The 210,239-nt window shown below is 42.9% G+C and overlaps 2 protein-coding genes across 11 annotated transcripts; one reads left to right on the top strand and one right to left on the bottom strand.

Annotated features, from left to right (window-relative positions):
• The first annotated feature begins 3,071 nt into the window (after positions 1-3,071).
• On the top strand, positions 3,072-119,270 carry KAT6B (lysine acetyltransferase 6B). 8 transcript variants are annotated; one of them, XM_060694137.2, is made up of 18 exons: positions 3,072-3,338; positions 10,400-10,553; positions 14,313-15,223; positions 45,333-45,441; positions 51,665-51,780; positions 52,450-52,531; positions 58,099-58,231; positions 65,353-65,408; positions 67,115-67,236; positions 69,656-69,771; positions 70,637-70,778; positions 72,771-72,932; positions 82,242-82,335; positions 98,732-98,963; positions 100,247-100,406; positions 105,505-105,822; positions 110,819-111,113; positions 115,325-119,270. In XM_060694137.2, exons 3-18 carry the CDS (start codon positions 14,606-14,608, stop codon positions 117,751-117,753), a joined length of 5,184 nt encoding a protein of 1,727 aa, XP_060550120.2. In that variant the 5' UTR covers positions 3,072-3,338; positions 10,400-10,553; positions 14,313-14,605; the 3' UTR covers positions 117,754-119,270. The 8 variants fall into 8 exon arrangements, with proteins under 8 accessions (XP_060550120.2, XP_060550119.2, XP_060550115.2 ...); XM_060694136.2 differs by having other exon boundaries at positions 65,353-65,741; XM_060694132.2 differs by having other exon boundaries at positions 65,353-66,278.
• A 3,965-nt stretch (positions 119,271-123,235) lies between these two features.
• On the bottom strand, positions 123,236-141,882 carry DUSP29 (dual specificity phosphatase 29). Of its 3 annotated transcripts, none has more exons than XM_034435409.3 (4): positions 141,748-141,882; positions 129,879-130,097; positions 126,528-126,748; positions 123,236-124,185 (listed from the first exon to the last, which is right to left on the bottom strand). In XM_034435409.3, exons 2-4 carry the CDS (start codon positions 130,052-130,054, stop codon positions 123,935-123,937), a joined length of 648 nt encoding a protein of 215 aa, XP_034291300.1. In that variant the 5' UTR covers positions 130,055-130,097; positions 141,748-141,882; the 3' UTR covers positions 123,236-123,934. The 3 variants fall into 3 exon arrangements, with proteins under 3 accessions (XP_034291300.1, XP_034291301.1, XP_087728031.1); XM_034435410.3 differs by lacking the exon at positions 141,748-141,882 and adding an exon at positions 131,917-132,025; XM_087871905.1 differs by lacking the exon at positions 141,748-141,882 and adding an exon at positions 131,743-131,775.
• Between the last annotated feature and the right edge of the window lie 68,357 nt (positions 141,883-210,239).

The raw sequence follows: 210,239 nt of genomic DNA, 5'->3' as shown, positions 1-210,239 counted from the left end.
GACCAGTCAGAATTTTTACTACCGGTAAATGTCTTGTAGCAAAGGCCAGACTGTGTTCTCCTTCATCCTGGAGGCTCAGGATATCTGTCAGTGACACTTAAGTGCTATTTTTTCTTTTTTTGGTTACTTATAGAAGAAGGTCTCTACTGTTGCTTTTTCATAGACCAGTGGAAATGGGTGGTTTGGTTTTCCTGGAAATTAAGAAAGCAAATTAGGAAATTAAGAGAAGACGTTGTTTCTTGTTTTACCTTCTCGCACCAGAAGGCAAGATAAGAAACAATGGATGGAAACCAATCAAGGAGAGAAGCAACTTGGAATTAAGGAGAACGTTCCTAACAGTGAGGACAATTAACCAGTGGAACAGCTTGCCTCCAGGCTTTTAAGAAGAGACTGGACAGTCTGAAATGGTATAGGATCTCCTGCTGAAGCAGGGGGTTGGACTAGATGACCTCCAAGGTCCCTTCCAACTCTATTCTGATTGATCGAAGAAGTATAGAATACAGAATGTTATTGATTTGTGTCCTTCCTTTATTATTTTTACAAATAAGAGCCTTGGTAGTACAGTGGTCTAAAGTACCCTGTTATTAAGGCCAGCTGCCTGCAATTACTGCAGGTTCGAATCTCGCCAGGCATTAGCCTCCTACGCCACTCAGGTTCTTCCATGGGCCCGATGGCCACCCCACGAGCATAAGGGCTCCATACTCATCTGTGTATGTTAACCCTTCAATGCACCTTGTATCCTATAAATACAGCAACATATTTATTACATTTTACTGCATTTTTTTAATTAATAAAACTAAAGGTAAAGGTTCCCCTCGCACATGCATGCTAGTCGTTCCCAACTCTGGGGGCGGTGCTCCTCTCTGTTTCAAAGCCGAAGAGCCAGCACTGTCCAAAGACGTCTCCATGGTCATGTGGCCGGCATCACTAAACGCCGAAGGTGCACGGGATGCTGTTACCTTCCCACCAAAGGTGGTCCCCATTTTAATACTTGCATTTTTTTTACGTACTTTCGAACTGCTAGGTTGGCAGAAGCTGGGACAAGGAACAGGAGCTCACCCTGTTACGTGGCACTAGGGATTCGAACCGCTGAAGTGCCAACCTTTCGATCAACAAGCTCAGCATCTTAGCCACTGAGCCGCCGCGTCCCTATTTTTTATTAATTCTTACATGCATGAATAGAAATCAACACTGATGAATATATGTTTAATTTTATCAACCATTTACATTTTTATTCCTGTGAGTAGTTGTCGTACACTGCTATGCCTGGGGGCCCATCATGCTAAGATGGCCTTGGGTTAGGGTTGAGAAACTGCTGGCTGGGGAATTGTAGGAGCTGAAGTCCACAGATGGTATAAAGTGGCCAACACTTGCCAAGAGAATCATGAAGGAGGAGCAAGAACAGGGGTGAAATCAGGTTCTAGAGAACTGGTAGCAGAAATTTTGGGTAGTTCGGAGAACCTAAAAGAGCCTTGGTAGTACAGTGGTCTAAAGCACCCTGTTATTAAGAACAGCTGCATGCAACTACTGCAGGTTCGAATCTCGCCAGGCTCAAGGTTGACTCAGCCTTCCATCCTTTCTAAGGTAGGTAAATTGAGGACCCAGTTTGTGGAGGCAATAAGCTGACTGTATAAATATACAAAAGAATGAAGGCTATTGCTTAGCGCATTGTAAGCCGCCCTGAGTCTCCGGAGAAGGGCGGCATATAAATCAAATTAAAAAAAAAGAAAAAAGTCAAATACCACCTCTGGCTGACCCTAGAGTGGGGTGGGAATGGAGATTTTGCAATATCATTCCCTTGCCACGCCCACCAAGCCCACAGAACTGGTAGTAAAAAAATGTGGATTTCACCACTGAGCAAGAACCTTGAGATGGGCCACCAAAGGGGGGGGAAGTCCATACATGGCTTAGGGCCCGGTTATTTACGAGACCACCTTCTGCCACCGATAACCTCCCACCGGCCAATATGCTCCCACGGAGAGGGCCTCCTCAGGGTGCCATTGGTCAGGCAATGTTGGCTGGCGACCCCCCGGGGAAGAGCCTTCTCTGTGGGGGCACCCGCCCTCTGGAACGAGTTACCCCCAGGGATACGACTGACCCCGGACCTCCGGACCTTTCGCCGGACTCTGAAGACTTTTTTATTTCAGCAAGCCGGGCTGGGTTAAACATTTTTTAATTGGTGAATTTTATGGGTAAGGGGTTTTAAACTGGGGGAAGCCAATATAGATTTAATTATGTTTTAAATTATTTTAATGTTTATATTGTATGTTTTTTTAATCCTGGCTGTTCACCGCCCTGAGTCTTTCAGGGGAGAGGTGGTATAAAAATTTAATAAATAAATAAAATAAATAAATAAATGCAACCCAAGGATCGCCCGTCTACTGAACTCGCGAGAGACATCGCTGCAATGAATTCAGCGGATCGCGCTTGTTGTGGAGCGCTGCAAAAAAAAAAAAAAAAAGGCTTTCCTTGCGTGGAAAGTCTTGCGCCACAACTGCGCCCCCGAAAAGTTGGAAAGACCCCCCCCCTCTCCCATTAAAAGCCAAGCGGTTCGAGCCCCGAAGGCGGCATCCTGGGCTTCCAAGGTTTTTTTTTGCCCCGCAAGAACTTGGGTTCTACGCGGAACGGATCCACGCGGAACAGGATCCTCGGGGCGCTGCGCTTTTCTTTTCCTTTTTGGCAGAAAGTGGCCGCGGCTCGCCACAAGCGGGTTTTTCTGGTCTTGGGAACGCAGACTCGGGAGTTAAGGCACGCAGCTCAGTGGAGGAGGAGAAACAGGACGGCGGCTGGATCCCCCCCTGGGGCATCCTCCCAGGCGCCGGATCGAGGCCGGGGCACCTTTGCAACCCGCTTCTTCTTCTCCTCCTCTTCTTCTTCCACATTCCCTTTTTTTTTTTTTTTTCGGCTTCTGCTCATCGGGGATCGCAGCGGCCGCCCGAGGGACTCTGGCATCCCGGCATCATTGTCGTAGTGGCTGCCTTCTTCTCTGTCTCTCTCCCCACTCCCCCCACGCCCCTCTCCCTCGCCCCCTTTCCACCGCCCGAGCGTTTAACCCGGCTGGTGGGCTCGTCGGAGCAGCCCCCTCGCCGCCCCCCCCCCTTGTCTCCCCCTAAGCCGCTCCGTTTCCCGCTTGCCAATAGCAGATTATAAAGAGAGAGAGAGAGAGAGAGAGAGAGAAAAGAGAGAGAGAGAGAGCCGGAACGGGGAGGGACCTCGGCTGTCAGCGCCCATGCAGATTAACCTTTCAATTAGCTCCTCTTATCAAGTCCCGTCTCGGAGCTCCGGTCCTGGCGGGTTGAGGCCGTTTTGAGCATCCGACCCCCCCACCCAAAAAACAGGTTTGCCGAGGGGGCGAGGTTGGGGTTGGGGTTTTGGGGGGGGGGGAAGGACGGCGGGCAGCGGGCAGAAGGGGAAAGCGAGTTCCCCCCACCCACCCCCAATCTCCATCCCACATACCCACCCTTGGCATCCCCAGGGCCGGCCAAAGACCCCCCCTCCCCCCTTGTGCCCCGTTCTCCTCCTCTTCCTCCTCCGCCGGAGGGCTTTTTTGGGCATCCACGGGGGACCGATGCCCACCTACCCACCCACGGGGGGCTCCTTTCCGCGCGGGGAAGCGGCGGGACGTCTCCGCGCGCCCTCCCATTGTGTGGAGCCGGGCGGGCGGCTGGAGGGAAGGTAGACGAGAGTCCCCCCCCCCCCGGTTGCTGCCTTCCAGTCGGGGAGGCTGCTTGCAAAATTTGCAAAAATCCGCCGGGCTGGCTCCCTTCTTTCTTTCCCTACCCACCTACCCAGCCACCCACCCGCGGCCGGGCTCCTCCACGGGGCTCGCGAGGGGTTGCAGCTCGCCTTTCTTGGAGCGGAGACCCATTTCCCTTCCTCCCCCCCCCCTCCCCGCGAAAGCGGGTGGGAGAAGCCGCAGCGAGCGAAGAGGTCAGGGCGGCCCCGGGAGCCGCTTTTCCACGCGGGGGCCAGGAGGGCGCGGGTGGACCGGGGAGGGGGGGCGGCGTCGCTGGGCCGGGGGGGGGGCTGCCTTGCAAAGCCCCCCCCCCACCCACCCGCGTTTCTCCCGCTCTCCCTCCGCCAGGGAGGTGGGGGATTGTGGAAAGGTTGGGGTTGAGGCTCCACGCGAGAAGTGGGTGGGTGCGTGGGGAGGGGGACGCGGGTGGTCTTGGTTCTGCAGCCCCTGCACGTGTCTTGTGCCCCCCCCCTCCCCAGCCTGGTGGGGCTTTTGCATTGCGGGGAGGCTTTCTCTTTGCATGCACCCTGCTTGCACGCGCACACACACACACATATATATATATACACGTGTGCAACGGGCACGCCCGGGAGAGCGCTGCCCAGCCCAGCCCAGCCCAGCCCGGGTGCAGCTTGCAAGCGGGCAAAGGGAGACGCTTTCTCGTCAATCTCGCCCGACCGGACGGGGTTAGGGAGAGCGCCCCGGCACGTGGCGTGTAAAACTCAACGACTTCGGGGCCGCTCATTAGTGTGGGTCGCGCGCCCGCCCGCCCGCGAAACAAACTTCCTCGGCGGGAGGGCGAGGAAAGGGGAAGGAGAGAAAAGGGTTAGTGATGGTGGTGAAATGATTGGGGGGGGGGATAATGCTCGATTGACACTTCGGGAGCCTATCCGGAGGCGAGGCTCGTCCCTTTCCCCTTTCTATTGTTTTCTAGATGTAATCGCCCTCCAATGAGGGCCGAGGGCGGTGACGCTTGGGCTGTCAACGGCTCTGCCAGGAGAGGTTGGGGGGGAGGAGCGTAATTGACGGCCTCCAATAGGCTGGTCGTGGTGTGCGTGTGGCAGAACGGATTGGCTGGTGGCGAGGGGACGGACAGGTCGTTTGGCCTATCGCTGTGGCTTGCCTAATCGGGAGGCGGGATGAAAGCGCCCGGATTGGGCTTTCATCCAATGTCGCGTCTAGAGAGGAAGAAAGAAAATGGCGGCGTTGGTTGCCGAGGTGGGCTGGGTCGCGCAGTACCTGGCGCCGCTGCTGCTGCTTCTGTCAGACAGGAATGGGCCGTGAGCGCCCTCCGCCGTTGAAGCCATGTGGCGGGAGCCCGCCGTCAGCGCTTGCTCCCGGGAGCGTGGCTCTTCCGTCACCTGCGGTGCCAGGTGTGGCGCTGCCGTGATTTACAGCAACCTTTCTCCACCTTGGCACTTGAAGATGGGCGGACTTCAACTCCCAGAATTCCCCAGGCAGCTTGGCTAGCGGGGGAATTCTGGGAGTTGAAGTCCGCCCATCTTATAGCTGTCAAGGAGGCTTTAGAGATCTCTGAGGGCAGCTTGGGTTTACTGTAATTTTTAAAGCCAAAAGTTGCAAGAGCTTTCTGTGTTTCTCAGAAGGTCCTCCCCTTTGTCATTGACCTCTTCCAGAATTTTCTTTTCTTTTTTTTTCTTTTTGCAACCTCTTGGCCTGCACTATATGAATTGGCATTTACTGGTGAACTCCCAACTGCCAGTCTAGGGCCGGTTTAGCTTTTCGAGGTGGGCAAAATGCTGAGTCGCTCTTCCTCAAATGAGGCTGAGTCCTGTTATCACCATCCAGGTCTTTCCTTGGCCACGATATGGAACAACTTTGTTTATGTGATCTCCTGGTGGTCTCCTGCCCAAAGTCTGAATCTTCCCGTTTAGAGTTTCTAGAGCAAACAAAATTTGGCTTGGTACAACCGCTGGGTCTGGATTAATAAAATTCAAAATACAAGGTTTGAACTTCATGTCTTGCGGGTCCAAGGAGGTGGCTTCTCCCAGCTAGGGGTGCTTGAACCATCTGTGAAATGAGCGCAAAGACGGGGAGGAAAAAGTCACAAATGAAAAGTAAGGTAGTATTCAAATTGAGGCCCACTCCTGAGTTCATGAATATGTCCCCTCGTTTCCAACTTACTTTCTGATCCATTAAAGTCTACAAATGCGAGCAGAAAAAATTGGGAGCCTTCCACTGACATCTTTGCCTCTCTAGAGGGCCTTTTGTAACTGAACTGTGATTTAGGATACAGATAGTTCTCGTTTAGTGACTGCTTCGCACAGTGACCATTCGCAGTTGTAACAGTGATGAAAAAGTGACTTTATGACCAATCCTTGCTTTTATGACCTTCACAGGTCTGTAAAGCAAAGGAAAGCTGCAGTAAATGTAAGTAAGCACAGTTGACTTACTGACTGCTTTGCTTAATGACTAAGATCCTAGTCCCAGTTTTGTTTGCTAAACGAGGACTTATCTGTATTTTGTTTGAGCTGATAGCTTCCCTCAGCCTTTCAGTGCATTGCTAGGGACTGTGATAACTTTGGGAGAAGCTTTTTGTGGCCTTCAGATTTCAAGAGTTCTCCTTAGTATTCTTTTCAAATCCAGTCAGCTGTGATTTAGTCATAGACCATTCTTAAGCAAACTATGGTTTATTCACCATCAGAATAATAGAATGGCAGAAGAAGCTAAACCCACCGTATATTTATTTATTATCAAATTTATATAACTGACCATCTCACGAGAAGTGACGCTGCTCAGTGTATAAGAATACACAAGCGTGGTGTGGGGGATGGAGGACCCGGGATCGAGGGGGGAGTTAGAGCTTGTCCGGATAGTTTTTTGAACATCAGTACTGTAGGTGGGAGGGGTAGATATGGCGGGAGCAGGGGGCCATATCGTGTTAGGGGAGTGCGCACTCGCTGTCTACGAGCGGTGGCGTGCTCCGGCCCCCAAGGCTCTACTCGCTCCTCAGGTTGCATAGACCCTCAGGACCCAGGCCTTCAGCTGATGCTGTGCAATGCCAGGTCCGTAGTAAATAAAGCCCCCCTCATCTGTGATCTTGTTCAGGAGGGGGGTGCGGACCTGGCAGGTATTACGGAGACCTGGTTGGGCCAGGAGGGGGGGGTTCCCCTCGTTGAAATGTGCCCGCCAGGTTTCCAAGCATTCCATCAGCCGAGGTCACAGGGGAGGGGCGGGGGGGGTAGCGGTTATTATTAAAGAAGATCTGAGACCGAGGGAGGCCACTGTTCCTCAGACGGCCGGCTGTGAATCCCTTTTTGTGAAATGGGGTCATGGGGTTCAGATGGGTTTGCTGATCACGTACCTGGCTCCCTGCCACGTGGCAACAGCCCTGCCCGAGCTACTCAACGTCATCGCCGCGGTGGCGGTTGATACCCCTAAGCTTATGGTTATGGGGGATTTCAACCTGCCGTCCGTGGGTGAGACGTCAGAGATGGCTCGGGAGTTCATGGCTTCCATGACAGCTATGGACCTGACCCAGTTAATTCATGGCCCTACCCACACAGGGGGAAACACGCTGGATCTGGTTTTTGTCTCTGGACAGTGGTTGAGGGATCTTGATATAGGGGATATAGTTACTGAACCCTTGTCATGGTCAGATCACTGTCTCCTTCGTCTCGACTTTCGAACCGCTGCACCCCGCCGCAGGGAGGCGGAGCCGGTCAGATGGTTCTGCCCCAGGCGCCTGATGGAACCTGACAGATTCCAGACGGAGCTTGGGCCATTTCCTGAGGTTCTGGCACACGCCTCGACTGGAGACCTGGTGGCCGCCTGGGATAGGGCGGCTGCTGGTGCTCTGGATCGGGTCGTGCCTTTGCGGCCTCTGACCCGGCGCCGATCTCAATTGGCTCCTTGGTTTACCGAGGAGCTGAGGGAGTTGAAGCGCCGGAAAAGACGCCTAGAGAGTAGTTGGAGGGCCAGTCTTCTTGAATCTGACCGGACACTAGTAAGATCCCACATTAGGAATTACTTAGTGGCGATAAAAGCAGCGAAATGTAGTTATTTTGCTGCTCTTATTGCGTCATCAGATAATCGCCCGGCCGCCCTCTTTAGGGTGACCCGCTCCCTGCTCCACCAGGAAGCGCGGGAGGACCCCTTGGAGGGTAGAGCCGAGGATTTTGTTCAGTATCTGTATGACAAAATCACTCAGATTCGGGAAGATTTGGACTCCGACTGGGTAGTCTCAGGGGGAGAGACGGGCAGGTCTTGAGAATGTTATCTGGGATGAGTTTGATCCTGTGACCCCTGAGGACGTGGACAGGATTCTGGTAGACTGAACGCGACCACTTGTTTATTGGACCCGTGTCCTTCCTGGTTAGTACTGGCTTCCCGGGAAGTGACACGAGGCTGGCTCCAGGGGATTATAAACGCTTCGCTGAATGAGGGTGACTTTCCCGCCGCCTTGAAAGAGGCGGTGGTGAGGCCTCTCCTCAAGAAGCCTTCCCTGGACCCGGCAATGTTGGTAAATTATCGTCCGGTCTCCAATCTTCGCTTTGTTGCGAAGATTGTTGAGAGTGTGGTCGCGCAACAGCTCCCCCAGCACCTGGATGAAACGACGTATCTGGATCCGTTCCAGTCGGGCTTCAGGCCCGGGTACAGCACGGAAACGGCATTGGTCGCGTTGGTTGATGATCTCTGGAGGGCTCGGGACAGGGGGTGCTCCTCTGTCCTGGTCCTGTTAGATCTCTCAGCGGCTTTTGATACCATCGACCATGGTATCATGCTGCACCGGTTGGAAGAGTTGGGGGTGGGAGGCACTGTGTTGCGGTGGTTCTCCTCCTTTCTCTCTGACCGGTCGCAGTCTGTGTTGACAGGGGGACAGAGGTCGACCCCGAGGCCCCTCATATGTGGGGTGCCGCAAGGGTCGGTCCTCTCGCCTCTCCTGTTCAACATTTATGTGAAGCCGCTGGGCGAGATCATCCGTGGTTTCGGGGTGGAGTACCATCAGTACGCTGACGACACCCAGCTGTACATCTCCACCCCGGATCACCCCAACGATGCCCTTGAAGTGATGTCCCGGTGCCTGGAGGCCGTACGGATCTGGATGGGGAGGAACAGGCTCAGGCTCAACCCATCCAAGACTGAGTGGCTGTGGTTTCCGACGTCCCGATATAGTCAGTTGACGCCATCACTGACTATTGGGGGCGAATCATTGGCCCCCACGGAGAGGGCTCGCAACTTGGGCGTCCTCCTGGACTCACGGCTGTCTTTAGAAGAGCACTTGACGGCCGTGACCGGGAGGATTTTTCATCAGGTTCGCCTGATTCGCCAGTTGCGTCCCTTTCTGGATCGGGACTCTTTACGCACGGTCACTCATGCCCTTGTCACCTCCCGCCTGGACTATTGCAACGCTCTCTACATGGGGCTCCCCTTGAGGAGCACCCGGAGGCTCCAACTGGCGCAGAGTGCGGCCGCGTGGGTGGTAATGGGAGCGACATGGCGTTCCCATGTAACACCTCTCCTGCGCGAGCTGCACTGGCTCCCGGTGGTCTTCCGGGTGCGCTTCAAGGTTTTGGTTACCACCTTTAAAGCGCTCCATGGCTTAGGACCCGGGTACTTGCGGGACCGCCTACTACCACCAATAGCCTCCCACCGGCCGGTACGCTCCCATAGAGAGGGGCTCCTCCAGGTGCCGTCAGCCAAACAATGCCGACTGGCGGCCCCCAGGGGGAGAGCCTTCTCTGTGGGGGCACCTACTATCTGGAACGAGCTCCCCCCAGAGATACGGAGGATCCCGGATCTGCGCACCTTCCGCCGCGCCTTAAAGACCTTACTATTTCACCAGGCCGGCCTGGCCTAATTTTCCCCCTCTTTTATAAAAGATTTTTAAAATTTTAAATATTTTTTAGTATTTATATATTCAATTTTAAATTGGTTTTAAAAGTGTGGGGTTTTAAATTTGTCGGGGCCAAAATTATTTAATTTGATTTTATTCTATTTTTTAAATTTTGTATTGTATGTGTTTTTATTGTTTAGCTGTGCACCGCCCTGAGTCCTTCGGGAGTAGGGCGGTATAGAAATCTAATAAATAATAATAAAAATAATAATAATAATAATACAGGAATACTCTGAAAGCCACAGCTTTGTGGCTTCTGTTTTAGCATGATCTGTGATAGAATGCATCAGTTCTGCGAATGTAGTTTAGGCAACAATTTGAGATTAAGCAAACAGTGGTTTATATGTGAATCTAGCTCGTTGAAATAGAAGAGCTCATGATCGGCTGCCGGAAGTGTGACTGTTGTAGTTGCCTGGAGGTGAGATGGGCGGTAATTAAATTTATTTATTAATAATAAAATAATAATGGATTTAATTGGGAAACTTTTCACTGTAGATGATATAAAAGTTCTACCACGGTGTCAAAATACTGGCAATTTATTTCTTGATGCTATTGCTATGTGCAGCAAGTCACTGGCAAACGTTTTTCATCTCCTTTTAAAGTAATTTGAGATGTAAAGAGATATTTTGGGATGGCTTGGGAGCAAGGTTAAAACAACACACCACTGATCTAACAAGAATCTGCTGTATGTGTCCTTTTGTAAGGCTCATAAAGAAGTGGAATGCAAATTTTTTGTTTTAAAATTGGAAGTGTATTATTTTAAACAAAGTAAGTGTCAGTGCAAATAATGGCTATGATTTTCCCTACAGTTAATGTGAAATAATCGATGCCAGCGAAAGAAGTGTGGGAGCGGATGGTGCGTATCTAATGCAGTCCTTATTCTTGGTTTTTCTTCCCACGATGAAGTCATGCACAGAAGAGAAAAAGTGGATAGGAAGAACTTCTTGCTGCGCCCTCGGAAAAGTAATTATTTCTTTTCACAGCACGTATTAAATTACAGAATGTTCTACTATAAGTTGCATGATTTATAGACCATTAAAAGGTGATTTAATAAATTAATGGAGGACGTAACCGTATTATCCATATTATCTCCAGAAGAGAAACGCGACACCCCTTGATTTCTCTTGCTGGAGGATCCTGGTATGAGCATGAAATTGCTCCTACATCCTCTGAACAGATTTAAGCCCTGGGGAACAAAGTGCCTGACTCTAGAAGCCTTTTACCTGATGTAGCTGGGCTTTTTTTTCTTAGAGAAGGATTTTCCTTTCTTACTGCTCCAACTTCTTATAAACTATCTCAAAAGATTTCTTCATTAAAGATTTGAGACACATCTTGCAGTTGAAGGAAGCTTCATGTCAGAAGGATTCAGTAAGGTGCCAACAGAAGTACTTCTCAATTTATGACCACAATTGAGCCCAAAATTTCTGTTTTTAAGTGAGACATTTGTTAAGTGAGTTTTTCCCAGAGGTGGGTTTCACATACATATTTTTCGGAGTATAAGATACACCTTTTTCCCCCCTAAAAGGGGGTGAAAATTTAGGTGCGTCTTATACACCAAATATAGCCCCGCCGACCCACTGGTCCTCACCCTTTGGCCTCTGCCTCCCAGCAGTTTACCTCCTTGCAGCAAGCAGCAAGAAGAAACAGCTCCTTTCAGCTTCAGCACAGCCTAATTAGCACAAGTTGATTGGATCAGTCTCCCGACTCTCATCTGGTTTGCTCTCAGCTGTTTTGCACAGGCCTCTGCTGCTTGCTGCAAGGAGGTAAATTGCTGGGAGCAGATTTATTTTTTCTTGTGCTAATCAAGCTATGCTGAAAACGAAAATGAAAGTAAAGCAGGCTGTTTGCTGTTTGCTGCAAGGAGGCAAAATTGCTGGGAGACATTGGCAGATTTCTTTTTTTTGTTTTCCTCACCAAAAAAGGTAGGTGCATCTTATAGTCCGGAGCGTCTTATACTCCGAAAAAACCGGTAATTTTACCACCGGGTTGCCATGCACCGAAGATGTGAGTGTGTGTGTGTGTGTGTGTGTGTGCATGCACACAAGCGTGGCCTTCTGCACATGCGCTTTGCTTGCACGCACGGCTTGCACACATGTGCGGCTTAGAAAACGTAGCTAAATAGGATGGCATAGGGCATAGGGTCGGGCCCACCCCCTCCCCACAGGTCGCCACTACCGGTTCGCCCGAACTGGTCTGAACCAGCTGAATACCACCACTGGTTTTGCCCCATTTAGTGACATTTCTTGCCATGTTATTAAGAGCCTGGTAGTGCAGCAGACTAATAGCCTGTTATTATCATCCAGATGCCTGCAATTACTGCAGGTTCGAATCTTGCCAGGCTCCAGGTTGACTCAGCCTTCCATCCTTTCTAAGGTGGGTAAATTGAGGACCCAGTTTGTGGGGGCAATAAGCTGACTTTGTATAAATATACAAAAGTATGAAGGCTATTGCTTAACGCATTGTAAGCTGCCCTGAGTCTCCGGAGAAGGGTGGCATATAAATCAATTTAAAAAAAAAAAAGTGAATCATTTGATAAGTTAAGAACCCGGCGTTTAAGTGAATCTGGGTACCCCATCGATTGCACTTGTCAGAAAGTCGCAAAAGGGGATCACATGACCCCGGGATGCTGCAGCGGTCATATGTATGGACCTGTTGTCAAGCATCTGAATTTTTGATCACATGATCATGGGGACACCATGATCATGGGGACGTAACTCTGAAAAACGGTCGTAAGTCACTTCTTTTCAGTGCCGTCGTAACTTTGAACGGTCAGTAAATGACCTGTTGTAAGTCAAGGACTACCTGTATTGAAATGCATCTTATCTTTTGTGAGACAGATAGTCCTTCATTTACAACCATTTGTTTAATGACTGTTCGAAGTTACAAGTTGCACTGGAAAAAAGTGATGGCCATTTTTCATACTTAACGTTCGTTGCGGAGTCCCCATGGTCACCTGATCAAAATCCAGCTGCTTGACATCTGGTTCATATTTAAGGACGATTGCAACCAGGGGTGAAATGTTCCCAGTTCGGACCAGATTGCCCGATCCTGTAGCGATGGTGGCGGGTGATTCGGAGAACCGGTAGCAAAAATCCTTGGCCCCCCCCCCATGCCCAGTTGAGCCGCGCGATCATCAAAGGCTTTTTTTTTTACTTTTAAAAGCATTTTTTCTTCAATCGAAAAAATGCTTTTAAAAGAAAAAAAAAGCCTCTGATGATTGCGTGGCTCAGCTGGGATCGTCAGTCTTTTAAAAGCATTTTTTTCTACAACCGAAGAGGTTGTAGAAAAAATGCTTTTAAAAGTTTTTTTAAAAAATTGGCCACGCCCACCCAGTCACATTCCCCTCACCAAGCCACGCCCACCAAACTGGTAGTAACAAATGTTACATTTCATCACTGATTGCAACCTTTTGCAACCTTCTGACAATTGGACTTCATCTAACACCCATGTTGCTAACTTAACAATTGGAGTGATTCATTTAACAATTGGGGCAAAACTTGTCTTGCTAAGCAACAGAATTTTAGGGCTCAGTTGTGATCGTAAATTGAGGACTACCTGTACAGTTTGATGTGAAGAGAAAATGAATCCTTGTGGACTAGATGTGGTTCTGAGTGTCCCTTTCAAGTTATGGAGCGTTTGAGGGGAATTATAATAGTAGTCAAAGTAGTCAAAAATTGTCATGATTAACACTCTTGCCTCCTTGGGATTACATAGGGGTGACAAGGGGTGCCAGTTCTTTCTTGTCCATGTTAATTTTATAGGGACTTTTAGAGTGCTCTCCTGAACTTTTTGGAAAATTCAAGGCGTTTCCAATCAAATAGCCAATTGCTCTCCTAAACTGAGATGATGAATACATTTTGGCATTAAATCTCCTTCCCTCCCTCCCTTGATGCATTTGAAGCATACTATGACATAAGTGATGATGAGATTAGTAACTATTGTATTTGTCATCCACAACCTTTAGTCAAGGAGCTCTTGCTTTTACTGGAGCTGGTTACATGGGGAAGTCTAGCATCTTCTTCCAGCCTCGTGACATCTCCAGGCCCAATAAGACTGTAGAGGCAGAGTGCTTAGAACCGTGATGGCGAACCTATGGCACGCGTGTCAGAGATGGCACGCAGCGCCCTCTCTGATGGCATGCAAGCTATCGCCCCAATTCAGTTCCGCTCTGCGTGCGTTCGTGCCTCCCGCCAGCCAGCCAGTCTTTGGGCCTCTGCTGCACATGCGTGGGGGGCGGGGCACATATGTGAGGGGCACACACGCATTGCATTTGGGGGGTTCTGGCACGCGTGCGCCTTTGCACACTCAGTCCGGAAAAGGTTAGTCATCACTGCCTTAGAACATGGTGGGATTTTAAAAATTACTAGATTTGGAGATGTTGAGAAACTGGTAGTTTTATGTATCCAATTGCTGTATGTTTATTTCAACTTGGACTTTGAAAGGTGGCAGATATACTGTAACATTGGCTGATATTCTATCTTCCGAAAGACTGAACCTATCGTCCAATATGAATTTTGGAGTTTAATCTTAAGAAGCATGTAACCTTTGCCCCCCCAGTCCAACTGGTGCTTCTAAATACTAGTTAATAAAGAATGCATTGGTCAATAGAGGTGTAGCTTTTTAAACAAAATGGTATAATTCACATTCCTAAATGATGAACTGATGAGTTTTGCTGCGAATGAAACTTAACTTGCTTTTTTTTTAAAAAAAAATATTCTTTAGAATTTATGAAGATCTGGAAAGATTTGTGTCGACCGGAGAGAACAGCTGTCAAGTTTGTAGAGATGTATTTCATCTGGCGTAAGAAAATGACTCCCCTTTCCTGTGTTGGTTGATGAAGCTCTTTGCCTTTAGATCATGCCTGAGATTCTTCACACTCTTTGTATCTAAGGGATGCCTTCTTCAGATGGTGGTACCGGAAGGTAAAATGTGAAGACATAGGAGAAAAGATCTTTGGTAGGAAGAGAAAGGAACTCTATGGGTAACTCTTGTGGGTGGAAGATTATTGGTCAACCATGGTAAAGCTCGCCAATCCACTTTACACAGAGTGGATTCTGGAAGCGATACACAAAGTGAAAAGGCAGAAGCAGAGGCCCTCGGAAGAACGGATTTGCCATGCCGTTTGCGCATCCCACGGCTTAGATAAGAAGACTGTTTCTGAGCAGCTGGAACTGAGTGTCCAAGATGGCTCGGTTCTCAAAGTTACCAACAAAGGCCTTGCATCCTATAAGGACCCAGATAATCCTGGGCGTTTTTCATCCCTTAAGCTGGACGACATTCCTAAACCCTCGAAAGGATCTAAGGGAACCTGTCACGAGCTTCGAAATGTGGATTGGAATAAGCTCCTGCGAAGAGCCATCGAAGGGCTTCAGGAACCAAATGGATCTTCCCTCAGAAACATCGAAAAATACCTAAGAAGCCAACACGACCTCGCAGGTGTCTTCAACAACCCCGTCTTTCAGCGGAGATTACGCCTGGGGGCCAAACGTGCCGTCAATAATGGGAGATTACTGAAAGAAGGACCTCAGTACAGGGTGAACCAAGGTAGCTTGGAAAGCCGAGGGACATATAAATACAGTTCATTTCCAGCCTCCCTCCCGCCCGTCAGCCTTTTGCCTCACGAAAAGGACCAGGTGAGTGTGAGAGGTTGTTTCACAACAGTTTTTAGTGTGCCTTTTGTCTGGATACTTGTTGTGTTTTCTTTTTCCATACATAACCACATGGAGAGAAATTTTAACATACAACGGTTAAGGAGTTTTTCCAAGTGTCTCGTGGTTTCAAGATAGGTTAAAATCTCACGTCCTTGGTGAGCTTAAAAATATTTTAATATTTATTCTCCTTTCCCAAAATAAAACATGTGGATTCGAGGCAGGGGTGAAATGTTCCCGGTTCTCACCTGTTCAGGCAAACTGGTAGTAAACGAATGCTACCAGTTCGTCCGAACTGGTATTTTTGACGATCAGCTGTGCCATGCGATTTATCTAAATCTATCTAAATCTAAATCTATCTAAATCTAAATCTATCTAAATCTAAATCGCGTGGCACAGCTGTTCCCCTCCCCACTGTTCTACTTACCTTGCTAAGCATCATTTTTCCGCATGAAGCATGCGCGAAGCATGTGTTTGGCACGTAATGTGCATGTGTGCACGCAGTGTGTTTGGTGTGCACTGCACATCAGGGATGACATCTACTTACCTTCCTTACCGTTCAAAAGTGCACTTGTTTCACTCACACGCGCATTATGTGCGCATGCTGATCCTCTGCACGTGCGCAAAACCTGCATATGCGCAGAGGGTAAAAAACATTACTTCCTGGTTAAAACCAGGAAGTAACGACACCCAGGTAGCGCCGCCATGGCTACCAGTTCTCCGAACCACCTGCCACAATCGCTACTGGATCACTCGATCCAGTCCGAACTGAGAGCATTTCACTCCTGCTGCACATGCGCCCGCAGCGAACTGGTGGCAAACCTTGGAGGATTTCACCACTGATTTGAGGACTATCCATCCAAACTAATGCAACTGAAAGAAAGTCACTTACTTAGAAAGAAAGTCACTACTTAGAAGCCTGTAAGTGTAAAAAATATTTGATTTTTTTTAAAAAAAAGGCTATGCATTTTAAATTCGGATTACTGGTATTAAGAAATCTAAGAATAAATAATACAATTTTTTATCTTTTGAAATGTTGAGGAATATATGATCAGTCGGTCCACCTACTCCGGACCACCTCTTTCTGTTTTCTGCAGTATGAAACTTGTTTCCCTGCTGTGAAATTTAATGGGATTCTGAATCTCTTTATTATCAGTCAAATTTGCTATTTTGGTTGCTGTGGATAAGTATGCAGTGGAGTAAAGCAGCAGTGCATGAAGACACGCTTAATGGAAATTATTATTGGACCTCTTCCGTGGTCTTTTGTGTTGCTTGCCAGTTGTTGCCACCAACGGATTGGTGGCTTTCTTATTCCATGTCTTCGCAGGATAGACGGCTTTTCTCCATTCGCTTCAAATTGACTGCTCCATTCTGCAGGGCTCCCTGACTCATTAATTGAAATCTGCCCGGATGCCTCCCTAATGCAGGGTATTACCATCCATCCAATCCTTCAGCATCCTTAACGACATTGTACACTTTCACGACTGACCCCAAAATACAAGTACCGTATCATCTCCAAATTTGGGGTTTCCCTCCGCAAAGGTGGACTGTTGAGCACCACATTTAGTTGTTCCTGCGAGTTGTTCAGTAGCAAGGTTTTTAAAATTGTTCAGCAAGCGTGATTTTTAAATAAATAAAATAAATAAATAAATAAATAAATAAGCCATAATGCGTCTTTTGGAGCAAAAATTAATATAAGACCCAGTCTTATTTTGGGGAAAACATGGTATTACAGAAAAGGAAGGATTTAGGATTTTCACTCACTTATGTTATTACAGTAGAGGCCCTAGTATTATTTGTTGTAGAAATAAAAGCTAGTTATCATATAGAACTGTTGCAGTAGTACAGGTAGTCCTCAACTTACGACCACAATTTTGTGTTGCTAAGTGAGAAATTTGTTAAGTGGATTTTGCCCCACTTTACGACTTTTCTTGCCACCTTTGTGAAGCGAATAGCTGCAGTGTTGAATGAGTAACACAGTTGTAAAGTGAACCTGGTTTCCCCCCATTGACTTTGCTTGTCGGAAGATCGCAAAAGTGGATCACATGACCCTGGGGGACCCTGCAACTGTCACAAATGTGAGACAGTTGTCAAGTATCTTGAATGCAAATCATGTGACCCTGGAGATGCTGCAACGGTCGTAAGAAGTGGTGGAATTCAAATTTTTTTTACTACCGGTTCTGTGGGCATAGCAGGGGAAGGATATTGCAAAATCTCCATTCCAACCCCACTCTGGGGCCGGTATTTGCCGGTTCTCTGAACTACTCAGAATTTTCACTACCGGTTCTCCAGAACCTGCTGAATAGTATCCCTGGTCCTAAGTGTGAAAAACGGTCATAAGTCAACTTTTTAAGTGCCATTGTAACTTCGAACGGTCACTAAGCGAGCTGTTGTAAGTCGAGGACTACCTTTAACGTATTAAACTGACGTTCCATTGTTTATCCTGGAGTAACACAGCATACCGTAGTTCTTCCTCTCCTTATATTTTCTCACAACAACAACAAAAAGAGGATGTGATCCAAAATTACTGACTGGGTTTCTGGAACTGAGGAGAAAGGAAGATCTGGATGTCTCCAGGGTTAGTCTAGCACAGTGATGGCGAACCTTTTCGGCACCGAATGCCCAAACTGGAACGTGCATACCGGAGCGTCAGAAACCTTAAGAACATGTGCGCTGGCCATGGTCTTTGGATTTCTGGCATGTGCCTGCCCGCCAGCCAGCTGGTTTTTGTGTGTGCCCGAGCACAGGAAACCCAAAGAGCAGCTGGCCGGCACGCGCATGCCTGTTTTTTGACCAGTGTTGCCTGTTTTCCAGGCTGTTTTTCAGCTGTTTTCAGGCCGTTTTTCGGACCCTTTTTGGCCTGGATAATGCCCTGCTTTTTGGCCATTTTTTGGACCATTTTCAGGCCATCTTCCGGTACTCCGGCACCTGCAAAGACCAGGTGGCCGTCATGCATGGGTGCGCCGGAAACCAGAAAAGCGGCTGGTGACGGCACGCGTGCCCACAGAGAGGGCTCTGCGTGCCACCTCTGGCACGCATGCCATAGATTCGCATCATGGGCCTAGCATCTTCTACATCACACTGGCTTTTGTGACATAGAAACCATTGAGCCTTGTGGCTAAAGCGTTAGTGATTCTAACTTCCATTGACTGTGTAGCACACACAGTCCTATTCCCATTATTTTGAATAATGACTTATTAATTTTTCAAGGGCATTTCTGTGTTTTAGGTTGTGGGTTTGAGCTCCGAGCTTGGCAATTTGGTGGCAAATGTTCCGCCCCCCATTCGAGGAGACATCTTCCATGTGCTTTGGATTGTGCTTGTCTGGGGGAGCCCTGGCCTTTAAATACTGAGTCCGGGTTTGATTTCGGGTTGTGTGATTGGCTGGCTGTAGTTGCCGTGTCATAGTCCTTGGTTTTAAGTACTGTTTAAGTGACATTTAAATTAACCGTTAACAGAATTTTATTACTGTATGAGACCAGAACAAATAAAAACAGTCAGTAAATATGCAATTAAAAATTCTAGAATAAAATAATAAATAACAGATAAAATAACAGGTAAACCGCAGCCTGTCAATTACACATGGTCTTAACTATTCTAAAATCACAGTCTATAAACTCGGGAGCCGGTAGTCAGTTTAATACTAAAAGGGAAAGAAATAAGCAGTGCAAAGGGTTTGCCATATTGGTTATATAAAATAGCTATGGTGGATTAGACAAGTGTTTCCGATGAATCCCCAGGGCTTCTGCGCAGAATCTAGCCACATGCGCTGTAATTTCGGACTCTTTGTCCACTGGAGATAAGCAGTGTCGGAATGGCCAGGATACCTAGCAATTATTGGAAAGATATGTTTTCCCCCCGAATCTCTCTATAAAAGGAACATCGATGCAGGGGTGGGTTCTACTTACCTTTACTACCAGTTTGCATCGCGCCCGTGCTCTTGTGCATGCGCAGATCACCTATGATGACGTCTGGCTCAGTCGGCGGAGCTTCCCGCTGGTTTTACTACCAGTTCTTGCAAACCAGTCCGAACTGGGGACAACCCACCACTGCATCGAAGGAATATGTGACCCACAGTCTCCACCTCTCCTGAGTCACAGGAACAGAGTCTTTCAGTCAGCGGTATCTTTTTATACTTGCCATACAGGGCGGCCGATGGAAGCGCATGGCAATGTGCAAACGGAAATGCTTTCCGATGGTTTGCCGCCTCCAACTGGCTAACATTGTTGGCAGGATACTGTTTAAGTATTTTAAAGTACCGTTTAAGTACGGTACTTAAAACCAAGGACTATGACTCAGCAACTACAGCCCGCCAATCACACAACCCAAAATCAGACCCGGACTCAACAAGGTATTTAAAGACCAGGCCTCCCCAAGGCAAGCACAATCCAAAGTGCACTGATGTCTCCTCGAATAAGAATGAAACATTTGCAACTAAATTGCCAAGCTCAGAGCTCAAACCCCACAACATACTGTATTTTTCGGAGTATACGACGAACTCCCCTCGCCCAAAGTGGGTGAGAATTTCAGAGCATCTTATAGACCGAATATGGCCCCGTTTTTGGGCTTCTGAACCCTCTGTGTGTCACGTTTTCACCCTCCCCGGCCCCTGCATGGCCCATTTTCGCCAAAAACGGCCATTTTTGAGCTCCTGAACTCTCCGTGTTTTGCATTTTCGCCTTCCCCAGCCCCCAGAAGCACTCTGCAGGCCAAAAATGGGTGCATTTTTGGTGAAAACGGGACATGCAGAGGGTTCGGGAGGCCAAAAATGGGCTTGGTTTTGGCCTGCAAAGTGCTTCTGGGGGCCAGGGAGGGCAAAAACAGGACACGCGGAGGCCAAATACTATTTTTTTTTCTTGTTTTCCTCTTCTAAATCTAGGTGCGTCTTATAGTCCGAAAAATACGGTAACTATCAACTTGAGCTACTAATATTCAAAGACATTTCGTTTCTGTGTTCGCCTACCCCATTCATCCCTTTTGTTTCTTGTCCCCCCCCCCCTTCCTTCCATTTCCTTCAACTGGTCCAAGCGTAAGAATTCTTATTCTCCCATGTAACACCGCTCCTGCGCGAGCTGCACTGGCTCCCGGTGGTCTTCCGGGTGCGCTTCAAGGTGTTGGTTATCACCTTTAAAGCGCTCCATGGCATAGGGCCTAGCTATCTGCGAGACCGCCTGCTGCTACCGACGACCTCCCATCGACCCGTGCGCTCCCACAGAGAGGGCCTCCTCAGGGTGCCATCAGCCAAACAATGTAGGCTGGTGGCCCCCAGGGGGAGGGCCTTCTCTGTGGGGGCTCCCACCCTCTGGAATCAGTTGCCCCCGGAGATAAGGAGAATCCATGACCTCAATGCCTTCCGTCGTTCCCTGAAAACCCATCTTTTTCAGCAAGCCGGGTTGGCTTAAGAAGAAATTTTTAAATTCTTTTAATTAGTCTGTGATTTTTTTAACTTTTGGGCCAAAATTTATATATATTTTTAAATGTTTTAATATTTGTATTCTATGTTTTTTATCTTGGCTGTACACCGCCCTGAGTCCTCAGGGAGAAGGGCGGTATATAAATTGGAAATTAAATTAAAAATTAAATTAAATTATTATTCTTTATCCTTTTGCCTTTCCTGCCCGTACGAGCTCTTGCCTATGAAACTTCAAGGGAGCAGTCAGCTTTGTTATGACGCAGGATGGATCGACGGCTTCTTTGTGCAGTTCATGGGAGTTGTTGGTAACCATTTCCAATTTGAAGACAACCTTTTCTCACATTCCCCCCCCCCCCGCATACACTTTTCACAACTGTTCACGACCACTGGAAAAATAATTGCTTTAGCAATGTTGGCCTTCCTTGGCGTGGAAAGGTCTGGGTGATCCTTCATAATCTGTGTTTGCCCCTGCTTTCCTCTTCAGAATTAATACCAGGGGTGGGTTCTAATTTTTTTTACTACTGGTTCTGTGAGCGTGGCTTATTTTGTGGGTGTGGCTTGGAGGTCATGTGACTAGATGGGCGTGGCTAGCTGGTCAGAGTCATTTCTGGAAGGTCCTCGCACTTACGACCAGTCCTTGCACTTACGACCCGACTCATTTGTTTGCTTTTAACACTGATCAGCTGTAGGACGGCCCTTTGAAGCCCCACGGCAAGAGTTTGAAGAGTTTTTTTCCCTCTAGTCATCAGCTGGGACTCAGGAGGCAGCAATAGATTGGGGGTGGGACCAAATAAAAGGTAAGAATAATGGGGGGGGAGGACGGGGGGGGAGAACCGGTTCGGTGATGTCATATCATCACCGCTACCGGCTTGGCCGGACCGAACCGGGAGGAACCCACCATTGATTAATACCCTCTCTTTCCTTCTCTAGCACTTTGCCTACCTGTATCTACTCTCCCACCTGAACCTTTTTGCCATCACCTGTAAATTCACTAACATATATAAACATTACAGTCGTCATGTTACCGGTCCTCAGTGTAACGGACCTATTTCTGCTGAAATTTCTGCATTGGCACAACTACATTATTACGCAAATAGCGCCAATGATTTCATTTTCATCCCTTCATATCATTTATATAATGGCATCATTGTACAAAACATCAATAATGATGCAAATGTAATCTAAGTGTTGACATTATCATTTCCCCCCTTTCCTTTTACTGGAAATTAATAAGTGTGACTCGTCCCTCCAATTAACTGAAGTATTTATGAAATATTTGAACTGAAATATTTATCTTAAATGATAAATATTGTCACTTTCCATTTTCATGTAAGAGTCTGTAATTCTAACCTATAAAAATAAAATTCCAGTAGTTCCTAAGTGTCAGGATTGATACACACATTCAGTTTAAGGACCTAAATATTTTCAGATTTCATTCAAAGCCAGTATTAGTCTTGTAAACATTTAGCTGAAAAGTGTGTTTGTTTATTTAGTGTAATTCGGGAATCCAGGCCTGGTAAGGAGAACCGGGCCAACTTCATAAGAGATAAATAAAATCAAATTTATTTTAAAAGAGGAAAAATAAAATATAGAAATCCTTTTGAACTAAATATTAAAATGCAAATACTGGTAACCCTTGACTTCCGACCACAAATGAGGCTAAAATTTCTGTTGCTAAGTGAGAATGGCTTCTTATGTAAATTTTGCCCCATATCATTCCCCTTTTTGCCATCGTTGTTAAGTGAATCACTGCAATTATTAAGTTAATAACTGGGTTGTTAAGTGAATCTGGCTTCCGCCATTGACTTGGCTTGTCAGAAGGTCGCAAATGGCCCTGGGTCACACCAACCATCATAAATCCATCCCACTTGCCAAGTGTCTGGATTTTGATCACGTGAGCAAGAGGATGCTGGAACGGTGGTCAGTGGGAGAAACGGTCATAAATCACTTTGTGCTGCTGTTACTTTGATGGTCACTAAGTGAATGGTTGTAAGTTGAGGACTATCTATAGTCAGGACATTACAACTGACCTGCCCACAGTCAAACACTTGTTTTAAAGAAAGTTACAAAAGGATACGCAGTCCCCAAGCAGTGCCAAATATGAACTTATTTTGCAAAAAAAAGAAAGAAAGAAAGAAAGAAAGAAAGAAAAATGCTGAAAGACATTGGAGCTGGATTCCAATAATAACAGATCACAAAGATTATAAATGAAACTGACTGACACCTTCATGCTCAGCCTGGGTGAAAATTGTAATGATATCCAGTTTCCAAGCCTGTAGAGAGAGCAGCGTTTCTTGACCTCAGCAACTTTTAAGATGTGTGCACTACAACTCCCAGAATTCCCCAGCCAATAGGCCTATTCTTTACCTCAGGGATCCGCAACCTGTGGGCCGGGGCCCACTACTGTGTCTGGCCAGTGTGCACACGCACGCACACACCACTCGTGCTAGAGTTGGCATGAGCGCCATGTGAGCGCTAGCGTCACTGCAAGTGTTGCACATATACTCGCGGCTCCGTTCACATACACATTTGTGTAAAGGCGCATGCCCCCCCCCTTTCTGGGCCACCAACTCAGAAAGGTTGGTTTATTTGATTCTAGATCAGTGTTTCTCAACCTTGGTAGCTTGAAGATGGGTGGACTTCAACTCCCAGAATCCTCCAGCCAGCAGCGCTGGCTGGGGGATTCTGGGAGTTGAAGTCCACCCATCTTCAAGCTTCCAAGGTTGAGAAACACTGTTCTAGATGCTAATCTCGAAAGCTATAGAGGTAGCCCTCGACTTACAAACATTCATTTAGTGACCGTTCAAAGCACTGATAAAAACGACTTATGTCAATTTTCGCACTTAACGACCGTTTCAGCATCTTCACGGTCACGTGATCAAAATAAAGATGGACATTTTATCACGGGCCAGGCTTCATTTAATACAGCAGTAACCATCAGTGAGGAAAAGGAAAGGGTAATTTGGATCTTGAAGAGCCTTGCCTGGTCCCACTTGGACAATACTGGCCAAATATTTCCTTTTTCTGCACGCCTTTCGAGCTGCAGCTATTGTTTCCACATAGTCTTTGTCCCAAATGGGTCTATGACAATTTGCCACGGCCAACTCTTTTTTATTATTATTATTTATTTATTTTCGTCAAGCATGTATTAGATAATAGATACAAGTATAAACATGATTATGAATACATGAAATTAATACAAATAAAAGGGAACATAAGGTAGGCACACTGGTGCACTTATGCACGCCCCTTAACTCACTGCAGGACAAGTCGCTGCGGGACAAGAGTTACTGTCAGGTTTCGATGTCGTATCAAATAAATTGCATTTCCAAACAAATAGTCTTTGATGAAATCTTTCATTTATTAAGCACGACAATCTGTCCCCGATTATGTCGTAGCCAACGCTGACTTCCTGACCCCAAATCTTCCCTTTCCGTTCCCCAATTCTCTGCGTCTCATTGGCCATCTTCCAAATCACTCTCCCCATATCTACTACTTCAGCTCCCAGGAATGTCCCCCCTCCCATCCCATCTCCTAGGGGATATTATCTTCAGGGAAAATAAGTAGGTGAAAAGTCAAGCGTCCTCTTGCCAGCTGCCCCCTCTTTCTCCTCCTTATGTCAGCACTGGAACGAATGTAGTTTAGAGTGCTGACAGTTACACTAATATCAAATAAATGGTGGAATAGAATCATTGAAGAAAGGGTGGGAAAGGAGGGGAAGAATGAAATGCGACTGGCAAAAGTTAAAATAATTTTTATTTATTTTTAAATATCTTTAGCTGCTGATTAAAAGGGAACGCTTCCCCTGAGCCAGATGTAGCTTTTAGCCAGTGGAGCAGGCCAGGTGTTGAGTTGATCATGTGCACTTACAATTCACTCTTAACTCCGTCCAAGGCTTGCCCTGCTTTTGAATGTTTGGGTGCCATAGTAAATAATCTGGATGGCACGTCTGCATGTTTTGTTTTATTCCAAGGGTCGAAGTCTTTTCTTCAGTAGCAGAGTTGTCCCTTCCAAAGCCCATTCAAACTGTGTTTATGTCAGAGATAGGATTCAATCCATCAATCAATCAGAATAGAGCTGGAAGAGACCTTGGATGTCTTCTTGTATTCAATTTCCACTTAACTCTCTCCATTTCCTCTTTCACCGTATTCATTTTTTTGGGGGTGGGTGGGGGTTTCCTACATTTGGAACCAAGCTGTTCTTTTTACACCAGTCCTCCAAATCCTCTTATCTCCTCCTTGTAAGCACCCTCATTGTCATCCTGGATAAGGCCCATTATTGTTGTATTATCCGCATACTTCAGGGTAGCAAACCAGGTTAGCAAAAAGTGCACAACAGTCCATGAATCAACAGGGACCCATGTGGACTTGGGATACAGCCCTGAAGAGAACCTGTGCTCATGAAAATGGTATTGAACTATTAGTCCCAACTCATACATATTGGTCTTCTTCTTCTTCTTCTTCTTCTTCTTCTTCTTCTTCTTCTTCTTCTTCTTCTTCTTCTTCTTCTTCTTCTTCTTCTTCTTCTTCTTCTTCTTCTTCCTCTTCCCCTCCTCTTCCTTCTCCTTCTCCTCTTCCTCCTCCTTGTTTTCTTCTCTTCTTCTCCTCCTCCTCCTTCTCCTCCTCCTCCTTTTCTTCTTCTTCTTCTTCTTTTTTCTTCTTTTTTTCTTTTTCTTCCTCTTCCTCTTCTTCTCCTCCTCCTCCTCCTTCACCTCCTTTTCTTCTTCTTCTTCCTCTTCCTCTTCCTCTTCTCCTCCTCCTCCTTTTCTTCTCTTTTTCTTCTTCTTCTTCTTCCTCTTCCTCTTCTCCTCCTCCTCCTCCTTTTCTTCTTCTTCTTCTTCTCCTTCTCCTCCTCCTCCTTTCCTTCTTCTTCTTCTTCTTCCCCCCCTCCTCCTCCTTCTCCTTCTTTTCTTCTCTTCTTCTTCTTCTCTTCCTCCTCCTCCTCCTTTTCTTCTTCTTCTTCTTCCTCTTCCTCTTCCTCCTCCTCCTCCTTCTTCTTCTTCCTCTCCTCCTCCTCCTCCTTCTCCTTCTTTTCTTCTCTTCTTCTTCTCCTCCTCCTCCTTCTCCTCCTCCTTTTCTTCTTCTTCTTTTTTCTTCTTCTTCTTCCTCTTCCTCTTCTTCTTCTCCTCCTCCTCCTCCCTTTCTTCTTCTTCTTCTTTTTTCTTCTTTTCTTCTTCTTCCTCTTCCTCTTCTTCTCCTCCTCCTCCTCCTCCTTCTCCTCCTCCTCCTTTTCTTCTTCTTCTTCTTTTTTCTTCTTTTTTCCTTCTTCTTCTTCCTCTTCCTCTTCTTCTTCTCCTCCTCCTCCTCCTTCACCTCCTCCTTTTCTTCTTCTTCTTCTTCTTCCTCTTCCTCTTCTTCTCCTCCTCCTCCTCCTTTTCTTCTTCTTCTTCTCCTTCTCCTCCTCCTCCTTTCCTTCTTCTTCTTCCCATCCTCCTCCTTCTCCTTCTCCTTCTTTTCTTCTCTTCTTCTTCTTCTTCTCCTCCTCCTCCTTTTCTTTTCTTCTTCCTCTTCCTCCTCCTCCTCCTTCTTCTTCTTCTTCTTCCTCTTCCCCTCCTCCTCCTCCTCCTTGTTTTCTTCTCTTCTTATTCTTCTTCTTCTCCTTCTCCTCCTCCTTTTCTTCTTTTTTCTTCTTTTCTTCTTCTTCTTCCTCTTCTTCTTCTCCTCCTCCTCCTCCTTTTCTTCTTCTTTTTTCTTTTCTTCTTCCTCTTCCTCTTCTTCTTCTTCTTCTCCTCCTCCTCCTCCTTTTCTTCTTCTTCCTCTTCCTCTTCCTCTTCTTCTTCTTCTTCTTCTTCTTCTTCTTCCTCCTCCTCCTCCTCCTCCTCCTCCTCCTCCTCCTCCTCCTCCTCCTCCTCCTTTTTAAAAAACCTCCTTTCAGTTAAACTTGATTCCTGGTGACTTCACACCATGAAGCCTGATTGGCCACAATATTGGAATTCTTCCGAACATAATTTTACAACATTTTGGGGTTTTTTGTTTGTTTTTATTTTAAAAAAATAGATGGATGCATTGTATAACATTCTTGTTCTGTGCTATGACAGAATCATAATTTTGATTCATGTTTTTAGAGCATAAAGAGTGTGTGTTTGTGTGTGTGTATCCTTGCAATAATGAATTGAGAAAATCTCTTGTATCAGTTAGTGATGGCAATTAGTTGTCATTGGCAGAAAAGCAGAATTGATGCATCTGTTCATATAGATTGTTATTGCAAAGGCTAATTTTAATTTCTGATCCTGGAAGGTAAATAGTGCTTTTCATCCAAAGTTATTGCTGTAAGATTTCTTTACTTCTTTAGTGTGTTGTTCTCGGTAATTTTGCTGTTCAAATCCAATTACCGTACAGTGTTTTCGAAATCCAGCTTGTCTTGGCTGCGGGGCGAAACATTTTAAAGTTTATCAAGCCTCACTAATACTCATGATGTAGATTATGTAGATTGTTTTAAAAATGATTATTGTGATTTTAGAGTTCATGGTGTATTATTTATTTTAAAGAATAACGGAATGGAGTGGATTGCTTTGAGAGGCAAGACTATTCTCTCATTAACTGAATAGAATGACAACATTTCATTATTTTGTGATATCACTGAAGATCTCTGCAGAGCCATATGTATTCGGTATCTGTCTAATATAGAATAATAATAACAACAACAACAACAGCAACAACAACAACAACAATAATTTTATTTCTATACCGCTCTGCTCCTGTAGGACTCAGGGCGGTGTACAGCCAATTTAAAAACACAAGACACAACAATGATTAAAAATTAAAATAATTAAATAGATTTGGCCGGTTTAAAACCCCAAAAATTTAAAATACCCCAATTTAAAATTATTACGTTGATAGCCCGGCCTGGCGGAACAACAGGGTCTTCAATGCGCAGCGAAACACCCAGAGGTCAGAGATCTTACATATTTCCGGGGGCAGTTCATTCCACAGGGCTGGGGCTCCCACAGAGAAGGCCCTCCCCCTGGGTGTCGCCAGCCGACATAACTTGGCCGATGGCACCCTGAGGAGACCCTCTCTGTGGGAGCGGACTGGCCGGTGGGAGGCTACTGGTGGCAGAAGTCGGTCTCAAAGGTACCCGGGTCCTATGCCATGGAGCGCTTTAAAGGTGGTAACCAGCACCTTGAATCGCACCCGGAAGACCACTGGGAGCCAGTGCAGCTCGTGCAGGAGGGGTGTCACGCGGGCACAACGAGTTGCGCCCATAACCACCCGCGCAGTCGCATTCTGGACCAGTTGGAGCCTCCGAGTGCTCTTCAAGGGGAGCCCCATGTAGAGAGCATTACAATAGTCCAGCCGGGAGGTGACAAGGGCGTGAGTGACCGTGCGCAAGGCGCAAGATAAATGCCTAAAAAACGATCAGAAGAAAGTGAAGGTGGGACACTCTCCCATTTATTCTAAAATCTTCTCACTTCTTTCTCCAGAGGAAATCCCTGATATTTTTGAAAAGACGTAACACCAAGTAAAACAAATAAGCATGCATGTGAATGAATACAGAGAACAAGGACCTCATTTTAAATCCTTGAAAAGAAAATCTATAGGTTCAGAATTGGAAATGTCTTCCAGGAATCGATTCTGATCGGAGTAAGAACTGGTATCAGCTCAAAAGTCGGTAGCATTGTCCAGAATAAAGTTTGGCTGATGGTTTCATGTGCCTAGTTTTACCTAGCATTACTTAGAGTAGACTCAGAGTATTTATGGTAATATTCCATTAAAAAAAAATCTGGTGCTATAATTAAGCACATATTTTAAGTTTCTGGGTGTTATCATGAAAGAGGACCTGACCTCGGGCGCTCACATTGCAGCACTGGTCAAAAGGGCCCAGAAGAGATTATACTAACCTGAGACTTCTCAGGAAACAACAACTGAATGAAAAACTGCTGGTGACCTTCTACCACTGCACCATAGAGAGTATTTTAACTTACTGCACCTGTGTATGGTTCGCCAATTGCACAGTGGCAGATAGGACAGCACTCCAGAGGGCTAACATCATTGCCCAGAGGATCCTTGGTTGCCCCCTCCCCTCTTCGGAAGAGCTTTATAGATCCCGCTGCCCCTAAGAAAGTTCAAAACATTCTTAAAGATCCATCTCATCCTGGGCACCCCTTTTTTTTGAACTATCTGCATCTGGCAGACGGTACAGGATAATAAAAACAAGGACAAACAGGCTGAAAAACAGCTTCTATCCCAGAGCAGTAGCTAGATTGAATTCTACCGTATAGTGCAATATTAATGCAGTATCAGGAGGTTTCAATTCAATTGTATAGAATGTGAAGGAGGTGTGTTTTTGTTTTATTTTTTTTTATAATTTTCTTATGTATGATGTACACTGAAGAGGGTATTTAATTTCGTTGTATGAGGTGCAATGACAATAAACTTAAAAACTTAAACTTAAATATTGGCACCAGATCTTCTGATGTTCTTTTTGCATCAAAGGAAGCCCATCTGCCTTTCTGGACAGGTGGCTCTTCAGCTTGGAAAAACGACTTTCATTTGTCTACATTAACCTTACAAAGTCCAGTAAGCTTGACAGGATTGCTGAGAGAAAGGAAAGCAATGAATGTGATTGTGGTTGTGGTTTCTCTGCTGTTATCCCTGAAAAATGGACTGACGTTCCTGTGGAGGAAGAGACACCAACTGCCTTCTTTCTGGCAGGCCAGTCCCTTGGTCCACCTGGCACAGGTAGGCACAGCTCAGAAATCAGCTGCTTGGACTTTTTGGTACAGAAAACTATTAGAAGAAAGTGGAGAAATCAGATCAGGACTTTGTTGAGTTGTTGTAGATCCATCTGTTACCCTGTGGGTAAAGGTTCCCCTTGCACATATGTGCTAGTCGTTCCCAACTCTAGGAGGCGGTGCTCATCTCTGTTTCAAAGCTGAAGAGCTAGTGCTGTCTGAAGATGTCTCCGTGGTCATGTGGCCGGCATGACTAAATGCCAAAGGCGCACGGAACGCTCTTACCTTCCCACCAAAGGTGGTCCCTATTTTTCTACTAGCATTTTTTATGTGCTTTCGAACTACTAGGTTGGCAGAAACTGGGACAAGTAATGGGAGCTCACCCCATTACGCGGCACTAGGGATTCGAACCACTGAACTGCCGACCTTTCGATTGACAAGCTCAGCATCTTAGCTACTGATCCACCGCGTCCCAGGCCTGTGGGTAATACAGTATTAAGAGGCCTGTGGGTAGTACAGTATTAATGAGCCTCGGTGGTACAGTGGTTAGAGTGCAGTACTGCAGGCTACTTCTGCTGATCACCGGCTGCCAGCAGTTTGGCAGATCGAATCTCACCAGGCTCAAGGTTAACTCAGTCTTCCGTCCTTCCAAGGTGGGTAAAATGAGGACCCAAATTGATGGGGGCAATAAACTGGCTCTGTAAACCGTTTAGAGAGGGCTTTAAAAGCACTATGAAGCGGTATATAAGTCTAAGTGCTTTTGCAATTGCTAATCAATCAATCAATCAATCAATCAATCAGAATAGAGCTGGAAGGAACCTTGGAGGTCTTCTAGTCCAACCCCCTGCTCAAGCAGGAGACCCTATATCCGTGATGGCGAACCTATGGCACGTGTGCCACAGGTGGCACGCGGAGCCATATCTGTGGGCATGCAAGTGTTGCCCTTGCTCAGCTCCAGCGGGCATGCGCACGCCAGCCAGCTGATTTTCAGGCCTTCCAGTTCAACCGGAAGTCAGGAAATGGGCTGTTTCCAGCCTCTGGAGGGCCTCTGGGGGGGTGGGGAAGGCCGTTTTCAGCCTCCCCAGGCTCCAAGAAAGCCTCTGGAGCCTGGGGAGGGCAAAAAACGGACCTACCTGGCCCACCGTGCCATCACGTGCCAAAAGCGGGGAAAGCACAGGGGGGTCGTGCACACATGCGTGGGGGTCGGGGCGCATTGAATTGTGGGTGTGGGCACGCCCACGTGCAATCCCCCCGCTTCCCCCTGCTTTTGGCACGCGACAGCAAAAAGGTTAGCCATCACTGCCCTATATCATTTCAGACAAGTGACTGTCCAGTCTCTTCTTGAAAACCTCCAGTGATGGAGTACCCACAAGTTCTGAAGGCAAGCCCTTCCACTGGTTGATTGTCCTCAACTGTTAGGAAGTTTCTCCCCAATTCCAGGTTGTTTCTCTCCTTTGATTAGTTTCCTTCAATTATCTCTTGTTCTGTCTTCTGGTACTTTGGAAAATAAGATGACCCACTCTTCTTGAGGCAACCCCTCGAATACTGCTATCATATCCCCCCCTAGTCCTTCTTTTCTCTAGACTGGCCATACTCAATTCCTGCAACCGTTCTTCATATGTTTTAGCCTCCAAGCCTTTAATCATCCTAGTTGCTCCTCTTTGCGCTTTTTCCAAAGTCTCAACATCTATTTTGTAATGTGGTGACCAAAACCACGCGGAGAGCAATATTTACATAATGACACATAATTACATGGAGAGGAATTTATGTCCAGAATTTATTGATTGATGGATTGATTGATTTAAATGTAGTATTGCAGGTTCCACTTTTCTCTCCTGCCAATGCTTGTGCCCTTTGCAGATAAAAAGAACGGCTGTTACATTTCTGACAGTGATTGAATTAATTATTAGAAGATGCATAAAATCTTAACAGCTAAATAGGCAGCAGTTTGGGGAATATGCTTCAGTGAAGAGGACAGGTAGATGTCAATGTGATTTGAGTGGGAAATTGATGAGCACAAAAATCAGCGGATCCCTGAACAGGTTTAGGAAAAATGGTATAGAAATGAATTAACTACTATATAAATATTTATGTTGTTCCAGTTTGAATGGAGAATGATGCAGGAGTAATGTTGCTCCTATAGTATACAAGAACAACACCAAACATGTATTGGACAATTGTGTAGATAACATTTGTAATGTCAGAGAAGGTAGTAAAATCATTACATAAAGGATTTTATTTAGGATACTTGTTTGTTTTGGAATAAACTTCGAGATATGCTTAAACAGGAAAGGTAGTGTTAAAATCTACGTTCAACTTTTTCTCTTAATTCTTGCAATGTCCAAGCCAGTGATATGACACACTCTTAAATTCAATATCTTGATGCTATTTCTTTTAAGTACCATATTTTTCAGACTATAAGATGCACCTAGATTTAGAGGAGGTAAACAAACAAAAAAAGTTTTTGGCCTCCGCGCGTCCTGTTTTCCCCCTCCCTGGTCCCCAGAAGCACTTTGCAGGCCAAAAACAGGCCCGTTTTTGGCCTCCTGAAGAGTGGTGGCATTCAGCTGGTTCTATCCGGTTTGGGCGAACCAGTAGCGGTGGCTGCGGGAGGCTCCGCCTACCCATCCATCCCATTTTTGATGCTCTGCATGTGTGCAGAGGTCTCTGCGCAAGCCGGAGGTGGCATGTCCGAGTGAAGCTTGCGTGCACGGTCACATTTGCAAACTGGTAGCAAAGGTAATATCACCCCTGCTCCTGAACCCTCCGCGCATCCCATTTTTGCTAAAAAACATACTCGTTTTTGGCCTGCAGAGTGCTTCTGGGAGCTGGGGAGGGTGAAAACGGGATGCACAAAGGGTTCAGTGTGTCTTATAGACCTGATACGGGCTCGTTTTTGGCAAAAACGGAATGTGCAGAGCACTACAGAGTGCTGGGGGCCGGGGAGGGCGAAAACGCAACGCGCAGAGGTTTCGGGAGGCCAAAAACAGGCCTGTATTTGGTCTATAAGACGCACTGAAATTTTTACCCACTTTTTTGGGGGGGAAGTGCGTTCTTATACTCCAAAAAATACAATATATTATTTGTTAGCCCTCTTTTATGATGACTTTTGTGTTGATGATTTCAGTAAATAGTTGGGTTCTGTATATTCTAATTTAACGCTCCTAACTAACGCACTTTCGAAGCTGTAAGGCAACATTTTCTCTCCCTGTGGACCAGGCAGGTAGAAAGAAATTTGTTCTTAGGAACTCTGTGATTTATCCTGCGTGGATGAGGATGATTGATAACCAACCTGTTGTTATTAAAGTGTCAAGGAACTTCTGTGCAGCTGCGTAACGCAAATTATAGTGCAAGTACAATGGTTTTCTTGCAATTATATACTATGCATTTGTGTATAACATTTCATAATGTCATAAGCACGGTGGATAGGCAGTGCTTTAATTAACAAATAAATAACACTCAAGAAGCCTCTGTGAGTGTATGGAGACATTGCTGTTCCTAATAGTCTCCCATTTAGGTCTTAATGAGGTTTGATCCCGCTTCGTTTATTATTTATCAATAAACTGGTTGTATGCTGACGCATACAGTACCTGGACCTCATACTCCCAAATTGGTTTACTATTTTTATGATTTTTATTTTATTATATCTCCCGATCCTTTGATTGTGAGTACTCATACCATATTAAGAATAAAACTCAAGTCGCTTTATGCAAATACTATCATTATTATTTATACGATGTTACATTGCAGTTGTATAGTTTGCCTTCTTCATTAATGCAATGAGAGAATCATTAAAATGCCTGGTGTTCAAATATTTGATCAAACATCAATTAAAAACCATGTATTTCAAGTTAAAGGAGAAAAACTCTACAGATTTATAATTGAACATGACAGCTGTTCAGTTTAATTACGAGCAGATAACATTTTTTTTTTGGAACACTTGCTATCAAGTGAGCCACCTAAAGAGATGAGATGAATGATGCATATAGGCTGATATCAAAAGTAATTGGTTATTTTCATTTAAAGTTCCATTCTTTTCGCTTAGATTAAATAAGGTTGATTATTTCATGAGTCAATAAAGGAAAGAAGTATGCCTGTCTAACTGTGCTGTTTAGATCTTATGACAGATGCTTCTGAAAGCATTGGCATCCCTATAACCTCTGAAAGATGCGGAGTGGATATTAATGAGCTGCTTCAAGTGATGTACAATAACTTTGCTCTTGGATGAAAACAGATGTGAGTGACTCTGTTTAAATATTAAACAGACTCCAGGCCTCTCTGTTGGCTTGTTTTAAGGTGACCTAACAGTATCGTATTTAAAAAAGACTTCAGATTAAATGCTGAGTGCTTGACCTTGTTTAAATAGTTGTAATTGATTACGGTTAAAGTGTTGGTGAAAGTACTATTGGTAGCAACTATCTGTCTTACCGAGGCATGTTCATTGACCTGGACAAGGAATTTACACGCCTTTTTATAAACGCATAATCCAAGCGATAGGGTAAAATAAAAACAGTTTTAAGAGTTGGATACGCATGATCAAAATGGCAAGGAAGCTAAACTGAGTGCTATATTAGGAATATTCCCAATTACCACTTCAGATAAGAACCTCCACTATAGTCTGTGAGGGTATGCTGTGTATGAGATCATAGAATGTAAGGAACCTTGGTGGCGCAGCAGATTAAAGTGGTGTTAAGTGACACCAGTTGCCTGCAATTACTGCAAGTTCGAATCTCACCAGGCTCAAGGTTGACTCAGCCTTCCATCCTTTCGAGGTAGGTAAAATGAGGACCCGGATTGTGGAGGCAATAAGCTGACTTTGTATAAAAAAGAACACCGCTTGGGGGGGGGGGCGAAAGCCCTACTAAGCAGGTATATACAAAAGTATGAAGGCTATTGCTTAATGCATTGTAAGCCGCCCTGAGTCTCTGGAAAAGGGCGGCATATAAATTGAACCAATAAATAAATAAATAAATAAACCTTGGAGATCATCTAGACCCGTGATGGCGAACCTATGGCACACATGCCACAGATGGCACGCAGAGTCCTCCCTGCGGGCACACCAGCCATCACCCCAGCCCAGCTCCACCGCACATGCACATGTGCATATGCCTCCCACCAGCCAGCTGGTCTTTGGGTCTCTGTTGCGTATGCGTGGGGGACGGGGGACACGTGCGCGCATGCGCAGGGGGGGCGGAGCGCAGTGGGGTGCAGGTTGGTGCAGGAGGCTTTCCAAGGCCCAAAATAGGGTGCCGGGGGGGGGCTCACGTGGCCTCACAAGCAACTGTCTGGAATGGTTTCCGGTCTCTCTCTCTCTCTCTCAAGGAACAGGCACAACTGTCGCACAACATGAAGTTGTGCGAAGGCCGTCCTACCCAGGGCTGCTGTATTGACTCTTTGCTTCTCTTCCGTTTAGTACTTCACCTGTCAGGGAAGGAAAATGGTGCAAATTATATAATATAATGTCAAGATGTAGATGACTTCATCATGGCTTGTACCAGATGTCTCTATACCCTGTTTTTGATACTATCTTTTGGTGCAGATTTATACCTGGAATAAATTGCTATCCTTGGCAGAGGCTTGAAATAAATCTGTAAAATTATGTAGTAATAGTTAATACCTTATGTTCATGAATAATTATCATAACCCATCAAAAGCATTTTCTCTGTGTCATCTGTTTAATATATGTGGTTGCATATTAAAGTTTTTAACCCAATCTAGTTACTCTAGAGAATTTTCCTACTATAACCATTTGTCTTCTTGAAATCTTCTTTAGAATGTAGTAGTCCATAAATTACTTTTAATAGTTTCAAACGAATTAAATTGAAATAATACTGACATTAATAAATGGTGAATAAGGGACTTTTAAGAAGTTCTTTGAGATATATAGTAATTTCCAGATTGCTCTGTTTTAAGGTACCACTGCAATTGCAGTATTATTTGACCTGTATGGTTTTGTGAGATGCTCTGAACCTAGTAATATTGCCTGTATTTTTTTTTTTAACTTGATTTTATATGCCTCCCTTCTCCGGAGACTCAGGGTGGCTTACAGTGTGTTAAGCAATAGCCTTCATACTTTTGTATATTTATACAAAGTCAGCTTATTGCCCCCACAAACTGGGTCCTCAATTTACCTACCTTAGAAAGGATGGAAGGCTGAGTCAACCTTGAGCCTGGGGAGATTCGAACTTGCAGTAATTGCAGGCAGCTGAATGTTAATAACAGGCTATTAGTGTGCTGCGCCACCAGGCTCTTCTTTCAACAAGAAAGGATTTATTAGGTTCAGCCAATTCTGCATCCATCTAATAATATATAGCCCAGCCTGGTTTTCGCCTCATACCGACTTCCTTATTAGGAAACTTTCTCAGATGTTCTGCTAAAGTCAAGATATTCTCAGAGTTGGAAGGGACCTTGGAGGTCTTCTAGTCCAACTTCCTGCGCAAGCAGGAGACCCTATACCAGTGATGGCTAATCTTTTCTGGACCGAGTGCCCAAAGAATGCGTGCACATGCGCCTGGACCCCAAAATGCAATGTGCATGGGATCCCGTAAACATGCCCAACTCCTGTGCATGTGTGCACGGCACCCCACATGCCGTGAATGGGGATTTGAAAAAATGATTATCAAATTTGTAAATAGAAAAAGATGGAGAAGAACACAATAGAGTGTTCAATAGACCTCCAAAGTCCCTTCCAACTCTGTTATTCTACTAAGTGCCTGCAAGTTGACCCTGCTTAGACCATCTCTTGATTATGCTTGATCAGCGATGGTGAAGACACACATGTGAAAGGTGACACGCCATGACACTTGGGGTGACATGCCAGTATTCATCAACCCCTGTCAAGAAATGATCTCAAAATCACATCCTTTCTCACATGATTTTGGAGGCTACAGAGACCGTGCAAAAGTGTGTGTGTATGTGTGCGTGAGTGCTCTGGTGCAGTGCCCAGACTCTCCAAAAATGAGCTTGCTTCACTTGTATTTTAATGTTGTCATTACTTGATGCTTCTTTATATAATACTTAGCATCACACATGATAGGACTGTGTTTTTAAAATAAAAAAAAATAAACAAATACATAAAGAATTGTTGTTCACTTGTTGGGAAGGGGTCAGTGACATGCCAGCAGTTAAGTCATTTCCCAAATTTTTGATAATGGCTCGCCGTCCCTGTGCTAGATTATCATGCCAAAAGAACAGAGGAAAAAAAGACTCAGCAGATTTGGGCTTTTTGACAGTGCAGTAGTTAGAGACTTATACAATGCAGCAGGGGTGTCAAACTGGCGGCCTGCAGGCCAGATGCGTCATGCGCAGGCCACGTCCAACCCAGCTCCGTGAATGGGAAAGCCGTCGGGAGACGTCACATGAAGGCAACCTGACGCGAAAAGTTTTGACACCTGTGGCAATAAAGGATTCTTACAGTTAAACTAATACGAGAGATGCTTAATGATTAAGGTCAAGGATATCTGCAAGTTGTAGTCAGAAGAGTCCAAAGCAGTGGTGGGATTCAACCAGTGTAACAACCGGTTTGCTTCGTGCATGCGTGCCAAACACGCACTCCACGTGCGCGCAGTACATTTGAAAACAGCTCTAAAACTTACCTTCTACTGCAGCCCCGGTGAGTAAAATAGCTGAGGTACGGCAGTCTGCTCTGCCATGCCTATCAGCTGGGCTTCAAACAAAGGAAATATAGGTTGGTAAAGTACAGGGGCGGCTGGCCGATCCAGCTGATCATCGGAGTGAACCGGTTAGCTCTCAGCTGATCGTCGGAGGTACTGGTCTACCCGAAACTGTCCGAACCGGCTGAATCCCACACCTGATCCAGAGGGTTGGCCACAACCATGTAATTGAAGGCCTAGCCATGTTTTGTGTGCACTGCAGAACGTCGATTGCACCTTTGAGGCCCTCATCGTGGCTTTGTTGACCACACTCTGTGGACACCCCTGGTTAAAAGTAATCTCATCTTTAGTATAACAAACCTTTCTATTGTTGGAAAGCTCAGGAGGTGTTATCGTATTTATTTTTGTCTAATGTGATTAATTTCAGTCAAGTGGTTTGAGTGGTGTTTTTTTTTTTATTCACTGTGTTTGATTTCTTCTTTAAGAACAATTTGCTTTTGAATAAAATCTTGCTCAAGATTTTTTTTAAAAAAAAAAGAAAAAAAAAACTATGAAAAGGCTGGTCCAAAAATTATTATTCAGTACTGTATTTCAAGAATTTAGAAGTGTATTAGGCCAAAGAAAACCCAGTGAGATCTGCAGAGTTGCAGCTGCTGATTCCACTGGAATCAACTTACAACCACAATTGAGCTCAATTTTTTTTGTTCCTGAATGAGACATTTGTTAATTTTGCCCCATTTTACAACCCTTCTTGTCAATGTTGTTAAGTGAATCACTGCAGCTGTAAAGCCAGTAACGTGGTTGTTAAGTGAATTTGGCTCACCCATTGACATTGCTTGTCAGAAGGTCGCAAAAAAGGATCACGTGCCCCCAGGACACTGCAACCGCCATAATTATGAGTCAGTTGCCAAGCATCTGAATTTTGATCACATGACCACAAGGATGCTGCAACAGTCATAAGTGTGAAAAGCAGTCATAACTACTTTTTTCACTGCCGTTGTAACTTTGTACAATCACCTAAATAAACTGTTGTAAATTGAGGACTACCTGTAGTGATAGTCATCATTCAGAGTATCCTTCCAACAGAGTATCAAACTTTGGGAACCTATTAGAATATTATAAGGGTATGGCTATTTCTGTAAACCTCTTAATACAGGATGATATAGGAAGAATATTTTAATAATCTTTGACATTCTTCTCCAGAGACATAAGATGTAAGCATATATTCTCCATTGAGAGTGGAGACAGCAGCCAGGATGGGTAGCAGCAGCCAATCAGCATGAAGGACTGAGTCTATCAATCACATCAAGTCCCGCCCTTGTTACCGGGCAGACCCGCTTTAGACTCAGTCCTTCAGCTTGATCTGGCGTGTGGGTCTTTAGCTCTACCTCGTTTCTGGCTATTTAGCTTATTTGGATGTTTTTCTCTGGCCTTTTGACTTCGGACTTCTAGACTACGGTTTTCCGCTTTTTCCCCTTAACAGTTGGATCGACTCTCGGACTTCTAACAACTTTCTGGTATCGTTCAGCCCTTTACTGCCCTTCTAGATAGGACACTATTTCTAACTGTAGCACCCCTGGGGGGGGCGCTTGTCTTCCTGGTGTATTTGCCTGGGCTGGGAGGCTTCCCAGAGGGACTGGCTCTACTCTACGGCCGTTTTAGCCCCCGTTGCAACTTGGGCGGCTAATTGCTTGTATCGGCAGATCACGCCGGCCATTTTATTTTCCCTCGCTCGCCCTCTGCAATTTTACATCGTCGGAGCCTTTGGCGGCCATTTTGATTGCCCTCAGTAGGTCTTGGCTTCTGGGTCAGGGCGGCGGCCATTTTTGTTTGCTCTTTCTCCCCTGACGTCTCCTTGCCAGCAGAAGGTTTAGCTTCGGAGTCAGGGCGGCGGCCATTTTGTTTGCTTCTCTCCACATTGAAAGCTGCTTGCCAGCAGGAAGTTTAACTTCGAAGTGAGGGCGGCGGCCATTTTGACTGCTAATTTCGTCGTTTCTGGCCTCAATTTGACAAAAATCTCCCTTTATTCTGCTCTGCCTCTGTTTGACTATTAAAGTTACTGGACTTGCTGGATCTCAACAATAGTGGACCTGCTGATTCCACTTAGTGGCCTTACTGTTTGGACTTCCTTTGTACTTCCTACCTAGCTGTTATTACCTCATCAAGTGCCACTTTGGACTAAAATTTGCCCATTATTACTAGCCTTTGTGGAGCTCTCGCGCCCCCTGGCTCTTCTACACTGTGACTTTGCAGACGTTTATCAGAGGGGTTTGTCCACGCCCCCCCTTATTGTCTTGGCCTGCTCACATTGACTTTGTGACCTTGTGAAGTTTCCTACGCTCCTCTTGCTATTGCACGTGAGCCCCTTGCCAGCCATTATGCCTAAGGTGCTGTCAAAATCGAAACACGGCCGTAGGGCCGGGGCTAATGAAAGTGAGCATTCAGGCCCTCAGTCTGCTGATCAACCTTTAACTCGGGAGGCCTCTCAGGAGCCATCCCCAGTTTTGCACGAGCCTCATGCCCATCATAGACCTGATAAACAGGTCTTGATGTCCAGAGCTGAAAAAAGGAGGGACAAAGTGTTGAAAAAATTATGTGACAAGGCCTGCGCTGATCTTACCTGCACTGTCTCTCAGCCTCCTGCAGTAAGGGTGACCTCAGCACCCTCAATACCTTCTCGCCCAGACACTCCGGATCAGATGTCACTCCAGGATTGTCCAGTGACCATCTCTACCACAAATCTCTGGGGCGCTGAGACCTCTGGTCAGCCTGCTTCTTCGGATCCAGATCCTGCGCAGGTCTCTTCTCTGTCTCCTCCTCCGACTGCCTCTGATCCTGAACCTGGGCCTGTTCAGGTTCCTGGCCAGCTTTCTCCGGAGCAGATACAACGCATGATTGATGCGGCGGTGCAGAAGTCTCTAGCCACTCATTCCTGCCTTTCCAGCCGTGCGGGTTCCATGAGGTCAGCATCACCCGTTTCTCCGGAACGGCCAACTCCTGAAAAGAGGCAATGCAGGGCTCCTGATTCTCCGTCCTGCTCTCATTCTACTCAGCCCTCAACCTTGGCGGATGCTGAGTATAGCGACTCCGGTCTCTCAGATGATGAGAATCTTCCTCCGGACCAGCCCTCCTTTACGGGGCTGTTTCCGCAATCGTTGTTCAAGTCGCTTCTGTTTAAAGCTGTTTCTACGGCTCGTTTGTCCTCTCCAGTCGTTGATCCTGTGCCCGCATCTCCAGCTGACTCATTGGATCCCATGTTTGTCGAACCTGCCAGACCAACTACATCTGTGCCAACCCCACCTCTCTTTTTGGACACAGTGAAGCGGCAGTGGTCTTCTCCTACTTCAACCGTCCTGCCCTCGGCCAATGACCGAAGGAACTTCCAGGTGGCCACAGAATTGGACTCCATCCTCCAAATCCCTTCTGTCGACGCGCCCATCGTCGCTTTACTGCCTAATGTCAACGTTCCAGGGGATCCGGACGAGGCACTTCGCCCGGACGAACGTAGATCGGACTTAGTCCTTCAACGGGCTCACCAAGGATCCGCCTGGGCTATTAGAGCTGCAACCTCAGCTTCATTCTTTAACCGGACTACCCTGCTCTGGTTGCGACAGCTGCAGGAAAAATTGTCGCCTGATGATTTACGTATCAAACAGGACCTTAACAAAATTGTTGCAGCTCTGCAGTTCTCAGCTGACTCTTCCTTGATTGCCGCCCGCTTCGCTTCTAAAGCTCTTGCTTCCTCCGTGGCTGCCCGCCGCTTAATTTGGTTGCGTCATTGGCAAGCGGACACTAGACACAAATGGCGCTTAGCCTCGGTTCCCTTTGGGGGTACCAGGTTGTTTGGAGATGCCTTGGAGCCGTTTCTCACTGAAACGAGAGACAAAAAGAAGATCTTAGCTCCTATTTTCCGCAGGGGGGAGTCCCGTTTTTCCCCTTACACCCCTCGTTCTCAGTTTAGAGGTAACGATGCGGGTGGGTCTTCCTCCTTTGGTTTTTCTAGGCCCCCTACTAACTTTACTAGATTCCGTGGCTCTCAGGATAGGTCTGTTCGTGGTAGGCCCTTCGTGTCTAAACGGCCCTTTCGGGGGGGAGGAGGTCGTTCCTACCGACGCCGTCGCTAAGTGCATCTCCGGTCCTCCCATAGGCGGCAGATTGGCCCTCTTTGCTGCCTCTTGGGAGAGATCTATTTCCGATCAATGGGTCCTGGCCACGTTAAGATCTGGGTTGGCCATTGAATTCCTTTCCCCTCCTCCGAGTGTCTTTGTTTGCTGTCCGATTTCTCGTAATCCGGAAAAACGTGTCCTTATGGACGCTGCAGTACAGCATCTCCTTTCCATCAGGGCTATCCAACCTGTCCCTCCTGATCAACGGGGTACGGGTTTCTATTCCCGGGTTTTTCTGGTGCCTAAGTCCTCGGGGGGGTGGAGACCCATTCTGGACCTTAAACGGTTGAATCGGTATGTAGTATACCGAAAGTTTAAGATGCAGTCCTTAAAATCCATCCTTGACGGCGTTAGGAGGGGCGATCTCCTTTCTTCAATAGATCTCACTGAGGCCTATCTGCATATTCCAATTTGTCATTCCCATAGGCGTTATTTGCGATTTTGTTATGGGGGGGTCCACTATCAATACAGGGCCCTTCCCTTTGGCCTCTCCTCTGCTCCCCGCACCTTTACTAAGGTGCTAGCAGCCTTAGCTGCTTCCCTCAGGGTTCGTTCAGTTCGGCTTCTCTGCTACCTGGACGATATTCTGGTTCTGTCCTCATCCCTACAACAGGCTACTCGAGATCTTCAGCTTACTCTAGAGACCTTGGCCTCTCATGGCTTTTCGATTAATCTTGAGAAAAGCCACTTAATCCCTTGTACTTCCCTGGTCCATTTGGGGGCTCTCATTGACTCTGTCCAGGGGAGGGTTTTTCTTTCTACAGAAAGACAGGACAGTCTGCGAGGGTTGATATCTAGAATTGAAAGGTGTCGGGCTGTTTCACCTTACGTTCTTTCCCAACTCCTGGGGAAGATGATTTCGGCCATAACCATTGTTCCCTGGGCTCAGCTCCACTCCCAGGAGCTTCAATGGTTCCTTTTACCTTTTCAGAAGGCGGGCAGGGCCACATCAAGCAGGCCGATTCCTGTTCCCTCAGCTGTTCGGAGGTCCCTCAGATGGTGGACATCGCCAGCTCTGTCGGCCGGCTCCCTCTTCCTCGAGCCTCAACGAGTGGTGGTCACCTCAGATGCCAGTCTTCTCGGCTGGGGAGCTCATTGCCAGGGGCAGATAGCTCAAGGAACTTGGACTGTCCGAGAAGCCGCCTGTCCGATCAACTGGCTGGAATTGCAGGCTGTTTTCCTTGCCCTCCGGGCCTTCCATCACCTGGTGACCGGGGCACACGTGCTGGTGCTCACGGACAATGTCACTGCAAAGGCACACCTCAACAAACTAGGAGGCACCAGGTCGAAGTCCCTGCTTTCTGTAGCGCTGAAGTTAGGTCTCTGGGCGGAGCGCCATCTCAGCTCCATTCGCGCAGAACACATCTCTGGAACCAGCAACACTCAGGCGGATTGGCTGAGTCGACAACATGTGGACAATGCAGAGTGGCAGCTTCATCCTCGCATTTTTCAAGGTCTGATTCAGCGATTCGGCGTTCCTGTGATCGATCTCTTTGCCACGCATCTGAATGCCCAGCTACCTCTCTTCTTCGCCCGATACCCGGAGTCTCAGGCCGTTGCCACGGATGCTCTGCGATCCCCTTGGCCGCGGGGCCTATTGTATGCCTTTCCTCCGACCGGGCTGATTCCCAGGGTCATTCGCAAAATCCTGACAGAGCGGGCGGAGGTGATATTGTTGGCTCCCCACTGGCCTCGGAGGCCTTGGTTTGCGGACCTTGTGTCTCTTTCAGTCGCCCCTCCTTGGCGCCTTCCACACGATCAGGACGTTCTCATTCAAGGTGCCTTGTACCATCCGGATCTGCCTTGGCTCAATCTGACCGCCTGGCGGTTGAGCGGCGCTGTCTGAGTGACGCGAATATTCCAGGCGACGTGATTCAGATTATTCAAGCCTCTCGCCGCCCTTCGACAGAGCGAGTTTACTCAGCTACTTGGCGTGCCTTCTGCTCGTATTGTGCCAGTCATGGTGTGTCACCCCTTCAGGCTTCTATTGTGGACGTGTTGGTGTTCCTTCAGAAGGGTTTCTCGGAAGGCCTTTCTCCTAACACTTTGAGGCGCCAGGTAGCGGCTATCTCATCAGTCCTTCGCTGTGGTTCTCTCTCATCCTTGGCCCAACATCCTCTCATTCGCCGCTTCCTCCGGGGTGCTTCTAACATGTCTCCCCCGGTGTTACACCGCTATCCAACCTGGGATTTGCCGTTGGTGTTGAACTCGCTTATGGGTCCTCCTTATGAACCGTTGCGGACAACGAGCCTCCGATTGTTATCCTGCAAGGTCGCCTTCTTGGTGGCCATAACTTCGGCCCGCCGTATTTCAGAGATTGCCGCCTTGTCAATTCGCTCTGATCTATGTGTGTTTCATGCTGACCGTGTGGTTCTCCGCCTGGACCCCACCTTCATCCCGAAGGTCAATTCGGTGTTTCATCGCTCCCAGGAGCTGATCTTACCTAATTTCTGTCCCAGACCGACTCATCCTCGAGAACGCCGTTGGCGCACTTTGGACGTTAGACGAGCTCTGCGGATTTACCTGAAGAGAACAGCTGGGGTTCGCCGTTCGGAGTCGATGTTCGTATCCTTCTTGCCTGTTTCCCTGGGCCTTCGCGTGACTTCATCTACAATCGGCCGCTGGATCCGACAAACCATTGCTTCGGCATACGACCTCCGTTCTCTCCCACGACCGGCACGTATAACAGCGCACTCCACCCGCAGTGCTTCTACGTCGGCTGCCTGGTCTACTCAGGCTTCATTGCTCGAGATTTGTCGGGCGGCGACATGGGTTTCACCTGTTCCCTTTATTCGGCACTATAAAATTGACTCCTTTGCTTCGGCGGAGGCTGCATTTGGTAGACAGGTGTTACAACAGGTCATTTCTGGGGAGGATGTTTCGCACCAGTCTGGTCCCACCCCGGCTTCGGGACAGTGAACTGGGGTATGTCCCATCCTGGCTGCTGTCTCCACTCTCAATGGAGAAGGGGCGTTGGTCCTACCTGATACGCTCCTTCTCGTTGAGTGGAGACAGCAGCCAGACCCTCCCTTTAGTGTTTTTTTCTTCAGTCTGGTGCTTTCAACCTTGTTTTTTTCTTCTGGACTCTGTTCTTCGTTTCCCACACGCCGAGTCTATCTCTTCAGTTCTTCGCCTAAAGCGGGTCTGCCCGGTAACAAGGGCGGGACTTGATGTGATTGATAGACTCAGTCCTTCATGCTGATTGGCTGCTGCTACCCATCCTGGCTGCTGTCTCCACTCAACGAGAAGGAGCGTATCAGGTAGGACCAACGCCCCTTCTCCGTGCTCCCACTGTAAAAAAGTTGTGAGTCTGTATTTATTTTTGTTCAATTTTTGCTACTTTTAGAGAAATTGAGAAATTTATAATCACTGATCTTTGAAAATGCATTAAACATTTACTGTTTTTTAAGTTTTATAAACCCTTCTTATGAGGGCTCTGTCCCCCAAAATAAGAGCGTTTCATATATAAAATTTTAGATACTTATGTGAGTATATGAAAGATAGGGACAATTGCAACTCTTCCTTTAGAGGTGAGGAGTTCTGTATAAAAAAAAACTGAACTGAACAATTAAATGTATCTGCACAATTTGAATCTAGATTTCATAAAATTCAGGCTTTGGCAAAGTTCAAATGTTTCAAATTCTGTTCCCGAACGCAACTTTGAACTAATTTCAAGTGTATGTGTCAACTCCAATGATTGACATAAGATTTACTCCCAGGTCCAGGTAAGTGTATGTTGAATTGTGATCTATGCACACTCCAGTATTAATACATATACCTGTTCTTGTGAGTCTGGGTAGGATATAAGTTGAGTGTTTCATCTGTAGCTCTTGATAAAAACTATGCAGTTTTCTTATACACTGATTTTTTTTTATAGTTGCGGAAGAGTGGAGCTGGTTTTTCATGCATCTAAGATACTTCCTTTCATAACCTGGAAATACTTAATCCTGTTTCCTAATACCCATGAGGTCTAGATCATACAAAGGACAATTCTAAATTTTAGCAAATTTACTTCTAGTTGTTAGGAATGAATTAATATCCTGGAAACAAGAATTAAAGTATTTAAACTTACGAAATTATAAAAGGGAAAATGTTTGTTTCTGCTAATAAAAAAGGCATCTAGACCTGCTAATCTGTAGCTATATAACATCTTAATACACTGAGGTCAAGAAAAAAGAAAACATTCTTTGAAAGAGAACTAACTATTAATTTGACCATTCTTTCCATAGCCCCGGGCTGATCCCATTCCCATATGTAGCTTCTGTTTGGGGACAAAAGAATCAAACCGTGAGAAAAAGCCAGAAGAACTTCTCTCCTGCGCAGACTGTGGTAGCAGTGGTAAGTCATTCAGTCTGGCCAAATGAGAATTGCATGTTTATATTTGCAAACGGAGGTGCTCCCGTCAATGGAAGGAGAACTCCATTCCCAGGAGAGCGTGAGTTAGAAAGTTTTCTTCCATGATTGTAATTCTTTCTGAAGTTCTTTCCACAGAGCAAAAAAGTAGCATTTTGGAATGTCTGCTTCTCGTTTTTGTCTTTTAAAACTAAGGAGTTGAGTGTGTCATTGGCAGCTACCCATCTAACCAGGGGTGGGTTCTACTTACCTTTACTACTGGTTTGCAACGGGGCGTACGCTCTTCTGCGCAAGCATCATTTTGATGACGGGGTCGGTGGGCGGAGCCTCCCGCCGGTTTTACTACCAGTTCTATAGAACCAGTGCGAACCGGGGGCAACCCACCACTGCATCTAACCTGATACAAGTAGTGGAGTAGCCGTTGTGAGTTGAACATGATAAAAACTTTGTGTCACGTTCAAGGCTAAGAAATGGGTTATTTTGTGGATTTCATCAGATTGACAAAAGTGTCATTTGGAGAGAGAAATATTCTGTATTCGCAGCCATTATTGGGGCTGCAATGGGAAGAGAAGAAGAGAGAAAAGGGGGAATTGTAGAAGAAGAAGTGAAAAGAAATGTTGCTTGGGGTAGTGACAAAATCCAACACGGTAGTTAGATATGGGCCAGACATTTTTATGCCCAGTAGATACGTAATCCAGATAGTGTAATAAGAAATTTTTGTCTTTGTTTAAGCCACAACATACGGTGCTAAATCAGATAAAGTCCATTTTGGCTAAATCCATGGATCCTTAACCCTTGTTACCTTGAAATCTCAGACAGGGTACCTTGGGAAGGAAGTGAACTGTTTTTCCATTGGTTATGGAATATATTTTACTCATATTGGATCACACAAAGAAGTCTGCCTATCTCTGCGGCCAACTTTTTGGAATCTTTATTTGAGCTCTTGTCTTGGCAATAGTTAACCGATCCCCACCATCTCCTGCGTTTAATTCAGATCCTTTTTGAAGACTGCTTCAGCAAGCTCTATTTTCCTCATCATTGCTTATTTCAACATTTCTCTTGTTTTATCCGTTCCATTTATGATAACTTTCCTCTTGTCTCTTTTCCCTTTTTGTTTTTAATCTAAAGTTAGTTCAGCAGAAAGTTTCTTTGAAAGCTACCCAGTATAAAATAGTAGGGTACGGCTAACAGATGATGGGCTAGAATAGATGATGCTGGAAAATAACAGGAAATCAAAGGGATGGAAACGTTTTCTTAAAATAAACAAATCCAGGGTTTGCGACAGGAGTCAAGGAAATGTTAGGAAAAATAGATGCCAGTTCTGTTCTGTATTTAGTACCATTTTTATTTTTTGTTTATGAAGAATGAAGAAACAGATTGACAGGCTCCATACCTTGAATCAGGGGTGGTATTAACTTACTTTTGCTACCGGTTCGCAAATATGAGCGCACGTGCCACCTCCGCGCATGCATAGAGCCTTCCACGCATGCACGGAGGGTAAAAACCAGGACGTGATGACATCCGGGTTGGTGGGTGGAGCCTCCCACAGCTGCCACTACCGGTTTGCCTGAACCGGATAGAACCGGCTGAATTCCACCACTGCTTTGAATGGTGATTGAGGGACAGACATCATTGGAAATAGCTTTTTTGGGTCTGTGAATCTTTGGTGAGAACTGTTGCAATGAGAAAAGGCAAAGAACTTCTACTGTATTTTCCAGAGTATAAGACATACCAGAATATAAGATGCACCTTAGTTTTTGGGGAGCAATATAAGAAAAAAGCTGATTGGCAGGTGGATCGGCCTCCGGAATACCCCCACTCAGCTGTTCCCAGAGGTGAATTTTAGCAACAGGTTCCTTGGTTGTGAGCTCTATGCCTTGCTTTTTTTTTCTGCCTCTGAAACTTAGTTTCAGAAAAAACTTTTTTTCCTGCCTCTGAAAGCCTCCGAAACAGCTTCAGAAAAAAAGCCTCTGAAGCTCTGTTTGGGGGCTTCTTTTCTGAAGCTTCATTTCTGATGCTTTTTTCAGCCTCTGAAACCTCCGTCTGAGAAGCTGGGTGGGGCTACCTTCGGAGTATAAGATGCACCCAGATTTTCACCCTCTTTTTTGGGGGGGAAAAGGTGCGTCTTATACTCCGAAAAATATGGTAATTAGAATTTTTACCCAGAGTACAAAAGAGAACCCACTATCGATTCACAATGAACAGCACCCATACTTAGTCTTTCTCATTCTCATAGTAAGGATATCTTAGTGCAAATTATGAAATGGGTGAACAGAATTTTTTTAAAAATGTGATTACCGTTATTCGGAGGGCCGCACATGCTTTAGAAATGATTCAAAAGCAGAGTACTTGACAAGAAATCAAGCTGACATCTGTTGCCATGCAATTAAAAGTTTTGGCCCTTTTTGGTGGTGTATCACTAGGTATAAAAATGGGGTAGGGTTTCATCACACTGTCGAGGCTGCCATCTTGATTTTTTTGACCCCACAGCCACTTCTGTTTGGATCAAGTGATTTGGAGTGCATGGGAACATGAACGCAACCCCTTAACTCATTAAAACAGCTTTGACTTTGTTGTGTTACACAGTTACAACTGTGGACACAGTTTTTTTTTCCCCCAGGTTCACGCAAAACCTTGAAATGAGATGTGGCTGTTTCAAAAAAATAATTGAATCCACCATGTCTTCTCCCAATCATTTTTTGAAGTATGCCCTGCTCTAATTATTAGTCAAATGTCAGAGAAAATTATGAAATAAGTACTGTTGAGTATGAATGAAGTACTGTCTGGTGTGGTGGATACACTGAAACGCACACGGAGAAGCACCGTTAAAATGCAGCCAAGAAGATACACGCACTGTGTATACTACCATAGTAGAAATGACTAAATTTTATTTTGTGCACATTTTCTTATAGGACTTCATTTTGTCAGAGTTCATGTGCTTCATAGAGGAACTTTCGTAAAAGATGCTTTGTCTTTTTTTATGGCTGCATCTGTTTTATGCGGAATGCATGCCTGTAAAATTGTAAGAAGAGCTATGCTGGATGAGATCAAAGGCCCATGCAGTCCAGTAGGAAAAACTGAAGCAGGATACAGATGTGACAGCTCAATCCTACATATGTGCAGTATTATCTGGCATCCAGTAGTTGGCTTGCATTATACGGCTAAGTTTCTGGTTGTATAGCAGATGTCCCTGGGTTTTTTTGGAACGGAATAATTTAAGGCCTATCTTAAAATGAAAGATTTGTAAAGAGAAACCATGACTTCTGCTTCCTGTGCATTGATTGATTGAGGCAGGGTGCTTAATATTTTTTTTTCAAGTCGAGGATCTTTAGTAGCTTCCAAGGCACTGCAGCCTAAGAAATGAACAGATTTAATTTAGAAGCCATCAAATAAATTATATCTACTGTTGTTAATAGCATTACCCCCCTGCCACATGTCAAGTTATTTTCTTCTTGTTGTTGCACTGAACATTTACATTTGGGAATGGGATTGCCAGGCAATATGTAGTGATATAGTTTTTATTCCTTTATTTCCCTGGAACAGGGGAGAGCAGCTGTGGCAATTTTACAAACTATGGACTTCAACTGAGCCATGCTGGCTCAGGAATTTTGGGAGTTTATTTAGATTAGATTAACAGAGTTGGAAGGGACCTTATAGGTCATCTAGTCCAGCAGTCACCAACTGGTGGTCCATGGACCACTGGTGGTCCATGAAAAAAATTTGGTGGTCCACAGAAAAATTATTTACATTTTTTATGTTGCACTAAATCAGGTGTCCTCAAACTATGGCCCCTGGGACAGATATGTGCAATGAACATTTCATGTTGCTGCAGAGTCTCCCCTTTCGGGGTCTTTTTGTGTGGGTCGGAGGGGGACAGAAATTCCAACTTGGGGTCTGCTTCAGCCTTCTGGTACGGGGCTTTGGGCGAAGGCTGGAGGGAAGCGCCACTGGTGGCAAAGTGCCGGAGGGCCTTGTTCCAGTGGGACTGTATCATGGCATGACCATCTCAGCCCACTGAGCCTCCAGGCGCCGGTTCCTGGCCTTGCACTCCCGCAGATCTTCTCTCTGCTTGGAAAGCCTATGCTCGTAGTCCTCAATGAGGTGCTTCTGCTGAGCCTCCTTCTCGGTCAGATCCAATTTGAACTGAGCCAGTTGTTTTGCTAACCTTTTCTCGTGGTGGCTGCTTAGCTCCAACAACTGCTTCCTATTAGGGCCCTAAGGAGACTGGGCGGGAAGGTGAGAAGTAGCTGGGAGGGGAGGGGTGAATAGAGGCTGGCAAGACGCCCCTCAATGTGAGTGACATCAAGTTGGCCATGCCCACCCAGTCACATGACCACCTAGCTACGCCCACCCAGCCAGTCATTAGACAGATCATATTAGTGGTCCTTGGGATTTAAAATTATAATTTAGTGGTCCCTGAGATCCAAAAGGTTGGGGACCCCTGATCTAGTCCAACCCCCTGCTCAAGCAGGAGACCCTACACCATTTCTGACAAATGGCAGTCCAATCTTTTCTTGAAAGTCTCAAATGATGAAGCTGCCACAACTTCTGAAGGAAACTTCTGTTCCATTGGGTAATTGTTCTCACTGTCAGAAAGTTCCTCCTTATTTCCAGGTTGAATCTCTCCTTGGTCAGTTTTCATCCATTATTCCTTGTCTGGCCTTCAGGTGCTTTGGATAATAAACTAAATTATTAATGTATCTTAAATTGAAAAATATCTTTAGATAGATTTTTACTCCAAAAGCATTTTATTAAAATAAATTTGAATTTAAAAAATCCAATTTAAATTTTAAAAAATCCATTTTTTTATTGTTTTAAAAAGAAATCATAGATTTTTATCCACCCTGACATGGATTAATAATTTTAGCTATTTTGGACTAAATCACTGTTTCTGACTGTCACCCTTCTTGAATGTTCTATGGTCATCTTTGTAATGGCATTACTGAATGGATACACCTCTCTCATCTCTTCCTCATTGTTGTGTCCTTAGTAAATTGGTTTTCTTGCTGAACATACACCCATTTTCAGTATTTTCTTCCTCTTTAGAAAATGAAGTTCAGTAAGACTTCAGTAGGAAGTAATTATTACTATCATTATTTTACTCCTTACTCCATATGAGTTTTGTAACTTGCCCATATGTTCAGAAGTTGGCATGCACGCTATATATCCCCTCTTTGGTATAATGATGAGTCTCAAAAATACTTATGCTATATGCCTGGAATTCATTTACTCAAAAGATTAATTCAGGTCACCTGTTGCCTCTCTTGATAAGTATTTTGGATGATGAGGGTAATTTTAGGCAAATCACTTTATTTATTCTAAGGTTATGTTGTTCCATTTCCTAAACTCTCTATATAGAAGATATGTTGGGCCAGGCAGGAATGCATAAAGGATTGGAAAAAAATATTTATCACTCTCAGTTTTTAGAGTCTTTGCATAATGTGTCTAACCAGAATCACACCCCAAACTCGTATATATTAGTCTTTGTCATCGTAGTTTTGTCTATTCTTCAGAAATAATACAATGACCTGTTCTTCAGTTTCTTCGTGTCTGTTGCTTTCATCAAATGATTGTAATATTATAAACAGAACTGCATGATCCAGAAAACTAAAATGTGAACATATGCACAGTTCAGTTGCTTAGCGTGGTGAGAATAGATTTCAGTAAAGAAAAATGTGTTTCAGAGTAACTAGTTTTAATAATGGGCTAGACCTGTTTTTGGGCTCTGCAATGCATAGCATTCAAATAGCAGGACCCACTTTAGATCTATAATAAAATATTTTAAGCAAACATCCTTAATCTGGTTCCTGAGTGAGAATAAACAACAGTGGTCAGTACTGATACGGTTTTACTGTGATTGATTTAGGACAATTGCTTTAAAGAGTTTGAAGGTATAACAGACCCCCAAAAGCTACTTAAGTGACTTTTATAACTTTTTGCCAGTTTCCTGCATTTACTTCCAGTTTTTGACCAAAAAAAAATAGACATTGGGAGATCGATTAGCTTAACAACTGTGATTTTTGCTTAATGATCACTACAAAAAATGTAAAAAAAAAAAATCAGATCCAGTCACATGATGCAGCCTCAATGACTTAACAGCCATAATTCTAAACTCAGTTAAGGGTTGTAAATTGAGGACTTCCTGTCCTAGAGTTTCTATCATAATACAATGCTAAAATAAATGTTATAATTCTTGGTTGTTTCATAGGGCATCCATCCTGTCTTAAATTTTGTTTGGAGTTAACAACAAACGTGAAGGCCTTAAGATGGCAGTGTATCGAGTGCAAGACATGCAGTGCCTGCAGAATCCAAGGCAAAAATGCAGTAAGTAATACGGTGGCGCAGTGGTTAGAGTGCAGTACTGCAGGCTACTTCTGCTGCCTGCCAGCTGCCTGCAATTTGGCAGTTCAAATCTCACCAGGCTCAAGGTTGACTCAGCCTTCCATCCTTCCGAGGTCAGTTAAATGAGGACCCAGATTGTTGGGGGCAATAGGCTGGCTCTGTAAACCGCTTAGAGAGGGCTGTAAAGCACTGTAAAGCGGTATATAAGTTTACGTGCTATTGCTATTGCTATTTTATATCACACAACATACATTTGGTTTATATAGGACTAATACATAATTATTAGTATTTTCTACTAATATTAATGTATACTAATTGTATTTCAGATATTTATATATCACCCTTCCTATAACTATTATCAGGATTTCCCCCAGTATTAATTTATAATAAAATTGTGACATAATTGAATCGTTGTCTAAATATTTATTGCACTGGAGACAAATTCCTTACATGTCCCATCATGCTTGGCCAATGAAGAATACCCTATATTCTATTCTAAAATATTCATGTGAAGAGAATGATAGGAATAAGAACTAGCCAGGTAGCCCAACTGTTAATTTAATAAGAGTCTTTAGTCATGAAAATACCAACTTTTTTATTTTTTGAGATTCTTTTATTTATTTTTTTTCCTCCCCCCTTTCTCTGTTTCAGGATAACATGCTTTTCTGTGACTCTTGTGATAGAGGTTTCCACATGGAGTGCTGTGACCCGCCACTTTCTCGAATGCCAAAAGGTGAGCTTTGCATCTGTATGCCTCGAGGTTTCGTTCACTTATGCCGTCACTAAGTGATTCTGTGAGCGATTTATGGAAAATCCAATAGGGTAGAATCCAATGTCTGCTTATGATTGAGCATTCTGGACATTTGAAGTAGCTTTATTTTACTAATTGCATTCATAACACTGTTAAAATTTAGGTGTCCTAAGAAAACCTCCTTTTCCAGGGTCTTCTTGGTTACTGTTTTGATGATTATGCTAAATGATGCTCAATGAGACATGAATGAGGCTAAGCAGAGGTGGTATTCAGCCGGTTCGGACAGGTTCTGACGATCCGGTGGCAGAAATCGCTGGTGGGCTCGCCCACCCATCCTGGCTCTATGCTGTCCTTATTTAGGCACGTTTTTGAGGCCGGGTGCATGTGCGGAAGGCGCTCACGTGAGCAACGGGCACACACTCACATTTTCGTTGCTGGGCGAGCTTGTAGGTAAATGATGTGAATCCACCTCTGAGGCTAACCCTCCTTAGCTTCCCTGCACAATTCTTCCTTCCTTATTCTGCCTAGAATACGATCTGAAAACTTTTCCTTCATGTCTGCTTCTAGAATTATGATGAATCTTCAGTGTGGTTAATTAAGGAAATATCCATTGCACCACCCAGAACTGATCTGCTAAACATAAGCTTGATTAATTATAGTTGAAGGATTAGTTAGAATGGCTTGCCTGGTGAAGAGGGGGTCTCTTTGCCACAGTTCCTTAGGGATGAAGCTATTCTCTACTTTAACCAGTGGTGGGTTGCCCCTGGTTCGGTCCGGTTTTTGCGAACTGATAATAAAACCAGCAGGAGGCTCCGCCCACCCTCCCGGACGTCATTGTAGACGATCTGCGCATAAGCGCGCGCATTCCCGTTGCAAACCGGTAGTAAATGTAAGTAGAACCCACCCCTGACTTTGACATTGTATAAAATTAATGGTACTTGGGATTTAAGATTGCAAAGGAATACTTTCCATTTCACAAAAGAAGAAAAATGTTTTTATAATTTGCTCGCTTCTATCTTTAAACTTAACATGATAATCAATAATGTACTCAGCCTTTTACTGCTGACAAGGTGGGTTATATTTTGATTTCATGCTGTTTATTTCAGCACTGGGAATGACTTTTTTTAATGCCAAAGTCTCCTTTGCTGCTCCTTTTATAATACTTCCAGCTGGATAATTAATCAAAAGCTTGGAATAAAAATAGCTTTTAAAAATGAACCGCTTATCTTGCCTGGGAGGATTTATTGCACATATACGCATCTGATTAAAGATTTCTCTATAACACAGACCATGAGTGGTATGTATCATCTTTATATGAGCTCTCCAACTAGGGCTGTTATGCCTTGTTTTCATACTATAACTGTATATTAAATAAATTTATTTTGCTTTTTTTCTTATTCACTTATTTGTTATGTTGTTTTATTCTGCTTTCTATCCAGTTCTTGAGATGTTGATTGACTTGGATGGCTACAAAAACAAACAAACAAATAAATAAAAGCTATAAATAATTTATTGTACTATAGTCTACACTCTGGCTCTATATTCAACTACGATGTACGCTAATCTTATCACTTATGTCAGTACAGATAGTCCTCGACCTACGACCACAACAACCAAAAACAAGACAATTGTTAAGTGAGCTGGGTCCCATTTATGACCCTTTTTCGCCACAATTGTTAAACAGGTCACTGCCGTTATGTGCAGTGAATTACGATGTGTTAAGCGAATTTGGCTTTCCCCGTTGACTTTCCCTGTTGGAAGCCAGCTGGGAAGATTATAAAGGGCGATGACATGACCCTGGAACAGTCATAAGTTACGACACTCGTCATAAATGCGAGCCAGTTGCCAAGCACCTGAATTTTGATCATGTGACCACCATGGGGAAGCTGCAGTGGTCATAAGTGTGAGAAACAGTCATAAGCCACTTTTTCCACAGCCATTGTAAGTAACTTTGAACGGTCACTAAACGAATGGTTGTAAATCGAGGACTACCTGCAAATATTGTTTTCTCTTTTAAAAGTATCTTAGCTTGTTCTAATTTTCGTACTCAAGGCAGAGTTGGAAAAAGAAAACTGAACAGAAAATAAGACAATGCATAGGATAGGAGATCTTGATTAGAAACAATCAGGCTAATTTTAAGATGAGTGAACAAAAGTTGTTTTAGACAAAGCAACTACTCAAAAAGAAAAGAAAAAACACCATGTTTCCCCCAAAATAAGACCCTGTCTTATATTTTTTTGAACCCTGAAATAAGCGCTTGGCCCTATTGCCATGCGCTCAAAAGCCTGATTGGGCTTATTATCAGGGGATGTCTTATTTTGGGGAAAACAGGATAAAAATTGGACATCGAGCATATCATTCCAAAGAGTAACAGCTGGTACTGAAAGAAGGGAATATTTCTTAGCTGGGGGGACAAACTCATTGTCAAAATTCCCATCAATGTTATATTACATAATTATATGTTCCAAGTTTACGTTTCCGGAATCAGAATGCAGAAGGCCAACATTAAGCAACACCGTTAAGTGAATTACTGCAGTTTTTAAGGTAGTGACATGGTTGTTAAGTGAATTTAGCTTCCCCATTGACTTTGCTTGTCAGAAGATCTCAAGAGATGAAGACATGACCTCGGGACACTGCAATGGTCATAAATACATGCCAATTGTCCATTTTGATCACGTGGCCATGGGAATCCTGCAACAGTTGTGAAAAAAATGATCACAAGTCACTTTTTCCAGGGCTGTTGTACCTTTGAACAGTCATTTAAATGACTAGTTGTAAGTTGAGGACTATATTGTACCGTCAACTGTTGTCTTCCCCTGCTGTTTTCTCCCGTAAAACAAACTTTGGTTCTCAGCTGGCTTTTACCCTTTTTGATTCTACTAGTCCCCCAGGGCTGAGCAAAATCCATCCCTTGTTGAGCTGTTTGGAAGAGGCTGATTTCCAGGGCTCCTTAACAACAACAGCTTCAACTGCTGCTTCTCCTTCTGCTCCCTTCCACCCCCAACGCCACCAGAAATCCTGAAAAGACCCAAAAGGAGAGGAGGGAAGGGGCAAAAGGACTGGCCAATGCTTTCTTTCTTTATCTAATTGACCCTTTTTGTTGATTGGCACTGAAAAATTGTATTTTGTGTTTCCGACACAGTACCTTGTAATAAAAAAGAAATTGGAATGTCAAGTACCCTATTCATGTGTACGGGCAGAAGGAGTAATAGGTTGTAATAGAAGTGTTTGTATTTGTGTGTGTGTGTGTATGATCTTTTCTTCACACTGAGGAAAATTTTGAGGTGGGGGGGTTGCTTTCCATTCAGGGCCTTCTTGATAGAAAAATATTTTTCTACTATTTGTTAAGAAAGGAGAGGTGAGTTTTAGTCCTCACCTACATGGACTCTTGCATCACTTTCAGGTTGAATAAATATATTTCTGCTGTCTTACAGATGTGTTAGAAAATACAACCTTCTACATTTCCCAAAGAGTGTGATAGTTGAATCCCAATAGTTGAATCCAGAGTTTCATTTCATGGTTCCAAGCAATTTATCCCCTGCTATCCTATCCATTCAGCAGTTTGGCTATGAAAACATAACCTGGTTCCATCGAAATCCATCACAAAGCATCTTTGTTATTTTAGTAAAAGCACCTGAGAGATAATAGCACATCCCTGTCCCAAGTGATAAATACTTGGAGTGTAAGATAGGGAACATGCTCCTAAAACATAGTCTAAACCAGGGGTGTCAAGCTTGATTTCATTGAGGGCCGCAACGGTCCAGATCTAAGCACCCCACAGGCCAGATCCTTGAATTTGACACCCCTGGTCTAAAGGAAAGAATAAAATTGTCGGGGAGTTGTTTAAAATAGAAGGTTCTGCACTGAACCTACTTTGTGATGGTTCTTTACCATAAAATATTGAAAATCACTGAGAATTCATAAGATGCATACAAGCCAACTAAAGCTATCCAAAACATCCTAAGTACTGTATTTTTCAGAGTATAAGATGCATCTTTTCCCCCCCTAAAAGGGGGTGAAAATTTAGGTGCATCTTATACACTGAATGTAGCCCCGCCCACCCACTGGCCCCCACCCTTTGGCCTCTGCCTCCCAGCAGTTACCTCCTTGCAAGCAAACAGCAAGAAAAAACAGCTCCTTTCAGCTTCAGCACAGCCTAATTACCACAAGTTGATTGGATCGGCCTCCTGACTCTCAGCTGATTTGCTCTCAGCTGTTTTGTGCAGGGCTCTGCTACTTGCTACATAGAGGTAAATTGCTGGAGCAGATTTTTTTCCCTTGTGCTAATCAAGCTATGCTGAAAACGAAAATGAAAGTAAAGCAGGCTATGCTGTTTGCTGCAACAAGGCAAAATTGCTCAGAGGCAGAGGGAGATTTCTTTTTCTTCTTTTCCTCACCAAAAAAGGTAGGTGCATCTTATACTCCGGTGTGTTTTATACTCCAAAAAATATGGTAAACTGAAAGACCCAGGAAAATAAACAGAAGTCGTCCACAGAATACAGTGCATGGACTGTACCAGCCACCATGCAGGACAAAACAGGCAGAAGAGTGGCAGAAGACATGATGAAAACAATTTCACAACACATGAACAGACTTAACCATAGTTTCAACTGGGAAACTGTGAGATCAAACCAAGTTCAAAAATGCTAAGGAATTCTTGGAAGATGGATACTCAATACAGATCAGACATCAACGGGCACATAAGATAAACAACATCTACATATCATTCAAAAGAGCCAAAAAGAAAACAAAAAGGCCAAAATACTTCCTCATAAGCAACACCCAGGTGAGCGGAGAGCAGAGAGAGCTTCTCCTTTTTAGCACTATGATGTTAGCTAATTTGGGTAACGAAACATCTGTAAGAAAACAACCAAACTCCAAGAGCACCAAGGACCCCACAGTTCAGCCCTGAGCTACAAATATTGAAATCTGTAAATAGAATTTTTAAAAAGTTTTTCTTTTGAGAGAAAGTCATCTCTGCTGTCTTTTTTTTCATTGCTGAAAAGAAATCTAGATACTGTTGGATGTTGATACCTGTCAATATGTCTTTGCATACCGAGCTTGAAACACACGGAAAACTCATTGACATGCATGGTATAAATAGGTGAACAAGTACATTGCCTCCAATGTTCATCTTTATGTTAAGACAGTGGCATCAGTAGTGAGTTTCACATATTCTTATCACCGGTTCGCTGCTCACGTGCTCACTTTGGGTGTGTGCCTTCCATGCATGCGCCCGGCCTTCCGCATATGTGCTTTGTTTGCACACGCACCTACCATGCATGCGCCCGCATCGAAAATGTGACTAAATAGGACGGCATTACGCCAGGGCAGGTGGGAGGGCCCACCCGCAGTTGCCGCTACCGGTTCACCCGAATCGGTACGAACCGGCTGAATACCACCTCTGAGTGGCATAACATTTGGGTTTTACTTGATACAAGAGGCTCATGGAACTGTCTATTGTCTCTCCACAATCAGTGAACTTGGAAGCCTATGATGAAGCTAAAGGGGTAGCAGAATTAATCAGCTCTGTTTCATGTCGACTACAGGTATGTGGGTTTGTCAAGTCTGCAGACCAAAGAAAAAAGGAAGGAAGTTGCTTCACGAGCGAGCTTCCCAGATAAGGCGACGCTACACAAAACCTATTGGACGGCCAAAAAACAAATTAAAGCAACAAATGTTGTAAGTATTCTGCCTCGTTCTTCTTTCCAATTAGGAGATCCCTTCCTTATGATCCTTTTAAAATGAGATTAATAATAATTTTCCCCAATCCACTATAAACTGCTGGATGGATGACATTCCTCCTCCTTCTCCCATTAAAACTCATGGTATTTGTTTTTGTTTGTTTATTGTTTGCTTTTTATGAATAGAGATATACAGACCTATGACATTACCGTGTTTCCCCGAAAATAAGACTGCTCCAAAAGATGAATTGGGGCTTATTTTCTGGTTAGCTCTTGTTTTCTGGGAAATACAGTACCAAATGCACCCGTCTGGTTGACGATTTTAATGATTTTAGAGCTTATATTATGAGCATCCTGAAAAACCATGCTAGAGCCTATTTTCCAGTAGGATCTTATTTTGGGGGAAACAGGGTATTAAAATCAAGTTATTTTAAGTGCATCGGAATAGTATTTTGTTTTATTTGTTTTGTTTTATTTCCCCCTTTCCTTTTAATGTACAGAACTAGGAGATTAAAATCAAGGTACTTTTAAAAAGTGCATTGGAATATCTTGATGCATGTCTTGTTTGGCAGAACAGTTTGCATGGTTACTCAAGCAGCTTACCTGGTCCTTCACCCCTTCACCTGTAGATTAAGAGCAAGTGAGTACAGCATGCCCCAATGCAAAAAGCATCATAGGTTCTTACCCATGAGGTAATTGCTTTTCATCCTAAAGAAGTCTTATCTTCTCTATGGAGATTCTCAGTCATCCAGGTCATAGTTGTCCCAAATGTGCTTTTTCAAAAGGCAACTGGACTTTCTGGTGCAGGGGTCTCCAACCTTGGCAACTTGAAGGCTTGTGGACTTGAAGACTTGTGAACTTGAAGACTTGTGGACTTCAACTTCCAGAATTTCTCAGCCAGCTTTGCTGGTTGAGGAATTCTGGGAGTTGAAGTCCACAAGTCTTCAAGTTGCCAAGGTTGGAGACCCCTGTTCTGATGTGCGTGTGTGTGGGTTTTTATAAAGTTGTTTCACTTCTCATCTAGGAAACTTCTTCAGCTCTGACTGGATGGTGGGGAATGGAAGGATTTATACCCAAGATTTATAGTCTTGTGTGTTTGTGCTTTGAGTACCCAGCTTCCAAGAATTCCTTAGCAATTTTGGACTTGGTTTGATCTAGGATGCTCACAGTTTCCCAGTCGAAACTCTGGTTAAACTATGGTCTGTTCATGTATTGTGAAATTAAGGTGTTTTCATGGTATCTTCTGCCTGTTTGGTGACTGGTACAGTCCATGCATTTTGTATTTTGTAGATGACTCCTGTTTGTTGTTTTTCTTAGGATGTTTTGGACGGCTTTAGTTGGTTTGTATGCTGTGGTGATGCCATGTTCATAGATTAAATATACATATATATTTAAAATAGAGATTGTTTAGCCTACGCATTTTCTCCATAATGTGGCGATGGGAGGTGCCAGGCTGGGTTATTCTAGGCTCTAGCTCTATGGACTGAGTTGAAACGTCTGAGGTTCTACCTCCCTGGTGACGTTCCTCAGTTTTTTCAACTCAGTCTCAGCTTATAGACGCATTTTTCTTCACTCCAGAGCTTTATGAACACTCAATGATTTTCAATATTGCCGCAGTCACCACTGAGGAGAGCAGCAAATTAGTTCTCATTATAGTGTTAAAAGAGGCAAGATTTAGCAGATGAGGCAAAAATAGCTTGTGGGTGTTAGCCTTCTCTATGTTTAAAAAAAAAAGCTATATCTAATGCAAATTTTATTCAAACACTGTATGTACGGTATATTTTTCTCATCCATTAATACAACTATCTTTTTGAAAAACTTCCTCTATCGATTCCTGTTTAAATGAGTTCCAGATTTCAATACACTTGCCAGTACAAAGTTTATGTCTGTAGACAGTTTGCTTCAGTGGTGAAATCTAAAATTTGTTACTACAGGTTCTGTGGGCGTGGCTTAGTGGGGGGGGTAATGTGAATGAGTGGGTGTGGCCAACTTTTTTTTTCTACTTTTAAAACCATTTTTTCTACAACCTCTTCGGCCAAAGAGGTTGTAAAAAAATGCTTTTAAAAGCCTCTGACGATCAGGCAACTCAGCTGGGATCATCAGAGCCTTTTAAAACCATTTTTTCTACAACCTCTTCAGCCGAAGAGGTTGTAGAAAAAATGCTTTTAAAAGCCTCTGACAATCCCAGGTGAGCCGCGCGATCATCAGAGGCTTTTTTTTTTACCTTTAAAAGCATTTTTTCAGCTGAAGAGGTGGTAGAAAAAATGCTTTTAAAAATTAAAAAAAAAAAGCCTCTGATGATTGTGCGGCTCAGCTGGGCATGAGGGGGGGGGCAGGGATTTTTGCTACCGGTTCTCCGAACCACCTACCGCCATCGCTACCGGATGGAGCAATCCAGTCCAAACCGGGAGCATCTCACCCCTGGTTTGCTTGTAAATGACCAGTGCAGTCTAATTTTCGATCTATTTAACTTTCCTCTGCTTCAGCCTCCATCTTTCAGCCATAGGAAGGGCATGGAGAATCCATTCGCATTGTCCGATTGTCAAAATCCATATACTGCTTTCTCCTAACACTTAGTAGGTACTACAGGACATTGTAGAAACATTTGTTTTATAAAAATATGATCCTTATTACATCTCCCACAAAATGCTGTTTTTGAATTGTAGCTATTTATTGTTGACAATGACAAATCATACTATGTTTTTATCTTTGTCGTGTGTTTTTTTTTTTGTACTTTTGTTAAAACACTATTTTATGTGGGTTTTTTCTTTTTTGACAACATATCTGTCTCCATCATTATTATTGTGATTTGCTTTTCTTTCTTTTTTTATTATTTATAAGAAAACAAATCATAAAAAAACCCATTTATAGATAAATTAAATTGACCCACATCATTGAGGGAATAATACAGAAATGATACTGCTTAATTTACCTATGTGGCTTGAACAATAATGTGAAAATACATGGCTTCTAATGCCTGTTAGCATCTACTAGTTATTAGCTAGTTTTGTATAGTGATGAAGGCACCAGACTAGAAACCAGGAGAGGGTGAGTTCTAGTCCTGCCTTAGGTATGAAAACTGGCTGGGTGACTGGGCCAATCATCAGGAGATGGTGAGTTCTAGTTCTGCCTTATGCATGAAAGCCAACTGGGTGACTTTGACCCAATCACCAGGAGATGGTGAGTTCTAGACCCGCCTTAGCATAAAAATAGGCTCAGTGACTTTGGGCCAGTCACCAGGCGATGGTGAGTTTTAGTTCCACCTTAAACATGAAAGTTTGGGGTGACTTTGGGCCAGTCCCTCTCTCTCAACCCAACCCAACCAACCTAACAGAGTTGATACTCTTGTTGGGAAAAGAGGAGTACTAAGTATGTTTGTCCCCTTGAGTTATTTATAAAAATAATAAAGACAGATTAAAAAAAAATCTTTAAAAACAGAGAAATCAATCACAACTGTAGCTTCGTAGCGAATGCCAGGGTTTTGGGTTTTTTTTTTAATTTGATTTATATGCCGCCCTTCTCCGGAGACTCAGGGCGGCTTACAATGCGTTAAGCAATAGCCTTCATACTTTTGTATATTTATACAAAGTCAGCTTATTGCCCCCACAAACGAAGTATGTGGGGGGGGGGAAGAGATACAGTGGTGGGTTGCTCCCGGGTTTGTCTGGTTCTTTAGAACCGGTAGTAAAAGCAGCAGGAGGCTCTGCCCACCTGTCCGGACGTCATAACTGACGATCTGTGCATGCGCAGAAGCGCGCACACTCGTGCTCCCATTGCGAACCGGTAGTAAAGGTAAGTAGAACCCACCCCGAAGAGATGCTTAATATTCAGTGAGATGTAGGAAGGGATTAAATTGATTTGAAGTAATTACACTATTTTCTGTTGATTTTCACTTGGATAACTCTTCCTGTCTGTGGATATTCACTTTCTCGTCCATTCTCATAAAATGAATGAGAAAGTGAAACATCCTCCTTTTAATCACTAGTACCATTGAGATGGGTCTGACATTTACTTAAAAAAAGTGATTTCTTCAACCTTTCAATTCTTCCTTAAGCAAACGGTATGTTCTTTCTCACTAAATTTCAGTACTTCTCACTCATCCTTTCCCCAGTGTCTGTTTTCCTTTGTTGTTAATTTTATTTACGCCTCCGTAACTTTTTGCTAGGCTTGCACACTTTTTTGTTGTTGTTGTTTTTGCAGTTAAAGAAAAATAAATTACTGTGTTTGCATTTTGGTCTTAATGGTATGTAGAGCAACATTCTTCTTTAGAAACTAATTTACTTTAAGTGGAATTTTATGGCCGATATAAAAGTGGTATTTTTTATAAGTAATCATCTATGTATGTGTTATATGAGAGCATGCTACATTTGGGGTATCGCCTGCCTCTATATTGTCTGAATTTTGTTTTTATCGTTGTTGCCTTAATAGAATAAATTGGCTTGAAGCTTATCTGTTGTGACCCTCTGGATGTGTATTGTAGTTGTAACTATGCTCCTGAGGCAAGCATTTTATTTGCCAGATGCAGCCTCACATACAGTCAATGAAACTGTTCTTATAAGTAGGGTTAAACTGCCCTAATTGTACATTATAATGGGTGAAGTGTATTAACTTTATATTGTATTAGGTCTGTAAATTGCTACCATGGTTATCAAATCAGCATGTAGCCTCAAGGGCTCCATTCCCGCAAGGTTCTTTAATTCAGAATCTGGCAATATACACTGTGACCTTCTTCAAGGAAAAGAAGATGGTTTACTGGAACCGATTGACTTCTTGTCACGTCGGTTTGACATCTGTGCAGAATTTATTAGAGAACATACTGTCACTCTGTTAAGGAGAACCGACTTCTGGCTATCTAAGGTTTCATGGGACTGGCTGAAAATCAATGCACTCAGCTTTTTTCTTAAACGGCTATAGCAGACAAGGCAGGGTGTTTCTTTTTTTTTTTCCCAGGGAAGTTTCTCTTCTCTGCAAAATGTTAGGTGTTGGACCTTTTAATCACTTTTTAAATTATTTCTTATTAGTTTTGTTGCTATGAAATGGCTCGGGTGCAGAGGTGGGCTGCTGCCGGTTCGGATCGGTTCAGGAGAACCGCTTGTTACAGTATGTGACGCCCACCTCTGCTCGGGTGCAACTCTAGGACTGTTTCAGAAACCTCCATTGGAGGGATACGGTTGATGTTAAAGTGTAGTCTGAATTTAATGCAATTAACTACGATTAATGCCAATTCCGGGAAAGCGCTTAACTGTTTTTAAGAAGCAGTAGAAAATATGGGAAGGGAAGAGCTCTTGTGTTTGTGCGAGTGGGTCTCAATTTACGCTTAGTAAAAGTGTGTTATACTTCTTTGTAGATTTACAACACCCTTAATATACAGAATGCTTCACAATCCTTGCATTTTCTATTTCATTCAAAAAAACTGATCTGGCTAACAATATTTCCTTCCAAGATTGAGATTTATTAACATATTATCATCATCAGAATAAATAAAAATCAAGCAGTTTTAAAAATAAAATTAGCTTCATCTACAATACTATGAAGGTTCCTGTTCTGAAATAGAACAGGAACTATCTTAATAAGGTTTTACCAGGACATTTATTGAAACAGAGTATGTAAATGAAGTACCTCAGTTTTTCTCAACCATGGCAACTTTAAGATGGATGGACTTCAACTCCCAGAATTCCTCAGCCAGCAAAGCTTAAAGTTGCCAAGGTTGAAAAACACTGAAGTGCATGATTTAAGTCTACATGCAGGTGGCACCCGTAGAACGATGAAAACTGTATTGTACAAGTAGTCCTCGCCTTACAACCACAATTGAGCCCAAACTTTCTGTTGGTAAGCAAGGCAGTTGTTAAGTGAGTTTTGCCCCATTTTATAATCTTTCTTCTACAGTTTGTAAGCGAATCACTGCAGTTGTTAAGTTAGTAACACGATCTTAAGGGTATCCGGCTTTCCTTGTTGACTTCGCTTGTCAGAAGGTCGCAAAAGGGGATGGCATGACCCCGGGACACAGCGACTGTCATAAATACACGCCAACTGCCAAGCATCCAAATTTTGATCATGTGACTGTGAAGAAGCTGCAACAGTCATTAAGTGTGAGAAACGGTCTCAAGTCACTTTTTACAGTGCTGTTGTAACTTCGAATGGTCACTAAATGAATGGTTATTAATTTGAGGACTACCTGTGCTCTGGCAGTGCCAGCTGCTCCCCTTAAGTGGGTCTGCTGTGAATACCCAAAAGGAGTGAGCTTATAACCTAGGCCCGCTTTGTTGTTCTGAGGAAAACAGGTTGATTTTGTGGCCCATCGGCTTCCGGCAGAGCTAGCAGCAGAGTCAGACGAGGAGGAGGGTGACGGGGAGCCTAGGTTGACTTCGGAGCCATTGGAAGGCTCTGATGAGGAAGCAGAATCCGAGGCAGATGCAGAGCCGGGGCCTTCTGTCCATCCCCAGGTGGAGAGGCAGCTGCCTTCGAGACTTGAGCGGAGGGAGGGAGAGGAACAGATGGGGCCCATCCCAAATGCGCGTATGGGTAGAGAGGAGAGGAGAGCAACGGAAAGCAATAAGCCGGCTCTCAGGGAAAAGAAGTCGTAGATGCTAGCCAGCCTCTCCCTCTGGCTGAGAAATAAATAGTAGGGGTTTGGGAGTGGCCTTTTGTCGCAGACAGCCATTTATTTTCCAGTGTACATCAATCAACTTGGATTCCTCTGCTAGACCTTGATTTGTTGGGACTAATTGCTCTATATTTGAGGTGCCAACTGGGTCTCCTGCTAGGAAATAATAGGTAGTGAATTTGCCTCAGCCAGTGTGAACAGGGACTGTTTATGCTTGGCTCAATCACTGAAGGACTTTTTTTATCTTGAGTACTCATGTGAACAGAGACTGTTCGTGCCTTGTTTCAGAAGGGGGACTCTCATTTGTGACTAATTATTTTTGGTTCTGTCTATCCAATGTGCATAAAGACTGCTCCTGCCATGTTTTAAAAAGGGAGTTGCTTTACTTGTGAGTAAGCGGTTTCTCATTGCTTGCAAAGGTTGGGTCAGAACAGTTGATTCTCTGGACACCCCAGGTACGGTGTGTTGGTTCTCTGCTCTGACCGTTCTCCTTTTCCTTCACTTTTCTTTGCTAGGTCTGTTCCCAGTGCGGAAGGATCCAAGAATGCATTCCCAGGAAGGGGGTCACCTGGTAGGGGTCAAAAGACTAAAGTCTGTACCACACCTTCATCTGGTCATGCTGCATCTGTGAAGGATTCAAGCAGCAGATTGGCTGTTACAGACCTCACCTGGCCTGGTGCCACCGCCACCAAAATCACCACCATCACCTCCACCTACATACCTGCCGCTACACTTAACGTTAACAAGAAAACCCAGGGGCTCATTGATGGCCTCACTAAGTTTTTCACACCATCACCCGATGGTCGCAGATCACGAGGTGAAATAATTGACTTTTCAAAGCATTATCGTCCAAGGAAAATGGCCTCTCAGAAACCCTCCTGTACTTCTCATGTGTTGGCTACAGGTACCACACAAAAGCTAAAACCTTCTTCACTTCCGCCCCCGGCCCCCGTCTCTGGTCAGAGCCCCAGTTCACAAAAGCCCGGCACTTCCATCTCTTCTGGTTCTCCCCAGAGTTCCTCCGGTCAGCCGAGCGCGCTCTCCTTTAGCGGCCTTCCTAATCACAGCCAGCTTTTTGATGGACTTTCTCATATTTACGCTGCTCAGGGACAGTCGCGCCCAAAGGGGCAGCCATGTTATGCCCCTCCCAAGCGTTGGCATCGTAAAGCAGCACGCTCGCCCGCGCCCGAGCCTAATCCTGCTTTCTGTGGAAAGGAAGAGATTAGCGATAGGTTGGTTTCTCCTCCCACCACCACCGCTGGGTGGGCTGTGTCTAGAGGACATGCTTTCAAAGCAATTGCTGGCTTCAAGCAGACAACCTTCCTTAAAAAGCACGTGCTTCTAGGCAGATTAAAGTATAAAGTGACCCCTCAGATGGGGACCCCCTCACCAGGGAAGGGGAGCTTGGCAGACGGAAGGATTAAGCCTGATCAGGATGATGGTAAGCAACAGGTCCAAGCGCCCAATTAAACCTGCATCCCTATCAGATCCCAAATTCTTATTTTCTCACCTAGGTTTGTTCTTACTTCACTCTGATATTGAAGCAATGAGCATTGCCCTTGTAACTAACGCTGACTAACCCTGCCAAAGCGCTTTCTCAACTAATGTTTATCTCATCTCGTTTGTCCGTCCTGTGTCTGCTGTGGCTTTCACGGTCTCATCTCTTCATGGTCTTGCTGGCGCTGTTTTCTGGCTGCATTATCGGTAGCCGCTTCATCGCGTTCGATGCCCTTTCTGTGCTTACGGTCCTGTTAGGATCCCCATTTCGGCATTTCATCTTCCTCTCTCCTCCATTGCTTTTTTTTTTTCCCCATGAAAAACATACACCCTGCTACACAAGGCTGAATCTGTACGATTGTGAAATTTATTCCTTCTATTTGTTTGGTTTGTTTAAAAACATGAGGGAAAAAACCCCCCCTGAATTCCTCTATTTCTAATCTACTTTTGATATTCTTTTTAAGATTAGGTTAATGCAAACTATGTGATGCGTTTTTATATTTAGAATTTCACAGGAGTAAGACGCATGAAAGGTGTCATAAGCATTTTAACAGATGTAACAAAAGACCTTGGCAGCATCTTTTAAATAATTTGCCCAGAGTTTCTTTTTTTTAATTGTCAAGGTACTTAAAATTGATAGATGTATTATCTCAGTAGAAAATTCAAGGGTTTGAAAGCAGGAACTGTCCAGGAAGAGAAACAGGATTTCCATTTTGTTAGTTTAATGCACTTTTTGCCCTCATGTTGGTGAAGAAATTCTCTGCTGATTTTAAACAACAGGTACAGAAATCAAAATAAGCATCAAACAAGAAAATTCAGACCTGTTTGTGGTGGGAAGCAAGAACTTTGTCACAGAAGAAGATTTGAACATGTTTAAACAGGCCCAGGAACTGGCAATGGAGGTAAGCAGGAGGGCAGGTGGCAGGCACAACGTCCTGGTAAACAGTAGTAGTAATTTTAATTGTGTTTCATTTAATTTAATTGTTTGATTCTCCTTGAAATTTAACATTGGTTAAATTTCAACCTGGTTTTTAAAAACATGATTTTTAAAATGTCTTAGAAGTGGTTAATTTTATTTATTTTATTTATTTATTTATTTATTTTATTTGGCTTATATGCCGCCCTATCTCCCAATGGACTCAGGGCGGCTCACAATAATAAAAACACAAGCCACAATACAAAATAAAATCTAAAATCTAAAAAATTTAAAATTTAACCCTTAAAACCCCATCAGTCCAGGTCGAGGGATTTGAAAAGCCAAGTTTTTAATTCACAGCGGAAGGTGCGAAGGTCAGGCGCTAATCGGAGCTCCAAGGGGAGTTGATTCCAGAGGGTGGGCGCACCCACAGAGAAGGCTCTACCCCTGGGGGCCGCCAGCCGACACTGTCTAGCCGACGGCACCCTGAGCAGGCCCTCTCTATGGGTGCGAACCGGGCGATGAGATATCGTTGCTGGCTGTAGGTGGTCCGCCAGATATCCTGGACCTAAGCCTTGTAGGGCTTTATAGGTCATCACCAGCACCTTGAATCTCACCTGGAGGGCAACCGGTAACCAATGCAAGCCGCGCAGGAGGGGTGTAACATGGGAGTATCGGGATTCTCCCATCACAACCCGCGCGGCTGCATTTTGCACCAGCTGAAGCCTCCGAGTGGTCCTCAAGGGCAGCCCCATGTAATTTTATTCTTTATTGTTGACCTTCTGCATTCTGATTTCATAAATGTAAACTTGAAACATATAATTATGTAATATAACATTGACGGGAATTTTATTGACGATGAGTTTGTCCCCCAGCTAAGAAATAGTCTCTTCTTTGGGCCGATATGCTCTATGCTGAATTTTTAAGTGTTTTTTCTCTTTGTTTCTAGTAATTGCTTTGTCTACAACAACTTTTGTTCGCTCATCTTAAAATTAGCCTGATTGTTTCTAATCAAGATCTCCTATCCTATGCATTGTCTGATTTTCCATTCAGTTTTCTTTTTCCAACTCTGACCTTGAATATGAAAATTAGAACAAGCTTAGATACTTTTAAAAGAGAAAAAGTTATTTGCAGGCAGTCCTTGACTTACAACCATTCGTTTAGTGACCGTTCAAAGTTACAATGGCTCTGGAAAAAGTGACTTATGACTGTTTCTCACACTTATGACCGTTGTAGTTTCCCCATGGTCACATGATCAAAATTTAGGCGCTTGGCAACTGGCTCGTATTTATGACGAGTGTCCTAACTCATGACTGTTCCAGGGTCATGTCACCGCCCTTTATAATCTTCCCAGCTGGCTTCCAACAGGGAAAGTCAATGGGGAAAGCCAAATTTGCTTAACAGCTTCATGATTCACTGCACACAACGGCAGTGACCTGTTTAACAATTGTGGCGAAAAAAGGTCATAAATGGGACACAGCTCATTTAACAACTGTCTTGCTTAGCAACGTAAATTTTGGACTCAGTTGTGGTCATAGGTCGAGGATCACCTGTACTAGGGCTAAGTAGCCTTCTTACATAGCTGTACTTAAGCTATTTGGCTGGACTAAACATTTACTCTCAATCCTTGGATACTAAGGAGATTTCATGTTTCTGTTGGAGTGACCACTGCCATTTTTAAATTGCTACCTGCAGCAAGGTACAGTAGTGGCCAAAATTGTGGAAATCTTTTGGGAAAAGTGTGTTTTCTAAAACTAGATAATAACACCATTTTTTTTTTTTTGGAGTTGTACCATAAAATTATATGTCAGTGGCAAGATAATTGAATCAAGAATGTAATGCAATACCTTTAATGAAGGATTTGCTATTAGAATAGCAGTTACAGTATAAAGAAAAAAAGTGAAACACATAGAAAAAACGAGATACACAAATTATTACCATGTCAGTTAATAGTTGGATAACCTTTAGTATGAATTACAGCCTTACAACGTCTTTCCATGGAGTGAACCAAGTCTTTTAGTTCTGCAGCTGTTATCATGTGAAACCAAGATTGAATGATGGCTTCTATTAACTGGGCTTTATTGCTGGGTCGCTTCTGACTAACAAGTTTCTTGAGTCGGCTCCATCAATTTTCAATTGGGTTAAGGTCTGGGCTATTCCCAGGCCATTCCAGCAGTGGAATAGGATTATCTTGAAACTCCCCAAAAAAGTGGTGTTATTAGCCATCAAACCTCAAAAATACACTTTTCCCAAAAGGTTTCCACAATTTTGGCCACTACTGTTATCTCCTAACCCCTAGTAGCAAACAATCATTGGGGGAAAAAGTATCTGAAATTGAACTATTGTGGAAGAAAAGGACTAGCTATTGTACACTGATACATTTTCTTAAAAACTGTCATTAATAGAAGATAGGTTGTAAAAATGGTGGAGAAGTAAATGGACGTTACCCTTCTGTGATAGAATTTGGAAAATATGAGATCCAGACTTGGTACTCCTCACCGTATCCACATGAATATGCAAGGTAAGAGAAGGCCCCTAAACATAGGAATGCCATATATGCATTTGCGGAGAACGGAAAGAAAATGTGATCCATACAGTGATGCGTTCAATACCACCCCATTGCGCCAATTATAGCTGCTACCATTTACAAGACGCCTCAGATTCAAAGACTAAGTAAAAGTTGAATTCTGTAGTATAAAACTCTGCTCCCGAAACCATATACGTTTGTTTCTAGCTCATTTATTGTCATTGAAATATTTTTTTAAAATGAGCTTGATTCTGCCCCCCCCCCCAAAAAACCCAACAATAAGTATCAAATTATGGTTCTGCTACTATCCAGTTCATCCAAACCTGTATTTCCGACAATCAGCTGTGCTGGGTGATTTATATTCGCTAGAAAACATTTGCTTTCTAGCGAATCTAAATCGCGCGGCACAGTTGTTCTCCCCCCCCTCGCTGTTCTACTTACCTTCTTAAGCCTCCTTTTTCCGCATGCAGCGTGTATTTGTTACGCAATGCGCATGCACACACTGTGTGCGTTTGGCACATACTGCGCATGCATGGGCGCACAGCATGCATTTGGCACGCAGCGCGCATGCGCGGGCAGCAAACCAGTGGCAAACCGGGGAGGATTTCACCACTGGCTCCAACTGAACTAATACAATATTTATAGGGAGTTGTGCAGTTGTAGCATTCCTTTGGGCTGTATATTATTAAATGGGTATTTGATTATTATCAATGTAAGCAACTCATTTTATTCCAGGCATGGCAGAATATCTGTTTTAATCTTTTCTTCCTGTCTCTTTAATTCATCTGGAAGAAATAAAGGTGACTTATAATTTGTTTAGAGCATTTGATACTGATACTCTGATTTTAAACTTCAACAGACTATCAAAGCTTTTCTTGTGTGAATTCTGTCTTAAATACATGAAAAGTAAAAATATCTTGCTAAGGCATGGAAAGAAGTGTGGCTGGTTCCATCCTCCAGCCAATGAGATCTACAGGAGGAAGGACCTTTCCGTGTTTGAGGTAGGTGATATTCCATAGTCCTCAGTAAGTACTGTGGGTGGCTGAAGATTATAGATACCTATGCAATATTTTTGAGCTGTGTTTTCCTCGGATTATTAGAGTCTATCCCAGTGATGGTTAACCTTTTTGGTGCCGAGTGCCCCAAGCGCGCATGTGCATGTGTGAATGCGCGTGCCCGAAACCATAAAATGCAATGCGAGCATCCCCCACGCATGTGCCCTTCCCCCCCTCACCCATTTTTGGCTTCCAGGTTGGTGCAGGAGGCTTTCCAGGCCCAAAACGGGGCATGGGGGGGCCTCGCACTGTCCCCCCTGCGCCCCATTTTGGCTTCCAAGTTGGTGCAGGAGGCCTTCCAGGCCCAAAATGGGGCACGGGGGGGTGGCACACACACACACGCGCGCGCGAACTCCCAAAATGCAATGCGAGCATCCCCTGTCCATGCGACCCGGCCCCCATGCATGCGCAGCAGAATCCCGAAGACCAGTTGACCGGCGGGAGGCATACACATGCGTGGTGGAGCCTTGCTGGGGCGACGGATGGCGTACCCGCAGGGAGGACTCTGTGTGCCACCTGTGGCACACGTGCCATAGGTGCACCATCACGGGTCTATCCTAATAGGTTTATTGTACAGCGACATATAATTCTTAATCTTTCCAAATCTTCAGTCTACTTCACATTGACTGTTTCCAGCAGAAAGACTTTTGCTGCTGTTATGGTTTCCTAGTTCCTTTCTTGGCTTCCAGATTAGTTCATTAATATGAATGGTGTTCATTGTTTATTTATAAATAACTTATCCCCTGTTGAGAAATGGATTGACAATGAACGTAAAGGTCATTGTTTAGACTGGCATCAGCCTACACATATCATTGGCATCCTTTGTACAATTGATGGGGTCATTTTTCAATGAAATAAAACAATGGGGGAGGGGAAATGAGCTGGTGTTTGGCTTCCTACCATTCTAACGCTTCGGTTTTAAAATTGTAGTAGTATATTAAAAAAGCAGTATCTTAAAACAATTTTTAGTTGCCGAGTATTTCAGGCGTTTTATAGCTACCTTATTTTATTCAAGTTAATTGACCAGGTTTTTGTTTGTTTGTTCATAATACCCAATGTATTTTAGCTTCTGTTTCTATTAATGCATTTTTCCCCTATTGTCATACTAATAATACTTTGATATATTTTATAGAAACATTTTTTTGTATTCTTACCTGGAATATATGTAAATCTTTATGGCTTACTGGTCAGTGGCCAAAATATAAGCTATTAATATATGAGAGGGCAAAAATTCATACAAAAATGACAGAAGAATTTCCTAATTCTTAAAAGAGATATAAGAATGTATTTAGGATCAAGTAAATTTCAATCAGAGACCCAATTTAGTATAGTAATTAAGGCATCAGGCTAGAAACTGGAAGACCATGAGTTCCCAGCAAGTTCACCCTGGGCCAGTCACTCTCTCTCAGCCCTAGGAATCAGGCAATGACAAATCACTTCCAAAATCTTGTCAAGGAAACTGCAGGGATATGACAGTCGCTAAGAATCAAAACTGACTTGAAGGCCCCAAAAATAAATAAATAAAATAACCAAACCCCAAAACAAATTCAATCTTGCTGAACGAGTATGGAGCTGTCATTGTATTGAACGTGGAAACCTTTCATCGTGTAATCTTATCATCTTGAATTCTATCTGAAAGCCACTCTAAAACGTGCCAAATTAGATTCTTATTTGCAGATATAACGGTACAGAAAGTGAGAGTAATGCTACGTTGTACTTAAGGCTGTTAAGCTTATTAAAGCTTAACATATCTTAAATAATGTGCCCTCGGAGTTGACGTCCAATTAGAGAAAATGAACAAAAAAAAAAGAGAAGAAGCTAAATTTGGATTACCTTGTGTACATTTCATCGGAGGAATGGCACAGATATTTCCTTGTAGAGTTGCGTTGAGCTGCTGTTATGCTAAGATAACTGATGTGAAAATTCTTTCCTCCGTAGGTTGATGGGAATATCAGCAAGATTTATTGCCAAAACCTTTGCTTGTTAGCAAAGCTCTTTCTTGACCACAAAACCTTATACTATGATGTTGAGCCATTCCTTTTCTATGTTCTCACCAAGAATGATGAGAAAGGGTGCCACTTAGTTGGATACTTCTCGAAGGTAAACGTTTGATCTTACCATTACCAGAGTGTCTTGCCTTTTATGCAGAATGTTTGTTGGGAAATGGCATTTCAAATGGGAAGGAACACATTTTTTTTCCTGTTTGAAAATAATGATGCTGTTATCCTTTTAAAAAAGTGTTCTGAAAGACATTGGATTCAGGTCAAAAATACAGGGGACACAGATCCCTTAAATCGCCCATGTTTGAAGCAAAATCTGACAGTATACCGTATTTTTCGGAGTATAAGACACACCTTTCCCCCCCCAAAAGGGGGTGAAAATTTAGGTGCATCTTAAACACTGAATGTAGCCCCGCCCACCCACTGGCCCCCACCCTTTGGCCTCTGCCTCCCAGCAGTTACCTCCTTGCAAGCAAACAGCAAGAAAAAAGAAGCTTCTTTCAGCTTCAGCACAACATAATTAGCACAAGTTGATTGGATCGGCATCCCGACTCTCTGCTGATTTGCTCTCAGCTGTTTTGCTCAGGGCTCTGCTGCTTGCTGCAAAGAGGTAAATTGCTGGGAGTAGATTTTTTTTTTCCTTGTGCTAATCAAGCTATGCTGAAAACGAAAATGAAAGTAAAGCAGGCTGTTTGCTGCAAAGAGGCAAAATTGCTCAGAGGCAGAGGGAGATTTCTTTTTCTTCTTTTCCTCACCAAAAAAGGTAGGTGCATCTTATACTCTGGTGCGTTTTATACTCCGAAAAATACGGTAATAATGTTTGTTCAGAGGAGGTGCTGCCTTCAGCCATTTAACTCTCCCTTACTTTATTGAGTTGCCTGTTTCATATAATTTGTCACTTGCATATAGTATGTTCGATCTGTACTTCCCTCATTAGTTACCTGGAAGAAATGGGATAAAATTATTTTTTTTAAAAAATTAAGTAACTGGGTTTCGCAATCCTAGAACCTCAGACCAGATTTAAAGCTACGTTTTGTGAAATCTAGCTCCCCAAAACCCAAGAACTGCTATGGACCCATGATCCGAAACAATATTTTTGCCACCGTCTTGCCTATTTACGCCTCCCTTTTCCAGCCTCCCACCCATGTTCTTCTTTCTTTTCAGGCTCAGATGAAGAGGATGCAGTGTGTGGGACCAGCAAAGTTGCCCCAGATTATCCCTGGTCCGGCATTGCCTTACGAAGTGTCTGAGCCTTACTCTATTGCTAAAGGAGTCCTGCTGTGAGTTGATCCATAGCTGTTTGTTGCTTAGATTTGTAGTTAGCAGGATGGGTTAAACAGAGGGAGGGAGTTATCTTCTAGCACTCGTCTTCATCTGTTTGCTGATTGGCCAGGAGTGACCACAGGGGCAGGGCCCAAAAAGTCAAGGTGTCAGCCGTGACGGTGTGATTGAAGTACGTAGAAAAGGATGGGACTTCAATGGCACAAGTACTGGCGCTTCTTGACTTCTTTGGTCTCTTCCCATACGGACTCCCCTGTCAAAGATTATTTCTTTTTTTTTCTTTTTAAATTTCATGAAGTGTTTGCGTTCCCTTGCTCTACCTGAATACATTCCAGGGTGTTTTACAGAATAGTACAAAGAGATATATGTTTACGTGGCAGAATAGCAAAAGACTGGAATTATGTAAATTTCAAGGAGTTCTGAACCGAGAAGTGCTAAAAATAAGGAATAAGTCGTCACAATATGAGATTCCCGCCAGCCGTGAGGCTGAAAGATATCAGCAGTTGCTTAGCAGGAGATGCTCGGTGAGAATAAAACAGGCCGAATGTTACAAAAATGATGAGGGCATGATACTTTGTCCAAAATGGTGTCTTCTCAATAGCAGAAAAGACACTTGGACCAAGGTGGTTGAACATAAAATTTTTATGTGCTATTTTCTATCAAGTCCCAGATATAAAGAGGGGACTTCAAGAGAGGACCAGCTGTTGGTGTACAAAGGTACAGAAACATAAATACAGGTAGTCCTTGACTTACGACTATTCATTTAGTGACCGCTCAAAAGTTACAGCAGCACTGAAAAAAGTGACTTGCAACTGGTCCTCGCACTTTACAACTGTCACACCATCTCCATGGTCACGCGATCAAAAATTGGGCACCTGGTAGCTGGCATGTAAACGTCGTAGTTTCCCAGGGTCATGTGACCACCATTTGAGACCTTCCTCAGTTGTCTTCTGGCAAGCAAAGTCAATGGGGGAAGCAGGATTTACCCAACTGCCACTCCTGTTCATTTAACAATTGCTATGATTCACTTAGAGGACGCGGTGGCTCAGTGGCTAAGGCGCTGAGCATGTCGATCGAAAGGTCGGCAGTTCAGCGGTTCGAATCCCTAGTGCTGCGTAACGGGGTGAGCTCCTGTTACTTGTCCCAGCTTCTGCCAACCTAGCAGTTCGAAAGCATGTAAAAAATGCAAGTAGAAAAATAGGGACCACCTTTGGTGGGAAGGTAACAGCGTTCCGGGCGCCTTTGGCATTGAGTCATGCTGGCCACATGACCACAGAATTGTCATCAGATAGCACTGGCTCTTCGGCTTTGAAACGGAGACGAGCACTTTCCCCTAGAGTCGGGAACTATTAGCACATATGTGCAAAGGGAACCTTACCTTTATGATTCCATTAACAACCATGGCAAAACAGATCATAAAACGGGGTGCAACTCACTTAACCAACTGCCTTGCTCAACAGTCTCAGTTTGGTCCTAAGTCCAGGACTACCTGTAATAAAACCAGCCATTCTTGCTGAAAATCAGTGTTGATCCCCACAATCTAAAATGCACTGCAGCTTGGTGCCTCTTAATATTTTCCAAAGAAAATATTAAAATATTCCGAAAGAAAATATTCCAAAGAAATGAATGATTTCAAACCTTGCTTGGACTTTTTTCATTTCATTTTTTTGTTTTGTTTTTGAAGACTGGACAGTCACCTGTCTGAAACGGTATAGGATCTCCTGCTTGAGCAGGGTGCTGGACCTTCCAGCTCTATTCAGAGACATTGTGGACACCTTCACGGTAGTGCTTAGAGGTCGGGCTACGTATTGTAGCCCCGTCAAAAGCTGCAGTACGAGTCTCAACTCTTCTGCACTGGACGAGTCTCGGCAGTTTAACCCATCTTGTTGGCTACTGATTTAAGCAACAGCTCCATAGGATTCAGGGCATCTTAGGCTTCTCTGCTCGTCCCAGGCACTCCAACCTTCCATCTGGATTTGCCCCTAAAAGGAGAGGGAAAAATGTGGCTTATATGAAGGGTAAGTTGTAAGTAAGCACAGATGAATGACATTGTACGTAATTGTTCCTCATTGTAGGACGAACCTATTAAGACCCTGGCCGCAGGTGCCATTTTTCTGGCTTTGTGGAACTCGACTCAATTTAGCTTCGTATCTGGTCTTAACTTGGTCCGTTTCTTAAAATTCTTCTTTTTGAAATGGGAATATAACCTGGCAGTGATGGCATTCTCTCCCAATGTTTTTATGTTTGCTTTCCACATGAAGTGTGGGATAGCTGACACACGATCACTCCCTTTGATTACGTTTCAATATGTGCACATCAGTTTTTCCTCTTTCGGTGAAAATTCTTGAGTTCTATCGTACTGTATTTGTTAATAAAGACAAACGGAAATACTCATAGTAATAATGGTGCAAATTAATAATGAACTGATAATAAATGATAAGGGCGCAAATTAAAGAGTGGGTTTTTAAATTACGCAGAAGGCTCCTTTTTCCTGAGTTATGTGTGAAAACCCCCTGCCGCAATTTCTCATGAAAGATGTCCATCGCAGGAGGAAGCTGTGACAGTGTTCCAATATGCACTGAAAAAAATTACATTGGAATGGGGAAAAAAATGGCACTATGGGTAGGTAAAAGTGCCTGTGGCACCCGTGTGCCTTCAGATGTTGTTCTTAGTATTCAAAGCATCGCCTGGCATTCTTCTTCTTCTTCTTCTTTTTTTTTTAATAGTATTTCAATTGAAAACTAGAAGCTGGCATACTTCTCTAACCATTTTTATTTACATAAATGCCTCTGGGCCTCCAGATAGACTCTCAAGATTTGCTTGAAAAAGAAGTATTAGAAAACTGCAGCCCAGGGCTTGGTTTAGGAGTGTATCCATTTGATTTACTAAGATTAAGAGCCCGCGGTGGCACAGTGCTTAGAATGCAGTATTGCAGGCTACTTCTGCTGCCTGCCAGCTGCCTGCAATTTGGCAGTTCGAATCTCACCTGGCTCAAAGTTGACTCAGCCTTCCATCCTTCTGAGGTGGGTAAAATGAGGACCCAGATAGTTGGGGGCAACATGCTGACTCTAAACTGCTTAGAGGAGCTGTAAAGCACTGTAAAGCGGTATATAAGTCTAAGGGCTATTGTTATTGCTGTCCAGAATTGGGGGGAAGATACCTATAAGCAAGATAGCGGAAGAGCTGGGGCCAAGAAGCTCCAACCTTGGCAACTTCATGATTTGTGGATTTCAATTCCCAGAATTCCTCAGCCAGACACCTGGGAGTTAAAGTCTGTAAATTGCCAATTTTGGAGACCCCTGCACTAGGCCAAAAATGAACTCCTCCCTCAAAATATGGGATTGGGAATTTAGCCTACCCATGGCTATAATGTCCTCTGGGCTGGCCTACATGAGGTGACGAGCAGCTGCAATTCTAAAACATGCGTTTCGTTTCAACATAGGAGGTTTAGTAAGGTGTTCTTTTCCTGTCTTCCATTGAGTGGTTCATCTCTGAGATGATGCACCAGCCACTCTGAAAGCCCAACTGCAAATGCTGCAGCAGTGGTGCCCACACATGTCTGCCCGACATGTGGCAGAACAGTCCATGCCCGTAAAGGCCTTACCAGCCACCTGTGGACACACTGTGGACAGCCCACAACCTGCTAGATGTCAAGATCCTTTTTGAACACGATGGGCAAACATCATCATCTCAGAAACAAAAATGGTGGGTGGGCCACTTCTCTTTCTTCCAAAACCCATCACCCGCCCAATTTTGCACAACTTTCTGAGTCCTGAATAGGATCACCCAAACGCATTAGAATCTCTTTGGAGTTTCGCCGCGCCATTGCTTTTGGGACTGAGTTCTGCAGCCCTGCATTAGAATTAGAATTAGAATTATTTACTGGCCAAGGGTGATTAGACACACAAGGAATTTGTCTCCTGCGCATAAGCGCTCAGTGTACATACTGTATTGATGGATCATTATCATAGTCATTGTAAAAATACATTCATACATTATTCCTCAACATGAATGAAACAGCATAAAACAAAAAAAGGCACAGACCAGAAGTTACTGAATGTCTTCTTTGCTTTTTTCTGCATTTCTCAACTCCAACAACTGTAAAGGTGTGTGGACTTCAGCTCCCAGAATTCCTCAGCCAGCATGCTGGCTGGGGAATTCTGGGAGTTGAAAGTCCACATATGGAGAAATGCTGGATGTTCTGCATTCCAAATTCGTCCCCTCTTCTTTTGCTTGGCTGGTTCCAGCTTCTTCTCCCAATTGTTAGAAGTCTGACAGAAGGACCATCTGTTCACTAGAATAAATAGATTCTTAACATCTGATTTAAAAAAAAAAAAACCCTGAGCAAATCTTAATGAAATATAGTTTGCTTGTTATCTATTCACAACTACCAGTTTATTCAAGGGGTTTCTAATTTGCATTTTGTCTGCTTCGGAGTACACCAGATAGATATTCTGGGCACTTTTGTTCCATCATTTACATTAATTAATTTATTTCCTTACTCTTTTCATTCCTTTTAAAATTTGAGAGTCTGATGACCATTTTGTTTTACTGATTCTGAGTATTTTATTTGCATTTTATATATCAAAAGTCTTCAAACTTGGCAGCTGTAAGACTTCAACTCCCACCCAGCTCTGCTGGCTGGAGAATTCTGGGAGTTGAAGTCCATGAGTCTTAAAGCTGCCAAGTTTGGGGACCCCTGATATAGATCTACATATACAAGGAATCATCGACTTACAACAGTTCATTTAGTGACTTCACAATTACAACGGCACTGGAAAATGTGACTTATGACCATTTTTCACACTTACAACCATTGCAGCATTCCCATTACTAACTTAATAACTGCAGCGGTTCACTTAATAACTATGGCTTGAAAGGTCGTAAAATGGGGCAAAATTCACTTAACAAGACTTGTGGACTTTAACAACAGAAATATTGGGCTCAATTGTGGTCGTAAGTTGATGACTGACTCTCTCTCTCTCTCTCTCTCTCTCTCTCTCTTCCATCCATCCATCTATCATCTATCTATCTCCATCTATCCTCCCTTTCTTTCTTTCTCTTCCTATTCTTCCACTCTCATCTATCCATCTATCCATTCATCATCCATCCATCCATCCATCATCTTTCTATATCTATCCTCTCTATCTATCTCTAGAGATAAAGATATCTAACAATAAAGAAGCGAAAATCCATTTATGGATAAGATATTGGGGGGGGGGTTGAGGGTGGAAATAAAAAACGATCTCAAGTATAATATAAAGATTAAAGTTCCCTCTGAATTGAACTCAGCTATACTCCAAGTAGCCACTCCAGGTAGCTTTTCTTGTTGACAGTGCAGAAGGGCTCTGCTTGGTCTTGTGTGGGTAGTTTTACGATTTCCAATTCTACTCTGCAGCCCTGGGATTTCCTTCATTCAAGTATTCACCAAGATTTGTTTGTTTGTAAGTAGGAGCCAATAGCTTTCATGCTTTCCTTTAGAGCAGGGGTCTCCAACCTTGGCAACTTTACGACTTGTGGACTTCAATTCCCAGAATTCCTCAGCCAGCGCATGCTGGCTGAGGAATTCTGGGAGTTGAAGTCCACAAGTCGTAAAGTTGCCAAGGTTGGAGACCCCTGCTTTAGAGCAATCTTGGTCTATTTCCCCAAGAGCCAATTTCTGTCTTACTGCTGTCATTGTTCAATTAAAACAACAACATGCCCTGTAATGAGCACCAGCCAGCCATTTACCTCAAGTTAACTCACTCACTCAAAATTCCTCACTTTGTAGAAATAATGGGCTATTTCCCATTGATGAGGAAGAGCAGACATATGAGCTATCAGTTAGGCACACTAGGCAAATGCTGATATGTGTGTGTGTGTGTAAAAAAAATCAAGATGGCTTTTCTGCCTGCCATCTTGGTTATTTTGATCAATGGGCCAATTAGAAAACCTTGTTGACACTGTTTAGATTTTCTCGTTATTTTTGTTTCTTTGTTCACTTTTTTTTATTTTGAATGTTTTGAATAAAAACATTGGTGTTTTGGAACACTTGCTCCAAATATTGCAGGTATAAAAAATATTGCAGGAAAACATGTAAGTGTCAGGAATGTTGCTTAAATGTGAAATGCTACATGAGTCAGATTTCACTAAGGGCCTTATTCAGGACAACGCCAAAAAATACATTTTGTTAGGCTCTGTCCTCTTGGCAGAAGAAGGAATCGTGAGCCAATTCATTCAGCGAACGATGTGAACAAAGTTCTTAAGAGGATCAGAAGCTACGTAGATCTCTGAAAGTAATTATGCTAAGTGGCTTGCAGATTTCCTTTAGACACTGAATTCATAAAATTGCAGATGGGAATAGATAGCCATTGAAAAGTGAACCAATAAATACTGTGCCAGAAGAGGACCAGGCCTGCCTAAGTACAAATTTATATCGGGCACAGTTGTGAGTTCGTTCTATTGATTCCTTTTGCGTAAGAAAAGATAGTAAATTATACTAAATTGGGCATGATGGACAGCTTTCCTGGATGGAGGACTACCATTCTTTTTTTTTCCTGAGTGGCTGGTTGGTAGGTTGTAGATTGTCATCAAAGGAGGGACTGATGAAGATGGCTCTGCTGTCCTGTGGGTGGATGGAGAGAGGGAATGAAGGCTTTGGAGTCCCACCCACCCCCTCTTTCTTTTTGTAGTTTACTCTGAGAGGCATAATTCCCAACATTCAGAGGTTTTGCCACCGAATTTCATGGATGGCATCTCAGGAGCCACAAATAGGGTGCTGGGACCCATCTGCAGCCGGAGAGGTTGTCCACTCCTATTTCCGAAGGACCATGGATGTAGCCGGTCATCTCATAAGCTCCATTTTGCTTTCCTGGTTTTCCTCTTATCCCACACTCACTGATCTCCTATGTGTGTGGGGGGAGGTAAACTTCCCACCCGCCACAGTGACACAAACACTCCCCTCCCCTTTCTGGTTCTAGAAGACTCCAGGTGGCAAGTTTCATGATTTTGGTTTACTAGTAAGATATTCCCTTGAACCAACTTTTCCTTACCCTGGCTTCAATCACATGGTAAGGACAATGGTGTTGTCAGGCCTGGAAGCCATCTTTTGCATTGGGCCTTCAGGCCTGCCACATTTACTACTGTGGGAACCTGGGAGGGGGGATTGTATGGAACCAGGGTGATATGTAGTCATAATAATATTCCTTTCTCAGAGAGTCAAGGACATCTTGCCCTGCACCTGGATGGTTGGAACTGGGAGGCATCTCCAGTTGGGACAGTGCTTGGATTGGACCATGTGATGGACTTGTGGGTGTTGGGCAGGGACTTGGACTTTCCTTTGAGTGGGGAAAACCTGGAAGCTTTCAGATTCGGGTTTTCCTAGATGTACCAATATGACATCTCTAATAAAATAGAACTTTGAGGAAACTCAAGCCTTGGAGTTTTCTTTCGTTGGAAGGGGTTACTTGGAACCCTGATAAGCGTCTTAGCACCATGGAAGGTTCCCTCCTGTAGACAGGGCTCTCTAAAAGATCTTTTTCAACACATGTGAACCCCTGACCAATCATAGAAAGTGTCCCAGGATCTTATTTGAGATTAGCTTCCTACAGTCTCTGTAGGAGACATTTTTGGAGGAATTTTTATTTTGTCTGATCTTGGGTGATGTTCCAAACAGAACTGGTATGCTTAAGATTCCAGAGTATAACTTTATTGTAGATAAACAGTTGTGCCAGGCAATGTTGGCGGATGAAATAAAGTAGTCGTTTTGATACACGTGGCCTTTGATCCACCCTATATGAATGAATGCTTTGGGGTGGGGGGGTTACCTCTTTTGCATAATTCCTATGGGGGGAAAATGGGGAAGGATAAATATCCATCTTCTCCCCCCACACACACACTTTTTTTTTTAATTTGATCGCACAGTTCCTTTCGGATTCGTCCCCCTCCCAGTTCTTCATTCATAAAACACGGAATCTTTCGAGTTTTGGTCTCCTTTGCCTTGTTCTGCTTTCTGAGGCATAGCGTAATCTCAGTTTTCACCTGTTGCTTTCTGGGATAATGTTCGAAGTTGAACACGGGGTGGGGGGTGGGGGCAAAAGCAGCCCCTTCACGGTATTTTCAGCTGTCTCCCCTGTTTCCTCTTTTCCAGGAAAAGCTCTGCCAGCAGAAGTACAACGTCTCCTGCATCATGATCATGCCCCAATACCAAAGGCAAGGATTTGGGAGGTTCCTCATCGATTTCAGTAAGTGAAGGGCTGCCTTTGCATTCCTTTGAATTTGGGAAGTGGATATTGCAGTGGGAAACCAGCAAGAGCAACGGTGCTTTTCTGTGCATAGATAATCGGCTTTTCTGTACCTAATTGCATCCGGGCAGAATAAGTCTATTAAAAGAAACATCTAATCCTGTGTATATACCTGAAGCAGCAGACGCCCTCTCCCTTCGCAGGGATATTAGCTCTCGGTGTTGTTAGGTTGAACGAATTGTCTAAATTGCATTCCTTTCACATTGTTCATTAATACTGAGAGAAGCCGTGATTTGTCATTAAAGTAAGAAGGTAATTTAGGGCCTTCTTCAGTTCCTAGATTTCTTTTTAGCGTAAAGTGTACCTTAGTTGAGCAGTACTTAAAACGGAGCATAACGTTTTAGGCTTTTGTTCCTTTCAAAAACGTAATTGTCTCCTGTCTGAAAGAGATAATACTTCTTGGAGCACGCTGTAAAAAACGGTATATCCTGATTTTAATTTTTTTTTTTTTTAAATCACGCACTTAGCCAGCCGGCGGATTTTGAACAGCTCAAATTATTACCTCTACTGCTTCTGTATAGTTTTTATCGAAAGGCAGGAAAACAAAACGTAACCAATAAACAGACTAAACGTCTGTTTATACTCGATTTCATTGAGGGCTGCATCAGGGTTGTGTTTGACCTTGGGTGGCTGGGGTGAGCGTGGCCAGCTCAACATCACTCGTGTGAGGGGTTCCTGTGGTGGCCCAAGTGTTCTGTCAGTGAAAATGGACTCCCGAACTCTGTTTTTGGCTGCGATGGACTCCTGCAACCCTCTGCCAGTGAAAACTGAGCTCGGGAGGGTTGCCTGCAGCCCTCCTGAGCTCCATTGTCCCTGGCAGAGGCACAGCGGGCCGGTCTTTTGCTGTTACCATGGCGGCCCTGCGGGCCAGATCTAAGCACCCTGCGGGCCTTAAGTTCAACACCCCTGGTTTAAACCATGCAGTTAAAAAACAAACAGCAGTAGATGCAAGCATTTCGTACTGACTAGTCAATACCAAACTTATAATAACACGGTTAAAAGCGACATAGAACATAGGGTCTAGCGAGAGCGTTATTTAAACATACAACGTATGCGGAGACCAGCCCATGACAAACCCACGGAAGGTGTAGATTGACGTACAGTTGTTTCTGCACACCCAAAGGAGGTTTCAATCTATTGATGACAACCGCTTCGGCGAAATGTATAACATCAAGAGTTCCTGTGGCGCAGCAAAACTTTGAATGCAGTGTTTGAATCGACTTGGTGACCCGTAGCTACCATGCCTCCCTGAAAATAAGACCCTGTCTTATATTTTTTTAACCCCGAAATAAGCGCTTGGCCTTATTTTTGGGGAGGTCTTATTATTTTGGGGTGCATGGAGCAAGATGGGGCTCCTCTTGCCATCTTACCTGAATTCCAGCTGTGTCTCCCTAACTCTAACCAGAGGAAATGGCGGGGACCGGCTGCGCATGCATTTAAATATTTTGGGGGGAGGGCTTATTTTGGGGGGAGGGTTTATTTTAGCACATGCGCTCAAAAGCCTGATTGGGCTTATTATCAAGGAATGTCTTATTTTTGGGGAAACAGGGTAGTATATGTCTCGCGATAGCAGAAGAAGACATTTTGTGGCCATGGTTTGCAATTTAGATTAAAGGTTGTGTTGTCACTAAGAAAGAACAAAGACAATAAAATGCATGAACAAACAAATGTTCATGCATTTTATTCTCAGGGGACAGATGGCACAGGTGGGATACTGTCATCCATAGTGTACGTAATGCAGGTCAGAATGAAACTTCAGAAAGGGATGTTCCAGGCGCCAGGAAGTAGGCTCAGGTGGGGAGATGGGAAGAGTTCCAGGCAGAGGCAAGATCTTCCAAGGGAGTTATGGTCCCGTCCAGAGGTGGGTGTCACATAATGTAACAATCGGTTCGCCCAGCACCGAAAATATGAGCGTGTGCGCGGCTTCAAAAACACGGCAACCATATAGGATAGGATAGCGCCAGGGCAGGTGGGTGGGACCAGCAGCTGGTCGGAACTACCGGTTTACCCTAACCGGCCCAAACCGGCAGCGGCCATTTTTCATCGTTACGGCCTTCATAGCATCCCCAAGGCCATGTGATCAAAATTCAGATGTTTGGCAACTGGTTCATACTTAATGACCGTTGCTGTGTCCCAGGGTCACGTGATCACCTTCTGTGACCTTTTTTCATCGTTCTTCTCAATTAGCAACTTTTTAGTATTCTTTAAAGTAATTCTTTTTTTTTTTATTGAGTTTTAAACAGAGATATAAAGACAATACAAAAAATACAAAGACATTACAAAGACAAACGAGTTCCCACCACCAACCTACCCACACCAAACTTTACATATATGTTTTGATCATCATCAGAATATATATTGCTTTATAAGTTAATATATAAGTAATACATTGTCAATTTGGATGTTTTAGATTAGAAATAATCTTGCATCTTCTCTTTATTTATTTCCGGTTTTATTTTTTCTATCCTATTTTCTTTCATCTATATTTGTACTGATTTTCTTTTCTAGCCATTGATACCACTGGTGCCATACAAGATAGAATTCACTTTCTTCTTTATCTTGGAGTTCTAGTGTCAGTCTATCCATTTCGGCACATTCTGTTATCTTCGAGATTAGTTTGTCTTTGGTTGGGAGTTGATCTGATTTCCAATTTTGCGCAAACAGTAACCGTGCTGCTGTCAAGATGTGTATGATGAGGTATTTTGTCTCTTTGTTGTGTTGTGTTGTTATCATTCCAAATAAAAAAAATTCTGGAGTGTTTTCTACTTGTTGGTTTATTATTTCTTCAATAATTTCCTTTGTGTCCTTCCAATATTGTTGGGCCTTTGTACATTTCCACCAGGCATGGTAGTATGTCCCCTTTTTTGTTTTGCACTTCCAACAGCATGGGGAGGTGTTTGGATATATTTTGGCTAGTCTGGCTGGTGTTAGGTGCCATCTGTAAAACATTTTTATGAGGTTTTCTTTATAGGGTATGGCTCTTGTCATTTTGATGTTCTGTTTCCACAATTTCTCCCAGTTTGCCAGTTGAATGTTGTGCCCTATGTCCCTGGCCCATCTTATCATATTTTCTTTTACTGTTTCTTCCAGTAATTTATATCTAAGTAAGTACTTATATAATTTGGTTATCATTTTTTGTTCTGGGCCTTGTAAAATCTTATCCAATTCGTTCAAATTATTCGAGATTCCATATTGCTTTTTGTCTGCTATGTGTCTTGAGTGTATTTGAGTATAGGGCCACCAATCGATATTTATGCCGGAGTTTTGGAGTTGCTGTCTTGAAATGAGTTCGCCTTCATGATTCAGTAAGTCTTGGTACCTCATCATTTTTCCTATTTGGAGAGTGTTCGGGTATATCAATGCTTCCATCGGGGACCACCATTTTGGTATTTTAGTATAGTGAGTTCTCTTAATATCCTGCCAGATCTTGAATAATGAAGCTCGAATTATATGACATTGGAAGTACATGTGTCTTTTATCCGATCCGTCCCATAAGAAAGCGTGCCATCCTCTTATTAAGTCAAAGCCTTCTAAATATAAAGTTCTTTTGTTGTCGAGTTCCATCCATTCTTTAATCCAGGTCAATCCTGATGCCTTATAGTAGAGTTCCCAATCTGGTGTTGCTAGACCTCCTTTGTCCCGTGAATCCTGTAGGGCTTTGATTTTAATTCTGGCCTTCTTTCCCTGCCATATGTAGTTCATTGTTGTTTTGTTGAGGTTCTTAAAGAAATCTCTTCCGGGGTGTATTGGTATCACTTGATATAAATATAGTACTCTTGGTAATATATTCATTTTTATTGAGGCAATTCTGCCCATCAATGAGAGTTGTAATCTACTCCAAATTTCTAAGTCTTTTTTGATTTGTTTTAACAATTTGGTATAATTATCTTCTTTAATTGTAGTTGCTTTTGCTGTCAGCCAAATACCTAGGTATTTTATTTTCTTTACTATTTGAAGTCCTAATTCTTGTTCTAATTTCAACTGTTGTGTTTGGGTCATATTCTTCGTCAATACTTTCGTCTTCTGCTTATTTATTTTGAGGCCCGCAACTTCCCCGTATTCCTCTATCATTGTCATCAACCTGGTTCCAGATCGTATTGGGTTTTCCAATATGAAGTTCACATCGTCTGCAAAGGCAAGTAATTTATACTCCTCTCCCCGAATCTTAAGGCCTTCTACGTCTTCTTCCTTCCTGATTTCCGTTAGTAAAACTTCCAGTGCGATTATAAATAATAGAGGTGACATGGGGCAACCTTGTCGTACGCCTTTCTGAATGTCAAAAGTTTGTGTCATGTCACCATTTATTGCAATTTTGGCTGTTTGACAGGAGTAAATCTTTCTTATCAATTTAAGGAATTTCTCTCCGCAATTCATTAATTCAAGTTGTGATGTAAGAAAGGACCAATTTAAATTATCAAAGGCCTTCTGGGCGTCGAGAGATATTAAAGCTATTTCCTTATCTATTTTCTTATCGTAGTATTCCAGTATATCTATGATCGTTCTCAAATTATTTTTAATCTGCCTCCTGGGTATGAAGCCGTTTTGGTCTGTATGTATGTATTTATGAATTATTGTTTTAAGTCTCTGCGCTCTTTAAAGTAATTCTTAAGGTCCAGCTCCTTAGGCGTCTTCAGAGAAAGGAGAAGCTTACAGTCCCAAAGCAACTTCTTCTTTTTTTCTTTTACCTTTTGACTTGGTGCTGCTACAATGGTGCTGAAAAGGTTACTTTATGACTGATCCTCGCATCCTGCGATCCCATGATTGCCATTCGCGCACTTCACAGCCAGTGCTGTGACCCAGGCCCAAGTAGGTATTATCAGATGCAATCAGTTCGAAACAAACGGTTTTTATTAGAACGGCTGAGAATTAACTTATTCTCAGCATAGTCCAAACTAATTCAAAACAAATTCTTCATAACACAATTCTTCAGCCTTATCACCAACCTTGGTTTAATTAGGCAACCTGCCAAAGGCTTTTCTTGGCAAAAGTTCAGCAGCAGAAGACGCCGACAAGAATAAATGCAGCAAGACAAGAAACAAATCTATCAACATTGTTTTCCGACAAAGAGCCCAAGAGCCGTTGCTGGTCTTTTAAGCCTTATGGGAGGGGCCAATCATCTCCTGGCCTTTCTCCCGAGTCGTCCTTTTTGCTTTAGCTGCTCTTGCCTTCTGGCAGCTCTTCTCATACGTGCACTAGGAACAGGCTCCTCCTGCTCCTCTGCCTCTCTGCTATCAGTCTCTGGAGGCTCCGGAGTCCACACATCACTCCCAGATGGCCCTGGCCCCATCTCTGCCTCCGATGCAGAGCCCTTATCCAGGCCTTCCCCAGCCTCCAGGACTGGCCCATGTTCTTCCTCAGCCTCCTCACTGTCCGACTCCGCTGCCAGCTCTGCAGGCTGCTGGCAGACCACAACAGCCAGCATCCAACAAGTAGTCAGTGGAGAAGCCAGCAATAAAAATCACATGATATATATATCCCAAGATAATGTTGCAGGATCCAATCTGGGTCCATCACCAGGACCAAAGTTTTAGTCTTCCAAGCTTTCAGATTTGTGTTGGAGCTCATCCTCGGGGAACTTCTCTGTATTGGAATGTATAATTTGAGCTATTCCCGTGATGGCGAACCTATGGCACGCTTGCCAGAGGTGGCATGCAGAGCCCTCTCTGTGGGCACACGTGCCATCGCCAGCTGCTTTTCTGGTTTCCGGCGCGCTGATGCTAACCGGCCAGCTGGTCTGTGCGGATGCCGGAGCACCAGAAAATAGCCCAAAAAAAGGGCCAAAAAACAGGCCGTTTTCTGGGCCGTTTTCCAGGCCAAAAAGGTTCCAAAAAACAGCTGAAAAACGGCCTGAAAAACGGGCAGCACCAGTCAAAAAACAGGCACGCATGCGCTGGCCACCTGGTCTTGGGGTTTCCTGTGTTTGGGTGCGTGCAAAGACCAGCTGGCCGGCATGCATGCACATGCCAAAAACCCAAAGATCATCTGGCTGGCGCGCATGGTCTTCGGGTTTCCGGTGCTCCGGCATGCGCATTCTGATTTGGGCACTCGGTGCCGAAAAAGTTCGCCATCACCGAGCTATTCCATAGGTAGTATTTATGTGGTGCCTGGTTCTGTGTGGCCCCCTAGCTTTTGATTGGGGTATTGATGGGTGGCCACTAAGTCGTTGGCTGTTGTTTCCTTTTCCTGCCAAATCCTCAGTTCCTAAGTATTTGATAAGCTGATAGTAAATCAACAGGTAAGATAACCAAGGAAGTGATCGAAGCCTGGGAAATGGAGTTAACAGGAGTACTGATTTACCACCAGCTTATTTTAGGAGCCAAGAACTTGGCAGCACAAAGAAACAGCCAATCGCCGGCCATCAACACATCAATCAACCAATTGGAAGAATGGAATATAGAATAAAATAGAATTCTTTATTGGCCAGTTGTGATTGGACACACAAGGAATTTGTCTTGGTGCATATGCTCTCAGTGTAGATAAAAGAAAAGATACATTCGTCAAGAATCATAAGGTACAACACTTAATGATAGTTATAGAGTACAAATAAGCAATCAAATCATATTAGGAAACAGTCAATATAAATCGTAAGGATACCAGCAACAAGGTTACAGTCATACAGTCATAAATGTGAGGAGATGGGTGATAGGAACGATGAGAAGATTAATAGTAATGCAGACTTAGTAACTAGTTTGACAGTATTGAGGGAATTATTTGTTTAGTAGAGTGATGGCATTCGGGAAAAAAACTGTCCTTGTGTCTAGTTGTTCTGGTGTGCAGTGCTCTATAGCGTCGTTTTGAGGGTAGGAGTTGAAACAGTTTATGTCCAGGATGCGAGGAAGGCATCACAAATCACAAGTTATAGCAATAGCACTTAGACTTTTATACCGCTTTATAGTGCTTCCCAGCCCTCTCTAAGCGGTTTTACAGAGTCAGCACGTTGCCCCCAACAATATGGGTTCTCATTTTACCCACCTCGGAAGGATGGAAGGCTGAGTCGACCTTGAGCCTGGTGGGATTTGAACTCCCAAATTGCAGGCAGCCAGTAGTCAGCAGAAGTGGCCTGCAGTACTGCACTCACCACTGCGCCACCGAGGCTCATAGTTATGAATCATCTGATGTCTCACTTAAGACCCATGTTGGTGAGCAACAGATTGGCTGGCCTCTATTGAAGTCATTAAACAAGGACTATCTGTACTGCAGTTGATATTAATATATTACTTGGGTTTTGACAATGATTTGTAGTCTTTAAAATTGTATTTCATTATTGTAAACCCAGTAATAAATATTGAAAGCTCTAGCCCTCTTTGCTGCTTGTAAATTCCCTGTTCACTTCGTGTTTTATCTTTCTGAATTTTTTTCTCCTTTTTTCTTTCATCTATCTTATTTTCTCCCCCCCCCCCCCACAAATGCTTAATTCAAGTCACATTTAATCACATTTTTTTAAAAAAGAAACTTGACATTTCTGGCACTGTAGAGTTTCTTCTCCGTGATCTGTGTTGTCAAAATTGAAATTGGGAAGAAGATGGATATAAGTAGGAAGTTTTGTTTTGCATTAGCGGTGGTCGTGAAAAAGAGATATTGCTAATCACTTTCTTTCAGAATATTCATGTTTGACATTTCAGAAATTACAGAAGGGACTTGAGTGCTGCTAGAAAACTTTAAAAAAATCTTTTTCAAAAGCCTGCCTCCTCTTTCTAAATTGGAACCCAGCAGGGAACATCGTCAGAGAGTATTCAGGAACTGAATCAAAACGACGGCTGACATTTCTCTTCTGATGAAAAAGGCGATGTTTGAAATGCAAAATTTAAATTGGGAGAATGCTTAATACGTTGTCTAATTCTGATGAACCAGTTTACCTGTTGGTTCATCAAACTCAAGGTGAAGCAACAGCTGCTGCCAGGTCTCAGGAATGTTTTTATGAAGAAGTGTGTCAGATTATTCATGAACTGGCAGAGACATAGTAACAAAGTCAGCCAGTGAATAGGCATAGCAACTAAATCAGCCAATTGGGAGCTGAGACAGACTGGAGCCAGAGCGTGTCTTAGTCTGCAGCTTCCAAGTCTGTGCTGAGATTGAAACTGAAACCAGTGTGTGAGCTTGTCTGCTCTGCTGAAATGAAACTAACTGTTCCCTCCTGCCTTGTGTTCTGCCTGCAACTTCTACCACGTTGGAGGAATCAACTATTGGTCTTGTAAATACTTCATCTGTTGTTATGTATATAAAGAAGTTAATGAATCCAGCTGAATCAGTTATCTGGGTGTGCTTCTGGGTTTGAAACTCTGATAAAGTGTATTTTGATTGCTTAACATCATGGATGGGGTATGAGATGAGCAGGTGGTGGTATCAAACATGTCATCAGTTTGGGGTCTCTGCGCCCCCTTAAGAGACCTAAGTCCAGCTCTCCTTAAAATCTGTTGATAATTCAAAAGTACTACAAGTTTATTTCATGCTACCTATACCAAAGAATCTGAAATAGTAACATTCGAGGAGAATTGGCGACTATCTGTCGCCAATTCGCCTCGGATGTTACTATTTCAGATTCTTTGGTATAGGTAGCATGAAATAAACTTGTAGTACTTTTGAACTCTATAGTGGCTTCTGATTTCTGACTTCTTGCATCCAACATGAACATCTTTTACTCCAATTCAAGATTCCTAACCAAAAAGTGTTTATTGATAGAAGAGAATATTTGTAGCTCAGGATTGAACTGTGGATTCCTTGGTGCTCTCTGAGCTTGATGGTTTTCTTGCAGACGTTTCATTACCAAACTAGGTAACATCATCAGTATTAGAAGGGAGTGGAGTTTGCTCTTATTTTCATATACTAGTGGCTTACCCTGTCAGTGTTGTTGTTTTTTTGATTTTTTTTTAATAAACAAAACATAAAACAAATCCATCATCCATTACAATTGCCTTGGTGGCGCAGCAGACTAAAGTGCTATTAAGTAGCACCAGCTGCCTGCAATTACTGCAAGTTCAAATCTCACCAGGCTCAAGGTTGACTCAGCCTTCCATCCTTCCCAGGTAGGTAAAATAAGGACCCAGATTATGAGGGCAATAAACTTACTTTGTATAAATATACAAAAGGATGAAGGCTATTGCTTAACGCATTGTAAGCTGCCCTGCGCCTCTGGAGAAGGGCGGCATATAAATCGAACCAATCAATCAATCAATCAATCAATCAATCAATCAATAATCAATGTGTCGGTCAGTTACAAATCTTTTGTGCTTCATCCCCATATTCAGAATTTACTAATTATCTAATTTCTCATATTGTCAAACAGATCAACATCCCCGTTTATCATTTATTTAACAATGGCTTTATCGCTTCATAAAAATTATTTTCAAATATTATATTTATAACATTCATTTCATATATCTTATTTCATTTCCATATTTCATTATCTAGCCATTGATAAAATAAATCCCATATCTTATAATATTGTTTATCTTCTTGTTCTCTAATTTCAAATATCAATTTACTCATTTCAGCACATTCCCTAATTTTCTTAATAACTTCATCCTGCGTTGGTATTTTCTCATTTTTCAATTTTTAGCAAACACAATTCTACCCTGTCAGTGTGGATCAGTTGCTTCACAACAAGTGTTTTGATTGGTGCCAGGTCTCTACAGCCTCAGGCAGAGAAGGGTTATTCTACACCCCTCCCTCAAATGTTTTTTAAAATACAGAGTTTCCCAGCATTCCTTTAGGAACCTCCAGCCTGCAAACTGTGGTTACTCATCCTAAAATGAATCTTCTTTACCTGGAGCTTCAAAATTTGCTATTTGCTTGGGAGGTGTGTACAGGGGTGGGTTCTAATTTTTTTTACTACCGGTTCTGTAGGCATGGCTTATTTTGTGGGCATGGCTTGATGGTCATGTGACAATTCTTTAGGATTTAGCAGAAGTACTGGTCTACCAGGCTTTTAACTGCTTGTAGAGCTGTACCGATCTACCCATTTATTTTTGCAGGCACTGGTCTACCCATTTATTTTTGCAGGCACTGATCTACTCATGTATTTTTGCAGGCACTGGTCTACTCATTTGTTTTCTTTTAACACTGATCAGCTATAGGGCTGCCCTTTGAAGCCCCGTGACAAGAGTTTAAAAAGTTTTTTTCCCTCTAGCCATCAGCTGGGACTCAGGAGGCAGCAATAGATTGGGGGTGGGGCCAAATAAAAGGTAAGAATAATGCAGTTGGTGGGGGGGCGGGGGGGCAGAACTGGTTCGGTAATGTCATATCGTCACCGCTACCGGCTCGGGAGAACTAGGCCAAACTGGGAGGAACCCACCACTGGGTGTGTAGCTAAAAGTCAGTCTACATTTAGTGTACATCTGACTTTGGGGGTATTTCTTCATAACCAAACAAAAGTGTATTTTCTCTGCAGTTCACACTCCTTGCTTGCTAGATCTGGATGTCACAAAGCAAAGTCCACATTTTGTAATTAACTCCCTGCGCCCTGTTTTGGCTGGCAGAGTGCTGCAGGAGGCTAAGTGCTGACACGCCCCCTCGGCCACGCCCCCTGCCCATGCCCACCCAGCCGGTCATTAGGGCAGAGAACCGGTTGTTGAATTATTTGCAGCCCACCACTGCATGCATATGAACCTCAATGAACCTCAACTTTATTCAGACATGAAACAGAACACAGGCACGCATTGTAATATGCACAATCGTTGTGCTCCGGAGACAACTGTTTGGTTTTTCTCTGTTGCTTGTTTCTGCATTTCTTTCCCATTCTTTTTTGAATGCAGTGATCAGAACTGTACCCAGAAAGCCAACTGCAACTGCACATCATTGATTCAAGCACGTCGTTTTACCTTCTATCCTCTTCCTAACGATACCTTGGATAGAATTTGCCTTTTCTTTTTTCAACACCCACACAACGGATTGTCACTTTCATTCAGCTGTGATTCCCTCTGAGCGCTTTGGCAGAAGGATAATTAAGAGAAAGATCAAAGCTACGTGACGCACTACATTCCCCTGGCAGGAAATGGAGTGACTCGCTCCGTGAATCTGGATTTTTGAGGCTGCTGTAGCTAAGAGGGATGATTAATGTTTCTTCATGGGAAGATGTGGTTCCCTTTTGCTTAAAGGACGTAACAGTGTGGTCCCTTGTGGTGACATCTTCTCTTGAACCAGCATATTTCAATAATTACGGTTCATCCTTGAATACAATCTTCTTGGCAAAGATGGTTGCAAAATTAGAATTGTCGCAATTCCAAATGCAGACAAATGGCGTTGATTATTTGGAGAGTTGAGCATTTGGTTGGGACTGGTAGCTGCTTTGATCACTCCAATATATGACCTGTCATAAGAAGGCTTGAAATCAACTTCTTGGTCATATACACGGTAAACCATATAATGATTATTACCACATGCTAGTGTAATTTTATGATGTATCAGCTATAGGAGAAGAGCAGTCGGAGCTGGAAGGTGGAGTTAAATGTGCCATCAGTTTAGAGTCATTGTCTTGCCATACGTCTTGTTCCAGTTCCTAGTTGCAGCTTCCTGTGAATTCCATTGACCCTCATCTAGCAACAGTTTAGCTGTGACAATTAGTTGACTAGATTTTTGTTTGTAAGTAGCAATAATAAGCTCTTCTGTGCTTTGAACTCAATGAATGCTCCTGGTTATTTGTACCTGACACCAGCTGCCGCAATAGTTTCATCTCTGATGCTGTGTTCGTGCAAATATTTCCTTAAATTCTTCTATTATATGTTGTGTTTGCAAATTGTCTATAGAAGACAATAGGTAAATAATAGTTACGGCCAAATTTCTGAATTTAAATAATTAATATAACTGATCAGACTACCAAATAAAGGACAGGGAAGTAATTGAATATTTTAAATCTATTTAGATCATCAATGTTTATTGGAAGTATTGTATAACCTGCTTGCTAAAATATTTTTAACCACTTCAGCATTTCCAATTATGAAAAAGCCACTATACATACATACATACATACATACATACATTCATTCATTGCTGTGCAACAGACCAACATGGTCATTTAATGTCTAGGACAGCGTTCGTTAACCTTGGCAGCTTTATGATGCGTGGACTTCAACTCCCAGAATTCCCCAGAGCAGAGCTGGCTGGGGAATTCTGGGAGTTGAAATCCACACATCTTAAAGCTGCCAAGGTTGAGAAACACTGATCTAGGAGATCCTGCAAGATCACTTCGTTTTGTGATTTCTTTCCACTAAGGCAGGGGTCTCCAACCTTGGCAACTTTAAAGCTGGAGGACTTCAACTCTCAGAATTCTGGGAGTTGAAGTCCGCCAAGCTTAAAATTTTCTCTCTGTTAAAGGACCTCTGTCTTGCTCCAAGAATGGCAAGGCACTTTTGTGACTGAAATAATTATTCTACGATGCTCCAAAGCATGAGAGGAAATATCCAACAAAGAGGATAAATAAAATCCAGTAAAAAGGACAGGAATCATGGAATATTTCTTAAGGATGGTAATACCAGACAGGAAAATTCTGCCACCAATTTTTTAGCCTATTCCTAGATTCCCAAGCTCTCCTCAGCTAGCTTCTGTTTTCTCAGGAGATCCTGCCATATCAGAAGGGGAAAAAATTGGTTTTTCTACTAATTTTCTAAGTGGTCGAATAGTAGTGAAAACTAGTTTTTAAAATGAGCTTTCTTGCAAATCTACGATACGTGTTGTTTTTTTAGGTAAAACTTACAGTGATATACAGATAGCCCAGGTGGTTTAAGTAGGTGGTCTGTTCCATCACTACCTCCCCGCCCATGGCCTTCCCCACCCTGAAATACCTCATGCGCACTTAATGAGCCTCGCATTCAATTAGCAAATGTGTGGGCGAAAGAAGGGAGTGATCCCGTTAAGGTACAAGATTCACTCCCATGAATCCTCGGGTTATGAATGGAATGGGCAGGCTCCATTACATTCGTAACTCAAGGACTACCTGTAGTCATCCTATTGAACCACCTTATCGGAAAGACCTGATACTATTAGCTTTCTTGAGGCTTCAAACCATTGGCAGTTCCATTTCATTTCAACCTGTGCACTTGGAAGAAAGCAACCATTTGACAGAACAGGCATTTGGGTGAAGGATGATGTGTGTCATGCATTTTAAGAGCGGCAAGCCAGACTCTTAAGTTGCCAAAGATTTATAAGGAAGAAGTAGATGGATTTACAGACTGCATATTTCGCTTTTTTACTCTACTCAGCCTTTGTCCTAAAATTAGAAGCGCCCCACTTTCAAGAAGGCACGTAACCAGTTTAGACCAGGCAAAATCATCTTTTTATGGGCATCATGATGAACCAGCAGTTTGAATAACTTATTTTGCAAGATGATATTGGCATTAAGTGCGATTTCCAGAAACAATCACAGAGAGTTTTATTTACTGAGATTTATTGTGACTAGTCCTATCTTCTCAGCCCAACCTACATCACAGGCAATTTGAGAAGAAGGAGATACCTTGAGCTCCCGAATGAAAAAGGGAATGTTAATCTGATAAATGTATTTCAAGTAATATTTCCTCTTGGCTGGCTGGGAGTTGAAATTGACATGTCCTATTGCTAAGGTCCAGAAACTCGGTCTTAGGGACTTGGGTGTGTAGGAGCATTCACAAATCATGTGTAATTTTGTCTTGAACGTTTAACATTTTCTGAGAAGTAGCACTGGTTTATTGGAAAATTAAGAAAATAAGCTCTTGAGAGACCCTTGAACTGAGGGGAATAATAAGCCTATTCAATTAAGTTCTCCATAATTGCTGTTCTGAAGATATTTAGGAGAGACAAAAGATACTCTTCTGCTGTGTGAGATGTGTATTTCTCTACGTGAGTTTTGAAATTGTAAGGATGCATGTGGAATTACTGTACTTTTCGGAGTATAAAACACACTTCCACACACACACCCCTAAAAGAGGGTGGAAATGTTGGTGCGTCTTATACACCAAATACAACCATATTTGTCCTCCTGAAACCCTGCCCCGCACTTCCCATTTTAGCCAAAAACAGGCCCGTTTTTTGCAAAAATGGGATGCGCAGAGCGTTTGGGAGGCCTGCAGAGTGCTCCTGGGCAGCGGGGAGGGCCTCCCAAACCACCCACGCCTCAGGTTTTTGCCCTCCCCAGCTCCCAGGAGCACTCTGCAGGCCTCCCAAACCCTCTGCGTGTCCCGTTTTTGTGAAAAAAAAGGCCTGGTTTTGGCAAAAACGGGATGCTTGGGCAGGGTTTCAAGGAGGCCAAAAATGGCTGTATCCGGTGTATAAGACGCACCAACATTTCCACCCTCTTATAGGGGGGGAAAATTGTGTCTTGTACTCCAAAAAGTACGGTAATTCGCATCTTTTTAATTTCAAAACTCCCATAAACAGGACGCGCAGAGGGTTTGGGAGGCCTGCAGAGTGCTCCTGGGGGCCTGGGAGGGCAAAAACTGGACGCGAGGAGGCCAAAAACTATTTTTTTTTCTTGTTTTCCTCTTCGAAATCTTGGTGCATCTTATACTCTGGTGTATCTTATAGTCCGAAAAATACAGTATACTTGGGTAATTTAAAAATTCAAAAAATGGAAAATGGTGGTTTTCTTATGCCACGAACTCCTTATTACATTCATTATATATTTAGATGTCTGTGACAGTGGTGAAATGTAAAATTTGTTACAACCGGTTCTGTGGGCATGGCTTGGTGGGGGGGTAATGTGACTGGGCGTGGCCAACATTTTTTTTTTCTTTTAAAAACATTTTTTCTACAACCTCTTCCGCTGAAGAGGTTGTAGAAAAAATGCTTTTAAAAGCCTCTGACAATCAGGCAACTCAGTTGGGATCGTCAGAGACTTTTAAAAGCATTTTTTCTACAACCTCTTCGGCCAAAGAGGTTGTAGAAAAAATGCTTTTAAAAGCCTCTAATGATTTCAGCTGAGCTGCGTGATCATCAGAGCCTTTTTTTTTAACTTTTAAAAGCATTTTTTCAGCCGAAGAGGTTGTAAAAAAATGCTTTTGAAAGCCTCTGATGATCCCAGCCTGAGTTGCCTGATCATCAGAGGGGTTTTTTTTCTTAAAAATGCTTTTAAAAGCCTCTAATGATCTCAGCTGAGCCGTGCGATCATCAGAGGCTTTTTTTTTTTTACTTTTAAAAGCATTTTTTTGGCCGAAGAGGTTGTAGAAAAAATGCTTTAAATTTTTTTTTAAAAGCCTCTGATGATTGCGCGGCTCAGCTAGGCATGGGGTGGGGGGGCAGGGATTTTTGCTACCGGTTCTCCGAACCATCCTCCGCCATCGCTACCAGGTTGGGCAATCCGGTCCGAACCAGGTGCATTTCACCCCTGGTCTGTGATGAATATGACCTTTAAAAACAAAGCATGATGTAAATTATCTTTTGATCTAAAATGGTTGAAATCTTGACAGTCTGTTGCTTGTTGTGTTAATGTTTTCATGAATGACAGCAAGTTTGGAGTAAAAAAATATATCTGATATTCAGTAAGATAGGAGTTTAAAGTAGCATATCTTCCAACTCAAATCTGATTTCATTGTCATCCCTGAACTTGGTTTGAAATCTGCCTCTAGCTAATTTGCTTTCCCCATCAGTTTATCATCCGAGCCAGATATACTGAAAAGAGAGAGTAATATGCTTGGTGTGGAAGGTCTTTGTATCCTAAACTCCCTTGCATAGCTTCTTCTTTAGTAATATTGTACTGCTAACTAGAGCATACAAAACATTTGCTAGACCAATTCTCGAATACAGCTCATCTATCTGGAACCCTGCATATCAGACATTAATACAATTCAGAGAGTCCAGAGATATTTCACGAGAAGAGTCCTCTACTCCTCTGCTCGCAACAGAATACCTTATGCCACCAGACTTGAAATTTTGGGCTTAGACAACTTAGAACTATGCCGCCTTCAGTCTGACCTAAGCGTAGTACATAAAATTGTCTGCTACAACATCCTACCTGTCAATGACTACTTCAGCTTCAACCACAACAATACACGAGCACACAATAAATGCAAACTTAAGGTAAACCGTTCCAAACTCGATTGCAGAAAATATGACTTCAGCAACAGAGTGGTCAATGCCTGGAATGCACTACCTGACTCTGTGGTTTCTTCCCCAAACCCCCAAAACTTTAACCTTCGACTGTCTACTGTCGACCTCACCCCGTTCCTAAATCTGTAAGGGGCGTGCATAAGCGCACCAATGTGCCTACCGTCCTACTGTCCCCATTTATTCGTATCCATTTCATGTGTTCATAATCATGTTTATATTTATGTCTGTTATCTAATACATGCTTGACAAAATAAATAAAATAAAATAAAATAACGTTTTCTGCGAGTGGCACATTGTGATTCTTCCCCTTGTTCTTTTCTGCTAGGTTACCTACTTTCTCGAAAAGAGGGACAGGCCGGATCGCCCGAAAAGCCTCTCTCCGATCTCGGCCGTGTCTCATACTTGGCTTACTGGAAAAGCGTCATCTGGGAATATCTTCATTGCCACCCTGAGAAACAGATCAGCATCAAGGCGATGAGCCGAGCCACCGGGATGTGTCCCCATGACATTGCTACCATCCTCCAGCATCACAGCATGATTGACAGGCGAGAAGAAAAGTCAGTAACAGCTCCTGAGCTGCACTTGCTCTCTCTTTTGCTTGCTTTTGTTAAGTGCAGATGCCTAGTGTTTAAGTTCATCCACAGTTCATCCCTCTCTTGTTCAGCAACCATTCAAACTTGCAATAGTGCAAAATAATAGAGTAGAGTAGAGTAGAAAATAGAATAGGAATAGGATGTGATGGAATGGAATGGAATGGAATGGAATAGAATTAGACTTAGACTTAGACTTAGACTTAGACTTAGACTTAGAATAGAATAGAATAGAATAGAATAGAATAGAATAGAATAGAATAGAATAGAATAGAATAGAATAGAATAGAATAGAATTCTTGATTGGCCAAGTGTGATTGGACACACAAGGAATTTGTCTTCAGTGCATAAGCTCTCAGTGTACTTGCAAAGAGTTCTTGGGAGTTCCAGCTATTGCAGCAACCCGTTGTCACATGATTGCAATCCTGGCAGTTGGTGCCCAGCTCGTGATTACATTACAGGGTTACATGCTCTCCACTATAACCTTCTAGCAATCCACTTGAGAAATCAAGTTTGAAGAATCTCTTTTCTTCAACTAATGATTATTTGCTGCCCTCAGTGGCAGTAGCTGCATGCACCAGAAACAGCTCTCACAGGTTCTAACAGCTTCCCCATCCATCGCTGGCAGCTAGTCTCCAAATCCCCCCGTCCCTCCTTTGCTCGTTAAAAAAAACAACAACGAGATTGAGAAATAGCTTTTGTCCAGATTGCAAACACGTGGGTTACCACTAGATAAGATCAAAAAAGATAAAACCAATTATTTACCCCAGGAGCTGGACTTACACCTTATGTGTGACAGCTTTTTACCTCTGGACGGTGGTCTGATCACAAGACTAGGAGAAATGCTTTGGCAGGAATGGCTTCTACATCAGGGGTCTCCAACCTTAGCAACTTTAAGACTAAATTATGGGCCAAACTTTGTTTAATTATTTTAAATCTATTTTAACTTTTGTGTACAAATGTTTCATTTTGGCTGTTCACCGCCCTGAGTCCGAAAGGAGAAGGGCGGTATAGAAATCTGAAAATAAATAAATAAATAAAGACTTGTGGATTCAACTCCCAGAGTGGAACTCTGGGAGTTGAACTCCACAAGTCTTAAAGTTGCCAAGGTTGGAGACCCCTGCTCAACATAAAGGAGGGGTTAAGTGTATTAAAGAAAAATTAACTCTAATTCCAGACCCACCATCCCTACATTCCCATCTGCTTATTTGTATTGTTCTCTTCTAACTTCGGATTTGTTTCCATTACAGATTTACGGTAATTAGAAGAGAGAAATTGATCTCCCGTTACATGGAGAAACTGAAAAGCCATCCGCGTGTCAATGAAGTGGATCCAGAAAGTTTGAGGTGGAGTCCTCTCCAGGTTCCGAATGCAGCCGTTTCTGAGGAAGAGAGAGAAGCTGAAAAAGAGGTAAGGGCAAACACGTCACGTGGTAACCACCTCTTGAACATAAGTAAAAATAAATCTGTGAAGATGATGGGCAGAACAACAACAAAAAAGCTATGTTAGGCTGCCCTGTCCCAACAGAATGGGACAATTCGCTGCAGCCAATTTGCCACAACCAATTCGCCGTAGCCAACTGTAAACTCTCTACAGAACACGGGACAACTCGCCACGTCGCAACTTGCTGCAGAACAATTCAACTTAATTTAATTATTTAAAATAATTAAAAAATTGTTCTGTTTTTTGTCATTCGTATTTCATTTTGCCTCTCCTTTGGCATCCTTTCTTTTCATGATTCTATTCCACTATTTCCTCGATCTTGGTGTAACCGAGTGGTCCCGTGGCGAGTTGGCCGCGGCGAGTTGTCATAGACCAAGGGTGTCAAACTCGATTTCGTTGAGGGACATATCAGGATTGTATTTGACTTGGGGGAGATGGGGGTATGTGGCCAGGGTAGGCGTGGCCAGCTCAACCTCACTCGTGACGGGGACGCCTGTGGCGGCCCGAGCGCTCTGCCAGCGAAAATGGGCTCCCGAGCTCCGTTTTTGGCTGTAACGGCCTCCTGTAACCCTCTGCCAGCTAAAACGGAGCTTGCGAGGGCTACATGCGCCCCTCCTGAGCTCCATATTTGCTGGCAGATGCACCATAGGCCAGTCCTTCACTGTTTCCAGGATCCAGTGGGCCAGATCTAAGCACCCCGTGGGCCAGATCCAGCCCCCGGGCCTAGAGTTTGACACCCCTACTGTAGACCCTCTCCCAGTAGGTTCCATGTGGTCAATTCATTTCTATAGTTCTGTTGGCACTGTACATATAACACAGTCGCAATTGTAACATAAAAGCTGGTTGTGGTGAGAAGAGAAGCAGTGAAAACATATGGGTGGAGAGGATCATTCATTCATTATTTATTTATTTTATTTATTTAAATTTTTATACCGCCCTTCTCCCGAAGGACTCAGGGCGATGTACAGCCATACTAAAACAACATATACCCATAAAATTTAAAAACAGTTTAAAATATATTAAAAATTTGGCCCTTATATTAAAAAACTACAAGCTAAAAAAACTACAAATTAAAATTCATTTTCTAAGCCAGCCCAGTCTGTTGAAACAATAGAGTCATAAGGGCACGGCGAAAGGTACGTAGGTCGGGGATCATGCGAATCTCCGGGGGAAATTCATTTCAGAGGGCTGGTGCCTCCACAGAGAAGGCTCTCCCCCTGGGTATCGCCAGTCGACATTGTTTGGCCGACGGCACCCTGAGGAGTCCCTCTCTGTGGGAGCGTATTGGCCGGTGGGAGGCTATCGGTGGCAGAAGGCGGTCTCGTACATACCCAGATCCTAAGCCATGGAGCGCTTTAAAGGTGGTAACCAGCACCTTGAATCGCACCCAGAAGACCACCGGGAGACAGTGCAGCTCGCGCAGGAGAGGTGTTACATGGGTGTGCCATGTTGCTCCCATAACCACCCGTGCAGCCGCATTCTGGACCAGTTGGAGCCTCCGAGTGCTCTTCAAGGGGAGCCCCATGTAGAGAGCAATACAATAGTCCAGACGGGAGGTGACGAAGGCATGAGTGACCCTGCGCAAGGCGTCCCGGTCCAGAAAGGGACGCAACTGGTAAATCAGGCGAACCTGATAAAAAGCCCCCCCTGGCCACAGCCGTCATATGATCTTCTAAAGACAGCTGTGCATCCAGGAGGACACCCAAGTTGCGAGCCCTCTCTGAGGGGGCCAAGATCTCACCCCCAATAATCAGCGATGGAGCCAGCTGGCTATACCGGGACGCCGAAAACCACAGCCACTCGGTCTTGGAGGGGTTGAGTCTGAGCTTGTTTCTCCCCATCCAGATCCACATGGCCTCCAGGCACCGGGACATCACGTCAAAGGCATCATTGGGGTGGTCCGGGGTGGAAATGTACAGCTGAGTATCATCAGCGTATTGATGATGTCATAAAATCATAGAATTATATGGCTGGAAAGGAGCTTGGGAATTCTAGTCTAATTCCCTGCCCAAGGCAGGTTTGTCCAATCTTTTCTTGAAAATATCTAGTGGTGGAGTACCAACTACTTTTGGAGGCAACCTGTCCTCTGATTAATGATTCTACTGTAAGAGAATTTCTTCTTATTTCAAGATTGGATCTCCCTCTCCGATGCTTCCATCCATTACTTCTTGCCCTGTCTTCCGGGTCTTTTTGGAGCATAAATCAATCCCCTCTTCTCTGTTGACAGCCCTTAAAGTATGGGAAGACTCCTATCAGGCCTCCCCTAAGCCTTCTCTTCATTAGATTAGATTAGATTAGATTAGATTAGATTAGATTAGATTAGATTAGATTTGAATTCTTTATTGGCCAAGTGTGATTGGACACACAAGGAATTTGTCTTTGGTGCATACGCTCTCAGTGTACATAAAAAGAAAAGATACATTCATCAAGAATCAGAAGGTACAACACTTAATGATAGTCATAGGGAACAGATAAGCAATCAAATCATACTAGGAAACAATCAATATAAATCGTAAGGATACAGCAACGAGTTACAGTCATACAGTCATAAGTGGGAGGAGATGGGTGATAGGAAAGATAAGAAGATTAATAGTAATACAGACTTAGTAACTAGTTTGATAGGGTTGAGGGAATTATTTATTTAGCAGAGTGATGGCATTCGGGAAAAAACTGCTTTTGTGTCTAGTTGTTCTGGTGTGCAGTGCTCTATAGCGTTGTTTGAGGGTAGGAGTTGAAACAGTTTATGTCCAGGATGCGAGGGGTCTGTAAATATTTTCACAGCCCTCTTTTTGACTTGTGCAGTATACAGGTCCTCAATGGAAGGCAGTTTGGTAGCCATTGTTTTTTCTGCAGTTCTAATGATCCTCAGTAGTCTGTGTCTGTCTTGTTGGGTTGCAGAACCAAACCAGACAGTTATAAAGGTGCAGATGACAGACTCAATAATTTCTCTGTAGAACTGTATCTAGTTTCCCTGTTCATCTCACGGTTTAGCCACCAGAATCAATTTATTTAACAAATTTTATAGCTGCTCTCCTTGTGGATCACGAGGCAGCATTCTTGCTCCTAAAGGCTAATTTCAAATAGGAGCGAAGATTTAAGTCTGGTGTAAAGACTTTGTTGGGAAGGATCATATCCTTTAAGAAGGATTTCTGAGCAGGAGTAGCTCCAAGAAACGTGGGTCAGTTTAAGTGAGCGGGCAGAGTTGTGAGAAAGAAAGAACAATGCATTGTCTCTCAGCTTTGACAAGTTTAATATAGGTGGACTTCAACTCCCGGAATTCCTCAGGCTGGCTGGGGAGTTCTGGGAGTTTAAAGTCCACATATCTCAAACTTGCCAAGGTTGGGAGACACAGTTACAGGAAACAAATGATAATACCCTTACTGAGATTTTCTAAGCAATGGAAAGGTTCGTGACTTTAGAGTTCTGAATCAAAGGGAGAGTACTGAGCTCTGAAAAGAAAGAAACAGCGAGGAGGTGAAAAAAGCAGACAAAGTACAGAGATGACCAAAATGTTTGCAAGGTATTTAGTTAAAAGTACTAAGGAGAAAGAGACTGAAATTACTACTAATTACTACCAACCTGCCTTCCGTTGAGGACCTGTATACTGCACGAGTCAAAAAGAGGGTTGTGAAAATATTACAGACCCCTCGCATCCTGGACATAAACTGTTTCAACTCCTACCCTCAAAACTATGCTATAGGGCATTGCATACCAGAACAACTAGACACAAGGACAGTTTTTCCCTGAATGCCATCACTCTGCTCAACAAATAATTTCCTCAACACTATCAAACTATTTACTAAGTCTGCACTACTATTAATCTTCTTATCTTTCCTATCATCCATCTCTTCCCATTTATGACTGTATGACTGTAACCTTGTTGCTGGTATCTTTAAGATTTATATTGACTATGACTATCATTAAGTGTTGTACCTTATGATTCTTGATGAATGTATCTTTTCTTTTATGTACACCAAGAGCATATGCGCCAAGACAAATTCCTTGTGTGTCCAATCACACTTGGCCAATGAAGAATTCTATTCTATTCTAAAAAATGGAGATACAGGTGGTGATGAGGTTAGATGAACCTTTGACATCTACTGTAGTATAAAGTTCTGTGCGGGTGATAAAGAGTAGTTTACTCTAATGACCTCTGCTAATCAGTGCCAAATCATTTTTTTAAAAAGAATTTGTGGTGCAACGTAAAGGCAGGAACCATTTTTGCTTTGTGTTTTCACTGCTTCTTCCCAAATGCTATGAAAAGCACAGGCTTCACCAGAACCAGACGCAGAGTTCAACAAGTTTTAATTATCTTTTTCTGTGCCTTTCTGGGATGGTTGAAATTGCACATCCAAGAGCATAATGCTGACAAAGAACTAAAAATCACTGTTGCCTTATTAAGGAGGCAAAAGTTTCCATAAAATGCAAATTCAATTTGTTTTCTTATGGGGGAGGGGGGGAACCTGCTTAGAGCAGGGGTGGGATTCAGCTGGTTCGGACCGGTTCAGGTGAATCGGATGTTAATTTTCATCTGGTTCCCCGAACCGGTTGTTGCAAGGACTGGCTGACCCCACCCACCCCGCCCTGCCCCTCCCAGGAGTCTCCACGCAGCCCGTTTTGGATGCCAGGTAAGTGCAGGGCCCAAGCGGAGGCTCTGGGAGAGTGAAAAATAGGCCTACCAAAAGTACCAGAAGTCCAAAAATGGGCCTGTTTCTGGACTCCGGAGCCCAGGGAAGGCCGTTTTTGCCGTCCCAGAGGCTCGAAGAAAGCCTCCGGAGCATGGGGAGGGTGAAAAACGGGCCTACCAGAAGTACCAGAAGTCCAAAAACAGGCCCGTTTCTGGATTCCAGAGGGTCTCCGGAGCTCGGGGGTAGGCCATTTTCACCCTCCTGGAGGCTCGAGGAATCTGGGGAGGGCAAAGATGCTAAAATTTCTGAATCCCACCCCTGGCTTAGAGGAACCTTTTCCGAGAGTGCAGCTTTGATAGGATTTGGTGTTGATCAAAGCTAACCTATAGCTCAGTGTTGTTTTTGTGCCCTGTTATTTTAACCCTTGTGCTGCTCAGGCTGAGCGGTTGATGGAGCAAGCAAGTTGTTGGGAGAAAGAGGAGCAAGAGCTGTTCTCCACGAGAGGTAGTAGACAATTGCCCGAAAAAGCCCAGTCTAAAAGCAAGTATTTGCGACCTCAAGAAAATGTAACCGTAGTAATGGAGAGAGAGACGTCTGCAGACCTACCAAGAGAAAGCAGTGGAGAAGAGGAGGAGGAGGAAGAGGAGGAGGAGGAGGAAGAAAAGGAAGAAGAGGAAGAGGAGGAGATGGACGGACATCATCAGAATTCTCCTCCGAGGCTGGCAAAACCCCAGTGGCTTGCAATGAAGAGAAAGGTCAGTTCCAAACACTGATTCAGAATCTCTTGATTTTTAATGCTGGGCTAACTCCATTTAGATTTATTTATTTATTTATTTATTTATTTATTTATTTATTTATTTATTTATTTATTTATTTATTTATTTATTTATTTATTATATTTCTATACCGCCTTTCTCCCGTAGGACTCAAGGCGGTGTACAGTCAAGAAAAACATAGACACACAAACACCACAAAATTGCTAATTAAAATTGCCACTTATGATGCTGGAGTGCTTACCGTATTTTTCGGAGGATTAGATGCTCCAGACTATAAGATGCACCTACCTTTTTTGGTGAGGAGAACAAGAAAAAGAAATCTGCCTCTGCCTCCCAACAATTTTGCCTCGTTGCAGCAAACAGCAAACAGCCTGCTTTACTTTCATTTTTGTTTTCAGCATAACTTGATTAGCACAAGAAAAAATAAAACTGCTCCCAGCAATTTACCTCCTTGCAGCAAGCAGCAGAGGTCCGCGCAAAACAGCTGAGAGCCAAACAACTGAGAGTTGGGAGGCCGATCCAATCAACTTGTGCTAATTAGGCTGTGCTGAAGCTGAAACAAGCTGTTTCTTCTTGCTGCTTGCTGCAAGGAGGTAAACTGCTGGGAGGCAGAGGCCAAAGGGTGGGGCAGTGGGTAGGCGGGGCTACATTCGGTGTATAAGACGCACCTAAATTTTCACCCTCTTTTAGGGGGAAAAATGGTGCATCTTATACTACGAAAAATACGGTAGATTTCCGCCTTTATCTTACAAACAGGCATATTTTGAAATACCGCTAATTTCTTACAGATTTTTGCAATTAAAATATTATTCTCGTGTCAGTAGTTGCGGGTGTTAAGATGAGTCGTCTTACACATTTTACGGTCTCTTTCCTTTGCAAAAAAAAAAAAGTAATTGTGCAGCTTTTTACTGCACAGGGACCCAAAAAAGAATTTAAAAACTAGTGGTGACATTTGCCACCCCCCACCCCAGTGCTAAATTAGACTTGTCCAGGTATCATCCCCTCACTTCATTTCCAGATTGTCGCCTCTTCTGCTTGCTAGATAAAACTTCAGATTGTATATCTGTCACAGGTTTACACCTGATATTAACACAGTAGTAGATAATTCTCTAGTTCCTTCTTTAACGTTTCCCATAGGATCTCTGCTTTTCCCATTCATGTGCCTCCAGCAACCCACAACATCCTGTGGAATAATTGGGACATCGTCACCGTCTTGTCTCCAGTTTGTTTTTAGCCAACCTATTTTATTGGATTGCATTTTAGTAGCCAGAAGATCTCCTACAGTAGTGGCTAAAATTGTTAAAACCTTTTGGGAAAAGTATATTTTCTAAAACTAGCTAATAACACCACTTTTTTTTTTTGGAGTAGTACCATAAGATTATATATCCATGGAAAGTTAATTTAATCAAGAATGTAATGCAATAACTTTTATGAAGGATTTGCAATTAGAATAGCAGTTATAGTATAAAGAAGAAAAGTGAAACACGTAGAAAAAATGAGATATACAAAAATTATCACCATGTCAGTTAATACTTAGTTGGGTAACTTTTAGCATGAATTATGGCCTCACAATGTCTTCCCATGGAGCGAACCAAGTCTTTTAGTTCTGTAGCTGTTCTAATGTGAAACCAAGATTGAATCATGGCTTCTATTAACTGGGTTTTATTGCTGGGTCGCTTCTGACAACCAGTTTCTTTAGTCGGCTCCATAGATTTTCAATTGGGTTAAGGTCTGAGCTATTCCCAGGTCATTCCAGCAGTGGGATATGATTATCTTGAAACTCCCCCCCCCCCAAAAAGTATTAGCTATCAAACCTCAAAAACACACTTTTCCCAAAAGATTTCCACAATTTTGGCCATTACTGGCAGGATTATTCTTGTTACAAAGACATGATTCCCCCGTTTTTTCCCTCTCTCTTTGAATATTTTCTTGATGTGTTAAAAAATATATAAATGTAATCAATATTTTTAAATCCTTTGGCATTGCCAAACATGATGATTCCTTTTTAATTTTTAGTTGTGCTTTGATTGCTAATCAATTAGACCAGATTAACACTTCTGAAATCTTTGTCTGAGGCCATGTTGAAAATTGTTGGAGGTAATCCTTTTTTTCCCCCCTACATTTTTAAAAAAAAATTAACAGCTTTATTGTTATCCTCAAAACCAGCATCGTGCAATATAACTAAATGAACGCTGGGATAGAAATCTGAAGACTTCCTTCAATTGACAAACTCATAAGGGAAAATTAATAGATTGCAGCAGGAGTGGGTTCTACTTACCTTTACTACCGGTTCACAACGGGATGGCATGCACATGCACAGATCGCCGATGATGACATCCAGGGCAGTAGGCGGAGCCTCCCACCGGTTTTACTACCGGTTCTTCCAAACTAGTCTGAATTAGGGGCAACCCACGACTGGATTGCACCAATACCATGTTGTTAAAAGATCAGATTCTGTATCAAGGTCTTCTTGTTCGCTCATCAAGGTTCAAACAACCTTAACTCAACTTTTCTTCAAGTTTTTCTGAATTCATCTAAATGAGGCTCAGGCAGCACCAAATAGGTCAAGAGTTTCTGTAAACCATAAGTTTCCCTTCTGTTTTATTTTATTCCAAAATTTAACTTTTAGGCTGGCCTGTGACCGTAATAAGGATTGATTGAAAACAGATTCTAGTATCTATCGTTTTATTTATTGGTAAAACATTATTTTTTTTATCATTGTACTTTTTATTTACTTTATAATTTCAATGAAGCAGTGTCCTTAATAAGCCAAAAGTTGAAATACAAAAGGTGTCTTACCTATTTTCCATCCTGACTTTTGTGCCTCACCTTCAGCGATGTTTATGGAGAAGCAGAATGGGGACCGGATTATTCTATGTTATCTATATACAGTAATTAGGGATGCAGTGGCTCAGTGGCTAAGACGCTGAGCTTGTCAATCGAAAGGTCGGCAGTTCAACAGTTCGAATCCCTAGTGCCGCGTATCGGGATGAGCTCCCGTTCCTTGGCCCAGCTTCTGCCAACCTAGCAGTTCGAAAGCACGTAAAAAATGCAAGTAGAAAAATAGAGACCACCTTTGGTCTTAATTACTTTATAATTAAGATTATATACCATTGCACGCCAGCCAGAGTCACTTAGTGATGGGCGGCTACATATATTAGTTAAGTAGATAATGGATATTAATTGTATGCTAATATTATTATATTAATGGGAACTTGAGCAAACCTTTCACTACTGGTCTCTTGAAAGGTTCTTGTAATCCAGTGGTCATTAAAGTTTTAGTAAATGTTGCACACTTTTAAATTATATTATTTTGGAAATAATATTGGAAAGGTTATATAAAACACTTTGAATTCCAATTGTCTCCAATTTGGAATGTCTCAATCTTGGTTGGAAACATTTGTTTGACTTAATAGTAGTTGTAAGTTGTTTTGAGTTGGAAATGTTTCCAATATGGCCCATTTCAGATGCAAAACAGTTGTCTCTAGTTTGAAACAATTATTTCAAACTCAAAAGGACTGTGAATTGGTAACTGTTTAAATTTGAAACATTTTTTAATGCTATTACTTCCCAGACTTTTTCAGGATTCTGTCTAGCTTTAGCTTGAAAATTCTCATCAAAACTCCAAAGTTGAGCCTTTGATGTAAGATTTTTTAGAAGTACCTTTACAGCAGGGGTCCTCAAACTTTTAAACAGGGGGCCAGTTCACGATCCCTCAGACTGTTGGGGGGGCCGAACCGGCTAGGCGGGCTGGGTGGTCATGTGACTGGGTGGGCGTGGCCAATTTAGCAGTCCATTAAACAGTACACATAAATTAAACTAATTTGTTATGCTCCTGGGGGTGGAAAGCAGGTTAGTAAAGGGATGTGGCTGCCTTGGGGGTGGGGTAGGGTGAGGGACTTCTCTGTGTGTGTGTGTGTCCCTCTCTCTCCCTCCCTCCCCCCCGTGTCTGTCTCTCCCTCCCTCCCTCCTTCCCTCTCTCTCTCTCTGGAGGCTGGGGAAGGTAACAGTACGACTTCAGTACCACTCTTCCGTCCAAAAACAGGCTCATTTTTCGCTTCCTGAGGCCTCCACGCGTTCCGTTTTTGGCCTTGGCCTCCAGAAGGCGGGTGGGGGCTGGCGGGTAGGTGGGACGATGTGGGCGGGGCAGCCTCATGGTCCCGCACGGGCCGGATTAATGGCTTCAGTGGGCCATATCCAGCCCACGGGCCATAGTTTGAGGACCCTTGCTTTACATATTTAACTGGTTTTATTTATATGATATAGACGTATTTCATTCTTCATTAAATAAGTCAGAAAAAAAGTGCAGCCTAGCAGTAGTCACATATTTTGCTTTTTAGAGTCTAGTTGAAGCCTTGATGATATTCTGTTGACAGCAGTAGCTTAAGGTTGCCTTATATTTAAACTATGAATTAGCCAAAAATTAGATTCAATAGAATAAGAGAATAAATTTGAAATAAATAAAATAAAGTATTGTGGAAGTAATAAACTATAGAAGGGAATGTTGATTGCTTGTGAAATGACTTTAAGAGAGGAGGAAAATATTTTTTGTCAAGATTATGGATATTAGATGTCACTTAAGAGAAGTAAAATATAGATTTGAGGTAATGGGTTTTAGGACTGAGGAATATATATGAAATATCGATCGTTAAAATGATAAAGATTTAGAATGGTGTTTATTGTTTAGAATTTTGGGTGTAATAGTCGAATGATAAATGTTTAGAATAAGATTTTTTTTCTTTTTTCTTTTTTTTTTTAAGATGTAAATGGACAAAATTTGGAACAAAATTGATTGAGGGAATTTGAATAATTGTACTTACTTTATGCCAAACCCTTGCTCTAAGAAGATGCATTTTATGTTTTATGTTTAAAAAATAAGAATAAAAAATTTGGGGAGGGGGGAGGGAAAAAGGTTGCCTTAGTTTGGATTGTTAATTCTTCCACCCAACTTTAACATATTTCACATTATTTTTAGAGGCCTTTCATATTGAAAAAGAAAAGGGGTCGTAAACGCCGAAAGATGAACAGTAGCGTTACAACGGAGACCATTTCTGAAACCACTGAAGTTTTAAATGAGCCTTTTAATAACTCCGAGGAAGAGCAGCCCGTGACACAGCTGGAGCCGACTTGTGAGACGGATGGAGAACAGGAGAAAGTGAAAACTGGGGGTCCAGCCATGCTACAACACCAGTCTGGGAGAGAGGAAGAACAAGAGGAAGAGGAGCAGGAGAAAGACAATCAATGTAACCAGAAAGAGAGTCCATGCAGAGGTGAGTCTCAAAGGTTTGAGATTGATGGAAAGCAGCTTTCAACATGTGGAACTGAGTATAAATCACATTAAACTTAGCAGGATTTTTTGCAGAAGCTTTTTGGATGGAAGCGAGGGCCTTAAATTACCGTTAGTGAGTTGCTGATACATTGATTTGAAAGGTGAAGGTTGGCAGTAAAAACAGCCGTGTTTTTAACATCATCATATAAATGAACTGCCAATTTTGAATAAGTTTAGCTGCTGCTTTTTGTCTTAGTGGAATGTTGTGTTGGAAGAAATGTCCCATCCGGGTTCAGTTCCAAGTGGGGAGAAAGACACTGGAAACATGAAGACTGTTTGGAAAGATGGTTTAATGGTGGACAGGACCATGTGGTTTGAAGTCCTGGGTAGCTGACCACATGGAGTGGAGAGTGAGATATATTTATACCCTCTCTTGGGCTTTGAACTTGCTTCCTATTCCTGTGGAAGAAATGTATTCTGATTGGTTGTCAGACTCCCATGGGGCCATGTAGGGGCAACTTTGTAGGTTGTCTTGAGCCCCAGGCTTGGTTGAATTCCGCTGGGTGATGTAATCTTCCCAGGTGCCATGTGGTGAGATGGGTAGAGGGCTAATCCTATTATGCCCTGAGGGTGAAAGTCTTTTGTGTTGTAGATAAGCTGGTCCAGCCTTTTGTCTTGTAGATAGGATGGCCCAGTCCACAAAGAAGAGCGAGTCAAGCTATTCTCCAAAGCACCTGAGGGCAGGACAAGAAGCAATGGGTGGAAACTAATCAAGGAGAGAAGCAACCTAAAACTAAGGAGAAATTTCCTGACAGTTAGAACAATTAATCAGTGGAACAACTTGCCTCCAGAAGGTGTGAATGCTCCAACACTGGAAGTTTTTAAGAAGATGTTGGATAACCATTTGGTGTAGGGTTTCCTGCCTAGGCAGGGGATTGGACTAGAAGACCTCAAAAGGTCCGTTCCGACTCTGTTATTCTGTAAAAATGGTTCTTGCTTGTCAAAAGGTTACAGAAAGTGATCACATGACCCCTGGACACTGCAACCGTCATAAATATGAGTCAGTTGCTAAGTGTCCAAATTTTGATCATGTGACCATGGGGATGCTACAGATAAACCTTTGGAAAAGGGTATGGCCTGAGATTGTGTCAGGTTTTGAAGTTCCTCCAGCTTTAAGGATATCCCAAAAGAGTGGGTTTTCCAACAATTTTCATCCCCGAAAGGATTCCTTATTTTTCCTCCACTTAGGCCACAGAAAGACCAAATGCAGGATGTGATCTCAGCAAAATAAACTCACACATTGCTGAATGGTGTCCATTATGGCTAGTCTAGAGGAAAGAAGGACTAGGTGGGACATGATAGCAGTATTCCAGTGTTTGAGGGGCTGCCACAAAGAAGAGGGGGTCAATTTATTTTCCAAAGCACCAGAAGGCAGAACAAGAAATAATTGAAAGAAACTAATCAAAGGAGAGAAGCAACCTGGAAACAGGGAGGACAATTAACCAGTGGAACAGCTTGCCTTTTGTGGGTGCTCCCATCACTGGAGGCTTTTAAGAAGAGACTGGACAACTACTTGGCTGACATGGTATAGGACCGTGATGGCGAACCTATGGCACGCGTGCCACAGGTGACACACGGAGCCATGTTGCCTGGCACGCCAGCTCAGCTCCGTCAGCTGATTTTGGGCCCACCAGAAGAGGGCCTGGGGAGGGGGGGAAGGCCTGTTTTTCTTTCTCCCTGGCTCCAGATCCTCTCTATGCATCTGGGCAGGGCGAAAACGGCCTTCCCCACCCCCTCGGAGGCCTGAAACGGTCCGTTTCTCAACTTCTGACCTCCGAGGGGGTGGGGAAGGCTGTTTTCTCCCTCCCCAGATGCATAGAGAGGATCTGGAGCCAGGTGAGAAAGAAAAACGGGCCTACCGGGCCATCACGTGCCAGGAGTGGGGGGGAAGGGGGGTTGCGCTCGCATGCGTGTGGCGGGGCACATAGAATTATGGCTGTGGGCACACGCACATGCAAACCTCCCCCACCCACCCCCCTTCCTGGCACGTGATGGCAAAAAGATTAGTCATCACTGGTATAGGATCTCCTGCTTGAGCAAGGGGTTTGAACTAGAAGACCTCCAAGGTCCCTTCCAGCTCTATTCTGATTTTTTCTTTCCCCATCTTGAAATTAGGTTTCTATTTGAAAAAATGTCACTCCTTTAATAGTCAGATAATCTAATTAGAAAGTATTTAATTCCACTGCCTTTGGTATTAGTAAAAGACGTGTTCAAACAGAAGGAGGTGATTTACTTAATTAATTAGGTTTTATAGTATCCTCAAATTGTATTTGGTTATTTAACTTTTTAAGACCTGGGCTCGGACTGCCATAAAACATTAGTCCATATGTTGTGTTCAAATTTGCTTGAGGCTTATTCTTTAGGACTCACAGTTACATTTCAATCAATCCAATCGAGCCTGTTAGCTTATTACTTTGATGCATGATTTAGGTGCAACATATACCGGTACTTTTTTAAAGAAAAGCAGGTAAATTTTGTTTGTTAATTTTAACCTGGATTTTTGTTTTAATGGTTTGTTTGTTTTGTTTTGATTGTTGTGAGCCGCCCCAAGTCCATTGGAGATAGGGCGGCATACAAGTTCCATAAATAAATAAATAAATAAATAAATAAATAAATAAATAAATAAATAAATAAATAAATAAATAAATAAATAAATAAATAAATAAATAAATAAATAAATAAATAAATAAATGTATGTATGTATGTATGTATGTATGTATGTATGTATGTATGTATGTATGTATGTTACTTTACTATAGCTTTTTAACCTGTAAAAATAATCCTCATTCTGCAATGTTTGGATCTCACATAAATGTTTATCTGAAAAGTTTTATGTAGTAATATTCTTCTCCTTTTTTCTTTTCCTGAACAATATATTTAGTAAATAAGGCAAAATTTTATAGAGCGCCTCAGCTTAGGGTAGTTTGCTGCCTTTGCAAGCAATTTGGTCATCGATCAACAGAATGGAAATCTTGTTCTGACCTAGGCTTCCCCAAACCACAAAGCAGACTCCTCACCCTGATTAAACCTCTTTCATTTAGGTTAAATGGAATTCCTCTCCAGCAAAGTCCCGGCAAAGAGTCTTTCATGAGAGTTCACAACTATAGACCTTTATCAGGCTTGGAGAGTTGCCAGGCGGATATCTTCCAAACGCCACACTGGAGCAGCAGCAATTACTTGGCAAGACGTCAGGAACAGATCTTCACCCTCCTGAATTGAACTAATTGTCTCCTGCAAACTCCCCTCCCCTTTGCTCCTTTTTATTCCCTTTGGAAGGGGCCATTCAGCGTCCACCTGTGCCTTTATTCCCGAGTCGACTCTTGTTCCTTAGTTGTTCCCTTCTCCTGGCAGCTCTGAGCCTGGGCACATCGGGAACAGGCTCCAGCTGTTCTTCTGCCCCACTGATATCCAATACTGAAGGCAGCTGATAACTGTCGGATGGCCCTGGCCCCATCTCTGCCTCCGATGCAGAGCCCTCATCAGAGCCTTCCCCAGACTCCAGGACTGGCCCATGTTCCTCCCCAGCCTCCTCACTGTCTGAGTCTCCCACCAGCTCTGCTGGCCGCTGGCGGGCCACAACAAATCTGGAACACTTTTGGCATTCTGGAGTTTGTATAAAATAAAATCTAGACAGACAGAGAGAATGGCAGTCATAAGTGTGGATTGTCCCCTCTCCTTCTCAGCAGAGATTCCCAAACTTTCCAGCATTATTCCACCCTGTCCCTCAGCCTTTCCCTCCTCTTCTCCCTGTGTGCAGAATGAAAAGGATCCCGTTTCATTCTGCGCACAGGTCAAAACACCTGAAAGGTACATCTTGGAGCAGGGACCTCCAATGCAACGTCTCTACAACTTACTAATATGCAAGAAAATTGCAGTGAAGTTATATTTCTCTGCCTGAAAAATTGAAAACAATGGGGTTTTTTGCCTCAGGGGTCCATGGGTCAAAAAAGGTCAAGGTGTTGTGATGGTATGGTCAAAAGTCCACCTGTGTCCTAATGACCTCCACCCTTTATTTGCTTTACCAAACCCTCCGGGCATTTGTGCTTCGGCTGTTTGGTTTAATTAGAACAAAAATATACATAATGACTAGTTATAATCATTTTGAATTTGACTAACTTTTTTTTTCTTCTTCTTCTTCCCCATTCCTCACAGTTATGGCCGAAGAGGATGCGGATGTCCTCAAAGAAAGCACTAGAGACAATCTTGAACCCGTAATGCATAAGCAGGGATGGCCTAAAAGCTTGAAGCAGTCTTCATCCAGGCGGAGGCAAAATAAAGAGAGAAAACCAGGGTTTAAACTTAATTTGTACACGCCACCCGAGACTCCTATGGAACCCGACTGTCAGGGGAAGGGAGAGGAGGCAGAGGAGGTAGCTGAAAACAACCCGTCTCCGGTTTCTTCTCCACCAGAAAAAGGGAAAAACTCTGAAACCATTTTCTCAAACGAGGATGAAGGAAGAGATCTGGTGTCTGAGTATCTAGAACTTCCCCGGATGGAAAAGGCAGGTGAAGTGGATGAAAGCAACATCGAAACGGAATGTATGAATAGTCAAGATAAGGACCGACAAGAGGAGAAGATCCTGGAGAAAGATGAGCCCGAGCCTGAAGAAGAACATGAGGGAAAGAAGCAGCCTTGCAATGAGGAGAAACATGAGGCCGAGGATGAGGCTGGAAGCCAGCTGGATTCAAAGGAAACAGAGGAGGTCGCATCAGGCGAAGCTTTCAAAGAAGTGCTTGAGAATCAAGAAGCTTTCGTAGAAGCCGAAGAATTGAGTGGCAGGCCAAACGAAATGGATTTGATGGACTGTAAAGTTGACCTTTCCCCCAAGTGTAACAGTGACCTTAAAGAGCTTCCTGCTCTTCTGGAACCTGGGCCCGGCCCAAGAGAGGAAAGCGCGGAAAATTCCAGTGAAGCCAGTAGCCATGAACTCAACTGCGTGTTCAAGGAGACGAATTCAGAAACTCTGGAAATAGACTCCGAGACCATCCAGGCGGTCAAGTCTTTAACCCAGGAATCAGCAGAGCAGGAAGATGTGTTCCAGGATTGTGCAGAGACCCAAGAGGCGTGCCAGAGCCTGCAGAATTACTCCAACGTTGCCCAAAGCCCACCGGCAGCTGCCTTAGAGGATTGTCAGCAGTCGGATCACAGCAGCCCCGTTTCATCTGTCCAGTCTCACCCAAGCCAGTCAGTTCGTTCGGTGAGCAGCCCAAACGTGCCCGCCCTAGAAAACACTTATGCCCAGATGAGCTCGGATCAGAGCGGCATCTCGGTGTCGTCCCTGCAGAACATGGAAACCAGCCCCATGATGGACGTCCCGTCAGTGTCTGACCATTCCCAGCAGGTGGTCGATAGCGGGTTCAGCGATCTGGGTAGCATTGAGAGCACAACGGAGAACTACGAGAACCCGAGCAGCTATGACTCCACCATGGGCAATAACATCTGCGGGAACACCGCATCGCAAAACAGTTGCTCATACAATGCTCTCACCTCCAGCAACCTGACCCAGAGCAGCTGTGCCGTGACCCAGCAGATGTCGGGCATGAACAGCAGCTGCAGCATGATGCAGAGCGCCAGCATCAACTCGCCCCCTCCTTGCAGCGTCAAATCCCCCCAAGCCTGTGGGGTCGAGAGGCCTCCCAGCAGCAGCCAGCAGCTCTCCCAGTGCAGCCTGGCCACCAACTTCAGCCCGCCTCTCCAGCTGAGCGAAATCACTGAGGCTAGCAGCGCCAACGTCAGCTTGTACGAACGGGTGGGCCAGGGGGAGTTTGCGGCAGGGCATTACCCGCAGCCCTCCGCCACCTTCAGCCTGGCTAAACTTCAACAGCTGACCAACACCCTGATGGACCATTCGTTGCCTTACAGCCATTCAGCGGCTGTGACTTCCTATGCAAATGGTGCCTCTCTAACCACTGCGCTCAGCAGCTCAGGCCTGGTCCAGCTCTCTCAGCCTTCCCACCCAGTTCCAGGAGGGGGCCAAGTCCAGGCAACCATGACTCCGCCCCCTAACCTCACTCCTCCCCCCATGAATCTGCCGCCTCCCCTTCTGCAACGCAACTTGGCTACGTCTAACGTTGGCTTGTCCCACACCCAAAGACTTCAAACTCAGATGGCCGGCAAAGGCCACGTTTCCGTTAGGACTAAGTCATCCTCTCTGCCGCCAGCGGCAGCCGCCGCCGCCCATCAGCCGCAGCTTTATGGGCGCACCTCGCAGTCTGTGGCCATGCAAGGGCCAGCCCGCACCTTAACCATGCAGCGTGGCATGAACATGAGTGTGAACTTAATGCCAGCTCCGGCGTACAACGTCAATTCGGTGAATATGAACATGAACACGTTGAACGCTATGAACGGTTATAGCATGTCTCAGCCAATGATGAATGGAGGCTACCACGCCAATCCCGGTTACATGAATCAAACCGCTCAGTACCCCATGCAGATGCAGATGGGGATGATGGGCACCCAGGCTTACGCTCAGCAACCCATGCAGACTACCCCGCACAGCAACATGATGTACTCCCCTCCGGCGCATCACGGCTACATAAACCCCAAGCAGTCTTTGAACAGCTCCTACATGCGGAGATAGGAGCCCGGTTCCCAATGCGGGCGGGGGAGATGCCCCCCTCCCCGCTAAGCGAGCCTGCGAGGGGTCGACCTGCCTCAATGCGTTGCTGTTTCAGAGCGTGTGATTCAAAACCAGCAATTGGTGTAAATGCAAAAAAGAAACAAAAAAAACACATTGGTTTGTGGCACCATGATAAACGTGTATGCAGCAGAAAGCCTTATATAACGTCCTTTTATTTTTATTTTTATTTTCATTTGCAATTTTGCTTTGTTTGCAATTGGCAGGGGTTTTTTTGTGGGGGGGGTTGTTTTTAAAAATACAATGGAACTTCTGTAGTGTGGGAAAACTTGCGTTGCGAATGTGCAAACTCAGCCGAGGGTTCGCTGCCATTTTTGGATGTGCCTGTTCCTCTTTGACTCCAGCTCTTCTGGAGCCTCTCCGGTGTTGTGCTGGCTGTCAGCTTCCCTCCCTCGTCTCCACCATGTAAATGCCTTTTTCGCATTGCATTCATTCATTCATTGGATTATTTTGTTCCTCGAAGTGGACACTTCCGCATGCCGCTGTCTTTGTTAGTGACAGTGCGTTTTGTAGTACTGTACGAGTGTTGTGCTTAACAGTAAGCCATTTCCTTAAATTGGTTGGTCTTTTGCCTTGATTTGGTTGTTCCTCTTTAAGAGGTATTAATATATATACTTACATGCATACATACATATATATTTTTGCTAATTAGATTTTAAAAAGAAAAGAAAAGAAAAAGCATTGAAAATGATTCCAATTTTGATTTGATCAGTTTCTAGGTGCTGTTCATTGGGAAATTCCTCTGTGTGGTTGCACAAATTTGATATTTTTTTTTCTTGGAGCCAACCCAGAAGACTATCATGGTGGATTGCACCTTTGAATGGCAAATATTTCATGAAAGACAATTCTCCTTTTTGTTCAGATAACAAGATCATTTTCGGTTAAGAAGGGGGGAAAAAAGGCAGCTTACTGTTAACACAGGTGTTTTTTTCTTTTTAAAGATACAAACATTTATTGTTTGGAAGAAGCATTATCTGCGTGTAATCAAGTTTTTGAAACATTTTCATATGCGGATAAATTTGCAGGATTTTTTTTTTTTTAAATTGTGAATTTGGTGTAAAGTTGCTATTTTATGGAAATGCCTCTAAACTTTACATTTTCATTCCATCTGTAGATTTTTCTATCTTTATAAAATATGGGAGTTATTTTTTAAGAAAAGTAAATAGAACAGTAGCGTGTGAATAGATCAAATGAAGTTTAAAGAACGCATGTAAAAAAAGAAAAAAAAGAAAATGGTATCTGTGTCTGTTTATATGGTTTCCTTTCCTCCCATTCCCCCCTTTGGTAGCCTTTGTACTTGTACAGAGTGACAGTACGAGCCAAAAGTGGTTCCATCCATGTATAAAAAAAATACACACGGTGAAACTTCTTGTATTTATGTTAACTTTTTAGTCAGTCACTTAAATAAAACAAAAACAAGCTGTACATTTTAACATAAAAATAAATTATGAGCCACTTTAGCCTATTGTCTTGAGATAACTGATGCAGTTGGAAATGATGATGCTTCTTGACGTTGGTTCTAAATCATGGGACCTGGCTCAAAATAGCAATAGCACTTCGACTTATATACCACTTCACAGTGCTTTTACAGCCCTCTCTCAGCGGTTTACAGAGTCAGCCTATTGCCCCCAACAATCTGGGTCCTCATTTTACTGATCTCAGAAGGACAGGAGGCTGAAACAATCTTGAGCCAGTTAGGATCGAACTGCTGGCAACGAGCAGAATCAGCCGGGAATTCTGCATTTTAACCACTGTGCCACCATGGCTCTATTTGCCAGGTAGACACAGCCATACAGCATAGCACAGTGGTTAGAGTGCAGTACTGCAGGCTACTTCTGCTGCCTGCCGGCTGCCTGCAATTTAGCAGTTCAAATCTCACCAGGCTCAAGGTTGACTCAGCCTTCCATCCTTCTTAGGTCGGTAAATTGAGGACTCAGATTGTTGGAGGCAAGAAGCTGACTATGTAAATCACTTAGAGAGGGCTGTAAAGCACTGTGAAGTTAGTGAGATTCAAACTGCCAAATTGCAGTCAGCAGAAGTAGCCTGCAGTACTGCGTTCTAACCACTGAGCCACCACAGCTCTCTCACAGATCACCACAAATCCAGGAAATCCAGCAACCTCTCTCTGGAGATCCCACGAGAACCCTTGCTGATATCTTTTATCTCTCTGCATCTTTATCTATCTTCATCTTGCTGAATCAGAGACTAAGACAGGCTGACTCAGAGAGCAGCAATCTAGCTTTTCGTTCCCCAGCCTCTACCCAAGTGAAGTGATGCTCAAAAACATTTAAATCTGAGACCTAAATTGCTGGAGAGGAGAAATCTTTTTAATGTTTAATGTTTTCTTCTGCTGCAAGGATGATGGGTTATAAAGAGTGCATTAGGGGTCTTTGGGTGGGGATGGGACAACTTGCCATCGTCAACTCACTGCGGCAAGCTCACTGCAGCCAAGTCGCCATGGCCAACTCACCGCGAGACAACTTGTTGCGGGACAATTTAACAATTCTATTTATTTAAAATAAATAAAAATTCTTTTAATTTTTTCCATTCACGTTTCATTCTGTCCCTTCTTTCGCATCCTTTCTTTAATGATTCTATTCCACCATTATTATTATTTTTTTTTTTGGTATTAGTGGAACTCTTGTCCCGCAGTGAGTTGGCCATGGCAAGTTGGCCATGGCGAATTGTCATAGACCCCTTTGGGTGAGGCTCCAGGCTGTTGGGTTAGTTTGAGCAAGAGAAAGAGGAGAGAAATGGAGGCATCTGAATCAGGGGTGAAATCCAGCAGGTTTTGCTCTAAACCAAGAGTCTCTTTTCTGAAGCACGTGTGCTGAATTCTTGACAGAAAATCTTTACTTTCATAGTGAAGGTAGACAAAATCCATTTTTGGGTACGTAAGCCTCTAGCCTTAGGATGTGAATATAAAAGAAGCCAATGCTTGCTCTGTCCATCTGTCTAAACTACCTATGATCTGTCTACCTGTCTGTCAAATTTATAATTTAAGCCTGTTCTAAAAATCTACCCCTTTCCTATTGATTCAGCTATCCAGGAAAACCAAAGTCCATTATCAGCCCCAGAAATTCACAAGGCGACTTGGAACCAACCTTCACTCCGACCAGCAGAATTTACACGCTTATTTGGGGGGGGGGGGTGGAATTATTATGTACGTCACCTTGAGCTTCTAGGAAAGAAAAAAAAAAGGGACAGGTGGTATTCAATTGTTTGAAAGAATGAAAGAAAAGCGGGGGATTGCCGGATTGCTTCCTAAACAACATAAATGATGAAATATACCTGGTTTTCCCCAAAATAAGACCCAACCAGAAAATAAGCCCTAGCATTATTTTTCAGAATGCTTGTAATAAAAGCCCTACCCCCAAAATAAGCCCCAGTTAAGATCATCAACCAGACAGAGGTGTTTAGTACTGTATTTCCCCCCAAATAAGTCCTAACCGGAAATTAAGCCATAATAGAGCCTGGATAGCTCAACAGACTAAGCACTGTAATTTAACACCAGCTGTCTGCAATTACTGTAAGGTCGAATCTTGCCAGGCTCAAGGTTGACTCAGCCTTCCATCCTTTCTAAGGTAGGTAAATTGAGGACCCAGTTTGTGGGGACTTTGTATAAAAAATATACAAAAGTATGAAGGCTATTGCTTAACGCACTGTAAGCCGCCCTGAGTTTCTGGAGAAGGGCGGCATATAAATCAATTTTTTTTAAAAATGTGACTTTTGGAGCAAAAAATTAATATAAGACCCGGTCTTATTTTGGAAGGGGAAACACGGTATCAGTTCTTACTCACTGCAGACATTTTTCAGGTTTTCCTTCAAAAAATAAAACCAGAATTGTTTAGCTTCAAAACCTGGAGCAATGTCCAGTCGGTAGCGGCTCTGTTCCAAAATTATCATTAGTGCTAGAACCAGATTGGGGGGGGAGGGGTCACTCAGCAGCCAGAGCCAGCCCCCCCTGGCCCCCCCAGTAAAGTCATCTCGGGACAAACTGCTTTGTTTTTGAGCCATTCCTGTCCTTCATTTTAGGAGAAGCAAAGGCAGCTCCGCGAACTGAAGTCTGCTTCTCTGCGTTTTGGGGAAAAACTTGGGCCCCCCAACTACAGGTAGTCCTCGACTTACAACAGTTCCATTTAGTGACCGTTCAAAGTTACAACGGCACTGAAAAGAGCAACTTATGGCTGTTTTTCACACTTACGACCATTGCAGCATCCCCAGGTCCATGTAATGAAAATTCAGATGTTTGGCAACTGGTTCATTTTCAAAGGCCGGTCCTTCGATATTTCCAGGCCGGTCCAATGGGCCGGATTTAAGCACTCCTCGGCTTCGGCCCACAGGCCTTGAGTTTGATATCCCTTGTATATAGATCATTGCTCACAATAAAGATTGTATGGGTGGAAGGTACAGAGTCATTTGGGTTGACTAGCATAGTTTTTTGGGGGGAGCAATTACTCAAGATATGCTAATTGGCCTGAAAAACCTATTAAGGAATTTTCACACCACATTAGTATAATAAATGGCTGCTGAATTACAATTATCTATAGGAAATAGAGAATAAACTAATATATTAATACTTAGTCATGTTTTTAGTTTCTTTTTAGGTCAATATCTGTGAAGGCCAATGACCTACATGAACAATTACCTCACAGTTTAACTCCATTGCTCTCCACATTGTCATTTTGGACAACGATAAAGGAAAGTTTGGGGTAAAGTGCCAGCATGCAGATCTCACAATACCTCACTTCTACATTCATCTGCTGTGGCTTTAAATGTCCAGAAGTGATGTCTGGAAGACATGATGATCTACTGGAAATAAGTAACTGAAATTAAATCTGAACAAGAAAAATGTGTTCAGTGTTGAAAATGGGTCATGCTTGGAGCATTTAAGAAATTTGAAATCTTCCTCCATATCCCCAGAAACAGTGTCCGCCATTTATTAAACACTTATGGGTTTTGTAGTCGCTGCCCACTATCGTGTTAAAATAGGCAAATCCAAAATATTTTGAAATGATAGTGAGGGTAAAGTTAAATATAGTCCAATGTGGAAATGGGTGACAAAATAATATAAAATAATTCTGCCCAGCAACTTGGTGGGAACAAATATGAGTACCTGACCATCATCTATGCCAAGAACCTCGCAGGAGAAGTCCAACAGGTATTCAACTGCTCTCTTAACAAAATGCCCACAAAAATAGGTGTGGACAACCTAAGATGGTCCTGCTAATTTGCTTCTGGAGGTGATGATTTGTGCTTCACTGGTCTTCTTTAAAAACCGAAGGACACTCAAGGAAGTGCAAGTCATCGTCCCCCAGGAGAAAATAATTTAAGTGTGTTAACCTCGATTTGTTGGTGGTGTTAGTGATGATGATGATGATGATGATGATGATAATCCTAAAATTGATCCACTACAAAATGAAGATTTCTTTATTCAAGTTTATGGATTATAATCTAACATGCTGCTCCGATGTGGTTAGTTAGAGTTAGGTTAGAGACCCAAAGGATTTCATCCCGCAGTGGAGTGGTTTAAGATAACGATGATGATGACGACAACAAAAACAATAATGATGATCTGTTTTAGATGCTAATTGGTTCTCCTAATAGGTTGCTCTTCTTTTTGCACACTCTGGAGTCCTTGATGCTCTCTGAGGTTGTCTGCAGACTTGCTTACATACATCAGTGCCCTGATGATGTTACCTAGCTGATGTTACCTAGCTGCAAAGCAACAACTAAATTCAGAAAATCCCCAGGACTCCACAGTTCAACCCAGACTTACACACTGTGTGTATTCTCTTTCTGCACACTGTACACCGTTAAGTTCAGTATCATCGTCAGACTTGCTTACAGACTCCTTTCTCCCTTTCTGCAGAAGAGCTGCCTTCCTCGTTTTCTGCAAGCTCCCTATGAAAAAGCTGCCCTCCATCGCTCCTTCTCTGCATATAATCCATCTGAAAATAACTTAAAAGACATTTGAAGGGCTTCTGATTGCACCCACCTCCCCACTCCCACCTCGTTCCTTCCTTAGTTGGTAACAAATGACTCTCTTTACCTAATGGTTGCATACTCCTTGATTATTTTGTAGCTACTTTTTTTTTAAAAAAAAACCAACAACAACGGAATGTTAAATCTCTGTGTGGGCCTTCTCCTCTTTGCTAGCGTTGAGCCTGTTGGTGCAGTTTTTCCTTTCCAAGGCCAGCTTTATGTCCAGTTCCCGGAGCTGTTTCAGGAACCCGCGGTTCGGGAGGATGCATCTGTGCTTGAGCACCTGGGCAATGGCATCCACCACTGTCATGTGCTTGTAAATCATCAGATAGGCTAAGACCAAGGCTGCTGAGCGGCTACGCCCCATGGCACAGTGGACCAAGATCTTGTCTGCAAAGATCAAGAAACCAAAACAGAGAGAGAGAGTGAGAGAAAGAAACCACTGAGATTTGGCATCACAGAGACTTTGATTTTGTGCTGGCGTGCTCTTGGGCAGCACACAGATCTACAGGGGTCTCAGCAAGTGTAAGGATCTTGAATATCTTAGGATCCAGTGGCGACTGTCTTTTAAAGAATCCACTGCAGTGCTCCTCGTGGCCGTTTAAGATTCATGAGAACAAGAGCTCTTGAAATCAGTGAAATGGACAGGCAAACAGGCATAGAGCCACATTTCAGTGGTGTAAATGGTAGTTTAGATGTGGCTCATGCTTGTGTGGGGGAGAAAAAGATGGAGAGAGGGGGAGAGAGAGAGAGAGAGGAGAAAGGGAGAGAGAGGGAGAAAGGGAGAGATGGAGAGAGGAGAAAGGGAGAGAGATGGAGAGAGGAGAAAGGGAAAGGGAGAAAGGGAGAGGGGAGAGAGATGGAGAAAGGGAGAAAGTGTGAGAGATGGAAAAAGGGAAAGAGGAGGAGGGAGAGAGATGGAGAAAGGGAGAGAGATGGAGAGAGAGGAGAAAGGGAAAGAGGGAGAGGGGAGAGAGATGGAGAAAGGGAGAGAGATGGAGAGAGAGAGGAGAAAGGGAAAGAGGGAGAAAGGGAGAGGGGAGAGATGGAGAAAGTGAGAAAGTGTGAGAGATGGAGAAAGGGAAAGGAGGAGGGAGAGAGATGGAGAAAGGGAGAGAGATGGAGAAAGGGAGAGAGGGAGAAAGGGAGAGAGAGAAGGAGAGGAAGAAGGAGATATGGAGAAAGGAAGTGAGGGAGAGAGGGAAAGAAGGAGAGGGGGTAGATATGGAGAAAGGGAGAGAGAAGGAGAGGGAGAAAGGGAGAGAGGGCAAAAAAGGCAGAAAGGGAGAGAGGACAAAAGAGGCAGAAAGGGAGAGAGAGAGATGGAGAGAGAGAAGAGGGAGAAAGGAAGGGAGAGGGAGAGAGAGATCACATGCTTTTCTTTTAAGCAGAATAGGAAAAATGTTTAAAATAAAAAACTTTTTTTTAAAAAAAAAAGTCTGTTTTCTCACAAATTAGTAATATGCTTCTATTTTGTCTTGTTCTATTCAATGTAAAAGACCATTTTAAGTCATTTTCTAATCACGAAAATCAAATAGAACAATGGCAAAGATTTTACTGACCATCACCTAAAAGTCATGTGAGAGTCAAACTCAACCTGAAGAGGACTTCATTTTTAAGAAGGAACAAACAGTGCCACATGTGACTTGTCTTCCTGATAGTAATACTGTAATACTTCACATATAAGGATGTTGGCCATCTTGACTTTTTTTGACCTCCTGCAGAAGCCTCTGATCTTACTCTAGGTTTGGAAGGTGGAACGTAGGTGAAAACGAGCGATACAATCCAACACAAGATACTTGTGCCTGTTATAGTTTTTTTCACCCAGAAGATGTCTAGAGTGGGCAGTTATGTGGGAGAGAGTTTTGCCACCTATTGAACAGAAAGCCTTGGCCTTTAGCTCTCAGGATGCTAAAGAGTTCTCCAAAGTTTTGAGTGTAGGAACTCTCTGAATATTCTTATCTTTATTTATATTTGAATCGGTCTTTTATAGAGATGAACAGCCCCTGATGGGTAGGGGCTGTATGCAGGGGTGGGATTGAAAAATTTCAGCAACTGGTTCGCTGCCCAGTTGCTGGGTGGGCGTGGCCATGGGGGCATGGCCTACTGAGCCTCCTGCACCACGGTGGAGAGGGATGTTTTTGCCCTCCCCAGGCTCCGGAGGCTTTCCTTGAGCCTCCAGGAGAGCGAAAACTGCCTCCCCTGGGCACCAGAGGCCCTCTGGAGGCCAGAAATGGGCCCGTTTCCGGACTTCCAGTACTTCCGGTAGGCCCGATTTTCACCCTCCCCAGGCTCTGGAGGCTTTCCTGAAGCCTCCAAGAGGGCCAAAACAGCCTCCCCCGGGCACCGGAGGCCGGAAACAGTCCCTTTTCCGGACTTCTGGTACATCCGGTAGGCCCATTTTTCACCTTCCCGGAGCCTCCACGTGTACCCTGCACTTACCTGGCATCTAAAACGGGCCGTGTGGAGACTCCTGGGAGGAGCAGAGCAGGGTAGGCGGGCTCAGCCAGTCCTTAGAACAACCAGTTCGGCGAACCAGATTAAAATTAACATCCGGTTCACCCAAACTGGTCTAAACCAGCTGAATCCCACCCCCGGCTGTATGGTTGTAGAGTTCCAAGAATCTGGTGCAAATCATTTCTCTCCTAAGGATTCCTCAACCCAAGGTATAAGAAACTATGGGTGTGGAGTGAACCCGCGCATCGGTTGCTTGCAAGCGTGGGTGGGCTTACTGGTCTCATCCTGGAGTGCTTTGTGGATGAACTCTGCAGCAGAGTCGAAGAACTGGCTCAGGTTGAAGGTGGGAAGGTCGTCTGCCTCCACTCCGTGGTACTGGATGGCCATGTCCTCGTAGTAGCCGGGCCCCGTATCCACATTCCATCGTCCATGGGCTGCGTTGAGCACGTGGGTGAAGCCAGCTTTCTCGAGGCTGTATCGATCAAGTGCAGTTTTCCTGTGGTCAAAGCAGAAAGGGCTTTTTTTTAATTTGACAAAAATCCAAACGGGTGGCCGCAACCATACGAGTCCCATCTTTTTTGCCCTTTGCGTTACATGTTCAAAAGCGACCAGGGCTCTGATCCCACAGTCATAGGGGCCATCTGGATTTTTGCACCCCTCCCTGCTTCGGATGTGCAATACAGGTGGGAATGGGACAACTTGCCACAGCCAACTTGCTGCGGCTGTTGTGGCTCTGATCACCGAGCCTGTGTCATCAGCAGGAGAGGACTCCGAGAGTGAAGGAGAGGAGTTGGCAAGGCCTCCCTCTCCAGGACCCTCCTGTCTGGCAATGCCTCCGGTGTCCTCCAAAGGCCAAGAGATAGGGCCAGGGCCAAGCACTTCCACGCAGCCGCAGGTGGACAATAATGATGATGATGATGAGTCTTGGCTGGACCCTCGACAGTGTCGCAGAGATAAGCGCGTGCAGCAGAGGAAGAGGCGTGCCAGGGATTAGGCTGAGTCACTGGACCACACTCCACAGGGTATAAAAGGGGGTGTGGTGGCTGTTCAAGCTCTGTGACGAGCAAAAACTGATATTGAACAAACCTCTCTGCATTGCTGGACTTTTTGAATATTCTCTTATCTCTTGTGTGTTGGCTTTGAAAAACACTCCCTTCGTAAGTAAAAGAATCTTGGCAGCCAGCCACTGGGTTGCTGCCAATTCTGCTCTTAGAGAAATCTTTGTCGGCTGGTTTATTTCACTATTGACTGTCTGTGGGGGTGCGTGTGTGAGACGGGGACAGAACAGTGGCCAACTCACCATGACCAGCTCAGCATGGCCAATTCTCCACAGCCAACTCATCACGGCCAACTCGCTGTGGGACAACTTGTTGCAGGACAATTTAAGAATTCTATTTAATTATTTAAAATAAATAAAAATTATTTTAATTTTAATTTTCCCTCCTTCTGCATCCTTTCTTTAATGATTCTATTCCATCATTTCTTTGATATTAGAGTAATTCTTGTCCCCTGCAGCTAGTTGGCTGTGACAAGTTGACTGTGGTGAGGTAGCCATGCCGAGTTGGCCATGGCGTATTGTCATAGACCAGGGCAGGGGTCACTTCCCGCCTGGATTACTGCAATGCTCTCTACATGGGGCTCCCCTTGAGGTGCAACTGGAGGCTCCAACTGGCACAGAGTGCAGCCGCACGGGTGGTTATGGGAGCGACATGGCGTTCCCATGTAACACCTCTCCTGCACGAGCTGCACTGGCTCCCGGTGGTCTTCTGGGTGCGCTTCAAGGTTTTGGTTACCACCTTTAGAGCGCTCCATGGCTTAGGACCTGGTTATTTACGGGACCGCCTGCTGCCACCAGTAGCCTCTCACTGGCCGGTACGCTCTCATAGAGTGGGGCTCCTCCGGGTGTCGTCGGCCAAACAATGTCGACTGGCGGCCCCCAGGGGGAGAGCCTTCTCTGTGGGGGCACCCACTATCTGGAACGAGCTCCCCCCAGAGATACGGAGGATCCCGGATCTACGCGCCTTCCGCCGCACTCTCAAGACCTTTTTATTCCATCAGGCTGGCCTGGCCTAACTGTTTCCCTTTCCCCCCTTTTTAAAACGTAAATTTTAATTTGTTTTTAATTTATTGGGGTGTTTTAAATCTGTCTTCGGCCGAATTGTTTAATTCGATTTTATTCATTTTTAAATTTTGTATTTATGTTTTTTATCCTGTGGCTGTTCACCGCCCTGAGTCCTTCGGGAGTAGGGCGGTATACAAATCAAATAAAACTAAACTAAACTAAACTAAATGTTACCGGTTCGCACCGGTTCAGGCGAATCGGTAGTGGTGGTGGTGGGTAGTTTGGAGAACTGATCGCGGCGGCGGCAGCGCGAGGCTCCGCCCACCTGCCCAGACATCATTACTTGTTTTTTACCCTCTGTGCATGTCCAGAAGGCTTTGCACATGCACAGAGGGTCCAAAATCGCACAGGATGTGCTCGCACTTCGAAACTGGTAGGGAAGGTAAGTAGATTTCACTCCTGGACCAGGGATGTCAAACTCGATTTCATCAGGATTGTGTTTGACCTCGGGGGGGCCAAGTGGGCATGGCCAGCTTGATGTCCTGCAACCCTCCGCCAGCAAAAACAGAGCCCAGGAGAGCCACGCAGAACCCTTGTGAGCTCCGGTTTCGCTGGCAGAGGCACTGAGGGCTGGTCCTCCACTGTTTCCAGGATTTGTCCCGTGGGCCAGGTATAAGCAGCTCTGCCTTGAGTTTGACACTCCTGCTTACAATTGTTCGAAGTTCATCAAACATTCAGAACTCCTCGTAGATGTATTGTGGGAGTAAAAAACAGGACCAAACTAGGATAAAAATTAAAAACAAGCAGAAGGGAAACATATGTCCTACCAGTCCTCCATCTTCCGGAACTCCCTGACATCCCTGCTTACAATTGTTCGAAGTTACAATGGCCCTGAAAAAAGTTACTTGTGACTGTTTTTCAAATTTATAACCATTGCAGCACCTCGATGGACAAATGATCACAATTTGGAATGCTTGGCAATTGGTTTATATTTATGACACTTTTGCACGTGTCCCAGGGTCACATGATCAGTTTTCATGACTGTCTGACAAGCCAAGTTGATCGGGAAGCCAGATTCATTTCACAACCGTACTATTAATTTAGCATCTGCAGTGGTTCATTTTGGCAAGAAGGGTCGTAAGATGGAGCAGAACTCACTTAACAACTGTGTCCTTTAACAAAAGAAATGTTGGGCTCAACATTTCTTTTGGGTCATAAATCATATAAATAAATCATAAGTCATAAATAAGGAGCCTTGGTAGTACAGTGGTTTAATGCACCCTGTTATTAACACAGCTGCCTGCAATTTCTGCAGGTTCGAATCTTACCAGGCTCAAGGTTGACTCAGCCTTCCATCCTTTCTAAGGTAGGTTAAATGAGGACCCAGTTTGTGGGGGCAATAAGCTGACTTTGTATAAATATACAAAAGTATGAAGGCTATTGCTTAACGCATTGTAAGCCGCTCTGAGTCTCCGGAGAAGGGCAGCATATAAATCAAATTAAAAAAATAATAATCAAGGATTAAAATATCTTGGCTCCCAAGAGGCTTTTTGACACAACTTACTCGTCTCCTATGTAGAGGTTGGGCCAGACTTCGTTGACATGCGTGTATTTGGGGCTCCCTTTCCAGAAGAGCCTCTCCAAATCAAACGCTCCAGGTGTACAATAGTCACTCTCGGGGTCTACTTTAACCGCAGTGTAAGCACTTATTTTTCTAGATTTCACCGCAGATGAAGACATTTGGTCTCAAGAGTCCAAGGCTGGCACGTAGAAAGCTCGGATCCTGGATAAACAACAAGCAAAAAAGTGAGATGGGTGGAAAATATACAGGCAGGTAGATCTTCTGAATGGGTTCGTCCCTGGATTATTTTAGAGCAGTGCTTGGAAAAGTAATTCTTATGGAACCAGAAAAAAGAAATTCATTATGAAGGCTGATATATGACACAGGGCTTGATTACTTGAGATATAGAATAGAATAGAATTTTTTATTGGCCAAGTGTGATTGGACACACAAGGAATTTGTCTTGGTGCATATGCTCTCAGTGTACATAAAAGAAAAGATACGTTCATCAAGAATCATAAGATACAACACTTAATGATAGTCATAGGGTACAAATAAGCAATCAGGAAACAATATCAGTATAAATCGTAAGGATGCAGTAAAAAGTTACAGTCATACAGTCATAAGTGGGAGGAGATGGATGATAGGAACGATGAGAAGATTAATAGTAATGGTAATGCAGACTTAGTGAATAGTTTGACAGTGTTGAGGGAATTATTTGTTTAGCAGAGTGATGGCATTCAGGAAAAAAACTGTCCTTGTGTCTAGTTGTTCTGGTGTGCAGTGTTCTATAGCGTTGTTGTGAGGGTAGGAGTTGAAACAACTTATGTCCAGGATGTGAGGGGTCTGTAAATATTTTCACAGCCCTCTTTTTGACTCGTGCAGTATACAGGTCCTCAATGGAAGGCAGGTTGGTAGCCATTGTTTTTTCTGCAGTTCTAATTATCCTCTGAAGTCCATGTCTGTCTTGTTGGGTTGCAGAACCAAACCAGACAGGTATAGAAGCGCAGATGACAGACTTAATAATTCCTCTGTAGAACTGGATCAGCAGCTCCTTGGGCAATTTGAGCTTTCTGGGTTGGCGCAGAAAGAACATTCTTTGCTGTGCTTTTTTGATGACGTTTTTGATGTTAGCTGTCCATTTTAGATCTTGCGATATGGTAGAACCTAGAAATTTGAAGGTCTCTACTGTTGATACTGTGTTATCTAGTATTGTGAGAGGTGGACGTATGGAAGGGTTTCTCCTAAAGTCTACCATCATTTCTACGGTTTTGAGTGTGTTCAGTTCCAGGTTGTTCCGGTCGCACAATGAGGCTAGTCTTTCAACCTCCCGTCTTTATGCGGTATTAAAGTATTAAACCTTCCGTTTCTTTCTTGATGGTTCCTCTCTTAAGCCATGCCCATGTCAAGTTGTCATCACATTTTCCTTCGATGTTTTTCAAGTGCTGTCCATGCAGAGCTTTGGTTTTCCATCGATTTAATCTGTCATCCAACTGTTTTTCCTTATATTCTGCCTTTGTTTCTGTTGTTTTTATAATGTTCTCCATTTTCACAGCCTGCAGCAATCTTTCTGTGCTTTGGTTACATAATCATTCACATTATTATTATTATTACTACTACTACTACTACTACTACTACTACTACTACTACTACTACTACTATGGTTGGTTGCAGAATCAGCCAGATGTTCAGACTGGATTTGACATTGAGCACATTCTGTCCAGCTGAAATCCCTTTTAAGATTCATCTTCGAGCAAAAATGGGATTTAATGCCAAGAAAGAAGGATCTCCCTCAATTTCAGATCCTAATCTTTGAAAGACCATCTGTATTCTCCTTGCCTCCTAAAGATCTCCGGCTAGGACTTACCAAACCTGCCTGTTTAGTTCTGCCAGAAGATTCAACCCGGAGATTGCTTCATAGAATGTCCATTGTTAGACAGTTCAACTGGCAAAGGGACTCTGAATTTCCACAACAATGTACAGTACAAGGCAAATACTACTCAAAAACAGTGAATGGAATGAAATTGGGCATGCCAGTTACCTTGGAGAAACTTGACAGACTGTGATGGCGAAGAGGAGAAATTGCCTCCTAAATTTCTCTGGACCAGAAGTTTGGCTGACTCTCCCCCAACTCTCAGGCAGGAATGAACAGGGTTTCCCAGGCAAAGTCAAGGGCTCCGAGGTTCTCCAGATGTTTTTTTTTTTTTTACAGTCAGATTCAAAAGGCATCAATTCAAAAGCCCAACAGCAGATCTGGGAATCTGGAGGAGAGCCCTTGAGATAGGCTGGATTTTAGGGGAGGGAAGCAGAGTTAGATCCTTGGGTGGCCTCTATTCATTTCAAGGGGGCATGGCAAGGGCAGTTCTGCTGGTGGATGGTGTCCCTGATGGCCTACAATCTAGAAATAATAGCAATAGCACTTAGACTTATATACCACTTCATAGTCCTTTTACTGCACTCTCTAAGAAGTTTACGGAGTCAGCACGTTGCCCCCAACAATCTGGGTCCTCATTTTACCCACCTTGGAAGGATGGAAGGCTAACCTTGAGCCGGTCAGGATCGAACTGATGGCAACGGGCAGAGTCAGCCTGCAATTCTGCATTTTAACCACTGCACCACCATGGATCTATTTGCCAGGTAGACACAGCCATACAGCATAGCGCAGTGGTTAGAGTGCAGCACTGCAGGCTACTTCTACTGACTGCTTGCAATTTGGCAGTTCGAATCTCACCAGGCTCAAGGGTGACTCAGCTTTCTATCCTTCTTAGGTCAGTAAAATGAGGACCCAGATTGTTGGGGGCAATAGGCTGATTTTTTAAAACTGCTTAGAGAGGGCTGTAAAGCACTATGAAGTCTAAGTGCTGTTGCTATTGCTATCGAAAGACAGACAGAGACAGACAGACAGACAGACAGACAGACAGACAGACACACACACACACACACACACACACACACACAGAAAGAAAGACCATCTTGGATTTCTTGACCCACTGCAGTTGGACCTGCAATCTGTTATACAGGTAGTCCTTGACTTACGACCACAACTGAGCCCAAAATTTCAGTTGCTAAGTGAGACATTTGTTAAGTGAGTTTTGCCCCATTCTTGCCACGGTTCTGAACTGAATCACCGCAGATATTCACTTAGTAACATCGTTGTTAAGTGAATCTGGCTTTCCCATTGACTTTGCTTGTCAGAAGGTCGCAAAGGGGGATCGCATGACCCCCGGGACACTGAGATCCTGTCATAAGTATGAGTCAGGTGCCAAGAATCTGAACCTTGATCACGTGATCACAGGGATGCTGTAATGGTCATAAGTGTGAAAAACAGTCATAAGTCCCTTTTTTTCCAATGCCGTTGTAACTTTGAACGGTCACTAAATGAACTGTTATAAGTTTAGGACTACCTGTATTGCAACAATAATAATTATTATAATAGCAATAATAAACAAACAGTAAAGATCTTAACAGAAGTTATATCCTATGCTATCCAGTGGTGGGTTCCTCCCGGTTCAGTCTGGTTCGGCCGAGCCGGTAGCGGTGATGTATGATGTCACCGAACCGGTTCTCCCCCCCCACCCACGTTATTCTTACCTTTTATTTGGTCCCACCCCCAATCTATTGCTGCCTCCTGAGTCCCAGCTGATGACTAGAGGGAAAAAACCTGTTTAAACTCTTGCCGCAGGGCTTCAAAGGGCCATCCTACAGCTGATCAGTGTTAAAAGCAAACAAATGAGTCGGGTTGTAAGTGCGAGGACTGGTCGTAAGTGCGAGGACCTTCCAGAAATGACTCTGACCAGCTAGCCACGCCCACCTAGTCACATAACCTCAAAGCCACACCCACAAAATAAGCCACGCCCACAGAACCGGTAGTAAAAACATTTAGAACCCACCCCTGATGCTATCCTGTCCAAGCTGACTTAATAGAAGAGGGAGGATGATTTAAAGCAGGGGTGTCAAACTCAAGGCACAGGAGCCGGAGCCGGCCTTCGGGGTGCTTAAATCTGGCCCATGGGACTTCCCTGGAAACAGTGAAGTACCAGCCCGCGGTGCCTCTGGCAGGTTGCAGGAGGCTGTCGCAGCCGAAACAGAGCTCGCAAGGGCCACAGGAGGCCCTCCGGAGCTCCATGTTCACTGGCAGAGGGTTGCAGGAGGCTGTCACAGTTGAAAACAGAGCTTGCAAGGGCCGCAGGAGGCCCCCCCGGAGCGCCATTTTCACTGGCAGAGGGTTGCAGGAGGCTGTCACAGCCAAAAACAGAGCTCGCAAGGGCAGCAGGAGGCACTCCGGAGCTTCATGTTCACTGGCAGAGGGTTGCAGGAGGCTGTCGCAGCCGAAAACAGAGCTTGCAAGGGCAGCAGGAGGCCCTCCGGAGCTCCGTTTTCCCTGGCAGAGGGTTGCAGGAGGCTGTCGCAGCCGAAAACAGAGCTTGCAAGGGCAGCAGGAGGCCCTCCGGAGCTCCGTTTTCACTGGCAGAGGGTTGCAGGAGGCTGTCGCAGCCGAAAACAGAGCTTGCAAGGGCAGCAGGAGGCCCTTCGGAGCTCCGTTTTCACTGGCAGAGGGTTGCAGGAGGCTGTCGCAGCCGAAAACAGAGCTTGCAAGGGCAGCAGGAGGCCCTCCGTTTTCACTGGCAGAGGCCGTCACAGCCAAAAACAGAGGTCGGGAGCTCATTTTTGCAGGCCACCAGAGGCGCCCTGACACAAGTGATGTCGAGCTGGCCACGCCCACCCTGGCCACACCCACCCACGCCCTCCCGAGGTCAAACACAACCCTGATGCGGCCCTCAATGAAATCGAGTTTGACACTCCTGATTTAAAGCATTTCAAACTGCTGTTAGTTATTAATTGTTTCAAACTCCTTGACAGAAAGGAGGAATACATCTACATAATAAATAACCATTATTATGGCTATTTGTTACTGTTATTTCCATTTTTATACTACTGTTCTTTCCAAGGGGAACAGGAGAGTTTTATAAGATGAGCTATACAAAGAGAATAAAAAAACACCTGAGTGGCGATAAAATCCTCTTATCTTCCAATAAAATATGGAAAAATGCAAAAAGTAGGATAAAGTTGATTTTTAAAAGATGCTCCTTCCTGTAAATGTTTGAGAAGGAAAGACATGAATTAAAAAGAGGAGGAATTAATTGGCAGAGAAGAAACATCCCGCAATGAAAGAGCACAAATGACACACTTTGAAAACTGTCCCAAAAGGATATAGCCAGAGGTGGGCTGCTGGGGGTTCGCAGGGATTCGGGAGAACCTCTAGCTAAGATTCTGTGAAGTCCAGAGAACCCCCAAATCCCACTTCTGGCTGGCCCTACCCACCCCACCCCACCCTGGTGTCTGCAGGCCGTGCGGATCTGGATGGGGAGGAACAGGCTCAGGCTCAAACCATCCAAGACTGAGTGGCTGTGGTTTCTTGACGTCCCGATATAGTCAGTTGATGCCATCGCTGACTATTGGGGGCGAATCGCTGGCCCCCACGGAGAGGGCTCGCAACTTGGGTGTCCTCCTGGATTCACGGCTGTCTTTAGAAGAGCACTTGACGGCCGTGACCGGGAGGATTTTTGATCAGGTTTGCCTGATTCGCCAGTTGCGTCCCTTTCTGGATCAGGACTCCCTACACACAGTCACTCATGCCCTCATCACCTCCCGCCTGGACTACTGTAACGCTCTCTACATGGGGCTCGCCTTCCTATTCCAGCAAGCCGGCCTGGCCTAATTTTCTCCCCTGTTTTAAAATTCTTTTAAATCGAAATTTTAATCTGTTTTAAATTATTGGGATTTTTAATTGTCTTGGGCTAAATTATTTAATCTGGTTTTAATTATGTTTCTAACTTTTGTATCTATATATTTTATTTTGTGCCTGTTCACCGCCCTGAGTCCTTCGGGAGTAGGGCGGTATATAAATTTAATAAAAACAAACAAAAACAAAAACAAACCCCTCCCAGGAGTCCCCACGCAGCCTCTTTTGGATGCAGATAAGTGCAGAGCGCGCACGGAGGCTTGGGGAAGGTGAAAAATGGGCCTGCCGGAAGATCCAGAGGGCCTCTGGAGCCTGGGGAGGCCATTTTCGCCCTCCCAGAAGCTCAAGGAAAGCCTCCAGAGCCAGGGGAGGGCAAAAATGCCCCCCCTGCCATGGTGCAGGAGGCCGAGTAGGCCACGCCCACCATGGCCACGCCCACCCAACAACCGGGCACAGAACCCCTTGCTAAAATCTTGGAAGCCCACCCCTGGATATAGCGTAATACATGAGGGCAATTTATAGATAATAACATATCCCTGCTAGGTTTATGCATGAATGGCAAAAGATATTTATGTATTTAAAATCTGTTGAAATGGCAGCGTAGGTTGTATTACATATGCCATGGAGCATGGAGTTCAATAATTTATTTTCAAAAAAAGCAATGTAATCATAGAATCTTTATAGTGAGCCAAAACCGAACTCCGATGTGAGAAAAATACATTCTCCTTCAATCACTTAATGCAGCAGGTCCTAAAATTAAAGAGTAAGCCAAAAGAGAAAAGAAAACGAATGAATGGGTTACTCCAGCCATCCTCAACTGTGTAATTCAATCTAAATTAACATTATGGCCAAAAGATTAAATGTCTCATTGGAATAAATAATTACATTTTAGTGTAACGAATTCTTCCTACTCAACAAAAGGACAATGATTTGAACCATTTTTGATCCAAGTCCTAAGCGGATGGAAAATTTTCAGAAACTTCGATATTGTCCTGTTTTCTTTCAGACAAGGTTTTTTTTTTTTTTTTTCAAAATAGGAAGATTAGCTTAAAAGCTGAAAGTCGGAGTCCAGAAGATCAAATTCCATCAGGAAACCTATTTCTTTCAAACTATTATAGACTGTCTTTTAGACAGAATTCCAGGGTAAAGAAAACCCCAGCCCGGTATACTAGACCACAGAGTCATAAATTATATGACAGACGAGGAGACCATTGAAAATCAAAACCAGTGTTTACATTTAAATATATTAAAACCAGGAAACTAACAAGAGACAGCTGCTGAAGGATTCGGTATCGTAAAATATTAAAGAAAAGCAGGGATTCAAAATTAATTCCTTTTCATTGCAGGAGATATTGCATGGAGTAATGTTCTCAAACCATTGTTTATTTTATTTTTTTTGGCAAGCTTCTTATATCCTGCCTTTATTTTGGGTGATGTAAAGGTGGCACACATGCCTACTGCTCTCATCTCCTACCCTGTTTCCCCGAAAATAAGACATCCCCTGATAATAAGCGTAATCGGGCTTTTGAGCGCATGCTCAAAATAATCAAAAACTAATCAAGGAGAGAAGATACCTGGAATTAAGGAGAAACTTCTTAACAGTGAGGACAATTAACCAGTGGAACAGCTTGCCACCAGAAGTTGTGGGTGCTTCATCCCTGGAGGTTTTCAAGAAGAGATTGGAAACCACTTGCCTGAAATTGTATAAGGTCCTGTTGAGCAGGTGGTTGGACTAGAAGACCTCCAAGACCTCCTTTCCAGTTCTATTCTGATTGATTGATTTCCATCCCAATCTTGCAGTGAAATCTGTTTGGGTTTTCATGATTATTTCCTTCCTTGTTTAAAAAATGTAATGCATTTTTAAGGAGAAATGAGAGGACTACCTCCCCCCTCTTTAATTATTGCTTAAAGCCATTAAGTGCAGATCTGCTGATGACATCTATGGGAAAGAGACAATGAAGATAGAAGCTGGAAATGATTCAGCAACTCCACAAGAGCTTTGCACAGTGTGATATTTTATGCACACATCATAATAAGCAATTACAACCTATCATTGCTTTAATTGCAACAAACACTTCAGCTATTATTTGAGGTACTAATGGAGGATGAGCTGCTCCCTTCAGTGGCCCTCTCCTCCTTAAATTAGTCTTTGTATCAGGAATGAAAGTATAATTAGGACTGAGACAACTTCTTTCCAGGGGTGGGATTGAAAGGTTATTCAGTGGGCATGGCCATGGGGGCGTTGCCTACTCAGCCTCCTGCACTATGTGGGGAGGGGGTGTTTTCGCCCTCCCCAGGCTCCGGACGCTTTCCTCTAGCCTCCAGGAGGGTGAAAACGACCTACCCTGGGCACCAGAGGTCATCCTGAGACTAGAAGTGGGCCCATTTCCAGACTTCCGCTAGGCCCGTATTTATTTATTTATTTATTTATTTATTTATTTATTTATTTATTTATTTATTTATTTATTTATTTATTATTTAAATTTGTATACTGCCCTTCTCCTGAAGGACTCAGGGCGGTGAACAGCCAAAATTTAAGACACATACAGTATAAAAGTTAAAAAGAATTAAAACAAAATTAAATCAGTTTGGCTTCCCTAAATTTTAAAACCCTTTCCCCATAAAATAACTCATTAAAATTTTAAGCCAGCCCGGCTTGCTGGAATAAGAAGGTCTTTAACACTCGGTGGAAAGTACGGAGGTCCAGGATCAGTCGTATTCCCGGGGGGTAGCTCGTTCCAGAAGGTGGGTGCCCCCACAGAGAAGGCTCTCCCCCTGGGGGTCGTCAGTCGACATTGCTTGACTGACGGCACCCTGAGGAGACCCTCTCTGTGGGAGCGAATTGGCCAGTGGGAGGTTATCGGTGGCAGAAGGTGGTCTCGTAAGTACCTCTCCCAGGGCCTCTCCCAGAGCCTCCGTGCGGGCCCTTCACTTACCTCGCATCCAAAATGGGCCGTGTGGAGACTCCTGGGAGGGGCAGGGTGGGCGGGGTCACCCAGTCTTTAGAACAACCAGTTCAGTGAACCAGATTAAAATTAACATCCGGTTAATTTTGCCCAAACCGGCCTGAACTGTCTGAATCCCACCCCTGCTTCTTTCGCATGGGAGTCAAGACATCTGTGGAAATCAAAAAGGTGTCCATGACAACATGATCAAAGCTCCACACTCACATGGGGAAAAAAAGGGGGGGTGGCTTTTGATCACCTGGATGTGACCACCCTGTTGGTTCTTCTGATCCTTTCCTGTGGATGGACTGAAGGAAATAAATTGGGGATGGGAGGGTTTGATGGAAACGAACTGTCTACTTTCATGATGTCTTTGACACGGGAGGGAAACACGAGCAAGCCATGTATCTCGTAGCAAAGGTGATCATCTACCTATTCTCCAGTTTCCTTTGAGTGCAGGAAGAGGAGGACAGTGCAATCGGTAGAGTTTTAGGCAGAACTCTTGAAGTTTTAATGGTTGATCAGACTTGCAGGGATGGCTAAAGCTGTACAGATGATCCATCCCAGTGGCATCATCTGAATATCTGCTCTGTTACCCATTTTCTTCTCAGATAATTGTCTCGGCCCAGATTAGCCTTCTCCGGGGCCTAGGAGAAGACTCTTGGTTCTCCATATCGAAGAACAGTGACCATTATAAAGGCCAGACTAATGATTTAGAACAGTGCTCCTCAACCTTGACAACGTTAAAATGGGTGGACTTCTACTCCCAGAATTTCCTCAGCCATCCATACTGGCTGAGAGATTCTGAGAGTTGAAGTCCGCCCATCTTAAAGCTGCCAAGGTTGAGAAATATTGATTTAGGGCTTTGGGAGATATTCCTCTGGATGAGGATTTTGGAAAGAACCTGCTTCAAATGCTCCTCACTGCTTCTTCATCAGTCCAAGATAACAAAATAAAACAAGAGCAGACGAGGAAAGCTACAGGGACAAGATGAATCTTCTCCTCTACTGAAAACCCAAACCAGAAGGCATTTTTACCCAAAAGGAAAATGACCGCGTGTCAATTTCAAAGGAAAATGATTGTGTGCCAATTTCCAGCTGGTGCAAATACAGTATTGTGTCTTATTGTGGGTTTAGCCATGGATTGTTAAACTGCTCATTGTACACCCCAAAACATTTGGCATTCATAATCAAATTTGTCAGACATTTTAATTGTCTTCCTGTTGCAAAACCTAACCAGGGCAAACATAGTCCAGATTCTTTCATTATTCCTTCTTTCTTTGTTTGTTTGTTTTTCTCCCCATATTTTTTAACTTTGGAACCTGTAATAAAAGAAAGGGAAGAAGTACTAAATAATTTGGCGAGTCAGGCTGTCCATGTCTTGGAAGGGAAGGGTGGTAACACTCAGTCTGTTCCAAAAATCTGCTTGTGAGCGTATTCAGTCTTTAATTAGAGAGACGGTAATGTCCAAAATGTTTGCTTTGCTTTTAAAACTCCAGCCTGCCTATCAAGTCAGCTCTGGAGCCCACATGTTTAAAAACAAAATGTGTTGTCAAGCTGCCATCCTTTCAAAAGGCTGGAGAAATTTTAAATGGGTATTTTGCAGATCCTAACGGCCTCTCTGAAGAAATGTTGTGGCTTTCCTGTGGCCTGATCTTTCTGAGGAACTGGAAAAAGAATTTGGCTTGCGCTTGGATTGGGGGGGAGGAATGCCTTTGATCAAATGATGCAATGCACGAAAAAGCTTGGTAGGAATTATTTCAGGGAATGGGGTGGCCCTTGTATAAATCTCTCATGAAAATCAGGCCATCCGTGCAGAAATTAGAAAGGGGTGAAAGAGGAGTTGAAAGGGATAACTAAAAACTCTGCCTGGCTTGATTCTTGCCTGATTTATTGGAGAACATTATCAATGTAAACATTTCCATTTCTTAAAAAATGTTTCTCAGGTCTTGGCAGAGGTGGGTTTCAGCAGGTTCTGACCAGTTCTGGAGAACTGGTAGCAGAATTTTTGAGTAGTTTGGAGAACCGGTAGTAAAAATTCTGACTGGCTCCGCCCTCATCTATTCTCTGCCTCCTGAGTCCCAGCTGATCGGGAGGAAATGGGGATTTTGCAGTATCCTTCCCCTGGAGTGGGGTGGGAATGGAGATTTTACAGTATCCTTCCCCTGCCATGCCCACCAAGCCACGGCCACCAAGCCATGCCACGCCCACCAAGCCACGGCCACAGAATCAGTAGTAAAAAAATTTGAAACCCACCACTGGGTCTCGGGTGTTATGCAGGTTACTGTCCTGGAAAGATAAAACTGTTTGCGAACCAACTCAGACCAGACCTACCTTCTCTCGTACAGGACAACCAAATCCTTTTGATCTGCAGCACGTTTCTACACGCTATTCTGTTTTTCAGGACACATTGATTTCTTTGGGGTGGGGTGGTGGTGGATTGGGTTGCATTTGCTCTAATATGAAAATTGGCTTGGTTGGGATTCCTAGGCTGACAGCCCTATGATTGCCAGAGGGGCCGATACACACAACCTTTTTACAGAAGAAGTTAGTTAAAGAACTAACTACTCAGCTGACCCCGAGGACACAGATAAACCTCTAAGTGCTTCAAGGACCCTCTAAAAGGAGGCAAATGACCAGCTATCTGAAAGGAATATAAATCCTTCCATTCCCCACTATCCTGTCAGAGCTGAAGAAGTTTCTTGGATGAGAAGCGAAACATCTTCAGAAGAAAAAAACCCAGAAAGTCCAATGGCCTCCGGAAAAAAACCGCCTTTGGGTTAAAGAACTAAGGTGCTTAAAGAAAGAAAACAGGGAAGGAGGGATAAGATACAGAAAAATCATAGCTAGAGCTGGCACCCCCTACACCCCCCCCCATACAGGCTTAAGGCCTGTTCAGCAATAGGTTGCCTCGTCTGAACTATGAAAAAGTGCAGCCGATAGGATGAAACGGGCTTCGTATTTTGGAACGTTAGATGATCTCATTTCATCCCCTGCAAATGATTATCCAACGTCCCTCTGGCGCTTGCATTAAAATTGTTTTTAAAAGTTCCTCCTTCCTCCTTGCTATGAGAGGTGGCTGAGATCCCTCCGACCGGGTTTCCTAGCGTAGGATTTTAAAGGGAGAGGAGGACCATCCCTTTGGCAAAGCAAGTCCCACATTCTCTTGGCTGGGCTTGACTTACCTGGGAGCTTCTCCAGGACTGGTAGACAGCGTGGATCCTCGGCGTGTGAAGGGACGACAAAGGGAATCTTACCAACGTTGAAACTGGCAACTATTTTTAGCGCAGGATTTGCTGACTGACCTTGCGTGATATCACTCGAAGGGAAGAATCTTTACATCTGCTACTAAATCTATTCCCTGGTGTTACCTGAAACCGTCGGCCACGACAGCCAGCAATGAGGCAGGAGAAGCAGATTGTGACACTAGACCAGAGGTCTTCAAACTTGGCAGCTTTAAGACTTGTGGACTTCAACTCCCAGAATTCTCCAGCCAGCAATTTCAAAGAAAATTGACAGATGAGTTGAAGTCCACAAGTCTTAAAGCTGCCAAGTTTGAAGACCTCTGCACTAGATGGACATAGTGAAGGATCCCCCGGATGGCTAAAAGGGCATCTGGGCGTGGAACCAACCAACCCTCAGGTCACCCTCCGGACAAAAAGAAGCTGAACTTAATAACAGCTGCCAGGTTACTGGTGGCACAGTACTGGAAGAAGGAAGATCCACCCACCATTGAGGAATGGACACTAAAAGTTGTGCATTTGGCAGAGATGGCAAAAATTTCATCATACCTTAAAGACTATTCAAATGAAAGATACATATCGGAATGGAGAAGATGGATTGACTATATACAAAAAAAGTACCTGAACAAGAAGATACATATAGCTTATGAATGAAATAATTTTTAAGTAGTTTATGTTTATAGTTTTTTGAGTTATAAGGAGTTAAAGACTTAGGGAGAATATGAATGCAATAATTTGTTAGCATATTTTAGCTTTATGTTTGTGAATGCTATACCCTGTGCTTGTTCTGGGAAGTCTAGGGAGGGGGGTGGGGGGGAAGGAGGGGAAGGGGGGGTGGGAGGCAGGGGGGTGGAAGGGGTTGAGGGGGGAAGGGTGGGGGGGAGAAAATGTTTGTATTTCCTATAAAACTTTTTAATAAAAAAAAGAAAAAAAAAAGAAAAAAAGAAGCTCACGGTTTGGGTTTTTTTTCCTGGATGCAGGTTTGATCTTGACTGTGCAGTTCCCAGGAAGGGACAGTCGCTGTTCCGTCAGCTAACCCTGATTTATTTCTGTCTAAGCAGCTCTATAGGGGGTTTCTCTCTTTAACAGAAATTGGAAGTAAATCCAAAACAATCCAGCAGCATCTTGCTTGAGAATGACAGACGACGTGTAGGAGGATCAGTGTACGGCAAACAAACATTTTCTTCTCTAACTAGAATCAAGAGAGTGGCATGCGAAGCTCTCGTGTGTTAATTGGTTAAGATAGAAAGATAATAATAATAATATTTTACTAGGGGTAAAGAAAGAGCACTAGTAGTACGTGTAATATTTCAAGGTATCCTATACTAATGGTCTCACTCAAGGAAAACTGACAGCAGAACTGAATCAACAATGAACAGAGCATTGGCCAACGCATTGGGTAATATAATTATATTAAATACAGAAAATAGGCATGATTCTTCCAAAGCTGAACTGAACCCAGGTACCTCAGGAAAAAAATGGAGCCCTATCATAGAATATAGGTGGGAATTAAAGAAAGTTCTGCCATTAAATCTCCTGATTTCTAATCAACCAGGATCTTCTTAGTGAGGGAAGGGTCCTCAGAAGGCCCCTGGCCATTAGATTAGGAATAAGGGCTGAATGTCTCATAAGGTAAAAGTAAAGGTTCCCCTCGCACATATGTACTACTCGTTCCTGACTCTATGGGGCGGCGCTCATCTTCGTTTCAAAGCCAAAGAGCCAGCGTTGTCCGAAGATGTCTCCATGATCATGTGGCCAGCATGACTAAACGCCAAAGGCGCACGGAACGCTGTTACCTTCCCACCAAAGGTGGTCCCTATTTTTCTACTTGCATTTTTTACGTGCTTTCGAACTGCTAGGTTGGCAGAAGCTGGGACAAGGAACGGGAGCTCACCCGGGTATGCGGCACTAGGGATTCGAACCGCCCAACTGCTGACCTTTCTGATTGACAAGCTCAGCGTCTTAGCCACCACTTCCCTTCCTTGAATGTATCAAGGGATCCACAAAAAATAGGAGAGAGAGAGAGAGAGAGAGAGAGAGAGAGAGAGAGAGAGAGAGAGAACGATAGACAGTAGATAGATGATAGATGACAGATGATAGATAGATAATAGATAGATAGATAGATAGACAGACAGACAGAGACAGACAGAGATCTGTCTGTCTGACAGATAGATACAGAGAAGGATAGACAGTAGATAGATGATAGATGACAGATAAATGATAGATAGATAATAGATAGATGATAGATATAGATATAGACAGTAGATAAATGACAGAAAGATGACAGATAGATAGTAGATAGATAGATAGATAGATAGAGAGATAGATAGATAGATAGATAGATAGATAGATGATAGGAGAGAGAGAGAGAAGGATAGACAGTAGATAGATGATAGATGACAGAAAGATGATAGATAGATAGATAGATAGATAGATAAATAGATAGATAGATAGATAGATACATACATACATACATACATACATACATACATACATACAGTACATATAGAGAAGGATAGATGACAGTAGATAGATGATAGATATAGCTAGCTAGCTAGCTAGCTAATAGATAGATAGATGATAGATAGATAGATAGATAGATAGATAATCATTAATAGCCATTGTGCCTAATAGTGATCAACAGCCCATCTTCAATGGATTTATTGAGTCTCCTTTTAGAACCGTCTAAATGAGTAACCATCATCATATTTGAAGGCATTGGAACCTTTCCTACTTTTCCAAGAACATGGAGTATTCCTGCTCCCTATAAAAATGTCCTAAATTAAAATAAAATCCAGATGGGAAAGAACAGCAATCTAAAGAGGTTTTTATTATTATTATTATTATTCTGCAATCCCGCACATTTGGGAATGAATGTCTTCCAAGGTGTCTGGACACAGGAAATAATCAGCTGAAAATGTATTTGAAGCTTTTTCATTTTCATCAGCCTAGGGGCTCCACCCCAGCCCTGCCTTTTAAAATTATATTGTAAGTGTTGATAAAACATATTTTTTTTCCTAAACTCCTTGTTATCTTTGTTGGTGTCAAGTGCTCATAGAGTTCAGTTTTAATTGGAGACTGTCAAATTGGATGTCCTGAAGAATTTATTGTTGTGATTGATGAAATGTACCCGTTTTCAGAGTTTTAGCATCTTTAGTATAAAGATGTCTTTTAAGATCCAGATGATTTGTATGAAAACGGTTTCCCTTTCCCCCTTCATTGTTTTGTTCGTAATAATTTCTTGAGTAGCTTGAATATTAAAATGCAGAGCACGATGTTGTTTATCTTTTCCTGTCAAAATCATACCGAGTCCTTTTGTCTTTCTAGAACTAAACCAAATGTTCCCAAATTTATCTTGGCTCCTAGAATACATTATTCAGATTGAGGAATGCTATTTATTGCAATAAGAATTATCTCTCTCCCTTCTTTGGGCTTCAAATTACATTTGAAAGAAGCACAGTGCTTATTAGGCTGCATCCAAATTTATACATTCTCAGTTTTGTTGCCAATGGTCGAAATGCTGCAGCCAAGTTTTTATACTGAAAGAACAAAGGAAAAAAAAATTGTGTCTCAGGGACTTTTGCAAATAATCCTGTACGATAGTGCAGAAGAAGGTTGCGGATATCAGCATTGTACAAATTCATCATTACTGGTCTTTTCTAAGTCTCTGTTGCTTCCCCAAGACTTACACAACTACCGTATTTTTCGGACTATAAGACGCACCTAAATTTAGAAGAGGAAAACAACCAAAAAAAGTTCTTGGCCTCCGCACGCCCCATTTTTGGGCCTTTTCTTGGCCTTTTTCCAGCCTTTGACCCGTTTTGGGGGGTTTATTCAGAAAAAAGGGGCCAAAAAAGCCTTAATAATGGGCCGAAAAAAGCCTTGAAAATGGGCTGAAAAAAGCCTTGAAAATGGGCTGAAAAAGCCTCAAAAGCGGGCTGAAAAAAGCCTTGAAAATGGGCCGAAAAAAGCCTTGAAAATGGGCTGAAAAAAGCCTTGAAAATGGGCTGAAAAAGCCTCAAAAATGGGCTGAAAAAAGCCCTGAAAACAGCCCCCCCCAAAAAAGACCTGAAAAGGGCCCAAAAATGGGGCGTGCAGAGGCAAAAAAACCAGCTTGCGGGTGGAAGGGGCTTCAGCAATATTCAGTCTATAAGAAAAAAAAGACATTTTCACCCCCTTTTGGGAGGAAAAAAAAGTGCATTTTATAGTCCAAAAAATACAGTAATTCATCCTATTAAAAAGTTTTATCCTATTTTTCTAGTGCTTGCACACTTTCCTAAGCAGCCAATAGTAAGTGAAACCAAGGCATGGGAGCAATTTGTTCTAAAATGAGAAATAATAAGCTAAATAATATACAATGTGGCATATATAATGTAAATAATTTGTAATATAGTAATAATAATCCAGAATCTTTTTTTTCCAGGAATATTGTCAGGCACCAGGGAAATCCAGGCAGTTCAAATGGATATTAAAAAAGTTTATTGCATGATTAAGTTCTCTACAGGAATCTGAATTACTAACCGTCCAAGCAAATTGGCAGTAGATAAGAGTAGAAGGAATTCATGGTGGGATGGACTGAGATCTCTTGTGGGCGCAAAGGGATACAAGACTAATGACGTGTTTAACTCTCCCTCCCTTGGGCTCAGCCTGGTCATCCCCTACAAATATCTCTGTCAGGTTGTCTCAATTAAATGTGAGTTTATTAATCCTTAACCAGTTTTGTCTCCAAATAGTGATCTCTAACAGATGCTGCAGCAGACGGTTTTTTGAAGAAAAGCAGGGGAAAAAAATGCAAAAAGGGAATTTTTTAAAAAAAGATAAAACCTCTCCCCTCTCTATTTCAGTGAGACATTGTCTCATCACCACTGCGATGCTGCCTTCACATTTCACACACTGATGGTTTTTAAAATTGTATTTATAACAGCCTTATTTGTATGCATAGCCAAGTAAAAGAATGCTGGTTTGTTGGGAAACTGTCAGGAAAAAGAAGGGGGTGTCAAGCGAGGACTCAACTTGGAATTGTTACACAACTGCAAAGAACATAACTTGATCTCCCCAAGATCCATGAAGCCTTATCAGATTCTCCATCATCCAGGTCATGGTTGTCCCAAAGGTGCTTTTTCAAGAGGCAACTGGACTTTCTGGGTTTTTTTTCTTCTGAAGGCATTTAGCTTCTCATCCAAGAAGCTTCTTCAGCTCTGACTGAATGGTGGAGAATGGAAGGATTTATATTCCTTGCAGACAGCTGGTCATTTGCATTCTTTTAGAGGGTCGTTGAAGCACTTGGAGGTTTATCTGTGTCCTCAGGGTCACAGTGGTGCAAATAGTTGTGGAGCCTTCTTGGAATGCTGAAAGGACTGTGTTGTAGACCGGAGATAGATAATGTTGAATCCCTCCCCTTCTGTTGAGAGAGGGCTGTTCAATTTTGATATAGTTGGCCTCTTTGACCCCTGTTCCAAACCAGCGGTCCTCTCTGTCCAAAATGTGGACTTTGCTGTCTTCAAAAGAATGGCTTTTGTCTTTTCACACAGTCCTTTCAACAGTTCCAAGAAGGCTCCATACCCATTTGCACTTCTCAGGTGACCCTGACGCAAGATAAACCTCCAAGTGGCCTCAACGACTCGCTAAAAGAACGCAAATGACCAGCTGTCTGCAAGGAGTATAAATCCTTCCATTCCCCACCATCCAGTCAGAACTGAAGAAGCTTCTTGGATGAAAAGTGAAACGTCTTCACCCGCAAGTCACAACTACCGATTCACCCGAACTGGTCCGAACCGGCTGAATCCCACCCCTGACTAGGGGTGACATGATAGCAGTCTTTCAATATTTGAGGGGCTGTCGCAGAGAAGAGGATATCCCCCATAGCATCTGCAGCAGTGGTGGGTTGCTCCCGGTTTGCACCGGTTCGCAAGAACCGGTAGTAAAAATTTGTAGTAGTTTGGAGAACCAGTAATAACATTGGCTGGCCACGCCCCTGAACCAGTCCCCGGCCCGGTCGCCCGGCCCGGTCGCCGCTCACTTACCCTGCCCACCTCTTCAGAGGCTTTTTTAAAATTATTTTTAAAAGCATTTTTTCTACAACCTCTTCGGCTGAAAAAATGCTTTTAAAAATAACAAAAAAAACCCTCTGATGATCGCGTGGCTCAGCTGGGATCGTCAGAGGCTTCTCAAAGCATTTTTTCTGCTTTTTCGGCCGAAGAGGTTGTAGAAAAAAAAATGCCTTTAAAAGCCTCTGGCGATCCCAGCTGAGTTGCCTGATCGTCAGAGGCTCCTGAAAGCATTTTTTTCTGCAACCTCTTAAGGTTGTAGAAAAAAATGCTTTTAAAAGTAAAAAAAAAAAAAAAAAGTTGGCCACGCCCATCCGGTCACATCACCTCCCACCAAGCCATGCCCACAAAATAAGCCACGCCCATAGAACCAGTAGTAAAAACTTTTAGAACACCCGATCTGCAGGCAGGACAAGAAGCAACGGATGTAAACTTATCAAAGAGAAGACCAGCCAGGAACTAAGGAGAAATGTCTTGACAGTTAGAACATCTAATCAATGGAATGGTGTGTCTATGGAACTTGTGGGTGCTCCGTCCCTGGAGGCTTTCAAGAAGAGATTGGACAGCCATTTGTCTGGAATGGTATATGTGTCAGCACTTCAAGCTGCAGTTACTCTAGTGCTGACATAAGAAGGAGAAGTGGAGGCGTCTGGAAAGGGATGTTTGACTTTTCACCTACTTATTTTCCCTGGAGATAATATCCCCTAGGACAGTGGTCCCCAACCTTTTTATCGCTGAGTGCGTGCAGGGGTGGGGGCACAGCCCAGGAGCTTTTGCGCACGGCCCATTGCGCACGGCCCAGGAGCTTTTGCGCACGGCCCAGGAGCCTTTGCGCTGCAGCGTTCATGTCCCCCGGCCTCTGCGTGGCCCGGTGCCAGGTACTCCACGGCCCGGCACCGGTCCGTGGACCGGGGGTTGGGGACCACTGCCCTAGGAGATGGGATGGGAGGGGGAAATTCCTTTGAGCTGGAGCAGTAGATTAGGGGTAGAGTGACTTGGAAGATGGCCAATGAGTGCAGGGGAGTGGGGAACGGAAAGGGAAGATTTTGGGTCTGGAAGTCTGTTAAGGATATGGGTGTTGTTTTATCAACCAGCAGAGTAAATGTACAAGGAAACATTGCTGAGAGCAATGAATAAGAGATATGCAAACTGGTTTATCAAAAGCTTACTTTATAGTGAAAAAACAATCACATAGTCTTTAAACAAATCCAAGTCTTTGCCAGTTAAATCAGTCCAGTAGTTACAGATATCTTCTTTACCAAACAAACAGTAGTTGGTTAGAATAACAAACTCACTCTGGTTCACAAACCACGATGGTAGCAGATCCATCAAACCGATGATAGCACAATGGATAGCACTCCTCACACTATGGTAGCTTATCATAGCAGCTCCACACACAATGGCAGAATATCATAGCAACAACTGAACACGTTACAATACCTTGCTTAAATACTCTCACAACCACTCATTACCTAATTACAGCATGACTCAGCATTACAATGAATCAACAAGAAAAACTTAAAGTCACACAATACATATTCATATTAAAGTTACAGTACAGATATATTGCCTGGACAACTTGTTAGGCTCAAACGATATCCTAACAGAGTAAGAGTCACACGTTTTCTTCCCCAGGCACCAAAAAGGCTCGATTTTTAAAAAGTGGAAGCAACACCATTTTTAGACATGGAATTTCATCCCAAAACTCATCCTGGTGTCTGTTTTTGCATTTTGTTTAAAAAAAAAATTGGCTTCAAAAAACATTTTGGTTCCTGGGCAGCATTTTCCTGACCATGGAGTCACGTGTTTTCTTCCCCAGGCATCAAAAAGGCTCGATTTTAAGAAAGGGGAAGCAACACCATTTTTAGACATGGAATTTCATCCCGAAACTCATCCTGGTGTCCGTTTTTGCATATGGTTTGAAACAAAAAATTTGGCTTCAAAAAACATTTTGGTTCCTGAGCATCATTTTTCCTGACCGCGGAGTCACGCGTTTTCTTCCCCAGGCACCAAAAGGGATCGATTTTTAAAAAGTGGAAGCAACACCATTTTTAGACATGGAATTTCATCCTGAAATTCATCCTGGTGTCCGTTTTTCCATTTGGTTTCAAAACAAAAATTGGCTTCAAAAAACATTTTGGTTCCTGGGCAGCATTTTCCTGACCGCGGAGTAAAGCGTTTTCTTCCCCAGGCATCAAAAAGGCTCGGTTTTTTAAAAGGGGAAGCAACACCATTTTTAGACATGGAATTTCATTCCGAAACTCATCCTGGTGTCCGTTTTTGCATTTGGTTTAAAAAAAAATGGCTTCAAAAAACATTTTGGTTCCTGGGCAGCATTTTCCTGACCGCGGAGTAAAGCGTTTTCTTCCCCAGGCATCAAAAAGGCTCGGTTTTTTAAAAGGGGAAGCAACACCATTTTTAGACATGGAATTTCATTCCGAAACTCATCCTGGTGTCCGTTTTTGCATTTAGTTTAAAAAAAAATGGCTTCAAAAAACATTTTGGTTCCTGGGCAGCATTTTCCTGACCGCGGAGTCACGCGTTTTCTTCCCAACGCATCAAAAAGGCTCAATTTTTAAAAAGTGGAACCAACATCATTTTTAGACATGGAATTTCATCCCGAAACTCATCCTGGTGTCCGTTTTTGAATTTGGTTTCAAAAAAAAAATTATCTTCAAAAAACATTTTGATTCCTGGGCAGCATTTTCCTGACCGTGGAGTCACGCGTTTTCTTCCCCAGGCACCAAAAAGGCTCGATTTTAAGAAAGGGGAAGCAACACCATTTTTAGACATGGAATTTCATCCCGAAACTCATCCTGGTGTCTGTTTTTGCATTTCGTTTCAAAAAAAAAAATTGGCTTCAAAAAACATTTTGGTTCCTGGGCAGCATTTTCCTGACTGCGGAGTCACGCGTTTTCTTCCCCAGGCATCAAAAAGGCTCGGTTTTTAAAAAGGGGAAGCAACACCATTTTTAGACATGGAATTTCATCCCGAAACTCATCCTGGTGTCTGTTTTTGCATATGGTTTCAAACAAAAAATTTGGCTTCAAAAAACATTTTGGTTCCTGAGCATCATTTTTCCTGACCGCGGAGTCACGCGTTTTCTTCCCCAGGCACCAAAAGGCATCAATTTTTAAAAAGTGGAAGCAACACCATTTTTAGACATGGAATTTCATCCTGAAATTCATCCTGGTGTCCGTTTTTGCATTTGGTTTCAAAACAAAAATTGGCTTCAAAAAACATTTTGGTTCCTGGGCAGCATTTTCCTGACCGCGGAGTAAAGCGTTTTCTTCTCTAGGCACCAAAAAGGCTCGGTTTTTAAAAAGGGGAAGCAACACCATTTTTAGACATGGAATTTCATCCCGAAACTCATCCTGGTGTCTGTTTTTGCATTTGGTTTCAAACAAAAAATTTGGCTTCAAAAAACATTTTGGTTCCTGGGCAGCATTTTCCTGACCGCGGAGTAAAGCGTTTTCTTCCCCAGGCATCAAAAAGGCTCGGTTTTTAAAAAGGGGAAGCAACACCATTTTTACGCATGGACTTTCATCCCGAAACTCATCCTGGTGTCTGTTTTTGCATTTGGTTTCAAACAAAAAATTTGGCTTCAAAAAACATTTTGGTTCCTGGGCAGCATTTTCCTGACCGCGGAGTAAAGCGTTTTCTTCCCCAGGCATCAAAAAGGCTCGGTTTTTAAAAAGGGGAAGCAACACCATTTTTAGACATGGAATTTCAGCCCGAAACTCATCCTGGTGTCTGTTTTTGCATTTGGTTTCAAAAAAAAAATTTGGCTTCAAAAAACATTTTGGTTCCTGGGCAGCATTTTCCTGACCGCGGAGTAAAGCGTTTTCTTCCCCAGGCATCAAAAAGGCTCGGTTTTTAAAAAGGGGAAGCAACACCATTTTTAGACATGGAATTTCATCCCGAAACTCATCCTGGTGTCTGTTTTTGCATATGGTTTCAAACAAAAAATTTGGCTTCAAAAAACATTTTGGTTCCTGAGCATCATTTTTCCTGACCGCGGAGTCACGCGTTTTCTTCTCTGGGCACCAAAAAGGCTCGGTTTTTAAAAAGGGGAAGCAACACCATTTTTACGCATGGACTTTCATCCCGAAACTCATCCTGGTGTCTGTTTTTGCATTTGGTTTCAAACAAAAAATTTGGCTTCAAAAAACATTTTGGTTCCTGGGCAGCATTTTCCTGACCGCGGAGTAAAGCGTTTTCTTCCCCAGGCATCAAAAAGCCTCGGTTTTTAAAAAGGGGAAGCAACACCATTTTTAGACATGGAATTTCAGCCCGAAACTCATCCTGGTGTCTGTTTTTGCATTTGGTTTCAAAAAAAAAATTTGGCTTCAAAAAACATTTTGGTTCCTGGGCAGCATTTTCCTGACCGCGGAGTAAAGCGTTTTCTTCCCCAGGCACCAAAAAGGCTCGATTTTAAGAAAGGGGAAGCAACACCATTTTTAGACATGGAATTTCATCCCGAAACTCATCCTGGTGTCTGTTTTTGCATTTCGTTTCAAAAAAAAAAATTGGCTTCAAAAAACATTTTGGTTCCTGGGCAGCATTTTCCTGACCGCGGAGTCACGAGTTTTCTTCCCCAGGCACCAAAAGGCATCAATTTTTAAAAAGTGGAAGCAACACCATTTTTAGACATGGAATTTCATCCTGAAATTCATCCTGGTGTCCGTTTTTGCATTTGGTTTCAAAACAAAAATTGGCTTCAAAATAATTTTGGTTCCTGGGCAGCATTTTCCTGACCGCGGAGTAAAGCGTTTTCTTCTCTAGGCACCAAAAAGGCTTGGTTTTTAAAAAGGGGAAGCAACACCATTTTTAGACATGGAATTTCAGCCCGAAACTCATCCTGGTGTCTGTTTTTGCATTTGGTTTCAAAAAAAAAATTTGGCTTCAAAAAACATTTTGGTTCCTGGGCAGCATTTTCCTGACCGCGGAGTAAAGCGTTTTCTTCCCCAGGCATCAAAAAGGCTCGGTTTTTAAAAAGGGGAAGCAACACCATTTTTAGACATGGAATTTCATCCCGAAACTCATCCTGGTGTCTGTTTTTGCATATGGTTTCAAACAAAAAATTTGGCTTCAAAAAACATTTTGGTTCCTGAGCATCATTTTTCCTGACCGCGGAGTCACGCGTTTTCTTCTCTGGGCACCAAAAAGGCTCGGTTTTTAAAAAGGGGAAGCAACACCATTTTTACGCATGGACTTTCATCCCGAAACTCATCCTGGTGTCTGTTTTTGCATTTGGTTTCAAACAAAAAATTTGGCTTCAAAAAACATTTTGGTTCCTGGGCAGCATTTTCCTGACCGCGGAGTAAAGCGTTTTCTTCCCCAGGCATCAAAAAGGCTCGGTTTTTAAAAAGGGGAAGCAACACCATTTTTAGACATGGAATTTCAGCCCGAAACTCATCCTGGTGTCTGTTTTTGCATTTGGTTTCAAAAAAAAAATTTGGCTTCAAAAAACATTTTGGTTCCTGGGCAGCATTTTCCTGACCGCGGAGTAAAGCGTTTTCTTCCCCAGGCACCAAAAAGGCTCGATTTTAAGAAAGGGGAAGCAACACCATTTTTAGACATGGAATTTCATCCCGAAACTCATCCTGGTGTCTGTTTTTGCATTTGGTTTCAAAAAAAAAAATTGGCTTCAAAAAACATTTTGGTTCCTGGGCAGCATTTTCCTGACCGGGGAGTCACGCGTTTTCTTCCCCAGGCACCAAAAGGCATCAATTTTTAAAAAGTGGAAGCAACACCATTTTTAGACATGGAATTTCATCCTGAAATTCATCCTGGTGTCCGTTTTTGCATTTGGTTTCAAAACAAAAATTGGCTTCAAAAAACATTTTGGTTCCTGGGCAGCATTTTCCTGACCGCGGAGTAAAGCGTTTTCTTCTCTAGGCACCAAAAAGGCTCGGTTTTTAAAAAGGGGAAGCAACACCATTTTTACACATGGAATTTCATCCTGAAACTCATCCTGGTGTCTGTTTTTGCATTTGGTTTCAAACAAAAAATTTGGCTTCAAAAAACATTTTGGTTCCTGGGCAGCATTTTCCTGACCGCGGAGTAAAGCGTTTTCTTCCCCAGGCATCAAAAAGGCTCGGTTTTTAAAAAGGGGAAGCAACACCATTTTTAGACATGGAATTTCAGCCCGAAACTCATCCTGGTGTCTGTTTTTGCATTTGGTTTCAAAAAAAAAATTTGGCTTCAAAAAACATTTTGGTTCCTGGGCAGCATTTTCCTGACCGCGGAGTAAAGCGTTTTCTTCCCCAGGCACCAAAAAGGCTCGATTTTAAGAAAGGGGAAGCAACACCATTTTTAGACATGGAATTTCATCCCGAAACTCATCCTGGTGTCTGTTTTTGCATTTGGTTTCAAAAAAAAAAATTGGCTTCAAAAAACATTTTGGTTCCTGGGCAGCATTTTCCTGACCGGGGAGTCACGCGTTTTCTTCCCCAGGCACCAAAAGGCATCAATTTTTAAAAAGTGGAAGCAACACCATTTTTAGACATGGAATTTCATCCTGAAATTCATCCTGGTGTCCGTTTTTGCATTTGGTTTCAAAACAAAAATTGGCTTCAAAAAACATTTTGGTTCCTGGGCAGCATTTTCCTGACCGCGGAGTAAAGCGTTTTCTTCTCTAGGCACCAAAAAGGCTCGGTTTTTAAAAAGGGGAAGCAACACCATTTTTACACATGGAATTTCATCCTGAAACTCATCCTGGTGTCTGTTTTTGCATTTGGTTTCAAACAAAAAATTTGGCTTCAAAAAACATTTTGGTTCCTGGGCAGCATTTTCCTGACCGCGGAGTAAAGCGTTTTCTTCCCCAGGCATCAAAAAGGCTCGGTTTTTAAAAAGGGGAAGCAACACCATTTTTAGACATGGAATTTCAGCCCGAAACTCATCCTGGTGTCTGTTTTTGCATTTGGTTTCAAAAAAAAAATTTGGCTTCAAAAAACATTTTGGTTCCTGGGCAGCATTTTCCTGACCGCGGAGTAAAGCGTTTTCTTCCCCAGGCATCAAAAAGGCTCGGTTTTTAAAAAGGGGAAGCAACACCATTTTTAGACATGGAATTTCATCCCGAAACTCATCCTGGTGTCTGTTTTTGCATATGGTTTCAAACAAAAAATTTGGCTTCAAAAAACATTTTGGTTCCTGAGCATCATTTTTCCTGACCGCGGAGTCACGCGTTTTCTTCTCTGGGCACCAAAAAGGCTCGGTTTTTAAAAAGGGGAAGCAACACCATTTTTACGCATGGACTTTCATCCCGAAACTCATCCTGGTGTCTGTTTTTGCATTTGGTTTCAAACAAAAAATTTGGCTTCAAAAAACATTTTGGTTCCTGGGCAGCATTTTCCTGACCGCGGAGTAAAGCGTTTTCTTCCCCAGGCATCAAAAAGGCTTGGTTTTTAAAAAGGGGAAGCAACACCATTTTTAGACATGGAATTTCAGCCCGAAACTCATCCTGGTGTCCGTTTTTGCATATGGTTTCAAACAAAAAATTTGGCTTCAAAAAACATTTTGGTTCCTGAGCATCATTTTTCCTGACCGCGGAGTCACGCGTTTTCTTCTCTGGGAACCAAAAAGGCTCGGTTTTTAAAAAGGGGAAGCAACACCATTTTTACGCATGGAATTTCATCCCGAAACTCATCCTGGTGTCTGTTTTTGCATTTGGTTTCAAACAAAAAATTTGGCTTCAAAAAACATTTTGGTTCCTGGGCAGCATTTTCCTGACCGCGGAGTAAAGCGTTTTCTTCCCCAGGCATCAAAAAGGCTCGGTTTTTAAAAAGGGGAAGCAACACCATTTTTAGACATGGAATTTCATCCCGAAACTCATCCTGGTGTCTGTTTTTGCATATGGTTTCAAACAAAAAATTTGGCTTCAAAAAACATTTTGGTTCCTGAGCATCATTTTTCCTGACCGCGGAGTCACGCGTTTTCTTCCCCAGGCACCAAAAGGCATCAATTTTTAAAAAGTGGAAGCAACACCATTTTTAGACATGGAATTTCATCCTGAAATTCATCCTGGTGTCCGTTTTTGCATTTGGTTGCAAAACAAAAATTGGCTTCAAAAAACATTTTGGTTCCTGGGCAGCATTTTCCTGACCGCGGAGTAAAGCGTTTTCTTCTCTAGGCACCAAAAAGGCTTGGTTTTTAAAAAGGGGAAGCAACACCATTTTTAGACATGGAATTTCAGCCCGAAACTCATCCTGGTGTCTGTTTTTCCATTTCGTTTCAAAAAAAAAAATTGGCTTCAAAAAACATTTTGGTTCCTGGGCAGCATTTTCCTGACCGCGGAGTAAAGCGTTTTCTTCCCCAGGCATCAAAAAGGCTCGGTTTTTAAAAAGGGGAAGCAACACCTTTTTTAGACATGGAATTTCATCCCGAAACTCATCCTGGTGTCTGTTTTTCCATTTGGTTTCAAAACAAAAATTGGCTTCAAAAAACATTTTGGTTCCTGGGCAGCATTTTCCTGACCGCGGAGTAAAGCATTTTCTTCCCCAGGCATCAAAAAGGCTCGATTTTTAAAAAGTGGAACCGACATCATTTTTAGACATGGAATTTCATCCCGAAACTCATCCTGGTGTCTGTTTTTGCATATGGTTTCAAACAAAAAATTTGGCTTCAAAAAACATTTTGGTTCCTGAGCATCATTTTTCCTGACCGCGGAGTCACGCGTTTTCTTCCCCAGGCACCAAAAGGCATCAATTTTTAAAAAGTGGAAGCAACACCATTTTTAGACATGGAATTTCATTCTGAAATTCATCCTGGTGTCCGTTTTTCCATTTGGTTTCGAAAAAACAAATTGGCTTCAAAAAACAATTTGGTTCCTGAGTAGCATTTTCCTGACCGCGGAGTCATGCGTTTTCTTCCCCAGGCACCAAAAGGCTCGATTTTTAAAAAGGGGAATCAACACCATTTTTAGACATAGAATTTCATCCCGAAACTCATTCTGGTGTCTGTTTTTGCATTTGGTTTCAGGACAAAAAAAAATTGGCTTCAAAAAACATTTTGGTTCCTGGGCAGCACTTTCCTGACTGCAGAGTCACGCGTTTTCTTCCCCAGGAACCAAAAAGGCTTGATTTTTAAAAAGGGGAAGCAACACCATTTTTAGACATGGAATTTCATCCTGAAATTCATCCTGGTGTCCGTTTTTGCATTTGGTTTCAAAACAAAAATTGGCTTCAAAAAACATTTTGGTTCCTGGGCAGCATTTTCCTGACCGCGGAGTAAAGCGTTTTCTTCCCCAGGCATCAAAAAGGCTCGGTTTTTAAAAAGTGGAACCGACATCATTTTTAGACATGGAATTTCAGCCCGAAACTCATCCTGGTGTCCGTTTTTGCATTTGGTTTCAAAAAAAAAAATTATCTTCAAAAAACATTTTGATTCCTGGGCAGCATTTTCCTGACCGTGGAGTCACGCGTTTTCTTCCCCAGGCACCAAAAAGGCTCGATTTTAAGAAAGGGGAAGCAACACCATTTTTAGACATGGAATTTCATCCCGAAACTCATCCTGGTGTCTGTTTTTCCATTTCGTTTCAAAAAAAAAAATTGGCTTCAAAAAACATTTTGGTTCCTGGGCAGCATTTTTCTGACCGCGGAGTAAAGCGTTTTCTTCTCTAGGCACCAAAAAGGCTCGGTTTTTAAAAAGGGGAAGCAACACCATTTTTACACATGGAATTTCATCCTGAAACTCATCCTGGTGTCTGTTTTTGCATTTGGTTTCAAACAAAAAATTTGGCTTCAAAAAACATTTTGGTTCCTGGGCAGCATTTTCCTGACCGCGGAGTAAAGCGTTTTCTTCCCCAGGCATCAAAAAGGCTCGGTTTTTAAAAAGGGGAAGCAACACCATTTTTAGACATGGAATTTCAGCCCGAAACTCATCCTGGTGTCTGTTTTTGCATTTGGTTTCAAAAAAAAAATTTGGCTTCAAAAAACATTTTGGTTCCTGGGCAGCATTTTCCTGACCGCGGAGTAAAGCGTTTTCTTCCCCAGGCACCAAAAAGGCTCGATTTTAAGAAAGGGGAAGCAACACCATTTTTAGACATGGAATTTCATCCCGAAACTCATCCTGGTGTCTGTTTTTGCATTTGGTTTCAAAAAAAAAAATTGGCTTCAAAAAACATTTTGGTTCCTGGGCAGCATTTTCCTGACCGGGGAGTCACGCGTTTTCTTCCCCAGGCACCAAAAGGCATCAATTTTTAAAAAGTGGAAGCAACACCATTTTTAGACATGGAATTTCATCCTGAAATTCATCCTGGTGTCCGTTTTTGCATTTGGTTTCAAAACAAAAATTGGCTTCAAAAAACATTTTGGTTCCTGGGCAGCATTTTCCTGACCGCGGAGTAAAGCGTTTTCTTCTCTAGGCACCAAAAAGGCTCGGTTTTTAAAAAGGGGAAGCAACACCATTTTTACACATGGAATTTCATCCTGAAACTCATCCTGGTGTCTGTTTTTGCATTTGGTTTCAAACAAAAAATTTGGCTTCAAAAAACATTTTGGTTCCTGGGCAGCATTTTCCTGACCGCGGAGTAAAGCGTTTTCTTCCCCAGGCATCAAAAAGGCTCGGTTTTTAAAAAGGGGAAGCAACACCATTTTTAGACATGGAATTTCAGCCCGAAACTCATCCTGGTGTCTGTTTTTGCATTTGGTTTCAAAAAAAAAATTTGGCTTCAAAAAACATTTTGGTTCCTGGGCAGCATTTTCCTGACCGCGGAGTAAAGCGTTTTCTTCCCCAGGCATCAAAAAGGCTCGGTTTTTAAAAAGGGGAAGCAACACCATTTTTAGACATGGAATTTCATCCCGAAACTCATCCTGGTGTCTGTTTTTGCATATGGTTTCAAACAAAAAATTTGGCTTCAAAAAACATTTTGGTTCCTGAGCATCATTTTTCCTGACCGCGGAGTCACGCGTTTTCTTCCCCAGGCACCAAAAGGCATCAATTTTTAAAAAGTGGAAGCAACACCATTTTTAGACATGGAATTTCATCCTGAAATTCATCCTGGTGTCCGTTTTTGCATTTGGTTGCAAAACAAAAATTGGCTTCAAAAAACATTTTGGTTCCTGGGCAGCATTTTCCTGACCGCGGAGTAAAGCGTTTTCTTCTCTAGGCACCAAAAAGGCTTGGTTTTTAAAAAGGGGAAGCAACACCATTTTTAGACATGGAATTTCAGCCCGAAACTCATCCTGGTGTCCGTTTTTGCATATGGTTTCAAACAAAAAATTTGGCTTCAAAAAACATTTTGGTTCCTGAGCATCATTTTTCCTGAACGCGGAGTCACGCGTTTTCTTCTCTGGGAACCAAAAAGGCTCGGTTTTTAAAAAGGGGAAGCAACACCATTTTTACGCATGGAATTTCATCCCGAAACTCATCCTGGTGTCTGTTTTTGCATTTGGTTTCAAACAAAAAATTTGGCTTCAAAAAACATTTTGGTTCCTGGACAGCATTTTCCTGACCGCGGAGTAAAGCGTTTTCTTCCCCAGGCATCAAAAAGGCTCGGTTTTTAAAAAGGGGAAGCAACACCATTTTTAGACATGGAATTTCATCCCGAAACTCATCCTGGTGTCTGTTTTTGCATATGGTTTCAAACAAAAAATTTGGCTTCAAAAAACATTTTGGTTCCTGAGCATCATTTTTCCTGACCGCGGAGTCACGCGTTTTCTTCCCCAGGCACCAAAAGGCATCAATTTTTAAAAAGTGGAAGCAACACCATTTTTAGATATGGAATTTCATCCTGAAATTCATCCTGGTGTCCGTTTTTCCATTTGGTTTCAAAACAAAAATTGGCTTCAAAAAACATTTTGGTTGTTGGGCAGCATTTTCCTGACCGCGGAGTAAAGCATTTTCTTCTCCAGGCATCAAAAAGGCTCGGTTTTTTAAAAGGGGAAGCAACACCATTTTTAGACTTGGAATTTCATTCCGAAACTCATCCTGGTGTCTGTTTTTGCATTTGGTTTAAAAAAAAAATGGCTTCAAAAAACATTTTGGTTCCTGGGCAGCATTTTCCTGACCGCGGAGTCACGCGTTTTCTTCCCAACGCATCAAAAAGCCTCGATTTTTAAAAAGTGGAACCGACATCATTTTTAGACATGGAATTTCAGCCCGAAACTCATCCTGGTGTCCGTTTTTGCATTTGGTTTCAAAAAAAAAATTATCTTCAAAAAACATTTTGATTCCTGGGCAGCATTTTCCTGACCGTGGAGTCACGCGTTTTCTTCCCCAGGCACCAAAAAGGCTCGATTTTAAGAAAGGGGAAGCAACACCATTTTTAGACATGGAATTTCATCCCGAAACTCATCCTGGTGTCTGTTTTTCCATTTCGTTTCAAAAAAAAAAATTGGCTTCAAAAAACATTTTGGTTCCTGGGCAGCATTTTCCTGACCGCGGAGTAAAGCGTTTTCTTCCCCAGGCATCAAAAAGGCTCGGTTTTTAAAAAGGGGAAGCAACACCTTTTTTAGACATGGAATTTCATCCCGAAACTCATCCTGGTGTCTGTTTTTCCATTTGGTTTCAAAACAAAAATTGGCTTCAAAAAACATTTTGGTTCCTGGGCAGCATTTTCCTGACTGCGGAGTAAAGCATTTTCTTCCCCAGGCATCAAAAAGGCTCGATTTTTAAAAAGTGGAACCGACATCATTTTTAGACATGGAATTTCATCCCGAAACTCATCCTGGTGTCTGTTTTTGCATATGGTTTCAAACAAAAAATTTGGCTTCAAAAAACATTTTGGTTCCTGAGCATCATTTTTCCTGACCGCGGAGTCACGCGTTTTCTTCCCCAGGCACCAAAAGGCATCAATTTTTAAAAAGTGGAAGCAACACCATTTTTAGACATGGAATTTCATTCTGAAATTCATCCTGGTGTCCGTTTTTCCATTTGGTTTCGAAAAAACAAATTGGCTTCAAAAAACAATTTGGTTCCTGAGTAGCATTTTCCTGACCGCGGAGTCATGCGTTTTCTTCCCCAGGCACCAAAAGGCTCGATTTTTAAAAAGGGGAATCAACACCATTTTTAGACATAGAATTTCATCCCGAAACTCATTCTGCTGTCTGTTTTTGCATTTGGTTTCAGGACAAAAAAAAATTGGCTTCAAAAAACATTTTGGTTCCTGGGCAGCACTTTCCTGACTGCAGAGTCACGCGTTTTCTTCCCCAGGAACCAAAAAGGCTTGATTTTTAAAAAGGGGAAGCAACACCATTTTTAGACATGGAATTTCATCCTGAAATTCATCCTGGTGTCCGTTTTTGCATTTGGTTTCAAAACAAAAATTGGCTTCAAAAAACATTTTGGTTCCTGGGCAGCATTTTCCTGACCGCGGAGTAAAGCGTTTTCTTCCCCAGGCATCAAAAAGGCTCGGTTTTTAAAAAGTGGAACCGACATCATTTTTAGACATGGAATTTCAGCCCGAAACTCATCCTGGTGTCCGTTTTTGCATTTGGTTTCAAAAAAAAAAATTATCTTCAAAAAACATTTTGATTCCTGGGCAGCATTTTCCTGACCGTGGAGTCACGCGTTTTCTTCCCCAGGCACCAAAAAGGCTCGATTTTAAGAAAGGGGAAGCAACACCATTTTTAGACATGGAATTTCATCCCGAAACTCATCCTGGTGTCTGTTTTTCCATTTCGTTTCAAAAAAAAAAATTGGCTTCAAAAAACATTTTGGTTCCTGGGCAGCATTTTTCTGACCGCGGAGTAAAGCGTTTTCTTCCCCAGGCATCAAAAAGGCTCGGTTTTTAAAAAGGGGAAGCAACACCTTTTTTAGACATGGAATTTCATCCCGAAACTCATCCTGGTGTCTGTTTTTCCATTTGGTTTCAAAACAAAAATTGGCTTCAAAAAACATTTTGGTTCCTGGGCAGCATTTTCCTGACCGCGGAGTAAAGCATTTTCTTCCCCAGGCATCAAAAAGGCTCGATTTTTAAAAAGTGGAACCGACATCATTTTTAGACATGGAATTTCATCCCGAAACTCATCCTGGTGTCTGTTTTTGCATATGGTTTCAAACAAAAAATTTGGCTTCAAAAAACATTTTGGTTCCTGAGCATCATTTTTCCTGACCGCGGAGTCACGCGTTTTCTTCCCCAGGCACCAAAAGGCATCAATTTTTAAAAAGTGGAAGCAACACCATTTTTAGACATGGAATTTCATTCTGAAATTCATCCTGGTGTCCGTTTTTCCATTTGGTTTCGAAAAAACAAATTGGCTTCAAAAAACAATTTGGTTCCTGAGTAGCATTTTCCTGACCGCGGAGTCATGCGTTTTCTTCCCCAGGCACCAAAAGGCTCGATTTTTAAAAAGGGGAATCAACACCATTTTTAGACATAGAATTTCATCCCGAAACTCATTCTGGTGTCTGTTTTTGCATTTGGTTTCAGGACAAAAAAAAATTGGCTTCAAAAAACATTTTGGTTCCTGGGCAGCACTTTCCTGACTGCAGAGTCACGCGTTTTCTTCCCCAGGAACCAAAAAGGCTTGATTTTTAAAAAGGGGAAGCAACACCATTTTTAGACATGGAATTTCATCCTGAAATTCATCCTGGTGTCCGTTTTTGCATTTGGTTTCAAAACAAAAATTGGCTTCAAAAAACATTTTGGTTCCTGGGCAGCATTTTCCTGACCGCGGAGTAAAGCGTTTTCTTCCCCAGGCATCAAAAAGGCTCGGTTTTTAAAAAGGGGAAGCAACACCATTTTTAGACATGGAATTTCATCCCGAAACTCATCCTGGTGTCTGTTTTTGCATATGGTTTCAAACAAAAAATTTGGCTTCAAAAAACATTTTGGTTCCTGAGCATCATTTTTCCTGACCGCGGAGTCACGCGTTTTCTTCCCCAGGCACCAAAAGGCATCAATTTTTAAAAAGTGGAAGCAACACCATTTTTAGACATGGAATTTCATCCTGAAATTCATCCTGGTGTCCGTTTTTCCATTTGGTTTCAAAACAAAAATTGGCTTCAAAAAACATTTTGGTTGTTGGGCAGCATTTTCCTGACCGCGGAGTAAAGCGTTTTCTTCCCCAGGCATCAAAAAGGCTCGGTTTTTTAAAAGGGGAAGCAACACCATTTTTAGACTTGGAATTTCATTCCGAAACTCATCCTGGTGTCTGTTTTTGCATTTGGTTTAAAAAAAAAATGGCTTCAAAAAACATTTTGGTTCCTGGGCAGCATTTTCCTGACCGCGGAGTCACGCGTTTTCTTCCCAACGCATCAAAAAGGCTCGATTTTTAAAAAGTGGAACCGACATCATTTTTAGACATGGAATTTCAGCCCGAAACTCATCCTGGTGTCCGTTTTTGCATTTGGTTTCAAAAAAAAAATTATCTTCAAAAAACATTTTGATTCCTGGGCAGCATTTTCCTGACCGTGGAGTCACGCGTTTTCTTCCCCAGGCACCAAAAAGGCTCGATTTTAAGAAAGGGGAAGCAACACCATTTTTAGACATGGAATTTCATCCCGAAACTCATCCTGGTGTCTGTTTTTCCATTTCGTTTCAAAAAAAAAATTGGCTTCAAAAAACATTTTGGTTCCTGGGCAGCATTTTCCTGACCGCGGAGTAAAGCGTTTTCTTCCCCAGGCATCAAAAAGGCTCGGTTTTTAAAAAGGGGAAGCAACACCTTTTTTAGACATGGAATTTCATCCCGAAACTCATCCTGGTGTCTGTTTTTCCATTTGGTTTCAAAACAAAAATTGGCTTCAAAAAACATTTTGGTTCCTGGGCAGCATTTTCCTGACCGCGGAGTAAAGCATTTTCTTCCCCAGGCATCAAAAAGGCTCGGTTTTTTAAAAGGGGAAGCAACACCATTTTTAGACATGGAATTTCATTCCGAAACTCATCCTGGTGTCCGTTTTTGCATTTGGTTTAAAAAAAAAATGGCTTCAAAAAACATTTTGGTTCCTGGGCAGCATTTTCCTGACCGCGGAGTCACGCGTTTTCTTCCCAACGCATCAAAAAGGCTCGATTTTTAAAAAGTGGAACCGACATCATTTTTAGACATGGAATTTCATCCCGAAACTCATCCTGGTGTCTGTTTTTGCATATGGTTTCAAACAAAAAATTTGGCTTCAAAAAACATTTTGGTTCCTGAGCATCATTTTTCCTGACCGCGGAGTCACGCGTTTTCTTCCCCAGGCACCAAAAGGCATCAATTTTTAAAAAGTGGAAGCAACACCATTTTTAGACATGGAATTTCATTCTGAAATTCATCCTGGTGTCCGTTTTTCCATTTGGTTTCGAAAAAACAAATTGGCTTCAAAAAACAATTTGGTTCCTGAGTAGCATTTTCCTGACCGCGGTGTCACGCGTTTTCTTCCCCAGGCACCAAAAGGCTCGATTTTTAAAAAGGGGAATCAACACCATTTTTAGACATAGAATTTCATCCCGAAACTCATTCTGGTGTCTGTTTTTGCATTTGGTTTCAGGACAAAAAAAAATTGGCTTCAAAAAACATTTTGGTTCCTGGGCAGCACTTTCCTGACTGCACAGTCACGCGTTTTCTTCCCCAGGAACCAAAAAGGCTTGATTTTTAAAAAGGGGAAGCAACACCATTTTTAGACATGGAATTTCATCCTGAAATTCATCCTGGTGTCCGTTTTTGCATTTGGTTTCAAAACAAAAATTGGCTTCAAAAAACATTTTGGTTCCTGGGCAGCATTTTCCTGACCGCGGAGTAAAGCGTTTTCTTCCCCAGGCACCAAAAAGGCTCAATTTTTAAAAAGGGGAAGTAACACCATTTTTAGACATGGAATTTCATTCCGAAACTCATCCTGGTGTCCGTTTTTGCATTTGGTTTCAAAAAAAAAATGGCTTCAAAAAACATTTTGGTTCCTGGGCAGCATTTTCCTGACCGCGGAGTCACGCGTTTTCTTCCCAACGCATCAAAAAGGCTCGATTTTTAAAAAGTGGAACCGACATCATTTTTAGACATGGAATTTCATCCCGAAACTCATCCTGGTGTCCGTTTTTGCATTTGGTTTCAAAAAAAAAATTATCTTCAAAAAACATTTTGATTCCTGGGCAGCATTTTCCTGACCGTGGAGTCACGCGTTTCCTTCCCCAGGCACCAAAAAGGCTCGATTTTAAGAAAGGGGAAGCAACACCATTTTTAGACATGGAATTTCATCCCGAAACTCATCCTGGTGTCTGTTTTTGCATATGGTTTCAAACAAAAAATTTGGCTTCAAAAAACATTTTGGTTCCTGAGCATCATTTTTCCTGACCGCGGAGTCACGCGTTCTCTTCCCCAGGCACCAAAAGGCTCGATTTTTAAAAAGGGGAATCAACACCATTTTTAGACATAGAATTTCATCCCGAAACTCATTCTGGTGTCTGTTTTTGCATTTGGTTTCAGGACAAAAAAAAATTGGCTTCAAAAAACATTTTGGTTCCTGGGCAGCACTTTCCTGACTGCACAGTCACGCGTTTTCTTCCCCAGGAACCAAAAAGGCTTGATTTTTAAAAAGGGGAAGCAACACCATTTTTAGACATGGAATTTCATCCTGAAATTCATCCTGGTGTCCGTTTTTGCATTTGGTTTCAAAACAAAAATTGGCTTCAAAAAACATTTTGGTTCCTGGGCAGCATTTTCCTGACCGCGGAGTAAAGCGTTTTCTTCCCCAGGCACCAAAAAGGCTCAATTTTTAAAAAGGGGAAGTAACACCATTTTTAGACATGGAATTTCATTCCGAAACTCATCCTGGTGTCCGTTTTTGCATTTGGTTTCAAAAAAAAAATGGCTTCAAAAAACATTTTGGTTCCTGGGCAGCATTTTCCTGACCGCGGAGTCACGCGTTTTCTTCCCAACGCATCAAAAAGGCTCGATTTTTAAAAAGTGGAACCGACATCATTTTTAGACATGGAATTTCATCCCGAAACTCATCCTGGTGTCCGTTTTTGCATTTGGTTTCAAAAAAAAAATTATCTTCAAAAAACATTTTGATTCCTGGGCAGCATTTTCCTGACCGTGGAGTCACGCGTTTCCTTCCCCAGGCACCAAAAAGGCTCGATTTTAAGAAAGGGGAAGCAACACCATTTTTAGACATGGAATTTCATCCCGAAACTCATCCTGGTGTCTGTTTTTGCATATGGTTTCAAACAAAAAATTTGGCTTCAAAAAACATTTTGGTTCCTGAGCATCATTTTTCCTGACCGCGGAGTCACGCGTTCTCTTCCCCAGGCACCAAAAGGCATCAATTTTTAAAAAGTGGAAGCAACACCATTTTTAGACATGGAATTTCATTCTGAAATTCATCCTGGTGTCCGTTTTTCCATTTGGTTTCGAAAAAACAAATTGGCTTCAAAAAACAATTTGGTTCCTGAGTAGCATTTTCCTCACCGCGGAGTCACGCGTTTTCTTCCCCAGGCACCAAAAGGCTTGATTTTTAAAAAGGGGAATCAACACCATTTTTAGACATAGAATTTCATCCCGAAACTCATCCTGGTGTCTGTTTTTGCATTTGGTTTCAAACAAAAAATTTGGCTTCAAAAAAAATTTTGGTTTCTGAGCATCATTTTTCCTGACCGCGGAGTCACGCGTTTTCTTCTCTAGGCACCAAAAAGGCTCGGTTTTTAAAAAGGGGAAGCAACACCATTTTTACGCATGGAATTTCATCCCGAAACTCATCCTGGTGTCTGTTTTTGCATTTGGTTTCAAACAAAAAATTTGGCTTCAAAAAACATTTTGGTTACTGGGCAGCACTTTCCTGACCGCAGAGTCACGCGTTTTCTTCCCCAGGAACCAAAAAGGCTTGATTTTTAAAAAGGGGAAGCAACACAATTTTTAGACATGGAATTTCATCCTGAAATTCATCCTGGTGTCTGTTTTTGCATTTGGTTTCAAAACAAAAGTTGGCTTCAAAAAACATTTTGGTTCCTGGGCAGCATTTTCCTGACCGCGGAGTCACGCGTTTTCTTCTCTAGGCACCAAAAAGGCTCGGTTTTTAAAAAGGGGAAGCAACACCATTTTTACGCATGGAATTTCATCCCGAAACTCATCCTGGTGTCTGTTTTTGCATTTGGTTTCAAACAAAAAATTTGGCTTCAAAAAACATTTTGGTTCCTGGGCAGCATTTTCCTGACCGCGGAGTAAAGCGTTTTCTTCCCCAGGCATCAAAAAGGCTCGGTTTTTAAAAAGGGGAAGCAACACCATTTTTAGACGTGGAATTTCAGCCCGAAACTCATCCTGGTGTCCGTTTTTGCATTTGGTTTCAAAAAAAAAATTGGCTTCAAAAAACAGTTTGGTTACTGGGCAGCACTTTTCTGACCGCAGAGTCACGCGTTTTCTTCCCCAGGAACCAAAAAGGCTTGATTTTTAAAAAGGGGAAGCAACACCATTTTTAGACATGGAATTTCATCCTGAAATTCATCCTGGTGTCCGTTTTTGCATTTGGTTTCAAACAAAAAATTTGGCTTCAAAAAAATTTTTGGTTTCTGAGCATCATTTTTCCTGACCGCAGAGTCACGCGTTTTCTTCTCTAGGCACCAAAAAGGCTCGGTTTTTAAAAAGGGGAAGCAACACCTTTTTTAGACATGGAATTTCATCCCGAAACTCATCCTGGTGTCTGTTTTTGCATTTGGTTTCAAACAAAAAATTTGGCTTCAAAAAAATTTTTGGTTTCTGAGCATCATTTTTCCTGACCGCGGAGTCACGCGTTTTCTTCTCTAGGCACCAAAAAGGCTCGGTTTTTAAAAAGGGGAAGCAACACCTTTTTTACGCATGGAATTTCATCCCGAAACTCATCCTGGTGTCTGTTTTTGCATTTGGTTTCAAACAAAAAATTTGGCTTCAAAAAACATTTTGGTTCCTGGGCAGCATTTTCCTGACCGCGGAGTAAAGCGTTTTCTTCCCCAGGCATCAAAAAGGCTTGATTTTTAAAAAGGGGAAGCAACATCATTTTTAGACATGGAATTTCATCCTGAAATTCATCCTGGTGTCCGTTTTTGCATTTGGTTTCAAACAAAAAATTTGGCTTCAAAAAAATTTTTGGTTTCTGAGCATCATTTTTCCTGACCGCGGAGTCACGCGTTTTCTTCTCTAGGCACCAAAAAGGCTCGGTTTTAAGAAAGGGGAATCAACACCATTTTTAGACATAGAATTTCATCCCGAAACTCATCCTGGTGTCTGTTTTTGCATTTGGTTTCAAACAAAAAATTTGGTTTCAAAAAATATTTTGGTTTCTGAGCATCATTTTTCCTGACTGCGGAGTCACGCGTTTTCTTCCCCAGGCACCAAAAGGCTTGATTTTTAAAAAGGGGAATCAACACCATTTTTAGACATAGAATTTCATCCCGAAACTCATTCTGGTGTCTGTTTTTGCATTTGGTTTCAGAAAAAAAAATTGGCTTCAAAAAACATTTTGGTTCCTGGGCAGCACTTTCCTGACCGCAGAGTCACGCGTTTTCTTCCCCAGGAACCAAAAAGGCTTGATTTTTAAAAAGGGGAAGCAACACCATTTTTAGACATGGAATTTCATCCTGAAATTCATCCTGGTGTCCGTTTTTGCATTTGGTTTCAAACAAAAAATTTGGCTTCAAAAAAATTTTTGGTTTCTGAGCATCATTTTTCCTGACCGCGGAGTCACGCGTTTTCTTCTCTAGGCACCAAAAAGGCTCGGTTTTTAAAAAGGGGAAGCAACACCTTTTTTACGCATGGAATTTCATCCCGAAACTCATCCTGGTGTCTGTTTTTGCATTTGGTTTCAAACAAAAAATTTGGCTTCAAAAAACATTTTGGTTCCTGGGCAGCATCTTCCTGACCGCGGAGTAAAGCGTTTTCTTCCCCAGGCATCAAAAAGGCTTGATTTTTAAAAAGGGGAAGCAACATCATTTTTAGACATGGAATTTCATCCTGAAATTCATCCTGGTGTCCGTTTTTGCATTTGGTTTCAAACAAAAAATTTGGCTTCAAAAAAATTTTTGGTTTCTGAGCATCATTTTTCCTGACCGCGGAGTCACGCGTTTTCTTCTCTAGGCACCAAAAAGGCTCGGTTTTAAGAAAGGGGAATCAACACCATTTTTAGACATAGAATTTCATCCCGAAACTCATCCTGGTGTCTGTTTTTGCATTTGGTTTCAAACAAAAAATTTGGTTTCAAAAAATATTTTGGTTTCTGAGCATCATTTTTCCTGACTGCGGAGTCACGCGTTTTCTTCCCCAGGCACCAAAAGGCTTGATTTTTAAAAAGGGGAATCAACACCATTTTTAGACATAGAATTTCATCCCGAAACTCATTCTGGTGTCTGTTTTTGCATTTGGTTTCAGAAAAAAAAATTGGCTTCAAAAAACATTTTGGTTCCTGGGCAGCACTTTCCTGACCGCAGAGTCACGCGTTTTCTTCCCCAGGAACCAAAAAGGCTTGATTTTTAAAAAGGGGAAGCAACACCATTTTTAGACATGGAATTTCATCCTGAAATTCATCCTGGTGTCCGTTTTTGCATTTGGTTTCAAACAAAAAATTTGGCTTCAAAAAAATTTTTGGTTTCTGAGCATCATTTTTCCTGACCGCGGAGTCACGCGTTTTCTTCTCTAGGCACCAAAAAGGCTCGGTTTTTAAAAACGGGAAGCAACACCTTTTTTACGCATGGAATTTCATCCCGAAACTCATCCTGGTGTCTGTTTTTGCATTTGGTTTCAAACAAAAAATTTGGCTTCAAAAAACATTTTGGTTCCTGGGCAGCATTTTCCTGACCGCGGAGTAAAGCGTTTTCTTCCCCAGGCATCAAAAAGGCTTGATTTTTAAAAAGGGGAAGCAACACCATTTTTAGACATGGAATTTCATCCTGAAATTCATCCTGGTGTCCGTTTTTGCATTTGGTTTCAAACAAAAAATTTGGCTTCAAAAAAATTTTTGGTTTCTGAGCATCATTTTTCCTGACCGCGGAGTCACGCGTTTTCTTCTCTAGGCACCAAAAAGGCTCGGTTTTTAAAAAGGGGAAGCAACACCTTTTTTAGACATGGAATTTCATCCCGAAACTCATCCTGGTGTCTGTTTTTGCATTTGGTTTCAAACAAAAAATTTGGCTTCAAAAAAAATTTTGGTTTCTGAGCATCATTTTTCCTGACCGCGGAGTCACACATTTTCTTCTCTAGGCACCAAAAAGGCTCGGTTTTTAAAAAGGGGAAGCAACACCATTTTTACGCATGGAATTTCATCCCGAAACTCATCCTGGTGTCTGTTTTTGCATTTGGTTTCAAACAAAAAATTTGGCTTCAAAAAACATTTTGGTTCCTGGGCAGCATTTTCCTGACCGCGGAGTAAAGCGTTTTCTTCCCCAGGCATCAAAAAGGCTCGGTTTTTAAAAAGGGGAAGCAACACCATTTTTAGACGTGGAATTTCAGCCCGAAACTCATCCTGGTGTCCGTTTTTGCATTTGGTTTCAAAAAAAAAATTGGCTTCAAAAAACAGTTTGGTTACTGGGCAGCACTTTCCTGACCGCAGAGTCACGCGTTTTCTTCCCCAGGAACCAAAAAGGCTTGATTTTTAAAAAGGGGAAGCAACACCATTTTTAGACATGGAATTTCATCCTGAAATTCATCCTGGTGTCCGTTTTTGCATTTGGTTTCAAAACAAAAATTGGCTTCAAAAAACATTTTGGTTCCTGGGCAGCATTTTCCTGACCGCGGAGTAAAGCGTTTTCTTCCCCAGGCACCAAAAAGGCTCAATTTTTAAAAAGGGGAAGTAACACCATTTTTAGACATGGAATTTCATTCCGAAACTCATCCTGGTGTCCGTTTTTGCATTTGGTTTCAAAAAAAAAATGGCTTTAAAAAACATTTTGGTTCCTGGGCAGCATTTTCCTGACCGCGGAGTAAAGCGTTTTCTTCCCCAGGCACCAAAAAGGCTCGATTTTAAGAAAGGGGAAGCAACACCATTTTTAGACATGGAATTTCATCCCGAAACTCATCCTGGTGTCTGTTTTTGCATTTGGTTTCAAACAAAAAATTTGGTTTCAAAAAATATTTTGGTTTCTGAGCATCATTTTTCCTGACTGCGGAGTCACGCGTTTTCTTCCCCAGGCACCAAAAGGCTTGATTTTTAAAAAGGGGAATCAACACCATTTTTAGACAAAGAATTTCATCCCGAAACTCATTCTGGTGTCTGTTTTTGCATTTGGTTTCAGAAAAAAAAATTGGCTTCAAAAAACATTTTGGTTCCTGGGCAGCACTTTCCTGACCGCAGAGTCACGCGTTTTCTTCCCCAGGAACCAAAAAGGCTTGATTTTTAAAAAGGGGAAGCAACACCATTTTTAGACATGGAATTTCATCCTGAAATTCATCCTGGTGTCCGTTTTTGCATTTGGTTTCAAACAAAAAATTTGGCTTCAAAAAAATTTTTGGTTTCTGAGCATCATTTTTCCTGACCGCGGAGTCACGCGTTTTCTTCTCTAGGCACCAAAAAGGCTCGGTTTTTAAAAAGCGGAAGCAACACCTTTTTTACGCATGGAATTTCATCCCGAAACTCATCCTGGTGTCTGTTTTTGCATTTGGTTTCAAACAAAAAATTTGGCTTCAAAAAACATTTTGGTTCCTGGGCAGCATTTTCCTGACCGCGGAGTAAAGCGTTTTCTTCCCCAGGCATCAAAAAGGCTTGATTTTTAAAAAGGGGAAGCAACACCATTTTTAGACATGGAATTTCATCCTGAAATTCATCCTGGTGTCCGTTTTTGCATTTGGTTTCAAACAAAAAATTTGGCTTCAAAAAAATTTTGGTTTCTGAGCATCATTTTTCCTGACCGCGGAGTCACGCGTTTTCTTCTCTAGGCACCAAAAAGGCTCGGTTTTTAAAAAGGGGAAGCAACACCTTTTTTAGACATGGAATTTCATCCCGAAACTCATCCTGGTGTCTGTTTTTGCATTTGGTTTCAAACAAAAAATTTGGCTTCAAAAAAAATTTTGGTTTCTGAGCATCATTTTTCCTGACCGCGGAGTCACACGTTTTCTTCTCTAGGCACCAAAAAGGCTCGGTTTTTAAAAAGGGGAAGCAACACCATTTTTACGCATGGAATTTCATCCCGAAACTCATCCTGGTGTCTGTTTTTGCATTTGGTTTCAAACAAAAAATTTGGCTTCAAAAAACATTTTGGTTCCTGGGCAGCATTTTCCTGACCGCGGAGTAAAGCGTTTTCTTCCCCAGGCATCAAAAAGGCTCGGTTTTTAAAAAGGGGAAGCAACACCATTTTTAGACGTGGAATTTCAGCCCGAAACTCATCCTGGTGTCCGTTTTTGCATTTGGTTTCAAAAAAAAAATTGGCTTCAAAAAACAGTTTGGTTACTGGGCAGCACTTTCCTGACCGCAGAGTCACGCGTTTTCTTCCCCAGGAACCAAAAAGGCTTGATTTTTAAAAAGGGGAAGCAACACCATTTTTAGACATGGAATTTCATCCTGAAATTCATCCTGTTGTCCGTTTTTGCATTTGGTTTCAAAACAAAAATTGGCTTCAAAAAACATTTTGGTTCCTGGGCAGCATTTTCCTGACCGCGGAGTAAAGCGTTTTCTTCCCCAGGCACCAAAAAGGCTCAATTTTTAAAAAGGGGAAGTAACACCATTTTTAGACATGGAATTTCATTCCGAAACTCATCCTGGTGTCCGTTTTTGCATTTGGTTTCAAAAAAAAATGGCTTTAAAAAACATTTTGGTTCCTGGGCAGCATTTTCCTGACCGCGGAGTAAAGCGTTTTCTTCCCCAGGCACCAAAAGGCTCGATTTTAAGAAAGGGGAAGCAACACCATTTTTAGACATGGAATTTCATCCCGAAACTCATCCTGGTGTCTGTTTTTGCATTTGGTTTCAAACAAAAAATTTGGTTTCAAAAAATATTTTGGTTTCTGAGCATCATTTTTCCTGACTGCGGAGTCACGCGTTTTCTTCCCCAGGCACCAAAAGGCTTGATTTTTAAAAAGGGGAATCAACACCATTTTTAGACATAGAATTTCATCCCGAAACTCATTCTGGTGTCTGTTTTTGCATTTGGTTTCAGAAAGAAAAATTGGCTTCAAAAAACATTTTGGTTCCTGGGCAGCACTTTCCTGACCGCAGAGTCACGCGTTTTCTTCCCCAGGAACCAAAAAGGCTTGATTTTTAAAAAGGGGAAGCAACACCATTTTTAGACATGGAATTTCATCCTGAAATTCATCCTGGTGTCCGTTTTTGCATTTGGTTTCAAACAAAAAATTTGGCTTCAAAAAATTTTTTGGTTTCTGAGCATCATTTTTCCTGACCGCGGAGTCACGCGTTTTCTTCTCTAGGCACCAAAAAGGCTCGGTTTTTAAAAAGCGGAAGCAACACCTTTTTTACGCATGGAATTTCATCCCGAAACTCATCCTGGTGTCTGTTTTTGCATTTGGTTTCAAACAAAAAATTTGGCTTCAAAAAACATTTTGGTTCCTGGGCAGCATTTTCCTGACCGCGGAGTAAAGCGTTTTCTTCCCCAGGCATCAAAAAGGCTTGATTTTTAAAAAGGGGAAGCAACACCATTTTTAGACATGGAATTTCATCCTGAAATTCATCCTGGTGTCCGTTTTTGCATTTGGTTTCAAACAAAAAATTTGGCTTCAAAAAAATTTTTGGTTTCTGAGCATCATTTTTCCTGACCGCGGAGTCACGCGTTTTCTTCTCTAGGCACCAAAAAGGCTCGGTTTTTAAAAAGGGGAAGCAACACCTTTTTTAGACATGGAATTTCATCCCGAAACTCATCCTGGTGTCTGTTTTTGCATTTGGTTTCAAACAAAAAATTTGGCTTGAAAAAAAATTTTGGTTTCTGAGCATCAATTTTCCTGACCGCGGAGTCACGCGTTTTCTTCTCTAGGCACCAAAAAGGCTCGGTTTTTTAAAAGGGGAAGCAACACCATTTTTACGCATGGAATTTCATCCCGAAACTCATCCTGGTGTCTGTTTTTGCATTTGGTTTCAAACAAAAAATTTGGCTTCAAAAAACATTTTGGTTCCTGGGCAGCATTTTCCTGACCGCGGAGTAAAGCGTTTTCTTCCCCAGGCATCAAAAAGGCTCGGTTTTTAAAAAGGGGAAGCAACACCATTTTTAGACATGGAATTTCAGCCCGAAACTCATCCTGGTGTCCGTTTTTGCATTTGGTTTCAAAAAAAAAATTGGCTTCAAAAAACAGTTTGGTTACTGGGCAGCACTTTCCTGACCGCAGAGTCACGCGTTTTCTTCCCCAGGAACCAAAAAGGCTTGATTTTTAAAAAGGGGAAGCAACACCATTTTTAGACATGAAATTTCATCCTGAAATTCATCCTGGTGTCCGTTTTTGCATTTGGTTTCAAAACAAAAATTGGCTTCAAAAAACATTTTGGTTCCTGGGCAGCATTTTCCTGACCGCGGAGTAAAGCGTTTTCTTCTCTAGGCACCAAAAAGGCTCGGTTTTTAAAAAGGGGAAGCAACACCATTTTTACGCATGGAATTTCATCCTGAAACTCATCCTGGTGTCTGTTTTTGCATTTGGTTTCAAACAAAAAATTTGGTTTCAAAAAATATTTTGGTTTCTGAGCATCATTTTTCCTGACTGCGGAGTCACGCGTTTTCTTCCCCAGGCACCAAAAGGCTTGATTTTTAAAAAGGGGAATCAACACCATTTTTAGACAAAGAATTTCATCCCGAAACTCATTCTGGTGTCTGTTTTTGCATTTGGTTTCAGAAAAAAAAATTGGCTTCAAAAAACATTTTGGTTCCTGGGCAGCACTTTCCTGACCGCAGAGTCACGCGTTTTCTTCCCCAGGAACCAAAAAGGCTTGATTTTTAAAAAGGGGAAGCAACACCATTTTTAGACATGGAATTTCATCCTGAAATTCATCCTGGTGTCCGTTTTTGCATTTGGTTTCAAACAAAAAATTTGGCTTCAAAAAAATTTTTGGTTTCTGAGCATCATTTTTCCTGACCGCGGAGTCACGCGTTTTCTTCTCTAGGCACCAAAAAGGCTCGGTTTTTAAAAAGCGGAAGCAACACCTTTTTTACGCATGGAATTTCATCCCGAAACTCATCCTGGTGTCTGTTTTTGCATTTGGTTTCAAACAAAAAATTTGGCTTCAAAAAACATTTTGGTTTCTGAGCATCATTTTTCCTGACCGCGGAGTCACGCGTTTTCTCCCCCAGGCACCAAAAAGTCTCGATTTTTAATCGAGTGTTGGCTGCGATGAGTCGGAGTTAAAATGTTGTGCTTAATAAATGGGAGTTTTTCTTCAAAGACTTTGTTTGAAATGCAATTTATTTGAGACGACCTCGAAACCTGACAATATGGTCTCCTGCTTGAGCAGGGGGTTGGACTAGAGAACTTCAAAGGTCCCTTGTCCATTTCAGGCAGCAGCTGTGATCAGGTTAATTAAGGTCACAGAGCTGAGATTATTAACTTGCCCTTAGCAGCTTGCAGGGAATCACTGTGCTGCAGAGAAAAACAGCTCTGGAAGAAGTAGCCTATTTAAGCAGTTTCCCTGCCCTATGAGAGGGCAGGAAAGTGTGTGGAGGGTGATGGACCAGGACAGGCATATTGACTGTAATGGTGAACAGATGACACACAGAGATACAGATACAGACAGACAGACAGAGAGAGACAGAGAGAGAGAGACAGAGAGACCCGTGAAATCGTAAATTTCGTTGCAAAATTATTTTTAGCACCGTTGTAAATGCAAACAGCTGCTGCCGGAGGCAGTCAGTAAACGAGGACTACCAATAGTACAATGCAAACATCACAACAATCATACAAAATGGGGGATGGGGAAAAGAAATAAGTACAGATTGGGAAAATAATATTATATCCATTTATACATAAAAGAATATTATAATTATACCGAGCATATTAAGGTTGGAAGTTGGGAGATTAAACAATAATATCTATATGTAATTGTATTATTATTATTGTTGTTAGCACTGTGTAAAAAATCAGGGGTGGGCTGCTGGGGGTTTGCAGGGGTTCGGGACAACCTCTAGCTAAGATTCTGTGTAGTTCAGAGAACCCTCAAATCCCACTCCTGGCTGGCCTCTCCCCGTCCCTCCCTTCCCCTCCCAGGAGTCCCCACGTGGCCCGTTTTGGGTGAAGGTAAGTGCAGGGCATGCATGGAAGCTCGGGGAGGGCGAAAAATGGGCCTACCGGAAGGAGGGCCTCCGGAGCCTGGGGAGGCCGCTTTTGCCCTCCCGGAAGCTCAAGGAAAGCCTCCAGAGCCCAGAGAGGGCAAAAATATTTCCCCACCCCACCGTGGTGCAGGAGGCTGACTAGGCCACGCCCACCATGGCCATGCCCACCCAGCAACCGGGCAGAGAACCCCTTGCTAAAATTTTTGAAGCCCACTCCTGTAAAAAAGTGTATTGACCCAGTCATTACACTGTCCACAAAATATGTGGGTTGTTAAAGGAAAACTACAAAGAAAACATATACCCCCCCCAAAAAAATATGGGATGAGATTTGATCTCAGAGGTGAGTCCATTATTAAGAAAAGGACTTAGCAATTGGACTGAATATTTGTCCTTGCAAAATACAGAACAAAGTGTGAGAATTGTTTACAAACAAAAGGAAGAAGAAAACATTTTCCCTGGGTTTGAATTCATGCTAGCCACACACGGGGACTTATTTTTTCAGATGTTTGTGGTCCCAGGCCAATCTAATGTAAATGAAGCGGGCTCTGATAGATGACCACTGGATAACTTTCTATTCACTCTATTCTAAAAAGCAATGCATCCGGTTGGAAAAAGTACAAACTCAGCTAAAATCCTTTTTTTTTTTATTGAAAAAGTTTTTCAAATACAAATTTTTCCCCCTTTTTTCCCCCCCTCCTCCCTAACCCCCCTCACCCCCCCTTCCCCTTTGACTTCTTCATAATAAACCCAAATTCATAACAGATTATATCATACTTTGCTATCCACTTACTCCATCTCCATATACTGACCCTTTCTTTCTAATAAAATTATCATACCCCCCTTATACTATGCTGTAATATGCATTTCAAAGTGACATTCTATTATAACAATATCTAGTAACTCCTGATTTAACATAATGATATTATTATATCTCCCAATTTAACAATTTCGGCTCGTGATCTACCCTTTTACTACCCCCCATACAATATAACATTTCAAAGCATACTTCCGCTCTAAAACTATTCAATAAATCCTAATTTGACACTTATTCAATTCAACTAATTTCCTTCCCCCCCTTCATTACATACATTCAGATCTAAACATAATATCCCTTTTCTTTAAACTAAACAATCCGTAACCTATCCTATCTCCACCCACTTTCCTACAAAATTACCATAATTATTCTTAATATCTTTATTCTTCTGCCCACTCCCCTAGAAAAATATTCCCTTATGTAAATAAAATCCTAAAAGAAAAAAAAAACTTTTTGCTTGTAATCCATATAACATCTTCTGTGATATCCTTCAACTGGATGATAAATTCCATCACCCATGTTAGGGTAACATCGCATCCTTATTCCAACAGTATTTTCAGAATCTTCAATTACCATCTGCCCCCATCAGTAACGAATATCTTCATATTGGAAGAAAGAAACAAAAAAAGCCCCCAACAACCACCCGAGTGATATAATTATATTCCGTATAATGTTTATGGAGGTATCTTTTATCCAGATTATTAATTCCAACCATCGTAATAGGGTAACAACCAGATCTTCTGCGTGCCCCAATCCAGTAAATCTCTTGCCATATAACTTGACATACACGTAATATATTTATCCGGAAATCCAAAAATCAGACAAGATGTTTCCAACCATTCAATTTAAGGCCTTTTTCACACCCCAAAATAATTCAGCACTGCAGAGATCTGTCCTTTCCTCAGGATAAAATAAACCAATGCTTTGCCAATTATCTTTTCATATATTCAGTACTGTCATAAGTAACTGGCATTACTGTTGTTTAGTTTAAAAGTTTTTATGTTTGTGAGACCTACTTCTTCTTTTCTTGACTTTTTGTGGGTTGGATCTCCATCCTAAATTCCTTCCTGTAGATTGTATATCAACTATTTGGTTTTGCTGATGTATAACTTGATCCTGTTGGGTTTGCTTTTGTGGCTGAGATCTTTCTGGTTCTGTAAATTGTATATCAACTAATTGACTTCCATGCTGGTTTGTGGTTTGACAATCATTGCAATAGGATCCGGAACCGCCTCTCTTATATTAAATAATCCAGCTGAGACCTCTGAAAGAGAATCCAAAAGCGGCTCATCTGTGGAGACCTCTTTAACTTGTTGTTTCTTCATTGTCTCCATCTCCTTCTGCTTTTCTTGAATTTCTGTCTCTTGTTGATTTTGCTTTTTAAGTACCTTATGATAAAATTCTTCCGCTTTTTCAACAGTATTTATCTGATATCTTATTCCTTGATATCTCAGTATTATACCCACTGGGACATCCCACCTGAATAGAATATTTTGTCTTCTTAACTCAGTCACCAAAAAACCAAATTTCTTTCTATCTCTTACCATCTTAGGCGGCAATTCCTTAAATATCCAGATTTTTCTCCCATTCAGTTGTAAAGTAGAATTAAAAGATTTTTGCACAATATCATTCCTTATCTCTTTATCTGTAAAGTAAATCACCACATCTCTAGGCAGTTGCCTTTGTTTTGCAATCCAGGAATTCACTCTATAAGCCTTATTAATTTTACTGAATACCTCCTCAGGATGAACCTTTAAGATCCCAGCCAAAACTTGAGCAGATGTTTTTCTTAAATCATCGCTATAATTTTCCTGTAAGCCTCTAATTCTGATCGCAAATTCTGTGATTCTGTATTGCAGCATTACAGCCTCTCTTTCAATTCCTTGCTTTATATCTTCTGCATTATAAGTCTCGTGGCCAGCTTCCTTTTTAGACTTTAGTTCTGAGCTATTATCTCGAATATTTATTAAGTCCTTTTCAATTCTTAGTATTTTATTGTCCAAATTATCAATTTTCTCCATTTTAGACTCTAACAATTTAATATTTGTATCCAACTTTATAACAATTTCTGAAAAACCATTAGTCACTGTTACAATCTTTTGTTGCAAATTGTCATACTTTTGTTGTATCATTTCTTTAATTTCCTGCCTTAAATTTTCGAATTTCTGGTTCACAGTCTCATAACATTTTGCCATTTCCTCCTGAATAAATTCTTTTAAATTAAAACCATTCTGCAAAGTCTGTAGGCTCAGAGCTTGCTCAAGCAGTTGCGAGTGGGGGAGCACCCCCCCCTTCTTGTCTATCAGATTTCATTAGTAACGCCATCCTTCCAGCAGGCTGTTCTTTTTTACCCCCCAAACAAGATCAAGTACAAATCTCCAAGAAGAGAGGAACTTAAAATAACTCTTTTTCTTTCAAATTGTAGCCAGCAGTATATATTCCGCTACTTTGTATCTGTTATGGAAGGACTCTTAGTTTCAGCTTTCTTCTACTTCTCAAGCCTCAGTGGCCATTTTAAAGCTTTTTTTTTTCCTCTTTCACTTTAAAATGCTTGTAAATTCATTAAGGATACTTGCGATTTAGGGTCCAAAATCCAAGTCTCATCTTTTTTAATAAGTCCATCTGTTAGTTTCGTTAGTTAATCCGGTTCCAGCGCCTAGCTCTGCAAAAAAAAGCAGATTGCACTCGATGCCCAGAGCGGCGGCAAGGGACAATAGGGAGCTCCAATCCGCCCGTCCCCAAGAGTTAAAAAAAGACTCTGGGGACTTCGCAGAGGGCTCTACCCACCCCCGCCCGCTCAGACTCACATTTCCATCAGGAAATGGAGTTTTTCGAGCCGCCTTTCAGATGTAAAGGCAGCTCTTTTACAGGCAACGGGGCGGCGGTCACAGAGGACCGTCTGTGGCGCCGGAAGCCAGACAGGAAGTCCTCAGCTAAAATCCTTTTGATACTTTTAGGAGGCCTCTAAGTTTTCAGAAGACAGGAACATTCTAATGACCTACAGCTTAAAGGTAGGTCAAGGGTATCCACATGAGCTATAAGTTGTTTATCATCAGAAGATAATTTGAATCTATGCTCCAGTAATTTACAGAAGAATTATGATTGTTTGGCAAGAATAATATGAAACTTAGTAATTAGGAAATGTCAATTAAATATAACAAATGTATATGACCATATAAACTGATGAGTTAACAGAATCCTTTGTTTGAAAATGTATAAAACTGTGATCTCAGAATCATAAGTTGTTCAAAGCTTCATGTACAAAACTGGCTCTGAACCTATTGCGCAAATACACTGTCTCTGACTAACCTAAGAATGTTGCGTTGGTCTCATCATTCCACAACAAATCAAAACACAGAAGGAGGGAAAACTATTTTGTAATTTGTAGATTCAAAGCACCTCTCTTTTAAGCAGTAGGACTGAAGTGTTTGAGAAATTCGTATAGAAAGCAAATTCAATAACAACCAAAACACATCAATGAATAAGCAAAAAGCTTAAAGCCTGATAACAAACAAATCAGGAATTTGAACAATATTTGAATAATAGGCATAAAACATGGGGGGGGGGAGAATAAATCTTTGCACTGAACAAAACGTGATGGTAGAGAGAAGCAAAGCTTTATTAAGCACCAGAAGATGTCTTCTACTCGATGCAAGCTTTCTGAATGATTGCTGGAGAGAAGCACTTTAACACAGGTATTTATCTGCAAAATCATTTAGCAATAAAAAAAAATGCACGTAAATAAAACCCCAGTTTGAGTTATGGTGTGGGAGAAAACCCAATTCGTCACACTGAAAGGTTCTTGGATGCAGAGTTATGCATATCTGTCCCTAAAGAAAAAGAGAATAAATTAAACCTAAACCCAGTTAGAATGAATGCTGGGCATTCATAGAGACAAAAGGCTACAGGGTTTTGGACTCTGACATGAAATTAAAGAAATACACATAACGTTGCCTGCTTTAATGGAAAAGAAAGGATAACCAAAGATAATTGAGCTTTAATATCTAGAAATCATCTGAGTTTTACCAACAGCCCCTGCATCTACTTGGAATAGTGGTGGGTTTCTACCAGTTCGCCCCGGTTCGGGAAAACCGGTAGGGGCGGCGGCAGGAGGCTCTGCCCACCCACTCGGATATCATCATGTATGCTCTGTGCATGCACAGAAGCACTGCGCAGGAGTGAAACAAGCGCACACACATTCGCTCACAGTTCCGAACCGGTAGCGAAAGTAACTGAAACTACTGACTTAGAAGAATCACAAAGGGAAGCATAAAGTATTAATATTAATGGAAATGATGACATGGGACAGTCAGAAAGGGTTTCTGAAAGGGGATATGAGAATCTGAAATGGCACCGGGTTCAGGAGCAGCTGCTGAGACGCCATCACACCAGGTCCCAGCCTTGACATGAAGACGATCTCAATGACCAAGGAAGGAAGACTTTGTACTGCTAGAGCAAAGGATGGGCCTGGCCCAAGATACAGAGAGAAGAACAGGGACTGCTGGCAGAAATGGAGGGAAGGAATAGGATCTTTGCCCAAAAGCCAAACACAGAACCTAATAGAACCACCAAAGAGCAAAAAAAGTCCTAAATTGTCTTGACATACAGATGGTTCTTGACTTAAATTTGTAATTGAGCCGGCCCATTTGGAAGGGACCTTATAGGTCAGGGATGTGAAACTCGATTTCATTGAGGGTCGCATCAGAGTTGTGTTTGACCTCGCGGGGAGGGGCTGGGGGGGAATGTGGCCAGGCGGGGGAGGAATGGCCAGCTCAATGTCTCTCATTGAGGCTCTGTTTTTGGCCGTGATAGCCTCCTGCAGCCCTCTGCCAGTGAAAATGGAGCTCGGGAGAGCTCTGTTTTCACTGGCAGAGGCACCGTGGGCCGGTCCTTCGCTGTTTCCAGGGAGGGCCAGATCTAAGCACCCTGTGGGCCAGATCTGACCTGTGGGCCTTGAGTTTGACACCCCTGTTATAGGTCATCTAGTCCAACCCCAGCCCAAGCAGGAGACCCTACACCATTTCTGACAGATGGCAGTCCAGTCTCTTCTTGAAAGCTTCCAGTGATGAAGCTCCCACAACTTCTGAAGGCAACTTCTGTTCCATCAGTTGATCGCTCTCACTGTCAGAAAATTTCTCCTCATTTCCAGGTTGCGATTATGATCACAATTTGTGAGGGTTCTTAAGGAAGGCAACCATATGATTGATCTGCTTAACAATCCCTATCCTTGCTCTCTGTGTTGCCCAGGCCAGGATGGCGCACCTCCCAGCTTACATGTGGAATACAGTAGAATAGAAGTTTGCTCCCTATAATACATCTGCCTAATATGCAAGTAGTCTGGGTTTGAATCTAGAAAGGGTATGGCTAGCTGACAAGGGCTAAATAGCTTGAAATAGATATATACTAGTCTCCCTTTATTTTTTTTGTCAGTAAAATATAAATTCGACACAAAAATAGTTTGTCGTGAAAGCGACTCCTTGCAAGGGCTCCTGGATTGGGTTTGAAAAGTGAAAGCAGAAGCAGTACGCTCCGTCCCATAGTTGGGTAGACCAGGTTGCCCTGATAGACCGGTCTTACTAGAAAAAACACTTAATCTCTTCCCTGGTATAGCCAACGCTTCGTTGAGTGAGGGTTACTTCCCCACCGCCTTGAAAGAGGCGGTGGTGAGGCCTCTCCTCAAGAAGCCGTCCCTGGATCCGGCAATATTGGCCAACTATCGTCCTGTCTCCAACCTTCGCTTTATGGCGAAGGTTGTTGAGAGTGTGGTCGCACGACAGTTTCCGCAATTCCTGGAGGAAACATCTTATCTAGATCCGTTCCAGTCGGGTTTCAGGTCTGGGCACAGCACAGAAACGGCATTGGTCGCGTTGGTTGATGATCTCTGGAGGGCTCGGGACAGGGGTTGTTCCTCTGTTCTGGTCCTGTTAGACCTCTCAGCGGCTTTTGATACCATCGACCATGGTATCATGCTGCACCGGCTGGAAGAGTTGGGGGTGGGAGGCACCGTGTTGCGGTGGTTCTCCTCCTTTCTCTCCGACCGGTCGCAGTTTGTGTTGGCAGGGGGGCAGAGGTCGACCTCGAGGCCTCTCATTTGTGGAGTGCCGCAGGGATCGGTCCTCTCGCCCCTTCTGTTCAACATTTATGTGAAGCCGCTGGGTGAGATCATCCGTGGCTTTGGGGTGAGATACCACCAGTACGCTGATGACACCCAGCTGTACATCTCCACCCCAGGCCACCCCAACGATGCCCTTGAAGTGATGTCCCAGTGCCTGGAGGCTGTACGGGTCTGGATGGGGAGGAACAGGCTCAAGCTCAACCCTTCCAAGACTGAGTGGCTGTGGCTCCCGGCATCCCGATATAGTCAGTTGACTCCATCACTGACTATTGGGGGCGAGTCATTGGCCCCCACAGAGAGGGCTCGCAATCTGGGAGTCCTCCTGGATATGCAGCTGTCCTTGGAGGAACATCTGACGGCTGTAACCAGGGGGACCTTTTGTCAGGTTCGCCTGATTCGCCAGTTGCGGCCCTTTCTTGATCGGGATTCCCTGTGCACAGTCACTCATGCCCTCGTCACCTCTCGCCTTGACTACTGCAACGCTCTCTACATGGGGCTCCCCTTGAGGAGCACCCGGAGGCTCCAACTGGTCCAGAACGCAGCAGCGCGGGTAGTGACGGGAGCAGCATGGCGCTCCCATGTAACACCGCTCCTGCGCGAGCTGCACTGGCTCCCAGTTGTCTTCCGGGTGCGCTTCAAGGTGTTGGTTATCACCTTTAAAGCGCTCCATGGCATAGGGCCTAGCTATCTGCGAGACCGCCTGCTGCTACCGACGACCTCCCAGCGACCCGTGCGCTCCCACAGAGAGGGCCTCCTCGGGGTGCCATCAGCCAAACAATGCAGGCTGGTGACCCCCAGGGGGAGGGCCTTCTCTGTGGGGGCACCCACCCTCTGGAATCAGCTCCCCCCAGAGATAAGGAGAATCCAAGACCTCAGTGCCTTCCGTCGCGCCCTTAAAACCCATTTATTTAAACAAGCCGGGCTGGCTTAAGATGAAATTTTTAACTGTTTTTAAATGTTTTAAACGTTTTTAATTGGTAAATGAGTTTTAATTGGGCCAAATTTATATATCTTTTAATTGTTTTTAATATTTGTTCTGCATGTTTTTTTTAATCTGGCTGTACACCGCCCTGAGTCCTTAGGGAGAAGGGCGGTATAGAAATCCAATATAAAATAAAAATAAAATAAAATAAAACAAAGCAAGGAGGGCCCATGGCTTAGAGGTTAATACATCTACCTAATATGTAAGTAGCCTGGGTTTAAATCCCAGAAGGTTATGGCTAGCTGACAAGAGCTAAATAGCTTGAAGTAGATCTATACTAGTCTCCCTTTTTTTCTTTGTCGGTAAAATATAAATTCAACACAAAAATAGTTTGTTGCAAAAGCAACTGCCTACAAAGGCTCCTGGATTGGGGCTGAAAAGCGGAAGTGGAAGCAGCACGCTCCGTCCCATATTTGGGTAGACCAGGTTGCCTTGATAGACTGGTCTCACTGGAAAAATATAAAAACAGGGAGGAAAACTCCACAATTATTTACTTATGATTTACATAGTTGGAAACATCCGCAAGAAAACAAGCAGAGGTGGGATTCAGCCGGTTCGGATTGGTTCACCAGAACCGGTAGTGGAAACCGTGGGTGGGCTCGCCTACCCACCCCGGCTCTATGCCATCCTATTTAGGCACATTTTTGAGGCTGGGTGTGTCAGATGTAAATGCCTTATTCCCTAATGTGTAAATAATGTATATATGGGATATCAGGGGTTAACTTATTCTTTGACTCTTAATGTATTCATAATTCACCACTCCCACTCTTGGCTCCACCCTTTGTATATATAAGGAGCCACCTTCACCATTTTTCTTTGCTTCTATCTGTGAATATTCAGTGAATATAGAATGCCTATTATAATTAAAGAGAAATATATTTAAACCTCTAACTCTCATTATCATTATTGAGTCTGATCCTGAAAATATTGCAACAAGCTGGTAGCAGAGGATGGTTAATTGACTCAATAAATACCTAAAAATGTCTAAGAAAGATAGGCCCAACACCAGGGCCTACAGCAAAGAAATAGAAACTGAACAAGAAATAATCAACGAATCCACAAACGCGATTTCGAGAGAATCCGAAAAATACACCACTGAAGAAGAAGAATTAATAAATGAAAATGATGGCCAGGAGGAAATCGAAATAGAAAATAACAAACTCAGGTCAGAGATATTGAAGTTATTAAAAAGCCAGAAGAATGATGAAAGCCTCATCGCGAACCTCCAAAAGATGCTGAAGAACAGCGGAGCAGCGAGAGAGAAAAACATCGCTAAAGAGAAACCCAAAGACCAAAAAACTGTGAGTGATATGACTACAGAGAAAGTCGTTATGAAAAAGAAAAAAGGTGATCCCGCGCGAAATTTTGAATGGCAGCCATCTTGGTTTCAACAAGCCTCCAAAGTGAGCGAAGCAGAGCCAATCAAAATGCTCAGTTCAAAATTTCTGGCGCGAAAAACGTTATCAGACAACGAAAGTGAAAAGGAGGATTCAAACTTTTCGGAAGAGCCAGAATCAGAAAGTGAAGACGACTTAACGAAATCCCAAGTAAAGTCAGCAATGAAGACGCTTTTTGCTGCATTTGGGCCAAAGTTAAAAATTTCCAAAGCGCCAACGAAGAAGCAAGCGAACAAGCCGATACTTCAAGACCTGCACGCTCCCATCCTGACTTCGAGAGCGACGACGCCCGAGCCCAGAGAGCCATGTCGATTCCGCCCTACACCGCAGACCGAAGCAAGTGCCAACGCACCCAAAAGAAAGAAAAGAGCAGTCGCAGCCATCAGAACTCCGAAGACCGAGCCAGAGACCGACTCGTCTGAAGAGGAGCGGAGCGAGCGAGCTACAATGGAGAGAACCTTCCACGACGACGCCAAAGAAGAAATGAACAACGCGCATGTGCGAAACTACGTAGACGGTCCGGAAAGACTTGAACTGGCCAGAGAACCGCGCAGACTCGTTGCGAGCATCCCCATGCCGTTTTGCAATTTCCTACACTTGCGAGACCACGGACTACCTCAGGTTGTAAGTAATGGACAAAATAATGTGGGAAACTTACCCAGTGACTTCCCAAAACTTAGGGTTGATGGCATTAATTTGCAAGAATGGTATCAACAGCTCCAGGTTGTCTTTATGAAAGAAAATTTACTATTTTTTATCACTAGTCCCCCAAGAAGACCTTGGACTTTAAAAATAGATTGTTTACACCATAAGGCATTTTTCTTAATAATATCTAGCGTGTCTCCTGCAATGTATCATAGCATCAAACCAAATCTAACTGTTTCAGAAATAATTCAATGCATGTTTAATTTGTTTCACAGCGATAGTGTAGCTACCACCACAAGAATGTCTAAGGACTTCTTTTCTTCCAATATAAAACCAGGGGTTTCCATAAGTGAGCATTTAATATCTTTAAACAAAATAAGAGCTGAGCTGCATTTGAGGGGGGAAGTGATTTCAGATCAAACAATGAAAAGTGTTATTATCAATTCACTTGATTCATCATGGGATAGTTTTATGTCACACTTAGACACCATCAATCTAGGATATTTATCAATAGAAAGTCTGTCTAACAAATTGATAGCAGAAGACAATTCAAGAAAAAATCGTTATAGCAATCACACAGAACACAAATCTTTTAGGAAGGTAGCTTTCCAAGAAAAATATAATGAAACTTTTAAATGCCACAATTGTGGGTCCAGGGAACACAATAGAAGAGATTGTCCCAAAATTTCAAAGGAAAGACATAGGTCAGAATATAGGAATAAATACAATTATAGACAGTCTTCCACAGATAGACATAAATATAGAAGCCCACCAAATTACAGAGAAAGTAGAGGGGGCAGAGAAAATTCAAAAGAGAGAAAATCTGGTTCACTGAATGGACTAAATAAACAAGACAGCACTAAAACGCAACAAAATGAGAACAATAATTGGCTTATTGATTCTGGGGCAACTAATCACACCACTAATAACAAAAATATATTGTCTTCATTTACAGAAGATAAGTTTGTAATAAAGGTAGCTAATCAAGAAAAAGTTCAAGTATTAGGCAGAGGGAATGTGACCTTGCCTGGTCTAGGAAAAATAGAGGGGGTATTGTTAATACCAGAAATACCTCATAACATACTAAGTGCCATAAAACTAAGCAGAGATTCTGACATCAATATAGTTTTCTCAAAGGGAAAAGCAACTTTAGAGAAGAATAAAACAAATGTAGGCACTGTGATGATTAAAGGAGGCCTACCCTATCTGATAACAAAAGAAAGATGGTTACATAACATTGATTCAAATATGGAAGATTGTATTGAGGCAGATGATGAAAATATTAGTAACAGTGACAATGATGAATGTAAAATATCTCACGATCACACAGATACACACAATGAGAAGAAACCAAAAATAGGTAAACCAATTCATGACGAGTGTGCTCACATCTTACATAGGAAGTTAGGACATGCAAGTTTTCCTGTAGTACAAAAAATGACTGAACACGCAGAAGGTGTCAAAATAAAAAATTGTGAAAATTATTTGGAATGCTCAGTATGTAAATCTACTAAACTAAAAACTAGTCCCAGGCCAAAAAAATCCACCAGATCAACTAACAAAATTTTTGACTTAGTACACATGGACTTAGTTGGCCCATTAACTCCATCAATCACTTATAGAAAACGTTACTTCCTAACAATAGTAGACGATTACAGTCGCTATGGTTTTGTTTACACATTAAAACACAAGGATGAAACCTTTCAAAAATTTAAGGAATTTTACAAACGCATAGAAACACAACATAATATCAGAATAAAACAAATTATGACAGATAGGGGATGTGAATTCATGTCTAAAGAATTCTCCCAATGGTTAAAGGATAGAGGAATGCTACATTACACGTCTAGTCCATTTTCTGCGTTCCAGAACGGGATTGCAGAGAGAAAGAATTCCACATTACAAACCATGATTAGGTGCACATTAGAGGATGCTGGTTTAGGCAAACAATTTTGGTCAGAAGCCTTACATTATTCAAATTACACTCAAAATAGAACCTGGTCCAGTATTGTGAATAAGACACCATATGAGGTGATGTATAATAGGAAACCAAAATTAGCACACATGCACATATTTGGGGTCACTGCAGACGTACACATACCTAAACAGTTGAGAAGAAAGGGAGAAAACGTATCCAGAAGACTAAGATTTATGGGATATGAAACTGGCACCAAAGGGTACAGATTCATTGATAATAATAACAAATTTATAGTTTCCAGAACAGCTGTGTTCCATGAACAGGCCAACTGGTCTAAATTACATCTTAATGAAATATTTCCAAATAAATGCAAAGATACAAAATCTCGTGAGGAAGGGACAATAGAAAATCAAAATATCATCAAAAATAAAAACAAAACCAAAACATGGACAAATAGTCAACACAAAATAAAGACAGACACATTAACAAAAAAGGAAGCAAGATATTTGCATGACTACCATAGCAAACCTGAAAGAGCTATTAGGAACAACAGAAATCAAATACCAAATAAATACAGAGATTACATAATGCATATGGATGGTGAACAAATAACACCTAATACATATGAGGAAGTATTAAAACTCCCTCGTGAAGAAAAGGAAAAATGGGAACTAGCTATGAAAAAAGAGATGGAAAGTTTGCAAGGATTAAATGTATTCACACCTGTGATTGCACCTAAAGATAAAACAATTATTGGTACCAGGTGGATTTATAAAATTAAGAACCTAGAAGGAGGCAATACCCTATACAAAGCTAGATTGGTTGCACAAGGTTATGCACAAAAATATCCGGAGGACTATACTGACACGTACTCCCCCACAGTAAGAACAGAGAGTGTTAAAACAGCTCTAGTAGTAGCATCCGCACTCAATCTTGATGTATTTCAATATGACATACAGACTGCGTATCTACACGCAAAACTAGATAAGGAAATATATGTAAGAGCACCTCACAGTCAATACACTAATAAAAATGAAATTTGGCTATTGAACAAGAGTTTATACGGATTAAAGCAATCTGGCAAAAGATGGTACGATTGCTTGGTAAAAGTACTTAAGACCATGGATTTCAACGCTACCACTGCTGATAACTGTTTCTTTGTCAAAAAGAGTGATGATTACATTGAATTTGTATTGATTTATGTAGATGATATTTTATATATAGGAAAACACAAAGAGAGAAGAGAAATCTTTGTGAACAAGCTAAATGAACATTTCTCGTTGAAATCTCTAGGTAAAGTAAACAAATACCTTGGTGTACAAATTAACAAAACTAGAAGGGGATTCAAACTTACTCAGAAAGATAAGATTATTGAACTTCTAAACAAATGCAATTTAAACAATGCCAAACCCTGTGACACTCCTATGCAAACTGATTTCCTTAGAAATACTGATGAATCTTCCCCTGAATTCAAGGATAATACATTTTATAGATCAGTCATAGGTTCACTTCTTTATATATCTAATTGGACTAGGCCAGATATTGCATTACCACTCAATTTATTATCAAGGCACGTTAGCAAACCAACAATGTATCACTGGGAAGCTGTCAAAAGAATTTTAAGATATCTGAAAAGTACATTAGACTTTTGCCTAGTATTAGAACCTAGTGATAATAAAGAACCAAAACTTACATGTTACGCAGATGCGGATTGGGCTGGAGATATATCATGCAGAAAAAGTACTTCTGGTTATATTTTTCTATTAAATGACTGTCCAGTTTACTGGTACACTGGTAAACAAGAACTGGTAGCCACTTCAACCACAGAAGCGGAATATGTTTGTTTATCCAAAGCTGCAAATAACCTTGTATGGTTTAATGATTTAATTTCAGATGTTTGGAAAAAACCTGCTTTGCCTTTTGTTATGCATGAAGACAATAAAGCAGCCATTGAAATATCTAGATCCGATGCCATTGGACAAAGATCCAGGCATATAGATATAAAATTTAAGCATGTGAGACAATTGTCTCAAGATGGATTTATCAAAGCAGTGCATTGTGATACCTCCGAACAATTAGCAGACATATTGACGAAGCCTTTACCTTCTAAACAGCATAAATACTTAACTTCCAAATTGTATGTCTTATATTGTCCTGAATCTGAATGTAATTGGTGTTGTATAGCGAACCGGCATTTAGAGGGGGATTTGTCAGATGTAAATGCCTTATTCCCTAATGTGTAAATAATGTATATATGGGATATCAGGGGTTAACTTATTCTTTGACTCTTAATGTATTCATAATTCACCACTCCCACTCTTGGCTCCACCCTTTGTATATATAAGGAGCCACCTTCACCATTTTTCTTTGCTTCTATCTGTGAATATTCAGTGAATATAGAATGCCTATTATAATTAAAGAGAAATATATTTAAACCTCTAACTCTCATTATCATTATTGAGTCTGATCCTGAAAATATTGCAACAGGGTGCATGTGCAGAAGGTGTGACCGCCAACAAAGCACATGCGCCAAGGCGCGCATGGTCACATTTCCGAACCGGTAGGGAAAGTAAGTGAATACCAGTTCAAAGTTGTGGGAGTTTCATCACTTGAGACTTCCAAGAAGAGATTGGACTTCCATTTGTCAGAAATGGTGGGGTCTCCTGCTTGAGTGTGTGTGTGGGGGGGTTGGACTAGATGACCTTTAAGGTCCCATCCAACTCTGTTAATCTGTAACCACCCCTGAAAACAACCAAGCTCAGAGAGTACCAAGGAGTCCATAGTTCAGCCTGGAACTACAAATAGTGTCTTCTATTGGTGCTTAAAGTACAGTTTGAAACTTCCATAAATTGTAACAACAGTAGCAATAGAGCCCAAGACAGCTGTGTGCAAATAATGGTTCTGCAGTTTATTTTTTGAAAAACAGAAATAGGATTCTTATTGTATATATGCATGGTTTTTCTCTTTTTCATATGCTGGCATCTGTGAGACTCTGTAGTTGTGCTGCTGATACTCCGAGGTGGCCCAAGAAACGATAATAGGAATCTAAAAATAAATATGACCCGCAACGATTAAGTGATGGCCAGAACGTTGGCTGCAATAATAACGTTACAATTATAAAAATAACTGACAATCGAGGAGGGAGAAGACGCAATGAAAAGACATTTTGTTATTCCTGAATGAAGCAGATGTTCGATGAACATGTGTTAGAATTAACAAAACACAGCCAGCCACTTGAGCAAGTAATTCCTAGTTAGGGTGAATAGAAATACATTAAATAAGAAAAACATTTTTCCCGTTTGAAAAAAAGCACTTAAAGTAATATTGTGCATCATATGTTCTATGGATTTTTTTCAGTCATACAGTCATGGTTGTCCCACAGCTGCTTTTTCAAGAGGCAATTGGACTCTCTTGTTTTTTCTTTGAAGACGTTTCGCTTCTTATCCAAGAAGCTTCTTTAGCTCTGACTAAGGAATGGAAGGATTTATACTCCTTGCAGACATCTAGTCACTTGCATTCTTTTAGAGAGTTGTGCATTTTATATCTTATTTTTATTACCTTCCAGATACATCTGAAGAGAAAAAAAAAATTGCCAAGGTGTCACGGAAGTTGAACATGGAAGTCATTTTTTGGAAGGGCCTGGTGGCTCAGCAGACTGATAGCATTGTGATTAACACTAGCTGTCTGCAATTACTGTAAGTTCGAATCTCACCAGGCTCAAGGTTGACTCAGCCTTCCATCCTTTCTAAGATAGGTAAAATGAGGACCCAGTTTGTGGGGGCAATAAGCTGACTTTATATAAATATACAAAAGTATGAAGGCTATTGCTTAACGCATTGTAAGCCGCCCTGAGTCTCCGGAGAAGGGCGGCATATAAATCAAATTAAAAAAAAAATTTTTTTTTCAGAAAAAGACCCAAGAAGATGTTTGCTAAAACCAGAAAAATGCACCTCTGACTAATAAATAATTTTTGCTCCTAATTCAAATCATAACTGTTTTTTTTAAAAAAAAAAATTCATTATTTGAAGGGGTTGTAAATAGAAGGAAAAATTACTGGCTGGAGCTTTGAATTCTATCCTATGAAGTAAAGCCATTTAGTTATTTTTTTTTTATTGAAAAAGTTTTCAAATACAAGTTTTTCCCCCTTTCCCCCCCTCTTCCCTAACCCCCCCTCACCACCCATCCCCCCCTGTGACTTCTTCTTCACAACAATAAGCTAATTCATAATTAATTACATAATATTTTACCATGCCCTTACTCACTCCTCAAAATACTGACCCTTAGCATAATATTCTTATAACTCCGCTTTTCTCCGCTTTTCGCAATAATCTACCCTTTTTCTCCTCCCCCAAACTTATAGAATATTATTATTATTACAACAACATAACCTTTAATCTTTTATATATATTAATATAACATTTCAAAGCAGCCTTCTCCCACATCCAAATTTAACATTTATTCAATTCTATCCAATTCTTCCACTCCCCAAAATATATGACTTAAAAATCCTTTTTCTTAAACTAATCAATCACTAAACTAGCCTATTTCAACCCAGTTTCCTGCAAGATTACCATGCACTACAATTCTAAATATAATCCACTGCCCACTCTGCTAAAATATACATATATCTATATATACATTCCATTTTATAAAAAGAGAAAAGACAATAACTTTGAATTTATAATTCATTTAGTATCTTCTTTAATGTCTTTCCACTAGATTGTTAAATCCATCATCCATAATAGGGTAACATAGCATCCTGGTGCAACAGTTTATTCAAAATCTTCAGTCATCTTCTGCCCCCATCAATAATGAATATCCTCATGTATATATAAAAGTAAAAACAACCACCCGAGTGACATTATAATTATATTCTATATAGTTGTAATTGTGGTTTCCATCAGGATTATTAATTCCCATCATCTTAGTGGGTAACAGCCGGATCTTCTGCATGCCCCAGCATGACTCTCTTGCCTTGTAACTCAAAATAGTTATAATATATTTATCGGTAAAAGAAATCCAAAATAGATAGTTCAAATCCAACAATGTAAGGCTCTTTCCACATCCCAAAATCACGGCATTGCAGAGATCTGCCACTTTCCTCAAGATAGTATTAAACGATAATTCGCCTCCAATATCTTTTCACATATTCATTTATCTTTTAAAATCCCTGGCTTCACTGTTGCTTGGTTTAGAAACTACTATTTCTACGAGATCTGTTTCTTTTCTTTTTCTTTTGCGGGTTGCATTTCCATCCAGGTTTCCTTCCTACAAGTTGTGTATCAGCTAATCGATTGTCATTCTGCTTTATAAATTGATCTTGTTGGTTTTGTTTTATTATCTCATATGTCTTTTCCATCACTTGTATATCAACTGGTTGATTTACGCACTTGTCTGTAACTTGATAATTCATCACATTGGAATCAGATGACACTGCTCTCACATTTATAGACAGTCCAGCTGGGGTATCCAAGGAGTCTGAAGACAGTTTATCTACCACAGCCTCTATAATTTGATGTTTTCCCTTTGTTTCCAGCTCCTTTTGCTTGTCCTGTGTTATGCCTAAAGATGTTAAATTTATTTTTAAAATTTTTTGATAAAATTCTTCCGCTTTTTCGACCGTGTTCAGTTGGTATCTTACTCCTTGGTGTCTCAGTATTAAACCAACTGGGACATCCCACCTAAATAGGATATTCCTTTTTTTTAACTCATTCACTAGAAAACCAAATTTCTTCCTCTCCATTAACATCTTGGGCGGGAGTTCCTTAAAAATCCAAATCTTTCTTCCACGAAATTGCAAAGTAGAATTATAAGAATTCTGCACAGTATTATTCCTAATTTCTTTGTCTGTAAAATAAATCACCACATCTCTAGGCAATTGCCTTTGTTTTGCCAACCAGGAGTTTATTCTATAAATTCTGTCAATCCTGCAAAACACTTCATCAGGTTGAACCTTTAAAATCCCAGCCAGAATTTCAGAAGATATCTTCCTTAAATCATCTCTGTCATTTTCCTGCAGACCTCTCAGTCTAATTGCATATTCTGTAAAATTGTGTTGGATCATTAAAACTTCTCTTTCAATCCTCTGTTGTACATTTTCTTCATTACCAGTCTTTTGATCAGCCTCCATTTTAGGTTGGTCTTCTGAACTATTATCCTGAGTGTTTGCCAAATCCTTTTTAATTTTTTGGATCTTGTCATCCAAATTCTCCTCAGTTTCTTTCATTTTAGACTCTAATAATTTAGTATTTGCATCCAACTGAATCACAAAGTCTGCTAAGCCATTAGCTGTTTTTAAAATCTTTCGATCCAAAAAGCCAAACTTAGATTTCACCAATTCACCAATTTCTTTGATTTCCAACTTAAATTTTTCAAGTTGCTGATTCACAATCTCATCCCTTCTTACAATCTCCTCAAGAAGAAATTCTATTATATTAAAGTCAGGTTTCTGAGACTGGAGAGTTAAAACTTGTTGATGTAATTTGTTAATGGGGGAATCCCCCCCCCACTGCCTGTTTGTCTAGCTTTATAAGTCTCAGTGCCATTTTTCCACGCAGACAAGATTTACTGGAAAAGAGAAAAAAAAAACTTTTTTCCAACCAAGATCAATATCAGATCCCCAAGGAAAAAAAAAGAAAGAAAAAAAAACAGAAGTGAGAGTGAGGTTTTGCCTTCAGTTACAGCCAAAAGTATTCATTCCGCTACTTTGTAATTGAAAACGGAAGGAGTTTCCCTTTCAGCCTCTCTTCAAGCCGCCGCAGCAATCGCCATTTAAAAAAAACTTTTTTCCTTTCACTTCACTTCTTAGGCAAAATAAAATAAAAAGAATACTTGCGCTTCAGGATCAGAGGTCCAGCTCACATCTTCTTTAATTAATTTATTTAACAGATTTACAGGCTTGCTTTTGCCCCCTAGCTCTGCATGTAGCAGAGATTTCCCAGAGCCCGGAGCATCGGCTGGGGATACGGGGAGTCTCTTCCGCTCCCTCCCAAAAGTAAATAAAAAACTTTTGGGATTAGGCAGAGGACTCTACCCACCCCAGCCGGCTCTATCTCCGTTTCCTAATGGAAACGGAGTTTTTTCGAGCCGCCATTCCACTGAAAAAGGCGGCTCTTACAGGCGGTGGGTTCGGCGATCCCAAAGGAGCGTCCAGCGGGGACAAGCAGCAAACCGGAAGTCCCCCCAATTAGTTATTTTTAATAGATAGATAGATGATAGATAGATAGATAGATAGCTAGCTAGCTAGCTAGCTAGCTAGATAGATAGATAGATAGATAGATAGATCTGTAGATAGATAGATGATAGATAGATAGATAGATAGATAGATAGATAGATAGATAGATGATAGATCTGAAAATACTTAATGCATTAATTACTTATTACAATTCCTGGAATTGGATCCAGTAACTGAGATTGTGCAGAGCTGAACAATTTTTGAATAGGACACATAAATTATCCTATACATATTTATTATTGCTATAAATATAAGTAAATAAATATTAGATAAATTACTATTTATTTATTATTATATGTCCTTGTGGTGCAGTGGTTAGAGTGCAGTACTGCAGGCTACTTCTGCTGCCTGCTGGCTGCCTGCAATTTGGCAGTTCGATCCTGACCAGCTCAAGGTTGACTCAGCCTTCCATCCTTCCGAGATGGGTAAAATGAGGACCCAGATTGTTGGGGGCAATAGGCTGACTCTGTAAACCCGCTTAGAGAGGGATGGAATGCACTATGAGGCGGGATATAAGTCTTATTGCTATACAAAAAAGTCAGTGTTATCTAGTGGTTAAGACATCAGACTAGAAAGCGGGAGACGATGAGTTCAAGTCCCACCTTAGGCATGAAAGCCAGCTGGGTGACTTTCGGCCAGTCCCTCCCTCTCAGCCCAACTCACCTCACTGTGTTGTTGTTGTTGTGGGGAAAATAGGTGGAGGAAGATGTGTTGGATATGTTCGCCATCTTGAGCTATTTGTATGAATAATAAAGGCAGAATACAAATAAATAAAAATAAAATAGAGAAATGATCCGTTTATTATCCATTTTTTCCTTCTTCACTTTTGTACCACATGGTGGGATTAAAAAAAAAAATTAAAATAGTGACCACGATGGGGGTGATCAAAGGTTCTCCTGTCCAGGGGTGGGTTCTACTTATCTTTACTACCGGTTTGCAACGGGAGCATGCACGCTTCTGCACATGTGCAGAAGCTTCTGTGCATGCGCAGATCACCCGTGATGATGTCGTGGTGGGTGGGCGGAGCCTCCCGCCGGTTTTACTGCCAGTTCTATAGAACCAGACTGAATCGGGGGCAACCCACCACTGCTCCTGTCCTGTCCTGTTCTGCAATGCACATAAAACCCGTGGAGCTGTGAACATACCATCATGGTAACTATTCTGAATTTTTTGACCGTATCCCATGGATAGCCATGTTTTAGTCCTTCTTCCAATCCTTTGAGCTTCAATCTTCCCCACTGTGGAAATGGGAGAGTTTGAATTTCTTGGGGATGGGTGTCTGTCCCCAGAGAGGGTCAAAAATCAAGATGGTGGCTGAAACCACGTAACCAAAGCCTGCCCCCCTTTTTAATGAGTTACTTGCCTTTTTTTTTGTCTTTTCCACAACAGATCTTTCTGGGTGTGTCTCTTTTGGTTACATTACTTGATGTTATCCTAGAGTCCAGGTCTCTCCAAACCTGGCAACTTTAAGACTTGTGGACTTCAACTCCCAGAATTCCTCAGCCAGCCATGTCCACAATTCTGAAAGTTGCCAAATTTGGAGACCCCTCTCCTAGAGTGGAGTAATAATTGGGGGAAAAAATATGAGACAGGAAAGCTAATCAAATATTCGGATCTCAGACCTATACAAAGTTAAAGATTTTTCGGTTCCTCGAATAAGAAAAAAAAAAAAACACGATTACAGTTGCTTAAGTGAGATGCTTTTAAATTGTGAAAAGTGTGTTTTTATTGAGGCTGTCGACAGTGGTGAAATCCTCTGAAGTCTGCTACCAGTTCTGTGAGTCTGCTATTGAGCGCACGCCCGCGCAGTGCTAAAAAGTTTTGAAGCCTTCTGAGTCTGCAAAAGTAAGTAGAACAGCGGGAGGGGGGGGATTCCTCTGTGCCACGTGATTTAGATTAGCTAGAAAGCAGGAAATCCGACGAATCTAGCTAATACAAATCACGCATCACAGCTGATCGTCGCCCAGCTGATTGTTGGAAATACTGGCTCACCTGAACTGGTAGCATTTTTTACTACTGGTTCGCCTGAACCGGTCTGAACCGGAAGCATTTCACCTCTGGCTGTTGAGACTCAGGGGGCCAGGAGCAGAGGTGGTATTCAGCCGGTTTTGACTGGTTCAGGTGAAGTGGTAGTGGCAACTGCGAGTGGGCCCAGACGTAATGCTGTCCTATTTAGCCATGTTTTCGAGACCGAGTGCATGTACGGAGGGCTGGCCACATGTGCGCATGCAGCAAACTGGTGGCAACAATATGTGAGACCCACCCCTAGCCAGGAGGCAGATGCAAAAAAAATGAGGAAAACGGCCGTGATTCCATTTATTCTGTTGCTTGCTAGGCAGCAAGGTCAGAGTGCCCTTAAAAACACATTCATGTTCTATACCAGGGGTCTGCAACCTTAAACACTCAAAGAGCCATTTGGACCCATTTCCCACAGAAAAGAAAACACCGGGAGCCACAAAACCTGGGTGGGTGTGGCCAACTCGACGTCATTTACTCCCACCTAGTCACATGACACACACCCCAGCCAAGCCTACCCAGGTTTTGTGGTTCCCAGTGTTTTCTGTGGGAAACAGGTATCTCTCTCTGTGTGTCTCTTTCTCTTTCTCTGTCTCTGTCTCTGTCTCTCTCTTTCTCTTTCTCCTCTCTCCTCTCTCTCAGTCCAGGTGAGGAGTGACTGGAAGGGGAGGGCGAGGGGTGGAGCCAGCCAATGGTGGGTTCAGCCGATAGGGAGCCACAGCAGGGGGACAAAAGAGCCGCATGCGGCTCTGGAGCCACGGGTTGCTGATACCTGTTCTACACCACCAAGACGTAGCTTACCAGGACGCCAGAAAGAACTAACTCAGAAGTTGCAAAACTTCACTGCTTTGCTAAACTGCACAGCTTGATGGCCTAAAATGGGGAAACTGTAAGCAAGAAATGTTTGTACTATAATCTCTTCTGAATGCAGTTGGAAGGCTTTGTAAACCATATGTCTGCCTTTGACAGCCTGCGCTGATGAATTTATAGGATTTGACAGCTTCGCAGAGAATGAGTGAGTGAATGCCTTGGCATGGAGACAAGCTTTCCCTTGTTGAGATGCAGAGTCCCAGATGGTGAAAAGAACTACAGGGATGGACATCCCAACACGCCCTGCCCGAGAATCCAGTTTGGGCTCTTTGCATTCTTCTCTTCAGAATCTTGGTAGAACAACGCAACTGCAAATATTTCAAAACTTCAGTTTTTTAACTTACCAGTGGCTAAGACACTGAGCTTGTCGATCAAAAGGTTCAGCGGTTCGAATCCCTAGTGCCGCGTAATGGAGTGAGCTCCCGTGACTTGTCCCAGCTTCTGCCAACCTAGCAGTTTGAAAGCACGTAAAAAATGCAAGGGGAAAAATAGGGACCACCTTTGGTGGGAAGGGAACAGCGTTCCGTGCGCTTTTGGTGTTTAGTCATGCCGGCCACATGACCACGGAGATGTCTTCAGACAGCGCTGGCTCTTCGGCTTTGAAAGAGAGATGAGCACCGCCCCCTAGAGTCGGGAATGACTAGCACATATGTGTAAGGGGAACGTTTACCTTGACCTTTTATATCTCAAGAAAGAATTTTTTTAAAAAAATTGTGCTTTGGTGCAAGTGACAAGCAACAGAATGAGCACCAAAATCCAAAATTTTGGAGAGTTCCCAGAGACCAGTACTCCCGCAGCAAAGTGTAAACCAGGTTCAATTTTAATTTTTCTATAATCCTCCGGTGTTACTCCAAGGCATGATGGGAAAATTAAATGGCAGCCTATCCTGACCCAGTTTTCTAATTCACTATGCAATATTGTTGCACAGCCCCCTTTCCCCCCCCCCAAAAAAAATTCATCAGGAAGGCAGTGGTGGGATTCATCCAGTTTGGGCTGGTTTGGGCAAACTGATTGTTAAATTGCTGGCTGGCCTGTCCCGCCCCTCACCGCCCCTTCCAGGAGTCCCCACGTGCCCCATTTTGGCTCTGAACCACTCAAAATTTCCACTACCGGTTCTCCAGAACTGGTCTGAACCTGTGAAACCCATCTCTGGTGTGAAGCTCAGGGACCAACCTGGTTTGGTCCAAAATGCAATTGAAATGACATGAGGAGCATCCCCATTTTTAAGCTATTTCCTCTCTTTCTAAATATTTACTTTCAGACTACCCATCACCACAGTTCCTAGGTGGTGTATAAATGCCAAAAAGAGAATAATAATAGAAAAGACTTAAAGGGTTAGAAAAATCGAAACACCAGTGTAGCCTAAGAAAGATATGTTTTAAAACCTTCTTAAAAGTCAGGCTCTACCATTATCAACTTTTCTGCTGTTTCCATTGTTTATCCCTGGTCTTGGAAAAAATGTTGATTGAAGTTCTTCAGGCAGCAGAACCTGACCAAGCAAAAATCGATCATCAGTATATCTCAGGCAGGAGCCAGGATGGGTAATGGTTAAAATACCAGGGTAGAAATCAGGAGACTGTAAGATCAAGTCCTACATGAGGAAGAAGAGGGGGTCAGCCTATTCTCTAAAGCACCTGAAGGCAGGACAAGAAGCAATGGATGGAAACTAATCGAGGAGAGAAGCAACCTAGAATTAAGGAGAACTTTCCTGACAGTGAGAACAATCAACCTGCCATGGCAGAAAGTAAACTGTCTGAGGAGAGCTTAATTCAGGCAACTGGAAAAGAGCCAGTTCTGATCCCAGCCAGCTTGGATACTACGGAGTCTCAACCCGCCCCCCCCTCCTCCATCGAAGCTGCCAGACAGCCAAGATCAGACGATCGTGCTACAACCCAAGAAGAGAAAAGATGAGTATTCGCAGAGGCTGAGTTTCCCTTCCCGAGCGTTCAGGGGAAGGGGAAACCCCTAAGTGAATTGAGGAGGGCAGACTGGCTATGGGACTGGCAGCAGGCCAGGCCCCAAAAAGCTTCAGGGAAGCCACTCGAGAGCCCCATAGATGAATTGAAGGAGAAATTTGACCGTGCCATCCTTCAGGGGGAGGGGCCGGATGTCAGCACCCCAAACTACATTCATTCCAGTGCTGACCTAAGAAGGAGAAGAGGGGGCAGCTGGCAAGAGGACGCTTGACTCTTCACCTACTTATTTTCCCTGAAGATAATATCCCCTAGGAGATGAGATGGGAGGGGGGACATTCCTGGGAGCTGAAGTAGTAGATATGGGGAGAGTGATTTGGAAGAGGGCCAATGAGACGCAGAGAATTGGGGAATGGAAAGGGAAGGTTTGGGGTCAGGAAGTCAGTGTTGGCTACGATGACAGATTGTCGTGCTAATAAATGAAAGATTTCATCAAAGACTATTTGTTTGGAAATGCAATTTATTTTGAGACGACACTGAAACCTGACACAACCAGTGGAACAGATTGCTTCAGAAGTTGTGGATGCTCCAACACTAGAGGTTTAAAAGAAATGATTGGACAACTATTGATCTGAAATGGTATAGGGTTCTCTGCTTGAGCCGGGGGTTGGACTAGAAGACCTCCAAGATCTCTTCCAACTCTGTTATTCTGTTATGAGGCACAAATCCAGCTGGATGACCTTGGGCCCATTGCTTTCTCTCAGCTTTAGAAGGCCAAGGGCAGCCCACTTCTGGGGGGAAAAAAACAACCTTGCCAAGAAGGTCTTGTCTAGGACAGGGGTCTCCAACCTTGGCAACTTTAAGCCTGGTGGACTTCAACCTCCAGAATTCCTCAGCCAGGAATTCTGGGAGTTCAAGTCCACAAGTCTAAAATTTGCCCTGTTTGGAGAGCCCTGGTTTAGAGCCATGAGCAATATCAAGCAATTAGGAGGTCATGACTTGATAAAGAGATATTTTGATGTAGGCCTGAGGCTGGTTCCCTCAAATGGAGCCAGGGAGGCAGCTGAAACAGATGAGGGAAGCCCCTTCTTTCCCCAGATGTCCATTCAGATCAGTGGTGAAATCCAAATTTTTTTTACTACCGGTTCTGTGGGCGTGGCTTGGTGGGCATGGTGTGGGCATTCTGGGAGTTGAAGTCCTCGAGGCTTAAAGTTGCCAAGGTTGGAGACCCCTGGTCTCGGAAGTCACCAGGAATGACTCAAATTACACATAAACACACACACCTATACAAAAACCTCAGGTAATTTGGATCAAGAAGACTTTTCTAAGGGATGGCTGTCCCTTCAGAATTCATAAGCACTTCAGCAACTCTCTAAGGCATTCCAAGCACTTCCCTTTCAGAATCTCAGTAATCCATGCGTAATCCATGTAAGACGCCCAGGAATCTCAATGAGCGTCGAGGAAGAAGCTTGACCTGCTGGTGTGATGTGTGTCAATCAGACTTTACAGCTGGCATTTCTGAAGTCCATCAAAAAAATTCCTCGGCCTTTTCTTCTCACTGTGACGCAAAGCCGCCTATTTTAAGGTACGTTGCTGTTGCCTCGTCTCTGATGGATCCATTGAAAAAAGCATCTTAAAGTTGTGGATAGTTTAGTTGTGTTCAGTTGTTTAAATGCTTCCGGGACAATATGATCTGCCCAGCTTAGTTACAGAATAGAGTTGGAAGGGACCTTACTTGGAGGTCTTCTAGTCCAACCCTCAACTCAAGCCATTGCAGACTGTTTCCATCTGCTGCAGGCACCTTCCAGCGGTGAAGTCCAGCCGGATCTATCCGGCTCGTGCGAACCGGTAGCACCGGAGACAGGAAGCTCTGCTCACCCGCCAGGATGCTCCACCCACCCGCTGGGACACCACCCACCCGCCGGGATGTCATTACATCCCATTTTTTACTGTCTGCGCATGCGCAGAAGAGGCTCACACGTGCATAGCGTGCGTGCGCTCCCGCGTGCTCCTTTTCCCAAACTGGTAGCGAAGGTAAGTGGATTTCACTGCTGACATCTTCTAATTGCTGTCTCAGACCTTTGTGGTCCTTTTGGTCTGAGCCACAGGAGAGAAGAAGGGACACCTGGCCCTTGAAGAGGTATCGGTGCTGGCTTTATATGAGCTCCTTCTGTGCACGGGTTTAATAGCAATAACCCTTAGACTTGTATACCACTTCACAGTGCTTTACAGCCCCCTCTAAGCGGTTTACAGAGTCAGCCTACTATCCACAACAATCTGGGTCCTCAGTTTGCCCACCTCGGAAGGATGGAAGGCTGAGTCAACCTTGAGCCTGGTGAGATTTTTTTTTTTTTTTATTGCAAAAGTTTTACAATTACATTTTCACCCCTTTTTTTCACCCCCCCACCTCCCTCCCCAAACTTCCCGTCCTCCCTAACCCTCCCTAACCCTCCCCCCCCCAGACTTCCCTATTATGTACTCATAACTAATAACACTGATATATATACCTGAACCCATCCCTCCCCCTACATAATTTTCCCTCTTTGTCTCTTTATATTAAAATATTTCTAATACATTGTTTTCAAATAAAAGCTATTTGATACTTTCTAATTTGGTATTTGTTCTGAACATATTCTATCCACCTTTTCCATTCCCATTCATAAGTCTCTTGTGAACAATCTTTTAAATATGCTGAAATCTTCGCCATCTCTGCAAAACTGGCCATCTTCGAAGTCCATTCCTCGATAGTAGGCAAAGCTTCATTCTTCCAATATTTACCTATCAACAATCTTGCTGCTGTTATCATATACAATATTAATTTTGTTTCATCCCGTGTAAAACCCTTAACTATGCCCAATAAAAACAATTGTGGAGAAAATTGAATTTTTTTCTTCAAAACATTCTGCATGACCCACCATATTTTTATCCAAAAAGCCTTAACTTTCCTACAGGTCCACCAAACATGATAATACGTAGCATCCAAACATTCACATCTCCAACATTTTGGTGAGATTTGAACTGCCAAATTGCAGGCAGCTGGCAGTCAGCAGAAGTAGCCTGCAGTACTGCATTCTAACCACTGCACCACCAGTGAAGAATAATTGATCATATTATTTCCATTTACCTGGGTATCTTAAGCCCCTCCAGCTTCCCCTAAGAGGAGGAGATGCAGAGGTAAGCTCGTAGTAAAGGAGGGATTTTGGAAAAGATAATAGAGAAAATATCCTGGGATTTGGGGGCAATTTTTTCCCGTCTGGAAGAAGCCTTCCAAATTTTCTGCAGGTCTTTTAGGGAAATAACTGTCACACCCATTTGGGTGTGCGTAGCATAGAACCATACTCTTAAGAGATGCTGTATAACCCATTTTAATCCTCCAGGTCAATTAAGGGTTAATTAATTAATTAATTAACTAAGAGAAGCGAGCACACCGCAAAGCCAGTGTTGCAAATGCTGCAACAATGGTGCCTACGCATGTCTGCCCGACATGTGGCAGAACATTTTGTGCCCGTATAGGCCTTACCAGCCACCAGGGGTGGGTTCTAAATTTTTTTACTACCGGGTCTGTGGGCGTGGCTTATTTTGTGGGCGTGGTTTGATGGTCATGTGACAATTCTTTAGGATTTAGCAGAGGTACTGGTCTATCAGGCTTTTAACTGCTTGCAGAGCTGTACCGATCTGCTCATTTGTTTTTGGAGGCACCAGTCTACTCATTTGTTTTTGGAGGCACCGGTCTACTCATTTGTTTTTGGAGGCACCGGTTTACCCATTTATTTTTGGAGGCACCGGTCTACTCATTTGTTTTTGGAGGTACCGGTTTACCACCAAACTGCCTTTTAACATTGATCAGCTCTAGGGCAGCCCTTTGAAAACCCGTGGCAATAGTTTAAACAGTTTTTTTCCTTCTAGCTGATCAGCTGGGGCTCGGGAGGCAGCAAATAGATTGGGGGCGGGGCCAAATAAAAGGTAAGAATAATGTGGTGGCAGGCAGCTCCTGAACAAAGAGAACTAGTTCAATGACGTCATATCATCACCGCTACTGGCTCGGCAGAACCGGGCAGAACCGTGAGGAACCCACCACTGCTGCGGACACATCGTGGATAGCCCACAACCTGTTAAATGTCAAGGTCCTCTTCGAACATGATGGATGGATGAACATCATCAATTAAGGATGGAGGTGAGAACTGAACCCGGCACACTAGAGTTTATTTTTAGCTGCAGCTCTACATTGGTGTGAACTCATTTTGTGCTACGCATGGGAAGATTCAAGATGTTGATTATGGCTTGTGATTTGCTCCTCCAACCCTTATCCAGGAGGAGATGATGATAAGTAGATGTTTTCTCAGTCTTTAGTCAAAGGAGACGTATCCCTACAAGCTCAAGAGCACATTCACGGCTGGAGGACAAAGGTTAGAAGAGGTTTCTGGGACCTTGGAGGACTACACAACTGATGGTCAACTAGATTGGTTTGGAAACATCTGATAGGAAATCCAGTTTCTTTTATTCTAGCTTATAAAAACCAAACACATTAAAGTCAGAGCAATTTTCTCCTGGTTGCAGGACATGAAGTATCCAAAGGAAGTTAAGCACACATATACTTCGCTCCTAGGAAACCACCAGGGTTCTTGTTAGGTGTGAAATTATTCTCTCCTTGAGTTGCTTTTAAGGAAGGGGTGGCTAAATATGCCACAGAAACAGCTCTCTGTGTTGTGGAACATGTGGGATGAAAAACAATGGGAGCAGCAGGGATGTCTGTGGGGGATTCTGGGAGTTGAAGTCCACCCATCTTCAAGCTTCCAAGATTGAGAAACACTGAGTTAGTCCATTGAGGCTACCAATTTGACTTTTTGATTCCTGTCTCCTGCAGATGCACATTAGCCCTGGACAAGCTTTGATCTGCTCTGCAGTTTTAAAGGGCTCCTCAGATATCCAGGGTGTGTCACTGGAAGGAGCCCACAGACAGGTAAGGGCAGTGCTTCTCAACCTCAACAACTTTAAGATGTGTGGACTTCTCCCAGGAGCTGAAGTGCACACATCTTAAAGTTGCTGAGAGTGAAAACCACTGAATTAGCGAATAACACAGTGTCCCATTGTTAGAAATTCTGTTTATATAAAGCACCACAGAGCAAACAAAGAGCACAGTCACCATGTGCTTTACTGCTCAACTATACACCTGTAACAGGAAACTCTACTCTACTCTATAGAGTATATACCATAGATCCAAACTTATAAATACTGCCATCTACTAACTGAATACTGCTGTAGTTGTTGCATAGAAATACATTCCAACAATGAATTCCAGCACCCATTCAGCCCGCCTTCCCAAGGTGTGTCGTTTCATTCCGCACAAAGTTGTTTCACAAACCAGGTTTGACACTCTTGGTCTGCCTGTAACGGCACACAAGCCGGCTTTCCTAACAGCTGGGAGGTTGTGCCACTGCAATTAGTAGGCAACGAGCAAATAAATGCGCTGGATAAAATTGCCAGCCAATTTGCAATGACGCACTCATTACCTGATGATTATCGGAGTGATTTAACACAGCTGGTTTTCTCCAGGCCTGGCAGGGCAGTAGGAGAAGACTATTTAAATCAGCTCTGGTTGCAAAAGCCATCCGAGCCTCTCAGAAGAGTTATGGCAAAAATCTAGGCAGCCTGTGGGACATTGTGGGGAGCAAAGTCACACTGACCTTATCCAGAAGCGTGTGAGTTTTAAGAGAAATGTTGGTAGGCCCAGTACGTGGGCTGTCTGTGCTATTCTATGGCGGTTTTTTTCTTGACTGCAAACACAATTTCGTAATGGGTACAAAGTTAATTTGGACCGGTTGCCAAACCAGGCAGGAGCTGCTTGTCACTTGTGTGATTTCTGAGGTCTGTGGTATAAATTTTGCTTTTTGCAGCCCACTGCTGCTTGTGGTGTGAATATTAAGTGAGGCCCTCCAGTATTGGCTGTGATTATCGCACAATCGAGGTCTGTGCACCAATTACTAGCTTAATCACTGGAGTTTGAAAGATCACACGTGTCCTGTCATTTTGGCTTACAGCTGGGCTGCCTTCTCCAACTTTTGAAACACTGACAGCTCCGCCGTCATTTCATATCGCACATCTCCAATTAAGTCGTGGCTTGTTTTTGCTGTGATTCTTTGTCGCGCCTTCTCTAGTGCAGCGCCTGCCCTCCAGCACAGCTTCCCTCCAAAGAGGGAAATGGCTGCCACCCTGATGACCTTACGAAACCTGACCCTGTGTGTTGTGTCCGTGTTTTCCTTGGAAGCAGACAATCTTTTTGAATGCAGGTTATCTTCGACTTATGACCACAATGGACCCCCAAACTCCCATTGCTAAGCAAGGCAGTTGTTAAATGAGTTTTGTTCTGCTTTATGACCCTTTGTTTTGTCACACGTGTTAAGTGAATTTTTGCAATTGTTAAGTGAATCTGGCTTCCTCCATTGGCTTTGCTTAAATACCATTCCAGTTGCCAAGCAGAAGAATGTTCATCATAAGATTGTAGGGATGCTTCAATGGCTATAAGTGTGAGGACGAGCGATAAGTCACTTCTTTCAGTGCCATTCAAATAGTCACTAAATGAACATTTATAAGTCAAGGACTACATGTATGCTAAATATATATATATATATATAATGGACAAATTGATCAGACTAAATTGTAAGGTACTTTAATCTACTCTGATGTCCAGCTCAAGGACTTTCTTTCTTTCTCTTTCTTTCTTTCTTTCCTTTTCTTTCTTTCCTTTCTTTCTTTCTTTCTTTCTTTCTTTCTTTCTTTTTCCTTCCTTCCTTCTTTCTTTCTTTCCTTCCTTCTTTCTTTTTCTTTCTTTCTTTCCTTACTTCCTTTCTTCCTCCTTTCTTTCCTCTCTCCCTTCTTTCTTTCTTTTTCTTCTTTCTTTTTCCTTCCTCCCTTCCTCCCTCTTTCCTTCCTTCTTTCTTTCTTCCTTCCTTCCTTCCTTCTTTCTTTCTTTTTCTTCTTTCTTTTTCCTTCCTTCTTTCTTTCTTTCTTCTCTCCCTCCCTCCCTTCCTTCCCAATATCCAAGAATAGATTATAATTCCTGTTGTTGTACAGATTGCCCTTTCTCTCAGCATCAAATTTCGGACAGTTTTTTCATTATCATCAAGTTAAACCCAACAAGGTTAGAAACTCATAGCTAGAGGCTGAACAGTTAAAAATTTAAAACTAACTAGCATAGTGGTAACTTTTGTTATGGATACCTAGAGATCAAAACTAAAAGAAAAATTCTGACTTTGTAAGCCTGTACGAAACAAAGGAGGAAATGTTGCTTTTGCTGCCTCCCTGTTTGTGTGTGTTTGGCGTTGTGATGGGAGTCATGCGGTCTTAAGAGGATGAAAAATTCCTGCCTTCCTTCCTTCTGTGCCAGAGATAACCGAGCACATCTGGACCTGAGCAGGTTAGGGAAGCTTGATCCAGGGTGCATTAAATGCCGGTGTTGAATTATTTATGCTTTTGGCTTGGCTCAGGAGGTTTTGTCTGCAGAAGGAAAGTGAGGCCATAAATCAGTCAAGCGAAGAGCCAACTGAGGGGACAGTAGAGCACAAGTTGTTATTTACTGTAAGTTGCAGAACCCAGATGGCAAACAAAGAGCTCAGCCGGACATGGAAGATGGAACACGAAGGCGCCAACAGCCACAGGTCTGAAATCTGGTTCTGGAGCAAGAGAGGAGAGCCTGGGGTCTCCAAGCATCGAATGGACGGAGTTCACAAACTCCAATTCAGTCAGTGATGGAAGGCATTATAATGATGGAAGGAGCCATAGTGGCGCAATGGTTAGAATGCAGTACTGCGGGCTTCTTCTGCCGGATGCCTGTAATTTGGCAGATCAGATCTCACCAGGTTCAAGGTTGACTCGGCCTTCCATCCTTCTGAGGTGGGTAAAATGAGGACCCAGATTGTTGGGGGCAATAAACCTCTGTAAACCTCTTAGAGAATGCTGTAAAAGCACTCTGAAGTGGTATATATCAGTGTTATTGCTATTGCCCTTCCTTCCTTCCTTCCTTCCTTCCTTCCTTCCTTCCTTCCTTCCTTCCTTCTTTTCCTTCCTTCCTTCCTTTCCTTCCTTCCTTCCTTCCTTTTCCTTCCTTCCTTCCTTCTTTTCCTTCCTTTCCTTCCTTCCTTTCCTTCCTTCCTTCTTTTCCTTCCTTCCTTCCTTCCTTCCTTCCTTCCTTCCTTCCTTCCTTCCTTCCTTCCTTCCTTCCTTCCTGGCACAATGCTTAGAATGCAATATTGCAGGCTGATTCTGCCCACTTTCTGGACTTCAATCCTAACCGGTTTAAGGTTGACTCAGCCTTCCATCCTTCCGAGGTAGGTAAAATGAGGACCCAGATTGTGGGGGCGATAGGCTGACTCTGTAAACCGCTTAGAGAGGGCTGTAAAAAGCAGTGTGAAGTGGTACATAATTCTAAGTGCTATTGCTATTGCAGGCAAAACTCTGCTCACTGCCAGGAGTTCGATCCTGATTGGGTCAAGGTTGACTCAGCCTTCCATCCTTCTGAGGTGGGTAAAATGAGGACCCAGATTGTTGGGAGCAACATGCTGACTCTGTAAACGCCTCAGAGAGGGCTGTAAAAGCACTGTGAAGCGGTACATAAGTCTAAGGGCTATTACTATTATATCCTAGCCACATTGGACACAACCTGGGGAAGAAGAGCGTACTTTTTTTCTGGGATGTCCCTTCTTCAAATTGTCAAGTATTTCTTGGGGCCGCTAATCAGTAAAAACCAAGTGTGGGAGACTGTGTGAAACCAATGTTCTGAATGTCCCGGGAAAGGCAGGTCCAGGAGAACTTCAAAGCTTCAGAAAAGAAGCTCCAGAATAAGAATTAGCTCCATTTTTCAAGCATTTTTTTCCTCTTCTATCATAACACTGGTCTACAAATTTTGGGAAATTATCGACCTCCGAGATAAAATGTGTTAATGAAGATAAATTGGTAATGATTGGTGTGGCACCATTCTCATGGAAAGTTAGGAGCATAATCCCACATCCCCCTTCATAATTTTGAATTATTCTGAGGCAGGGGTGAAATGCTCCCGGTTCAGCCCAGTTCAGTCAAACTGGTAGCGATGATGGCTGGTGGTACGGACAACTGGTAGCAATGGCAGCTTGAGGCTCCGCTCACCCGCTCAGTCGTCGTTACTTCCTGGTTTTAGCCATGCAGCGCGTGCACTTCCGAACCGGTAGGGAAGGTAAGTAGATTTCACCCCTGTTCTGAGGCAATTTTGACCTTGTACAATTTTGTACAATTTTGAAATTGTATCTTGGAAACTGGAGCCAATTAATACTGGGGACTTAATTTTCCTTTATTAGTGACCCAGTTTTGGTAAAATTAAGCTATTTTATTTCCGAGGCTTTCTCCTTGTAGGCCAGTGTAATTGGGGTGCTCCAGTTGGCTATCCCCAATTCTGATTGGTCATGGTGCGCTCATGGCATGTCCCTAGACAGTAGACACGCTTGCTGGAGAATTCTGGGAGTTGAAGTCCACACATCTTAAAGTCTTCAAAGTTGAGGAACACTGCCCGAGACAGCTACACCAGTCTGCTTTGCAGGTACAGTATGAAGATAACAAAGAAGGGAAATTGTGACACCTTTCCCTTCTTGGAAGAAGAGTAAAAACAATCTCTATGCTGCTGATAGCTTTGTGGGAGAAAAGAAAGGTGAACAGATGCAGCACCAGGCTGGGCTTCAAAAATTTTAGCAAGGGGTTCGCTGCCCAGTTGCTGGGTGGGTGTGGCCATGGTGGGTGTGGCCAAATCGCCCTCCTGCACCACGGGAGGGGGGGTTGCCTTCCCCAGCCTCCAGAAGCTTTCCTCGAGCCTCCAGGAGGGCGAAAATGGCCTCCCCAGGCTCCAGAGGCCCTCACGAACTTCCGGTAGGCCCATTTTTCGCCCTCCCCGAGCCTCCACGCACACCCTGCACTTACCTGCATCCAAAACGGGCTGCGTGGGGACTTCTGGAAGGGGAGGGCTGGGCTGGGCTGGGCCAATCAGGAGTGAGATTTGGGGGTTCTCCAAACTGCACAGATTCTTAGCTAGAGGTTCTCCCAAACCCCTGCGAGCAGCCCACCCCTGTGGGGCACCACCTCTGAATATAGTTTTGCTGGCAGTTCGTTGGACTAAGAAATCATTAATCATTCCTGTGTCTGTATCCACCCACATGAGGAGCAAAAAAACCCCCAAATTCATTTCTTCCGGCTGTTTTGCCCAGGAATTCTTGTCTCAACTTCTTGATATATGAAGTTTCTTTTAAAAAAACAACAACAAAAAATGACTTGCCAGAGTCTTTAGGGAATGGTCACCAGATTTGGAACAAGCCAATCCAGTGTTAACTTGCTTTCTATATCTCAGGTCAAATTCTTTCTAGGGTTTTACCTGGGAATCACTGGACCCTTCCCTGA

The sequence above is a fragment of the Pantherophis guttatus genome, chromosome 6 (assembly GCF_059756535.1).
Source record: "Pantherophis guttatus breed Tessera chromosome 6, ASM5975653v1, whole genome shotgun sequence".
NCBI lineage: Eukaryota > Metazoa > Chordata > Lepidosauria > Squamata > Colubridae > Pantherophis > Pantherophis guttatus.
Note: the sequence above shows the minus strand (reverse complement) of the source record. Positions and strands in the feature narration are given on the sequence as shown.

Bases quoted from the DNA above. Each gene is read 5' to 3' on its own strand.
- KAT6B (XM_060694132.2), top strand. From the start codon at position 14,606: ATGGTAAAGCTCGCCAATCCACTTTACACAGAGTGGATTCTGGAAGCG. The intron at 58,232-65,352 runs GTAAGTATTCTG...TTTCTTTGCTAG, and splicing joins AAATTAAAGCAACAAATGTT to GTCTGTTCCCAGTGCGGAAG. The intron at 67,237-69,655 runs GTAAGCAGGAGG...TGTCATTAATAG, and splicing joins CCCAGGAACTGGCAATGGAG to AAGATAGGTTGTAAAAATGG.
- DUSP29 (XM_034435409.3), bottom strand. From the start codon at position 130,054: ATGTCTTCATCTGCGGTGAAATCTAGAAAAATAAGTGCTTACACTGCG. The intron at 126,749-129,878 runs GTAAGTTGTGTC...CTTTGACCACAG, and splicing joins AACCTCTACATAGGAGACGA to GAAAACTGCACTTGATCGAT. The intron at 124,186-126,527 runs GTAAGCCCACCC...TGATCTTTGCAG, and splicing joins AGCACTCCAGGATGAGACCA to ACAAGATCTTGGTCCACTGT.